Here is a 238,318-nt window from a genome sequence, read left to right as displayed (position 1 = left end):
TTCAGACAACCGGAAGGTTAAAAAACCCTCGTCTTACGTCGATTGCTCAGTTCCACCCGGCACTTCCAATTGAAGCTGAACACTCAAGCTCCTACAAAGAACTCTGAGCAGAAGCAAGTGTGCTATTTGATAAGAGAGGCCATTGTTGTCAGAAATCGTTGCCCATTTAGTAGTCATAGGGAACGTTTTACTACCCCTCCCCTTTTCTAAGTTGCTTTTCTCCAGGTGTTGTCAACGTAAATGGTTTCAACCATTTTTCCTCCTCTTCAGTTATTTGTATGGAAAACGTACTGAACATTATAAAATATTAGCTATCTCTGTCCTGACCACGCGTAGTTCGAATGTTCCTCGGGGCTAAACTACATGTGTTAAAAAACCAGTCGTCGTAATTCTAGAGGAGAACCTACCGTTTACTAAAGAAGAAAATGAACACGTGTAATTAAATGTCAAACCATTCACATATGTGAGAAAAACACTCTCAAATAGGTCTCAGGCTTCCTGTTTCTTATGGGAAAAATATTAAAAAATAGAGACGAAAAAGAACAAGGAATTTACATGTGTTAAAAATACTGCCTGTTGTGGCATGTTAGAAATTACGGTGTTTCATTTATATTTAAAGCATTCTAACAATTTAAAAACACTCGTGCAAGCATTGTTTGTTTGTTTTGGAATTTCGCACAAAGCTACTCGAGGGCTATCTGTGCTAGCCGTCCCTAATTTAGCAGTGGAAGACTAGAGGGAAGGCAGCTAGTCATCACCACCCACCGCCAACTTTTGGGCTACTCTTTTACCAACGAATAGTGGGATTGACCGTCACATTATACACCCCCACGGCTAGGAGGGCGAGCATGTTTAGCGCGACGCGGGAGCGAACACGCGACCCTCGGATTACGAGTCACACGCCTTACGCGCTTGGCCATGCCAGGCCTCTCGTGCAAGCAAAGCACAAGTAACTTCTCATTTTAAAAGTTCACATTTATTGCAAACTATTCTTATCTATGGATGGATGAGCAGGTTACCAGGTGTATATATATAATATTTGTTCTATATTTGTACGAACACTTGTTATTTGCATATGACATGCATTCATATATTTCTATTGTCACTTCATTAGCCTTCATGGGGTGTATTATTTATTTGGAAAGGAATGGCACGCCCTCTCCTGATGGGATCTTTTTTCTGAAAATGTTGAGTGAAATTCGCCATCTTTCCTATACTGTTTGCAAGCCTAGTATGACTTAGTGGTTAGAAGGTTTGAAAATTCACCGTCTTTCTTATGACGATAATCGGGCTTGGTAAAAGCGTTGAAGATGGATGATGTTTACTAGTTGCCTTTTCTTTAGTCTGTTAAATTAGGGACGGGAAGCGCAGATAGCTCTCGTGCAGCTTTGCGCGAAATTAACAACAAGCCAAAGGGAGAGAAAACTAGCCAGTAGTACTTTTCTCCATAAGGGCTGTTTCTGGTCTTTTGAACCAAATAACGAGATTAACCATCTCTTATAACGTGCCCACACCTGAAGCATCTTTTCTCGAACTTCGGTTCTTACGATCCGCAACCCAATCAACCAAGTCAAGTTGTATTCATTGTATAATTAAAACATAGACAGTCACCTACGAAAATTGCATGGAAATTACTAATTTTGGACTAATACGGTTGGAAGGGGTGGCTTATTAACAGCATCCACTCCCAACGTTTTTGTCAATCTAACCAAATAATGCAATCTGACAGTTATTCTTATTGGAAATTTATGGGCACAAAATGCGGGAGGACATTTTTTGTCCTAATGAGACACGAACCATGAATCTTCAATTTCATAGCCACGTACGATAACCATTAACTTACTCCTGACCGAAAGCCTTGGTGAAACGGTAATTAATTTAATATCAAAGCCTTAACGCGTACAATCATATTTCATTATTATTCAATATATTGATAAGAATAGTTTATCTTGTAAATGACCAAACAAATTAGTAATAAATAAAATAATAGTTTGAAATTCGTTTTTACATTGCTTCTAATATATTTTACCATTAGGCCCATACGACACGAAATACTCTACAACAGAAATTTTCAAACTGTGGTTCGTGGAGGTAATGCTGGTGGTACAGGACAAAATTAATATAAAAAAACAATAACATTTGTAAAAAGTGGTATCTGAGCTTTTCACATACATATACATACTATCTTCCTCACTTATAGAATCATCTTCCACCTGCTTAGACTTGCTAGTATTTTTCCCTTAAAATTGTCAAACACTGTATTACATATTATTAAATCGTGCCAGAAATTCTCCGCATTAACGAGCAAGTGTTAAAAGTATGAATTTTGTTACTATGTTCGTATTTTTGTTTTTAAAAATTAGACCGGGGATTGTAATTAAAAAAAAATTAAACAATGGTACACGAGCGTCAAGCGTTTGAGAACCGCTGTTCCACAATGTTTGAGAGAGCTTGAAACACTGTGTGTATGTGTATGTGTGTTTTCTTATAGCAAAGCCACATCGGGCTATCTGCTGACTCCACCGAAGAAACATTGTCAGAACAGATGATTCGTTTGTTCATCACTCGACCTCTTGATGAAGGTTAACGAAATGACTCCCTAACTTCTTACAACATCACCAAAACTTTACTTGTGTCGTAAAGTTTTCAGCTCTTGAAAAGCCAGTCGAAACGTTCGAAAGGTAGATTAGATGTTAAATAAATTATCAAGAGACGGTGGTCGCGGAAGTGGTTTGTCGTTCTACACCAACTTAGAATGTAATAAATGATTAAGATGAAACATATGATTTACGTCATACTAATTTGTAATTTACTTCATAGCTTAATTATCCTGATCGAAGAGTATACGCATTGCGAAGATTTCGAGTGGCAAATAACCAAGTATGCACACGTCGCTGTATAGCCTAAAATTTCTGGTAAGACCGACAGCACCGAAACCATCCATAGTTTGCCTTTTTGTTTCTTTAGCGGTGTCTTTACCAACTTTATAAACCTATTACTCTGCTAATCATTAAAAAATATTTTGCTTCAGTAATTTGTGTACCAAATTACTTGAAGAGAGAGTTCAATGACAGTTAACGCCATCGGTGCTAAGTTACCACGCATAATTGCGAACCACTGAACACATTTTAAAAGTCACGCACCATGTACCCTGTTAAACTACATCGGCAACAATAGAAATCCAGAATACATGCACTGTTTATACACCAAAAAAGTGTTCAGAAGCATCTAGCTAATAAGATTTTGTAATCATGTGTACATTTATACACGACAAGTCGGAGAAAATCCCTCAAGGAATGTAGTATAGACTTTTGACACTTTCAGTATATAAACAAAATGTTTCCAAAACAAAACAATAACAACAGGAATATTTAGAGCGAAGCCACATTAGGTTTTCTGCTGTGTTCACAGTGGGAAATCAATCTCATAAATTTAGCGTTTTTAAGCCCCTAAACTTAACTTCAGTTTAGTATAAAATGGAAAGCAGATAAGGCTCTCCTTGCTGGATATTTTTGACATTGGTAACTTTCAAATGTTCTTTTTTAAGCATGTGTGATGAATTATGATTGGTATAAAAATTCCCTTTTTTAAAGACACTTTTGCAAATTAGAATTTTTTTTCCCCAGATGGGCTAAAGTTATACGAATCAAAATATCTAATATGAGAGGAATTATTCTGTAATATTATAAATAATCTCACAAACAACCAGTCTCTTGTACTGACACAATATTGTTAATACATATTTTCAAATAACAGGTAGCAGGTATGGCTCGTGCTGTTACACCGTGTAACAACATGCATGACCGCTTGTTCGAAACAATCGCACATATCAACGATTACGTCACGCTTAACTTGAGAGCTAACTTGGACACGGAAATTGACTTTCATTCTGATGTTCCTAGTTAGAAATCATAACCCGATTAACCACGACGTGTTCACATTACGTTGTCTCCAGATGCAACGTTTCTGTTGTTCTTAATTAAGAACCTTATCCTGCTCCACCCCTTCTCCACCAACTCAGCAGAAACTATGAAGACATGCAACCTAAGAACCAGGTTTAGATACTCGTGGTAGTTACAGCATAAACCGATTAACCACGACGTGTTCACATTACTTTGTTTCTAATACAACTATAGTGTAGTTTTTAGTTAGGAACTTTAACACGATTAACCAAGACTAATTTGCTTTACTTTGTTCCACACTGCTACGGCCCAAGTTAAAGCAATAAGTTTATTTTGTGATATTTATTAACACTTGACAACAGCATGTTATTATAACCACAATTGAGCTTATGCACGTTACAACCTTACTTGTGTTTAACTGGTAATAATGCATGATCAAATTTAAGTCACATCTTAGCTTTATTAGGCTTAACGAAATTCCATGATGTTTAATTCCCGACGTTACTAAACATATTGTTTTATATCGAACAAAATGGTTTTGTATTAATCTTTAAAACTGTTCCAAGTCTTACGACGTTTAGTGAACAAGTTGTATTTCCGTTTGTTTGCTTGTTTCAGTATTTTGCTCAAACCAACGTCAGCAATTCTGGAGGAACTTATTCGTCAACAGTACCCACCGCCAACTCTTAGGCTACTCTCACGTGATTGAACAGTAAGATTTAAGCGTCACTGTTGATGGCGCGTTAACGGTTTCACAGTGCGGAGTGCGTTTTTGTGGCAATCGGATAGCGAACTCAGTCAGATACGTAGTCCGGGTACATTAATCGAGCTGATCCGAGCCCTTTAGTTTTTACATTAAGATGAAACTAATCTTAATCTAGGTGCTCAGAATTTGGAAATGAAGTGTTACTTCTTATATCGAGATTATACTAAAACTCGCAGTTTTCAAACATTTAGGCATCAGCGTAGTTCGGGCCAATCGATATGGGATGTTACAGTAATCACTGTATCAGTCGATACAGGATGTTTTAGCAAGCACTATTATCACTGACCTAATTCACTATCTGTATGTTCAACATATACTACATATATGGACAGAGCTACTGAAACTTTTTCCTTAAATTTAATTTTTAAAAAAGCCAAAGATAATTAATTAGGTAAGCAGAAATTATTTAATTTTAGTACATGCGTGACATATAGCAATGTTTAAACTGCAGTGTTTAGAACTTAATGATACAATCGAAAAAGTTATGAAGTGGTGCACTGTGAATATCTCTATCTGTTTTACTTAAAGGTAAGTATTGAGTGTTATACCTCGTTAATTCATGAAAAAGTGTTATACCTCGTTAATTCATGAAAAAAACCCAACAAGATTAAGTATTCAAGTTACTGATGTAAACAATAAAATAAATACTTACCCGGAGCTATGTTGTTTAAGAAGAGATTCTTATTCAGGACCATAAGACGAGCTTACAAATTTGAAACTAATGTGTTATGGTGTTGTATTTATTAGTGCACTTCTTTATAAAAGTTAAAGCCAATTTGAGGTTCCTGAACTTTACAGTTGATTCAACCATTTAATTTTTATTAACGTACTATTTCATATCGGACAAAAACACTCTCATATTATTATCAGTTACAGATTGAAGTTTCGAGTTATATCAACCATCATTAGTCTACTTAAATTGTTGAAATCAGAGGCTTCAGGTGGATTTAAATAAACTTTCAAATGAAATAATAGGCCTACATTGCTGATATCAACCCTCATTACTTTACTTAGGCCGCTGAAATGAAAGGTTTCTGATAAGCTCTCAGATGAATAATGGACCTAAGTTAGTAATATCAACCCACCATACGTAAGTCCACTTAGGCCGCAAAAACTGAATACTTCGAGTAAATTACAATAAGCTCTCAGACGATATAATGAGCTGAAGTATAAAAGTACCTTAGAGCCAAGATCAATACAATAACTCGGATGTTTCAAGGTTTGGCAAGAAATAAAACAATTACATTATTTAAAAAAGTGTTTTGAAATAATTAATCAAGATTAAACCTGGGTATGGATAAAAGTTTAGCATGGAGGATTTTAACCGTAATTACTTATTTGTAAACACATTTTTCGATAAATAAAAACTGTCCTATCCTTATTCTCTTGTAGGTTTGTCTATTTTAGTTTAGGGACTTTCTACTTATTATAAGGTTGACAGATTGTAGTCTGTCTGTTCGTTATAAACTGGGCCCGGCATGGCCAGGGGGGGTTAAGACTTTCGACTCGTAATCTGAGGGTCGTGAGTTCTAATCCCCGTCGCACCAAACATGCTCGCCCTTTCAACCGTGGGGGTGTTATAAAGTGACGGTCAATCCCACTATTCGTTGGTAAAAGAGTAGACCAAGAGTTGGCGGTGGGTGGTGATGACTAGCTGTCTTCCCTCTAGTCTTACACTAAATTAGGGACGGCTAACGCAAATAGCCCTCGTGTAGCTTTGCACGAAATTCAAAAAACAAACAAACAATCGTTATAAACTTTTCATTGTTGAACTCATTCATAAAATGGAAATGCAACTAAAGTTGGAGAAAAAATACATATTGTTATATATATTCCGTAAAAATTTAAATTTAACCCCTATTGGGGAGGGAGGACATGTCAAATATACACACGAACGCACGCGCGCACTCACGCAGATATGCATATAAATCAACCACATGAACACACGTACGTCATATGCAGAGAAATAAACAGGTTTAGATTACACTCACCAAAGTCACTGAGTACATTCGTATAGAATTATTAGGATGGCCCCTACTTACTCCATTGCGCACGCTTCTGTATGTGTATATAAATAAATCAAGTATTTCGTGAATTTTGTAGCAGTTCAATGTTTTAAATAATTTAACCAGAAGGTAAACGAAACGTCGTAAGACAGCTGTAGAATGATTACATTACAAGGAATAAAAGAGGCCAAAACAAGTGGAAGATTGAGACTGCGCACTAAATAACAGAAAAATACTAAGAGTATGCACGCGAATACACTTAGCATAAAATACACAAATATTAAAATACTAGATAGTGCACAAAGTATTATGTTTACAACATCTGTGAACTATTTACAACAAAGTGTTATGGTTTCAATACCTGTGAACTATTTACAACAAAGTGTTATGGTTTCAGTACGTGTGAACTATTTACAACAAAGTATTATGGTTTCAATACCTGTGAACTATTTATAACAAAGTGTTGTGGTTTCAATACGTGTGAACTATTTACAACAAAGTGTTATGGTTTCAATACCTGTGAACTATTTATAACAAAGTGTTATGGTTTCAGTACGTGTGAACTATTTACAACAAAGTGTTATGGTTTCAGTACGTGTGAACTATTTACAACAAAGTGTTATGGTTTCAGTACGTGTGAACTATTTACAACAAAGTGTTATGGTTTCAGTACGTGTGAACTATTTACAACAAAGTATTATGGTTTCAATACCTGTGAACTATTTATAACAAAGTGTTGTGGTTTCAATACGTGTGAACTATTTACAACAAAGTGTTATGGTTTCAATACCTGTGAACTATTTATAACAAAGTGTTATGGTTTCAGTACGTGTGAACTATTTACAACAAAGTATTATGGTTTCAATACCTGTGAACTATTTATAACAAAGTGTTGTGGTTTCAATACGTGTGAACTATTTACAACAAAGTGTTATGGTTTCAGTACGTGTGAACTATTTACAACAAAGTGTTATGGTTTCAGTACGTGTGAACTATTTACAACAAAGTATTATGGTTTCAATACCTGTGAACTATTTACAATAAAGTGTTATGGTTTCAATACGTGTGAACTATTTACAACAAAGTGTTATGGTTTCAGTACGTGTGAACTATTTATAACAAAGTGTTATGGTTTCAGTACGTGTGAACTATTTACAACAAAGTATTATAGTTTCAATACCTGTGAACTATTTACAATAAAGTGTTATGGTTTCAATACGTGTGAACTATTTACAACAAAGTGTTATGGTTTCAGTACGTGTGAACTATTTACAACAAAGCGTTAATCCACTGAATAAACATCGTACATCAAACCAACGCAGCCAAGACAAAAGTTTTTATTTTTGTTAGACACGCTTTGTTCTCATATTCCATTTCTTTATTTTTTCTCCCACGTGCTTGATTTTGAACCAGTTCTTAAATAATAAATAATTTATATACCACCTCGATGCGCAGACAACAACCAACTTCTAAAAATTCTATACAACTATAATCAATGATATTTTAATAAAGTTGTACGAGCACATACATAATGCGCGTGGGGGCGTTTAAACATTGACATTCAAGTTTTCGTGAAAAATCCTTATTGAGAATTTCCAGAACTTTAAACACAATTTAGGCTCAAAATGCCATGGTTTTGAGAATGTGAACGAGACAGCGTTAAACTTACATTTTAAACTGGGTGAAAATCCTCGCTTGCGAGCACCTGTGTAAGACAAAACGTTTTGCCTAATTAACAGTTGTGGTAAATACAGATTTTGCAGGTGTGCAGCAGATTCCGTACTGAAAAACAAACTTATAGGATAAACAAGGATGTTAGAATACTGTGATTAATTACGTAACATCCCAGCTGTTCTGTCAGTCTTCTATTCCTCCAGGGAAATGATTACAGAAACATAATTTGTTATCTCTTATTGTGAAAACTCTGTCACTATTATCAACATATCTCTTTTCATGTCATCTGTGTTACTTAGAAAAACATTCGAGCTCTAATCACTTAGCTACTTCGAAATAATATAAAACAACGTAAATATTTATATTTAATTATAAACATTTAATGAACTGTTGTGAATAAGTTGTTATTACTTATATATATATAAAGAAAAACAAAGAAAGAGTTACAATGATAGAAAGCAAGGTTTCGATAGCAGTGTTAGGCAGATCATAGATGGTCCATTATGCAGCTTTGCTTAATTAAAAAAAAAAAAAAAAATATATTTCGCGTTTAATTAAATGGTCTTTGTGTTTCGGCGTAGTTTTAGTAAAGTGTAAAAAATACAGAATAGAGAACGGTTGAAATAAAGAGTACAATAGGACAGATATTGTAAACATACATACAAGTGCAGGATGACAAATGAGTGTTTATCCACTTTGTCTTCATTTAAATCTCGTTTATGATTAGTTCTCGAACCATTTCAACTGCAACGCTTCAAAGTTTTACACATCAAATTCCCCTCACATATCAACGGCAGAAGTAATCATATTCTCCACTAGCACATGGATATGTCTACGAACTTACAACGCTAGAAACCGGTTTTCGATACCCGTGATGAGCAGAGCACAGATAACTCTTTATGTAGCTTTGTGTTTAACAACAACGAAAAAGTAAGAATCATATTGTGTAACGCCTGATCCAGTCGCTACTGGATATGCTCATCAGGACATGGAGAGGAATTAAAATACGTATTGCTAAATCATGTCAGGAATTTACGTTGTTTATTAATTTCAGCGCAAAGCTACACAAGAGGCTATATGTTATCTGTCCATTACAGGGAATCGATTCCCGAATTTAAACATTGTAAGCTCGTAAATGTTTCCGATGACCCACAGAAGAGGATGACAGTTTAGGTTGTTTTTATAGCATTGCTTAGCGCAGGTGCAATATCTCTATGCAATAAAAGATTAATGGAAAAGAAACTCATTTTCCTAAAGGGACTAAAGCTTAGAGTCCACATATCTAAGTGTTTTTAGATCTTTAGAGATGTAGTATTTTCAGTAATAACTGTAGTTTTTCAAACAAAACGTTGTGATATTTCAATCATGCTATAAAGATTTTTGTCCTGTGCCATAACATTAGTGTTTCTCTCTCTCTCTCTGTAGATATACGCTGTTTTACCCGTTGTATAACGCAGTTGTCAGTTTAGTTTATCGCCCGCTTCATTGAACTCATTCAACGCTTTAGCTGCACTAAAATATAATTAGCACATTCAATATACAGAGACCAAGGCTGAAGGGCCAGCCCTGACGCACGTGCAGCAACGATTTTTCTTTTCATGGCACTTACACCCCCTCCTTAATCTTGGCCCTCAGTTCATTCTTAACATAGAACCTTTTGTAAAAAGTGAATGGACTATATCAATCCTCTGAGGGTAATTGTTCAGTATTCCTAAATAAAAAGAAAAATCGTTATATTATAGATGTTCAAACATGCAGAAAAATAATCAGTGTTACAATGTTTTCCCGTTTTTAATTTCTTCGTTTCGAATCTCCATTAATTTAGATAAAAGAACTATGTGTGGTTTCAAGTACTGACAGATAAATATGTCCGAAACGTTCTTAGCGTCTGTTTTACTTTACTGCAATGTATATACCGTGAAAGTACTGCTTATAGCAAAATTGTGGTAATATTATAATAATACTGAATTTTGTCTGCCCTAACAATTTACACACATATTCTATCTTTATTTCAACGACTGTAAACAAAAGACGAATATAAATTTTGTTTGTTTAAAATTAAGCACAAAGCTACACAATGGGCTATCTGTGCTCTGCCCATCACGGGTATCGAAACCCGGTTTTAATGTGTAAGTCCGCAGACATACCACTGTGCTACTTGGGGGCCAGATGTAAATAAACTAGAGTCATTTCCTACGACCTAACGAAAACTTTTTTTTTTTAATGTAATAAGCGTTTCATTTGTTGTTATTTATTTACTAATACTGTTAAGTACGATAATGTTTAGCCCTAACTAAACTCAAACAAAACGTACACAAACGTACTTTTATTAACTAGGGCTAATATTCGATGAACAGATAAATTAACTAATGTTTAGCTTGAGGCAAATGCACTCATATATTTCAGTGTCTGCGATTATATTTTTTTTTGTTATTCTAGAAATCCTCTATTTAAAGTACTGTTACAATAAAAATACTAATTTGACCTCAGTAAATTTACTAATACAGAGATTTTCTCTAGTACGGCACTGTTCTCGTAGCTTCTTTCATATGACTGTAAAATCACGTTTCTGAAAATTCAGTTTTACAGTTTTCTTAGGAATACACTCTCTTTTTTTGACAGAACGAACTACGTATTCAATTATATTAAAAATCATAAAGAGAACAGATTGTTCGAGCGCCGTCAAACTTTGTCTCTTTCTCCCTTATAGTGTATTGTTGTGTTTTCATTTTTTATAACTCGAGAGAAGGATCAAGGAATTAAAGGAGGTGGCCTACTAGGCTTAGCGGGAATCTGCCTTTTGTCGTATTGTTAAGCACAGCTGCCATGGATACAGTGAGTGAAGTCTACTAAAAGCGGATAGCGGGATGAGAAAGGCGTGAACCGCATTGATCACTTCCATCTTCTCCCTCAGACTGTTTCATCTTTCAACACACGTACTGAATTAAAACAAGCGGATGGTGAACAGATAATCTTGTTGAGTGAGTCCTCCAGGTGGCGTACGTGACGGGACAGGGCTGCATGATCTCGCCATTTCTATAATAGTATAAAACTGGTTTATTTATGGTCTAATCCAGCTGAAAATTAAGGATGGACGTGAAACTATATTATTTAAAACAAAACAAAATTAAACATAGTTGGATATTTTTAAATAATTGTCATTGTAAGATAAAACACACACACTTATATTATTGGAGTTGCTGGTTTTAAAAAGTTATTTTAAAAGTTATACAAGCGTTCACTAAATGTCAAATTTTCTTAAATTATCTTGGTGTTTATAAAAACAAAGGGAGGTCGAGTATTTTTCAAGTTTTTTTGTTTTTGTATAAAAATAAAAAATGATCTAAAACAATTGATACATCTGATCATTTTCCAATATTTAAAGTTTCTTTGTTTTACTAAGCTTTCCATCAGCAATGGATCACATATCTGCATTAAAGACGGTTTGTTTTGTTTATGAATTTTGCGCAAAGCTACACGAGGGCTATCTTGGCTAGCCGTCCCTAATTTAGCAGTATAAGACTAGAGGGAAGCTAGTCATTACCACCCACCGCCAAATCTTAGGCTACTCTTTTACCAATGAATAGTAGGATTGACCGTTACTTATAACGCCCCACGGTGCGATTCCCGTCACACCCGCGACCCTTAGATTACCATTCGAGCGCCATAACCACCTGGCATTAAAGATGGTTTATAAATATTTAGATAATATGTGTTTAATTTCTTATAGCAAGGAGACAAATCGCGCTATCTGCCGTGCCCATCGAGGGGAATCGAACCACTGATTTTTTAGTGTTATAAATCCGTTGACTTACTTCTGTTCCAGTGGGGGACTGTTTAAATAATTAACAAGATTAAAAAAAGTAAATTTCTAACAGATCTGAACTCTGAAAGACATGTTGGCCAAAGTCGTACTCGTATATTTAGGCCTAAAGTATTAATCCACATTTTTTACATCTAGTTTAATTATTATTCTTTTCCGCAATATTTTTAGTGTACTAAAATTATTACCGTTAATTATGAAGCGTTTAGGAACACATGGATTTGAAAACAACGACATTGTCCAGAGTTAAACTAAAAATTCACCGTAACATTGATTAAGTTTGTTTATGAATTTTGCGCAAAGCTACACGAGGGCTATCTTGGCTAGCCGTCCCTAATTTAGCAGTGTAAGACTAGAGGGAAGCTAGTCATTACCACCCACCGCCAAATCTTAGGCTACTCTTTTACCAATGAATAGTAGGATTGACCGTTACTTATAACGCCTTCACAGATGAAAGGGCGAGCATGTTTGGTGTGATGGGGATTCGAACCTCCAACCCTCGTATTGCGAGTCGAGTGCCTTAACCACCTTTCCATGCCAACATGAATCTTTTGTTTGTTTGTTTGTTTTGGAATTTCGCACAAAGCTACTCGAGGGCTATCTGTGCTAGCCGTCCCTAATTTAGCAGTGTAAGACTAGAGGGAAGGCAGCTAGTCATCACCACTTACCGCCAACTCTTGGGCTACTCTTTTACCAACGAATAGTGGGATTGACCGTCACATTATACGCCCCCACGGGTGGGAGGGCGAGCATGTTTAGCGCGACGCGGGCGCAAACCCGCGACCCTCGGAATACGAGTCGCACGCCTTACGCGCTTGGCCATGCCAGGCACCAACAGGAATCGGTAAATAATAAGATTCAATGATTGTGTGTAATGGTCCTGGGTCAGCGTTGATGGTCAGAGTTAAGATAAAGAATAATTCAACATACATATCAATACAAACTATCCGCACTAAAAATTAAGCCTAATACAGTCTATCGGCACTATTCTAACAGTCAAGCCTAATACAGTCGCTTGAATATTGCTTTTCCAGTTGTTGAGACTTTTATGTGAACATGTAGAAACAAAAACTAATAAGTCCCTTTTCCCCACAACTCAGATTATCAGAATAAGAGCATAGAAACGAATACATCATGTTTCCAGCTTCCCACGAAATGTTGACCGAGGACTATGAATGATTTAGAAAAAGAAAAGACATCACAAACTTTAAGTACTCGCATACAGTAGGGTCTCCCCCTAAGACGCAACGTAGAGTGTAGCTATCGGCCATTGTATTTTGACAGGATAAAAAGATTTGTTTGGGTGTACTGTTGGGCCAAATCCTCCATTCAAACAAACAATAGATGACGCGACTGGAAAAAAAAAAAGAGAAAAAGTAGGAAGTAATATATTCGTGCTACACGTGCCAGCACATGTTTCTAACATCCAAATGACACGTGTACACCGTTTAGTTTCCAATGATTTCTGGATCAAAGATACATTACAGATATTTATGAGAAGCGTTTTGTCTTATCATGTCAAAATATCTGTCATATGAACATTCGCACTGGGGTCAGATTCCAAAATTAAGTTTTACAGCTTAGAAGTAGTTTAAAGGGAAATCACTTGTCTGCACTTATATATGCCACGTGTTACACATTGATGGGATTACATTGCAGACTTCAGGCTAAGGATATTGGATGTTTAAATGTGATAATAATGAAGGGAACAGGTTTAGTTCGTATAACGTAAACATACGACACTGAACACAAAATCAGTATGGCGAAGTACCCGTACAATTTACTGAGATACAAATTCTAATTTGTTTAAGTTCATAACCCCTGTGTTAGTCTTAAAACTTCTAGGCAAATTCTTCACTAGTTTGACTTAAACTACATTGGAAATACATATTGAAAATTTGTGTGGTATTTCACTTATCCTAAATAAGTATAACATCTAATATAGGTATTTAATCTATCTGCATATATTGAAAAACCTGACGTTGGCCAGAATTATAATTATACAAAATATTTTATATACATGCACATTACATATTTTAAGTTACAGAAAACTAAACTATTTTCAGAGATTGTGGCATACCAAGATAAATGGGTAATTAGAATCATGGCTCTTCGGAAGAGAGTGCTATTCCAATTACAACTAAAGTTCTTCCATCCAAGATAGACGTCTTCAGGTTTTGACAGTGAAGTTTTCATAAGAATCCTTAAGGATTTCGATGTCTTTTGTAGCTAGCAAATCGGGTTTTGTCAAATCGGTATTACATGATATTTATTTTAGGGTCTATCTTCCAAGTTATAATATTAATAATGCTTAATATACCAATTTACATGCAAGGACTTACAGGATCCAATATTGTACCTTAAAGATGACAAAAGTTTTTTCATTAGAAGTGTGAAAATCTATTATATAAAAATTAAAGAAACTAGTTTATCTTTCCATAAAAATGAGAAGACCCCACTGATTCAGGATTAAGTTTGCAGTCTTACAGCTCTAAAAATCGGTTTTCAATACCCATTGTGGGCAAAGTAGAGGTAGCCCATCAACAAATGAAAAGAAGCAGATGAAAAATGTCTTAACTGAAATATATTGTATGTCTCTAAAATACAATTTGTATATATTGTTGTATATATTACACAATCAATAAAATAAATTTATTTTACTGCTTGCACATTCATTTGCTGAGCTGATCCACGTGTGTGTGTGTGTGTTTAGTAAGTGGCAGGTGGCGAGTATTCGAAAAGTAAACACGAAGGAAACGTATATACTTTTGAAGTATTTAGCTTCATAGACTAAAAACCACTTGACGAAGTATTTTTGAAATTTTACGCACTGATTACTAACCCGTATTGTTCATTCTGAAAGGTCATAGACAGCTTCTAATTGTGTCCGTTCTAAAATATACGGGACCTAATCGTTTTGGTAAACATATCTCTAGGAGCTTATTCTGAAATTTGAGTTTAAACTTCGGATTAAAGCGTTGAAATGTCAATCCATTCATAAATTTAAAACCGTAATTTTCAATTTTTAGACTGACACCAGCTGCTTGAATTGAAAGATTTCCTGACGTGTTCTAAGGTTCAGGTGCACTCAGAAAACTTCCCGTTAGGGTCACTAATCCTTGCGTACACGTTTGTAAAGTTACTTATAAGCAACATCTGGTTGACTACCTTTAGTCATTACGGTAATGTCGAAGAGTGGCGTCCAATGTCTCTTAGATATTTTAAAAAAAAGATGTTTGTGCCGTTTTGTCAAACACATATTTAACAAATTCTCCAAACAACAGAATCTTCATTAAAGCCTCAGAATACTTCGTCTGTGTCTAATAAGTAAATAATTTTATACAGAAATCAAGACGAGATTATTTTAACAAAGGAAACGTCAAAGAAACTAAGTGAAAAAACAACATTGCATTATTGAAAGGTTGGAAAATATCCTCCAACAAGTAAAGGGGTTTTAAGAGGGTTTATGCTGTAGTAAATCAAAATTAGTCAATGGCCCCGGAAAAAAAATACGTTGATAAAATGTTATTCAGCCAAGTGTCCTGTGATCAAACATAACTTAAGAAGCACTGTGTAGCAATAGATCCCATGAGAAAAAACGATAGTAAAAAATACGTTACTGAGTAAAAGGCCATCTTGGAAAAAGAAAAATTACTAAAACAACATGCAACAAAAGACAATACAAGAAAAAAAACGCACATTGCTAAAACGATATGCAGTAAAAAGTCCTGTAATTGAAAAATAAGAAAAGGTTGCTAAAACGGGACACAGTAAAAGATTCTTGAGGGAAAAAAATTGTTATTAAAAGGTATATAGCAGAAGATTTTTTAGAAAAATATATTATTAAAATGTTATATAACAGATGGTTTTCTAGAAAAAACATGTTAAAATGTTATATTGTAAAAGGTTCTCTAGAAAAAACATGTTGCTAAAATGTTATATAGCAGTAGGTTCTTTAGAAACACATGTTATTAAAATGTTATACTGCAGAAGGTTCTCTAGAAAAAACATGTTGTTAAAATATTAAATAGCAGAAGGTTCTCTAGAAAAAACATGTTAAAATCTTATATAGCAGAAGGTTCTCTGAAAAAAACATTTTGTTAAAATGTTATATAGCAAAAAGTTCTTTAGAAAAATATATTAAAACGATGTACAGCAAAAAGTTCCTTTGAAAAAACATGTTAAAACACTATATAGTAAAATGTTCTTCAAGAAAAAACATGTTGTTAAAAGGTACATAACAAAAGTTTTGTGAGAAAAAACAATTTAAAACTCCTAACTGAAATGTTATGAAGTAAAAGATCCTGTAGGAAAAAAATACTAAAACGGTACGCAAAAAAATTGACCAATGAAACATGTAAACAAAACATCACTAAAAGATGCAATAAAAATTATATGAAGTCTTAAATCATTTACAAGTATTAAATGAGCTGTTTTCAAAATTTATATTAGATGTTACATCTAAAGAAACATTTAAATCCCCCCACCCAAAACTATAACAAAAAATTATATCAAATGTATACAATATTAACGTTTACACGTTATACAAAGTCATCAAAAACACTCTGCAACTGATTGTTTTAGTATTTATTTTTTGTTTCAAACTCAGTATCTTTCACATCTATCTATACAAGATGAAATAAACTCTTACGAATATTTTTATGACACTTGTTTTTTAAAACGTGAAGTAAAGACGTATGTGATGTTATTATTGTGCCATAGAATCTTATGGTGATGTTCTTATTGTGCCATAGAATCTTATAATATCTGGTACCCGAAGAACATTTCAGAATTACTAGAAATTGTGTTTCCGTCGAGGGAATGATCGAACCCCTGATTTTGGCGTTGTAAATCTAGACTTATATATCTGTTCTGCCGACGAAAGTTAGAAATTAAAAACAAAAAGGTTGTTCAAAACAAACAAACAATATTCACTGTAATAATTGCCGAGAGAACTTAATTTATTCTTTTTCGTAAAGTTTATAATTTTGACATGAAGTTCTTGCAAACACTGCACATCAAGTGTTAGTGTCAACTGTTCGAGATGCATAAATGATGTTATTTTAAACAATTCAGAGGGTTATTTTGAGAAAAAAAAAACCTTTGTTGTGCGATAAAAGATTCTTAGCTCATCATATCATGCTTAAGATGACAGAAACACACAAATTCCACGTAAAATCTATAAAATTAAAAGAAAAATAAAATGCCGCGAAGGTGTATTGGGATACTTTCTAATCATGTTCTTTGTGTATTTCAGTTAAAAACAACAACAACTACTCTGTCAGCCAATGTGAGCTTAATGAGTATTGGAAAGCAAAACAGATACATTGATTTTTTGTAATTAAACAGAAAGCTACACGATAAGCTAGCTATCTGTGCTCTATCCAGCACGGATATCGAAACCCGGTTTCTTGCCTTGTAAGTCCGAAGAAATACTGCTGTGCCACTGGTGATGGTGAAGGAGGGCCGAACACGATGTGTTTTTTGTATTTCAGTGTTTTAATTCTTGTGCGAATTTGTTGTGATACAATAAAAGGACCACAGAAATTGCTTTCGTGAACCGTCATGAGTTTTCTAGGTTTTCTAACCATTTCTCGAAACCTGATGCGAAACGGTTGGATCTGCGCACGTCGTTACGTCATAGTTGAAGCACACTGTGCTAGTGGTGTTGTTTCCTCCAGCTGATTACACAATACATTATTATTATTATTTTCAACAAATCACAGCTCTGTAGGTACAGAGTTGATGGTTTGTCATCCTCACGTGTGAACAATGCCTTCGTCGGTTTCTGTTATTAAAAACGTCGAGTTTCATTGTTTTGTCAACGATTACGTTAGCTCTCACACTTAACGGTCATCGTCAGTTTCTTGAATGAGATACACCAGATTCATTCACTTGTTATCAACGTGACAAATTGTATATATACTTTTTCTTACCACGAGTTATCTTGTTTTCCACACTTGAAATACCAGCTGTTATACATAACCCTCATGTCCGACGGTTTTGTAAAAAAATAACAACTATATATTAATTATTACAAACGAACGATTTCTTTTAAAATTTGATACGCTGTAAAACGATTCGTGTAAAACAAATACAAAAAAAACTTATTATGGGACAACGGGAAACCTGTGGATTTACAACGCTAAAATCAAGGGTTTGATTCCCCTCGGTGGACACAGCAGAGTTCGTTGTGTCTCTTTGCTATAAGAAAACACACGAGCTTATTATAAACAAATCACCATAATTTAAAGTTTTAAAAAAATGTAACACATGAATATATTCTGGAAAGTTAAAACCATGAGATACAGTTTCGCATCGCACAAGGTAAAATTTTTAACCTAAGGGTCAGATACGGATAGCAGTTATAACGCTGGACTTCGGATTGAAGAGTTCAAGGCTTAAGACGTGACGCTGGTAAAAATGGTTTGCACTTCTCAGATTTGAGCTCACTGTAACAATAAGAATCACAACAACCACTGGTTCAAAAAGCCAGACAAAAGCCGATGAAGTGACCAGTGCTGCCTATCTGGCTTTATTGTAGTTAATAATTGTGCATGTGTGTGTTTTCTTATAGCAAAGCCACATCGGGCTATCTGCTGATCTCACCGAGTTGAATCGAGCCCCTGATTTTAGCGTTATAAGTCCGTAGACTTACCGCTGTCCTATCGGAGGACAGGTTAATAATTGAAAAATTAATAAGTGATCTGGCCGTTTAACCACACGTGCATAAAAATATTGTCCCGGTAATTGAAATACTAATATCTTTGAGTCATTCGCTTTAACTTATCTTTCTAGTAGCAACTGTTGAAACTTTTTTTGTTTATATCACACACGACCATGAACTATTTAAACAATAACCATTATAGAAGTGAATAAACGATACGTTAATTTGTTGTAATGGGAGACGTTTGTTTGTAACCCTGACTTCGAGACAGGTGATCAAAAAAGTACTTTTAAGATGACAATTGTAGAGTAATAAATAAGAACATCTACGAGTCTGGCTTTTGCATGGCCAGTAAGTTATCGAATTTATCTTGTTTTTATATAGACTGTTTGTTTTTAATGAAAAGCGAACAATGAATTATCTGCACTATTTCTACCTCATGGACCTTGCATGTCTATTTGTACACATTCCATCTCACCAATGAGTCATCGGTTCTAGGAAGTTAAGTAAAGAATTCTAGAATCTAGTTTTCTCTATAATATAATATTCCAGTCGGAATGGTGGTGTAGCTGAAATGTGGAACTCATATATTACAATACTTAACCGTACCTATATCGACACAGATATACTTCTGCCTTTGTCTCTCTCATGAGCTTAAGAATAGACGCGTATGTCGTACAGTACGCGTGACTGTTCCATTCATAAAAAAAAAATATGCATGTTAATATATAAAAGGCACCTTCTTTCTGAGGACACGAACACGAATTTTATTTCTTGCAACCACGGACTCCTAATAAGACCCCCTACCATCAGAACGTGCAGCCTAGACGTCCTGCGTCCTCTGGCCTCATAGTTAACAAGCCAGTTAAGGAAATGCAAGAATTTACTCATTATTAGTCCCTAAAAATATATTCCTTACTTTTATCCACACTCCTTGAATTACTGGTTTACAATGAATACGTGATTTTGAGAGTCATTTCTAACTACATTCGTTTCGCACAAGTTGGGTTTAATGTTGAAGTAACCTAAATGTGCAAGTACGAATTTTTTACTTACTACGTTTGAAACGGAAAATGCTAAATTGATTACAGATATAAATTAAACATAAAATTATGGCTATACATACACAAATAGATGCTTTCAAAGAGTTATTTGTCATAGGTTTAAGTATATATTTAACGACGTGAATATACATGTACCGTGTTAGCTTATTTACAAAACACTGAAATATATATTGCCTTTACGATCAACGAGTTTGTTTCCTTGTTTGTTATTAAGCACAAAGCTACACCATGAGCTACTGTGCTCTGCTCACAACAAGTATCGAACCTAAGTTTTAGTGTTATAAGCCCTCGGGCCTCGGGTACACAGGTAAGCTATGAAAAATATTCATATTAGCTGATATATATCAATGAATAAAAAGTCTCCCGTTTCACAGGATTCACACAGGTCCTAATATCATTGAACAAAAAAACTTAAGTGTATTAGAGAACACTATTCCTGATCTATATGTCGTGTTTCCCGGTCGTGTAACGTTTATATTGATAGCACATAGTAACTTATCCATTGGCGTCAAGAAAATTTTCCGCCGGAGGGAGTGAAAATCAAGGTATGATGGGTCTGACTTCTAAGTTTTTCCTTTACAGTCAAGAGAACAAGCAAGTTCCTAAAATAAGATTTGATGGGTTTAATATTTACTCCATAATAGTGTATTTGGGTTTGTTTTTTTTAGGTTCTTAACCTTATATGGTAAATTCACCTCATATAAAACAACTGTTTATATGATGCTATAATTAGAGGTTATATTACCACAATATTTGAACGACATGTAAGGCTAATATATCTTAATCTACACATTCATTTAGTGTGTATGGTAAATACAACATTCAAGATTAGTAATTTTAAGTAAAGTTGCTGACAAACCTGGCGACTTTTGTTAGAATCTAAAATTAGATGCAATACGTAGTGTGAAATTGTGAAGTGATAAACATGGCGACTTTTATTTGAATTGAAAATTAAGTGTAATACGTAGTGCGAAATTATGAAGTGAATTAAAAACTTGTAAATTCGTATACATATGTTGAATGAATAAAGAAAAAAATATTTCTTATTTTCTAGGGGGCAAGTCCCCCTTTCTACGCCCATGAACTCACCTATTATAAATCGCACCTAAAACCTTAATCGTCATACTATTATCATAGTATTTGTCAGAACGAACAAGACGTGATATTATTTGCGTCATCATGTACTCGTCACTCAAGATTTACAAGAATGTTCACTATTAAAGATCAACTTCGAAATCTATTGTCACTTTAAAATTAATCGACTTTAAGTTCCACATACGGCACGTTCATCACACTGACAGTTCACTTACATCGAATTAATAAATAATTAATATATTAAGTCTCACTGGTATATTATAACATGGGCAAGAAAACACTCACAAAAACTTAACGTGACAGGTAGAAGTCTCAGAATATTGCCCTAAAACACAAACAGTCCTAGTTTATCATAAACACAAACGTTTCTGAAGTTACAGAACGGGCCTGGCATGGCCAAGCGCGTAAGGCGTGCGACTCGTAATTCGAGGGTCGCGGGTTCGTGCCCGCGTCGCGCTAAACAGCCGTGGAGGCGTTATAATGTGACGGTCAATCCCACTATTCGTTGGTAAAAGAGTAGCCCAAGAGTTGGCGGTGGGTGGTGATGACTAGCTGCTTCCCTCTAGTCTTACACTGCTAAATTAGGGACGGCTAGCACAGATAACCCTCGAGTAGCTTTGTGCGAAATTCCAAAAACAAACAGTTACAGAACGCAAACATTTATATGCTGTGTTACAGAATAGAGATTTTTTTACAGTATTGTACAAAGATGTAATGTTTTATATTAAAATGATCTTAGAATTTTAATATTATCACGTTTTTTTATCAGCCCAAATCACCATGCCCACTTATGCCCTATTTGACAGCCATGTGCATCTTGACAAGAGCTCTGCAGCGCATTTCCCATTGCGAAGGACTTTGGTGTAAGGTTGTTATATTAAAAACACACCAACGTTCCTTGCTCGCTTTTCATAATCCGTCTAGTATATGATTTTGTTTATCCCTCATTTTAAACTTTTGAACAGAGTGAAAGTAATCAGATGGCAGTATCCACCGCCAATTTTTGTGTCATTCCTTCCCAAAGAATAGTGAGATTCATCTTCACGTTATAACGCTGAAAGGTCAAATATTTTCGGCGCCGGGTTTAGATCCCATAACCTGCAGAGTGTGAGATAAACGCACCAATCATCAGACTATGAAAGACCTCTGGTATGCGAGAAAGATCGTTTCCCAGAGCCCATTTCAATAGTCCTATCACACAATAATCCAACTGGCAACTTTATCGGTATGTCTTTCTCCATCTGTTTGATTATATTCGGTACTGTTGCCTGGGGCACCTGAGCAGCTTTTACTGTTGGTTTGTATTTGTAGATTTCCACTTGTTATAATAAGCCTCATTTTTCTTACCGTGGTTGGAGTGAGACATGTTGCAAGTCACTGTAAATTAATCCACATTTCTTTGTTCCCAATTCCATTAAATAAAAAGGATATACCCTTGACAATTCCTATTCATTGACCAAAACACATCTTTGTAGTATGAATCTATGAATATTTTGTGTTGGAATAGCCGTTACAATATCTTACTAAAAGCGATAAATTTGTCATGACATCACCTACTCACTTAAAACAATGTTAAAATGTAGTTCTGATACGTTTAATTTCACGTGACTTTGTATTGATTTTTGTTGTCATGTGACTTTTGATTGTAAATTTAAAGTACTTAATTCTCCCTAGAACAGACGGTTTTTACACCGTTTTGTAGAATACGTGTTTCCGAAAATGTTAGAGCACAAGGTTTCCTGTACTATTTACAGGATACTGATTCTTATGCAGAAAGTTATAGAACATAAGATTTCTTTATACTTTATCACAGAACACAGTTTATACTTCAGTGTTATAGAACATAAACCCTCAAGTGTTACAAAAATACAAGCTTTCAAACACTGTATCATAAAACAGTAGCATTCATTCTGTTTCTCAAAATGGCACAAAGTTTCTTTTTGTTATGAAAAACCCTTCCTGCAGTTGTATAGAACAGAGGGTATTTTCACACCGTGTTGTAGACTACTAAGTTTTATAGAACAGAGGGTATTTTCACACTGTGTTGTAGACTACTAAGTTGTCTGGTGTTTACTCAGGATAAACGGTGAACAAAATAGGTTTGTGCGACGTTTTAGGAAGTCTCTAGATTTATTTTGACAAACGTTTCTTCCGTATAGAAATATAATTGATTCGGGGGTATCAAAATCATTAAGTACACGGACATGTATCAAGGGTTCGTCCTTCAAGTGTCTATTTAAAATGTTGAAATTAATGTGAGAAACTTATCTATGCAAACTTGTGACACGTTCAATACTTATTTCAGTGCAGTTAGAGACAGACTTTTCTTACAATATAAATATTTTCTGAACATCTCAACAGCAATGTGTTTCCAGAAAATGTGCAAACGTAGTAGAAATGATGAACTGGATGATCTCACAAGATAATGTATCGCGGTGTAGTAAACGAAACGTGAACTTACGCTATGAACCCTTGTAAATGTGTTGACGTTTCAGTCTCGCTTCAGTACATAAACAGATGGTTAGATACCATGCGGAAATAAGTACAAAACAGGTACATAAAAAACAACAGAATGTTTGTACAAACACTGAGAAGTAAATACATTCTATCAGCTGCTCGATCTTGTTTTTTGTTTGCAAGCTGTTGGGCAGATTTCCCTGTTCCAAGTAATCATATAGATATCTTCCTTTAGAATGGGTCATTCCTAAAGTTTCGGCACTCAACAGGTAACAATGACCCTTGTCGTCATTATTCCAATGGCTTTCGAACACTACATTAGTGTCAGGCAGGGCTCTCCTGCCATCCGAACAGTGCCATCTTTTTGTCATTTTATCTACATGAGGTGCTGGGAGAGATAACATCTAGCCGGGCTTTTCCCGATCGGCTGATAGAAGAGCAAATGTGTTTTCTTTGGAGGGCACTTTTACGAGGATTAACGTATTAAGGTGCCCTTACATAGTCGGTAAATAACATTGAGGAAGGGATTTGGAAAGGGAGTGCGCTCAAAGATCTTTATTTATGTGGCTGTAAAACGCGACCATTTGACAATTTTCTGTTTAAAACCATGCCCGAATATGCCAGTGTAATACCAGTGGACATGTAGATACAGACGAACTTCTTCTTTCAGTTCTTTGCGATCTTTATCGAGATTGTTTACAGTGGTTGAATTCGATCATAGAGCTAGACTTGTTTCACTTCGAAATATCGGTTCAAACCATTGTTTGGTTATATGCAGTTGAGTCTGAGTACTTTGTAAGAGAACTCTTTATCGATGATAACTGAAAGTCTAATTGATAATCGAGGACCCTGAACAAGAGATAACTATCACAAGGTATAGTTACAGCAGACTGGACCGTGGGTCGATGAGGACCCTAAACTATCACAAGGTATAGTTACAGCAGACTGGACCGTGGTTCGATGAGGACCCTGAACTATCACAAGGTATAGTTACAGCAGACTGGACCGTGGTTCGATGAGGACCCTGAACTATCACAAGGTATAGTTACAGCAGACTGGACCATGGTTCGATGAGGAGCCTGAACTATCACAAGGTATAGTTACAGCAGACTGGACCGTCGTTCGTTGAGGACCCTGAACTATCACAAGGTATAGTTACAGCAGACTGGACCGTGGGTCGATGAGGACCCTGAACTATCACAAGGTATAGTTACAGCAGACTGGACCGTGGGTCAATGAGGACCCTGAACAAGAGATAATTATCACAAGGTATAGTTACAGCAGACTGGACCGTGGTTCGATTAGCTTCACTCGTATAAACCGCTTTCTCTTTTTTTTAAAAAAGATTCAACAGAACTCACGCGACCTGGTTTCTAGCTTCAATATATGACAATCCTATAGATACGTTTATTTTAACAGCGACAAGGATGTTTTCAAGCAAAGTTTTAAAATAATATATTTGTATTTTCAATGAGGGGACTTACAAGGTTAGTTTTAAGTTTTTATAAAATTTAAGAACCACGAGCAATAATAATTCATAATTTACAATGTGAATGTTTTTTTAATTTACTTTGCATCTAAAAATAAAACAAAACTAAAGACCATAACAAACGTCGAATATTTCAAGTTCAAAATTTAATGTTGTTTTTCAGAATGTATGATAAACGAACACTTTGACGTTTTATATGTGACAATTGATAAATATATTGGTTAATAGTGGCATTAAAGGTAGGGTAAAAGAAATGTTATCTGTCGTTCTCTCACTTATATGATGAACTAACCTCGACAATACACACATACATATACAAATAACATGTTCGTAATTATTACTTAGAAATATTTGACACTTTTTTCTTTAAATTACTAAATAAATATGAGCATGTTTAAGTTAATTGCATTATCGTGTTAATGACCGGAATGTTAAGATTTAAATCTGGATTATAGGAAAAACGCGGTTTAACACGTTATACATTAACTTACGACAGCCGATACGGATCCTATAGCTGACACAACATCTAGGGCTGGCATGATGAGATGGTTAGGGCGCTCGAATCGTAATCTGAGGGTTGCGGGTTCGAATCCCTGCCACACCAAACATGCTCGCCTTTTCAGCCGTGGGAGCGTTATAATTGAGGTCAATTCTACTGTTCGTTGTTAAAAGAGTAGCCCAAGAGTTGGCGGTGAGTGGTGATGACTAGCTGTCTTCCCTCTAGTCTTCCACTGCTCAATTAGGACGGCGAGCGCAATATGCCCTCGTGTAGCTTTGCGCGAAATTAAAAAAACAAACAAATGCAACATCTGTAAAGATAAACACACGAAAACTCTACATCAAAATAATTAAATTATCATACAAAGATAGATAGCTATGGTGAAATATAAATGTGTTTGTTTACAGATGTTTATAGATGTTTGGAGGCCCATTTCGCTTTATTATGGAACATCGCGTGATATGATATATTCGTGTAAAATCGTTGTTGCAACTTGTTTAAGGTGCTCAACCTGTATTAAAACAACGTGTACGTACTATGGTGTATTATATGTCACAACTGTTTTTGAGAGCTTCCTGTGTCTGCGCTGAACAAACATAATAGATTTTATCGCAATAGAACAATTATAAATACACAAACATCAAGGAGCTTTGCTACTCGTTCCTGATCACTTCATTGTTGAAGCGTATTGACTTTTTACTAAAGGAAGGGGCGAGGAGATTCTTAAGGTTGTTGTTTTTATATTACAATATCGTAACGCATGACCAAACTGTTAACCGAACGTAATCTAACAGCCTGCTGTTACATTCATCTTACGTCACATCGTGACGATTGTTCAGGTAGAACGACATTCACGGACTGACCCTTGGTGATAAAGCCTTCCTGGTGGTCTTCCACATCGCAGGTTTTTATTATTATCATCTAAACAGAAAGCAATACCAGATTAATGAGAATTCCCAACAAAATTATAGGCTGGTAAGTTGACTATAAATCAAAACCTCACTGGACAAATAACCGCAGCCATATATATATGTGTGCGCGTGTGTACACATACCGTATGGAAAACTCGTGTTTTCTTGCGATACGTTTTCGGTGTACGTGCTACCTGTGCTGATACTAACTAATTTTACGAGTTCGAACATAACAAAATGGTTGATTGATGAGATTAATAACAAACTCAAAGTCAAATAACTTCCCTCACTTTATTTCCACCATACCACTTTGGAACACAGTTTTTTGTTGGTTTTTTTACAGTCAGTAACTGTGGCCAAAATCACATATTGTTATTAGGAGCGCAGTTTAGAAGATTGGTAACTATGATAACTTCAGTAGAAAAACAACAACAATAGAAATAATTGATGAGAGAGATAACTTTTATAATAATAATAACGTTGAAGCTGTCTCGTGCATTATATTATATCTATTATAAAACATTGCAAAAGTAATACATATTTAGGGGAGTATAATTTGACACACACACACAACTTGAGATAATAAATGTTAAATTATTATTTTATCTGAAGTAAATCTTTATGATTACATGTGTGTTTTTAGAGAAGCTACATAGTAATTTATATATTGATCAAACCTTCTATTCACGTATTTCAAGGCGAGCCAGTCATGTGTTTATTGAATATTTGTTTTAAGTCGTTGTTTTCTTCATCGAGTTATCCCTATAATCCATTCGCTCAAGTCCGTCGGTGAGTCTTTACTGGGTCTACAACGCTAAAATCTGGCGTTCGATTCCTGTGGTAGACGGAGCACAGGTGACCCATTTTTGCCAAACAAACCATTCAATTAAACTCGATATGTGTTCATTGTGAAATAGTTTTACTAGTATTATTTTCTATTCAATAAACATATTTTTATACATGTGATTTATTTTACAAACTCCACTATCTGGTAAATACGAGAAAAAAATCACAGTATTACTTAAACATTTTACTTTGGAATATAACTTTTGAATTCCATTCAACTGTGGGGCCCAATCGTTTAATTATATAAAACGTTGGGGCGTGCTGTATTGATTATTTAAATTCTGAGTTTAACTTCTTGAATAGAAACAAAACACGAGAGTTTCTTTAAAAATTAGGGACTTAAGAGACAGTTTCTTCATTGTACACAGAACTTTAATTGGTAACAGTTTTGGATACACGTTTTTTATTAAGTAAAGCTTTGAAATACTACTTTTTTAATAATTTGATAAAACTTGTAGTGTAATTTTTTCATTATCTCTTCTCACTGTGTCCTACAAGCTATGTTCATTGTATGCTCTGAAAGCTATGTTTACTGTATGTCCTACAAGTTATGTTCACTGTATGCTCTACAAGTCATGTTTAGTGTATGCTCTACAAGCTATGTTCGCTGTATACTCTACAAGCTATATTCACTATATGTCCTATAAGTAATGTTCACTGTACTTCCAAGTACATCAATAGAATTTAGTGTTGTCTTTTCATATTTGGTCTTCAAATAAGGCATTCAGAATGAAAGGCCGGAAGAAAAAATGTTATAGTATCCTTTATCTCGCATTGCTTTAACAGTCATGATGAAAAATCGAAACTATCCTTATTCACAAATATCAAGTGCATTTTGTTTTGTGTACCTTTATTAACTATATATACATTCTCTAAGGTAAGTTTTCCATGTACTAGGTATTTTTCATTAACGCTAGATGGCCCGGCATAGCCAAGCGTGTCAAGGCGTGCGACTCGTAATCTGCGGGTTCGCATCCCCGTCGCGCCAAACATGCTCGCCCTTTCAGCCGTGGGGGCGTTATAATGTGACGGTCAATTCCACTATTCGTTGGTAAAAGAGTAGCCCAAGAGTTGACGGTGGGTGGTGATGACTAACTGCCTTCCCTCTAGTCTTACACTGCTAAATTAGGGACGGCTAGTACAGATAGCCCTCGAGTAGCTTTGTGCGAAATTCAAAAACAAACAAACATTAACGCTAGAGAGATCTTCAGCTTGGTTTCAAGGTGAAACAGACATAACAAACATGCAGCTGCCGTGACAACAAAATACGTTTTGATTTACACTACATATTTAATTTACACTTACTACTACATATTTATCATCCATCACTTTGCTAATCTGTATAAGTTGCGAATTAGCCATCGTTGATGTCTGAATATTAAATAACAATCTCAGCGATATGTCAACTAGATATGTCAAGCCATTTATATTTATCGAATTTGGAATTAATTTTAAATGAAAAACTAAACATGATTTTATGTCAAACAGCAAAACAATAAAAAAGTTTTATATTTCTTTTTACGTTCGTTGACCTACCTTTCGTAAAGTTGGCGTTATTTGAATAGATAATTTTAAAATGTTTAATTTGATTTTAAAATTCTGTGAAAAACAACAACAACAAAAGAAACAAGCCAAAAACAAAATAAATCATTAAATGTTGTGGTGCATCCCCTAAATTCATTACGATTCAGTTTGATTCATTTAATAACTATTTGTTCTCACGATTCTGAATTGATACGTAGTTTGACAGTTTCTCTACTACTCACTAACCATGAAAAGCTTCAATTCATAAATGCAATGAACTTACGAAGCTGTTTGCACAATGATGGAAAGATGTGTAAACGCCAACAATATTATGCTGTTACCATCTGTCTGAGCACGCGATGTGTTTGGAGTAAAGCTGTCACGTGGCTTAAACAGATTGTGATTGAGAGCTATTCCTTAAATTCCAATGAGACGAAGCTTTCTTAGAGTTTCCAGTACTGTAACATGCAATACCATACGTGTTAGTTTCAGCTAAAGCAGTCTGTAGAGAGTTAATGTGTGATCTCTTTATTGAAGTTGAAACTTTTTCGTTTCACAACGCCACCTTTCCGTGACGTAGATTAGGGGCGATAAGGAAATGAAAAAGGCCATTACATTTCTTATAGTCGAGACCACCACGGTCAGTAGGTCATTTGATACTCCGAAGTTATCAAATAACCCAAGCTTACCAACAAGTTCTCTTGCGTTCACGGCGTTAAAGAGCACGAGCTTACGTTACTCCGTGACACGTTTGTACAGGTTACTTTATTGTCGTCTGCTCTGCTGCCTCGAACTTTGTTCATCATCTGGGCGTGATACTTCAGCCAAAACTTTCCATAAGCCATGCCTAAAGCAGAATGGTGATTGATGTGACTTTTTACAATAGCATTGTTGTAAGCTAATGTTTATGTTTCTTTCTTCTTCGATATCATTGTTAAATGCAATTCACTTTTAGTTGTTAGGGGGTGACCGACCATCACGCAAAGAAAAGGTTTAACTCACTAAATGGAACCAATAAAATCACGGATTCATAAGCTGTTGGTGCATAACGGTTTACACAAACGTGTTGAAAAGTAAATATGTTGGATATTATCGATAATTCTAGGGTTAAACGAACACATTTGCACTATCGTTAATGTTTCTCCGTAAATCGTTTGGCTAAAATGCAGCCAAATGTTCTAAAAAGTCTAATATTTCTGATTTAAACAAAATAAACACTCGACTTTCATGTAAATAACGTTAATTCCATGTATAGAATAAAAGGTCCATGTTTATTTTAGAAGTTATGCAGTAAGTTTATAGGCTTATAACGTGTTGCGTATGTTTATGTGTTACGATTTCATATAGCCGGAAATTTTAATTTTTATTTAGAAGCTAACTGAATGTCGATATGTATCACGTTTATGATATTTGCCAGTAAGAGTGATACACACCATTTTCTTAACACAAATATATTTTAATATACAAATAGCAATACAATTTATAATAACAGTTATTACAACTAGTTATTACAAATAATGATTTTCATACAAAAGTTTTACAAACTTACAAGCAATATTGAGTCTTCTATTTGGTCTGGAACTGAATCTTTTATTGACGGATCACGGAAGGCGAATTAATTCTGAGTTGATACATAGGTACATTTCTGTTGACAGGAAGCTACCTAGCTGTTTCACTGAGCACACGTACGTTTTTTGCTGATGAAAATATTTAATGTCAACGTAAAAATACTAACGTCCGAAGTCAATTCTCTGAAGTTGAACGATTTGTAATGTTTTAAATCTATAGACGTTCCTGGTCAAATATCTGCAGCTTCTGAATAACAAGCGTCTATCAAATTATAGCTTTCGAGATTTCTAGTACATTGACTGTAGCAGATCAACAATATTAAACTATTTGGCGCGTCGATTTATAAACTTTAGGCGAGGTTCTCGAAAATTCAGTTGGCAACAATATTTTACGGATGCGCATAGTACATTGTTGATTCTTACACTCGAAAATCTTTTACAAATTTAGAGAATTTTTGGGAATTTCGAAACATATATTTAACACTGTAAGTAACATGCATTTCCAATTACATATTTAACTAAAACAAACATCTATATTAAAATAGGTAATAATAGTAAATCAGTTACAAACGCTAAAATTCGGATTTGGATACACGTGGTAAGCATAGCAAGATAGTTCATTGTGTGGCTTTGTACTTAACAACAAACAACATTTACTTTTGAAAAAGATTGCTTTACTCTGTAATGTTGGTTTACGCCTCTGCATTTAGTATAAATGATAATAAAAATCACATATCAGGTCTTCCCATAAGTAACACTAAGATTTAAAAAGATAAAAAAGCTCTTCAGTTTTTTTGGAAGTGTCCCTAGCGGTGTGAGGACGTCTCTCTCTCTCTCTCTCTTTTTCTTTTTTAGTGCAGTATCCAGTCGATCCAGTTGCTGACAGTATCTCTTAGCAGTGATTTTCTCATTGGGTTGTAACAACTCAAAGTGTATTACACCACCTTTATCCCACCAAACACAAAGCAAAACCTTCCTAGGGTGCAGGCTTGCTTTTGGCTGTGGTGTAGCTGGTTTTCTTACACTAGCCAATTGTCGGCGACGCTTAACATTTTCATAGAGTACCCATTTCTCATCTTCAGTTATTAAGCAGTTCAAAAACGAAGCTTGAAGTTCACTCGTTCTTTCAAGTTATCAGCTGACAACTCATGTGGTACCCATTTTCCCAACTTTGAAACGCTACCAAGTTGTTGCAAATGTCGATGGACAGTGGAAGGAGATGAATTGAGCTTTTAGGCTAATTCTTCAACAGTTACAGCACAATCTTCCTCGAGTGTTGCTAAAAGCAGGTCATTATGAAATTCAACAAGGCGCCCAGTGCGAGTCGCATCTGTCAAACTGCATTCATTGTCCTACATTTCTTGAATGCTTTGTGTAGCTTTAGTAGCACATTTCCCTTTTCTGAACTCGTAAAACATTATATTTGTTATGTGCTTCTCTGACACCTCCATGATAATTGGAGCTTCTAAAATAAATAAAACAAAAACTAGTAAAGAAAGGAACTGGCTTACATTCGATGCTATCAAGTTAACCCTATATAACTTATATGACATTGAGAATAATTTCATTTAGTCAAGAAATGTGCATTTAAACTTATCCTATCCCAAAAATCGACATCACTTATGGGATGACTTGATACTTTATAAAAACTCGTTAGCTTATTGGCTATTTAATACTTTACATATTGTGACGGTATTACTTTGATTCACTGTATTATTAAGAACGTTCATAAATGACATCTCATTACTATTTTCATCATTGATTGATGTATATATATACACACACATAATTAAACCCTAATTACAATGTATACATTTCGACGCAACTTTTCTTATTAACAACGTGTTAAAACTGTAACAACTGTTTGTTTCATGTGGTTGTGTCAATATTTTAAAATCTATCGTGAGAACTGATCGTGTGTATCGTTCCTTGGATGCTTGAGCGAGGTGTCAACAACTAAGTCGACAAACATCTATCATCGATGTAAGATACACGTGTTGTGCTGTTAAATGTTGATGTTCGCTTTATTGTTTGTTTCATTATGCCGTTTAATAGAGTTGTTCGTTTCACATCGAAAGTCATATTAACTTGTTACATGGACGTAGAAACCGAATAAATTACCATCTGGAGATGTATACACTTTCATCATAATTATATTTATGAAAACAAAGCAGCTTTGGATTTAGTGACGGTGCATAAGTGTGTTTTGTTTTGAATTTCTCGCAAAGCTACACGAGGGCTAGCTTTTCCTAATTCAACAATAAAAGACTAGAGGAAAGGAAGCTAGTCATAACAACTTGGGCTCCTCTTTTATCAACGAACAATGGGATTAACCGTCACATTATATCGTCCCAAAGGCTGAAGGGGCGAGTATGTTTGGTGAGACAGGGATTCGTACAGTTATTATACATATAATATTATTTTGTATTTGTTGTACTGAAATATATATTGGATAAACAGAAACACGTTTAAGAATGAATTTCATGTCAGAAATGCAAATACTTGCTCCAATACCTGTTAACAAGTACGTTAATAAGTGTAACAAGTACGTTAATAAGTGTAACAAGTACGTTAATAAGTGTAACAAGTACGTTAATAAGTGTAACAAGTACGTTAATAAGTGTAACAAGTACGTTAATAAGTGTAACAAGTACGTTAATAAGTGTATTGTAGGAAAATATCACATTTTACCACAACTCTTTTATTTTTTTCCAAATGTTTCCATTATGGTATTCCTGCAAAAAATGACATTAGTTTATGAACATTATTTTGTTAAAAAAGTCAAAACCAAATTAAATGTTAGATAAAAAAAATACAGAAAGAGTTTTTTAAAAATATATATATATACATATACATCTTTGAGGTTAAAAAACGCGGGATCTTTTTCAAAGAAGATTCTAAAAGATAAAACTGGTACTTAGGTTGTTTTTTGTTTCATATAAGAGTGCTTTTTATTCGGTCCGACACGGCCAAGTGGGTAAAGCGCTCGATTCCCAATCCGAGGATCGCAGGTATGAATTTCCCTCCCACCAAGCATGTTCACTCTATCAGTCGTGAGGGTGTAATTATGTGACGGTCGATCCCACTATTCCTTTTCTCTATTCTTTCAATACTAAATTGGGAGAGGCTGGCGTAAATAGGCTTTGTGCAGTTTTTCGCGAAATTTAAAACAAACAAGCTTTTATCTATTTGTTTTAAAATAACAATAATGAAGATTTTTTTAAAATATATTTTTACATTTTTATTATCTTTAACATTAGCATTAATTCAGTTCCTTCTCATATTTATAAGAAATGTGCCAATCTAAATCCAAGTAGACGTTTATTAGATTTTAATGTGGTTCATTTAATGTGGTTTTAAATCAGAGCCTGGAAAAAATAACCTATAACGATTTGTGAGAGAGATAGAATGAGTAACTCGTAATAAAACAGTTGTTATTATTGTGTTAAATGTGAAAAGATCCATTATTTTGTATGTCTTTAATTACCTCAAGATTTTTTTTTTCATTTTTGTACTTTTGTTGACATACAACATTTCATGTTAACGTTAACGTGTGGTTATGGAAGAAAAAAGTAAAAGGCTTAGCATTAATGACGTTGTTATTAATGTGATTGGTTGAAACGCGTGTTAAGAAATACGAGAAGAGAAAATGTTCACTTTATTACTTATGATTCAAAAGAAGTAAACTGTGTAAATGAACCATTACTATAGTAAAGTTGTATTCATCAACAAGAAAAAAAAGAAACACGAGTTTCATTTACCCCCACCCTTTTCCTAGTGCAACAACGGTAAGTCTGAAGATTTATAACGATACAAATGAGGTTTTAATACCTGTTGTGACCAAGCACTAACAGCCAGACGTGTAGTCGTACGCTTAAGGTAGCAAGTCACTATAAGAATATTTAAATGATTTGAACAAGGACTAAGTTCTCGTTTCATCGGCTGTTCATCGACACGGTAATAGCCCGCGAAAACAAAATAATGTATAAATGTGCATGATAACAACACGAAAAAGCTCGCGACGATTGTAATAATCGATCATTGGAACGATGTTTGGAAGTACCGTGTTCGCTGCGTTACAACAAATAAAATAATAAACGTATCTTTGTGTAATCAAACATGTTATAATTTATTTCACTAGTATTTCGTTTTACCATCGAAAAAAATAAACAACTTATTTATTGATTTACTACGTCATTCCACAATTCGAATACATCCACGTGCAACACGTGGAAACAGTTTTCCTTCACTTACTTGCAATGTTTCTCCGAATCCATTTATCTGAACAGGTCGTGGCTAAGTGGTTTGCATATTGAATTGTAAATACGAAAATCCTTAGTTTGCGTATCGTTTCCGCAAAATCGAGCCCCGCACTTTGAGGCCATGGATGTATTATAAAAGTGACTGTCAACTCCCACTATTCTATCACAAAGGCGTGTTTCAAGAGTTGGTTTCCTTCTTGTTTCTCAGTTTAACATCACAGACGGATAGCTTTTATACAGCTTTCGGGAAATATCTGAAATGATACAAACATTGCTTCTAAAGCAGTTATTAGTATGGAGAGAACTGCGAACTGCTGTGTTTTGAACTGGTACACTATGGCTCAGTTTAGAAAAGAACACAATGCATATGGTAAGCATTTTCTTCGTTTAAACGCTTACAAACGTATTTCTATAATACCACATTATAAAATATACCATAAGATTTTCACTTAATAATTTTTGCTTATACTGTTTGTTTTTACATAAATCTGTTACACAACTATTGCACCGCACGTTTTAGCGCGAACAGTGGAAGTTGTGTAGACAATACAAATGATAACTTGAATACAATATCAAAGCACTGTTTCGACTTCGTTCTCTAAGAACTCACCAGTGACTTCGAGATTCGTTTGAAAATTCCATTTATTGCAGTCTCCTTACTGATCCCATCCAACACATTTCTAGAAATATTTTGTAAATCTTTTCAGGGAGTGGATCTGAAATCTGGATTATCTGTATTTAAAACCTTGTTGGTTTTTTATAAGACCAAGTTTAAGCACATCATTTGTTTTTCTTCAAAATCTTTTTCGCGAAATCTGATATTTTAAGTAACGGTAGAATTATTTTTAAGCCCACCAATGTGTAACACGCGTTTCAAGTATGTCCCAAAAACAGAGTTGTTCCACTTCAAACCTCTTCACTCCGATAACTTTCCTTTACACACCAAACTGTTCAGTAAAAACCCTCTCACTCAACGGCTCCGCCTTCTTGTGTTGACAGTTTTTTACGTCTAATGTTGACAAACGATTTTGTTCAAATTGGGTGATTTCTGACAACCGCAGCAACAAGACTGTCGTCAAGCCATGAGATGATTGTTCTCTACTTCTGCCTTCCCTCTAATCTTACACTGCTGAATTAGGAACAGCTAGCGCAGATAACCCTAGTGTAACATTACGCGAAATTCAAAACGAAAAAATTAAATACTATTGTTTTGTTCTTTTAAAGAAAAGGTGTTTATAAAAGTATTAAAACATTGTTTGGTTTAATTTTTAGCTTTTATTTAGTTTTTCGTAAGTTATAATATTGCCAAACCTAAATTTTGTTTGCTATATCTCTGAGTTAGTTAAGACTGTATTTGAGACCTTTGATGGTGTGGAATTAAAAGTAATTTCCTTGCTTCCATTTTATTTGTGTTAGCAACATATACCAACCAGAAAAGGTAGAGATTTGTCGAAATTAGTTTAATTTCACAACTGCAAAGATGGTTTATATTAATTAACATTTATTGCTAATGCTGTTTATTTCACAATTTATACTTATGTTTGGTTTTTTGAAGTACATATACTCTGGGATTCACCCTGTATGTGATGAATAATTCAACAGTTAGGCTCAAATAATTATTGTTTTCGTTAACTTATATTAGTTTGTTTCGTCTGATATCTTGGACAATTAAACTTATCTGGATAAAGGCTATGTTCAAATATTACGGATATGACAGATTCTTCATTTTTCACCACTCTCCTTTAAAAGTATTAATGTATTTTCCTCAAGCAGTGATTCGCCAGGCTATCTTTAAGCCTAGTTTTTTTTTTTATTATGATGTTGGAATATGGACAATGTCTCACCAGATTTTGGAAAGAAAGGACAATGTTTCACCCATATATTTTTTATATAGTCTAACTTTTTATTTTATTTAATATTTTTAATATATCTTGAAAGTTTGTTTGTTCGCAATTTTAGGTTTGTTTGTTTCAAAGTGAGAGCTTAATTACGTCAAGAAAAATTACTTCAAAAGAGTGTTTGTTTCCAAAGTGAGAATCTCATTAGGAAAATAATTCTGTAAATACAGATTGTATTTTTGAAGATTAAAAATTACAGGTTTTTGCAAAAATTCGGCACTTTGTTGTATAAAATTAGTGTCTTATTAAAAAGAAATGGTTTTATATCAATAAAACAATTGTGAAACATTTTTCAGTCGAATAAAAGAAACTAAAATTTTCAAAAAATGATTAGAAAATACAAAAGACATAGTTATGTGGAAAAAAATTAGTTTTATCTGAATATAAAACAAAAACTATGATGATTCAATTCATGTAAAGAAAAACTTAGAGCAATTGCCCACAAATGAAACATCGTTCAAGAAACTAAAGAAATTTTGGTGGTTGACTACTAATGATAAACCATGAACTTTTGTATATTGTAACATGTTACTATTTATGGCATATCCTGTAATATTATATAATAATTATATTTGATAATGTAAAATAAAATATAGCAATAAAAACATCCACTGTATTTTTCTAGGTTTTTTTCTCCGGTGCAATATTGTCTGATATGACTTTATTCTGGATCTGATGATAAACTTTGCATATGTCTGCATGGTAGTAAATTTCCTCACAAGGTTCGGTATTATCAGGTGGTTAGAGCTCTCGACTCGTAATCTAAAGGTCGCGTGTTCGAATCCCTATCATACCAAATTGTTTACCTTTTCAGCCGTGAGAGCATTATAATGTGACGGTCTATTCCCCTATTCGTTAGTAAAATAGTAGCCCAAGAGTTGACGGTGGGTGGTGATGACTAGCTAGCTGCCTTCTCACTAGTCTTACACTGCTAAATTAGGGACGGCTAGCGCAGATGGCCCTCGAGTAGCTTTGCGCGAAATTCAAAAAACAAACAGTTTGTTCACACGTTGAAAAATAACTTTCAAATATGAGAGGAGTCATTTTATCTTCTTGTTTATGTCACGTTTAGAAGTTGTAGGCTTAGAGATTAGAGCAACACCTGTCTCAGTTGATTCCAGTGATGAAAGAATAAAACATTGATATCATATAATAACTAATGGAAACTCGCACTTAGGAAAACTTGTCCAAAAAACCATTAAGGCTAATAAGAAACGAAGATGGCTATCTTAATACAAAGATTACTATTCTTGAAACCTTTCGTACCTCAGTGAATACTAGGCAGTCAAGAAATCAAGCACGTTAGCTCCACCGCTACGAATACAAAGCCACTGTAAATCTAGGACTGACAAAAACATATTCCACCCCTAAGAAAGTTTCTATAGATTCTATTGAAGTTCTGCTACAGAGGTCACTATTACGGTCAAGCTAGTAACGTCTGAGATTTGCTTTGAATATATACGGCCCGAAAGAAAAAGGGACAAAGGTTTCCTTTGGAGAAGGACTGGGTTGTGTTCTGGTTTTAGGTTCATGACAAGAAATGGGCTCTTTGTGGAATCAGGTTTGATACGTACAGAGGCCCAGCCCGAATCAACATTTAAAGTCAAGTCAGATCTATTAAAATCAGAGATCAGAAGCAAGAATATCCCGAATTTTGATACAAGGTTTTACAAATTGTGGTATAAACTTTTATTTGTTAGTTTGTTTTTTATTTATCGATTTATCTTATAATTTGCTTTATTAAAACTGTTTTGTCGGATATTTTCGTTTCATTTATAGAATAATAAATGATGTCATTATACAAATTCAAATATATATATATATATATATGTACACACACACATTAAAAAAGCCCATAAAGAAACCTCAGTTTTGTCTCATTAATTGAAAGTCCTAAGCTAAAAACAAATCTAATTTGTGGATCTTGCAACAGCTCCAAGAGGATTAATTACAAAAACTTACGTCGTTTCGTTCTGAACCTATTTGGTCGTAAAGTTGGGTGAGACGGCACCTGCAAGAACTAGATAGACGAGGAGTTAAAAACAGGAATTTCCGATTATTAACTTCTGAAAGCACATGAAAGCACAGAGAGTTTTTTAACAGGGTAATCTGACCGGAGGGGGGCTAATAAGTCGACCTCCCGTTGCTCAAATGTTTGGATATGCGTTCCTATAATCTTCCGAATCAGCGAATTCTATTCAGGATTGTAGGGCGAAAGTCGAAATTGGCAGCTCAACTTGTGCGTTCAAACGGGTCGCACGTGCCGCGTGACACATTGCCTAGTTACCACCCCTGACGGACTCTAATAAAATGGATGTTTAATCCAGCGCAAGAAAAGTACACTTCATAGAGGTGGCACAGAGGTGAGGACGTATTAATAATTGGACTTTCTAAAGAATTGTGTTTTCTCGAGTGGAAGGCTAAAGTATGAATAAAGAAATGAGCAATAAAACCATATTCACCGACATATGGGTCAACTAAAGAAAGAACCACTTGTCGCAGCTATATGGAGTATCAGCAACTCTGACAACTCTTGCCATCTGTGATTAAAAAGATGAACAGTAAAAAATAAAATTAAAAATTGAAAAGTACAGATTTATCTTTCCGAATGATGCTGCTATTGTGGACAGTGATTCAGACACGGAACACACTTGTACTGAATCATTTCTGGTCTTAGGTCTTCCCCCCTAAAGGTGATCATTTCTAATCTTATAAAAAAAAAACAATTGCACAGTTTTTGTGAAACTAGAGACACATGAACATACTTTTATGATGCTATAAGTTGGATTTGAACTTAACATGAAAACAAATTACAACACATGGTTTTTGGTTCAACTTATAAACAAAATTACTCAAAATGTCCAGCCTAAGCATCTTTTCTTTTTCAGTAATCGTGTTACTCTGATCTTTAGGCTTTTTTTATAGCTCTTTTTTATCATTCTTCTATATGATCAAGAATCGATTTTGATGTCACTGTGTGATTTTATTGGTTTTTTTTGTTTCACAACAATCACAAAATATTTCTGTTCGTTCAAGACAAGGAGCTTGTTTACGTGTTTTTGGAATTATTATAATATTGGAAATTATTTTGTGGGGTATCACTGTGAACTTTCTAAATTATGTTCTGTGTCATGATATTCTGAAAACGTATGCCCAAATTTGTATATGTATGCAATATAAGTTTTTGCTTTTTTTTTCACTGCACTTGTTTCTTTGTTTTTTGAATTTCGCGCAAAGCTACACGAAGGCTATCTGCGCTAGCCGTCCCTACTTTCGCAGTGTAAGACTAGTAGGAAGGCAGCTAGTCATCACCACCCACCGCTAACTTTTGGATTACTCTTTTACCAACAAATAGTGGGATTGACCGTTACATTATAACGCTCCCACGACTGAAAGTGCGAGCATGTTTGATGTGACGGGGATTCGAACCCGTGACCCTCAGAACACGAGTCAAGCGCATTGACCACCTGGCCATGCCGGCCCTAAGACAAGGAGCATTAGAACGTTCGTGAAAGTAAAAGTGAGAGTTCTTGAGTTACTTCCGTTTCCTCCACATCTAAATCTATGGTATCTGATTTACAGACTCTAGGCTGAGCACTGGATTTATATATCACTGCCACTTTAATTAACGATACTTTGTTTTCGTCTTTACATATATTCTATACATACACACACATATATATATATATGTATTTATATAGATTTGTTGATTGATTTTTGAACTTCGTGAATATTTTACAACAGATCATGTGTTGTTGATCAAATGCAGGTATAAGTAATAATTCTTCTTTGGATTAAAGTCAATAAAACACAATATTTATGCTCCCTGTTTAATTGTTCTAAACCCAGCGGCTCAGCGGCAAGACTAAGGAAATCCAACTCTCAAAATTGATCTTAATACCCGCAATAGGCAGAGCAAAAATAAGACAGCCTGTTGTGCAACTTTATGTTTACCAACAAATAAACCCATTTACCTTTTACCTTCTTTATTTAAAATGCTATTGTTGTAAAGGTTTTTTAATTTATTTTTTGTAACAATAAGAATTCAGTTCCCAGTTCATTTAATAATAACTCAAATGTTTTATATCTTTGACTATAAGTTTTACATACAACTTACCGGATTTTACGAAATAATTACAAGTCAACTTCAAAATAATGCATTACTTACCCTGTACTTGTGACACAGAGCTCTAGCAGTATTTAAAACACAAACCCAATAATTACAAAAGTCAAGTCAGAGACAAACGAGTAATAAACAACTTTCTGTGTGATATGCATCATTACTTACCCTGTACTTGTGGCACAGAGCTCTAGCAGTATTTAAAACACAAACCCAATAATTACAAAAGTAAAGTCAGAGACAAACGAGTAATAAACAACTTTCTGTGTGATATGCATCATGTGTTTTGTATCTCAATAGTTACTACATAAAATGTTCAGTGTATTTCAGGCTTTGGGTCTTAGTACACAATTTCAGTCAAGACAAATTATAAAGTTTTCTCGTTTTGCTTATTCAATGGATGAGATGAATCACCAAGGACACCACATTAATAAGCCTACTGTAGTATGAAAATGATATAGGTAAAAGCAGTGATCTGGTTTGACTACAAACCATATGATAGTATAAGAGCGTGACACTTCTTTTTTGAAAAAAAAAGAGTGGCCCTTAGTCGCACGAATAATGTATAAACCTAGAAAGATAAATTTTGTAGATGTTATCGTATTCTTCTAAAATAAGAAAGACTTCAGATATAGATTGACAGACTTATTGAACATTAGAGACTCGGACTCCATTGATTTTGCCAAACTTACTGGGACTCATAAAGAATCCACGTTGATTGTTGAGTATTGAGGTACTTAAAAGAAACACATATCCGTCCAGGTATCTGAAAGCTAGAGGAACATTGGTAAGAGAAACATAAATAAAGCTTTATTTCTCTCTTTACATTCTAGCACATAAGTATTTTTCTCAACCTTGACTTTGATTTAATAGTTTCTGATTGTTTGAAAACCTGCTACCAGTCTCTAGTTCCTTTGTATTCTTTTGACTCACTGAAAGGGATAACGAATACAGGCGCCCTTTCGTGATACAGCATCTGAGAAATTCTCTTGATATTTAGCAGATTTTGCAAGCTACTCTGAAGAAAATAATAGCAGTCTGAGAATACAAACACTACTGTTACAGACTCACTAATGAATTAGTCTCCAGGGTAATTCTTTGTTTTTGTATTTTACAAATAGTTTCCTATATTTTCAAGAAAACTCTAAGCAAAAAGCCACGTGCCCATCAGTAACTTAAAAAACGCTCCTTAGTAACAAACAACACCTTAAAAACTAAAGAACAGCAAAAATATCTAAATTAAAAACCTTGCCCCAACACTGCCCTGAAAAATTGTACTGCACACAAAAAATAATGATATATTAACTGTAAATATTCTAGATTTATAATACAGTAACTTGAAAATACACAATATTAATATTCATAAATATATAATTACAGTCATTAGATCATTAACCAAAACTGAGATATAAAATAGTATAGTCGAAAATTTTGGAACAAAACAAAATATCTATATTTACTCATTCATTCTGAAAATATTTGCTCACCACAAACACAGTTGACACGATTTACTCCATTCTTTAACAGATTATAACACCACAAACACAGTTCACACGATTTACTCCACTCTTTAACATATTATAACACCACAAAAACAGTTCACACGATTTACTCCACTCTTTAACAGATTATAACACCACAAACACAGTTCACACGATTTACTCCACTCTTTAACAGATTATAACATCACAAACACAGTTCACACGATTTACTCCATTCTTTAACAGATTATAACATCACAAACACAGTTCACACGATTTACTCCACTCTTTAACAGGTTATAACACCACAAACACAGTTCACACGATTTACTCCATTCTTTAACAGATTATAACACCACAAACACAGTTCACACTATTTACTCCACTCTTTAACAGATTATAACCTAGTAGTAGAATTCTGTTATGATGCTTATTTTTTAGTGATTTTCTTTGTCACAATTCATGCGATGATTCATAGACCTTTATTAACACTTACTGATTTGTCACAGAAAGAAATCTCTTCATGTGGATTGTTGAGGGTATCTATTGGTTGACCCACCCTCGATGATACTCTCAGAGTTTCGATACAACCCAGGTTTCTTTAGCAATTGGTTTACTTCTGATGAAGTCTTCCCTGTAGCTAACCATTTGGCTATTATCTTATCAATGTACTTCCAGTTATGATGGTAGATGATGATCTTTGTCTTAAGTCACATGATCTTCTTGGTTCTGTAAACCACATAATTGATTCTTTTGATTAAACCATAAAGTCATTCACAAATGTTTACTTAACTTTGGATATCTTCTTCTGTTGCAGCATGGATTTCATATAGCTTCATGTAATATCCATTGATAACTTATGAGTAAGAGTGGAAAATGTTGGCCTTTTCTTCTCTGAGGCTCATCCCATGTAAATGACTCATTTATCTAAGTGTGTACGATTGTATCATTCCATCACGAAAGGAATGAAAACTGGTATATTTTATATTTGATACATATTCACAAATAAGGCTAATTAGAAACTCCAGCTCTTGCTTGAGTGAAGTTCCATAGGCATTTCAAATATTAAGACGGATTTATTGGCAATTTTCTTTGCTACAGTTTATGTTTCTTAAATAGGAAGAACCTGCATTTCTGGTAATTTAGTAAAATAGTCATACATAATCACAAGATGCATTTATTTCCACTATAGCTATATGGTAGAGAGTAAAAAAACAATTATCAAATGATGCTTTAAAATGATATTGCTGTAGTTGCCCATATTGTTTTTATTCTGAAAATTTTTGTTCACGACACAGTTCATATGACCTACACAAATCTTTCACAGATTGTAACATAACAGGATGATCTTGTTATCATCTGTAGTGTCTTTTTAACATTTGGGCATGTAAGTAACATAGTTCTTTGGAAAGTAGTGACTGTGGAAGTGTCAGCTGAAGTTTTAATTTCTGTCCACTTGTACCTTCCCAATTTTGACGTAAGAAACCTTCTCATAGGCATAACGAAATGCACCGTGTTTAGTATATCTTTGTCTTGGAGCTGTGTTAAGACATTGGCTGTCATAAGAGTTGCACTTCATCATTCCTGATCCAATGAGTAATTGACGAAATGCTTATATCCTTTTCTTTTCCTTGAACACCTTTCAGCTGAGTGTTGAACCATTATAATCTTTTGTTATATGTGGATCTCGGAAAGTTTCATATGTTAACACACAAGTAGTAATGAGTTATTCTTTTACTTTGTTGAAAGACTATTCATTGTCAGTAGTCAAGCGAAACTTGTTTGGTTTTTCCATTAGCTTGTGTAGAGGACAGGGAATGATTTTATAAAACTTTAACAGTAAGACTATAGCCCAAGAAATCCTTTTATCTCACATCAATTCTGTGGATTAGCCAATTCTAAACAGATTCAATTTTGACTTGTTCCAAAGACATCCTCGTTCCACTGTCTCCGTGCTCAGGAAATTCACTTGTTGACAAAACAATTCACACTTCTCAGGATTGTGTTAAGGCTCTTTTTATTCTCAGCAGATTCAGTACTTTCCTTAGCACATCACAAGCACCAGTAAAAGTACTTCTATGTGTCTGTGCCATCTAAATAGGCGAGTATAACGTTTAGTGTTAACCATGTAGAAAAATTTACATCAGTTACTTAAATGCAGTATGTGTATTATATAGTCCAATTAGTAACGCAATTCCATGCCACAAACGGCAGCAAAACCCGTTTTTTTCTCAACTTTCAATTCCTAGTATCCACTATTCAGATCCAATGTTGAAAATATTTTGACCTATCTAAAGCATCCAAATTAGGGTCAGTCCTTTACAGTAGATAAGCATCCATCTTTGAGACTTCTTTTTCACATTCTGATAACCCACAAAAACCCTTATGTACCTATCCTTCTTCTCTAAAAATGCAACAGTTGACACCTAAGAACTAGTACTGGTTTCTGTTGCTCCTTGTTTTTTTATTATTTATACTTCTTTGAGAGCACCAGTCTGTTTTACAACCGAAAGTCTCCTAACCATCAGACTTACTGAGATTCTCTATAAAATATCAATCTTATAAGACATTTTATTTGATTTTCCTAAGTTATTGAGGTCCAATGGAGAGAGAATCTTGGTATTCTTAAGTAGATCATATAATATATAGCATTGATAAATAGTAAGACTTTCAAAGTTCCTGCAAATAAAGTGGTGAGCTCCACTAATGAAACGACGTAACATTATACAAGGCTTTCTACATCCTGTTGAAACATGAAGGGGCGTGGCAGTTAAATTAACATTCTCTGTAAAAGGTCAAAAACATTGCAAAATTGATCATGTGCGGGGCGTCGAGAGCCAGCCCGGGTCAGTAGTATCATCGGGCCCCTTGACACACTCTGGGTGTCGGGGCAGCAGCCTTCTTTCCCCCTTCTCTTCAACCCTAGCCGAGTGCTACAAGGTCTGGACAATTAAGTTAATATAACGCCCCCAAGCAGCACGTCTGCGGACTTAAAACGCTATAAACCGAGTATCGATACCTGTGGTAGGAAGAGCTTTGTGCTTAATTACAAGCAAAACAAAACGAAGAAGTTAATATAAAAATAAAAAATATCAGCAAAGAGGATCCGTGCCAGTTATCATCACATTTCGTAATTACAATGTGTAATTAAAACGAGGTCACGTTAGCTGTCATTAACGAACAGAATTAATTCAAGTTTTATTCACACTTCAGGTGTTATATAGACAAAATGGACTACATAAGAAGAAGAGAAAAAAGAGCGCTCAAGTTCTGAAAATAGAAATAGTTAAAAGTCACGGAGAGAAGAAGACAACTATGTGGTTATTAACATTACATAACATAACCTTTAAGGACAGCAAGGGATCCATTAGTCCACTTCGACTGTCCCATTCTCTAAACTACTAAATGAAAACGTTTCCCCTTAAACTCACTTAAATTTTCTGTCTGCATATCATCCAAAGGCAACCTATTCCAAGGCTAAGCACCCTGTTAGAAAAATAAAACTGTCATGTTTGAAGATGACTCTTACGTTGCCAAAATTTACGTTTGTGTTCCCTAGTCCAACTGTTCTCACTGTTACTTAGGTAGAAAGATCATTCAGCAAACCATTAATTCTCTTTACAATCTTGACCACCAATCATATTCCATTTAACTCTTCTATTTTCTCTTGAAAACAGTTTGAAAAATTTCAACCCCTCCTCGTATGACAATCCATCCATCCCAGGTTGAGACATTCTGGTAGCTCTCCTCTGAACCCTTTCCACCCTTTCTAATAATCCAATGTCCTTTCTAAGGTGAGGACCTCAAAACTGAACAAAGTACTCCAACTGTGGCCTAACTAGTGACATATACAAGAAAACTATAACGTCTTGAGGCTTTTATACAGTATTTCTGTAGATACAAACTAAAATTCTTTTTGCCCTGTCAGTAGTAACGGCACACTGTTTAAATAGACTGATCAAGATCTCTTTATTTCAAGGCATCGTTAAGGTTATTCTCATCCAAACTATAATTATAATTCAGATTATAATAATCCACGTGCATCATCTTGCATTTGTTATTATTAAATCCCATTTACTTGTTCAACTCACTAAATTATCTAAATCCATTTTCTTTACAGCTAGCAATACCCAAGATCTTAATATCGTTAGTAAATTAAGTTAATTTATTGACAATTTTTTCATCTATGCCATTTATGTAAATCATAAATCTGAGCCTTGAAGTACCCCATTTGTGATATTAATCTAATTTGATTGAATTCAATTTATAACAACCTTTTATTTTTTTCCGTTCGGGCAATCGTTTGTCCAATTAACTGACTTACCCCTAATACCTATGTAGTCCTTATAACAGGCGTTTAACCAGAAACTTTGGCTCCAAATTTGTTTTTCCTTTACAGTAGCAACTTTAATCATTTTTCAACAATGAAAATTATTGCAAAAAGAAGAATGATATGTGATTGATTTATGGAGGCCAAATGAGGGTCGTTTAGACAAATAATTTAGCTTCATGCCTGAATCTTACCTTAAACTAATGTCTTTCTTAAATTCTTAAATATGACGTAGTATGGGTGCATCGTATCATATTACACGTATGCGACACATTTAGTTCAAAAAGTAAAATTTTTTTTTAATTATATAATTTTTATATTTCATCAGTTAAACACAGGAGTGTTGAAGTGGTTAACGGAAGTCCAGACCAATAACAAGGTTGTTTCTCTGTTGTTGTTTTTTGTAACAATAACAATTACTGAGCCGAGGTATTCATGTTGGCGGATCGGATGACAGTCACAGGACCGTATTCGGGTTTAGTGTGGTCCTAATAAAGATGATGATAATAATAATAGAATATCGGATACATTTTCACTTACAGACAGAACTTTTTTTTTTCACACTGTTTAAAGCGATACATGCTCTATCGTTACCTTTATATTTTTTTTCTACTGTTTTTATAGTTGTATTTCTGAAGGCTTTTGCCATGTTTCCTTCACACTTTTACTGGCCAAGTGGTTAGGGCCCACAACTTATAATCTGAGGGTTACGCGTTTGAATCCTCGTCACACCAAACATGCACGCCCTTTCAGTCAACGCGACGGTCAATACACTATTCGGATGACAGTCACAATTTGACTCGCCTTTGATCCAGGACCGGATTCAGGTTTAGTGCGTCCCATAGATCCAGGGAATATTTAAAACTAATAAAGATGATAATAATAATAACTTACTGTTCCCTCTATTCTGTTGGTTAGCTACTCTTTTACCATCTCATCTTACACCGTTAAATTAGGGACAGCTAGCGGAGATAACCCTCATGTAGCTTTGCGCGAAATTCAAATACAAACAAACAATGCTTTCGATGTTTTCTCGTTAAGAAATCAAGCGACTCATGGTCATATTTCTTGTCTAATGTTAATAATATTCTCACTGTCGCCTTAATCAAGGAGGTTTTAACTGTATAACAGAGTTAGAGTGTAGTTAAAGTGTTTTGCTTTAGGCTTCATTCTTGACATCCGTGTAAGAACTTGAGCTTCACATCATATGTTTACGGTGATTAAAGTAACGTGAAACTTAACCTAACTTCGTTCCCAGTTTGCATTTTTTCTTACATAATTCGTTCCCCGCTGGGACAGCGGTAAGTCTTCGGATTTACAGCGCTAAAATCAAGGGTTAGATTCCATTCGTAGTCATAGTAGATAGTCTGAAGTGACTTTGCTATAAGAAAAAAAAAGACACACACACTTACTTACACGCCCTAACATGAGTTCTTTGGTTATATGAACGTTTTCTTTAACTCATAAACAAACACAATCATTTTCATAATAGTTTACTGTAGCGTTTTGTTTATTTGTTTGGTGAAGGTAAAGATTTATTCTGTGTAGAGTCTCTTATGACGTCTCTCTGTGACGTAACTGTTGCAACTTGTTGAAAAGTTTATACCTAAGCCCGAGATATGAAACCTCCTGATATTAACAAACCTAAATTTTCTGCTTTGCAGGTCATACACATGATATCACAATGAAAATAATACTTTAGTAAAAATGGAAAACGTTGTTTATTAGCAGAGACCCAGCAAAACATTTGGAAATCTTTTTCCAATGATACTTATTTAAAAACAGGATTTCTGGGATAATACAAAACAAAACAATCCTAATTGCTGACGGCGAAATCTATATGTGCACTTGTCCTAGGCCTAACACTGGATAAGCTTTTATCAAGTACGGCCTATATTTAATAGAGATAAACTAACGTTATAACTCGTGTATATCTTAGTTTAGTTAGAGCTAAACGTTACCGCACATAACACTATCAATAAATAAACTTAAAATGTTATTCTACCACCTAACGTTAAACTTTTAAAACTGTGATAATCGTTGTAACCACAGTTTTCTTGCCACAATGTTTGCATATTTTGTAGCAAGTAGAATTATTGTTATTAGAATGAAATGTAAATACACATTAGCTTACTGACTGTGGTTCTTCTATACACGGACGGAATTTTTGCAAATCGTTCACTGTATACGGCACACTCGCATTCAACTGGCGGAGGCAGACCGTATTCCATACAGCGAATCAGCAATTAATGGATTAAACATCTACATATAAGTTTATATAATGAGATAAGTTCTATGGATTCCAGGAACGATTTATCAGAATAACAAATAATTTTATCAGACACAGATAGAACGATGAGTAATTCTTGCATTAATTTATTTAAAAAACCTTACAAAAGCATGTATAATGAATGACAAAATATGACACTAAGTTATTACAAATAGCGTCTGTAACCTTATATCAGATTGCATGAAACATTCAGTAATTGGTTGGCCCACTTCTTACACTAATAACCTTCATAAGGCGACATAGCATGCTTGTTTGTTTGTTTGTTTTGGAATTTCGCACAAAGCTACTCGAGGGCTATTTGTGCTAGCCGTCCCTAATTTAGCAGTGTAAGACTAGAGGGAAGGCAGCTAGTCATTACCACCCACCGCCAACTCTTGGGCTACTCTTTTACCAACGAATAGTGGGATTGACCGTAACATTATACGCCCCCACGGCTGGGAGGGCGAGCATGTTTAGCGCGACGCGGGCACGAACCCGCGACCCTCGGATTACGAGTCGCACGCCATGCCAGGCCCATAGCATGCTGTCGATGAAGTTATGGATGTAATACATGGTGATTTCATCCCAGCTTCTTGCTAGGTTTAGGGTCGTAGTCAGCAATTTTCCGACTCAGTTCTGCCCACAGTTTTCAATGGGACTAGAATCTGGAGATTTTGCTGGCCATGGCAGTCTTGTAATGTCCTCCTGGTAGAGATAATCCTGTAAAATAGTTATAGTGTGGGCAGTGGCATTGTCATCCTGAAACACGAAATTATTGTCAAATGTTGCCCAAGGAGGCGTCATTAACGTTTCCTTGGAGAATATGAAGAGCAGTTTTTCCACCGTGAAATATAGCTTCCTAAATATAAACTGCACAACCTGCTGTGTATTTCCTCTGAAAAAGAAAGTCTTCTCTCATCTGTTTGCCAGACAAAGGACGAACACGAATCCTACCACCAGATTTAACAAGTCGGAAATAGGACTATCTCAAAAGATGACATGTCGCCAGTGTCCTAGCTGTAAGTTGACATATTGTGTTGCCCAAGTAACACGGTGAATTCTGGCAATATCCATTTGCAGATAGCCTTTCTTGCAAAATAACTTTGTTTGGTGAGTTTCATTTTCACTGTTCTTCTAGATACCTTGGAATGATTGTGTTCATATCATACACGTCATAAAGTGTTGCAAAACGTCTTTGGACCACTACATGTTAACCTAAATGAAAACATGGTCATTTTGGGCAACAGCTGTTGGTGTTTACAAATAGACTTACCTGAAACAACGTTTCCTGTAGTTCAATGAAGTTTCAGGATTCTGGATACAATACACTAGGAGTATTTTATTGTTCTAGCAATGCCCGATTCCTTGATACAATTTCTGGACAGTCGAACAGTTTGACGCCATATAACTTCTGGTAAGTTTGTGGAGTGGTAACGCTTCGCCACCATACAACAAATCGTTGATTTGTTTCGAAAAAAAATTGTACCAAAAAATACTCAAAACAATTTATACAGACCAGATTAAAAAACTCGTATATGTTTGTCCAATTATATGCCACCTTCTCTGTTACTAATAGGGTATTCACTAAGCAACATATAGACAGAAGCATCAATATAGAACAGTATGTAAACATTTTGGTCAAGACTACATGTTATTGTACAAAATGTATACTAAAGTATATTTGCATCAGCTTTTTTTTCACATCCATTGAAATGAGTTACGCGCACATGCATGCTTTCATAATAAGAAGCATTTGTATATTCAGGACAGAGAAGAAGTTAGTATTGTTATAACAGATTGTTCTATGGATATCCAGTTGAGAGCGTTTAACTAAAACGCTCACCCACACACGCGTCTAACCATTTGAGCTGTGCTTTTAATTATATGTTGTTCTTTTTTGTAATTACATTGGTTGTTGTTTGTCTGCATTAATCAGAAAGTTGCACAAAGGGCTATCTGTGCTTTGCCCACCACGGGTATCGAAACCCAGTTTTTACTGGTATAAGTCCGCAGATGTACCGCTGTGCCACCGGGTTTGTTTGTTTGAAGTTAAGCACAAAGCTACACAATAGCTTCTCTGCGCTCTGGCCGGTACGAGTACCGAAACACGGTTTCTAGCGGTAGTAGTCTGGAGATATACAGTTGTGCCACTGGGGAGCAATTACATTTGAAATAAACACATTTCTTCAAAACTGGTGGTAAGTTGTATTTCTGTAAAAACAAAAATAAATTACTAAAGCCGGAATAAAAGTTCATATGAGCTATATGTAAAGTTTATTGATTTGATAAATGTATAGCAACCAGTTTTTAATTTATGATAAAGATACTGAAGAAACCAGTCGCTGTTCCTGATTTCGAACAACTGACCAGGAGAAAAGCAGCTAGTCATAATACTGCCACCCGCTAAGAAATTGACTGTAACTCTTGGTAAGTCCTGCAATTTAAAACGTGGGGCATGTTTTACAGAATGGTATGGAATGAAACCTGGCTTGTCAGCTCCGAAATCCAAGGCTCTACCACGGAATTAACCAGTGCCACAACTGGCTTTAAGTTAAAAAACAAACAAACCACAAGAATAAGGGCCTGGCATGGCCTAGCGCGTTAAGGCGTGTGCTTCGTAATCTGAGGGTCGCGGGTTCACGCCCGAGTCACGCCAAACATGCTCGCCCCTCCCAGCCGTGGGGGCGTTATAATGTTACGGTCAATCCCACTTTTCGTTGGTACAAGAGTAGTCCAAGAGTTGGCGGTGGGTGGTGATGACTAGCTGCCTTCCCTCTAGTCTTAAACTGCTAAATTAGGGACGGCTAGCACAGATAGCCCTCGAGTAGCTTTGTGCAAAATTGCAAAACAAACAAACACAAGAATAAAAAAACGAATACTTTAAATATTAAACACATTTCAGTTATGGAATCATCTCAAGTTATTAAACTTGGCTCTTTTGACCAAATGATCATCCTAATGATAAATAGTTCCACCAACGTCCAAAAAGTGGAATATGTGTGTGTCTAAACTCGAGTAACAGATGTTATTTTCATACAATAATTTAGAGAAGTAGCATATGTATTGAGGTAGCACGTGTCTTGACGTAGCATGTGTATTGGTGCTTCTTATTTTGACTGTTTTTCATTCCAAAATCGTTTCATTCCAGTAAAATAAACGGTCATAGCATAATAGTTGTAAGTTTCGCTGTGTTAATACACAAACAGCGTTAATAAATAAATATATATACGTAACCGTGTTTTTTATACTAGTTTAAGTCGACCTCTTTAGAGTATTGGTTGGATGACTGATAGTTGTCAGAGGGATAATCTAACAATTCAAAATCTGTGTTGTTAATACTAACAGAGTAGAAATAGCAATACACATCAAATAGTTTAATAGCTAAACAGGCAGAGTGAAAACTTTGACGTTGATAGGCAGCCAAATAGAAAAACTCTATGGAACTTTTTACGTTTTATATATGTAGCTAAACAAGCAATTACTTTTACTTGTGCATATTAATTAACTGTGCTAAAAAATTAAGTAACTTACTGAAATATACATATGGAAATTAACCAATCAATTTAATACCAAATTTATAATGAATTAAAATGAATGAGATTCAACCTTTTTTTTTCACAGGTTGTGAAGTTAGAATAACAAAATAACTCGTGGTGATTACACCTTTCAGTATTATTGCGAATGCGTTGTTTTTATAAGAAAACCAAAGCAAGTTTTTCTGGATGTGTAATCATAACATCAAATCTTTATTCACATAAACCCGGAAAGTTTCACTTTGATTACATTCCGTTTTTACAGTATAGCTCTTGCACTTTGTCTTCTCGGCAGGACTAGTGAAGACATCAAAATACATAAAAAATTACAAAACAATAAGTCTGGTAACTGTAGTTATTGCTGGAATTCAACATAAGTGGTAACGTAACATTAAAACTGACTCTCGCCTTTCATCGGCCACTACAGCCAAAAAGGTTGGTTTTCCTACAGATGTCAAATCAAATCATACATTTATTATTGTACATAAATGTCTTTCTAAAATGTTTTAATTATGGAACGATTTGCGTTAAAAACCTTTCCATTTCTTATTATTTTTTTCTTTTGCTAACAGTAGTATTCAAATGAATTCATAAACTATCAACTGCTTTGTGGTTGGTAACGTATTTGCCATCGTCAAATGTGTTGAGAAATTTACTATTCATTTATAATTTGAAACCAATTTTCACTTTTCACCAGAAGGGGACAATAAACTTTCTAAACCAAAATATTTCTTTCTCTAATTATTAAACATTTTTGGAATAGTTTCGAACAATTTATCTCAAAACATAAAAATTCAAACAACGCCCTTCTTACAAATACTTAATATGTAATAATTATTTTCCATTAAATCACTATATTTTGAATTATACTGTGGAGCATAATAGACATAAAACTAAATGTTTTATTTAGCTTTGCTAATGCACAGGTCAAACCAAACTACTTATGGAAGCAATATTCAAACATTACCTCATTACTTGATCTCAAGATTTCTTGTTTGTTTTCCATATATCTAAATAATTCTAACAACTTTTCCACATAGAATTTGGAATGTAATGTTCATTTTCAGTATTGTATCTTCTTTATCGTGTTTGTTTTTTATTAATTAAAAACATATGACAATTCTCTAGATTGACAGTTACAGGATTTTACAAACATTTAACATATATACTAAGCAAAACGACCAAATCTCATAGTTTTATCTTATACATGTATACATGCAAAAGCAATGCTGAAAATACAAAAGGGTAGGTAGGTAGGTAATAAGACCATTGGAAGGAAAGAACAAAATCTGCAGGTACAACACAAAGATATTATATATATTCTTCAGACAAAATATATTTAAAATGCACAAATATTTATGCCGTAGTACATATTTACAACGTGGGTTATACGTTCTTTCTACGCTTAAACGCCAGTCTGAATTAAAGTGTATTTGATTAAAAGTAGCTTTTTAACTGTAATTCAAAACTGTACAGTGTTTTTCTAAAATTAGAAAAAGTGTTAAGAGATTTTTAAAGATTGTTTTTTTATAAAGAGCATTTTCCATGATATTCTATTGAGTACATAATAAAAATATTAAATGAAACAATACAGGTAAATCAGTTATTTCAAGACAAAGTTTTTCTTTATGATAACTTATATTTTGCTTTAAAATGATTGTGTTTTACGATGAAGTTTTATTATACTATTATTATTCTATTTGTCTTCCAGTTCCCCTTATTAACTAAACCTACATTTTTTACAAGAAAACTTTGGTTAGCAGAAACTGTTTTGAACAATTACATATATATCGTTCTGCAAACAAATAATGAAATATTATTACACTATAAATACAAGGTAAATATATAAATAATCTTTAATAACACATCACATTAGGCAAAGATTATGACAAACAGCTGTTTCGTTTATATTATTTTCAAAAAGTATTCATATGTAATTAACTGGTACCCACCAGATGGCGCTTACTTTATTAAATTTTTTAGTATTCATATTAAGTCAGATATAATGCTGCATCAAATAAACAGTTAAGTATTTTAAATGATTTTGATCTAAACATATAAGTAGTTTTGATATCGTAATCTTCATATATTAATTTTACAACAGAATTATTCACAAGATGGTTTTGCGATAAGACTAAAGTACTGTGTTGTTTTTAAAAGTTTTTAATAATCAAATCCACACGCTTGAAAAAAATATGTTGATTTCCAGTTCCCGCTTTTCCTATTTGGAATGTGGAAGTACAATCACCTTTGTTATTCACTGTTGCACGAATATCTTAAAATGTAAAATATTCAATTTTTACATAGTAATCCCAGAGACGAGTTAGTATTCATTGTGATACTCGCTAATACTTTTTATGACGAAACCAAATGTATATATATCTGTACATATTTATATAAGATAAATTCATGTGCTTTTTTCTGTAATTTTCTATTTCCAATCCCAACTTTCTCGAGAACCCATGGTTTGCAGAATCCCGAAACTTCAACTAAAAAAGAACGAAAGCACGTGGGGTAATCATCATAACTGTTATTGAAAATTATCATACCACAGAGCGACACCTAGTGGGTCACCGGGAGTTTGAGTGAAAGATGTTAAAATACTCAGTTGCTTGCAGAACTTGTACGATCAGGACTCAATCCTGACACTTTCTTTCTCGCCTATAGAGAAACAAAAACGAATTAAAAAAATGTAAATTAATGTGGAACTAATATTTGGTCTTGTAGTATAAGAAATGTTTATGTCAGTTTCACCACTAAGAACGAAAACTATGTAAAAAATGTATATTCATCTTCGTAATTAATAAGCCCTTTTACTCTTTCAATATGCCTTCCCACTTGCAGGCTGTTAGAGGAATCCATCAACATTGTATTGACACATTACATCACAGAAGGTCTAATTCTGCAACAGCCGGTTGAACTGTTAAGACAATGGCATCATGGCAATCATAAGAAAAAAAACATTTCACCGAAACTTTTGTCGTGTTTTTATAAAACAGAATAACACCGAAAATAAATTATAGATATCACCGATCATAAGAAAAGATATTTCACCAAAACTATTGTAGTATGTTTAGAAAAATTAATAACACCGAAAATAAATTATAGATATCACATAAAATATATTTGCTTATTTGTAGCATACATTTTCAAGTTCTCAAAATTTACTTAAAACGTTTGGTGCCATACAGATTTATTTAGACTGTTTTTAATATTCTGCACCCTCCTCCACAACCGTCTGTTCACATCGTGTTTTTGTTGTTGTTGTTTTAACAACAAATTTCACCTAGTTTCAAGCTTGTTCAAATGTCCAAGACATAGTTTAACGTGATCCAAACTCTGCTCTTGATGGTAATAAAATATCGAAGGAACATTATCGACTAGAATTATCGGTATAAATCTTTTTTGTTGTTGCTGTTTTGATTTGACGCCATTACACGTGCTTACCGCATAATTATCTAATCTTGTAACAAGACTGAAAACATAGTAAATACACATGCCAGTTTTTTCACTAGCATAAATACAAGCAGCTTTCTAAAAAACTACATAATTTAGTTGAAGCTTACAATCTTGCTGAAGGATAATGTTACACATTTGTTGGCGCCTTTCGCAAAACGTTCTGCCCCTACTCAGGCACGTGCCTCTAGGCTTCCTAAGCTTTTCAGTTCCTCTTATTTGAAGGTGTTTATAAGGGGGATTGGATCATTCTTGTCCTCTCCCTCGCTATCACTCTAGCTATAGTAGTAAATCTCTTCTTCATAACAGTTTCTAAAAGGATCAACAGTTCGTGCTGGGACCAGTTATGACGAGACGGCTGCAGAATTTAGTCATATTTGGATTTAATTGGTCCTGATTCAAGTGCGAGGCCAAAATAAGCACATTTAAGCCATGTGGGAATAGTTGTGCCTGCTCCAACAGTCCAAATGAGTTTGTGAAATAAACATATACTTACATTTCTTTTTGGTCCATTTCACACCAACGGGGCAAACGCTTGTAAATAAAACGGATTTAAATGACTGTGTAACGGAGTTTGCTATACAAGAGAGAATGTTGAAATATCTTTATGTGTACGCGTCTTTAGTAACATAATTTAAGCATGAAAATCTATCTTTATTCCATAAACATTTAAGGTTACTTCGACCTAAACATCTAAGCATTCAACATTAAGTTAACAGTAGCCAAGGATCGTCTCTTTCATAATAGCACATTTATTTTCATTTTACCTCTTAAATGTATTCCCCTCTCTGGCTCAGCAGCATATCTATGGATTTATAACGCAAAATAACTTGGGTTTAATACACAAAATTGAAAAGACACAGATAGTATATGTGTAATATTGCGTTTATCAACAAATAAATTAACAGTGCAAAGTGTCTGTGTCGATTCCATCAGAACGTCTTTTATTATATGTTTCTCTCATATGTACAGTTGTACAGCGGGAGGTTTACGGACTTATAACACTAAAATCTGGTGTTCGATTCTTCATGATGAATTTGCTCTTAAACAAACAAATAAACTTACTACGCTACAGAAACGTTGAGTTAGTGATTGAAAGCGTTACATTCTATCTTCAGACATATTGTCTACCAACATTCTAGAAACGGTTAACTTGATCAGAATTTATAGAATTAATTATCGAATGCAAAGAAATATCTACAGCACAAACACTTCATCACACTAGTATATAAACGTATCCATCCAAAACACTATATGTATGCTACTATTCTAGCAGTATCTAAATGTATCTCTTACAAACACTATATGAATGCTACTATTCTAGCAGTATCTAGATTTATCTCTTACAAACACTATATGAATGCTACTGTTCTAGCAGTATCTAAATTTATCTCTTACAAACACTATATGAATGCTACTGTTCTAGCAGTATCTAAATTTATCTCTTACAAACACTATATATGTTACTATTTTAGCAGTACCTGTATTTCTCCATCGAAAACACTAAGTGTTATTATTCTAGCAGTATCTAAATTTATCTCTTACAAACACTATATGTGTTACTATTTTAGCAGTATCTAAATTTATCTCTTACAAACACTATATATGTTACTATTTTATCAGCACCTGTATTTCTCCATCGAAAACACTAAGTGTTATTATTCTAGTAGTATCTAAATATCTCCATCCCAAACACTTCATAAGTGCTACTATTCTAGCTGTATCTAAATTCACCATCTCAAGTAATATATGAGTGTTACTATTCCAGTAGTATGAGAATTCTGTATTCTAAGCACTATATAAACATAAAAATATCACAATAATTGTGTCAGTTTTAATAGCTGAAGAGAGGAAAAGGAAACCTTACTTAGACGATAATTAAGCTATGTATTACCCTCCCTACATCACATGTGACTTGGGGTTTATGTGCTATCGATCTAGCTAGTAAACAATAAAATTTCAGTCTATCCAATAAACAAATTATATTTCTTCAAAAAAAATCTATAATCCTCTCTTCAATAATATATAATTAAAATTAAAGTGTGCAGGCTAAAATCAATGCAAACGTAACGCCATTACAAACTATTAGACTACTTATGCCCTCCTTCAAGAGTGAGTACTTAACTTATCATGAGTTTCACACAAAAAATTGTTAATCATACTGGTGAGCTTATTGAGTTGAAAACGTATTTACGAACAGAGAAAACTACAGCCTACAAATTGTCTACATAGTATAGTGTTGTTTTTTGTTCTGTCACTTTGTGTTTGAGGTTTTTCTTCTGGTAGTTACAAATATATAAAGCAACACCATTGGATAAAACGACCTAAACACCATGTGTCATTGCACTATCATTGTCGTATCTTGTATATTATTAATTACCATTATTAATCAAATATATTGATTTTTACCTTTATTTTAAATAAATCCTGCTGCTGTTATATTGTGTGAAAAGATGCTAAGATGTGTTCAGTTTTAACACTTAGTTTAAAACATGAAGTTTACTTTTATATTTATTGTTTAAAATTCTTCACTAATTTCGAGTCTTACTTTTCTGGAAGTATTTCGCTATGTTTAGGTTATCCTGAATTATTACGGTAGTTTTTACTATACTTGGCAAGTTACGTAGAAAATTATAATATTATGCTTTTGTTTTAAAATATTCCTGGTTTTTAAAACCTACTTTTACAAACTAGCAATGATAATTCTGACAGAATCTTTATTAAAATAATGAAAGAATTATAAATCATGGACATGGATGTTTAGCCAGCATATTTCCATTGTATCGTTTATGCACATCTTAAAAAATAAAATTTCAGACGCAAGTTTGTGGTAGGTCTAGGAGAGGATTTTCATTTTAAAAACCCCACATCCATAAGATCTTTACGTGACCTCATTCTAGACCATGAAGTGTCAAGTTTCCCTGCTTGCAAGATATAATCTTATCTGAGTTTACAATTGAGATCATCGGATGTGCTGTCTTTGAAACTTTTACTGGGCCAGTACAATAGTTACAAACATCATGTTAGATAAAGATTGTTAGACATTTTCCCCACCGGTATCGTGTAGTGTGAGAAAACGACTTTAGAGAGAACAGATGATTAGTTAGAAAACGTAGAAGTGGTGAAATAAATGGGGTCTTTTCTGAAACGCTTCTTTAAAAAAAAATGCTTTGACAGTAAACTGTCCTTTTAAACATAGATTGAGGCAAACACAAGTTTCATGTTTCTTAGAGGAAAACTTCTATATGGGTTCGATTTCGAGTTCAATAGTTTTTTTTTGTACCAACAGTTTTAGAGTAGACAGAACAAAACCTAGTTGTTATATAGATAAAAGCATACTAAATATCTGATAGTTCCCGTCAAGGGTGGTCACAGATCTAATGTACTGCTGGCTCCATTTAACTCCTTGGGAACCAGCGTCTGGTGGATATGTTCCTGTAAATTATGTGTGTTATACGAGCTGTCTCTTATCCCTATGCTTCCAAAATGTCTAGAAAAGAAAAGAGAAGAACTCGTTATGTGTAGGCGGTAAATTACGATTCTCCAAGCTAGAAAAATACCATTTCTATAATGCATATTTGCCTGCACAGTTTACAATCAACCCTTTCTTTTCGTTCCCTGATGGCAGACGGACTTTACAGACCCATTTCCATTCGGCACACGACTGCTTTCATCAAGCCGCTGAACCTGTTGGTGTGAGCAAAAAATAAGTCCTCACGTGATGTTTTGTTCTGCACACGACTCACTAATATGGGACATTGCAAGAAGAAGTTTAAAGCCGCGTTTGCAAGACGGCGGGCGTTAGTCTTGCAGGCACCTGCTTTATGGTTGATATCTGTAGAAGCTGCACCAGCGCTCACGTTTAGAACATGGACAATTTAAACAACAATGGATCTACCATTTCTAAACGGGTGTACCTTAATTGACGGGCTGAGACGATAGATCACATTTCAGTGTAAAGAGGTAATAGTCAATGATGTTGGCCCTAGTGCCGCCGCCTCGCATCGCTCTTTGTGACGGTACTAGGCGAGGGGACAGCTTCTAGCTGACGTGCAGCTGAACAGGCAGGAGCCCACTCACATCTGCTTGTTCACAATGAATTCAATCATGCCTCACAATCAGGCGCCGGACATTTTAAAATAGTAAAAAATCTCGAAATGAAGAGGATATAGAGAAAAAAGTTCAGGTGCATCCAACTCGAAGTGAGTCTCGTACAAACGAAGCTTATTAAGGTCAGTGCCAGAGAAAAACAGGCATGTGTACCAATCCACAGGGAATCCTAGGCCTGCAGAAGGATGCCAGCTGGTCGCTGGTCCAGAGATTTTGGTGGGTGCATCGTTTTACTTAGAAATAAAATGAAGCGTCGACCGACCGTCTTCACTCACCTCAACCTCCGCCTCTGCGTGACGCTCTTGCTGAGCTCGATAAGCTCTCTGTTTCTCTTCAAAGTCTCGCAGTCGTTGGTTGTATCTGTCAATTTGTTCTCTGAGTACAGCATCTTCCACCTGCAACACCACAGAAAGAAAAACAATCAGAGGAAAACAAGAAGGCATACAAAACTAAGAACTGTATATCATCATATACGCGGTGCGCGGCGGTGCCCCGAGTGACGCGGATGAGCCTCTTATTACCACTCAACGGCAAATAAAGAAGAACCGATCTTTTCTCATCCGGCAGCACTTTTGCAGTAAAAGCAAGATTATGTATACAACAAAGGCGGCTTTTATCTACTATCACTGAAATTTCCACTTGTTATGAACTCAGCGTGTACATTTAAAACGTACAAAACCTTTCAATGTTCCGATTTGTCGCCTCTTTCTTACCTGAGCTCTCTCTTCGTCGTATTCTAAACATCCTACTCCATCTAGTCTTTCCACATCAATCCAACCTCTCCATCTGACACACACTCCATTCATAATGAAACTTGACTTTATGTGCACCTAAAAAAAACGACGTATAATTTTAGTAAAGGATAAAAATATAAAACAGTTGGCATTCTATTTGCTTCATAAAAATAATAAAATATATTTTACAGAACACTATGTTTCAAAAATAAATACAAAACCGATTTGTTTGTTGCAACAATTGCTGTGACAGAATAAAAATTAAAAAAAAATATTGTTTATGGATTTTACAGTCTTATAGCAATAATAATAAAATATCATAATATATATTTTTGCCACAACAATTTAGAAGCGATAAAAATATTATTGTTCTTAATTGAGTTACTCCAATCGTTAAACGGAGCGAAAGTTTGAAAATTTGAAAACAGACATTTCGGAACTTGACTATATTTTTTTCAGACATTTGAGAAAATAAGGAAATAAGCGTTAAAGTAACGACCAGTAGCTTCTTAGATAATATGTTAAAATCAGTAACTTTTGCCTCCCAGTAGCACAATGATATGTCTGCGCTAGAAACCGGGATTTGATACCTGTGACGGGCAGATCACACATAACCCACTGTGTAGTTTTATGTTTAACTATAAACGAACAAATAGTAACGCTCAGAGTTATTAATTAGATTAAAAAATAGTAAAACAATTTGAGAGAAAACTATAGTAAAATAATTGAAGTTAAATGCTCCGAAAAAGTTGAAACTAAAACAATGATTTTTTTGTGTTATAGTGACAGCTCTCAGAAACATATTACAAAGATGCACGTTTCGGCGAACCCTTTCAATGTCTTTGTGAAAAAGAAAATCAGAATTACTTTGCACCCCACGTCTAGATAAGTGCCAACAACTCCATGCCCAATGGTTAAAAATAGTTGTTTAACCATTGTTTAGTATTTACTAGGATTGACAACTTGTCAAGATTTTCAAGATCGCATGGATTACCTACGACTACGGAAATCATCGCTTTGCTGCCAGTGTGATCAAAAACATATCCTAGTAAAATCAGAGGGAGCTCTGATATACTGAAAGAAAAGACACTTCGAATTTCCTTTTAAAAATAGCTAACTAAAGAACAAAACGAATATTAACTGTGCAATAAATATGATAATAATTTGGAGTTTACTTCCAACGAAGATTTGCTGTTCCAATTGTGTTTATGATGTAAAACCTATTTATTGTGCTAGAAAGTATTGTTGGTTACTTGTAATGATAATTGTGAATTAAACACCAATACTGTACTGTTTTTACTGTTTAAAATACATAGAAAGTGACCAATTGACCTATATTTTCATGCAGTAGGTTTAAGTTTAAAAATATATACAGCTTAATTATAGCTACATTGAGGGGAGTCCATAGATAGAAATGCTCGTTACGTAAGCAGAACCACAAACGTATTATGAGAAACTCATGTGACCACAGTAAAAATTTTTACTGAAGCTCTATGGTCTCTCTTAACTTCTTTTCGCAACAGTGTAGGTTCATTACGTTGGTTTACACGTTCCTTCTTTATTAAAAGTTCTGATGGCATTTCCGGACAGAAATGTTTTCTCGCCACAAATTAGGGAGTGTTAGAAAAATAAAAGTATTATACGTGAGTTTGTGTGTGTGTGTGTATATATATATATGTACAAAATTTGACATAAATAACTCATTATATGTATATATAAATAAATATTCTAAAGGTAAAGAATAATAATATATATGCAAAAACGGCTCGTTTGGGTTGAGAAAATATTTTACATAGAAGGTCGAAACGTTGTTCGCTTTCTATGTAAAATATTTTCTCAACCCAAACGAGCGGTTTTTGCATATATATTTCTTACAAGTGGGTTTCCTCGACATCACTGATTAAAGAATAATAATGTTAAGTTCAGTTCAGAGTGTATTCGTTAGTACTCAACCACACACATACATATCACACAAAAATACATTTACTCACATCCCACATGTATATACATTTACACCTACACACCAACACCACATGTCTATAAATTCAATCTGCCACCGGTGGCTCTGCGGTACTTTTGAAAACTTATAAAGACAAAATACGGAGTTTCGATCCCTGAGTGAACACATATAGACTACTATGCAGCTTTAGACTGAGTGTGGTCAAATGGTTAGCGTTCCGAAATATTGATCTGAGAGTCCATGGTTCACGTCTAGTGGCAGAAAAGAAAAACGTGCTCAACACTTTATTGCTGCTCAGTGAGAACGGCCCCACTATTCGATTAGAGAAATGAGTGCTTTTGACCAGCTAACTTTCATTTTCTAGACTATCAGTTCGAAATCAGGAGGGGTTATCGGATATGACAAGCCTTGTGTAGCTGTGCGCCAACATCAGAAATTTTCATATGAATTTTCCTCTTATTTTGTTATACAGGGGTTTCATACTAACATGTGAACAATCAAAGATAAAACTATGTTTGACAAATCACTAACGTGTGTAAAATCCTTTTTGATAAATGGAAAAATTGTATTTTATGGTTGTTTAAATTAACAGTGTATCATGAATAAGTCATGTGATTAGAGAAGTTTGGCTATAAGTAATGACGATGTTTAAATTCATAGAAAATGAACCACCTAAACGTTATAATATATATATATATATATATCAGTTGTGATCTTATCCTTCTAATAACTTTGTCTATCATTTTTTATAAAATGTTACTTCATTTCGAACAAAAGGGAATTCTCAACAGCAACGGCACTAGAAACTCAGAACTTCTACCAGCCTATCCTCAAGTTGAAATTCTTTTAGGCAGGAATAGAGCAAATTAATCCATGAAACTTTGGACATATCCAAATATATCAACCTAAAATATTCGATCTTCTGAGTCCAAAACTGTAATTATATCTCAGATCGATCAAGAGATAACAGAGTTAAACATTTGTACGTGAAAAAACTCAGAAACATTCTATGAGCCACTCTGATGTGGCAAAAAACTTGCGAGTATACCACATAGTTTTATTTTCTGCGGTAACTGCTTGGATAATAAAATTCCTTTCACTTGTTACAATGACCAGATGCCGCTGTAAGTACAAAGTGACATTAAAATACTATCCTTTAATCAACTGGTTCTTTTACATTGTCATTATCTCCATTATCTGCTTATACGTAATGTAGATAGATAAGGGATAGAAAGACTTAAATACCTATATCTTTCAGTTTCGCTAACATAAAAAACAATCTAAACAACTTTGCAGTTCTTTCCTCATGAAACTACTACGTGTGTCAGTGTCTTACTAGAAGATGCTGACCCTAAAGTTTAGTAACTATTTAAATGTTTCTCCTCCAGAAAAATTAGATAAAGGAATACCTGTACAGTTAACTCCTGTGATGTGACTACTGAATAACATACATAAAATGCATGAATTCAGGGGTTTTCCTAGTGTGCAATTTATCACAATTTGTGCACGTGTAAAAATATTTTGCAGCTGAAAATTCACCTAGAAGTTAGTTGAAGTAGATAAATATTTTATATATATTTAAACTTATAAAATTCCGTTCCAGAATTCATAAATTAATATATTTACTAGAATATTTTTTTATTTTTGGATCGTTTGTTATTAAGTGTGTATGCTGAGCTGCGATAAGGCGTCGTGTATTAAAAGATGATGAAATTAAAATATAAAGGTTCAATTGAAAAAATCCTCAGGAAAATCTCTGCAGAAATTAACATGGTTACGGCAAAGTTTTCATTCCCGACAAGTAAACGGTTTTGAGCAAATAGTATTATATTTATTGACAATACAGATTATTAATAGAACTAACTTTTACCATAATTATGCGCAATCTTATTTGAACTGACCCAGCGCTGATAGCTATCCCCTGTGCATCTTTGTTCTTAAAAGTAACAAAGAACTATGCGAACGAAAGGGTCTAAGTTTTCACCATAAACACAACCAGTAAATCTCGTATACCCATTTTGTTTATTGATACTTGTAATGCATGAACACTTAAATATCAAGCAGTTGTACTGGTAAGTTAAACATTCTCTGAGATTACCAAGATATTGATTAAGATTCATTCTATTCTTTATCGCTTTCATTGTAATGGCCACTATGGTAGAATAGTGAGGACAAACAATAGTTTGAAGGCCATTTGTAATGTTTAACTTCTTACATATCTATCAAGTGCACTGTTTAAAAAATGGGATCTAATGATTAATATCCACGAGGATGAACTGCACTGATCTGAAAGGTGGATGTCACCTGTCTTAACGACAATTTTTAACTCATATTAAATGAAAGTTTGGACACTGCAAGCGTTCTTTTCCTATTATTACGATACATGCAACTAGTTTCTGTTCGTTTTCCTTGAAAAAAAATTGCAATATATCTTTAGAGACACAGTGCTACAGTTTCGTGTTACGTATCACTTGACGTGCTGTTATGAATATATCTTACATAGATGTTCGCCATGGCAAAATTTGTGGATATCCTACTTACATGAGATACGACCGACACTTTAAACATAGTAAAATGATGTTCACAAAATGTCAATGTATATTTAAAATATAATCAATCATTTTGTTTTTAAAAATCCAAATAAGATCATCGCCCATTCCTAATTTTTAGGATAGGAAATTTCAAGACATATCTAGCTACTTTACCAAGTATCAATCTACAGACATGGTGAAATCATAATACACTAATGTATCCAAACACTATCTATACCAGCTTACAAAAACAGTATCAATGTTAGAAATAGGCTTAATTTGGCAGGACGAAAAAAACTGCCAAACTCATCACTTGGAGAAAAGCGTCACACTGTGTAATCAACATAATCTGTTTGTTAATTTAAGAAAGCTCTTATCTGAATGATCCGAGGGTCGCGGGTTCAAATCCCCGTCACACCAAACATGCTCGCCCTTCAGCCGTGGGGGCGTTATAATGTAACGGTTAATCCCACTATTCGTTGGTAAAAGAGTAGCCCAAGAGTTGGCGGTGGGTGGTGATGACTTACCTCTAGTCTTACACTGCAAAATTAGGGACGGTTAGGGCAGATAGCTTTCGTGTAGCTTTGCGCGAAATTCAAAACAAACAAATAAACTTATTTGTGTGCGGTCATTTTTCGTTAATATATGTTTCAGCTAAATTTTTCACGATTTAACCTCATAAGCCTTCAGTAGACTCAACAGGGGAAATCTCACGGCGTCAAGAACCGCTGTTTGGAATACGATTCGATAGTGTGTTGGAAAAGCATTTGATCGAGTATTGAGTAATTACAGGTTGTTGCGCGACGGGGAAACTAAATTTAATCATTATATATATATTTTATAAGTAAAAGCTTAGTCTTTCGATCCAGAAAGACTTGGCTTGATGAACGAATTGCATGCTTAAAACTAATCACTCATTAAGGTGTACCATTACGCTACATTAACGAATTCACTTGGAACAATCTGATATAAAGTTTAGGAGAATAGAAAACTCTTTAGAAGTCGAATTAGCTCATCTGTACCGTGCATTTTTTCGATTGTCACTACTTTTTCGTTCTGCTTCCGACCGTCACGGTAGATAATGAATCAGTTCAAAAACATCCAGTTTCGGTAAAAGCGATGGCTACCTCACGTGAAAAGTAATTACGATCAGTGTAATCCATGTTGATCGTCAGATACGGTTGGTGGAAGAATATATACCGGAAAAGTCGTGATGAGGTCGTAGCACGAAAGGCCTAATTACCTACTGAAGTGATCGATCTTTTAGAAGGGTCACTGCAGTGTATTACATAGAACAACTCATCTTTAGCCAAAAAATCCTTAGTCTGCACATAATACAGTTACTACAAATGCTAATTGGTGTCAATTTAAATATATAACTATTATAAAAGTCTAGCACTATTGTGTATAATGAACTTTAAAAATAAAGATAATCGATTGTTTAGCTCACCTGCTTAGCAGTATTGTGTATTAATAAGTTTAGAAAACAATACAGTTAAGCAACTGCTTAGCTCGGTTAGAGTTTGATAAGAAAACGGTGATTTGATACAAATGGTGAAAACAGGTATTACAGCTTAACGAAACAAATAAGCTTGACTGTGTTTAAGTGTATCAAACACGCTATGAAGACCAGTAGAAGGTAAATCCTCATAGAATTAGCACAGCACCAGAAACACCGCTTTCTTTCCATATCGCTCACAATCTATTTCTAACCAATTAGTACTCACTGTATTTCTGTTGTTTCTAAAATAAATATTTTCGCAATGATGCAATTCAAGTCCTTTTTAGTTTTCCAAAATGACGAGATGGCCTTTGTGAAACCACTGGTTCTCATCATCTATGTAGCTTATACTGTAAATTAGAGTTAAAACATCATGATTCACAATTTAATTACTATTTATCTTTATATTTTACAACAGCTTTTTTCATTCGTAATTCAACAACTATTACGTGTATACATATTGTTTGTCGGTTTGTTTAGAAGCTTAGCGTCAAACTACAAAAGAGGCTTTGTATGCATAGCCATCCTCAGTTTTGATTCAGTAGGGTGAATGCAGCTAGCCAACACTATCAACTCTTGAACTATTGTCTGATTGAACAGAGGGATTTGACTATTACTCTTATAGCGCAAAACGATCTTACAGTGCGGGTCACATTTTTAATGCAACGAGTCGCAAACAATGAATCTTCCCAATCACACTCTAGACATACTAATTGTTAGGCTACCTTCAACTCTCTTTATTCGAAATTAATTCTTATCAAGTTTCGAACCTTATAATCAATGAAAAATATATCGAATAATACACAAGAATAATAATGATGACTTATTTCAAAGAACATTGGTTCATTCTCATATACAGTCAAGACACTATTGTAAAAATACTAGCAAAGTGTGACCTAGTGCTAAACTGTGAAGCCGAGGATTCATGGTTTCAGTCCCATTGCCGCATTTTGAAGCAGCTGATGTTTTAAAGACATAGAAAAATCCCACTGTTCGATTAGAATAGCTCAAGAACTGCTGATAAGTGCTTTAGAGTATCTAACCTAACGACTTTCCAGTCTGTCATTTCAAACTTAGAGACTGCTAGTGGCAGAAAGCGCTTGTATAGCTTTAAGAATAAATTAGAGTGTAACAATACCTCTTGTCTTTAAAATTATGCATGACACAAACTTATGAAGAACAACGTTTTCATGATAATATTTAAGACATAATACAATCTCGAACAGTAACATAATTTTGTAATATATATCTTCATCCATATAAGTACAAACTTGCAAAAGACTATCATCACAGTGTATTTTGTACATATATATATATTTGTTTTGACTTTTGCGCAAAGCTACCTGAGACCTAGCTGCGCTAAGCATCCTTAACTTAGCAGTATAAGACTAGATGGAAGGCAGCTAGTCATCACTACCCACCGCCAACTCTTGAACTACTCTTTTGCCAACGAATAGTGGGATTGGCCGTTACATTATAACGCCTCCACGACTGAAAGGGTGACCATGTTTTGTGTGATAGGGATTCGAACCCGCGACCCTCAGCTTACGGGTCGAGCACCTATCCATCTGGCCATGCTGGGCCTATATACAGTGGAACTCCTCTTAGCGGCCACCCCTCAGATTCGGTCACACCTTGTAAGCGGTCATTCAATCACAGTACCTTTTTTTTTGTTTACATAATCCCTAATTATGTACAGTGGAACTCCTCTAAAGCAGCCACTTTCGGAACTGAGACAAAATATGAGAAGCTCTAATCATTATTTGTCTAATATCCGCATTTCGAACAGAACTGAAACTCCAGTTTGTATTTACTGCTTTATTAATCATTAAAGATACAAGTTACAGTCAAGTAATCGAATAGTTCGCCCCATACAAAACAATCACTCACATTATCGTTACAGGGTTACTTCAGAGTCGTGCTTGTGTGCGACAAATGTTCGAATGTCGTGAGCTACTGACGTATCGTGAAATATTCGTTTATGCAGACAACTTTCACCCTATGGCCACATGTTGATAGGGTTACTTCCTTTACATTTCCGGCTCAGACTATGTCGTGTTCCTGAGAGTCAAGTTGAGAGAACACGTGTTTCCTACTGCACTAAGTGTTGATCAAGATAAAACTTACTGACATTATATTTCCGAAACGATATTTACTTATTTATTTTAAAATCGCAATGGAAATTCACAGGATATTTTCTATATTACGAATATGTTGTCAAGTAATGAAGAGATATATACCTACAAGCATCGTGTGCTATACATGTGTTTAATGTGCACAGAATGTGCAATTAGTTGCATCTACGTTTGTGCGGTATGATTTTTGTACACTTTACGAATAGAGAGCAAATATGGCGCCTAGAACTGCAGAGATATGGTTAGCTAGCAAAAAATTCCCGGACGCCACTTCGATCAAGCTACGCCACATCTTATTACGTTCACGTATTCTCCGCCCCCGGATACCACCCAGTATTTGGTTGCCGGGGCAACCGAGGCGGTCGAAATCTACAAGCATGTTACATTTAATGGAAGACTCTTGGGTCATCTTCTCTGTAAAACACTATAGTAAGGCAGTGAAACCAACTCTACCAAGACGATATTACAAGAGAAATTGTACGATCGATAACACAGTGGTATCCAGGCATTCATACTTTTATTTGACAAACACAGCGTAGAAAAAAATGATGAAAATAAATTCTTAAAGTAAAAACTAAATATACAATACTTGAACTCAGATTACAAACATTACTATTCACAAATATTCAATAAATTAAAAAAAACCATTCGATTTACTCAATTCCATATATTATTTTAATTTATAAACAGCATGAAATAATAAAAATAGCTTATTTTCCAGCACACAGTTAACTTTTCCTTCACAAGTTAAATATGTAGGGCTGACGGTTACAAAGGTCCAGCCCCAGATCGTTGTTAAACATCTTTATCGGTAGTGGGAATAAGGATTATCGTGTCTCTTTAGAAAACAGGTTGGTCCTGTTTCATAAACACTGGGAGTTCAGGGAATAATTCTGGCACGTGCTCTTTGAAATAACGCTACAATATAGATAAGCAGGTTTACTCCAGTTTTTTTACAAAAAAAATACAGTCAAGGTATTTCTGGATCAACGAAAAACTGTCGAGGAAATTTCATTGAAAAAAAACGGTTTATATTTAGTCAAAGTCATGCTGGTCTCTTTGTACACAAAATAGTAGACATAGCACGTGAGCAAAAAACAAAGACGGTCATTATAGTCCAACTTTTTATTATCTTTTTAGAGAAACAGCGATTTTTATAAATTAGACACGGTACTATTAAAACAAAGGAATGACATTATTTTCTGAATTCTGTCAAAAATATTATCGTCTGAATAAACATAAACAAGCTTTGCCAACAAACCGTGAAACTAGATACGTATTTAAATTGTAGTTGACATGACACACGGCTGTTTGTTACACCACATATCTTCTAGTTGACCTTGACTTACTAAGTGAGGTTGTTGACTATAGGGAATAACGTCCCGCTAAACAAGCGATTTTATATACAGGCGTTAAGATTTATTGCATACCATAAACATGTCCTTAAACGCAATGCCGCTTGAAAGCTTCTAACAGGCTGAATGTCAATCATTTACAGCGCAATAAAGGCTAAATTAGAACCATGTGTTCATATCTTACTACAACACAAGGAAGTCCACTCGTAGCACTACTGAAAACACAAACATATGGCGAAGGGCTCTTGATCCGTAGTCTCAGGTCAAACTCGATACTCTTCTAGTTATTGTACACTACAGAGATACCCGTTTCGTCTCAGTGGGGTATCGTGCGGGAGACACGAGAGATCCGCATGTCGTCAACTCACCACGCGCAAGGCGTGCCCGGTTCACGACCTAAGTCTAATTCAACCTGTCATCGCTCGAGCTACTACGTGCCCCGCAGGTGACGCACCAAGATTTCTAGGGCTTCGCATCACACGCAAAGCTCCTGGAACTTTGAAAATCGTATCGTTAAAAAACGCAGTTACGGTGGGATAAACTCAGAGTATTAAAAAGAGCATATTATATGATCTGTTTTAATCGCAGAACAGAGCTTAAGCTGTTTAATGCTTACTTAACTGTAACTGATTACTCTCGTTAAGCAAGTGAAGCTTGAAACACCACTTCTGCACGTTTCTTTTGTTGCTACATGTAGCATGTTGTCTGTACAGTTCGAACTAATATGTAATAAATAAATCATTTTAAGATTATAAATCAATCTTCTAAATACAAAACTTTTTATGTCTTAACGAAATAATTATTTACTTTTTCTCTAGTTTGTAATGGCTTTCATTAATAAGATATTTGTTTCCGGAGATTTGGTATTTTTAATAAAATATTCTCTAATTCAGATTGTGTGAATTTCGGTCGAAAAACTCCCAGAATTTTTATTTTCGGAAACATGGTCATTTCTTAGTTCTCTCAACTTAAAAATGCAACTTTTGCTTTTCCGACTGACGTCACTTTGGGAGAATGAAGAAGATATAATAAGTAATAATAAAGAAGAACTTAGACAAGCTGAAGAATTAAAACTGTGTGATAAATATATGATCCTACCTTTAACTTTAGAAGAACACCCTGTTCAATTATTTTAACATTTAAGACGATAAAAAAGATAGTTTAGATCGGCAAGTGGCATATTAAACCTACTGACTTCAGTTTATATGGGACGATAAAAAAGGAGATAGTTTAGATCGGCAAATGGCATATTAAACCTACTGACTTCAGTTTATATGGGACGATAAAAAAGGAGATAGTTTAGATCGGTAAGTGGGATATTAAACCTACTGACTTCAGTTTATATGGGACGATAAAAAAAGAAGATACTTTAGATTGGCAAGTGGCATATTAAACCTACTGACTTCAGTTTATATGGGACGATAAAAAAGGAGATAGTTTTGATCGGTAAGTGGCATATTAACCTACTGACTTCAGTTTATATGGGACGATAAAAAAGGAGATAGTTTAGATCGGTAAGTGGCATATTAAACCTACTGACTTCAGTTTATATGGGACGATAAAAAAGGAGATAGTTTAGATCGGTAAGTGGCATATTAAACCTACTGACTTCAGTTTATATGGGAAGATAAAAAAGGAGATAGTTTAGATCGGCAAGTGGTATATTAAACCTACCGACTTCAGTTTATATGTCGATTTTCTTAATTTTGCTATCGCTTAATTTTCAAATATAATGGAGTTATGAAATCTATCTAGAACTGAGTTTCTAGATCTGGATATTGAGGTATAATTTCAGCTAACACATGCCTCCTTGCTGACAGGGTAATAATTCGTACCCTTAAAGGTGTAGGTTTATAGATAAAAGTTTAGACTCATATTACGTGTGTGTAAAGGTGTGATTATGAAAAGAATGGTGATTTATATAAATGACATAATAAAATAAAGCAAAAAATTATTAACAAAGCACTTGCATTAAATTTTATTTACATTACTAAAAAACATATGGACGTGTTTTTTTTCCGACACAATAACTCCAAAACAATTAAATTTACATTTAAGTTTACTCGTATCAAGTAAGTCTTCGTTAAAATATTACTACTTGATATTTCTCATGTGTATTGTAGGTGAGAAACAACTTTTTTAAACTTTGGGCGTATTACTGTAGCATCAATACTTCACAACTTCAGTGTGAAGTGGTGTTGAAAGTGTCTGACATTCGTCAAGGAAGCCAAACTCAACTCCAGCAGTTCAGACGTGTACGCAGTCATGGCGGTTGAACGCAGACGATTGAACTGATACTATTTATCAAAACAGACCCTTTTAAGTATTGTTATTGTTGCTAGAGATGTCATGTAACATCTTTTCAGCAAAAATATGAAATTATGTACCTTATTTATGTTCAAAAAATTAGTAAAAGTTACACTTTTAAGATATATATATCTCCCTTTGTAACAAGGATGCTATATATATATTCTCGGTAATAAGATTTGTGTGGAAGGAAAAAACGCTCCAGTTGAACTTGTGGATGTTAAGGAACATCTTTATTATGAGCATTTTAAGTCACCTTCCATTCTATTCATTCAAACTATAATACACCCTGACCGAAAGACTTTTTTTCAGTTGTCCGAATGAGTACAAAAGAGGAATTTTCTCTCAACAAATATATATATTACAGTCTCATATTTCAAAACAGGCTTAGCGCATTATTTTATTCTCTAACATTAATTTATTTATATTCACGAAAATGAAGACAAAATATGTCGCTTTATTAAAACTATTATGAATATTGTTTCAGGAAAAGAAATTTTCTACTGCGAATTTCTTAAAATTCGTCGATAAAGAAATACTCCAGTTTTGAAATTTGTTACAACTGCACAATATGTACGCTCTTGTCTGTGTATACGTAATTAACGTTTTTTTCTCACGTGGATATACATGTATATAATGTTCACAATTTAGTAACTAAAGTCTCTACAACTTGGTGCATGAGATTTGAATATCGGTAACCCTCTCTTGGTCCTTCTGCTTAGCTACTTTAATTCCGACTTAACAAACAATGTTCGATCTGCCTATGAGTACACTTATGTATTCGTATTAACTTTTAGTATATGACTGTATCAGAATGTTAAAGTTAGAAATAAGAAGTCATTATGTAAAGATAATTCATTCTTAAGAATCCTCATCTTTCTTCGTGTCAAGAGTCCTACAGAAAAAATTCAGATTAACAATCCTATACCTGCGTGTCTTAACTTAATAGTCCCTTGGTGGGACAGCGTAATTAAGTCTATGAACATGCAACGCTAAAATCCGGAGTTCGTTTCTCCCAATAAAGCAGATAGCCCAGCGTGACTGTTATAAATTAAACACACACTCAGCTTATAATGGTGCACTTGTTTGATGCCAGCATTGTTTGTTCCACTGCAATGAATCATTGATCTCGTTTAAGAAATTATTTGTGTAATTATTTAACCCTATTTTTGTAATTATTTAACCTTATTTTCTCTTTTTTTTTAAATCTTCGTTATTCTCTCTTCCCTCTTGAATAAAATTCATGGCTAATTTGATCTGTCACATTATCTAGCGTAGTGAGGAGTCAAGAACACATGACGGTGGAACTAATGACAGCATCTCAGTGTTGTAATTCTAATTCTTTCATGCTATATTTTCTTCATGCCGGATACGAATCCGAGGCATCCATCACATGCCAGATAAGTATTCTACTAACTGATCTAAAGACCTAGACTCCTAGCGATTCCTAGTAAAGCAATTTTTTTAAAACTATTCTAACTACCACTTCGCTATAGCCCATAAACATCCATTCTACGACATGCAGTGAGAACTGACATTCCTCGAACCGCTAACTTTCTATCACTCGTAAAACACATTAACAGAAAGTAGTTAGTTTCCCACGATGAGTTTACATGAATTACTGTTCCAAAAATCTGGGATGAAAACCTGAACTAAAAGCGAACGCATTAAAATAAAAAGTTGATGGTTTTCGTCACATGAAACTGAAAGCAAAAGTATATTAAAAAAAGAAAGATAAAACGTTTTCAGTTTCTTTATACAAGCATTTAATGTACAATAATTTAAATAATCATGGAAGCACACAAACAGGAGTTACGAACAACGAGTATTATCAAGTAAATGGAGAATTCCTGGTAGAAAATAATATCGCACCAAAAAAAAAAAAGAATAAGTTGAATAATATACAAACAAGTGTTTTGTGTATGAGTCATTCCTTTGTACAGAGCTTACAATTTGCTTTCCTGCTGCTATACAGTTTATAAACATACTATTGTAGAATACTGCTCCAAATGTCCCGTATTACCGCTCAAATTAAGTCAAGGTATTTGGTTGCCTTTTAACCTCCTTGACCCGACATGGCCAGGTGGATAAGGCACTCGACTCGTAATCTGAGTGTTGCGGGGTCGAATCCCCGTCACACCAAACATGCTTGCCCTTTCAGCCGTGGGGGCGTTATAAAATTACGGTCAACCCCAATATTCGTTGAATAAAGATTAGCCCCAGAGTTGGCGGTGGGTGGTGATGACTAGCTGCCTTCCCTCTAGTCTTAAACTGCAAAATTTGGGACGGCTAACGCAGATAGCCCTCGTGTAGCTTTGCGCGAAATTCAAAACAAACAAACTTTATCCTCTTTAGTTTTTACATAAGCCCATCGTTGTAACATATAGTTTCACCACACTTTCTGTATGATACGAGGTAAATCTGTCCTCGATGGTTCATGTTCCTAGAGGAATGACACGACAGATCAGAATCTGTGGTATTTATCAGCAGACAGGGTACTATCCTCAAATCTAAAATGTTACCGTTCTATTATTCGTTGTTGAATAAAATGCCCATGATTATTACTTAACAATTTGAACACACATAAAGAGCACACATCTCCAACTTTGATCATTCTAATATTTGTGGCCAAATGCCAATTTCAACCTTTTCTTTGGCTATGTCTTTTCAGCAGTAGCTGTTTTTGACTAGCTACAAATTCATTAAGACCCCTCTGTGCTAATGTATATCTCACTTAATTCGAGGTATTATTTACAGCAATGCTATTAAATAAGATTTGCACTCAGTCGTCGTTTATACCGTAAAGAACTTACTTTGAGATAAGTAACATCACTTCTAGAGAGTTTTGGGCTATGTACCTTTATCAACTCTATTGTAGCATCATTTTTATGTGTCTCCTACTGAAACATGAGCTCTTGCTATGCAGTTTTCAATAAAGTATCTTAAAGGATCAAATGTTGATTTCTACACGAGTGTTATGTCAGTTCTGAGAACAATGACTACTAAACATGGGCACAGTAATGGCTAACTTTACTTTTATAGGATTTACGCTTGTGCAATATTCTGATTGGTTAAATAACGATCATTCACTTTGTACGCTATGAACGCGTCACTTTATTCTATTGAAGTTCATTCTCACATGATAAAGGGTAGAAAACCTGTAGTATTTACCTTTTATGGCAATTTCCTCATATTTTTCATAATTATTTCAAATAGAGTAAATCTCTCATACCTTTAGTTAAAGAACCAAACCTAAATAGACTATTTCAATTTATAGTCTTATGTATCCGTAGAAAAACATTGACAAATACGTGTGCAATATAAAGTGTTGTTAGAAAATAAAACATGCATATACACATACAAATATATTTACGTATAATGTCAAAGGTTTTATATTATTTTTAGAACAATTACTATTTTTTGCTGATAATAAAAAACTATAAAATTATTTATTATGATCAGTGGGAAAAACAAGGTACAACAAAAGTAAGTTTGTGTTTTTGGATTTTACACAAAGCTACACGAGGGCTTCCTAATCTAGCCATCACTAATTTAGATGTGACAAACGAAAGGTAATGCAGCTAATCCAAACCACTCACCACCAGTTCTTGGGTTACTGTTTATCAACGAATAGTGGGAGTAATCGCGCCATTGTAATGTCTGTACGGCTGAAAGGACGAGCATGGTTGAAGACACGATCAAAACTCCTGACCCTCAGATTGTGAGTCGAATGCCCTTAATCACCAGGCTATCAAAAAAAGGATTTGCTACTTCACTGTTCTATAGATAACTTTTAAACTTATGCAGAAGGCCAACTGGTATGCCATGATATACAGAAGAACTGATAAAGTTCTACTATTCTACCTTGTTTGTGTGTTGATGGCAGTTCTATTGTGACAACGGCAATAAACAAATCGAAATGTTTATTGTTGCTGGTACTGATATATGTGAGGTGCAGCTAAAGATAATATCAACTCAGTCATATGCTGATTACAATACATACGTTTTTTTTCTTCCAGAATGATTCACAAAGAAGAGATATATTTAATCGGTTTTAATTTCAGAACCTCTGTTATCTCCCGCATGTTTGATGTACACGCAAGATGGCACGAGCATTGTGCAAGCTCTCCATTGTTAAGCCTATTAGTTCATTTTTACTTATTATTTTCACACCACCTGTTTTACGATGTATTTTTATCAAGCTACCGATACATAGTAAAAGTAAACGTAAAATATTACTCTTCTGTCTATAGAGCAGTTGTCTTTGTTTCAGATATTACTGCTTATATTTGTAGATACAGTAAAATGCAAAGTATAGTTTATGCTCAGAGCCGGCTACCACTTGCCGAAATACGTGCTGTGCTTTATAAATAAGAAGTGGAAAAAGTAGCTGTGGAATCACCCAAAGAACCAAAGTCTGAATTTGTGAGGAAAGCAATACAAACTGAGATGTTATCATGTATTTCGTTCTTGACTTACCATGCAAACTGACTCAACGGTATAAAACTTGACTGTTTTGGTGGGTGGTGAGACATTCTAACCGGGTAAGAAATCCAAAAGCATAAGAATGAAATACACGCCTGTATATGGGACGATCTAAGGCTCATTTACTGTGATGGTTGCTTCGGTCCGAATAGTAGTTAAAGTGTTTCTGTCTTATCAAAATGGGCTAATTACCTGCAAACAGTGATCATGGTTATCTTAACCCTTGTTCCAGTGAAATATTTGTTATACTCTTGTTCTTCATTTCCGCCTTTCCTGATCTGATCTTCAAGTGTTCTTTTCCCCTCCTTTGGGGGCAAGGAGCGGGATACATTAGGAGTTTCCAGCCCCTGAACACAGGTGTACTTCTTTCTCTCTTTGGCCACTTGACACTACCTCTTCCGCTGACGCTTCTCTGATCTCTCTTACAGCTAAACTGGTGTGTCATTATGATTGCATCCATATCTGCTACGTTTGTAAAACCTCGGACATTTTGATACTTTATATGTACATGTTAGTTTTTAATCAGACTAGTTTGTTTAGGTTGTTTTGAATTTCGAGCAAAGCTACACCAGAGCTATCTGCGCTAGCCGTCCCTACTTTTGCAGTGTGAGACTAGAGAGAAGGCAGCTATTCATCACCACCCACTGCCAACTCTTGGGCTACTATTTTACCAACGAATAGTAGTAATGATCGTCACATTATAACGCCCTCAGACTGAAAGGACGATTCGAGTCCGCGACCCTCGGATTAAGAGTCGAACGCCTTAACCACCAAGCCATGCTGGGTCTAATCAGACTATTCGACCTAGTTTCCATTTAGATAAAAAACATTCAAAGATTCATGGTGGGTTTCTCAACAGTTTCTGACAGATTTCACCAAAAGTTTAGGAATAGTGAGTGTTCCATAGATAATGGTCTACAGCAAAAAAACAACCATTGTATAAATTAAGATAAAAACAACACTCAATTCAAATAACAAAAAGAACTCACAGCTTAACTGGATGTCATTAAATTACAGATCGGCAATTGTATTTGTATTCCTCATAAAAGAATCAATATTCTTATGCATTTTCATGATACAGAAAAGTATACTAGGCTGGATACGGTTCCTACAAAGTGCTGCACCATTACTGGCACCACTGAGTCAGAGATTGCTTGTTAAACAAAACTGGTAAAAAGTTACTTTATGGATTTCATATCATAACACTTTTTGTTCATGAAAACTGATGATGTAAGTAATGCTAAGACTGTTGCTATGTCTGTCTTATCTCGGCTGGACTGATGAGTCCTGACCCTGACGAAAGGCCTCGTCGGCATTTTATAACATATTATTATTGACTTTCACTCATATATTATTAGAATTACCAAAAGCATACAGTTGAATTTTTTCTCAGGTTTGAGACGTCATTTGGTCGACAGTGATAATCAACACGTGCATACCTTCAGTAGGGTTTTTGTATCTTACGTTCCATGTATTAATAAATAACAGATTTCACAAAAAAGAAGAAACATAGAACTTTGCAGTAAATTGTTTGTGCAGTTTAACGTGTTTGAGATCCTCTCTAAAGCAAGCATCTGGTAAGAAAACCACCAACGGTTTGCGGTGTTTAGTTCATATGTCTCTGAGCATCAAACCAAGCCTAAATTGTATTATAATAAATGTGAAATGTGTGTGTGTGTTTTCTTACAGCAAAGCCACATCGGGCTATGTGCTGTGTCTACCGAGGGGAATCGAAACCCTGATTTTAGCGTTGTAAATCTGTAGTCTTACCGCTGTACCAGCGGGAAAATTTGTAAAAACAGTAATCAACAAGTTCCCTAAATTCTTTTTTAATGTTGAATAGGTTGTATCTATTGGACAAGTTATCATTGTTAACAGCCATAACTAACATATTAGCTGCCTGCTAAGTAACTGATAAAAAAAAGGAAAAAATTACTTTCCCTAGTGTCCTAGAATTTCCTACCATACCGCCTTCCAATACTTCTCTAAATCAAGAATGGTATAGGATACAAGATTACGCTAATCTGTAAATACCTTTCTTTAATCCAACCTGTACCTTTAATCCAAAAATGTTAACATTTGCCTCAATCCCTAATGGCATTTCTGTAAGAAATCAGTGGCTTTTCAGGAATATCGAAGTGTAAACACCCTTGAGTTTTGTACTTTGAAAGTGCGATGTTCAAAGAACAAGACACAGTAGCTAATATATATGTATATTATCCAGTGAAAGCACTTTGAGTCTTGTACTCTTAGAGTGCGATGTTTAAAGAACAAGACACAGTAGCTAATATATATGTATATTATCCAGTGAAAGCACTTTGAGTCTTGTACTCTTAGAGTGCGATGTTTAAAGAACAAGACACAGTAGCTAATATATATGTATATTATCCAGTGAAAGCACTTTGAGTCTTGTACTCTTAGAGTGTGATGTTTGAAAAACAGCTCTTTAACATCACTAACTCATTAATACTTTCTGGTTTACACTGTTTAAGCAAGCCTAATTTGTCTAGAAATAGATACCTGTCTATCCTATTTCCAAAGCACAATAATTTCGTTTTATTTTCTGTAAATGTAAATATTAAATTTATTTTTATTAATATTGTTTAATGATGCACAAAGAAATAAACTTAACTTATCGTTTTATTTAGGTAATAGCACTAACTCTATAAGACGACTACATTATTAGTTCTTCCGTGTTGTAGTTTCTGTTTACTAACTTTTCTTTATTCTTTATATCTTGGGCACATTCCTACTGCTTGTTTTATATTAATGTGTAGTCTCCACTCAATGTTTACACTGGATGTGTTGTTTTAGTTCGTATTTTTAAAAAGTTATATGAATAAAACATGGAAACATCTAATATTTACTAGAGAGATGTTCACATATTATGGTAACGATAGAAGGTGTAGGCCTTACAACCCTTTCTTCCACTACTGATAATATTCCATGCCACCTTTTTGGTTACAGAGCACTCTCATACAGCGCAGTCTCCATTGCAGGAGGCTCGGGTGTAATACATTCGCGTCAATAACCCTTCTTTAATTAACGCTGTATGAAATTCACAGCCGGTCACAGACTATAGCTTTTGAAGACCCAATTAATTAACCTAAAGGCATTGAGATATTTGTGAATTTTATAACACGCTCACGGTATAGCATTTTTAGCACATTAACCTGGTGGAAGGTCCACGTTAGCATTTTTCTCGACTCTGTGAATGTTCAACTTATAGTTTAAACTGTAGCCATAAACACCATAAAATTAAAAAAACATGCGCGGCGCAGCCTTTATCATTTTGAAACTTTGAAAAAAACATCATGTCATTTGCATACACTTAAGTAGACACATGTTTCATTTAGTGAGATGACAAGCTTCCATTTAACACTTATCAGATACTTTTCATACAACCTTCGACAGTTGATTTTCTGGTCGGCTGTGCTTTGGGAGAAGTTCCTGGAAGTAGCCCTTATCTGACTTTTATAGACCTGTATCCGAATGAATAATATTTTGTTTACAATTCCAAGGAAGATTCCTACTTTTGATTCACTACACCACTGTGTTCTTAGTTCACTTTTAGTAACAAGTTGTTTGACTTTCTTGACTGCCTCCTGTGCGCGACTGGTAGTTAGTCATCAAGTAGCTTGTACTTCCTTGCGGAAATGATATCTTCCTTTGCTTCATCGATCAGTTCATTTCTACAGCATATTATGTGACATGTCGCTAAATGGATAGGTGAGATGCCTCAAGGTCCAGAAATAGCTGCCAAAAATTTATAAATGTTGACTAGAGGGCAAACAATCAGAATGTACCATTTTCTGTTGCATGTCCACTCGTAAACGAGAAAGGGTATTGTTTATTACGGTTACAACGCCCTCACAGACAATATAACAAATACTGAAAGATTACCACTTGTGTATATTTAGAAACCTCCAGTCAATTTAACAAACACGAAAAGATTACCACATGTGCATATTTAGGAACCTTCAGACAAGATAACAAACACTAAAAGATTACCATCACACATGCATATTTAGGAACTCCCAGACAAGATAACAAACACTAAAAGATTACTACCACCCGTGCATTATTAGGAACATCCAGATAAGATAACAGAAACTAAAAGATTACAACATGTGCATATTTAGAGACCTCCAGGCAAGATAATAAACACTAAATGATTACCACTCGTCGTATTTAGAAGTCTCAGGACGATATAACAAACACTAAGCTAAAGTTAAAAAACAAACAAACCTTGATAGAATATATAGTGGTAATTTGAAGAAACATATAATAAGCTCAAGGCAATATAAAATTGGGTAAGATTTTGATCAGGGTTTAACGTTATAAAAACTGGCTTGTATGTCTGAATATTTCACCAACGAATATTCTTATATGAATGAATACATAAAACGCTATCGCTGGTGTATGCTGTGTGCAAAGGATAAATCCACACGTGTTCCTTAAATTATCACCAATTAATTTCTTAATGACTTGTAAGGGTAATGCAACAAGCTCATTGCGTATTTCTCTGTTAGGTAATCAATTGTAAAAAAAACAACAAAAAAACTCAATCCTGTACGAAATGACGAACACAAAGGGAACACTGTGGTAAATTACACAAAACCGTCATCATTCATCAAGACTTATTCGCGTGTCTGGTAAGTATTCTATCCATTCGCGTTTCTGAAAGGACGACCACGTTTTTCTCACTCAGCATGACAGGATGAAAAAATTATCACAAATGTTACACATTTGTTTAAGCTGTTACTTTACGTTGCTTTTATAGCTTCTACCACACTGTCAAGTCTTAATTCTTCTTTCACTACTCTCCACACTCAACTATGGTAATGTATGGTAAAACAATACAACTTCTTAGTCGAATCTAAGTTAATAAATTCGACTTTTTCAAACTAGCATTTTGAGTTTAATCATTCTCAAATTATATGTCAGACTAAAACATAAAAGGGATCACGACATACTTCACCAAGATTCCAAGTGATGGCTACGAATCTGTAAAATATCCGCCGTGAAGTCATGTTTTGAAGTTTCAATAGAATCTTGTTTTAAATAATTTTATTTAGAAAGCATAAGTAGCAAGCATAAAAAAATTTCTCAAAGGAATAAATTTATAAAAAAAAAAACGTCTTTTTCACAAACTGCAATCTGCTGTCCACATGACGTTAACAATTCTTTCAGATATTTTAGTGTATAGTGCTAGGATACATCTCGAGTGTTTAAGAGACGTTTGCTTAAAGCCCTAGTGTGGTGCAATCAAATAATAAAATGAAAAAGATGACAAGGTCTTGAAACTCTGGAGACTTATGCTTGTATTGACACCGTAGACCACCTTGAGTTACTGTGAAATATCCTAACTGACCCCCAGTGACTGTTTCAGACTGCAATAAAGATATTCCTTTTTTGAAGTAGGGCTAAAATACGACTAATGTAACGAAATTCCCTTTTAGTGTGGTTATTCTGTGTGGATTAACTGGTAGTTTCTCTGATTGCTTATTTATTACTGTATGTGTTGGCTTAGACACACCAATGGCAAGAGGTAACAAGATAAGCCTTGTGTTTCAACAGACCTGTACAGCAGACCAGGAAGGATCTAGTGCTACAGTTTCACAGTGAGTAAAGCTCCAAGAAAGTAAAAGTTAAGAAGATGGCACAGAACTGATCCGACAAACAGTTCAAGCTACTAGCTTACCATCAGACGCGACGATGGCATCAATTTGACTTTGAAGTTCCGTTAAACATCTGTTTAACTCGCGCCTCACTACAATATAAACGTGGTCACACAGTTCATATAGTTTTATATAGCTGTGATGTTTGCGTCAGCCTGAAAGAAAGGTACAGTAGACACCAGTTTTAAACGCACCACAAAACATGATGATGGATTCAACCTGATCCGTAGTTACTATAGGCAACTGTTTAACATACAAGCTTCATAAAATATTATACTGACTTCAACCTGATCAAAGTTTACTGTGTGCATTTGGTTAACGTGCATCACAAGACACAATGATGGGTTTAATCTGACTTAAAGCATAAAGTCCTTGGGCGCCTGTTCAATTGAAGCACTTAGTACCAAAAAAGTTATAAATTAGGACACAGATCACACGTTAAATAAACCTAGGTCTCTAATCGCACTGTTTCACATTCCATAAATGTATGTATAATATAAGCATTTGTAATTTATTTTAAACATTTCTACCAGGAAGATAAGTATGTTCGTGTGAAAAAAAATTTTAAAAATGACTACATTTATGTGAAGCAATGCATATTAGATTTACGGCCGATAATATCGTTTACAGTGAGAATACCCAACTAATGAGACAACGCATTCTAACATGATAGTTAACTCGTTTAAAAAATTAATTTAATCATACACAGCTATTTCTGAGTTTATTGTTTCTTTTTGATCCACGAAGATAGCTTGTTTTGATCGTGGGTTAATTCTTAACTATCAGATGATTTAAAAACATAATTTTTCCATATATGATCGTAGTAATTTTAGCTACTCCAGCAAATGCTTAAGTTCCAAGATCTTTTACAACCAATAAAGAAAAAAACAACTATGCTGCACATTCGTCACAGCTCCGACCACCCCCACTGTCTCTAATTATTTCATTCCAAACATCATAGCTGTTTGAAGTGGGTTGTCCAAAATAAATTGCTTAATAGCTAGTAATAAACATTGTTGCACATACAGAAGGAAAGGTGAACACACCTAAATGGAAGAGACGCGCGATTCACCTGTAACAAGCCGGGCGCTATCTGTTGTGCGGCCTACTTCAAGTGTGACGCGGTATGCATCTCTTGCCGCTCGCCAAGCGTGAAATAAACACGTCACATACTGTTACTGGCAGCCGGAAAGTATCCTTGCAGAGTTACGAGTACCTTGTCAAGGTGTTTCCATCCTGAGATGACATAGAAAATAGATTTTAAAAATTACAGAAACTCTGGATTGTTTGTTTGTTTTTGAGTTTCGCCCAAAGCTACACCAGGGCTATTTGCGCTATCCGTCCCTAATTTAGCAGGAAGGCAGCTAGTCATCACCACCCACCGCCAACTCTTGGACTACTATTTTACAAATGAATAATGGGATTGACCATACATTATAACGCCCCCACGGCTGAAAGGGCTAGCATGTTTGGTGTGACGTGGATTCGAACCTGGAGTGCTTTGCTAACAGTACTCATAGTCTGAAATGGAATGATGTAGATAATGGTAAAAATAAACACACCGCGAATTACTTACTCAAAGGAAATTACATTCTCCTTAAACATGAACAGACTGTGATGATATTCACTTCCATACTGACATTCTCCTTAAACATCAACAGGTTGGAATGATATTTAATTTAATACTGGCATTCTCCTTAAAAAGAATAACAGACTGTAACGATATTCACTTTAATACTGATGATAAGCATTAACAGACTGTGATGATATTCACTTTTATACCGACATTCTCCTAAAACATCAACAGGTTGGAATGATATTGAATTCAATACTGAGATTCTCCTTAAACACAAACAACCTGATTATATTTACTTTAATACTGACATTATCATCAAACATTTACTGACTGTGATGATATTCACATTCATACTGACATTCTTCTTAAACTTTAACAGACTGGAATGATATTGAAATCAATACTGACATTCTCCTTAAACTTTAACAGGTTGGAATGATATTGAATTTAATACTGACATTCTCCTGACGATAAACATTAACAGACAGTAATGATATACACTTTAAGACTGACATTCTCCTTAAACAATAACAGACTGTGATGATATTCACTTTAAGACTGACATTCTCCTTAAACAATAACAGACTGTTGATATTCACTTTAATACTGACATTCTCCTTAAAAAATAACAGACTGTAATGATATTCACTTTAAGACTGACATTGTCCTTAAACAATAACAGACTGTGATGATATTCATTTTAATACTGACATTCTCCTTAAACTTTAACAGGTTGGAATGATATTGAATTCAATACTGACATTCTCCTGACGAAAAAAACATTAACAGACTGTGATGATATTCACTTAAATACTGACATTCTCCTTAAACATTAACAGGTTGGTATAATACTGAGTTCAATACTGACATTTTCCTCAAACAATAAATGAATGTGGTGATATTTAATTTCATACCAACATTATTCTTAAACATTAACAGGTTGGAATGATATTGAATTCAATACTGACATTCTCCTTAAACAATAACAGACTGTAATGATATTCACTTTAATACTGACATTCTCCTGACGATAGACATTAACAGACTGTGATGATATTCACTTTCATACCGGCATTCTCCTTAAACATTAACAGGTTGGAATGATATTTACTTTCATACTGGCATTCTCCTTAAACATTTACAGATTGTGATTATATTCACTTTAATACTGACATTCTCCTTAAACATTAACAGGTTGGAATGAAACTGAGTTTGTACTGACAAACGATAAACTGGAGTGTTAAAAAATGCCCATTTAGCACTGGTATTAAAATATTGTGATGAAACTTGCTTTAATACTAACATTTTCCTTAAATGTTTGCTGGTTCGGATGATATTAAGATAAGCGATGCGTTAAACATTGTTTTTTAAGCTAAAAAATTAAGGGTTCTTAATATGATTGTCTGTTCGGTTGGTTTAAATGTTGTGCGAAGCTTTTGTTTTTGAACAAAGAATAGTGGGATTGATCGAACATAATGATACCCTCACGGCTGAAACGGGCAAGGATGTGTAGTAGGACGAAGATTGGAACACGCGACTTTCAGATGGCGAATCGAGTGCTCTTACAACATGGCCATGCAGGGTCTTTCTTAATTTAAAAAGTAATGTGAAGTGATAATACCAAAATTTCTATGGAATTAAACACAAGTCAATGGGCCGTCTGTGCTCTGTTCTCAACGGGTATTAAAACCCGGTTTCTAGCGGTGCGAGTCAGCAGAAATGCCGCTGTGTCACTGAGGGACGATAATAAAATACAAAACTTATACCCATTAATTTGATTTTTGTATCAGTTTTAGTTAATAAACAAAAAATTGTTAACAAATCATAAAGTTGAATGTATTACTGACTATCTTTATGTAAGCAAGTTCAATTATATTTAATTTGAGCAACCTCCGTAAATTTAGCGTCATGTAAAGCTCGACACGGTATAGGAATATACATGCAGCGTAGACTTTCAATTTATATAAAAACAAAACAAAACATTTATCCATCCATGAAGTTAACTGCGTAGTAGAACAATCAAATCAAACGATAAACTGTAGTTTAGAAAAATAAAATAAAAACCACCACTTAGCATTGGTATCAAACGATAGCGATAATTTCGTTTTGCGCAATATAACAGATTAAGCATAAAAATACATGACTGTGTATTTTAAATCATATGATGCGTAAACAGTGGTACGACACACACTAACATATGCACGATCCATACACCAAGGGTTTATAAATAGGTGTTATTTTTCTTTTGACACCATTATATTCCACATTTTATTTTATTTTTCATTTCTACTTTATTATGTCCATAGGTAATAAATTAAATAAAACACACAGATATGTTAATATTAAGTAACTTGCGTGTATAATTCCAATGTGAAAGAGGAATAAACGCAGACATCGTATTCGTGTGTTCGTCTTAGCTGTTTCATCGTCAGTTGTTGAAATTCAGTTCTCTCCCAAACCTACATTTCCTGTTCACATCAGACGAATCTGAACAACTATCAATTAGTTACGCCACTAACCAGATCTTTGAAATTAATCGTAAGATTTTCAAAGTTAAAAACTAACCAGTTTAAAACACAAAAATACTCCAGCATAATTGGTTCTGTGTATATCTTGGCAGTATATTAACAGTATTGTAACTATAGCTTTAAATACCTTTGTGCATTAAGAATATTGTTTCATATTTTATCAAAAAAAATTCTGAGATTTTTCCTTTATCCACATGGGAGATATTAGGTTTTCTGTTACGAAAATCGTGCTTGTTTCACTTTTATATTGTGTAAAGCTGCTGAAAACGGCGTTTAGAATGTTCTAACTTCCGCATGCGTACTTTTCGATATGCTTGTACACGTATTAATACCCGGAAATTTTTTAACTCTGCATAAAATTCACATTTATGAATTTGTCGCTTTAAAGAAATAATAATAATTTTAAGTATTTGTTCTTAAACTATAATTATATTGTATGTACATACACTCATACAATAAGTTTATGGTATAAACTATACTTATATAAACATGACGCCATAAATATTGCTATTTTTAGGACAAAGTTACACAGTGAACTATCAGCGATCTGTCCACAATGGAGAATCAAACCCCAGATTTGTAAGTTCACAAACCTACCAGTGACCTACCTATAAGGGAAGATAGATATGTATACACATTGTACAGGTTAGTGACTCTTATAACCAAAGGTGATCATATGCGTTTATCGCATAAAATATTTTAATATTTTAATAAAATGTATAAACACGAAAATGTGGTTTGTGATGGCCTTAGAGCACATTGTATCTTCCACTAATAGCATATTTTATAGCAAGCGCATATCAGTCCTAAGTGGGCTTGAACATTCCATTTTTTGTTTCGTCTATACGAAAAAAAAGTGAACAATTCATACATTAAAATAAATTAAAAACTGTTTCCCAAATGTTCATATCTTCAACAGATGCAGTGGAGATATCTTATCGTACAGCTTTGCGCTTAACAAGAAACATAAACCAAAAACGCCGACTACAACGCCATTATTACATTTGACCCGAAAAAGTAAGGGCACTGAAGTTGGTGTTTAACAAAAACAAACAGCATGAAACTGTTTAAAGAAAGGTTTGATAGTTCCGTAATACTTTAATAATTAACAATCGATTATTTTATAGCTCGCAGAACAGAAGTAAAAACAACCTGACACAAATTAATCCAAAGTGCGATTTGTAATTCAATAAAGAAGGAATTAGTTTATAGAAAAAAATGACGAAAATTTGGAATCACATCGTTATAGTATCTAAAAGTATAGATTACTGACTATAATCACTTAAAGGAGAGAAAAAAGTGGCTATTGTTTTGGTTTTCTTATTTTGATCGATGTCTTAGTATTTTCAGATAGCCATACGTTCTTTATCTCTAGTTTCTTTAGTTCCATTATGAGCATTGGTTAAAATATTTAATACGTATAAATATTTTTATTACGAAGATTACTTTGCACTATTAAGTTAGTATGAAGACTAATCTAACTCTCCGAAATTAATTGATCGTATTGAGTTATTATTGGGTTTATGGTCGAAAATATCGTTAACAGTAAGGGCATCCAAAAGAAGACTCACTACATTCTAATCATTATAAGTAAGAATAGCGTGTTATATTAATTTAGTTATATTCATTACTAAGTTTACTTTTGATATTTGTATGTACATGTAGTTTGCTTTAAGAAGAAGTTATTAATGATAATATACAATTAAAGAGACTGTAAAAATATAATTTTTAAATCCATCGAGCGTAAATGCAAAAAACAGGAAATAAGCAGTAAATCGTTTATCAACTCCTAAGTACTAAAAAAGGTAAGGTGAAGGCAAGGCTTACCTTTCCATGTTCCTTCTCAAAATCACAACCTTCGCTGTAACCGTTGGTACAAGGACTAAAGACAAGTTGAAGATTGGTTCCTGTTGTCGTAAAAGCCTGCAGGGGGAAAAAACAGGTCAAATATCACCAAATATTTCAGCCAGGATTGTACATAAACTATGGTGCAGTAAGAAGAAAATTAGTGTAGTTATAAACACGTACGTGTATTGTCTAAGCGACTCTTCCAACATGTACGCAGATAAACAGTGCATCGTCGACGTGTGTACTATCAACACCCAGCTACAGAAAGATAGCAGTCAGTTTCTTTGTAGCAATGCACAACTTGTGTGTTGTATGTACACAACTTCTTAGGGCCAGAAGCCTAATTTCTGCAGTTAACTGTTTTAGGTATACAAAAATAGAGCCTATAAAATCGACAACCATGAGTTTGGAGAAACATTTTAAAATTATTGTCAAAAAATGGATAGAAAAGTTATTTCAGTTGAACCGATTATTTATATTTATAACATTCTAAATGATACACGTATAGCTGCACACACGAACACAATAAAACATATTTGTTGGAAAAGTCTGTATAACAGTCATAGTATAAAAAACTCGTGTTTTTTCAGAAATAACTACTATTCTAAGTTTTCTTTTTCATGTATGCATAAAAAATTAGCTAAGTGATAACTAGTTACTATCACCTAAACTGTATAATTTGTTTTTCATTCGAAAAACCACGCCAAAATCATAACATTAAAATTTCCAAAGAACTATTGATTTGGCAAAATAGTTTGAAAATTTTAGCTAAATGAAAGTTGTCAAGCAAGTTATGAAATGTTTTATCCTAAAACAAAGAAAAATGTAATTAACATTACTTAGACTCAGACTTGTATAAGACACTACTGATCGGAACCATTCAACAACACCTTTAAACATTCCTTTCTACTGAGAGTTAAAGAGCACAGATTTTTTGGAAAGAACTTACTTTATTTTACAAAGTACAATGCCTATAAACACCCTGACTTTCTGCGCTAAACGAATGACAAAGTTGTTGATATTTTGAAAAACTACCATTTCTAAGTTCTGCGCTAGGTGTGTTAACACTAAAATTTTAAAGAACGGTTGCGAACAAAAAAGTTATGTCTCATTTGGTTGGCTTCTCTTTTGTCATCAGCGATTCCCATCCTTACGGGGTTAACATAATATGAGAAAGTCCGCCAATAATTTCCAAGTAGTGCTCATTCTTACAGAGTTAACGTAATAAGAGAATGTTCGCTAACGCTTTGTCAACAGCAGTTTCCATTCTTGTAAGAGGAGTCCGCTACTATTTCGCAAATAGCTGTTTCTATTCTTGCAGAGTTAACGCAATGAGGGTCCGCTAACACTTTGCCAGTCTTACATGGTTAATACAATAAGAGGAGTTCACTAATCCTTTGCCGATTTTGATTCCTGTGTTTGCGATAAGAGTACGCTAATGCTTTTCCAAAAATGTTTTTTATCCTCGAAGAGTTAATACGATAAGAGAGAGTCCATTAAAGATCTGCCAAGAGTAGTTCATATTCTTTCAGAGTCCACACAGTAAGTGTCCGCTAACGCTTTGCCAACAGTGGGTTCCATTCTTACGCCCATTAAAATAATAAGAGAATGTTCTTTATCACTTTGCCAAAATGAAAGTATCCGCTAATGCTCTACCAACAGTAATTCCAATTTCTACACAATAAGTGAAAGTCCATTAACACTTTGCTGACAGCGGTTCACCTTCTTGCATGATTAACACAATAAGAGAAAGAGAGAATGCGCTAACATTTTTTCAACTATGGTTTCATAGTAAAATTATTGCTCTGTCTCATTCGACTCAAACTTACGACAAGTAAGCACGTATGTATAAATATTGAAGAATCGTCGCTAGAACTAACATGTACACATATTAAGGAGTCGTAAGAAAAAAACCTACACAGAGAACAAAAAAGTCGGTATAGCTTTTATAAATGTTTTAAAAATTATGTATTATCCCCAGTAAAGGACTATAAGGCCTGGCATGGCCAAGCGCGTAAGGCGTGCGAATCGTGATCGCGTTAAACATGCTCGCCCTCCCAGCCGTGGGGGTGTATAATGTGACGGTCAATCCCAATATTCGTTGGTAAAAGAGTAGCCCAAGAGTTGGCGGTGGGTGGTGATGACTAGCTGCCTTCCCTCTAGTCTTACACTGCAAAATTAGGGATGGCTAGCACAGATAGCCCTCGAGTAGCTTTGTGCGAAATTCCAAAACAACAACTTAAAGGACTATAAATGTAACCTAAATTTTCATAGGAATTCTGAGCTGTACCCATTCGTAATTTTTATTTTTTGCAGGTCAGTAAAAATTACTGAAAACAAATCGAAAGTTTTGTTGTTGTTTTTTTCTAATTACTACAAAATATCTGTGCTACAGATCAAACTATAATTCTAACGTGTATGAAAAACCTCTACTTACGCTGTACGTATTTCGGTTGGTAATAAGAAAAACAAACTTGCGTATCTGTTATAATTAGTAAGATAAAAAAGGGAGAGAGACAGATTTCATGAGCAAAACATATTTTGGTACAAGGACGTTTCCGGTGTCACTTCATCGGCGCTCCTGTCTTCCAGCTGACGGAGGGTTCCGGGATGTGAGAACGGGAACTACCGATGCTTGCAGCGGTAACACTATTACCACGTGCTCTACTAGTAGTCCAACTTTTCTCCCTACTTCGGTTACATTTAATCGAAGGCGCGATTGACTCACCCTCTTTTTTTGGGAGGTGAGACATCGGGAAGTGGTTTGTGTGACTTTCCGAGACATTCACGTTTAAAACAGTAAAGAATAAACAAATTAGTAAGACTCATGACTTCACCTTCCTGTCAAGTGTACAGAATTTCTTAGAATTTTCGTGAATGATATAAAGCGAAGTTACGCAATAAACGTTAACTGAAAGAATGACTAAAATGTATTTTAGCAGTAAAGCATTTCGAATGAGAGAATTAGAACTAATAACGAAAAGAAAAAAAGAAGAAAAAAAAGGTGGGTGCTTATAAAATAATGATGTAATGGTAGCATAATCTGTTATTGCACCATTTCTGAATCAGACGTGCAAGAGCCATTCTTAAGTTTAATTTTGTGGGTTTAGACAGAACTCTTTGTGGAACCCAACTGATGCCTCACGTATAACCGTGGTTAACAACGTTTCAGGTGAAAACTCCCAGAAAGTAAAATTGAGCAATGCTTCTCATGTCTCATGAATACAAGCACGAAGTACAACTGAATTAAAGATAAATAGTAAGGGACTTCTGAAATATTAATATCATATCTATGTATATAAATATATCATAATTACTATTTATTCTCACTTTTTATGATATTGCATAACCGGCAGTCTGTCTGTACACGATGACGAAAACGTAACCGATCAACAGATCATGTAACACAACGCATAAACAGGCATATTGATGTGCATTATGTTTTACACTTGTGACTAGAGTGTGCAAAATATAGGTTTCGCATGCATGTGAATCAGAGCAAAATCCAAAACTTAAAGAGACTTAAGTTGAGTCACTAAGTGTTCGAAAAGGGAACTAAGTGAGTAAAAGTAGTTCTTTGAATATGATATTTAGTATTACTACGTGTCCACTGCTTTTCACTACGAATAATGCGAAAAAATGAACACTTACTACTTCCGTTTGGCCCTCCCTACATCCATTCTGAAAGCGTATCTGTCTGTCTTCCTGGGGTCTATCTCTATAACCTGTATATCGCACCTAGAAGAAGAAAAAAAGAATTGGACAAGTGTCAGCTAAGTCCATAAAATGTCTTATGCGCGAGAGTTATGACACAACACAATCCGAGTGCTCTGTACCAAACTGATGAGTTAACTTCCGGGTAAAATACCTGAGAAGGCCTTGAGAGACTAGAAAAGAACTCTATGAAATTAAAATTAAAGAAAATATTTACCTCACTTTCACGACTTAGTCTCCGAAACAGTTCGTCTGATTCGAATTTCGCCTTCTGATCCGCCACAACTCGCGGCATTTTAAAAACAAACCGAGGGAGTTGGTCGTAAATGCTTGAAGTCTCAAATGGGAGCATGTTGGATTTCGTCTGTGGTGCTTCCGTCAGTGCGGCCACAACAAACCCAGTTCTCTTGTTCTGCGCGCTTGTTTCGCTACAGCCTCCGGCTCCTATTGGGCTGCCAAGAATCACTTACTCACCGCTTCGGCGAACCGGAAACCGACGATTACCATATCGAGAGGGTCGACCTCGGGCTTCGGGAAAATAGGCGTTGTTCTAGCACGTGACGTCAAGGGTGATTATGTGGTTTCCCAGAAGGCCATGCGAACACATACAGTTCACCGGGAAGATGTGACGTAGTTCGAACAGCTAAGAAATCTGACGGTTCTTGTTCGACTTCTTTTGACGTTAAACTGTTCGTAGCTGGAGCAGATCGGTGGCAAAGTGCCCACTTGATGTGGGTTTTACACAAGCAGATCTGGCAAGAATAGCAAGCGAAATTATCTTTCTAGTAAAACGTTTATTTAAGTTGCTTCTTTCAGATGACAACTGGATCTCTAGTGTTTCTGTAGCTCGGCATGACGTAAGTACACTGACTTCGTACTAGCACGTGGAAACTGATTACCAAATCCTAGAAAACAAGAATTTCTGCTGAATATTAAGAAAAAACGTAATCCGAATGCGCCAAGTCACGTGACGTGCTTGGAATATCTAAAGAGATGGGAATTTCAACGAAAGATTAAGGACAAAAAATAGTTGAGATCTACAGAATAACGTGCCAGTTACTCAAGTTCAGTGTGTTAACCAATACGAAATAACATGTTAGTTACTTAAGTTTACTAAATTAACCAATACAGAATAACATGTTAGTTACTCAAGTTTACTGTGTTAACCAATAGAAAATAACATGTTAGGTACTTAAGTCCTCACTCTTAACAAATACAAAATAACATGTTAGTTACTCAGGTTCGCTATGTTAACCAACATAGAGTATTATGTTAGTTACTTAAGTTTACTAAATTAACTATTACAGAATAACATGTTAGTTACTAAAGTCTTCACTCTTAACCAATACAAAATAACACGTTAGTTAATTAATTTCACTCTATTAATCAATACAGAATAACATGTTAGTTACATAAGTTCACTCTGTTAGCCAATACAGAATAGCATGTTAGTTACTCAAGTCCTCATTCTTAACCAATACAGAATAACATATTAGTTACTTAGGTTTATTCCCTGAACCAATACAGAATAACAAGTTAGTTATTTAAGTCCTTACTCTTAACCATTACAAAATAACATGTTAGTTAATTAATTTCACTCTATTAATCAGTACAGAATAACATGTTAGTTACATAAGTTCACTCTGTTAGCCAATAGAGAATAACATGTTAGTTACTCAAGTCCTCATTCTTAACCAATACAGAATAACATATTAGTTACTTAGGTTTATTCCCTTAACCAATACAGAATAACAAGTTAGTTATTTAAGTCCTCACTCTTAACCAATACAAAATAACATGTTAGCTATTTAAGTTCTCACTATTAACCAATACAGAATAGCATGTTAGTTACTTAAGTCCTCACTCATAACCAATACAGAACGTCTTAAACGCCCATTTCTCTTCAATAACTGAAACTGCGTCCCACCCTCCACTCCCACGTGGGAGTGAGGTAAGTTTACTGACTTAAACGTTAAATTCTGGAGTTCATTTCCTGGCAGTAGACAAATAAAATATCTCAATGCGGCTTGGTTTGAAAAACAAATAAATAAACGGGTGCCATTAATTTGACGCCAAGTATTAGGCTTACGTGCTTTGTTGCACAGAATGTCATCCTGTTGAACAACAAATCTTTCGAATTACCAGAAAACCAACAACAACTATACCATAAATCGTAAAATATGTTTATTTAACATATTTTGACACCGGTGGTTATCTACGTATTCAGGGACTTTACACATACAACCAATTACCGATGCACAAAATGCAGCTCAGACTATAATTTCTCACTCTAACACACAACACTCTTTCACGTTGTTCTAGGATCAAAGTAATGGCGTCGGTAAACTATATATAGGGATGGCTAAGGTATTCAATGAGTATAATACAAATATGTTTGTTTGTTTTGGAATTTCGCACAAAGCTACTCGAGGGCTATCTGTGCTAGCCGTCCCTAATTTAGCAGTGTAAGACTAGAGGGAAGGCAGCTAGTCATCACCACCCACCGACAACTCTTGGGCTACTCTTTTACCAACGAATAGTGGGATTGATCGTCACATTATAACGCCCCCACGGCTGAAAGGGCGAGCATGTTTGACGCGATGGGGATGCGAACCCGCGACCCTCAGATTACGAGTCGCACGCCTTAATACGCTTGGCGCGATGGGGATGCAAACCCGCGACCCTCAGATTACGAGTCGCACGCCTTAACACGCTTGGCCATGCCGGGTCTACAAATATGTACCATAAAAAATAAACAATGACAGAGATTAAAGAGATAAGTGCCATTCACTTTTATCTGTTTCTCTACTTTAAAAGCCCCCAAACAAGACAAGAAACCATCGGCTAAGATATCAAACCAGATAACAACCATTTCTTCTTCTTGTATAACAATTTTTGAATTATTTATTTTTCTATTTCTATACCCATAATTAGGTATCGCTTCCAAACTGATTGAAATACCTTCTTTCACTTCATGAAGTTGGCGAGCATTTATCAAAATCTTAGTGCTGATAGATGACTGTACATAAAACAAAACATTACCGAGTTATTGAAGGTGATATTAGGTTTGTACATTCAAGTCCTTCTAAAATAGTCATATATCCGAGGAGAACACTCTACAGAAAGAGAAATAACGGGTTACACTTGTTCTCTCGTAGTCACTTTGGATAAACTCATTGTGGCTTTATTAAAAATGAGTTCCAACATATATATATTTTTTTTACAATCCTGACTACAGAACATTTAGACTACACGAGATGTTTGGAGATGGATTGTTTTTTTTTAAATATGCTCTGTTGTTAAATTTCCGAAGCTATTGAATTGTATTTTGTATTCTATATCACATTAAACCACTGCAGTTCATTCATTCATGTATTTTTCACGTATTGTAACAGCCTGCAATCTCCCTTTCCTTGGACAAAGATAATTATCAAAGTTTCATATTATACAAACGCACGCACACACACATAATATTTGGTGTGTGTCTGGTTTGCGTCCACGGAGATTATTTGCTGTAAAAACCATTGAATCATATCGATAGCGTAGAAAGATCTAATAGAATAGGTGTTACCAATAAATCGTTATTTGAAATTTGAACTTACAATATTCATAAGCACTGTTTTAACTGGTTTGTATTATTGTTTTAAAGTAACCGATTTTCCACGCTTAATTTGGCCAAGCATAGCCAATGGTTAGGGCGCTTGAATCGTAATCTGAGAGTCGTAGGTTCGAATCCCCGTCTCAACAAATATGCTCGCCCTTTCAGTTATGGAGGCGTTATAAGTGCGGTCAATCCCACTATTCATTGGTAAAAAAGTAGCCCAAGAATTGGCGGTGGGTGGTGATGACTAGCTGCCTTCCCTCTAGTCTTACATCGCTAAATTAGGGACAGCTAACGCAGATAGATAGTAGGTTTGCGTGAAATTCATCATAAAAATAATTCTGTGCTTTGCCCACCAAAAATGTACTTCGATATCCCATTTTCTGTCGTTGTGCTTAACAACAAACAAACAAACTGATTCGTAATGGAAGTAGAATGACATTTCTGTGCCATTCGCATAAAATTCGAAATATTTCTGGACATATCCTGGAACTGAAATAGAAGAGAATCAAGAAGTAACAGAAGTTCCAACATAAACAGGTTCACGTGTAACGGTATATCAAAATTGTAAAAAAAATGTGATATAGCAGAATATTTCTATAAAGATAGCGGTTTAAATCTTTTCTCCGACAATGCTTATAAAATTAATATATAATTTATTTTCGATAAATAATTTATCGTAATTTCATCCATAATTCATAAACATTTTGGAAGTTTGATCGCTTGTGTTTTTTGTTAATTTCGCGCAAAGCTACACAAGAGCTATCTGCGCTAGCCGTTCCTAATTTATCAGTATAAGATTAGAAGGAAGGCAGCTAGTCATCACCACCCACTGCCAACTCTTAGGTTACTGTTTTACCAACGAATAGTAGGATTGACCGCATTTTAGAAGCATAATTTATTTGTCGTCAGGCGAGACGGTTGTTAATAAGTATGTTTATATTTTTATTTTGCAAATCAAGTGCATATTTTCAATTGATACTCCACTCGTAGCAGAAACTTCAATAGGAATCTTAAAATGTTAGAACAGAGTCGCTTGGAATTTAAAGAACTTCTGTAACAGTTCATACAGTTAATATAATATTTAATAGTGAAAAAAAAATGGTTGATAAAATGTGTTCAGTGCTCGTTAACCTGCTATACATTGATTAATAAAGCATGTTAGGGTTTTAAGAAATTTCAAATCAGATAATAAAGCGACCTTGAAAGTTAACAGATCATATTTGAGAGGAGTTACTGAAACTCAATAGTACATCTCCGAGGTCGTTTAGAAAATTCGTTTTAAAAGTACACCACAGCTTTCCAAACGTCGTCAGCTGCATCGGCTTTTGAAAGAATGTTAAATAGAGATAGAATCAAACACTAGAATGCGTCGATAGTGTTCTTGTAATAACGAATAAAGGTTAAAATAGCTGATATATATTGGGTGTGTACTTGTAATAACAGATAATGGTTGTAATAGTTGTATATATTGGTTATGTTCTTGTAATAACAAATAATGGTTCCAATAGTTGTATATATTGCTTATGTACTTGTAATAACAGATAATGGTTCCAATAGTTGTATATATTGGTTATGTACTTGTAATAATGAAGCTCGAAAAGCTGTATATATTGGGTATGAACTTATAATAATAAGGTTCCAATAACTGTATAAATTGGTTATGTACTTGTTATAACGGACAAACGTTCTCCACATTGAAGTTCGTTTTCACTTTGTCTTGGAAGATACAACGTAGTATTTTCCAAACAATAAATATTTGATGCGTCATATTATTTCTTTTGAAATTAATACTATTGATTGCTTGGACCATTTATATGTATAATATACAATAATTATCTTGCCAGCTCGTAAGAAGGAAATTTTTATCCTTTTCAATAGGCTACACTAAACTCTTATATGGAAACAAACATTTTTAGTTGATTTTTGTTCGTTATTTTTTATTCTTTTAATTTTTATGCTTAATGTCGTGAAATAAATCGCTTAATGACACAGGGATTATATTTTTACTTTTTTACGAGAGATACAGCTACTGTTCTTGTGGGATTCAGTTACAACTAACTGGATAACGGGAATTTTCTTTCCTCCTTTAATTTGGGTTTTATTACACAACTTTTTCACTATCGTGTACGACATTCTGTCAACGTTCAGCGATTATCATCAGCTTACGACCTCATTCTTGGTAATTTACTTTTGAAAAGGTGCGTATAATATGGTTAAAAACTAGCCCCGTGCAGCGCCACGCTGTAACTTTGCGCTAGGGGTGAACACGCATAATCATCTTACATAACAATTATAACACATTTTATCTAACAACAAAAGCACAAAACTTTCCCTGTTTTTTTATTCTTCGTAGCCTCTAGGTACAAGAAGCAAGGCAGATCCTCCTATTTCTTGCAGTTGTATAAAGTTCAATACGTGGGAACTCGGGGACAGATTTTAAACGGTTCGTCACACGTTTCACAGGGTCGCGTGGCACCCTAGAGGGCGCTGTCAAGAGAAGCTGGTTTAATAAAGACGTAGTTCGTAATCCTGTCAAGGCGTGACTTGACTTCTTTGACAAAACTCGGTCGTGAGTGATATCCGAACTCGACATTTATGACTTAGCTCTGCAAGGTTTGTACAAACAAGGTTGTGCTTTCCTACTCGTGTTCTCGAACTTACTATGGTGTTTTGAATAGTTCCACCAAATGTCAATAGTTGAACAGTAGCAACTGTTCTTAAATTCTTTTTTATACAATGTGTTAATGTTAATACTTTCCTAAAGAAGTGTAAGTTATTAGATGTTTGTTAATATAGTAACAATGGTTCAGGAAAAGAGAGAAGAATTTCGGGCTTAACTAAAAGGCGACCAGAATAGATAGAAACGTAGTTCTTGTTTGTGTAAATTTTATCGTTGTTTGTTGTTTATTAAAGTAATTTCAGGTTAAACGCTTTCAAGGTTACTTATTTATCACGTCGATAGACAAGGTGTTTGCACACCAGCGCTTTATGTTGATGTCCCGAACTGGAGATGTTTTTTTTTTCAATCATCTATTTAAGAACTCACTTGAAAACAACAACATTAAATCTAATTCTAGTTAATAAACCCGTTGTAACGTATATGATAAAACGTACAGAGCCCTGGTAGTGGTAATTTTTAGTGCAGTGTGAAGAATGGAACTTCAAATGTGATACCTTGAGTAGGAGTTTTAATTGTAGCATTTTTTAGTATCACTGTCTTTCTTCGTGCGCATAGAAAATTTGTATATCTGTAATAACATATGATCAAACGTAAGTTAATCATATAGATCGGAAATAAGCATCATTAGCTTCTACATTAATGAAGTCAATTCTGTTAAAATATGACTAGTAAATTAACGAAGCTAATTAATGACACCAGTTCTGTGTAACACACTTCAGATTACACAGTTTTATCAACCAACGCACTTGAAATCTAAAATCTATAACGCTTAGTCTGTTTATATGTAGTTAAACTATAAAACGGGCTATCTGTGTTGTGCCCTCCACGCGCACCAAAAACCGGTTTCTAGCATTTGTAAGTCTTCTGAATTACTGGTGTGTTACTGGAAGGAAGGGATATAATGATTAGGATATGAGTTATCAGTGACAAGTGTTATATCTGAATTATGTTTTAATTTCAGGTGATGAACAATGGGAGTCGGTCATCTGTATATACGTATATAAACACTTAGGTCACTGTTATGTCTGTTGTATTCCAGCCGGCATGACGAATCCTGGTGGCTTGCGAAATGCCGCGTCTGTTTGATTGTTTGTTTGTTTTTAAATTTGCGCAAAGCTGCACGAGAGCTATCTGCAGTTTCCGTTTTTAATTTGGTAGTGTAAGATTAGAGTGAAGGTGACTTGTCATCACCACCCACCGTCCAACTCTTGGGATATTCTTTTACCAACGAATAGTGCGATTGACCGAACAAACATTATAACATCTTCACGGCTGAAAGGGCGAGCATGTATTGTGTAACTAGGATTGGAACCCGCGACCCTCAGATTATACAAGCGCCCTAACCATTTGGTCACGTTGTAACTGCAATAACATCTCTATACAAGTCTTAACAAAGCTTAACCTGATTTCCAGTGTGTGTGTGTGTGCGTGTGTTTTCTTATAGCAAAGCTATATCGGGCTATCTGCTGAGCCCATCGAGGGGAATCGAACCCCTGATTTTAGCGTTGTAAATCCGGAGACATACCGCTGTACTAGCGGGAGGCTCTGATTTACAGAAAAACACACACACACACATATATATATGTAGCAAAGTGATAACATACCCACTGAAAGGAATGGATTGTCTTTCTCCAAGTTGGACGGTGTCGTTTTACGATAATAAACCTTGTGAATGTTAACAACGTCACGTGATCCCAGAAATGAGATATAGCAAGTTGATGTTCAAGAGCGACCTGAGAATGTTGTTTATAAATTCGGTACTTTTGGTAATGTTGCACAGATTGATTACCAGTTTTTTAGCATTGTAAGTTCACAGACGTACAGCTGAGCCACTGAGGATAGTATATTTATTGATTAATCCTTCTATTAAGATTTTCAGTGTTTTAGGTTTCTGTACCTCACAGCCCAAAGTTCGCGTCTAGCTGCCGGAAAATTGCTCAGCATTCTAGGGCGCGCAAATAGCCCTCGAGTAGCTTTGCACGAAATTCAAAAAACAAACAAAACAAGCACTCTAGGGTCGTGATTACGTTATGAAACTATATTGACAGTGAAATCCTACTCTTCGATTAAAGTAGACCTAGTATTGGCAATAGATGCTGTTGACTAGCTGTCTGGATTTAGTCTGTCTACTAAGACTTAGCGACTGCTGGCCCAAATATCTCTTGTTTAACTTTGCGCAAATATCCCAAATAAAGTAATAAATAATTTTCAAAGTAATAATGAAGAAATTCGCATTCTTTAGATACAAGCGACAGCTCAAGAAAGTAAGGAACTCTTCACAAAGAAATGCTGAGGAGAATGGCATAGTTCGATTTTCAAAAATAACTTCACAATGTGGTGGTCGGAAACTACTAATATTTTAGTTTCCCATACATTTTATTTTACCCCCCCAAGTTCAGTCTTGATAATTACCTGTTAGTTAAACAATTACCACGTCCATCATCACATTATAAAACAATATCACATTTGTGTGTTGACATAGTGAGATAGTCAAGCATCATCTGTTGGTTATGTGTCAAGTGGGTGAATCCGCGCGTTTACGGTTCGTGTCCCGTTACTGTTAAAACTTGTTTCGCACTTTGGGCTCGTAAGTACGCTAACCAGTCAGACAAGAGTAATCCAAGAATTGATGGCAGCTGCTATTAGCTACTAATCATCCTTCCAGTTTATCAGTTCAAAATCAAGGACATCTTACTCGAAGATAGATCTTGCGTAGCTTCACATGAAATTCTGAAACAAGCATGCGAGAAGCATGTTTTAAAAAAACAACCAACAAGAACTGTTGAAACATAGGTTTCTTCAAATCTTACTAATTTCCGTTCTTTCATCCCAGACAAATTCATGATTTTGTATTGGATTTCCTAAGTTTCCATTGATCCTCTCCAGAATAAGTAATTTCACTTATTCCTCATGGACAATCTTGTTTCTCTTTACAACTTGTTTTTGACTAACAGTAGAGGTATCTATTTCGGTACATTTTAGCAATCTTCTAATGATGATTAGGTGTGTACCTATAGATTAAAGAATATTCTCAGTTTGTAAAAATAAAATAAATAAAAAAGGACAAACAGTTAAGTTAGAATCCAATCAGTTACCGTATAGAATATTAGATGAAATAAGATTAATTGTTAATTTTTAATCCAGTAATGAGTGTGTTTGTCTTCTTATAGCAAAACCACATCGGGCTATCTGCTGTGTCCACCGAGGAGAATCAAATACCTGATTGTGGCGCTGTAAATCCGAAGACTGACCATTGTCTCAGCAGGAGATTAAATCCAGTAAGTAATTACAGGTTATTAAATTAAATATAAATAGTCTTGTAGAAATATTTTAATCAAGGTCATATTATGTGAAAATTCACATATGAAACAACGGATATTTAGTAACATTTTAGGATATCTTTGTTCCAGTACAAGAAGAACATCAATTAGTTTGGTATGAAACAATGGATATTTAGTAACATTTTAGGATATCTTTGTTCCAGTACAAGAAGAACATCAATTAGTTTGGTATGAAACAATGGATATTTAGTAACATTTTAGGATATCTTTGTTCCAGTACAAGAAGAACATCAATTAGTTTGGTATGAAACAATGGATGTTTAGTAACATTTTAGGATATCTTTGTTCCAGTACAAGAAGAACATCAATTAGTTTGGTATGAAACAATGGATGTTTAGTAACATTTTAGGATATCTTTCTTCCAGAACAAGAAGAACATCAATTAGTTTGATATGAAACAATGGATATTTAGTAACATTTTAGGATATCTTTGTTCCAGTACAAGAAGAACATCAATTAGTTTGGTATGAAACAATGGATATTTAGTAACATTTTAGGATATCTTTGTTCCAGTACAAGAAGAACATCAATTAGTTTGGTATGAAACAATGGATATTTAGTAACATTTTAGGATATCTTTGTTCCAGTACAAGAAGAACATCAATTAGTTTGGTATGAAACAATGGATATTTAGTAACATTTTAGGATATCTTTCTTCCAGTACAAGAAGAACATCAATTAGTTTGGTATGAAACAATGGATATTTAGTAACATTTTAGGATATCTTTGTTCCAGTACAAGAAGAACATCAATTAGTTTGGTATGAAACAATGGATATTTAGTAACATTTTAGGACATCTTTCTTCCAGTACAAGAAGAACATCAATTAGTTTGGTATGAAACAATGGATATTTAGCAACATTTTAGGATATCTTTCTTCCAGTACAAGAAGAACATCAATTAGTTTGGTATGAAACAATGGATATTTAGTAACATTTTAGAAAACCTGTGTTTCAACAATTTACGCACAAAATTTCTCCGAATCCAGATATTGACGTTGACTAATTTTTATATAATTTATATTAAAAGCATTTCATCTTTGTTATAGTTCAGAAAATGATAATGTTTATTGAAAATTCTGAAGTAGAAAGGATTATACACCGACAGCTACAATAATATGCCTAGGACTGGGAAATTATTTGTTTGTTTGCAGTTAAAGACAAAGGTACAAAATGGGCTATCAGTTCTGTGCCTACTACTGGTATCGAAACCTGATTTTTAGCGTTTTAAACCTTTAGACTAGTTATCACCACCCACCGCCAACTCTTAGGCTACTCTTTTATCAACGAATAGTGGGATTGACCGTCACATTATAATGCCCTCACGGATGAAAGGGTGAGCATGTTTGGTGTAACGAGAATTCGAACCCGCGACCCTCAGATTACGAGTAGAACGCCTTAACCCACCTGGTCATGCTGGGCCCAAAATTACTTGATATCAGAAGAATAAGTTGTTTGGCACGATTTGAAAGTTAAGGCATTCGGTTTAAGAGTTCGAATCCTGTGAGAGTGTTATAATTTGACTGTCAATCCTACCTCTCGTTGATGAAAGAGTAACCCGACAGTTGTCAGTGAGTAGTGTTAACTACTGTCTTTTCTCTGCCCCTTTCCCCTTTAGATCAGAGATTAGACGTAAAACTCCTAACGTTAAAAATAGAGTTTTGACAGAGCATAGATAGCCAATTGTGTACATTTGCGTTTATTAACTATCAAACCAAGTCTTCCCTTTAGTCTATCACTTGTAAATTAGGGACGACTAGCGCAGATAGCTCACGAGTAGCTTTGCACGAAATTCTAAAACAAACCAAGAAACAAAACCAAAAAAAATTATTGATTGTAATTATGAACAAGTAAATGAAGTGGTGGTTGTTACAAAATGTAATAAATGTATCATTCGTGGACATATCCTTGAATTGGTGAGTGTCAGTAAATGTTATAAATATATCATTCGTAGAGGTAGCCCTGAATTGGTGAGTGTCACTAAATGTTATAAATATATCATTCGTAGACGTAGCCCTGAATTGGTGAGTGTCACTAAATGTTATAAATATATCATTCGTAGACGTAGCCCTGAATTGGTGAGTGTTACTAAATGCGATTAGTCCCCCGCTGGTACAGCGGTAAGTCACGGATTTACAACGCTAAAATCAGCGGTTCGATTCCCCCTTGGTAGACTCAGCAGATAGTCCAAAGTGGCTTTGCTATAAGAAAACAAACACACACACAAATGCGATAAAAGTATCATTCGTGGACATGGCCCTGAATTGGTGATTGTCACTAAACGTGATAAATGTATCATTCGTGGACATGTCTTTAAATTGGTTATTGTCACTAAATGTATTGTTTGTTTTTGGTTTTGAATTTCGCACAAAGCTACTCGAGGGCTATCTGTGCTAGCCGTCCCTAATTTAGCAGTGTAAGACTAGAGGGAAGGCAGCACCACCCACCGCCAACTCTTGAGCTACTCTTTAACCAACGAATAGTGAGATTGACCGTATATTATAACGCCTCTATGACTGAAAAGGCGAAAATGTTTCGTGCGACGGGGTTTCGATCTCGCGACTGTCAGATTACTAGTCGATTGCCTTAGCCACCGGCCATGCCAAGTGAAAGAAATAACTGTACAGATATAGATCGTGTAAGTGACTTATCTTATTAGTCGATTTTTAAAGTTATTTTCACCCCTTTATTGTAATAAAACAGAGACGGAAAACATACTTTGCCTTATCAATTGGTTTTAAAGTAACTGAACCAGCCTTTGTGGACTTTTTAAGAAACAAAAAGAGTGTTTGTTTGTTTTCGAATTTCGCGCAAAGCTACATGAGGAATATTTGTGCTAGCCGTCCCTAATTTAGCAGTGTAAGACTAGAGGGAAGGCAGCTAGTCATCACCACCCACCGCCAATTCTTGAGCTACTCTTTTACCAATGAATAGTGGGATTGACCGTCACATTATAACGCCCCCATGGCTGAAAGGGCGAGCATGTTTGGGGCGACGGGGATGCGAACCCGCGACCCTCAGATTATGAGTCGCACGCCTTAACGTGCTTGGCCATGCCGGGCCCACTAAATGTAATAAATGTATCATTCCTGGACATAGCGCTGAATTGATGTGCGTCACTAAATGTGATAAATGTATCATTCGTGGGCATAGCCCTGAATTGAGAAGCTTAAATAAGTATCTAAGTCACAGTATTTATGCTCTTATCTTTGAATTCGCATATGACATTTGAAAATAAGCAAAATAGTAGAGGATGGAGCAACGTTTCTTATTTGAACCTAAACTTCCACTAACCCTAAAACTTGTTACCGAACCAAACGATCGATAAAACTCAAAGTAAAATCCACTGCAATAAGTATAAACTCTTGCTGCAGCTATTGTCAATCAGTGTAGGCGAACGTGCTCTCTTCCCTATCTTCACTTGTAAATACACGTAAAAATATCACAAACGTAATACACCACCATATAAAGAAAGTTTTGTATCAGAATTAAACATTTTAAAACATATTGCAATGGGCAGAGGATTTATAAGTAATATTACTCATAGAATTTAAAAGATTTGTAACAGATTAAATATCTTACGGTGATAACAAGAATCTTTGTTTGCTATACGTTCAAACAAATCCCTCATACACTGGTAATGTTTTAAGAAATATATTAACTGTCGGGTAACTTTTGCATCTCGAGTTAAACTTAATTATTTTACACTTATAATTTCTTGTGACTATGGTCTAATATATATTGAACAAACGTATAGAAATTTAAAACTTAACGAACATGAATCAGATTTAACAGAACATATAGGTAACAGTCCTTATTACCATAGTGGTAACCCCCTGTGGCTCAGTGGCAGGTCTGCGAATATTTACTGCTGAAAACCAGGTTTCGATACCTCTGATAGGTAGAGCACAGATAGCCCCTTGTATAGCTTTGTGCTTAATAAGGGACAACAAAGAAATCCCATATTGGTAATTGGAATAATATCAACTTGATTAAATATACTAATAATAGACATGAACTAAATATAAGAGAATCGCTAGAAATATTTAAGAATTTGAATTTAAGTAAAGGTGCGGGTCCATGAATTGTATAGAAATACATTTTTGGGAATCCTTTTTAAACAAATATAATAGGTGACAGCACCAGGTACGTAAAATAGTTGTGTTTGTATTATGCAAAATAGTGTGGTATAAATATCTGAATATGTCTCTTTTTTTTTTCCAATGCTATTTCTCTTTCTCGCAAAGCGTAGATTTTTTAAACTAGGCCTGGTCTCTTCAACGGTTTTTGAAGCATTATGTATCTTTTAAATGTTGTTTTAACTGAGTGTTTTAATAAACTGATACAATAACAACCATCACCCAGTTTCTAATCAGTCACACAAAAATTGGGCTCGGATAGTACCATGTGTCTTCTAGTTTGTGCAGACAATCCATATTATTTAAGGTGGAACAAAATAATCCAAAGGAGAAGATGGTGTCACTAGAGACACTGGTGTTCAAGGTCGGATGTGATCCAACATATATTAGTAGATTAATTGACTCTTGGTAGGGTTTTTTTGCAGGTTGATTTCTTCATTCCACTCTTGGTTTTGATTAGATTGGTTGAGAATATATAGTTTTAACCATACGAAATGCTGAGATACGTGTATTTTCAATTTTTAACCTTATCGTCAGCAGATAGAAATTTGTTGTTAGTTGCCTTACCTCGAATGACAGCAGTGATAACTTAGTTTACATCACATCCTGTTGCTTCTTGATTTTTTGTCAAGATCTGGACTTCCTTGATCTGACGCAAAAAAAAAAAAAAGAATAAATGTTGATGGTTTTGTATACATTAAGAACTAATGTTATGTAACCTCGTCTTAGCTTTGATTACTGGGTATATCAGAACATCACATTCTTGTCCATTGAGTATGTGTATGGGCTTTACAGACATTTCCGTGAACTCTTGTGACTTACAGCGAATATACTTAGTCATTATTCTGACTTTCCCAGTTTCACACGAGATGACTGCACCCTACGGATGTAAAACATCTGTGTCTAAGATATTAGTATGGGATCCCAAATGTATTAGGACAACTAGTTCTGAAGTTTTGTCATTTTACATTTGCCTGTTTTCCATCAATCCAATGTATAGAAAGTTTCTAGAGAACTTGAAAATTGCCAGGCCAAGAGAAGTCCTACCAGAGTAAAGTACTATGTGGTTTTGGTTTGATCGTGTCATTAAACATGTTTAGCATGTGTATTTCTTCAAACGTTGTAATGCTTTTTTCTTCTTAACATTCTTCTTGTGATTAATTAAATGTTTTTAATACGTCATATTTACGATATCAATAAGTAGTATTGTTAAATAAGTATTGTTAAATAAGTTGAAATGAAAATATTTGAGGTATTAAGTAGTTTAAAGTATTCGACACTACAAATCATCCAAACCGGAAGTGTTTGTTAATTTGAACTGTTCGAACCTGCAATTCAGGCTCTTCGAGCAATATAAAACGGAAATATCGTTTTCTAAGATTAGTAGTCTGAACAAATCGCGTTCATCACTAAATAACCCAAACAGAATTACTTGTTACCTTAAATAAATCGAGCCAGAAAGCTTTTGTTCCTTTTTGTCCAGAGTAGAACTATTTGTTGCGATAAATAAACCCTGAGGATGAAGGGAATAACTGCATTTATCACAGAAAAATTTCAAGAAGGAAACATTTTTTAAAGTAAATTGATGCCTTGTTAATTGAGCTTACAGAGGGAAAATTTTCAACTGTTGTGACAAGTGCAGTGGCCCGGCATGGCCAAGCGTGTTAAGGCGTGCGACTCGTGATCTGAGGGTCGCGGGTTCGCATCCCCGTCGCGCCAAACATGCAGGCTCTTTCAGCCATGGGGGCGTTATAATGTGAAGGTCAATCCCACTATTCGTTGGTAAAAGAGTATCCCAAGAGTTGGCGGTGGGTGGTGATGACTAGCTGCCTTCCCTCTAGTCTCACACTGCTAAATTAGGGACGGCTAGCACAGATAGCCCTCGAGTAGTTTTGTGCGAAATTAAAAAACAAACAAACAAGTGCAGTGAAAAAAAAAGCAAAACCTTATATTGCATACATATACAAATTTGAGCATACGTTTTCAGAATATCATGACACAGAACATAATTTAGAAAGTTCACAGTGATACCCCACAAAATAATTACCAATATTATAGTAATGATTTATCTCTACAAACTGACGACGCTAAAAATCAAGTTTCAATAGTGGTGGTGAACAGAGTCCATTGTGAAGCTTTGTGCTTGATAACAGCAAACAACCAAACAAACATTGAAAATATTTTAAAAAATCTAAATTAGCGTGTGAATATTGAAGGACAATGAAGTATATATTTTCACTTGCCTATAGACACTATCTCGGTGTTTGGGGGTAAATTTGAAGATATAAAATGGGAAGTAATTACTTTGTCTATTTCTTCGTTAAACACAAAGCTGCACAGCGGGCAATCTGCACTTTGTTCGCTATAGGGATCGAACTCTGAATTTTTGCGTTATGAATCGTCAACCCTACCAATGTGTCATCGAGGGACAAGTGTAATTGCATTCAAACTTTGCTCATTTTATGGACACGTAGATGACCAGCTAAGGTTAGGCTTTGTAAAACGGCCCGGCATGGTCAGGTGGTTAAGGTACTATACTCGTAATCAAAGGGTCACTGGTTTGAATCCACGTCACTCCAATCATGCTCGCCCTTTCAACCATGGGGTAGTTATAATGAGACGGTCATTCCCACTATTCGTTGGTAAAAGAGTAGCCCAAGAATTGGCGGCGGGTAGCGATGACTAACTGCCTTCTCTCTAGCCTTACACTGCTAAATCAGGAATGGCTAGCGCAGATAACCATCGTGCAGCTTTGCGCGAAATTCAAAACAAACCAAAAGAAACTTTGTAAGAAAATAAATAAACTGTCGTACTTATTGAAATAGCTTTATCAGAAGTTGTCTAAATAACTTGAATTTCTAAGAATAATCATTACTCTTATAGAATACACATCGACGCTTTTGAGTGTTATCTCTTCTCTGTATTCCCGTCACACCAAAGATGCTCGTCCTTTCATCCATGGGGGCGTCACAATGTGACGTTCAATTCCACTATTTGTTGGTAAAATAGTATTGGTAGCCCAAGAGTTGGCGGTGGGTGGTGACGCCTAGCTGCTTTCCTTCTAGTCTTACACTACTAAATTAGGGACGGCTAGCGCAGATAGCGCTCGTATAGCTTTGCGCGAAATTTAAAAAAAAATCGTTTTTCTACTTAACTCTTTAACGTCCCGTTTATTTGTTGTGGTTTGAATTGAGTTGAGATTATAAACTTACATCTGAGAGTTTAATTCCCCTTATCGTTGAGTTATTGAAATGTTACGAACTGTTAGGTCCTTTCACAATTAAATTCCATTTTATGTAAGTTAATTGTTTGTTTGTTTTATTTAGAATGATTGATGAAAGCTACAGAAAGGACGGGCGGTAGTCAAGTATCAATTAGTCGACCTAAAGTCAAAGATAAAAGAGCAGGTATATAGAACTAAAAACTGACCAATAAATAATTATACATGTAAATATCAGACAACGTAACTTTTATTTAGTCATAAGCATGATACTGAGAACAGTTTAAATTAGATGTTTTTGTATTGATTGGTAGAGGGAGTTTTGGCATGACGTAGTAATCATGAATGACGTCTAGAAATTTAGATATTTCTTGTGTGTCTGCAGATACTTCTATATTGGTGAATAAACGTTCCTGGTATCTGGAATTCATGTATACGGGATATCTCGAACTTCCTTGAGACTTGGGGGAAAACACTGTAATGATATAGTCAGTTAGTCTGTTACAGTGTTGTTAATCTATCAATGAAGTTAGTAGTGTGTTAGTTAACCAGTCTAAAATTAACTTGAGTGTTGGGTATCACTTGGTTATCTTTAGTGCATGAGGCCATGTAAGTTGTAAAACTTTCAATTGAAGAAACGCTAATCTTTCATTTCATTATTTTTACACTTACGTTTATAAATATCATACCCAGTATGTATACAAAATATTGTATACTTCTTTATTCTCTCTCAGAAATTCTTGTCAGTAATATGTATACAATTATCGTTCAAGACTAAGCGTTTGTTATTTGATTAGAAGATATGTGTTTCTGTTTATGTTTATCTTATAGTAAAGCCACAACGGCCTATCTGCTGTGTCCATGGAGGTGAAACGAACCCCTGATTTTAGCGTTGTATATCCGAAAACTTGCTGCTGTCCTAGTGGGGAACATAAGTAAATATAATAATTGTTTTATTCTAATGGATTTAATTTTTAAAAAAACCGAATAGGCATTGCTATTTCTTTCATATTACAAAACATTAAACTTTTTTGATTATTGTCTCCTGGTGGGACAGCGGAATGTTTTCGAATTTACAACGCTAAAATCAGAGGTTCAGTTTCCCTCGATGGACACAGCAGATAACTCGATGTGGCTTTACTGTAGAAAACAACACACAATATGACTATTTTTCTTCCGAATGAAAAAAAAATAAAAAATAAAATTAAAAGCCCACTTGCCTAATCTATCGTTTTTCAAGGTGAAATAGAAACACATTTTTATTTGACTTTAATAAGTTCGTTTGTTTGTTTGGAATTTCGCACAAAGCTACTCGAGGGCTATCTGTGCTAGCCGTCCCTAATTTAGCAGTGTAAGACTAGAGGGAAGGCAGCTAGTCATCACCACCCACCGCCAACTCTTGGGCTACTCTTTTACCAACGAATAGTGGGATTGACCGTAACATTATAACGCCCCCACGGCTGGGAGGGCGAGCATGTTTAGCGCGACGCGGGGGTGAACCCGCGACCCTCAGATTACGAGTCGCGCGCCTTACGCGCTTGGCCATGCCGGGCCCTTTAATAAGTATATCATTGTCTGTCCATACAATTACTTTGTAGAGTGTGTATGGACCTTCACCAAAATCAGTACGGAGGTTCATTAGCACCATGCGGGGGCACAACAAAATATTTAGGTTGGCATTTTGGGGTTTTTATGAGCGTATTTTAACACATTGACTCCCAAGCCTATGCGGATGATACTTTCCAGGGTCCTGCTAGTCCTTTTACAATTACTTTTTTAAGGAAGAGTGTATATGTAGCCATAGTGTCCCAGCCGATAAGTAACCCTTTGAAAAGAAAATAGAGCATGACTCATTGGTGGGTCGTGTGAGACCCAACGTGTTGGTACTACTTTGCCCTCGGTAGAGTGGCCCGCATTGGCCAGGTGGTTAAGGCACTCGACTCGTAATCCGAGGGTCGCGAATTCGAATCCCCGTCACACCAAACATGCTCGCCCTTTTAGCCTTGGGGGCGTTATAATATGACGATCAATCCCACTATTCGTTGGTAAAAGAGCAGCCCAAGAGTTAGCGGTAGGTGGTGATGAGTAGCTGCCTGCCCTCTTACACTGCAAAATTAGGGACGGCTAGCGCAGGTAGCCCTCGAGTAGCTTCACGCGAAACTCAAAATAAACCAAACCAATTCATCTACCGAGCAAAGCTTTTTGAGGGCTATCTGCGCTAGCTGTCCCTAATTTAACAGTGTAAGACTAGAAGGAAAGCAGCTAGTCATCACCAACCACCGCCAACTCTTGGGCTACTCTTTTACCAACGAATAGTGGGATTACCGTCACATTATAACGCCTCAATGGTTGAAAGGGCGAACATGTTTGATGCGACGAATCTACATCAATTTGGCATGAAGGTGTATTGGATCTATGGGGAGAGACATACAAATTTTCAATTTTGCATTTGGTTTGTTTTAAATTTCGCGCAAAGCTACATAAGAGCTATCTGTGATAGCCATCCCTAATTTAGCATTAAAAGACTAGAGGAAAGGCACCTAGTTATCACCACCCACCTTCAACTCTTGGGCTACTATTTTATCAGCAAAAAATAGCATTGACTATCACGTTGTAACGCCTTATAGGTGAAAGGGCGAGCATGTCTGATGAGAAAGGATTCGAGCCTACGACCCTCGGATTGCAAGTCGAATGACCTAACCACCTGGCCATGGCGGGCCCACATTTAACATTACGCGGTTTTTATATACTTTTACGTTTTTATCACTACTTCGCCCACGCTTAAAGGATCTTCACCAAATTTGATGTAAAAATTTTTTTGATCAATCTGGAAATACAAGCAAACTTGCGGCTTCACATTTTATATTTTGCAGTTTTACGGGAGTTTTTTAGAGTTTTTTTTATAATGAAAGTAACTTGTCGTGTCCAAAGATAACCTTTCATTAACCATTAATTTACATAACTTCCATCCAAAGGGCGGACACTACGGCTAATAATGAATAAAGTAAAATGGAACTAATAGTACTTTATTGATATTATATGTATATGTATGTGTGTTTATAACATATGGTTTGTACCTGTGTTTTGCCAGTGTAGTCCAGTATATTAGTTATCTATACATAGCTGTTCCAAATATTTTACAGATAACTGAGAGGGAACATCACCAGCCACCAACTTTAGGCTATGTTGATTGAGAGGCCCTGCATGGTCAGGTGGTTAAGGTACTTGACTCGTAATATGAGGATCACAGGTTCGAATCCCTATCACACCAAACATGCTCGCCCATTCAGCCGTGGGGGCGTTATAATTTTACGGTCAATCACACTATTCGTTGGTAAAAAATAACCCATGAGTTGGTGGTGGGTAGTGATGAATAGGTGCTTTTCCTCTAGTCTTACACTGTTAGATTAGGGACGGCTAGCGCAGATAGCCCTCGTGTAGCTTTTCGCGAAATTCAAAACACACAATCTATCTTGACTGAGAGATAATGGTCATGTTTATAGCACTCACTTGCGGTCCCAAATGCGAAGCGTGTTTGTTTTTTGTTGTTTTTTTTGTATGCAACAACAGAATATTCGGATTAACAGTTTGTTTGGAATTAAGCCACTGGGGGAAGGGATTAACAGCTCGGGTAAACTAACCATTAAGCCTCGTTCGGCCCTTACTTTTTATAGGAGTATCATAGTTAAGTATCAACAAATATTTTATAATAATCTTTCATCTCCCTGTACTAGGTTATTTCCCCTCTACGACTCAGGGGTAAGTCTCTCAGATTACAGCGCTACAGTTGGGTTTTCGATAAACAAATAAACAATCTTCTAAAGTCGTAAAATAAGCTTATTTATACATCAGCACTGATCTTGCAAATGCTAGTTTGGTATTTCATAAAAACTGCAACGTTTGTTTATTTTTTTACTTAGTGTGTTATCAGAAGTCAGGTGTGTAATAACAACATAATTCATCTGATATTCCCAAGAACAATTGATTCCTGATTTTGAAATCCACCTTGTGATTGTCTCTTGTAAACCAATAAAAACAACATCCCTTGCACCAAAAACAACATTTTGCAAGTAAAAATCAACTAAAAAGCCGTATTTTTACGGTTAACAACATCGTAGTCAGCGGCGACAATAACTATGTCGACATTTCTGCAGATCACCCCAGGGACTCACGGTTCAAATGAATTGTGAAAATGGGAGAGTAACAGAGGGCGGTTCTGTCAAACTGAGCGTGACGTGGGTAGAGAAGAAAATGGACTATGTTCAATAGCACTGTATTTCACGTCTTCCCTAAGGAAAATGGACTCTGTTCACTATGTATTTCACGTCTTTCCTAAGGAAAATGGACTCTGTTCACTATGTATTTCACGTCTTCTCTAAGGAAAATGGACTATGTTCACTATGTATTTCACGTCTTCTCTAAGGAAAATGGACTATGTTCACTATGTATTTCACGTCTTCTCTGAGGTGAGTTACCCATCACTTGAATCAAAAATTATTTTTTCTTTATCCACACTTTAAAATCGTCTTTATTGTGTTTTTAGTGTCTCAAAATGATCACAAGTTAACAAAACCTTTACCCTGGGAATAATGAGTGTGTTCAATGTGACTGAAAATCTGAAGAGTTTTAACTGTTTAGAAACAGTTAAGTATAACTTTACTTAACAAATCTGATGTTGGCACTGCAGATCTCTAAGAAGGATGTGGTTTGAGAATATGGGTTGAGAGTGTATACATAGTGATTTTGATGTTGGTACTGCAGATCTCTAAGAATGATATGGTTTGAGAGCGTATACATAGTGATTTTGATGTTGGCACTTCAGATCTTCAAGAATGATATGGTTTGAGAGTATATACATAGTGATTTTGTTGTTGGCACTGCAAATCTCCAAGAATGATATGGTTTGAGAGCGTATACATAGTGATTTTGTTGTTGGCACTGCAGATCTCTAAGAATGATATGGTTTGAGAGTGTATACATAGTGATTTTGTTGTTGGCACTGCAAATCTCCAAGAATGATATGGTTTGAGAGCGTATACATAGTGATTTTGATGTTGGCACTTCAGATCTTCAAGAATGATATGGTTTGAGAGTATATACATAACGATTTTGATCTTTGCACTGAAGATGTCTAAGAATGATATGGTTTGAGAGTGTATACATAGTGATTTTGATGTTGGCACTGCAGATCTCTAAGAAGGATGTGGTTTGAGAATATATACATAAGGATTTTGATGTTGGCACTACAAATCTCCAAGAATGATATCGTTTGGGAGCGAAAACGTAGTCATTTTGATGTTTCCACAGCAGATCTCTAAGAATGATATCGTTTGAGAGTGTATACATAGTGATTTTGATGTTGGCACTGCAGATCTCTAAGAATGATATCGTTTGAGAGTGTATACATAGTGATTTTGTTGTTGGCACTGCAAATCTCCAAGAATGATATCGTTTGAGAGTATATACTTAACGATTTTGATCTTTGCACTGAAGATGTCTAAGAATGATATGGTTTGAGAGTGTATACATAGTGATTTTGATGTTGGCACTGCAGATCTCTCAGAAGGATGTGGTTTGAGAGCGTATACATAGTGATTTTGATGTTGACACTGCAGATCTCTTAGAATGATATGGTTCGAGAACGTATACATAACGATTTTGATGTTGGCACTACAAATCTCCAAGAATGATATCGTTTGGGAGCGAAAACGTAGTCATTTTGATGTTTCCACAGCAGATCTCTAAGAAGGATGTGGTTTGAGAGTGTATACATAACGATTTTGATGTTGGCACTGCAAATCTCTAAGAATGATATCGTTTGAGAGTGTATACATAGTGATTTTGATGTTGGCACTGCAGATCTTTAAGAATGATATCGTTTGAGAGTGTATACATAGTGATTTTGTTGTTGGCACTGCAAATCTCCAAGAATGATATCGTTTGAGAGCGAAAACTTAGTCATTTTGATATTTCCACCGCAGATCTCTAAGAAGGATGTGGTTTGAGAGTGACGATTTTGATGTTGGCACTGCAGATCTCCAAAAATGATATGGTTTGAGAGCGTATACATAGTGATTTTGATGTTGGCACTGAAGATCTCCAAGAATGGTATGGTTTGAGAGTATATACATAACGATTTTGATCTTTGCACTGAAGATGTCTAAGAATGATATGGTTTGAGAGTGTATACATAGTGATTTTGATGTTGGCACTGCAGATCTCTAAGAAGGATGTGGTTTGAGAATATATACATAAAGATTTTGATGTTGGCACTACAAATCTCCAAGAATGATATCGTTTGGGAGCGAAAACGTAGTCATTTTGATGTTTCCACCGCAGATCTCTAAGAAGGATGTGGTTTGAGAGTGACGATTTTGATGTTGGCACTGCAGATCTCCAAAAATGATATGGTTTGAGAGCGTATACATAGTGATTTTGATGTTGGCACTTCAGATCTCCAAGAATGGTATGGTTTGAGAGTATATACATAACGATTTTGATCTTTGCACTGAAGATGTCTAAGAATGATATGGTTTGAGAGTGTATACATAGTGATTTTGATGTTGGCACTGCAGATCTCTAAGAAGGATGTGGTTTGAGAATATATACATAAAGATTTTGATGTTGGCACTACAAATCTCCAAGAATGATATCGTTTGGGAGCGAAAACGTAGTCATTTTGATGTTGGCACTGCAGATCTCTAAGAAGGATGTAGTTTGAGAGTGTATACATAGCGATTTTGATGTTGGCAATGCAGATCTCTAAGAAGGATGTGGTTTGAGAATTTATACATAAGGATTTTGATGTTGGCACTGCAGATCTCTAAGAAGAATGTGGTTTGAGAATCTATACATAAGGATTTTGATCTTTGCACTGAAGATCTCTAAGAATGATATGGTTTGAGTGTGTATACATAACGATTTTGTTTTGGCATCGCATATTTCTAAGAATGATATGGATTGAGAGTGTATAGATAGTGATTTTGGTGTTTACAATACAGATATAAAAGAATGATATGATTTGAAAGTGTAAAACAGAAGAAGTAGCTGATATCAATCCTTCACAAAGAAATCAAACAAGATAACAGAGTAGTTGAATGTCAACAAACACAATTAGGATAAATTAAACTCGACTGTAATGGAATAGTTGCATATATATATATATTTATTGCCATATGTTAATGTTTGTCTGAATATTATGTAAGAACAATGCAAATGCCATCCCAACTATTTTGTTTGCATTACTTTTGAAGGATTGTTATCAGTCATCCCTACATTTTATTTCTTTTTTGAGAAGTTTTTCAGTATTTGTTTGTTTATTTTATTATTTCAGTGTTTTGATAGACAAAAGACAGTTATATTTATAACCAGGTTCTAAATGTAATGGTCCTCTTTCACCCTGTACTTAATTTTTTTAACGGAACTCTAGTTGTCTGTAAGGAAAGCTAACTCCAAGGGATAATAATAACATTGTTTAACCCAGAAATGTGATTTGTTTATATTACTAGTAGTTATTAATAATACTTAATAAAGCTTTAAGGTGATATATGTGAGCTTAGAGAAACTGGTTGATACCGTTGGTTTTAATTTTGACTTACTACAGAAGAAATAACAATAAATTGAAACGTTTTTGTTAGGATATTTACAGATATCCCCAGAACTTGTGACTCGGTCATTAGATAAAAAAACTGTTATAAAAGGAAACTCTCTATACTATTGAAAATTTCTGACCTATTGAGGAGACATTTAAAATACCATTTCGATGAACAATCCAAGACTTCTCTGTATAGGCAATGGTACCACCAGCTTGATACCAAATAAGTCTGGTGCTGTCAACTCCAGATCTTAATAGCTGTTTTAATGTAGCACTGCATATTTTAGTAGTATAGCGGGAAAGCTAATTCAATGGGAATATTCCAGTTTTACGATTACCTAATGCACTGTTTATTCTAAACTCAAATAAAGAAAGTTAACGACACAGAATTATTTTATTTCAACCAACTAAAGTTGATTGTCGTGATTCGAATAAAGCAAAATTGTTCCATTCTCACATCAACGAACATTTCCGTTCACCTATTCTTTGTAAATGATTCTGTATGTGATAACGTACGAATAAAATTACTGTTGATTTTACCTTATCTCTCATCCCTCAGTTATTTAACTCATTTCTAACGAACTTGATTAGATCGAAAGGATAACAAACGGTTTTTAAAGAATGCTGTAACATTCATACTTTCTTTTATTTTTATCACCTGCTTCACGGCTTGAATGTTGTTAAAATAGGATATAGTTCAGTAAAAAGGAAAATAATAAATATATGGGGTGTTTGAAAGACAATAGCAAAAAACAGTTAAAGTATGTACGTATTTGTTGATATATTGAACTCAAATTTCCGGGCGACACCTGGCAAGCGTTATGACCCTGGTCATGCGTGTGCAGGTCAAGGGAGGTGGTGTTAAAGTGTTCCTGCTATTAGCGAACCAGTATGTCTACGTTCTGTAAACGAAGTAGAGGGCTGACATTGTCTGCGCAGAGATTGTATTCTCTCTCTCTCTTTTTTCTTGCTGGTAATGACTTGCTATTGTATGGATTAAGTACTGTCCATATAATATAGAATAATCTGTTTTGTCCCCTAGAGCCAAGGTTGACAGACGTAAGCATTTGGAGTCGAGTCAGTGCAGTGACACGTCATTTGAATAGTTTATACAGTATTCGCGTTGTCATATAATTAAGTAGCCTCAATAACGCACCAGCTACTCTGTGCATACATGACTGCATAAAGGTTCTATATCCGGCTGCAGAACGTTGATAACTGTAGGACATTGTGCATATCGAACTGAGTTTCCATCTCATGGACATTTTTCCCGATTCCCAGGCTCAGGTTCGGCCGTAACAGCTGGGCTCCGCTGCGGCACAAAGAACTTAGCGAGCTTCGGCCCTAGAAAGAAAACCGCAAGCCTTAGAAATCGAAAAAGCAGCAAACTCGCTCAGCTATGCGGCACGCCCTGTCGTGACGTCAAAACCGATGAGAGGTGGAGCCTAGAAAACCGCAACCCGACGCTAAGTCTGCTCCCGTTTCGCCAACCGTTAGATCAGAGAGCTTTGCTTCTTTAACTCAACACAAAATCTCTACTTCACCATATTTCCCTTCTGTCGATAAAGCTTGTTTTATAACGAATGATTCATTTGCAGTCTTTATTGAAGAGACAAAGACTACTATTCTAAAGGCTAGAAAGCAAACTGAAATTTGCAAAGCCTGTTGGTGACAAGACTTGTGATATTATAGTTTATGAAAGTTGGAAATTACGATTTCACAACAGAAAAAGGAAATGTTCGTGGTATCGTAAATAACGTTACTTTTCAGAGAGGAAAATGAAAGTTATATCTTTTTTTTTTCCAGTTGAATGACTGCATTAAACGATTTACAACAAATATACATGAGACAAGACTAAACATTGCTTTGCTATTCGTGACGTCAGAAAAGCATGCAGGTTCAAGTAGTCTCGATAAAAAAACGATAAATTCCCCTTTTGCCTTTGAAAAATAAAGGCCCACCTTTCGAAAGCGCTCGAATTATATGGGTTTTATCATTTTGTTGTCATTATTTTGCCAAATTTGCTTACCAAAAATGGAAGAGATGCTCTGTATTTCAACTGAAACTTGTTCAGTAGTTATTACTACATATTTGTTTAAAGCAGATGAAAAATATTAAAAAGAAAACCTGCAGTTATCATAATTTGTCTTTAAAATGCGCAGAATTGGTGGTCGCGGGATCAGAACCAGGCACCGAACATGCTCGCCCTTTCAACCATGGGGTGTTATAATGTTACGGACGTTATAATGTTATAATCAATCACACTGCTTGATGGTAAAGCACAACCCAAGAGTTAGCGGTGAGTGATATTAATTAACTGTCTTCCCTCTAGTCTATCGTATCAAAATTAGGGACGACTGGAGCATAATTTTTCAAGTAGCTTCATACGACATCCAACAAACAAACAGAAATACGCTAAAGTATAAAATTCAATATAAAGGTTAATAATTCAGGTTTATTTAAATGTAGTATTTCACATGTTAAATCTACATATAACCTTTTTGCACCAACAACGATAAATAAGTGTTTCAAAATATTTGAAAAGATCTTGAGAACTACAGAAGAGCGAGTACATAATAGTAAAACGATTTTGAATATGTAAATAAGCAAGTCATGTGACAACTATAGCCTATATAAAGACACGGTAGAACATGAGAACTACTTTCATTTTTGACACTGTTTGACGTTCTTACGTAGTGTGATGCTATCGAAAATTGATTGCTTTTGGTAAGGATATAACATTCCGACGCAAAATATTCATGCACTTAGATCAGAAAATTGATTCAGATTAGGGATTTAGAATTTCAAAGACAAGAAATATAATGGAATTGTAAAACAAAGGAATATGGATCAATGTGGGTATCAGGAACATCTAGAAATAGACCTGCAACAAGTAGTTCCTTAACCACAGTAAGCAAAGTTCAGCGTGTTATGACAAGTAATATCAATGACAAACAACGTTAATGCCTAAACATACCCATGTACCCTAAAGAACAAGGATAACTGTCTAGGACATAAACACAAGTTGCTTACACGAAATATATGTTCAACCATCGCATGACCCAAACAACATGTCGAGTAAGTCGCTGGAGTTTTGTATAATTGGACTGTTGAAATGAGCACTGTCGAAATGTTCTCTTACAATAGATAGATTATGTAAAACAAAATGGAGGAGGGGTGTGCTTTGGACATGATAGCCTGACGACGGACTCTTTTACAATGACAACTGTGTCACAGGACTATTTTTAATATTTGCTATCGTCAGTCAGAGCACGATCTAACATGTCAACATAAATTTTGACGATATGGCAAAACTAAAAAATAGTTTACATATATATATACAAGGGTTGAATGTGTTCTATACGGAACACATTCAATCCTTGTGTTTTAAGATGTGACCATAAGATGGAGTTCCACTTTGATTTGAACAGCAACGTATGAGAAACCTGAGATGTAAACTCGCATATACACAAATATTTTAGCAAGCAAGTACATAGAGTACTTGTCTGTGTTGTTTATTGTTATAGATCCAGTTTAGTTGTACTTCCTTTTTTAAACATTTCTCTTCAGGGAATAAATATTATACGAGTTAGCAAACTGTCTGGAGATAGATCCTGATTTCAGTTTTTTATGTCATACTAACAAACAGTATCTAGTAGTGATTAGTTTTATAATGTTTGTTTAACTATTTTACATTTGAATTACGAACACAGTTTTTTCTCCCTTGTTTGCGTTCGTGAAGACAACAACTGAGTTTTATCGTACGAAAGGAATAAATAATATTTATTCCGGAACAACAAACTACTCATGTTATGGCCTTTAATGACCTAATGCTACAGAATAGAGAGTAATAACTTGGACGAAACGTGTGATTTGATTGTACACGGACCTTCTATGGCTTCTTAACAGTCGTTACTGTGTTAAGTATTACAGTGGAAAATCCTATTTCTACTACTTTACATGCCAGGAAGAAGTTTTTCCGATCATTTAAAAAAAGGCAAATAGTCTTCATACTAAAAGCGTCAATTCAAGAAATAATAAAGGATTTAATTAAAATTTTTAAATTAATTTCAAACCATTGTATTTTTAATGATTTATATAACAACACTACTGCTTTATTCAACACCTGATTCCCAAAATGTATACACATGTATTTTATTCAGATAATACCACACTCAAGAAACATGTACATTTTCCATGTTAGCTCAACTCATTTTTCCGTGAAATAGTTATATATGCCCATTGAATTTCTGTTCAAAGGTTAACCATACAAACTGGACGTAACTAAAACATATATATATATATTGTTAACTAATGAGGACTTAACGCTTGTGTGATCCACAGTAGAGCTGTTATAATACTTTCCTTGGAAAGCACATTCTTTTTGTGTGATCCATAGTGGAGTTGTTATAATACTTTCCTTGGAAAGCACATTTTCCTTGTGTGATCCATAGTGAAGTTGTTATGATACTTTCCTTGGAAAGGACATTCTTCTTGTGTGATCCATAGTGGAGTTGTTATGATACTTTCCTTGGAAAGCACATTCTTCTTCCACTATTCCTTTCTCTAATAATTAACAAAGACCTGCGAATTTAAACTTCATAAAAGTTTTGGTTTTTACTTACAGATTTTCCATAATTCAACTACGCAGACTTGGAAAATAATATTAACTTTTGTTTCTATCATGTAAAGATTTTTTTTTTCAAATCGGGAAGAAAAACTTTTACTTAGATCAAATTATTATTCCATCTACCACAATTAACATTTATTATTATTATATTTGTTATGTTTGGATTCTAGAACGATTGATAAGACTCACGTCGTGATTGGTCTATAATCTGTGGTTGTCAACATTTTAAACATAATAAAATGTAACCAAATGTCAATGAAAAAAACCTGTACGTGATGGAGAAAAATGGATATCATCTTCGGATTCAGCGTACAGGAATTACTATAGAGCATGTAAAAATTTAAATATGATAAAACCATCTCAGGCCTATGTAATCAACAGCACTTCGTAACGAAACGAAAGTATTTTGGTTTGTTTTGAACTTCGCGCATAGCTACTCGAGGGCTATCTGCACTAGCCGTCCCTAATTTAGCAGTGTAAGACTAGAGGGAAGACAGCTAGTTATCACCACCCATCACCAACTCTTGGACTAGTCTTTTACCAACGAATAGTGGGATTGACCGTAACTTTATAACGCCCTCACGGCTGAAAAACCGAGCATGTTTGGTGCGACGGGGATTCAAACCCGCAACCTTCGGATTACGAGTCGCGTGCCTTAACCACCTAGCCATACCGGGCCCAGACGAAAGTGAATTTAGTTTTAATTTTCGAATTATGTTCTAACCGTTGTATGGCGTGGTATGACCTAGCGGTTAGCGTACCTCAACTTTGACCTAATAGTTCATGGTTTGCATCCCGTTGAGGTAGAAAATGTATTCCACGCTTTGGAACCATGGGTGCACCATAAGGGAGATAGTTAAAACCCGATGTTCAGTGAGAAAAGAATAGCTGAAGAGTTGGTGATGGATGTTATTGACTAGCCAGCTGCATTCCCTCTAATCTATGAGTACAAACTAAAGACGGCGATACGCAGATTGCCCTTGTGAAACTTTGCGCGAAATTTCTAAAAAGCAAAATAAAAATCAAAAACAACTATCTGACGACTACAAATTTCGCTCAAACTGTTTTAAATGAAGTAAGTAAAATCACAGATCTTAGTGTCTTTGAATTTTATTAGTTGTAGCGTTGAAGTTTCTATATCACTTCCATTTTTGGTCAAGTGTTGATAGAAAAGACTTTTAAAAAACCTCAATTGTATTAGTTCAGTTATATGTGTAGGAAAAACATCTTTGTAAACTACCACTTTTTAATTCTTACTAATAAAAGTAAGCGTTTTTTGTTTTTTTCAGACAAACTAGAACACTTTCAGAAACAAATAACATTAAAAATACTGTGGGAAAAGAACGTGTTTAACATACAGATGGGCCAACTGTATCCAGGTGTGACAAATCGGTTTGACTTTTACAGGTTCAGCAGTACGCATGTGTGGATACGTACATTACCTGTGCTTCTGTGCGCAGGTGGCAATTATGTAACAATTCATCATATAAAGTATAGTTTTTTATTTAACTCCAGAAGTACTATGAGATTGGCCACTCGTTTTCTTTTTATCTGAATCATACTATTTTTAAAAAATACTGAAAGGGCAAAAGACATGTCGATTTCCCTCAGAAGGTACTGCGAACTAGGCCTTTGGTACTCTTATTTTTACTCTAGAAAAAACTAAATATTAGATAGTTATATCTGCCAGTTCAGCCTCAATTAAAATTAAAAATAACGAATCTGCTTCCTTTAAACGACCTCCAGAGTGGAACAGCGGTTTGTCTGTGGATTTATACTGCTAGAAACTGGGTTTTGATACCCGTGGATGGCGAAGCACAGATACCCCATTGTGTAGCTTTTTGCTAATAACAAACAACAACATGTTTAGAACAAATGAATGTTAAATAAGGTAATTTTATCTGCTATTTGTTAAATAACTACTCGTATTTTGTTCGTTTCTTTTTTTTTTTGGGGGGGGGACAAGCAAGTTTCTCATTTTGTCAAAACCGTCACTTTACCATCAACTTCCATCCGTGAGAGGGCGCGAGTTAGTCCTTTGAATTTCAGATCTGGTAATCTGTGTCCGAATACTTGCCATATCATAAAATATATATCGTAAAACATATTTAGTTGTAAGTGCATTATGAGAGTGACAGTCAGCCTCTTATCACTGATGGTGGGTAGTAAAATAATGTTGACCGACCACCTTCCATCTGGTCAGTATGTCAAGATTAGGGACTGCGGCATATTGCGTTATTATCTTTGCCATAAGTACAAAATACGATTTCATATAGAAATGTCAGGACACTAAAGCCGTTGAAAAGACCTTGCAGCACATATACAAAACTATTAAAAAAGAAAACCAACAAACTATTTATTGGAATATTATTTAACGAATACCATTAAAACGGTTTGTCTAACTTTCACATTGTTCTGTACAATTACGTCTAAATTAAGCAATTATTCAAATTTAATCAGCCAATAAGGTAAGAAACTTTGTACGTTTATATTATAATAGTCTAATTTGGGGGCCGTATTATTCATTAATTTATGCGCACGTGAGGCGATCATTTTATAAGCAGATCAATGGTATTACTGGCAGGACAGGTTATATCTATAACTAGTTTAGAACAACAATGCATGCTATACAAGGTGTACTACTAACAGGAAAGGTTGTACTCGTACACCTATTTCAAAACAACAATACATGTTGTGCAAGGTGCAATCTAACAGGAAATAATAACTAAATTATTGAAGAGTAGCAGATCTCATGAAAGAATTAATCCACTTTTAATTAACTTATTTGATCACCAAAGCTAAGAAAGTGTAGCATACATATACTGTAGATGGTTAATATGAGTATTAAAATCTTTTATTTAAAAACCCAAACAAATGACAAAGTTTCGACGTTCTTAAATCATTATCGTCGTCTTAATCTGAAATAGAAGAAACGAAAACAAGAGTTCAAAATGTATCATTCGTGTGATTTGACTGTATGATTTACTACCGGTCATTCTTTCAAAATATTGACACAAACTACGAGATTAAAAACATTTTTAGTGATTTTTATTGTGGCAGTGACTTCATAAAATGTCGACAGCGGGAAAGTATAATGCAAGTTGAATATCGCCATCTACAGAGCGAATTTGCAACCTAAATGCAAGACGGAACCTTCACTGACATTCAAAAGCTCTTTGTAATGCACCCTCGAAGGTTGACATTGACTCAATAATCCCATAATATGCTTTTTACCTGTAGAAGCTGTATGGATTAAAACACCTGGTGACATGATATTGCAATTATTTTACAAATAAACGGAAAATAACAAAAAAAGGAATAAATTTAAAATCTATAAAGAGATAAAGACTCAAGCATATATCATATATATCGGTTATGTTATTCAATGTCAAAGGGCTCAAATGTAACAGATGGGAGTCAGGATGCGTCTAAACAAAGTTTCAAGAAAGTTTTCAATTTAATAACTAATTAATTTTCCTTGAGCAAATAACGTTTACTCCTCAGTGGCTATTTATATCGACACATCGCAAGCAATTACTTCTGTCTTACAGTTGGTGACAAATGTGTCAATGTTCAAGAATTTCTGGTGTTTTTTATCTTTAAACTGCCACCTCTTAACGTTCCTTATAGAAATTCACAACAATAACTTTAAATTTGCAGATACGTACATGAAATTGGTTTTGCAAAAACAACAAACCTTAATTCTTCATTTAAATTTTTTATTTTTTTATTTAGCAAAATATATCTTGAGATTGGGGTGGAGAAGCACTAACTAGAACAGCAGCTAGGAGTAATGTTGATATAAAGAGTAATCACAACAGTTACTACCAGAAATCATGAGTTTAACAATATAAAAGTTGTCATTTTTTTCTACTTATTTACACTCTTTGTTCAAATAATGTAGTGATAAACATCGGTAAGCAGAGTAAATTTTCAGTAAATATTTGTTATAAAGATAGATAGCTAAGACTAAAGTTTCTGTGGTATCCTTTTAATCTCTTCCAACAGAAAGACAAATATCAATATTAATAGAAACAGTGAGAGGTGATCAGTTGAAAAATTAGTACCCCAGACTTTGACGATTCTTCAGGTATTTATAATAAATATTGTGAATTTTTGTAGTTTATATTAATCACGTGTAATCAGTTACTGTGAATATTAATCTTGTATTTTCTGTAAACCTGTTAATAAAGACGTATTTGATTTGTATCTTGCATTTTTTTCTTACCCTAATTATAGATTCGAGATGAAGCGGGCTGAGGTGATGATTTTTCAGGTGATCCGAGAAAGGTTTCTTTCTTGTTAATTACAAAGGTTCACAATGGTCTGTCTGTGCCGTTCCCAGAGAAGGCTCCAACCACGAATTGTGTCTTAGCCGCTGAGCCACTGGGAGGCATAGTGAAAGGTAAAGGAAGGTAGGTTGCCTATATCTGTATAATAGCTGGTTGTGACGGTTCAATAGGATGAATCGTTGGATGTCTTAAATAAAGAAGCCGGAAATATTGTTGACTTGACAGTCATCGATGAAAAATGGTTAGTTGTACAGAGTATCAATTGACCGACAGAGGGCGTGACGCTTCGATTTGCTTTAGTTCTTTTATAAAGTATTGTAAAATGAATACAATTGCTGGGTTTTTATGGTTGAAGGTATTTATACGACCATCTCTTCATGAGCAGATATAATGGTCAAAGAAAGCAAAATTCAAAGGAGTAGTTCAAATACGTCATTTTTAGTTGAAAGTTGAATTCTTGTTAAAGATTTGAAACGACGAAACGGTGAGTACAATCGCTTTTTAGGTGAAAGCATTTGATCTCTATTCGTAAACCTTCTGGTTGAGCTCACTAAACAATTACTTATAAATAATTTCATGTTTTTAGTTTGGATTTGATAAATCTGTGTCACTTCAAAGTGATTATCGAAACTAAAAGAATCAAAATGTTATCTGAAACTTAATACAAATGCACAAATTGATAAACGTTAATAAATGTACTATAATAGACGGAATCGAGGAACAATATTCCACTAAAGAAAAGGAGTCAGGTGTTCAAATATGATAATGTAGCATTAATGATATATAAGGCCCGGCATGGCCAAGCGTGTTAAGGCGTGCGACTCGTAATCTGAGGGTCGCGGGTTCGCATCCCGGTCGCGCCAAACATGCTCGCCCTTTCAGCCGTGGGGGCGTTATAATGTGACGGTCAATCCCACTATTCGTTGGTAAAAGAGTAGCTCAAGAGTTGGCGGTGGGTGGTGATGACTAGCTGCCTTCCCTCTGGTCTTACACTGCTAAATTAGGGACAGCTAGCACAGATAGCCCTCGAGTAGCTTTGTGCGAAATTCAAAACAAACAAACATAATGATATATACAAACAATATTTGGTTTAATTAATAGTACAGTTGTAATTAGAATTTCATACAAACAGCGTTGGTTTTCAAACCAAAACTGAGGTATTGCAGTACTGATAACTGAGGAAATAATTAATCAAATAGGTCAACAAATAAAAGCCAGATACATTTTTTTTTTTTACTTTATGTGCATCTATTCCTGTTAGTACTTACTATAATAAGTAGAACAGGGAAAATGTTCTGTTATTGATCGGTCTATGATAACAACCCCATCAAGAATTGTATGTATTTATTATGTATAATTTTTGTTTTATTGTTTTTAATGTATCAGCTCAGCTTAACTCTTACAAAAATACTATAAAAATGACTAAAAAATTCTACCAATGTCTCAGTGCTTATAATGCTTATGTGTCAGATTTTGATAATCGCAGTACTTGTAATTTTTGCACTTAACACAGCATAACTTAAAGAAATATTGCAAATTACAAAGTTTGAGACTATTTAAAGGTTTTGCCTTTTCTGTCGACGTATTTTAAATTATGTATTACGTTTTTTTTATCGTATTGTTAATATCACCAGGAGATATACGCAGCTTTATTGTAATGTTTGATTTTACTTCTTGGGGAAGCAGAGAGAGTTGGAAGGTTCTGTTTACTAAACAGAACCTTCACTTTGCAGATGAAGGCATTGTCTATCTAAACTGATTATCCGCTTTGCAGATGGGGGTATTGCTCTAAACTGATTATCCGCTTTGCAGATGAGGGTATTTCTCTAAACTGATTATCCGCTATGCAGGTGATGGTATTGCTCTAAACTGATTATCCGCTATGCAGATGAGGGTGTTGCTCTGAATTCCTTATTATGGTGTGTTTTGTAACCCGTTGTTGTTGTAAACGCTCTGCTGTGTGAGTTTTTCCGCTTTAGGGAGAAAGCTGAAAGTTCCGTTTTTCTAAATGTCGCCGACTTTGTCACCACATCAGCTAGTAACACAATTATAGGAATATCCTTCTTGAGACAACACTCACCGACCACAAGAGTGCCATCATGGTGTTGGACGTCGAAAGACTGGAATTTCGACTTGAAGCAAAAATATGTTTCATCGTCGTGTCATCTGTCGTAAGGTACTTTATTAACATATGGAAGTCTTTATAACAAAGAGTAACTGACTCCTCGTATTTCTTCGATGTTATATATATATAAAACTTGTTTTGAATAATGTATTTGTTTAATTTAGGGATTTTTCTTTATTCATCTAGTCTCATCGTCAGAGTTATTTTAATTCCTGTTTTACAATAGATGAAACATACTTTTTTTTTAATGATATCGTTCATAAATTAATATATAAGAAATATTACATTTTTAATTCTGTGCATGTTGTTATTATAAATTTTAGAACATTATGAGCGATAACACATTAAATCTTTAACGCCCTCCGTATCCATTATATATTTCTTGGTATTATTGCGATACGGTTCTGTATAGGATCAGATTCAACGAGGGCAACAGTTTAGCTTAACACCACCCTCCCTCCCTCCGAACTAGACCGTGCCTGACGTTTTCCCTGGTGGAGACTGTGTATCCTCTCAATGTTAAAACGGTTGAGTGCACCTGAATGACAGTTATAAAGGCTCTCTATTCATCTCTTCGGAGTAGTGTTTACTATGTAAAGTGATATTATATACAATTTGCCCTTTCTTCAGCGCGTACGAACAAACAAATATATCTGCGTATATAAATTAACTCGAATTTTCCCGATAAATTACGAAGTTCGTCGCAACCCTCTGATGATTTGAGCACAGAAGATTCGTTTAGCCAATCCCGTCCTTTGATACAAAATCACGTGCTCTGTACATTGAATGGAATCTCTAAATGGAATACATACATGCATAAAATATTGTACTTTCATGTAATCGTAACCTTTAAGCATGTAAGTTAATATATTATGCAAATTATTATGTTTTTAAGTGCCTTAGAATTTTGAAAAAATTATAAAACTTATAAATTTCTTGAAAAAGAGAAAAAAAAGTTAAATATTTTTTATCAAGTTAAGTTATGAACTGTGTGATTTGGTCATTCTTTTAAACTGAAAATATAACGATTTATATTAATTATGTAGCTGTAGAAAGACGTTTATAATAATAATATACACATACATCGAGCCCCCAGTAGCATAGCGGCATGCCTGCGGGCTCACATCCCTAAAACCTGGGTTTCGATACCCGTGATGGGCAAAGCACAGAAAGCCCATTGTGCAGCTTTGGGCTTAACTTAAAACAAACATATACATCGAATTTCGTTTGGTTTATTTTATTTTATTTGCCTTATACTTTTAATTCGTGTTCTCACCAACAACGTCCAAATTATTATCACAATGAGATATGTTCGGTTTTGTCAGCCGTTCGATAGTTTTCGTAAAAGTTCGATAACCAGTTGCAACAAATAACATTAGCGACTGTTTTTACGTCTAGTGGTTGGAAAGGTGTGGCTATAAATCCGACGATTTATGGTTCGTAATCCATTACTTCCAAATCTCGCTTCTCTCTTTGGGGCCATTGGCACGCTTTAAAAGTGATGAACAAATTTAACTTTTTGATCATACAAGAGATAGAATCCCAAGAGATGGCGCTGGACATTCTTGGCTACACGTCTCTTATCTAGTCTATCAGCTAAAATTAGGGATACAGCCATTTGTTAGTTTATTAAGAACATTTGAAACAAACAAATCGCTCATAAAACTAGCTTCTTAACAGCTCCTCCCCTGGTGGTGGCTCAATGGTAAACCTACAGGATTATAACTAAAACAAAAAACAGGTTTCGATACCAGCAGTGGACACAGCACGGATGGCTCACTGTGTAACTTAGCGTTTAGTAACGAAAAAGCAAAATATTCTTAAAAACTGGTATCTCTAAACGTCAGATTAAAAAAAGGAAAAAAAGAAAAGGAAGCTCATGAGAAGCACACGAAGCAGGTGCAGCTGTATAGACTAAAGTCATAACTCCAAGTCATCACAGACGAAAGATTTCACAGGCAGTTCATACGCTTTTGTGCCATGAGTCAGGCGTAGATTGTCTACAGAGCGTCAAACGTTATCTAAACATGTGGAGTTTTTATTGCAAGAATTTTGATTAACGTATAACGTTTTATAACTTTCACTTAATTATTCCAAGAAACAAGAAAACAAATCCAGAATATTTTATCATATGCTTATGTGTTATTAAAATAATGTCGAAATGTTAGCAACAATCGGCAAATGAATATACTCGACTATGAACATACAAAACTTCGTAGCTTAGCTATGGATAGACAGAAAATTTTATCTACTGACAGACAAATAGAATACTGATTAGAGAGAAAAAGTACACTATGTTACATTTAACATACACTTTTTTATGGGGAAGTATACAGTAATGAAATAGAGATTCTGAAAGACTGGAACTCGCTTTTGTCTCCCACTTCGTATTACGAGCATGATACAATAGAGGGGGTATTCCCCGAGAAGAGTCCCCATTGAGTTAGTGGTATGTGTCTGGTCTTGCAACGTTAAGATCCGTGGTTCTATTTTCCATGAGTGAACAGAGCGCAGATATTCCATTGTGTAGCTTCGCGCTAAAAAACACCAACAACAAATCAAACATCCTGAGAAGTACTTACTGAAATATTAAATGAGGCCGTCTTATACGCTTTTGAATGTTCAAGAGGGGGAACTCCATTTATTACTGCTCCGCACCAATGTAGCCTCTGAGTATACTAATAAAATCAGAAAATGTAACCAACTGTCGTGTTGGTGAACATAATTAAAATGAACCCAATCATACCTTCTTACTTTTCTCTGCTCCCCAGTAGCTCAGCGGTATGTCTGCGGACTTACAACGCTGAAAACCGGGTTTCAATACCTGTGGTGAGCAGAGCACAGATAGCCCATTGTGTAGCTTTGTGCTTAATCCAAAACAACAACAACACTTTTCTCTGAAAATCTGATTTTTTTATACAGCAATTTATTGTCAAACACTTGTATAAATTCAAAGTTTTAAGCAGTGGTGATATAGAAGATTGGATAGTATGAAGAACAAGTTCGTATTTGAAAATTTAGTTCATAGTTTTTCTTAGTCATATATGTCCCACGATGGGAGCCTTACAAGTCTACGGACTTTACAATGCTAATTTCTGGGGTTCGATTTCCTGAGGTGGGCACAGCAGATAGCCCAGATTAGCTTTGCTTTCAAACAAACAACCTAATCATACGACATCTTGGTGGCACAGGGTCAAGTTTGAGAGTCCATACTACTAAAAATCGGGTTTCGATACACATGATTGACACAGCACAAAAAGCCCGAAACCCTTTGAGCTTAATAACAAACAAAGAAACAAACTTACCAAGCAAGTTCCACAATTAAAAGCTCTGCTAATCACTGTTCTGAGAATGTTTTACATCATAACGTGTTTACTTTTACTTTGTAAGTTCTTAAATCATATACACTACAGTTTTTTGTTTTTCCTTCTAAATAATGTGTATGTGTGTGTAAAGGTAAGCAGATCTCCAAAACAAGAGGCTAGGATATGGTTTGTAGAAATTAAAATAAAAGTAACTTGATCAAAGGTAAGAGGTTTGGTTTGAATTTCGCGCAAAGCTACACGAGGGCTATCTGAGCTAGCCGTCCCCTGTTGAACAGTGTATGACGAGAGGGAAGGCAGTTAGTCATCATCACCCATCGCAAACTTTTGGGATACTCTTTTACCAACGAATAGTGGGATTGACCGTCACATTATACGCCCCCACAGCTGGGAGGGCGAGCATGTTTAGCGCGACGCGGGCCCGCGACTCTTGGATTACGAGTCGCACGCCTTACGCGCTTGGCTATGCCAGGCCTCATCTTGAAAAGAAAAATCGAATCTAGACCTGGCTATTAGTTTTAGAATTTGTGCACAAAGTTACCCAAGGGCTATGTGCGCAAAGCCGTCTCAGATTTTGAACTATAAAAAGAAGACAGCTAGTTTACAGTACTCACAATAAACATTTTTGGGTATTGCTCATTTGATTGTTTAAGAGGATTTAGCCGTTCTCTATCAGCGCAAGCAAAGCTCGAAAATGGGTACCACGTTTTTTACGGCAGTGGGATGTAAACCATGGATGTACCGATTTGCAGTCCTCATACGCTAAACACTAGGTCATGCAAAGCCCGAAAACTGGATCTGACCTTTAATGGAAATGCTCGAGACAAAGCAGTTAAACACTAACTGTATCATTTCCTGATGGCTTTGTTATAACACTGGACAAATACAATAACTGTTTCCAAGTCGATCTTACTTCTTTTAAAGTTGAAACATAATTCTTTATAAAAAAAATTCGACCTGAAAGACAATGTCTTAATTATCTGTAGGCATAAATAACAAAAATCTCTGCAAAAACTATTACTTACGTAATCGTCGGGTCAGCAAACCCAAGTTGTAATTAGAACGATCAATTTGAAAACAGAAACTTCCCAGACTGACAGCTATCACACAGACGACAAACTTTTAGAGTCGTGATTATTTTGTAAAAATTTCATATCGCGCTTAGTTAAAATTAATAAGTATATAAAGTTTATGACATTGTGGTATCATTAGGTAGAACGGGAATCGACAGATGAGTGCCAAGTCCTCAAAACATTAGTGTGTTGAGTACAAAGGACTCAAACTTGTGAATATAAATGGTGGCTAGACACAGTTGTTTAAAGACAACTACCATACTTTACTATAAATGTAAAGATATCAAGCAGAAGTAATTTTAAGACACCGTCTTTTTTTGGTTCCAATAACTAAGGTTAAAGTTTATGTAGCTGCAGTTAACAATCGCCAGTTTAAATATGACCAAGAACTAATTCTGTTTAAGAATTATTTTAATTCTAAAATCCATAGATTTTTCCCAGAATGCCACATCACACACATCATTAGAACAGTGCCATATGTATAAAGGAGTTTCAAGAGTTTCCATCTTTTCATTCTACCCTATTATTTAAGGCCAGTCTTATAACTTGACCAAGACAGTAGAAAAAAAAAAAGTGAGAGTATGGTTCACAGCAGGATACGAGAATAAGTGTCTTTAAACTAAACACAATTTAAATACGCTTGAATGGAGATACACACACATACAAACATAGCTGGATATTTGAAAAAAAAAAGTTTCTGGTGGCTAATAACATTTTTATTTTTTAACAAGTTCTTCAGTTACACTCTCTGGTTATTTGGTTACAATGTAGGAATAATGTATACGACAGAATAACATACACAGTAGGATATGTGAATAACCTTATGAACACCAAGAACATGTAGAAATATCGTACGTTACTGAATACAGGGTAAAGAAAGGTTAATATTCACAACAGTGCTGAAGGATAAGAGGACATAACAAATTAAAATGAAAAGTTGCTCATATAAGAAAAAGGAAAATAAGTGTACAAACTACAGAGGAAAGAGGTTTGTCAACACTGAAGAAGTAGAAGAATAGAAGCTAAGGATTTAGTTACATATTAAATTATATAACCGAAACAGAGGAGGACAGGATGACATTCATTTCATTCAAAGCACAATGGATGATATAATCAAAACAGTAAAATAAAAAAGTAGTATTTAATTAATTCAAAACACAATGGATTTAACAAAATTTGTAACAAAAACAGGAGGGTGGTAGAGAATTTAGTTATCTCCGCGTATACAATGGATTCGATGCAACTAAAACATTAGTAGGACTGTGTGGTATTTGCAGAAGCAATGAACCATTTATACTGAATTTAAAAGTTCCTCATTATCGTTTAGAGATAAAAAAAATAGTAAATGTTTAGTTGGTTACTTTCTATTACAAAAATCTACACTACAGTTTTTAGTGTTAGCGGATGATGACATACCTAAATAAATAAATTGTCTAGCAGTTTTTTTTTGTTTTTTTTTAATGTATAGCTAGAGATCAACTCAAACTTTGCTGACTATAGAAGTAGACAAATGTATTCGGAGAATTATCACTGGTGTATGTGTATTGTTTTTTTAAATGACGTTTCAGATTACCACTCTCCTGTAATGATACACATGTACTAATACCCTAACATACAAAAACTTCAAAATACGATGGTTATTTACTGTGTAGAAGGAATAGTCGTAATAGAACACAATTATGTTACCGCGCGAGGACACACCTTCATAAATGTAATAATTATGGATTACATTGTTGTCACTTTATTTCGATGTTCTTGGTGGGCACAACACACACGGCTCATTGTCTAGCTTTATGTTTAACTACAAACAACGTCGCTTTCTTTTAGACACGTCAGATAAAGTCTACCTAAGTCGGTCTAATAACACAGCTATCCTTAATGTCACGTGAATAAATACCACCTCGATCCCACCTGCACTATTCAACAACGGTTTTTTACAAAGTGGGAAATCCTCTTTTCTGTTGTTGATGTTTATTTTTAAATTTTGAATTAATGATCAGCCATAACCACCTCTTGCATCTCACAAACTGTGAAACCTTTAACATGGTACATTTTTGAAATACTAACATACGTAATATTGATCAACGTGTAATAAAGAACTTCTGCGTGTGAACATACGAAAGCATCATTCCTCACTCTGCAAAACGAAGTAATACAATCATAGATGGCGTTTATCCTGCAATGTTCTACCTATCTTGATTTCACAAAGTAACGAATTAGTTTGTGGTCTGTGTATGGATACCTAATCATTGAAAATGTCAAGGCATGTGATATGTTTTATTTAAGAGTGGGAAAGCAAGAGGTCAACACAATTTAACTACAACCAAAATTTGTGGCCCGGCATGGCCAAGTGGTTAAGGCGCTCGACTCGTAATTCGAGGGTCGCGGGTTCGAATCACAGTCCCATCAAATATGGTCGCCCTTTCAGCCGTGGGGACATTATAATGTTACGGTCAATTCCACTATTCATTGGTAAAAGAGTTAGCGGTGGGTGGTGATGACTAGCTGTCTTTCCTCTAGTCTCACACTGCTAAATTAGGGACGGCTAGCACAGATAGCCCTCGAGAAGCTTTACACGAAATTCAAAAACAAAGCAAAAATTGTCAGTAAATGACTGTTTTCGTTTTTGGTAAAATGTTACAGCCATGTAATAATTACATATGTAAAGTCCATAGTTTTGAAAAAGACGTTGTACATGCAAATGAATGTGGTTGTAAGAAAATACCACAGAGAAGAACTATAGTGAAAACTTGCCCATTAAAAACTGTAGTTTATGACATTGTGACACTACGTGTCTACGTGATGGATTAACAATTTTCAACATTTACTTACTTGATCTAGTGCACAGTTGCTGGTCATGAAAGCTAATTATATAAATAAGATCTAGACCACTACAATGTCTATGGACACCAAGTCAGCTTAACGATTCTTGGTTCACACCATAACAATCATTGTTCATAAAAGTTCATGATATAAATAGCACCTGGGCCAAGCCAACTTGTCGAATCTTGGTATTGAGAGAAAGGCCTCGTCGGTACTGAATGTGAGAAATTTTGTGTGGTTTTCACATCATAGCGCATTCTTTACTTTCGTTCAGAAGTTCTCAGAGTTAGATAGACCTTATACTGCTGTTCCTTATTTTACAAAGTTACTCTCTAAAGATGATAACAGATTAGTGAGTTAGAACAAGGAAGATAATATTGTATCGCTTTCTGGATTTGACATAAAGGTAAGTGAGGTCCTAAGAAATGTGGCAGATTTTCATTTTAGTTTTGATGTGTATTTTTCATGGAGTGATGAATAACCTTTAATTAAACTTATAAGAAAACAACCAATAACTGAAGGTTGTAATTTAGTAACCAATTAAGAAAATCAAAGAAATTAAATATTTCTGAGAAGCTTAAGTACTTATTTTAGACAACTATTATTCTATGATACTTGAACAAATTAAATGATTTCGATTCTGTAACAAGAATTTTTCTAAATCACCAGCACAGTAACAGCAATATTCACTCTCTGTATAACCGCCACACATAAGTAACAAGATAATATAATTGCTAGCCACACATAAGTAACAAGATAATATAATTGCCACACATAAGTAACAAGATAATATAATTGCCACACATAAGTAACAAGATAATATAAGGTGATTATTATGTTATGAATCTAAATTTTTGCTGGTGGATTTTCTATTTCTTATTTAATTAAGTTTTTAGCTGTTCGCGAATAGTAGAATCGTTTTACGTTCTTTGTTTATCTTAAAAAGAAGTCGGTATGTTTCTAACTTTTGTTTTCTGTACATTTTTTTAAACTTAAAGTTAACCAGCCAGCTAGTTTACGCTTTTCCAAGTCTTGTTCATTGTAGTTTTTCTGATCTTAAAGTTAACCAGCCAGCCAGTTTACACCTTTCCAAGTCTTGTTCATTGTAGTTTTTCTAATCTTAAAGTTAACCAGCCAGCTAGTTTACGCTTTTCCAAGTCTTGTTCATTGTAGTTTTTCTGATCTTAAAGTTAACCAGCCAGCCAGTTTACACCTTTCCAAGTCTTGTTCATTGTAGTTTTTCTAATCTTAAAGTTAACCAGCCAGCCAGTTTACACCTTTCCAAGTCTTGTTCATTGTAGTTTTTCTCATCTTAAAGTTAACCAGCCAGCCAGTTTACACCTTTCCAAGTCTTGTTCATTGTAGTTTTTCTCATCTTAAAGTTAACCAGCCAGCTAGTTTACGCTTTTCCAAGTCTTGTTCATTGTAGTTTTTCTCATCTTAAAGTTAACCAGCCAGCCAGTTTACACCTTTCCAAGTCTTGTTCATTGTAGTTTTTCTAATCTTAAAGTTAACCAGCCAGCCAGTTTACACCTTTCCAAGTCTTGTTCATTGTAGTTTTTCTAATCTTAAAGTTAACCAGCCAGCCAGTTTACACCTTTCCAAGTCTTGTTCATTGTAGTTTTTCTGATCTTAAAGTTAACCAGCCAGCCAGTTTACACCTTTCCAAGTCTTGTTCATTGTAGTTTTTCTGATCTTAAAGTTAACCAGCCAGCCAGTTTACACCTTTCCAAGTCTTGTTCATTGTAGTTTTTCTCATCTTAAAGTTAACCAGCCAGCTAGTTTACGCTTTTCCAAGTCTTGTTCATTGTAGTTTTTCTCATCTTAAAGTTAACCAGCCAGCCAGTTTACACCTTTCCAAGTCTTGTTCATTGTAGTTTTTCTCATCTTAAAGTTAACCAGCCAGCTAGTTTACGCTTTTCCAAGTCTTGTTCATTGTAGTTTTTCTCATCTTAAAGTTAACCAGCCAGCCAGTTTACACCTTTCCAAGTCTTGTTCATTGTTGTTTCTCACATTTTAAAATCAGTCCATTGGTGTTTTAAAGTTTCGTTTTATTTAGTTTGTCTCCGTTTAACAAAGTCGACCAGTTTTTCTTTTTTTTTTGGGTGTGTGTGTGTGTGAAATTTTTCTCATTATAACACCAACCGGTTTAGTGTAAGGTGTGTACATTTTGATTTTATGTTTCGTGTATAGTAAAGGTTAGTATTTTTAGTACTACATCCAGTTTTGTATTTTCAGTTCCTTACATATACACACACACCTTTCATGTTATTTTCATTAACTAAAATCTGCGATTCTACTGTTATTTTACAGATTCTAATTAATAGTTAGGTACTGATTCTTATTTAAAGTCCACCATATAAAAATAAAATTATTGGAGTTGACGTCAGTTGTTTTGTAAAATATAACAGTATATGAAGTCATTAATTTTAATTGGAAATATGTCATGGAAGCTGGATAGTAAGACGCTAAATGCGATGATGTAACAAAATAGTTCCATGTATTCTGTACACTGTGTATTGATTTGTTTGTTTTGCTTTTGAATTTCGCACAAAGCTACACGAGGGCTATCTGCACTAGCCGTCCCTAATTTTGTAGTGTAAGACTAGAAGGAAGGTAGCTAGCCATCACCCACCACCGCCAACTCTTGGGCTACTCTTTTACCAACGAATAGTGGGATTGACCTATATTATAACGCTTCCACGGCTGAAAGGGCAAGCATATTTAATGCCTGTGTATTGATAATAGTTCAGTTTTCCATCAAATCAACAAATTTAAATTGTATATTTACAGACTGGTAAGGTAACATAGCTATAGCTCTGCTGGAAATGTGTGAAGGAGTGAACGTTTTCACATGTATCTCTTTCAGTTATAAATAAATAAATAATATTTTCCATCGTTAAAGTTCTCCGTTAAAATTTCATTTTATTTTAACCACAGCTGCTGACAAGTGGTAAATATTCACGTGCTCTTTCGTGTCTCTCACGTCATTGGCCCGGCATGGCCAAGCGCGTAGGCGCGCGCTTCGTAATCTGAGGGTCGCGGGTTCGCGCCCGAGTCGCGCCAAACATGCTCGCCCTCCCAGCCGTGGGGGCGTTATAATGTGACGGTCAATCCCACTTTTCGTTGGTAAAAGAGTAGCCCAAGAGTTGGCGGTGGGTGGTGATTACTAGCTGCCTTCCCTCTAGTCTTACACTGCTAAATTAAGGACGGCTAGCGAAGATAGCCCTCGTGTAGCTTTGTGCGAAATTCCAAAACAAACAAACTCACGTCATTATGGTGTTGTGTATTTTGATCGCCCTGCCTGTTGTTACGCTGGCATTATGATTCTTTTTAAAAGATTAAATACACAAATAACTATGAAATATTCTAAAAGTTATTCTATTTATAACACCTAACTAGGTAGTAGGATGTTGTCTAAAAACAAATGCCAATATTTACAATGTTTTTTTTTTTCTTTCAGGCAGTATATGTAACCTAACTGGCTTGTTTGATTTCGTCATAAATTAATTTGACATGTGACAGGAACCATTACTTGCAAGTAAAAAAATCTATATCATTATTTAATACACACTCTGTGCAGTATAATGCTGCACATGTCCATAACTTTATGTGATTACAACATAAAAGTATGAATAGATTTAGACCCAAATGGAAACTGGCCTCTGGGCATCAACAGTTCATTTGAAAGACATGCGTTATACGAGATTCAGCAGGGGGGTTGCACGTGCGCATGTCCTGAATGACGCTCTCCAAAGTAAGGTGCTAATTGCCTGTCACGCGAATAATAACATGAAAGGAGCAAATGAATCGGAAGATTCAAGTATAATAAGCACACAAACAGTTCACGAGACAGTCCAGATTTTGCACGAGCTCAACGGCAGGGGGCGGATTTATTAGTGATTCTATTACTTTTGTCCGTCATCATTGTTTGTTCTACTTATTCTTTTGATATTTTGTCGTGTTAGAAGAATATCTAGATACGATGACAGTGTTGTAGAAAAATGAATTTTATTACAAATGTTTACAAAAATCGCGGGTAATTTTAAGCACAATTTATAACCAAAGAGGTTAATTTACAGGGAACTTAAAAATTATTATTTACAAGAATATTGGGTATCCAGCTAAATTTAACACTATCTAAATTTTCATGTTTGATTGAAAAACAAGAGTCTGAAGTTATGCTTCATATCTATAAAAATTTTAGATAATCAAGTATAATAATTAATTTCGCGCGAAGCTACACGATGATTATCTGCGTTAGCCGGCCCTAATGTAGCAGTGTAAGACAAGAAGGAAGCTAGCTAGTAATCACCAACCCACTACCAACTCTTGGGCTACTCGTTCACCAACGAATAGTGGGACTAACCGTAAAAATTAGAACGTCCCCGCGGCTGAAGGACGAGCATGTTTGGTGCAACGAGGATTCGAACCCGTGACCCTCAGATTACGAGACGAGCGCCCAACCACCTGTCCCTGCCGGGCCTAATCTTTAATTATTGTGAGGTTTTCTATTTTTTGTGTCTCCCACTGTCTTATCGGTAAGCCCGAAGGCTAAAATTCGGATTTCGATACCCGTGATATGCAAAAGACAGATAATCCATTGTTTAGCTAGCTTTATGCATAATAACAAATAACCCAAACGCGTTTTTTTTTTATTCATTTAGAAATATTCATCAAACCTAAGTTTAGAAAGTAATATATTTTTCCGAATTCTCGTGTTGTCTGTTTCGAGGTTAATCGATGAACACTCTTCATGTTTATTAGCTCTTTATGTATTGGGTTATCCACCAACATTGTTAACTATACGTTATTTTAGTAACTCCAGGATAAGTCCTCCAGTGGCAAAGAGGCCCGGCATGGCCAGATGGTTAAGGCATTCGATTCGTAATCTGAGGGCCGTGAGTTCGAATCCCCGTCACACCAAACATGCTCGCCCCTATGCCTGAAACTTGGATTGGTAAAAGAGTAGCCCAAGAGTTGGCGGTGTGTGGTGATAACTAGCTGTCTTCCTTCTAGTCCTACACTACAAAATTAGGGATGGCTAGCGCAGATAGCCTCGTGTAGCTTTGCGCGAAATTCAAAACAAACAAAAAACGAAACCAGTGGCACAGCAGAATCACCTAGCTAGCATCCGGATTTCAGTATCTGTGGTGAGCAGAGCTGAGATAGCTTCTCATGTAGTTTTGTGACTAACTTCAAACAAACGTACCCCCTAGGGGCACAGCAGTATGTCTGCGCACTCACACCGCTAGAAACTGGGTTTCGATACCCGTGATGAGCAGAGCACAGATAGCCCATTGTGTAGCTTTGTGCTTAATTTCAATCAACCAACCAACCAATCAAAGAAACAAACGCCAGAATAACCTTTTTTATTTTATATTTGCATTCACTTTTTCACTCTTAGATCATCTGAGAACTTCCGTGCCTTTAGGATATATATATAGAGTGCCTCCGTTAACTTTATCTTAATAACAATGCATTTCTGGTAATGCTCGAATAATCTTTCTTGTTGTTAATCGCTATCTTCCCAGTCTTCAAATTATTTATTAAAAATCTTTGACCTTATAATAATTCATCATCAACTCCATTTTCTATATTAATTATCCATATTTTTAATCTTATGTTAACCACATGAATTTATCTAGCTATATATTAATCATAAAAGTTTTCACGGTATTTAGAAACAATATGTATTAATAAACTTTACCATATTTATCATCGTTATTACACTCAGTTTTTTAAAATAATCCCACGTGGACTAATTTCTATTGTAAAATTTTCTGAAGACTTATTATTCATGGACTCTGCCCTGGAGTTGATTATGAATAATTAAAATAGTCTGTACAACCCTGTAAACTCTAAACTTATGTTAAAAGTGGGCAGATAATAACAGTGAAATTAAACATAAGCTGGATTTACGTCAACAGCTCTCTTCGACGAAGAATAAGGACCCCGCATGGCCAGGTGGTTAGGGTGCTCGACTCTCAATCTGAGGGTCACGGGCTTGAATCCCCGTCACACTAAATATCCTCGCACTTTCAGCTGTGGGGTTTTTGTAATGTTACGGTCAATCCTACCTTTCGTTGGTAAAAGAGTAGTCCAAGAGTTGGCGGTGGGTGGTGCTGACTAGCTACCTTCCCTCTAGTCTTACACTACTAAATTAGGAAAAACTAGCATCAAATGGGTGTATCCATGTAGAACACTTCCATTTGGACATATACACAGTTATAGAGAACCATGTACATTTGGACGTATACACAGTTATAGAGAACCATGTACATTTGACTTGCTTTTCATTCATACCTTTTGTGATAGCAATAGTTGGTGTACAATCTAGCTGGCATCTGTTAGCATATTTAGAGATTATACATTAAACCCTTTCTTTTTGTTAATTATAATAATAATTAACAAACAATGCTTTGTCAAAAAACAAAACTTTCTCACCAGCCCTAGTGATAGCATTTAAATTAAACAGGTGTTCAAGATTGTAATTTATTAGCCAAAGCTATCGTATAAAGAACGAGTCCAACCTCAAAGGCTGACTGTAGTAAAAGTTGTACTTTCTCACGATCTTGATAAACCTAATACAATAACACAGAATTCATCGGATTGTTAATCTAACTAGCTGTACTGCAGGACATTAACATACGCTGTTTCCGGTCGATCAACAAATGTATTTTTTTTTCCATGCGATTGCTCCTACAATATTCCCAGCAGCTGACCAGCTGTTATTTGTATCTATTCCGTTCAAATGTAATAAGTGTATGGGTGTATATTATATAGGTGTGTATCTTAAAAATCTCTATTCATTTTGTGAAATTATTTTTTGTTTTTGACAGGTTACATCGTATTTATACAAAATACAGATCAGAACAAATGAAACGAACGAAATGTATTTTCACCTGCACCGTTTAGTCTAAACTTCATACTACACCTATATTAACCCTCATACACACGGTGGGGGTCAAAAAATGGGCCCACTTGTGTTTAAGTTGTTATAGAAATATCAAAGGTGTGACTTCCGGGCCTAAAAATGTACCTAATTTAATCTATACTAATAATATACTATACTAATACGTTTAACATGTATTTTATGCAAATGGGGTATTACACCACTTGTCTAATGTCGAAATTCACGTTTTCCACATTAGGGGTCATTTTTGACCCCCATTTAAAAAACTCAATTACATGTCTGGTAAACAATCAAATAATATATTGATATGAAATTTTGTGTTCTAGAACATTCTAGAACACTCTATAAACGTTCTCGAGCATTCTAGAATATTCTTATCTACGTTGCATAGAGAGCCCTCAATCGATGATGAATCAGGAAAACCTGAAATAATATCATACTATAACTCCAACAAAGGAGGAGTCGATACACTAGACCAAATAGTTAGATTCTTTTCCACAAAAAGAGACCAGAAGGTGGCCAATGGCACTATTTTATAACATTCTTGATGCTGCCGCATACAATGCTTACCTTCGCTATCGCCAGCGCCATCCAGAATTCGCATCAAAGTACCAAAAAAGAGCAAGACGTGAATTTCTGAAGTTGCTTACTGATGAATTATTGCCTGAAGAAGATACAAATGAAGTGATCCCTCCAAAAAAGACAAAAAGTTGCTGAAGAGAACGTTAGGAAATGGTGTCAAATATGCGCACGTAATTCAAGGAAAAAGACTTCTTCAAAGTGTATCAAATGTTGTAAAATGGCTTGCAATGACCATAAAGTTACCCAGAGTGTATGCATAAATTGTATAGAATAAATATTTTGTCCAAATTTATGCTTTGCTTATATGAAAATAAATTTTTTGTTAATATTTTTGGTGGGGGTCAAAAACGACCCCCAGTGTGGGCAACGTAATTTTTTGAGTGTGTGTACTAGGGTTAATTACACAACACCAGAAAATACCTATTAGTTTGTACAAATACAAATATGTGATTTCAAGGTGGATTCAAAATGAAGTCCGATATGTAATAATCCCAGAAATTACCTGTTCGTTTATACGAACACTAACTGACGGATTCGTTTAAAGAACAGGGAAGACGCGGGGACACAGAGGGTTGATATGTCCCTCCCCCGGTTTGATGACAATGGGCAAAGCGTTCCCCGGGTATAAGCGGGCGTAGACACACGCTTCTGTCAAATGACGGGTTTATATAGCTGTGTGATTTCAAAGTGGCATGCTGTATGTATTTTGGTTTGGTTTGTTTGGAATTTCGCGCAAAGCTACACGAGGGCTATCTGTGCTAGCCGTCCCTAATTTTGCAGTGTAAGACAAGAGGGAAAGCAGCTAGTCATCGCCAACTCTTGGGCTACTCTTTTATCAACAAATAGTGGGATTGACCGTCACATTATAACGTCCCCACGGCTTAAAGGGCGAGCTAGTTGGTGTGATGGAGATTCGAACCCGCGACCCTAAGAGTACGAGTCGAGTGCCTTATAACCACCTGGCCATGCCGGGCCTACTGTATTTAACAGTCGGCAAAGTTTGTTTGTAAATCAAAGTGAGAATTTTATGTAAAGTAACTTATAGTAAATCAGTGGTTAACACTACGTAAGTTGTAAAATGAGATGCATTTGAAGTATACAAATAAAGTCTGTATTTACGAATAATTTATCAAAAGTATCTCCGCATATAAAGAAATGAGCATTATGTTTAACCTCTCCAATGATACTTATAGAACTAACTAATAAGTTGATAGTTGATATTTTAATGAAAGGAAATTGAAGTCTCGACCATCAGGACACTGAAAAAAAGTAGTGATATTTTTAGAAATAATTCTAAGTTATGTTACCTTTTAAAGCTCTAAGTGTTAGAACGACAACCACCAACAACAGGTATTGGAATGATTCCCAGTGACGACATTTACTAGAATAACATCGGCCAGGAACAGTTATTATAATGGCACCAACTAAGACCACTTATTGGATTAGTATGTACCAAAACCAATTATTATATTAAAATAACATCTATCAGGATTTGGTACTAAAATGACCCTTAACAAAAATCAATTAGTGAAGCGACACCTACTTAGGTCATTTACTAGAATAATACCTATCGTGACCAGTCACGTAAATGGTATTCACTAGAGTAATGTAGAACATAACAACCATTTGCACTCATTACTGAATAACACTCACTAGGACCAATTATTTGAATAACACTCATTAGGACCAGTTACTTGAATGGTACTCATCCGAAATAGTTACCTTAATATCACTAATTGGGACAAATTAGCTAGTCAACACACATCAGGACTAGTAACTTGAATAACACTCATGATGACAAGTTACTGGAATAAAAGCGACTCATATCAGTTACTGAAGTGACACCACTTCCTACCAGGATCTGGTATTGGAATGATACCCACCATCATTTGTTAACTGGGAATAGCACTCAGTAGTACGTTTCTGGAACGACACTCACCTGAGTTGGGTACTGGAATAATAATCATAAACGAGTTATTGAAACGACGAATTTGTGGAAAGACATTAATCAAGGTTCGAAACTGGAAAGTCATTCAACAAAAATATCTTACTGGAACACTATTCATGAAAAGCAAATTGAAAATGTCATCCAACAAGAATTATGTGAAAAAAAAAGAGCTATCTCGTGTCATTATCTTCAACAAGACAGGAGAACGAATCACTAAACAAATGAAACAGTTGCATAAATAACAATTTCACTTAAATAAAATAAAACCACTTGACCATATTAAATTATTTTCCCGAAAGAGGGCCTAAGATAGCCTGAAGGGGCAGTTTGTTTTAACCACTCGCACCATTATATATTTTTGTTTTGTCTATCAGTCAGTCAGCAGACACTAAAACGATATCATATAAGTTAAGCTTAACGTTGCATTTTGTACTACAGTGACGCAAGCAATGAATCACGAGCAAAATTATGTACTCTATAGGCTACAACAAAACATGACATACGAACTTCAACAGCAAGAAATAAAAATATTTGTTGTTCTTAGTTTTGGTTTTATTTACTCTTGAATCAGAACACTTTTGAAGGCCCTCAAGACTATACAGGGGCTATCTCTGTTAACCATTCCTAATATTGAAGTGATAAACAAGTACAGTCAGCTAGTTAACATCACACAGTTCCAACTAATTGGTTGCTCTTAATGGATCGATTTAGCTGTCACTCTTGTAACACACTCATGGTCCCAAACTACACCAATGAGGTGCTAACTATAGAACTTCAACTCCACAGACCGGCATCCCAATCACTGGACTCATAGTAGCCCGTATGAACTGGCGACAACACTGAAGGCAACTTGCCGGCAGCACCCACCGCCAGCTCTTGAGCTATTTTTTAGAATAGTGGGATTGTTGTCACACTATAACTCTTCTGAAATTACAAACATCATAGGCACCGGGCCAAAAGAAACGGAGGAAGCATGAGTTATTTGATTTTAGTTATGTATTACGACGAGTTATGTGTGTACGTGTATTTGTATAATGCTAAATTTGAAAGGCACACAAACCAGAAACATCGAGGAAGTATAAAAGTGTTATGTATTTTAATATTTTCAGTGATTTTTGACAATAGTTTAATCTAACTTAAAAAAAAAACAGGTGGGTAAGGTACTCGACTCGTAATCCGAGGGTCGCGGGTTCGAATCCCCGTCGCACCAAACATGTCCGCCCTTTTAGCCGTGGGGACATTATAATGTTACGGTCAATCCCACTATTAGTTGGTAAAAGAGTAGCCCAAGAGTTGGCGGTGGGCGGCGATGACTAGCTGCCTTCCCTCTAGTCTTACAATGCTAAATTAGGGATGGCTAGCGCATATAGTCCTGATGTAGCTTTGTGCGAAATTCGAAAACAAACAAAAACTAAAAAACGAACCATTCAAAAGAATATATTTATATATATCCGTCATTCATAACATATGCTATAACATATGTTAGTTGTAAATCGGCAATTAACGAAATTAATACAAGTCAAACACGTTCATAATGAAGGTAAAAAAATTAAAAATATTTTTCATTATCACTCTTTGTCATCATCATCAGCTCATAGCCTAAAGAGTCTGTGGCTATACCAACCAAACACGTAGTGGATATTTCAACTATCAAACAAAAGATCCGGCCGCTGACGTCTAACTAGCCAACAACTAAAGAAAAATCAGTTAAAGGTTAGGAGTTGAATGCTTAAACCCACAACGTCTCAACTCCTACTGCTTTTCGCTGTCTGCAGCCAACTATGCGAAGATAGTTATCCATACTATTTAGATATGAAATAATCTGAAAATAAATCACCCTGCGTTTCTACAGCTGTAAACCCCCAAATCCTATCATTTTAAACATTATAAGGAGGTCTAAGATAAGGTAAATTGCCCCCAAAAATAAGCAAAATATTATTGTAGTAGAAATAAATCACCTTTATTTCAACTTACATCTTTTTAAAATAATTATTACAAGGTGGTGTTAAAAATAACTAAACATCCTTACCTATATAGTTCTCTAAACATTACTTAAACTCACGGCCTTCACTTCGTTCGGTCAGCAGTTCAATGAATCAGTTGTTCTCTCTCTGTATATATATGTATAACAACAGCAGCCTAAATATTCATTTAAGCCACAAAGGTTTAATACTTTTATAATAAAGATTTGAAAATTTATGTTGATGCATATTTCAAACTCCATCAATTTATCACGATTATTTTGTTGTTGAGCGCATTCACAGGTATCGAAACCCAGTTGTAGCGTTCGAAATCTTTAGAGTTGCCACTGAGTCGCTAGGGAGCTCATTAAGATTAAATGTCCCAGATGGGACAGCGGTAATTCTTTGGAATTACAATGCTAAAACCAGGGTTTCGATTTCCCTCGATGGACACAGCAAATACCCCGATGTGGTTTTGCTATAAGAAAACATAGAAACACATCGTAATTAAAGACAAAGTGAGTAACAAATAAATAACGTAAAATAAAATAAATTTTTCTAGGTGTATTTTGGTTCTGAGAGAACAACATTGAAAACAGTGGGACCTATGTAATCTGTAACAGAAAATAATATCAGCAAAAACGTGTTTGTTTTTACTAAAAAGTTTAATCAGTTTTTCACAGATAGCCTAGTCGCTTTGCGCCAGAAAACAGTAAACCAATTTTTTTCAAATGATATTTCTTTCCTTGTATGTTTCTGAATCAGTTTATACTTATTTATTATCTTGATGTCAACAAATTCATATAGTTAGTTTTCCGCAAGTAATATTTAGTTAGCATGTAACATTTTTACAAGAGCTTTGTTCGATGTTTGTTTTACTCACTGCAGGTATCGAAACCTGATTTTTTAGTGTTATAAGCCTTAGACTTATCGCTGAAGGACATTTTACAAGAAGAAAAACGAAACGTTTTATCGCAATAGATAGAGCCCTTTTAATTGAAATGTATTTAGATTTTTATGATAATTAGTATGGATTATAAGGTGAGTAATTAAAACGCACATTGATTGAGGTAATTCGTTAGGAATGTTTGTTGTTTTTTTAAACTGAGATATTTACTCAATACTAATCTCACGTTGGCATTAATCTCGGTGACTATGTAACTGCTGCCATCTAGCGTACTACATAACAACTTATAAAAATATCATCTATTCATTGTGTGATATATCCTTAACTAATACATATGGATGGATGAGTCAAATGTGTTTCAAACCGACTAATTTTATTTTTACTTTGTACACTAAGCCTGCTCTTTCAAAAGACACTTATATAAAAAAGAGAAACTGAACTATTATTAAAAAAAGCAAGTTTAATTAATGGTATCTTTATACTTAACACTTAAAAAACATATCTTGCCTTCAGCATTGAACTAAAAAGAAAGGCAAGAAAAAACCATAGGAAAGAATTAAAACATATTTGAACTATATATATATATAGTTAAAAGTATTAGACACGACTAAATTACATATATCAATCGTATCAGATTATTTTTGTAGCCAAAATGTCAGCGTATCTTTTTTTTCATAAGAAATTAGGGTTTTTTTGCCCAATGAATTCATTGCTTACGTTTAATCGAACCGTTTTGCCATAAAACTGCAATACGTTGAAGTATAATACACATGATAAGATGTTATATCTCTACGTATGAAATATAGCTCACTGCTCCAATTAATATATTGTTTACTTTTAAACACATATCAACACCACAGGTATCAGAACCTGGTTTTTGCGGTGAAAGTCCACAGACATACCGCTATACCACTAGTGAAAAATATCCGTGACAGATCTAGGAAATCCATAACTTTTCCAAACCCTTAAGATTGCTACTCAAGTTGAAAATTGTTTGTATATCATAGATTTAAATTTTAAATTCTGGGAATTTACGATTAAATTTAACATTTTCTCTTTTAAAAAAATAACTTTTGATGTGTAAAATGTTCATTTTTAATTTAACATTCTGAACCTACATGAAGTACATCACACTAGTATGCTAAATCTAAAATCTTTAAAAATGAAAACTGAATTCAAAACAAGAAAACCTGCAATAGTTTACAAGATCGTAACAGTCAAACTTAAAATATAATCCATACTTTTTTGTATTCTATTAGGTTGAGGAATAATTCGTGAGCGTTTTTAAATAATTTCATTCAAGCATTACATGCAAGACTATACAATACTTCAATGCATGAACACATTACACCCAAAACATTTATTATGATACTTTATTTCATGTAATACCTAGGTATATAGTATGCATTGTTGTAAACGAAATTGCAAGAAATTAAATGCGAAAAGCAGATGGTGTCGAAAATGCTCGATTTTGTCCACTTGACATTCCATTTAATGAGCTGAAAATGAAAGCAAAAATTAAAGACATATGAAAATCAAACACACCATCTATTAGAGCAAAAAATTATCTACCAAATGACATGAAATAATTTGCGAAAGCGTTTCATTTATGAATATATTTTTTTAACTTGAAAAAACGCTCACGAATTATTCCTCAACCCAATACATTCTTTGTGGGTTACTATAAATAGGCTGCGATAACCAAGGTGAAAGAATCTGTATGAGTTATTAACTGGTTCTTTTTTTCTGAATTTCGTGCAAAGCTAAACATGGACCCAAGTTTTGAACTGGGAACTAATCAACACCACCAAGCACTAATTCTTGGGCTTGTTGCGTATAATTACTTATTTCAGACGAATCTCCAATTTATATTATGCTGCTTACATTACGTATTACTGTTTCAAATAACAGCAATTTTAATTTGAGCTTAGTAGTTAATTAAATGTTAATGTATTAAATTATGTCATTTGCCAACAAGATTGATACACACAATATTCTCTTTTAACACCAATATATATTTTAATATACAAACATAAAAACAATATAATTTATAATAACGGTTATTATTAATAGTTATTACAAATGATGATGTAAGTATAACAGTTTTACAAATTTACAGACAACACTGAATCTTATATTCGGTCTGGAACTAAATATTTTATCGACAATCCAGGTCCACGACGAGTAAGTTAAAGCTGATTGAATATTGTCACACACCTTGCTTAACACTCCTACGAAAAGTGGGGCCTAATATTAATAACCTTTCAAGTTGCTCTGGGGCCTATTAGGCCCCACTTTTCGTAGGAGTGTTAAGTTAGCTAGGTTAGCCTCTATAACGACGTCTCTTTTGGCTAGCCTCACACCTTTATAAGTTCACTTCTTCAGGCGAGATAGATATTTAATATCCTCGTTGAGAAAATAATGTCCGAGATAGTTCACTGAAGTTAAACGGTTGGCAGTGTTCGAAATCTATAACTTTTTTGGTCAAATTTTGTACTTTTATGATTAATAGATATTAATGACAATTATACCTTCCTACGCCTATAGTGTACTGACTGTAGCTATCCAACAATTAACTCCCTTCTGTGTCTCGGCGCGTCGGGTTTTACATATATCAATTACTCGATACTCTAGGATTTTCAATAATGTTCTCGCGCGCTTTCCTCAAACAAGTATTGTTGCTTTTCACTTTAAATATTTCTACAAATTTTGAGAACAGGCGGTACTTGCGCAATACACAGTCAAGAATATACATCACATGCAAAAAAGGAAAACTTATGAAACAAACTTAGGCAGTAAAATAAATATACAACTGTAAATCCGTTACGGGTTACACGTTTCTTACCGAATAGTGGAATCTGAAAATCACACTTTTAGAGCACCCATGGTTTCAAAATACATAACATGTTTGGGCAGAAGTGAGTTGCAAGCTATGAATTTTCGGATTCATAGTTTGGACAACCCAACTACTTGGCCATGCTGGCCCAATAATAATTGCAATGAAAAGGAAAAATTAACCTGCACACAAGAAAGTTTTTTTTTTTATGTACAAATAAACAGAAAAGTTTGAGCTTACGTGAATCAGTTACAGACGATATCTGTACTTCTAGAAAAAGTAGTAAACAACTCTATGTAGTTCAAACGTTCTCTGTCTTAAGTGAACGTTTATAATGCTGCTACAAAAGTTAGAGCTACCTCATTGCGGCCAAAAAAATTGTGTACCATGTACATGGGAAGAAGAGAAGTATTATTTGAAATAAACTAACCCATCAGACACTATAACACGATAAGCTAATACGTAAACAGAAAAAATAGTAGAAGTCATGAGCTACAGATGTGAAATTCCACACGTTCTACTACCAATGTTGAAGTATTGAAAACAAATTAATTCACAAATTTTAAATTTCGGTGACAGATTAACAACTTACCGAAAAGTTGTGGCAAAGGGATATCAACCATTGTAATGTTTAATGGCCTGTGTGGTTAGCTAAGTACAGTTATTAATTATTACCCAAAGTACCTGACTTCGTTCGAGTCATTAAGTTGATTTATATTAGATTACTATGTCAGTGTATGTTTTCTGAACCCATTTGAACATAAAAATAAAACGTATGTACTTTCGTTGCTCCTTTATGACCTGTTTATAAAGGTAAGTTTCCCTTTGACTTGCCCTTCAATATTAAACTTAAATAATAAAAACAAATCTCTTCAATTAACAGAGCATGTGTGTTTTCTTATAGCAAACCTACATCGGGCTATCTGCTGAGCCCATCGAGGGGAATCGAGGCCGTGATTTTTGCGTGTAAATCTGTAGACTTACCGCTGTACTAAGGAAGGGATATTAACAGAACCTTCAAATTAAAAGCAACAACAATATATATATGTACTCAGAGAACATTAATACTGATAGAGTTAAGTAAATTAAAACAAAATTAAAAAGATTGATTTGTTTTTAATTTCGCACAAAGCTACACGAGGGCTATCTGCGCTAGCCGTCCCTAATTTTGCAGTTTAAGACTAGAGGGAAGGCAGCTAGTCATCACCACCCACCGCCAACTCTTGGGCTACTCTTTTACCAACGAATAGTGGGATTGACCTATATTATAACGCCCCCACGGCTTAAACAGCGAGCATGTTTGGTGGGACGGGGACTCGAACCCGCGACCCTCGAATTACGAGTCGAGTGCCTTAACCACTTGGCCTTGCCAGGCCTAATCAAAAAGAAGGACTGCGTTAAAAATGGCAAATACAAACCTCTGACTAATTCGGTGGGCTCAGCAGATAGCCCAATGTGACTTTGCTCTAAGAAAACACACACGCACACACACACACTGACTTATTATATTAGTTTGGTATAACCCAAAACAAGCCGAAACAAAAATAACAAAACCCTGCAAAAATTACAAATATCCCAAGGTACAAGCTATAATATGGGATATAAAATGTACCCTAGACTTTGGAGGTGATCTAGGGAAATAGGACCCACAGTGCGGTGGGGATACACCGTTTATCAGCCTTAACCACCATTCGCCAGTCTCACATAAAGAAATAAAATAAACTAAAGGAACAGCAATAAAAATAAAAATATGAAAATAGAAACTAGGAGAACGAGATATGGTGCTTAAGCCGACAATGTCCCACACCTATATCACCCTTCACTTCCTGCAGACAGTCGTAGGAAGGTGACAGCTCTCCGAAGTAAAGAAAAAGAAAAAATAATTAAAAAATTAGTACCTTATTTTTATTTTGAGCTACTGGAGAAATATAAAAATCAGTTTCTTTGTTTTGAATTTCGTGCTAAGCTATATAAGGGCTATCTACGTTAGCCGACCATAATTTAGCAATGTATTTGCTTGTTTGTTTTTGAATTTCGCACAAAGCTACAGGAGGGTTATTTGCGCTAGCCGTCCCTAATTTAACAGTGTAAGGCTAGATGGAACGCAGCTAGTCATCACCACCCACCACCAACTTTTGGGCTACTCTTTTACTAACAGTGCCTCCCGCTAGTACAGCGGTAAGTCTCCGGATTTACAACGCTAAAATCAGGGGTTCGATTCCCCTCGGTTGGCTCAGCAAATAGCCCGATGTGGTTTTGCTATAAGAAAAACAAACAAATAAACTTTTACTAACGAATAGAGGGATTGACCGCATTTTAGAAGTATAATTTATTTGTCGTGAGGCGAAACAACTGTTAATAAGAATGTTTATATTTTAGAATTTTATATTTTATTTTGCAAATTAAGCGCACACATTAAATTTGTCAAGTTGGTAGTACACTTGATGTCAAGTTATTCGGCAGTGCACACAAAACTTATTTAAGCTTCTGTAAATATATATATGTGTATACATATATACGTTTTTTAAATAATATGTGTAACATTGAAAATGTACAAACACCATAAACAAGCTATTTTACTCTCCCTCAACCCTAAAATCAGGGGTTCGATTCCCCTCGGTGGGGATGGTCCGATGTGGCTTTGCTATAAGAAAACACACACACGCTATGTCCCAGATTGCTCTGTTTCCTTCTCTTAACGTTCGAATTCCCGTCGCACTAAACATGTTTGCTCTTTCAGCCGTGGGGGCATTATAATGTGATGGTCATTCCCACTATTCGTTGGTAAAAGAGGAGCCAAAAAGTTGGTGGTGATAAATAGTTGTGATATGAAACACTAAAAAAACAAACAAACAAAACACTTTTTTTTTCTAAACTAACTATATTTTATCTCAACTGACTTTACTGTTGTTGAGTCTTCATTGACCCTTTTATATATCTAAGCTTTGTGCTAGAGAGTTCCAAGACTAATATACACTTAACGTCACATTAGATCATCAAAAACACAACACACATCTTCCTCCAGCTACAGACTTACAATGTTAGAAACTGAGTTTCAGTCCCTATGGTAAGCAGAGCACAGATAGCCCATCGAGTAGCTTTGTGCTCATCTTCAAAGAAGACAAACCTCTACCGTCCATTCTACAAAGTTTCATCATGAATACTCTGCCTAACCTGTCTATCAAAGAAAACAAATTTCTAGTCAACAAATTACAATATTAAAAACATCTAATATTAATTTATTTAGTTACAACGATTGTTGTCACTTCTTTGACGATAATAAATTATACTGTCACTGAAAATGTGGTAAATCATTTACATGATTAGTGTAAAAAAAACAATTATAATATAATATATTCACAATTTTTAAAATTAGCACGACGAAAAGTTTCATAATTTTATTCATTCCAAAAATGTTTTGGTATTTGCTTTTGTTATGGATAGAGATCTATTTGTTTTGAGTTCCATTATTATATATTTATATTTTTTTCTTGTTCGAGAGTCTTCGTAGACAATTTAACAAACATATTACACAATAGAGAAACGTTTTTGAAAATGTCAATAGATGGCAGAAGAGACATAACAAACCATGACGTAATGTTTATTAATTAAAACTAACCATTTTCACTGATTGACACTAGTTTTAAGAAATATTTTTAATGTGCCTTTCATGTTCAGATCACTAATTTTATAAACAATATACTCTGATGAAAATTGTCGCAGAACAAAAAACTAAAGCTTTTATTTTTAAGTTAATACATTTGTCACGTGATCAAACAGTGGGGCGTGGTTGAGAAGACTTAAATCAGCTGACATTTTGGGTTTTCGTTTGAACTTCCGTGAAACTCTTATACTCTGGGTATCATATGTCTATTAGTTACTGCCTCCAATGAAGTGCTGCAAGAAATACTTTGAGAAACCTGGTTCTTGAATAGGCTACTGTGGTTTGGATATCAAGAATTGTAACCAGATTGAAATCATCAACGTGAAAAAGAACCACGAACGGAAGTTATTGTTCTTACAAGCAATGCGCATGTCGCTGATATTGTGCGAAAGCTATTATGTAATTGGAAGATGGCGTCATAGGAAAATACACAAAGAAGGATGATAAAGACGTGTTATTTATAGTCAACCGTTTTACAGATGTTTGAAATGGGCTTTATTGACTCATTTTGCAATTGAACGTTAAAAAGGCCTGCTTAATTTTGCAAATATGTTAGAACTCGAAGTTGTGCCAGAAAGATCATTAGGAAATGATCAATGGGAACTCGTACTGGGTGAGAATTAAGATTTAAAATTTTGTAATAAAACTTAAATTCTCTATATTACTATTAGCATTATTTTGAATTGAATTTATTTGGCAATGTGTTTTTGGGTAAAGGATTCGAACTGTTTTTAGAAAGACTGGTAATAATTGTTCTACATGTGAGAAGGTTACATTGAGATCTGTTATATCTAATTTTATTCATTAGACACTTGTATCGACTTGTTTAAAATCGTGAATCATTCATGATGCAGAAAAACAAAGCGTAATTGGCAGTTACACGTTTAAAAATGTGTAAACAGGTTTAGGACATGAAAAAGGTTACCATAATATGATATATTATACACATGAAAGTGATTTAAAATATGAGAAGAGTGGATAATGATTAATAATAACGTAATTTTATACAAATGCACATTTGACGCTTACAGTTTAGTTATTTTTCAAGTGTTTTAGTAGGTTGTTTGTGAGTAAATACAACATTGCTATTAATTTGGGAGAGATTTACACTTAAAATTGACTATTTTTATATATAAAAAGCAAACAAAAACTTGCTTTTATATAATTAGCAATTACTTATGCAAGCTCGTTGATACGTAGATTAATAAACCAATACTGTAGTGTTAGGTGCTTAATAAAGGAAGTACAAATATTCTTGGTAATGATAGTTCAAATGTTATCACTTGGTTTTACTTATAATTAAATTATATCAATTTTATTAATATAAAGAGAGATAATAGTATAGTGTGGTCTAAAGTATTAAGACTAAGATATTATAATTTTTTCCAATCAGTACAAGACTAGCTACAAATTCCAGTAAACCTCTTTGAGCTGACCATCTATATTTTCATTTTTGTTTGTATTTATAGTGTATTAAATGCAAAAATAAAACAAGTGCTATAAGTTTGCATCTTACTCTATTGCACAAAGTCTTAATTCTAGTATCTGTATATATAAATGTGCAATGATAACAATAATACTACTAATATTGAATAATTAAAAGTGTAGGGTTACATAATCATTGTATAAACATAAATGTACACATATGTATAAACTCTAAAATTGCTCAGTGAATTAGTCCTATTATTGGTAACATCAAATTATAACCAAGCGAGTTTAGGTCTGAACTTTTTCACCAGTAAAGGAAAGCATAATATATAAATTTATAGTGTTTATTATAATGGTAAGATGCATTTATTAAAAGACTTAATCCAACTTGAGTTAGATTAACTCTTTATAGGAAATTTTGCTAGTGTTCACTGATCAAATGATGCAGCTTGGGCACTTAAACAATAAATACACTGGTTCATAATGCTAGAAAGTTAATAAGAAAAGTTTACTTTTGCATATCTTATGAATTTTCAGCGTAAAGTGATAATTCAATGTTAACAATAGTCTTTTTTGGTATTTACACTTACATCAAGACTGTTTACATCATATTCAAAATAACTGATTTTACTGATGTTTATTTTAACGTTGTTTTTTCTGACTCTGTATCCAACTGTAGATTATAATGCAAAAGGTTTCAATGTTTTTGTTAATTATATCCTTAATTATATATGCATTACTTTACCAGTTTAGAAACACTTGTGTATTAACTAAATATTTCCAAACTATTTTGTTTTGTAAGAATGAATATAAAGAGAAAATGATACATTTTTTAAGTTCATAAAACATTTTTGTGTCATACAAAGGATATTTCAGACTGAAATTATTTTTTCAGAGTACAGAATATACCAACATTTTGTAAGTAGACTAATAATCAAAATTACATGTCAGTGCTTGTTTGTAGGGAGCAAACTAATTACTTTGTGTCTAATGCAAGTGTTCTTGAAATATCTGTAAGCTTATTGAGGTTACTTATTGTATTTTGTGTAGTGTAACACTGTAGTCATACCATTAAAGTTGATGTTAAGTTTAATTTTGATTTAGTAGATTATGATGTTTTTATAGATAAAATTTGTGTAATATCTTAGACATTTGTAGAAAGTATGATTTACAAGTGAGAGAGAGAAAGAGAGAGACTATTTCTATGTCATTTACTCTTCTACTATTTGTATTCATTACCAACATGTCAGGTGACCTTGAAGAGTAATAGAAGATAAGATCCATGCATATGAAACTTTGTTTTCACATAACTTATCCCATAATAATACATATGGGATCAAATTATTGTATAATTAAAGATTATGTACAATAGGTTTAATCAATTAGGGTTAAAAGAAGTCATATACGTGTATATAATTTATATTCAAAGTAATAACAACAAATAATTGTAATTGAAGAACAGGACCAGAAATCCAGGTTTCAGTATTGAGTTAGTTTATAGGTATGGTGAATTTAATATTCATCTTTATGATGTACTTGAACAGTAAAACATGTTAGAATATCTGTGTATAATTGAAACTCATCTGTCAGTGTGTGTGTGTGTGTGTGTGTAATGAAGTAATGAACATCTTCTAGACTTTTTATTGTTGTATTACAATTGACCGTAGTGTTCATTCTGCATGTCACACTGTTTTATATTTTCTTCACCTGTGAGACCTTTAGGTTAAGATAAACTGCACACCTGGACATTGACGTTTGTTTTTGTTGCATAATTTGATTTGGTAAAGGACACAGAACTTTACAGTAGTTAAATTTTTAAATTTAAAATTGAGTCTCATTTTGAATGGTTTGAAGGGTTGCAGTCTACTGTTGTAGCTCAACTGATGCTATACATGAAGCAATGGGTGACTTGTCAAACATTTTTATTGTGTCTATCATATTTGAGTTATGAAAATGATCAGACAGCTATAAAAACAATTTTTAAGAATATTTAATATTTCAAAAACAGTACATGGCCACAACTGTATACAGCTACAAATGTGTGTGTGTGTGTGTGTGTGTGTGTACAATATTAATGACCTGCAGTCTATTTTTCTTAAAAGATGAAAGTTACTTATGTACTTAATATATAGCAAGAAACCGTTATCTATAGTTTCATTTTATTTCGGTACAAGACTGTTAAGAATTGTTTTTAATGGCAATCCACTTTCTGAACTTTAATAGTAAAATAGAAGTGAGAAATTAGCTTGATGTAATCAATTATGAGCTTTGATTGAGTTAATGACATGCAAAATAACTAGTTAATCAAAATTATGATTAAAACAATGAATGGTACAGAAGGAATTGCCTAATCAAAATTGATGTTTTTGATTAATCCAATTATCCAGTTAATCAGTGTGTATAACCATTGGTTTTTCATTAATATTTTTGATTACTTCAAGATTATAATATATTTTTAGGCACATTGTGCTACTATATTAAGAGTAAAAAAAACAATTTGACATTTTTTGGCACAATTAAAAGGTAAAATATTATTAGTTACCACTAACTAGTTATGGCTACACAGTTACCCTCATCAGGGCTATTAGCTACATAATACTTCAAGGTTGTTCAACCTAAAAATAATCAATTAATCAATATTAAGATTTCTTGAACTAAAGTAATGAAATTTCTAGATGTTAGAAATATTCAATTAAAGTACATATAAGCCTCTACATGTATACATTTTATTTCATAAAATAATGTGAATAATTAGAAATATAAAAGTATAAAGTCTCTTTTACACCTATAGTTAGATAGACAAATATAATGTGGTTAAAGTGTCCAGATATCATGTTTGTGTGTGTGTGTATATATATATATATATATATATATATTTGTAAAAGAAAATGTTGTATGCTTCTTAAACTGAGATTTTTTAAAATTTTGCAGCAAATATCAATTATTAGTGTTTGTATGTAAGTTACTGCCAACTACCCCTTCCAACATTTCTGTGACATCAGTTATTAAGATAGAAATGTATGAATTTTAGGTTCTGAATTTGGAAGAAGTAATGCTTATTTTGTGGCTTAAATGCATCAAAAAAAGGTTTTTTAGGCACTATTAATAGAGAAATTATTTTATTACTTTGTTAACCAATAAGAATACTGGTATAATGCTCTCCTATTATAGATAATTACAAAAAAAAAATATGTATTATATATAAAAGTATAGTTAGGTAGTAGTAAAATTAGTTTCATCTGTGTGTAATTGGGAATTAGTTACACTAAATAATCACAAGAATAATGCATACCTACAGCATGGATGGCTAGGCAAATAACATAAATTCATATAACTTGTGATTAAGTACAAAATTATCTATAACTATATTTAATGATAATTAAAATATTAACATATAGTTTTTGGATAAAGTAAAAAAAAATGACATTTGTAGAAAACTGTGTGCAACATTTATTTGAGAAGTGAGTAAAAATATTTACATTGCCAGATAGCAATAATGATTGTGTGTATCTATAGCAACTAGAATGATTTTTACATCCCTTATTAGGAAAACAGATTAGCTGGTAACTGTACAGTTGAGAACAAAAAAACAGTTTTGTCAGGCAATTACCTAATATAAATAGCATCTTAACCCTTACTGTTTCTGTTACATCTTAGGCAGTCTAAAAAGCTCTAGTTTTAGGTGAAAGGCCTCATTAGCATTTGATATAGTGAATATAGTGTAGTTGACATATCATACAATCTTCTTTACTGTTGCTGAGAAAGTTATTAATAACTTCAACTCTGGTTAATACTGTTCTGTAACTTTAATTATTCATCAGAGTAAGTTTCTTACATTTTTAACAATTCTAAAACCAGTTGAGTAAAGCTATGTTAAGTAACATAATTATGATATAGTTAAAAAACACCTTACAGTTTTCTCATTGGTAAAAAGTACTTACACTGTTTTAATAAGTTTTAAGTTTTTTTTATGTTCAAGAAAAAACAACAAACTGCATGAGGTGAGGTAGCACCCTGGTTTAGTTCCTGTAATTTTACTTATTTTTTTATTTTCTGCTTGACTGATGTATCCTTCTGAACTGTAATGCTCTGCACATTGGCATGTATTCAAGTGAAAGACATTTATCTTCTAGTTTAAGTTTGCCAGAAGCCAACTGGACTAGTAATTTTAGAGTTGTAAAATTTTGTTACTTGAGCATTCAAACAAAGAAATTAGTAGACCAATACTTGTAGCCACATACTTGAGGAATATTATGCTACTGGATTATTTAAAGCAAGACAATGTGTTGTTGTATCTACATATAGATATACCTTTTCCAGACTCGTTGCTCAGTGTTCGTATGATTAGTTTCTGTTCAAATAGATTTGATGGCAATTTTTATGTTTGCTACATAAATTGATTAATCTGATTAAATCATAAAAGAAATTGAAAGGTATTTACAATTGAAGTTTGAGCATATAACTGTTAAGAACACTTTTTGTGTGATGTAAAATTCAAACATTAGGAAACATTTACAACATTTGTCATAGAATGTAGCTTAAAATGTTTGAAATTTCAGTACTAATTACTATACACTGTACCAAATTCTTAAACTTTTTCAGTGATATAAGTCAAATTACCCACTTCATATGTAATTTTAAAACAAATGTTTGTTAAAAAATACCTGTAACTTGTAAGACTATTAAAAAAATGTGAATATGTTTAAAAAATTCCAGCAGATTTTTTTACTTCAAACATCTATATTCATGACATATTTGTTATGTACATTTACAGTAAATGTTTTAATTTCAAAGTTTGCAGTTGTTCCAATGAAAGTACACATTTTTACTTTTGCTTTAGGTTTTCAAAATACAGTCAGAATTTTGATTGTTAGCCTTCTAAGCCATTAAACATTTTGGAATAATTTCTGATTTTTTGTTCATACCATAAAAAAAAAAAAACAAATTAGTGTCTTAAAGTTTCATTATACGTAAGGTTAAGACTGATGATAAAAAATCTTGCAGCCCAGTGAGTGAGTAAACAAATTATTTAATGCATAAAGTTAGGAAATGGAAAATAAATATATGTACACACAATATTTCATTTGGTGAATTAAGTCAAAAATTTACTGTTTGTGTTTAGAATAACGATCTTCCCACTTTAGCAACTTTAATATTCTGCCATTTGAACAGATAGGACATCCAAGCAATATTATCAAAATTCTGGCCATTTTTTGCTAGGTTTGACCACACACTATACCTTATTGATTGTCTTTCTTTAAATTGTGTACATTATTGGAGAGATCAGGGTCTAACAACTGGCCTTAATTTCTGTGCTATTCTTATGATAAAAATTTGATATTACATGATATAGTTTATTTACATGTTTATTAATAACACCAGTATCTAAGTAAATTGCTGTTTGAAAACTATTTGTTAGTCCCTACCTACCCAATAAAATTACAGATTACTGTTCTTCATAATTAGGCAATCATTATTTGGACCAATAACCATATTTAAGCTCAAGTATAACCCATTTTATGAAGTAGAAAGTCTTGTTTCTTGCCTGCTAAAACAATAACTTATTTTTTTTATTACTGAAAAGACTTCCTAAAAGAGAAAATTTACCCCAATTTGATAATTCATGTAGTCAAAGAAAATATTCTTTCTGTGATTTTTATTGTATTACTGTTATTTTATTTTAGTAAATAAAGTTCTTTAGATGTGAAGTTAAGTTTTTTAATTCATTTCTAAATGTTTCATCTTTTATTATGTTTATCATCATGTGCATAAAACCAGGAACTTTTGTTAATGATTTTGTGAGAAACTCTGATGTGACAACAAAATGATCCCAGATTTGGAATTAGAATCTTCAAGTTGTAGTATTTCATTTACTTTTGAAGAAATATCAGAAATGCTTTTTTTCATTTTTATACTGGTGTAATCACTGGAAAATATCAATTATTGTCTCTGACCATATTTTAATTACAACAGCCATGGAAAACTTTTTTGAAGGACTTATTATATTCATATATCTTCAGTGCAGTTGAGATCACTAATTAGAGATGTACTATTTTTGGATTATCTAGCATTAGGTTGTAAAAAAACACGTTTGCAAATATTAGTTTTAATTAATAAATTTTAGTGATCATTCAGTCCAATGTCCTCTTAGAAAATAGCTTAAGAATCTTTTAATTTATACTATTGTAAGTGCATAACATGACACCTCTTTTGCTCTCCAATGTCCAAATAGGTCCAGAAATTTAAATTAAATAGAATAATTCAAAGTTATGCATATTTGATATTAAAAAACAAACATTTATAGCAGTATTTTTACTTTTTTGTTATATAATCTTTAGAAAATGTGTACCATTATTAAAGTGTGTAAAGTTACTAAGTTGTATGTTTTACACGGTTCATGTCCAGCCCTAATACAACAAGAGATAAGATCACAAAGAAAATGTCTGACGAAAAAAGTCACAGGACAAGATCGTACAACAAAATGTCATATTTCACACTAGCATCATCTGTGACAAACATTATAAAATTATTATATACTGTATAGTTTAATGTTATCTGTTTTATTATAAAGGGGTGCCATTTACAAACTAAAGGCTTGGACATGCAAGAATACATTTTCCTCAGGTTAAATATTGTGACATTCAGACCTGTGTTCTTTTGATTGAACACACTTTGACATAAAAACTGTACAGATATTTATTGTACATGTATTGTGTTGCATAAAAGTGTATTCAATTTGATACAGTGTGCAGTTGGTCATTATAAATATGCTACATTATGGAGTAATGAGCAAAGAAAAGTGCAGAGTAACATTTTAAGATTTTAAACCAAAATGTGATTTAAAAAATTTTTGCAACTATGAACTGAATTGATTAAACATTATTGTGATTGTTTTTAAATTATTATAAATGTCTTACCAAATCTATTTGCATATGTTGACCTTTTTTCATCGTTCCTTTTTTGGGTAAAATATATTACAAGATGATAAGCTTTTAATTTAAAAATAGTTTAAATGTCCAATTGACTTGGACATAGGTTAAATCTAGACAATAGGCCATATGAAATGGTCACATTTCTATGGTACTACTACTACTACTATATATTGTAAAGTATATTTAATTCTTCTTGTGAGATTTCCACTGTTTTGTATAATATGATTTGCTTAAGTAATAACCAAGAAAGAAAATATAAAGGGATGCTAGAGTTCTACATAAACAAAATATGACAAAATTGAATTTTCCTGAGATATTTTGGTTATGAAATTTAAAAATAAATGTTTTTTGACATTTTGTACTAAATAGTGACAGCTTAAACTTATGGCTCATTTTTATGTTGTTCTGAATTCTTTTATTCTTCAATTATATTTCTTAGCTGCAGTTCACAGCATTATTCTATCATCCCATAAAAGTTGTAAAACAATTTGAGGTTTGTCATAACATGTACATTACTTAATGTTTGCAATGAGTCTAGTGTAATGAAATAGTAGTTGTACACATGTTTATAGTGGTGAATATCATAAATCTTGGTCATTAGATAATTTGTAATTTACAAATAGATGTTTCATTTATTACAGGTATTATGTATATTTCATTTATGATTGTGTTGTGTACAGTTTTATATAAAAATAACTTCTATAATATTCATTTAATTTATATTGGACATTATTTGACTCCATCTTCTAAGTTTTATTTATTTATTCAGTTATTTGTATCATGTTTATTAAATTTTCAAGTATATGTTTTTGCTACTTTTGCCTGTGAGAGTGTAAATTGTGATTGATAATATATATACGTGTATATTTCATTGAAGGTAATTAGTGTTTGGTTCCATACATGTTGTCTTAACAGGGTTGTACTTGTCTTTTAAACATTTATGATTCAATGACATTTATGGTAATTGCAGTTATACAGAGAAAACCTATTTTGAAATGATTTGTTTGTCCTTATTTGACGTTACATGTTGAAACATCCTACAAACTGACCTTGGACTACTTCAGTTTTCTGTATTTTTGCTAGTAGTGTCCTTTGATGTGATCTTTAACCTGTTATATTGCTTGCCTTTGTTGTTGTTAATTGGGATTTCATGATATGCTTAAAAACTATCAGTATGACCTTAGTATATACTTTACCATGTTATTTACTTCAACATCTGCATCCAGTGTTTCAGTTGTGTTTATCTCTCAGTTATTGTTTTTATGTGCTTCACACTTTTCTAATGCTTAGAATATTGCTACATTCTTAACAGAAAATCTAGTCTACTACAGGTTTTTTGCTTCTTTACTATTTAGAAACTGAGGTTATTTTTCAAATTGCCAACTATTTTGGATGTATGCTAATGTGTGTAAGATCTTTTGGATTAATGTATTATACAGTTTTGTTGCAATAAGAATTCTTGGGTATATTTAAAATTTTAAACATGCATAAATACAATGTATTCAGGTTCTCCTCAATTTTATACTTGGTTACTTTGTCTTTTGTTGATTTCTGATAAGCATTGAAAATACTATTAAATCAATACAGTACACAGGAACTTATAAAGGTTCCTATGTATGTTCCTTCCTGGCTTTAGTTTAAAACATTGTATCACAGTGTTATAGGCATCAGGTTAATAATGAAACTCTTTTGAGCCTAAACCACATGTCTTATAAGAATCACAAGATGAGCCTAAACCACATGTCTTATAAGAATCACAAGATGACATTTAGAACAGTATGAGACATTTGAAAATGTTCTCTAGTGCATGATAAATCTGAAAAGTGATAAATACCTGAATTTTGTGAGTCAGTTTTTAAGGATATACTGTAATACATGTTCTGAAGGCTGAAAAGGGATATATTTTCTATAAAGAAAACTACACAGTAATGGGTTTTAACACAATAGTAATGATATTTAACTTGCTTATTTAATAAATGTTTACAGTTATGTATGTGATAGTGATTTGTGTTAGGAAAAATTAATTACTGAATTACAGGTATGAAAAACTAATTCAATCTATTGCTAGAAATAATCTAATCTAGTGTGTAGAATTTATACATATTTTACATCTGCAGTGAAAGTTGTGTGATTTTATAAAGATTTAATATGTGGTGATTAAACCCCTCTGTCATAGAATTACTCTCTAGTTTGTAGAGTTTATTGTTTTCTCAAGTGTTATTAATGTTTTTGTTTTCATCTATTTTTACTGTTCACATTCAGATTAAAAGAAACCTTGTTTCTGGTGTACTGTGTAAAGGATGTAATCTACAAGTAATATTTTCAAACAATTGGAGCTGTTAATTATGTAGAACAAAAAATATTTTGTATAACTTAAAGAATATTATATGTACACAGAATAATTAAAAATGCTCAGGATGTTTTTTAACATTCTGTTAATGAGGAATTTAAGAACAGTCACAACTAAGATTATTGGACTAATCACAGAATTATCTCTTTTTCACATCATGTTATGTATGGTAACTGATTAAAATATTCAGAATAGGGTTGACCAACTCAGTTAACTTGACATAAAACTGTGCTAACTGGATTATTGTACTTTTGAATAGGAGACATTATGAGGTACTGATAATCATAAGTTAAAGGTAAAATGTATTGTGACCTCTTATAAGGATAGTATTTAGAGTCCATTAAAGGGAGAAGTAAAAGGTCAATCTTTTTTTCTTCTTTATTTCACATTTTTTTATTTTATATACTTGGCATTTCCATTACTAATTTTTGGAATTAGAACCTCTTACCTATTGCTTTTTCTTTTTCAACTCAGTATACATTTTTTTTAATACAAGTAAACTTTTAAAACTTTAACATGTCAGTAAAATCTTAGGTTAATTGTGTAAGTATGCAGACATATTTTTACATAGTAGCATTAATAAAGTATTTTACATCACACAGATGGCCTCTTAAGAGAACAGTAATATGCAAAAAAAAAAAAAAGTGAAAGGCTATTATTAGTTCATTGTTGCTGTTCTTCAGGTTATGAATGGGGTAGTGTTTGTTTGGAATGGAATTGTTTTTCTTTTTATGCCAGCAAAGGATAAAAATATTTTGTGTTATTAAACCATTAAATACATATGGCAAGATTCTGACAATCAGTTAGTGGTTGTTATGAGTAATATCCTATGCAATCACTGAAATCTAAATGAGCATCTAATAAGGAGATTAGTGATATATTACTAACCAGTTAATAATTAGATTTCAGTAATTATCAGCTTCCAATCTTAAAAATTACTCTAAATCTTTTACTGTATTATTTGCAAAAAGTGCTTAGAAAATGAAACATTAAGTTGGGTTGCTATGATATATATAAAGACATAAAAAGTAAATTTTTATTATGAGATCCAATATTCAGATAAATTTATAATCTTTGAATACATGTGTGTTGTTTTTTTCTTTGGTTAAGTCTGTAGAGGCAGTATATAGAAAAATGACCTGTTTATACGCATCTTCTCAAAATAGAGTTTGTGCTTGTTTTATTGTTAAGTGCAGTGGGCTTGTGTAAAGTTTTACATACCATTAGAACATTTTTGTTAGGTTTAGAACCACTTAAAAGCACATTTAAAATACCTTTAAGAAATCTTTGTTTTACATGAATGGACTGGAGAAATGTCTTCAAGAGAGGTTTTGCTGTGAGAATCTTTTAATACTTCACTTTAAATGACCATATCTTATCTTTTAGTTTTAAATATTATCACACTTCAGTTCATTCAATGCTTACACTTTCTGTACAATTTATTTTACAGTAATTTTGTATTATAGACTATTCTTTAATGGATTTGGTATTGTAATATAATTATTTGTGCCTTTTTTTTACTTCTATAAGTGGAGAAAAACATTTTCTTTAAAGTTCTATTGCAGCAATTGTAGAATTATCAGGTTCTGTATGTTACATAAGAACTTAATGGAACTGTGTGAATAATTCTTTTTGACATTTAAATGTTTTTCTTTATTTAGCCATAACATGGAAATGAGTAATCATAGTTTTTGAAAGTTCTGCAGTGGTTATTTCGTTCTGTATTTGTATGGTCACATACAAGTTCTTTCTTGTATCACAGTTCTATACAGGAATGTTCATTAATATGAATACTTTCTATAATTTACCCATTTTTGATTTTTATTTATAATTTAAGGGTCAGGTAATTTATCAAGAATTGTACAAAAAATGACTTAAAAACAAGACATTTTTCTCTCAGATAAAAAAAAAAAAAGTTTCTGTGTAAGGTGTGCTTTACTGTACATTTGTCTGATCAGCACATAAAACTTGTACGAGTGTGCTGTATAGCTTGAATATTTTCAGTTTGGTCAATGCAAGTTGATCCAAGCTTGCTGCAGATGCTAGATGATACATGCAGTGTACTTCTTACATACATGAATCAATAGTGCTTAAGTTTTTCTCATATATTATATTTCCAATCTAAAATTTAAATTCTTTCTTGTAATTTTATAGGGATGGCATTTTGCCAAGCAGTACATATTTTACAACAACAATTCCGTGTTATAAGACGAGTGGAAGTGGTGTACAGTGAATTGGTAAGCTTTCTGTAACATACACTTGGCTAGATTATTATCATGGCTGATCAAGTTTCAGACTTAGATTGGATTACATGCAAGGTGATATGTGTTTCTACCTTTTTACTGTTTTTCAGAGTATCAGAGTATTATATCTAATTATGTTAGAAGACACTGGCTATTTAAGTGGATTATTGAAATATGTAGTTGCATAACAAAATTTGCACACTGCTACCAAGTATGAGCATTAGCTACTTATTTTATTTTACAAATGTATTGGAAACAGCAACATATACAAATATGTGCTTAACTTTTAGTATGTGTTTGTTAAAATTCTACTCATTAAAGAATGATTTATTCTATTATTGTGAACTAAACATGCTTTGGCTATGTAAAACAGCTTAATATGGATTGAAAGTATACTTTGCTGTTTTGTTCTAATGAGTGAAAAGAGTTATTGCACAAAATTATACAAAAAAAGCACAGTGAGTTTCAAAAAAGAAATCCCAACTTGAGTGATTTTGAATAATTTACTACTCTTATTCTCATGAAAAAGAATCGTAAACTACATGGAAGCAATTGAGTTTGGGGTCTTTTTTTTTTTTTTTGTCTGAAGTTTATTTCATCTTTTTTCTTTTGTGTTAGTAACTAAAAGTGGGATTCATAGATTTACAAAAAACACAAGCTATGATTGTAATATAACCTGTTACATGGTATCGTGATCGTGCATTTTAAATTGGAACAATTTTATTTTTATCTCGTTATTGTGGTGTTCTCAGGTTAAACTGATTTTCAAAATGAGCATTAGGTAAGCTATGCTTTATAACTGAAGGATTGGCAGGATAAATCATGAAGGAATAAGATAATGAAATAAACAGACTGGACACTTTAATATAAAATAAAAATTATTCATTATAAAAATAAAAACATGCATGGTATGTACTTGCTTTCTTGGAAAATATCTTTCACTTGACTCCAGAATTAACTGGCTTCCTTCCATCAAAATGTCTTTACCTCAACCAACTTCCTCAAGATTTTGAGTATAACGTTTTTTTGTTTTTTTTTAGTTAACAATAAAGGTCTGATTTACACAGTAACTAGTACTACCCATGTGGTTGATCATTTTCATTTAATACGATAAATGCTGTAACTTCAAAATATTATCTGGCCTATCATTGGAGGACTGCTTTTAAAATTACTTTTCATTGGCAGAACAAGTATTATCTCTAGAGAATATCAAAAGAACAAGACAACTAAACTGAATCTAACAGAGACCCTCTGGACCATGTGTTTTGCAAAAAACTGCACAGATTTAGAATAAATGAAAAAAAAAAAGTGAATTTATTTATTTTAAAATAAGAAGGTATGAAATTTGTAGTATACTTAAATACCACATTTCCCTTCCTCCTTTGTTTCAGAATTGTCCTCAAGCTGACAATTAACTCTAAAGCCAAGTAACTTCACACTTGTGCTGTGATGGAGTGCATTACATTTACATGTAACCTGGATGACATCACCCTTAAAGAACTATGATTTGGAAAAACGGCCTTTTAATGATGTAAAACATTGTATACGGCAAAATAATAGAGTAATGAGAAGAAAATCTTAAGCAGTATGTATAATATAAAAAGAAAAACTTCAGAAAATGCAATTACATATGATTAGAAAGAATTTTAACTATGGTAATTAAATTACAAATTATGTCTTTCAGTGTGCCCACAATTTCAGTTCTTTATCATTTAACAATAATGCATCACCATTTAAGGTTGCTACACAATACTTAATCATACCTTTCAAAGTGAAACTATGATTATAATAATTAAATGGTAATACATCATATAAAATTGATGAACTCTTGGATTAAAATATGAGTTGTAAGCTTACACTACAAAAATACTCTAAGATTAAGAATCAAGTTACAATCACACAAAAACAACTTTTAGCATTGAAATAATAGGTACAGATTTGCAGAATAAGAAATACAACAAACCTTTTGACAATCAATCATATATTAGCCTCAAATACAATTCACACAAAATAATAATAAAAAGAGACAATCTTTTAAGCACATATGAAAATGACCTTTTCTGGAAAAATGGATATTATATGATTACAAAAACAAACATTTTCCTTTAGAGGGAATCATGCTGTTATAATGCATGAAAATTTACTAATCTGTAAAATTTTCATGCACTATAACAGCATTTTGAAGTAGACCTACATATGCATATTCAAAGTATTTCAATCTGTGGAACTGAAGTTTATCATAACCATTATAAAATGTTAGGTATGCAAAATTTACTTTTGTCATTATATCTGAACTAGTGAATTTCAGTTACTTTATATAATGGTCTTACACATGTATTAGACTATACTATTTATTTATACATATATATTGCCATATACATATATTACCATTACATTTTATCACTTTCTCTAGTGACTTCTAACAAACTGTTTCAGGCTCCTGTACAAATTACTTTGGTAATCTTCTTAGGTGCTTTTCAAAGCCACATCATAGCAGCTGTGGTCCTGTAATGGGCTGTCATATGAAATAATCACTGGCAGGATTCAGCTAAACTAAGACTTTTAAACTAAAAGTGTCTTCAATCATGATAAATAATCATGCTGTTACCGCTTTATCTCAACGTGTACTCAGAGGAAGCAGAAGTGAAAATTAGAAAATGTAGTTTATACATTGCATTGTAAACATCAGTTGATAGCTCAGAAGGGAAGGATTGTCACTTCCTTTTAGTCAGTTATCCTACAAAAAGCTCTATAATATCAGCTAGCCACATCTACATTGATTGTAAGGACAGCAGTTACTCGGCCAACTGCAAGAGCTGTTTTTCATCTCTGTCTCCAACATTTTCTCATCTGACTCATTGTAAATAGCCAAACAAGTATTTTTAGTTCTTTTTTCCTTTCTGGATGAGCCATCATGACATGAGATGTCCTTGTTCTCTAACTCATTGATCTCAGCTTCACACTTCTGACCTAAGCCATACAGAAGATGTTTGTTGATTGATAATGGACTCAGCATTATAAGACATGTGCCACATGTTTACATGTCTTGCAAACACTGTCTTATAAACAGACCAATCTACTAGAGTATACTAGAGTATACTGTCTTACCATACCACTTCTAATGTAGGTGGCCTTCCTGTGCAGACCTTAACCACTTCATATATTCCTGGGGACATTGTGAAACATCTGTTTGTGGGGAGGAGCAATAAATCTTATTAACATTATTTCTTGCTCAAACTTAAGTATGTTCAGTATATGCTTTGTAGACCTTTCTTTGGTATCATAATGCACAATAAGTTGGTGTGGTTGGATTAGGATTAACAAACTTTGCAAGCATATGCATGATAATTTGTACTACCCATTCTTTTAAACCATCACACTTGAGTGACAAAGTAAACTGCATGTCTTCACCATTCCTAACACTTTAAATAACTGAGAAATATTAGCTGTTGAAATTATTTTTTATAACTATGTGGATATCTTTCAGTGCTCTAAACTATGCTGTCTACATTCCATCAACACATCTGTGACAGATTGTGCTGATGTGTAAGTTTGGATAAGTATCATCCATGGTAGATTTGGATCCTTTATGCTCTCTTCTTGAAGCTTCATAGCTTCCATTAACTAATGAAATCTCCAATACATGGCTTGATGTTACTATAGTGTAAATGGTTCCAAATCTTATACAGTGTCCAAAATCAGAACAAAACACCAGTTTTAGTGAGAGTAGTCCCACATCAAGTCCTCCTTGGTTTGAGACATGAGTCAGTCAATGAAAAGACATTTTGAAGGGTAATAACTGTTGTTTGATTTACTGATCCAGTAGGAAAGTAACTCTCCTGTATATATGAAAGCACATAGTGTTTATTTCAGACTGCATCATAAAAAAAGATTGTTTCATTTAACATTGTGCCCAGTCTGTTTATTTCTTAGCTTAAAACACCATTTTTTAGTAAAATTCATTGTTACTTCGCAATTTATTCTTTATAAAATGATCTGTCTTGTGTGGAAAACTGGTGACCAGAGAACACTACTTTGGTAACATTTACTTGTATACTATTACTAACATTGTTTGTATTTTTCTTTAGAAAAATACTTAGAAACATCTGTTTGTGGGGAGGAGCAATAAATCATATTAACATTATTTCTTGCTCAAACTTGCTCAATTGACAAACTCAATTTTACTAATTGATGAGCTCATTGAACCTATGTTTTTTTTGCTTTTGGACTTGTGTGAAATAACTTTTTGTGTTATTATGGAAAATATATCTTTGTATTTTTAATCATCTTCTTCATTATGTTTATTTATCAAGCCTGATTTTAGCAGATAGGCAGTTTCAAACAGGTAGCAAAATCACAAAAAAAAAAACTTTCATTTTATTTTTGGTAGAATTGACTATCTTGTGCTAGTTCTACATCCTTTGCCATCTATTAGTGATTCTGAAAATATGAACATAAACACAAGTGCTAAGTTAACCAACTTTAACATAAACAAGCTTCTATTAAAATGGAGAAAGTAGACCCTCACAAAGTACCTTGCAGTAAGAAAAGAACAAAAATTGACAAGAAAAATCTAGTTCTTGTAAATCTAAATATTTTGGGTTAGATGCAGATAGGTCTGATAAAGTGATATATAACATAACTGATAAACATGTACACGTGTGGTGTGTGTGTATATGTTTATTGATGATACTGATGTAGGCTGTAGGGTTCTGCTGGGGATGACATTTCATATTCTTACCTAGGGGTGGCAAAATTACCTGAAGTGGACCCTGATGTCTGTTGTCTTAAGACTAAGTTCATAAACATCAAACATTGATTGCTTTTAGGAAGGGTATGTAACAATTCTTTCTTATGTAAAATATTTATACATTCCGATCATAAGGAGGTGTTCAGATTAGGGATTTAGAATTTCAAAAATGTTCTTAATGGCATTAGAAATAAGAGAATGTGCAACAAGTTGAGACATCATGACAATCTGAAAAAAAAATACCTGCAACAATTTGTATCCCAGTTGTTTTAAGTAAAATTCTTTGCTTTGTAACAAACGAGAATTGACAAACACACGGGTCAGTGGCAAAACGTCATTCATGTCTTTCGGGCAGTATACAACAAAATCAAAAATGATCTCCATCTGGAAAAGTGATACAAGTAGTGTACAAAAGTTCCTTCCACAATATAGTTGTTTAGTCATTGCATACCTAAAGCAGCTGGAGAATGAACTATTTATTCGTGCTATTCCACGTGAAGACATACTTATCAAGTTACGGGACACAGTCAGTACCTGTGACAACAGACTGTTGAAATGGATGTTGGAAAATATCTTTATGGACTAAATGTATTATGGAAAGCATATAAGAGGGAGTGGAAGTGCTTTGGGCATGAAAACTTTATACTGGTCACTGCAGTGGAAATTATGCATTAGGATTATTGTGAAGATCAGTGGTCATGGGGTAAACCAGGACCAAATGTAATGCCATGGATTGTAGTAATGGGGTGTTTTAATAAAATGCACTCAATTTCTTTAAGAGTCCTTAGACTTGCATGCCATGTTCAGATGCATGTATTATTATAATGAACTTGTATAACTTTCTAAGTTAGATGTTTATAAGAATCCAACTTCATTTGATGGATTTAGTGTTACTTTCAGACATTTGATTTTGGTTCTCTTAATACATTTTTTGAAAATGTAAAAATTTTTAAATAATCATGATGTCTACATTTCTGTGGATTATAACATTCCCTTTGTGCAGGTAGTAACAATACAGGAAGTGCTTACGTTTAAACTGTTACATTCACATGATCTTAAAATAATAAAATTTTAAAAGCAAAAATAAATTATTATTCACCTATGGTATATGTCATCTGTATGCATAAGACTAAAAACTTTTTAATGGTAACTGTCTTTTTAAATTAGAACCAGTTACATCTGCCACTTTTCATAGGTTTTAATGATTTTTTTCAATAGTAATTTTCAATGAGCACATAATCTGACAGTGTACATGTTTATATATTTACAGACTCTAAAATATGGGAAGATTCAGAATTTTAATTAATTATATAATTGGAACATTTTTCTTGTGCAGCACTTGAAACAACTGTAAAAGTGATATTGGTATATGAAAAAGCCCACACTGAGTTGTACTGGTGTAGGGGAATTCCACCCCTCATAAGTTAATCTGGAAAAGATTAAGACTACGGATGAAGTAGTACCAGAGTACATTATATGTTTGGTGTTTTTAATTATCTTTTACTTGCCAAACTAAATGTAATTTATATTTCATTTTTGCAATTGTACTTTATGCTAGTTTTATCTACAAAATATGTGCACGTGTGCTTGAAAAATGAAAAACGGTATTTAAAAGCCAAGACTAGTATATAAATAAAATAATTGTTAGCCCATTTGGGTCTTACGACATTCAAAGTATAAATAAATAGCAATAGAGAAATAGATGTGAGGAAAATGATTTTTGAATTCATAATCACTGAAATTTAAATATATGAAGAAGAAAACTGATTTAATATGATCTTATATATGCATTTTTAGCATTTGTACAATACTAATTTAGCAAGACATGCAACTGTATGCCATGAACTCTAGCCCATTTTCATGTACTAGGTCAAGGATAGGACAAACAGAAGAGTGTTATTAATATTCTTGGTTAGCAACTACTATTTTATTTTTCTTGTCATGAATAGTGGAGATATCAGGTTGTCTGTGGTACACTGGCCTGAAATGTATTAGGTGTTTTCTTTAATGTGAAGTCAAACAGGTTGTTTATATGGGACATAGTCTCTTTATGTTTGTACACTTAAAATTGTTATCATTTGTTTTTATAACTTTCTCTACGACTGTGTTGATGCTAATGTTAAGATGAGTATCAATAGAATCAATAGGTAGAAACCAGTTTTTGTGTAAAAAAAAAAGAAAGAAAAACTCAAACTATTTCATATTTTACTAGCTTATTGTTAAAATGTTAGATTAGTTTGTTGTGTATGTGGTTTTTGTTCCATAGATTATTGTTTAAAATAATCAAAACTTGTAATCGAAAAATTTGCCTAATTTTTACAACCTTGTCTGAAAGAAAGAAATTTCAGTTTCTGTGAAGAGAAAAAGAAAATTTATGCAAGTTTTATACAGATTTGCATTTTACTTTAGACACTATGCAACATTGCAGTTGTGTAATTAATATACAATTTTATGAAAGTAAATAAAAATGATAGCAAACATGCAGTGTAAACTACCCTTACAGAAGTAACCATTACTTACATAAAAGTAATAATGCAATACTTGTAGATATGTGATATAAATTACTGTTGTAGCTATAATCATGTGATATTGTAGATATGTAGTGTAAATTATTTTCTCCTTACTTCCTTCATTTGGGATTGGGGTATCTCATGACCCTTCTCCATTTAAATCTATTGTTCACTACACTGGGGTCTACTTGACTATTAATCTTTTTAATATCTTTCCATGACTTCTTTGATATCCCTGTCTGTTGTCTACTTTTTTACAATAAATTATTATTTTAGTTAGTCATAAAGTACTGTAGATATGTGGTACAAATTATTCTATAGCAGTAATTAAAGTTGGGCAATTAGTAGAAGTTTGTAATTGACTAAACTGGTTCATTAATCAGTTATTCTCACATGAGACTTTAATAGTTTGAATAATCAGAAAGGTTAGTAATTGGAAACATTGATTCTGATACCTCCTTTTGCAAGATTAGCTATTTCCACAATTACAGAAGTTGATCTGTTACATTACAGGCAGCATGGCCTCCTTTTATTATATACACATTCGACAATATCCTTAACCGCTGGAATTGATCCATCATCTTGTATGATGTCATGGCCTCCTTGTACCATTTATAATATCGTAGAATTAATCCATCACCTTTCTGGTTGATGTGGCCTCCTGTTACACATTCCACACCAACTGCAGTTGATCCATTGCAAATGCAGTTCACTCCTTTGAACTGGGGGCTCTCATCCTACCTTTGCATGAATAATGGTTCTTAGCATTGAGGTGTTAGATTTGAGTGAATTAGTCAACATAAGTCCTCACACAAGTTGAATCCATCTTCTCAGTGCCAGATGGTCTGTCCCAAATTGCTGTAGGGTGTTGATTGTTTTTAAAATAACGATTAGTTAGACTGGGTCTCAATCTCTGATTACTGGGTTGGAGGTGAGAATGGTATGATCCTCATCCTACTCTTACATGGATAGTGGTGTCATGTAGAGGAGTTTCAGAATGTAGTTGACTTGCCAAGCATAATCCAGTGCACCTTAGCCACTATATACTTTGAGATTTACACCCTTGTGTTTTACTAATTATACACATGGGCAAAGAATATGCCTAGCTCAGAAGTGGTGAGGTTTCCCTCTTCTGATCTCTGGATCTCTCTCTCTCATGGTCAGGGGCATTCTTTGGATGCTTTCAGAGATTCTTCTCTTATTCTCTTGCACTGTAGATGAGTATATTGTCTTTTATAGCTAAAAGTGGGTAAGTTCTATTGTATTTATGTGGCAAAAATTACTCTTATAGCTATAATTATGCAATACTGCAAATGTGTAGTATTCAGATCTTATGTAAGAGTATTCTGTCTACTTGGCTTTAGTTAGATTTCAATTTTGGTTAATAGTTGTATTATTTAAAGAAATTGGAGTGTGAATTTAAGGAGATGCAGGGCAAGCAGTAGAATTTATCCATAAATATCTTGCACAATGATTTTGAAATATCTGTCAGTGTCTGATTATTTCTTTTACCTATGAATAGTTGATATTACAGAAGTGCTACAGGTTTTATATTTCTTGTTTCTTCACTGTTAATTAATGATTTTGCTTTCTGTATTAATGTTGATAACTATTCCTTGTCTGTGTATTATAAATATTGTATAAATGAAAAAAAAATTAACATGTTTACAAAATACAAATATATATTCATAATTTTGTTTGTGGTATCAATCCTGGAACTTGTGTGTAATGCATGGCTTCCTGATTGTTTTTTTGTTATGAGAAATGTAAAGTATTGTATACTATCTGGTATTGGAGTTGATGGTTTATCTTTAGATGTTTCATATATCTACCTTGTACACCTTAGTAAATGAACAGGCTTTATTGTTTGTGACAAAGTGTAACTTGGTAATTGACCGGCTATATCTAAACTTTTAAGTTGTTTGATTTGTTGAGTTTTCAGTATTCTCTCATGTTCATATATTTTCTTACTGTAAAATGTAAATATGTCATTTTAATGTCAGTATTATAAACTTCTGTCCTAAAAGTTTAAAATGTATTTATACTTTTGTAATTCTATGCATATATTTCAGAAATGGTTTAATGTTTTGTCTTATTGGAATGAATTCATTAAAAGGTTTTGCTTCCTTATAATTTTCCAGTTTTACAAAATATAGATTTGAAAACTTTAATATATGTATTAGTGCTGATCTTTTTTGTTTCTGTGAAGTTAAAAAATAATCTTATCCTCCTTGTCTAAATCAAATACATACATATACTTTTTACCATCCATGGTTACCTTGTTAAACTGTGACTGATGTTTTTACTTGTTGCACTGACTTTTTGTCTTAGGTCTGTCTTTAGATTCTCTGATTTAAGAATTTATCATGAAGTTTAACACTGCATAAAATACTGGTGCCTCAGTGATGGCTCACTTTAACTCACCTTTTGTATCTTTTTATGAATTCTTTCCTGCATATTGTTGTAGTGGCAATGGAAATTAGATTATTTGCTTGTCCACTCCATTAATTATTGGCTTAAAACTGTCCAACTTGTGAAATGCCTCTTTCTTTGTGTGCTTAATTCTAGTGCATTGTAAATAAAACGTAATTAAAAGTTCTATGTATTTATCAATACATGTACAATATATGACTAGATGTCACTTGCTTTTTAATTTCTAAACTTTTTATGGGGAATTTCATCATTTAAAAACTTACACATTGAAGAGTGATGACCAGATGATAGATATGTCCATGCACCCCAATAAGAACACACTATTTAACTTTTTTTTTTTTGAGAGAGAGATTAATAGTTCTTAACCTATTATGTATCTCTTTGTACAAAAATGTTGTTTTCCATGAAAAGCAAATGTACCTTTATCTTTAGGTACTTACAATTAAATTTTTCAATAACATTTCCTTATTATTCACAGTAATAATGCTTATGAATAATAGTACGACAACAACAACAACAAACATTTGGTATGAATGAATTTATTGCTAATAATACTTATTTAGATTAACCTGTGGTTTATGAGTGTCTTGTCTTCACATAATTGCTATTTGTTTTCAGAAACTGTTCATAATAATTCAGTATAGTATCAGGTGTATGAAAGTTAGCTGATTTTGCAAAAAAAACAACAACAAAAGTTAATACACTATGTAGGAAGGAAAAACTAATGAGTATTGTTCAGATTGAATGAATGCTGCAAGCCTTACATTTCACAACGGATTTACTACTTGTGCAAAAACTGTTCTTCTAATTCAAGTTACCAAGAAATGTTTGTTAAGTGATGCACATTATAGCTGAATTTTATTTATACATATGTTTTCAAACCTCTGCACAAAACAGGTAAGCATATGCATGTGTATCCAGTAATTACAAAGATAATATTGCTACACCCTGTTTAAGTTCAAATTGTTTTAGTTTAAATTGTAGCTGTAGAGATAGAACTCACAGCATTGAATTGAGCTTAAATATATTTTATTGATTAATGAAAGGTATGCTGGAACTTTTGATGAAAGCTTAATAAATATAAGTTGTCAAAAGATTTTAAAATGTGTGTTTATATAAACACACGATATAAATTTAAAATTATTAAATTCTCCATTTAGATATTGAAGTTACTTTTTAATGAATGTATGAATTTGGAGCATTTAAAAGTGGTTTATATTTATTTGTTGTATAACAGATTTAAATGAAGTATTGAAAGTAATTTATATTTATTTTAGATGTCTAAGTAAATTAATAACTTTTCATTTCAAGGACAGTAAGATGGCTAATCAAAACAAGGAAATTTGAGATGAGAGCTATCTGTAATAGAAAGTTGATAAAAGATAAAATTAATTTATTTTGTGGGTAGTAAATATTAAATTATTTGATTATATATGCAAAAACGGCTCGTTTGGGTTGAGAAAATATTTTACAAGAGCCATTTTTGCATATATATTTTTCTACAAGTGGGTTTTCTTGACATTACAAATTATTTGATTGTTGAAAGTTTTAGTTTAAGTCCGTGTTAAAATTAATATGAGCTCTCTTATTATTAATTGTGTGGCAATCACTGATGATTGCAACAGAGTTGCTAAACCTCGTGCATGAATATCTATGAAATTATAATTTGTTATTTTATTTAAAACAAGCAGTATATATTTAGTGAGAATATTAATGTTCTTGAGAGAATTATAATCTTGATAGTAAAAACTTGTAAATCTATGTGAATTAATAGTTATTAAGGTCTAAATTGTATTAGAACACTAAAGTGTTCAGTTACTTATTATAATCATGCTACTAGAAGATGAAATAATTAAGGTTTATTACACTAAAAACAGTAGCCACTGAACTGGTACTTTTAATTAAATGTAATATTAAAGGACCATATTAAATTTAGTTATTTTCCATTTAAATATTTTTTTCTTATACTTTGTTACAGACTTTAAAATTATCAATATAAAATTTATGTTTTAAGACTTAAAGTTTAACATAGAAACAATAAGTATATAATTAACTAACTAATTTTTAATAAAGTCATGTGGTATTAGATACATTAAATAGGTTATCTCAGATTTAAACTGTAGTGGTAGCTGTTAAATAATTTCTGTAGTTTACAATTTTTGACAATTGGATGAATAAAATTCTGCTGGTTCAAAGATTAGAAATCACCAGACTCTTGCAAGTTGTTAGTTATTGCTTATCCTCAGCTCTACTATCTAAGTGTAAGCAGGCTGAAGAATGTTAGATGTATTCCCATGTTTTATTGGAGTGTACTTTTCTTTTGGTGACGGCCACATGTTCCTTTGCACAGCAAGAATATACAATTTTAAAATGACTGGTTATGCTTGGGAATCACATCCTTGTAAGAACAAAATCTTTACATTATAAAGTTAGTATGAATTTCTATAAAATTTCTTCTTATAAGGAAACTTCTTACTAAGCTGTGAAGGGTATTGGTCTGCACATGGGAATATTTTTAGAAAATGTTTCATGAGAATATCAAACTCTTTAAATTTTAGGAGAAGCCACCTTATTTACAACAGTTAGTTTCAATATGGTAAAATTCAGACCATTTTTTTATTCTCTCTTTGTTTTCAGCCCAGTACTTCTTACCCAGCACTCTAACAGACAGGAAGGGGGTTCAGTCCTTTTCTGTTATTCATCTGCACACTCTGTTTATGTCTTATCAGATTTTGATCTTGATTATGTTCATTGAGGATTGTAAACATTTTTTGCCCTTATACCTTAAGACATACTAAACACTTTATTTTTGGCTCTCTTTGAGGGTGAGGTACCTTCTGGGAGTTGCTACTAATAAGATTTTTCTTATCTATACCCTTAGCATCCTGGTTAAATTATCTGTTGGATGTCACTGTACAAACTGTTATGTGGACCTCCCCCACTACCTTTATTTCACACTGTTGGCCTCATCTGAGGGTTTTTATCTACTTCCTATAGCTATCTTAATAATTAGAATTCCCATCTGTGGTGAGTATTGCCCAGACAAGTGTTCTTTAGTGAAACCATTTTCACTAGCAATCACATTTTCACTATAACTATTACCAGGTGCAACAGGCTCTGTAGAAATGAGGTATTATTACTGGACCACCACTTATAGACTATCATGAGTGAAGCTAAAGAGGATCTTGCCCATCCCTGATGGTCCTTAGATTGAATAAATTATGTCCATTTTGCTTTAAAACTTTATGGAACTTTGTCCACCTATTGCATTGTTTCTAAGTGTTGTTCCTTGGGGCTCCATAAGATGTATTACCTCCCAAATCTTTCTAGTGGAGCCAGGGAATCCTTACCACACTTGGTTTTTAGTCATGGGGTGGTGGTCAGAGGATTTTCCTCCAGAATGGTGGAATGAATTCTTCTAGTGTTAGAGAAGAGGGTGAAATTGGTGACCCTCTTACCTGGGTCCCTGGATGTTTTTTTCCAAGATGTTGTTTGGAACAATGCAAGCCTATTCATAATACCAGTTAAGATTTGATGCTAAGCTAGCTGGTTGGGGTGTGTGTGGCCCAACTTTTTGATTAGTATCAGTTCAGTACATTGTTCAAGGAAGGTGCTCCACTATCTCCTTATAATTTCAAACATGGAGTGGTCTCATTCTGGGTGCTCAGTTGAGCATAATTGTTCTATGCCCTTCCAGTAATTCCAGGAGCAAGTGGAAGGCTCCATTCCCATTTGTTTCGGGAGTGAGGATATATGTCCATAATACCAAACCTAACAAGTTCTGTTCCTTCGGTTGAGTTAGACACACACAATCCAGTCATTCCAAACATGGAGTGTTGCATTTTGGGCTTCTTCAGGTTGATAAAAAAGCTTGTCACTTCAGAATTGTTTACTTTCTTGTCATGAATTTGGTAGTTTGGAACACATCACTTGAGAGCTGCATGTTTGGGATCCAATCAAAAGTATATCTACATAAAATGTTGCACTCTAATTTCCTTAGCCACCAATATGGCATATAGGGATGAAAACCCCTTACTTCCAACACTAAATAGTGGAACCTTAGCTATCAGGTTGGGGATAAACTATAGTGATGATCACTTACATACATTTACATCCTTCATACAGGAACTAAGTTGAGGTTGAAGAGCATATGTGTTCTAGATGTATTATGGTTCCCCCACTCTTCTCTTGTTACATCAGTGATCTGTGCAGATACTTTCTATATGGATAGTGCCCTCACTGTCTCTTCTACTTTCTCATCAGGGGATTCTTAGTGTGGCAGTGGAGGTAAATATGTTTTGGAAGTTAACATTTTCCTAAATTGAAAATGTATTTTCAATAATAATTTACCTCTGCTGATACTCTCCTGCCCTTCCTCCTCACTAAGAGCTTGTGTTAGAGATTAGGATGGTATCACTCGTGAAAAAAGTGATAAAATTATATGAATGAACCAGAGTACCCAGATAGAGGGTGCACTGACATATGTAGAGAGTATCACAAGACACTTATCACCAAGGGCAGTTGAGTGAGATTTAAAAAAACTGGAGCAAGCAAGAAAAAATCAAATATATGTTTAGATGGACAAAGAAGAAACCCTGATAGTCAAGTGATAATAGTAAGTATCAGCAGAGGTAAGTATTATTGGAAATGTGTTTTCAGTTTAGGAAAATGTTATTGTTTACTGTAAATGCTTAATTCAATAAAACATTTTTCATAATGCACTAATGTATCACAAAAAAAAAAGGTGGTTTCATTTCATGTTCTTTCTCAATTCCAAATGTAGTATTTGACTTTTATTTCCTACAATCTGCTGTGCCTTGGTTGTGAATGTTCTTATACTCCACAGAATCCTCTAACAATGGACCTCATTATCAACTTAACTCAAGATGGAATTAAACTGATTTTTGATTCTGTTTCACAACGATTAAAGGTATTTTGTTGCTCTTTTTCTTTTGCCTTAAGTCACTTAAGATGATGTATAATGTAAAGTATAATTCATTTTTAACAAGAGTTGGATATATATTCTAAATATAAACATGCTTAAAAGTGCAGAATATTAAGTCTTATAACAAATTCTTACCTTTTAAGCCTCTGCATTTTCTGACTTTTGAAAATATTCCAATAGTAACATAAATAATATTACATCTCATCATTTTAATTCAAAGAACATTTTCTGTACTTATATATATGACAATTATGAAATTTTGTCTCCAACATGACCATATGACAACCTAATTGTTGCTTAATAAATAATTTTAAAAAAAAACATCATCGTCTTTATTTGTAGTATGATTCTTTTCAATTTGAACTTTCCAAATCAGTTACTGTTTTCATTGTTACTTTCTTGATAAAAAATACTTTGTTGTTAAAATTCTTTACATATACTCTGATATGTACTGTAATTCAATAACTTTTACAAAATAAAATAAAGGTACTTATAGTTTGGTTTATGCTGTACTAATATTTCACATTGTTAGCAGCTATTCATTATGGGCTTGGGTATTTGATGAATTACGAGAGTTTGGTTAATTTATTGTTTTATTGGTATATGTTTTACTATCTGTTTCTATGTGTCCATATATTTGTTGAATTGCTACAGTTGTATTTTAAACTGGCTCACTAACATATAAAGCTATAATATGGCACCTAAGAAAAGGAATGTAAAAATTGTTACTGAACTACTGGAACATTAAATTTTATGTTTCAAGTCAAAAATATTTATTTTTTAACCCCTTAAAAAACAAAAAACATTTTGCCATAAATAATGAGGATAAATTATTTTATGTACATTGAATTACATTTCTCAGTAATAAGTTTAGACTTGAATTATTTCTCAAATGAACATTTGTCAAAAGACTAATTACTGTTTGTTTGTTTTTTCAATTTATATACTTAATGTACTGGAGGCTCATTGAAGTTGTTTCATGTTGTATTTATTATGCAGTTCATGGTTGAGAAGAATGTTAAAATATTAAGTAAACTAAACAGTGTTTTGTGGAGTTATTTACTTTATTTTCTGGCATCAAAGACACACCCCATTTGTGATTAGCTTAATTTAAAAAAAAAAGTTAAGGTTGCAGCACTTCCACCGATCTTACCAAGATGTTTTGTGGATTGTTTAGAGACTTACGGTACATAAATAATCTTCTCCACTTTTAATTTTTTTGTGAGCTATATGCTTATCATATCTATCTTTGAAAGTGTGTACCTTATATTACCACTGGAATATCTGTATTTTTACCAATAATGACATTATTCTGAGCCTGAGGATTTAAAAAGAGTGCCAGTATTACAGCATCATATTGTTTCATATTTCTTATTTAATACTAAGTAACTTGTACATTTTATTCTGGGTTATATAGAGGAGCTTGGATTGAAACACTTCCTCTAGGCTTAGGTTTAGGATTATGAACAATATACCCTTTGGTCTGAAAGATACAGGGTAAAGTTTTGAGAATTATTTTGAGGAAAATATAGTGTCTTCAATGCCAGGAAATAGGGTATATTACACACATACAAGTAAAGGTTTTTATCTTTATATAACTTAAGCATGATAAACTAAGAGAAAATGGTGTTATAAGTTACATAAGCTGTTTCCATATTCTTAGTGTTGAATTGCAGTACAATAAAGGACAAATTGCTGAAATTTATTTATCATAAAACATAGAAAAGAATATCATAAAGGTGCTTAGTTCTTTAAATGTGAAATAAATATCAGAATGATATATGTATTAAAATTTATCTTATCAAGACGTAAGAATCTTGTGAGAACTTTCACCAGATGTTTAATGTTTTACAGCGATATGAAATTTGTCTTCTTTCAGATTATAGAGGTTTACAATATGACAAAAGTGAAGTTAAAATATTGGTATGTTGTTTTTGATTTTTGTGGTTATTTTTCTGTTTTGTTTTTATTAAGTTTTAGAATTAGAACACCTATAATGTATTGAAACTCAATAGGATAGATATCTAAAAATTTGATATTGTTTTGCAAGTAAGTTTAGGAAGTAAATGTGTGTGTGTTCTTATTGCAAAGCCACATCGGGCTATTTGCTGAGCTCACTGAGGGGAATCAAACCCCTGATTTTAGCGTTATAAATCCATAGACTTGCTGCCGTACCAGTTGGGGGCAGAAAGTAAATGAAAAAAAATATTTTTGTTTTATTTAGAAAAAAACAAAATCTAATATTTGACTATATTTATTGTTACTCTTTAGAAAGTCAGTTGTAATCTATAACAATTATACAGTTCAGTTAGCCTTGATGTTCAGCTTAAGACATATTATGCTAATTAATGAATAAGAAAGATATAATATGTATAACAAGTTTTAAAATGAAACAATATCTATCAGTGAGAGGTATTTAGTATGCTTAAATTCCTATTTTCTGTTGAATGAAACAAAAAGGAAAGGAACAGGTACATTATATGTTGTCCTGAAATGCAGTATTTTTGCTTTAATAATAATTTTTAAGCCTGCCTGTTACCTGTAGTAACTGTTTTACATTCTTAATACATGCATGACATTGTATTTTTTAAATGTGTAACCACAATAACATTGATTTTTCTTATGATCTTCAGCTTAAGCTTTTTGACTTGAGGTTGGCATATTAGTAAATACGTCCGAACAGTGTCACATAACAAGTTGGTGTGTGAATTTTTTAGTTGTAATGTAAAATCAGAGTCATTTGTTAAAGTTATTGCTTTATATTGACATGAAAATATAATTACCAATTTAGATTTGATACCTTTGTTTGATTTTTCTTTTCTTTTTAAGCTTCTCGTGTAAGCAGAATTTATTTTAACAGTCTTATTTATATGATATTTATTTGCAGTTAAATCTCATTTTGGTTATCAGAAGTATTCATGAAAAATAGTAATATACATTTTATTTTTTTGTAGTGGTCTCCCATTTTGTTCACCAGAAGTTTCTCCTACTATAGAACAGATTGACCATTCCTTTGGAGCCACACATCCAGGAGGTAAGTATAAGTACAGATTGCTTATTTTAGCTATACAACTACTGAAAACATGTAAACTTATTGCTTTTCTGGCCTACCAATTTTAAAGTCTCTGAAAATATGTTAGCTTATTGCTTTTCTGCCAACTATAAAATTACTACATGTAAAGCTATAAAATTACTGAAAACAAAACATCTGCTAACTTATTGCTCTTGTTCTTCCCTAACTACTGAAAAATTACTGGAAGCATGTAAACTTGTATCCTTCCCTACCAACTATAAAATTACTGAAAACATGTTAACTTATTGCTCTTTCTGCTAACTATAAAATTACTGGAAACATGTAAACTTGTATCCTTCCCTACCAACTATAAAATTACTGAAAACATGTTAACTTATTGCTCTTTCTGCAAACTATAAAATTACTGGAAACATGTAAACTTGTATCCTTCCCTACCAACTATAAAATTACTGGAAACATGTTAAACTAGCATGGTCTCAGTAATTTTATAGTTGGAAGAAAGAGCAATAAGTTATTACTCTTTCTGCCAAGTTTAACTATTTCTAACCTTTTCTGTGGAGAGGGTATACTAAATAACTAAGTAATATGATCTTTCATTTGCGCAGTCCAGGTGAAAACCTTTTAAAGACCCAACCACGATTGACTAAACTATTTTCATTACCATAAAATAAAATAACTCTACCTCATACTCCAACTATGATGTAACTTTGAAGCTGAATTTCATGTTATGTCACTTGTGGTCAAATCTTTCTTAAAAGGTACAGTGTGTTTTATACAAAATAATTTTTTGGTGTAGCATATGACTTGTAAAGACTAAAGATAGGGTTATTTGGTTACGTATAACATTTTGTAATAAAATAACTGAACAATCAGTAATCTATTTGGGACATTGTTTTCAAATTTCTTAATTGATTATTGTTTATTAACTACAAATAAGGTAAAATGACATAAGAATTTGAGAATATTTGTTAAATTAGATACTAATATCTGTTTTATTTTTATTTTTCAGTGTACGATTCAGTGCAACAAGTATTTGCACTAAATTTTAGAGGGTTATCTTTCTGCTTTCCCATTGAATCTAAGTTTCAGGTGAGTTTGTCCATTGTTGATGTATTTTAAATGTGGCTTTTGTATTCTGGTTTGTAAATTTACAATAAAAAGCTGAAAAACTACATTAGTTTCAGTTAAGTAGGTGGTCCTTTATTCAATAAACTATTCCCTTCAACAGTATTGCTGTTTTCCTGCCATTGGCTTGGTGATAAGTCTTAATTCTTATAATATTAAAGATTATATTTTGATACCCATAGTGAGCATAGCAGAAATATCCAATAGTGTAACTTTATGCTAAGAATTAGGATCAAGTTATGCTTGAATTGAGATGGCTAAACCTATTTATTGTGAAATGTTTTAGGATCGTACAGTTGTATTTTAGTTAGGGAATATTATACTAGTGTTAATTAGTCCAAATCAGTATTGGAAACAATTACAGAAATACATTATCATGCGAGTCAAACAATGAGTAATTGCAATGAAATGGTTAATTTGTTATTAGTACATTACATTATAATGGAAGATACAAAAGGAAAACAAATGAGATTTGTAATGACCTTGTATTTTGTATTTGCTTTAACCAGAACAGTAACTTTGTTTCCATGCTATCTTAAATATGTCAGTATTTGATTGTGGTTCCAAATGTCCTGTGCTCCACATAATTCAAGTATTGATGATTTACCTTCACAGTTACCAGATAAGCTCGTACAACCGTAATAAATATCCATTTTTTGTTTGTCTTTTTTTGGCTTAAAATAAGTATTGTTTCATCATATTTGTTGTATGTTTGACACCACTGTTTTATACCAAGATGGACTATCTAACATGTCTCGTTCCTGAGAAAAAACACCATATTGGATAAGATTCTGTCATACCTATCAACAGACAGGATGCCACTTGTTTTGTGCATATCTTCATAGCCATTGATTGAGATGCAGCCCACATGTGTATTAGTCCACCAGCATGATTCACTGTTCTATGTACATTGGCTACTATACCATTTTTCTTTCTTCCATCAAATTATTCTTGCTTGTTGGGAAACAATTTGAATCTTCCATTTATCTGTGAGGAGCACTCGGTTCCAATTTTGTCTGTTTCAGCCTTTTGATTCTGTTATATTTCTTATACTATGATTTCTGAACTGTTACACACATCCAGTGAGGCCACACCATGTGTATTTTACCATTTTGAGAATAATGTTTACACCTGTATTACAGCTAAATATCTGTTTATTATATATCATCTAAAAAATATACCCTTAGTTACTAAACATCGCTTTTGAAAAGTTTGGGCTTTACACCTTGACCATTCTATTATCAACAGTTCTTATTTCCATGTAGTCTGATATTTAAACATTTATCACATGTCATTTCTGTCCTGGTAACTGAGTGCATTCATCACACTCCTGCTAGGAATTGTGTAACTGCCTTCTAATTTTATAGCTGGTGTAATACTATCAGATTAGTTGGTTGACAGCCAATTGCAATGTAAGCTGTCAAAATATGACTAGTGCATTTCATTTTATGTACTATTCCCATAAAACTCTTTGGTACTGGGATTAGTCTTTTATCTCAGTGGTTCCTGCACCTGAGTTGAGAGATCTGAAGTTTAACCATTCTTGTGAGAGATGCCAAAACTGGAGTACCATATGTATATGTATGTATGTATGTATGTGTGTGTGTGTATTTGAGCCAGTAGGTTTATTCTTTTGAGACAATATGTTTGATTTAATGATTATATATAGCAAGTTCTTATGGCTAAGGACAACTTTTAATTTATGTGAGTGTAGTGATATATGTAGCATTTGATTTTTGTACAAAGCTTTGATTTGGAGAAACCAGACATGGTCAACAATTGGTTTTTTTCACCTTCATTTAGTGCTTGAGAATAAATAAAACATGGTTTGAATAGTGTCACCACACAGTTTAATCAGTTATGTTGGAAAATAGGTAAGGGTCAAATAGATCTAATGACATAGAATTATGAAATTTAACATTAAGAAACAGTAAATGTGTTATTACTTTTAGCCTCGATATGCTCATGGACTTGGTAGTCTGCGTTTCCCCAATGGTGCGTCCCCCATTGTTTCTAAAATGTGTATATATAGTGGAAACAGTTTAACAGACACCAAGTAAGTGATATTTTTCTGTTGTCTTTCTTTTTAATGTTCCTTTAATTAGTTATCTTACAAAACACTCTTTGAGGTAAATATTTATGAAAATTATAAGGTTTTGAATTAAGAGTATTTAGTTCTATTTTCCACTAGTTTCAAGTTTATCTGCATAATCTATGTGTCTTTGTTTTTGGTGTGTTTAATATATGTAAAAAAAACTCAACAGGATTAGATTATTAAATGTTATTAAATGCCACTTGAACTTATGGACACACATACACACATACATTGTTTTTAGTCAAATGAGATTAATATTAATTGTCAGAATGTAATAGTTATTATTGTACTTTTGGAGAGTTCAGTGGTCCATTTTACATCTTTTGTTAAGTTCAGAGTGGTTGTAAAGAAAAACATAAATTTGAATTAATAAATCGTAAAACATATCTAGTCCTAAGAAAGAGTCAACAAGAGCAAATTGAGAATCTAATGTTTTATTTCAAGTTTGGATTTGGTACAGGGTGTTTTAGTACCATATTACACTGCATATTTAAACAGTTCTTTCAAATTAGTATTTATTTTATTTCTTTTCCTGAACAATGTAAGATTTGTGATTTGATTAAAATATGTCAGCTTGAAGGATATTCTGAGGATCAACAATGTCAAGAACAGACAGTCCTTGCTAGAACTTCTTATTCTGTTTCTATTGTTATTTAGTCCATCTAAGGAAAATTGTTTTTATCATTCTAAACTTCAGTTTATATATGCAAAAACGGCTCGTTTGGGTTGAGAAAATATTTTACACAGAAGGTCGAAACGTTGTTCAATCTTCTGTGTAAAATATTTTCTCAACCCAAACGAGCCGTTTTTATATATATTTCTCTACAAGTGGGTTTTCTCGACATCACTGATTAAACTTCAGTTTATTTTTAGAGACACTGATTTATATTTATATGCAATTCATGTAAATTTTAAAATTCTAATTAAATTTTTTTAACATTTTTTAGACAGGCATAGAACAAATTATTATTTATTTATAATTTATTCTCAGTAATTAAAGGTTTAACACAAGTTTTTATATTTCTAAAATTACACATACAAATCTACTATCAGGGTGATTACATTTGAGGCTGTAGTACTGAGTAATTAATTTTCATTTACACTTCTTAGGCTGTCAAAAAGTTATTTAAAATGTCACAGAAAAGAAAGAAATATACAAAATAAATGTTAATTTTCTGCACAAGCTGCTAAGTAACTTAAACATTTTCATATTTATTTGCTCAACTTCATATTCATTAGCCATTTTCACATATTATAAATTTTATGAAACTTTTACAATTTTTTTTATCAAAAAGGTCACACTAACATGTTTAATGAGTAAAAAAAAATGTTTCAATGAAAATAATACAAGCATGGGTTTATTTACTGAAAAATATTGCTTTAGAATAGTGTGAAAGTAAAAGGAAATATAGCATGTTTATAATAGGAAAACAAAGATAAAATATGGTAATTAGAATTGTTTTAACTCTTAAGATAATTGTAAACATCACTGTGAAACTTAGGTTTCCAAATGTTTTTGTTTTGATAGATGTAACAATTTTTTAAAAAAACACGTTCCTCTAATCAAGCAGAGGATATATGATCTTATTTTCTAAAAAAAATAAGATGATATCCAAAATTTATCTTAAGTAAAGACATTTATATTTCTATTTTAAATCTTAAGATCTGAATTTTCAACTGTCAAATAAAAATTGGTAAAGATAAAAAGATATATTCTATGAAATAGCATGTATATTTAAGGAAATGTGTAAAAGAAAAATATACATTTTTTCATAACAAAGTATTTTTGTCTGCTGATTTAAAATTGCAGAAATATATTTAGAAAAGTTCATATTTTTATTCTATACTTGTATCTTGTATAAAATACGAAGTTGAGGGTTTACAGGTTGTCTTGGTATGTCAAAGTTAATCTCAAATTGGAAAATTGCAATTTAATTTTCCTCTAAACTCTTTTTTTTTTTTTTCTTATAGTGAACTCGACCTTTCCACTTAAAACTGTAACTATACTTGTGGTATATGTTTGTAACTGAGACATAAGTGTTTTGGTTGAGAAGCAATTAGTGAGATATTTAAATAAATGTGGAGTGGAAAAATGCAAAATGAAATATCACTTCTTGTATTACGTTATTTCCTTTTGTCATTAAGGATAAAAGTGACATAAATAATTTTAATTTTAAAAGCTGAGTTATTCAATTAATTGAGAGATCAAATTCATATACCCTGTTTTTGAATGTAGAAAAATAATACTGAGTGTTCTTAACACACTTATAATGTTATTTCAGAGCTCCTTCCTTACCTATGTCATGTTTTTACAATCATGTGTACCTAGAAAAATTAGATGTCTTAAGAGAAAATGACAGCACTGTTGGGGTCAAACTACAACTGATGACTGAAGGTAACTAAAAATATGTTTGGAAATGCACCTTATAACATAGGTGAACAAGAGTAGTAAAAATGTTGTGAGAAATCATCAAGGTTTAAAGAATGACTAATAATTTAATGCACAAATAAATTTCTGAGCTATTTATTATTTTTATGAATGAAGATGAACTTGTGATTTGTTAGAATACAAGTTAAAAGACGTTTTTCTTCGTAGTTTGTTAACCTTTGGGATTCCTGTATTAATAACTAATATATATAGATATAGATAATAAACACTCAGATGTGCTGGAGAGCTTTATAATTTAAAGACAACTTTACTTACTTTATTCTGTACAATAAGTTTTCTTTTGAGACAGCTTTGTTTTACAATCAAATGTGTGTATCATATGCTAATTTTATTGGTATAACATTTTGTCACATATTTTTCAGCTTTAGGACCTAGTAAATTGCTAGAACCTCAGAAACAGACTGTAGTACGTGTGATAAAATTTGGTGACTCTGCACAGGTGAGATTATTATATCTGCCATTAACCTATCTAAATTGAATTTCAATAATTGTAGTTTAATTTTTTTGAGGTTGATCATTAACATTTTGTGTTTTATATTTTAGAAGTAATATTGATTTAGTTCAAAAGTAAACAACAGATATATTTTTTATATTTTAAACAATGTACATGTTTATTCCACTGTAGCTAAAATAAGTAAATAGTTGTTCAGCAATATACTATAAAGCCAGGAACTAAAGTGTGTGAAGGAAAGAAAAGTTTACCCACAGTGATGATTAAGGTAAATCAATGTTCTTGGAACATGTATAGTTTACTTTTACTTTTTTTTAATATAAATTAAGATATTTCACAATATCATAAAATTAACTGATTTTAGGCCCCATCTTTCAAAATTCAAAAATTAAAGATTTATAGTTTGTTATATGAACTTTCATGTAAATATACTATCAACAGATAATTATAACAAAAAATTGCAGGTACAAATGGCTTTATCTTTCCAGTACGTTAGTACTATGAATCAAGGAAAAATATCTACAATTGGAAAACATGACCATAAAGAGCACTGAAGATACTATTCCTACTATGTAAAAATGCTTGCATATTTTGTAGTAGTTGTTTTTTTCCCCCATTGGCATGTGGCTTAGTTATACATGTGTTTGACCACTGGCAATATTACAGTATTATTTGGAATATTTTATTAATTTTTCTCATATGTATAATTAGTCTTAAATTTATTAACCCTGATGTAAAAGTGTTTTTACAATAACATCTTGTAAGAAATTTATTAATAAATCTAGTATGTTTTCTTATACATGACCCTTGTAAGTTTAAGATAAAGTACCATCACTTAAAGGTTTTATGCTAGTTTTAAGAGATTTTATAAATGTTTTTAACTTGGAATACATTTTTATTAATAAATCAAATAAAATTTAGTTGTGTGGGCAAAATATAAGAGGAAAACAAGTAAAACTACTGTAGTCTTTTCTGTTTACATAGTTTGCTCAATGTGCATATTTATTATTTTTCTACAAAATTAAAAACAACAGCTGTTTTTCTTTATCCCAGTTAAATGCAACTGTATAACAGGGCTTCTAGATTTCATTCACTTCATTTGCCTGCTTTCTGTTTTAGAGCCATGTGAAGTTTCCAGAGAATTTTCTGTATCCTCAATCTTCCTCCAGCATTAAAGAAAAACTGTACACATGTTCTATTTTCTGAATAGTATAATATGAAGAGGAAATGTCAGTACACACAGTTTTGTGAAATTTGATTGTCAAGAATTTAAAATGTAACATTCCAATCCCATGTAAGCTTATTTGATAATGTGTGTAATACCAGCAATACCCTGATCTACCTTTTTCTATAGGTGTGATTCTATTTCCTGTAATTCAGAACATCACAGTTTGTTCAAGGAAATCACTGAAAATTCCTGAATGAACCAGAAGCCAAACTAAATTTACATTGTTTTATGACACATGAATAAAATGATGCAATAAGTTAATTTCTTTTGCAGTGAATTTTATATGTATAATTTTTTAATTTTTTTCACTTTAGCATTTTTGGATGGATTTAAGCATTATAACAAAGCTCTGCTGTTCTTCTGATAGGATGTGGTGGCTGCTCTAGGAGCTTCTAGCAAAGTGTTCTACAAAGCTGAAGACAAAATGAAGATCCACTCTCCAAACTCTCACAAACTTTTGACTTCTCGATCATCAGATTATTTCTATAACTACTTCACTTTAGGAATGGTAATTACTTGTTTAATCAAAGGACTAAAGGTGATGATATCAAGAAAGAAAAGTGTGCATTAAAGAGTAACTAGCAATCAGAAAAGTGTTATAATTACACCTTGTTTCAAACTGTTTTATGTACCTTCTTTGTTATTCATTTATAGTTTAAGTGTAAAACACTACAAATGAAAAATACAAGTTTTTATTGGATCACCATCATATGTTATTTTAAAGAAGGTGAAGGAATTCTCTGCTTTCTATGGTTCATGATAACCACTTGGATTAGTAGGTTAAATTTTGTATGAAATACTTTTAGGAATGAAATATAATTTAATGGATCTTAATGACAGTTAAGAAAGTTAGCATGTGATATATTATTGAATGCGAGTTATCCTGTCACCTTGTTATCAATAGTGTGTTTGTATAAAGTGACAATAAATTTAAATGTATTCACAAAATTCCATTCTTCACAATATTAGCCATTTATATTATAAGGGATGGATTGTAAGCTTTTTGAGGTAAGGTAGATTATAAAGTTTGTTAAAACTATCCTTTGATTCTTATTTTTACTGTGGGTTTTGGCAGTGTGTTCAACAAGTTAACTTCATTTTTGTTGGACTTCTCTTGCTTATTGTTGTAAATATTCATAAAAAAAATTGTGATGTTTATAAAATTAGTCTACATACTGTCAAATTTATTCATTGATTTTAGAAATGGTTCTCCTGTGAATGTGTCATTGTTTCTTCTCATCTGTTAAATTATTTGGCACCATGTGTGATCCTTCTTTTAACCTGTGAAGAAGAAAGTGGCATAGACCATTTCAAGTAATATAAAATACTAGTTAGTACATGCTATACATGAAAGTGAAATGAGTGGTATGCTTTACATTGAAGAACAGGAACAATATTGGGATAATGTATTTCATCTTTTTCACTAACATATATATATTTCAACAGTGCAAATATTAGCCATGCAAGGTTATTAACACCCCTTTTTTTTTTCAGATACAAGTCTGTAGTCTTGACTTGAAATTTAATATCATTATACTATTAGAAAAAAGTTATGTCCTTCAGTGGAAAGGAGATATCACCATATTTATTGCTATTTTTAGGATGTCTTATTTGACTCCAGAAGTCACAGAGTGCAGAAGTTCATCCTTCACACAAACTATCCTGGCCACTATAACTTCAACATGTACTTTAGATGCAATTTTAACATTGCCCTTAGCCCGCCCAAGCCTCAGGACCCGGAAGGTGCTGTCTTAGTTGATGTCACTGATCAGAACACCCAAACAATCACAGCTGTCTCAAAAGTAGGAATTGAAATATTTTTACACTATATAGTTTTGAATTTGAGAGTGCAAATTTTTCCTGTAATATGTAAATGTAATTTTCCTAAACATTCTAGTTTTTTCACAAATTCTTCTAATTTAGTGTAAACTTAATTTTTTCAAGATACATCGTAATAATTCACAATTGTATTATTATCATTAGAATAGCATTGGAGGAAGTCTTAGACAAAAATATTTCCATTTCTGTTTACATATATGTACTCAGTGAGGTATTCTGTTTGGTTATTATATATGTTGTGTAACACTTCAAACAAAGTTCTGTCCTCTAAAAATATTTCTACTTGATTGGTAAAGAGAAGTCATAGCAGTAATTGAATTGATTTTCAAATATGGCATCATAAAGATTTATTGGTATTTAAAGTTTTAATAAGTCTAAGCAATATTATTATCTTTGCTGTAAAAAGACTTTTATATCTATCATGTATAACAACCATGAAGGTTATGTAGAAGTTACAATTTTTTGATATTAAATCATATTGAAAATCTAATGATTTTTTAAATTTGGATGTCAGTAGCTTTTATATGGTTTACTCCTCCCTCTGTGTTTTTTTTTTTCTTTCTTGTTTTCAATTCAAGTGTCAGCAAAAATATTCAGTGGAAAAATTATGAGGTCTATTTTGAGACTTCTGCTTTTTTAGTGTTGACAATAATAAAGGGGAAAATTTACTGAATGTTCTGTTATACAAATATTCAAAGAATTGTAGAACACTAACATAGAAGTTATAAAGTTGTAAACTTGAATTACAGAATATAAAATAAGAATTTTTTCTGTTCGATGTATAAAATTACATCAGTTCAGTAGTTTTGAGAATAAGTAGTTTGGACTTTTGCATTTTAGTAGACTGATAGTTAAAGTCTAAGAAATAGTGTCCTGTAACTGTTATACAAAATGTTGAACATTTTCTGTAAGATTGTTATACAATGTGTTGCATGTTTTATCAGTTAATTGCTAGATTTTTATGCAATTATGTATGAAAAACTCAACAAACAATGCTGGCACCTATCAGGTAATTGAGTCCATTGTATTATAATGTATTGATTCTGAATCAGTCTGTTATACAGGATAGCCTTCGTTATTGTATAAGTTACCTTTTAGTACGTTTAGCTTTGATGTTTGTTTGTAGCTTGCTTTTTATAAAAAATACTTAAATATTAAATCAGTAGATTATTATATAGTAAAAACTTTGTTATCCAGCATATTCATATACAGAAAGCTCTTGTAACTGGAAATTTCAACATCTCCAAATACAAATGCTTATTGTAGTTTAGTGGTACTGCTGTGGGTTTTTTAGTGCTCTTTCTCTGTGGCAGGCTTTATTTGTTAATCATCTGTACTTACTAATGTTTTTAAACAGTTTATGTAAGGTATCTTCAACATTTGTTATTGTTTAAAACTGTTATTTATAGACAATGTGGAAATACTGTACTTTAAAACATTAACAAGGTTTGAAAATTTTTCACATAAAATATTGTTGGGGAAATGCTTTTGTAATGGGAATTTTCACTTATCTGGCACTGACTTTCTTTTACAACTGTTTTTTAGGTTGTAGAATTACTGAAAACTTTATGTTACTCATAAAGACTGATTACTAGGACTGTCATAGATAAATAAATAAATAATAACGTAAAGTACTTTGCAGGACTGAAATATCTCTATTCAGTTAGTGTGTAGCAGGTTTGGTTCAAAGTGTCATGCAAACATAAATAATAAGTGTGATTGCCTATATATATATTTTGTTATAATCCTAAGTTGTGATACTATAGTAATGATACTTTAAAATAATTAACATTGATATCTTATAAATAACCCTTAGTGATTGTGCATGCATATATATTTACATGTAATGCTTAATATTAGAAGTTAGTTAAGCCCACAGCAGTTATATTATAAAATGACACAAAGATTTACAACAATTCAAAACGTGAACAACTTACTGTATTAGACACACTTCAAACTTTAGTTATTTTTTTGCGTTTTATGTTATTTGAATACATAAAATTCTTTAATATTTCTGGTTAATCATCTGTTTAGTGGGATACACTCCAGGAAAGGTTGTTAAAACAGTCTGAAAGACCAGTGGTCCTAAACAGAACCTCTTCAACAAACACCACTAATCCATTTGGATCAACCTTCTGCTATGGCTATGAAGATATGATATTTGAGGCAAGTTTCTTTTATTATTTAATATTTTGTATTATTTGATTAAGGAATTGAGTATCTTCTACTTGAAAGGTGAATCAACTATAATTGAAGTTGAAATCATACAACTGTGAAATGGTTTTAGTTATTAAGAATATTTTTGTCTTAAAAAAATTTTGATTTCATATTTATTTCAGGTGATGCCAAATAATCATATTGCCTCAGTTACCCTTTACCAAAAGAAATATCCCAAGAAAAGCAGCCAAACTGTTTGATAGCAGTATGAGAGTAAAGTGCTACACCAACTAGTCACATGGCCATGAGGCCTGTGTATATCTTGTTGCTTCAGGATCCAATATTAGCCATGATATGGTGTGAATAGCCTTCAAGGAATTTCAACATATCTGTATCAACATAACATTTGCCTTGGATGAAACTAGCACATTTTTTTTTATTTTTTTTTTCCACATTTCATGCCAGCCTGAGGATTTGATTCATGGTATCACATCAGGTCTTTGTTTCTCCCTAATCTGGTGCTCATCATAGTATTGGATTTTGTGAAGAAACAATATTACATCTGGTACCTGTTTTAAATATTTGTTTCTTTAGGATTGTCTAAAGTGGTTCACATTCCACAGCATTTCTGTGTAGATCTTGTGTTTGGTCAAGAGATACCCAGAGTGACATAGTAGCACTAATTGCTCATATTGTACAACTTAAATATGCTGTGACAGTAAAAACTAATGACAGCAAGTTGTATTTATATTTGTTAGAGAAAAAAAAAGATTGTTATTGTACTAGGATGAAATGGTTGTTTAATATATCTTGTAGTGCTAAGGTTGATTCAGTATAATATGATGTGTACTTGTATATGTGTGAGTAGTGTGTGTGCTTGGCATAACATTTTTTTTATCTCCAGTATTCCATCTATAAAGAGATGTCTTTCTTTTTGCTGTATCATAGACTTTGAAAAGTATTTTTAAAATTTTTTATCTCAATTTTTAAGTGTCCTTTTTGCCTTGGCTCATCAATTTCACATTTTATCTGTTGAACTATAAGATCTGGTACACTTTTGTAGGGCATTTTTAGCTTTTTTTCATCATATGGAATCACCTTTTTGCAGTTGAAAACTTACCTTTGTACATTGATTTATCAGTATATTTTATTTTAGCTCATTTTTCCAATTTTAAAGGAAAAAAAAAGGTAAACAGTGGCCAAAATGAGATTATGTGTAAAAGATTGATTTTTGATTTGTAATTACTGTGATTAAAATTTAATAGATCTCAGCAACAGTGACAGATGTAATATTTTGCTTGGATATTGAACTGTTGCATTGGGTTTTATAATTGAGTGTGCAGGTATGAGAACTGTAGAGTATTGGCTTGTTCATGATACACCAACCTTGTTTTGGTGTCATAATGAATAAGTCCTTTAACCTGAGAGTTGTTGGTGCTGAATTTTTAAAAGAAACTGACAATATGTGTTCCAAAGAGTATAATGGAAGTAGTGGTAACCTTGAATTTTATGCTGTAACATACTAATAAATCATGCTACTAATTATTAATAGCAACATTTTAGCACTTTCAGCTGAGTTTGTTTTTTAGTTGTTTGAAGACTTTAAAAAATTTAGAAAGAACCTAGAAATGAGACTTATTTTTGTTTCTCTCTATATTAATATTATAACATTCATGGTTTGTATTGTAATTTAATTTACTACAGTTTTCCCATTTATTATTCAATTACATTTCAAATATTTTTGAAGTCATATTAGTTTGGTACCTTAAGGTTAAGATGTAGAAGAATTTTAAAGGAATAATGCATATATTGCATACAATCTAGGCTTTAGATTTCACGTTCTATACATTCAAGTACAGAAAAGCTATTGCTCAGTAGCAGTGATGTGGATATTGTTATTACTAATAAAGCCATAGTATTTTAAAAAATTGATCAACCTTAAGCCTATTGCTGTAATTGCCATCCTAATACTGATGATGGACATTAAACATTTTCTATAGATTTCAAAGTGTTAACTTTCCAGTAAATTTGAATATATATTTCAAGGTGTGAAGACTTTTTACCTATTTATAAGTTTTGAAAAACTAGACTGTAATTCCCTCTTCATTATACTAACATTCATTTATTGTAAACTGAAAATTGCATAAAACTCATATGAGCTTTTATATTCCCTGGCAAAAACAATGTGTAGTTGCCTTAAGTATAAATAAAGATAGCATATGAAGAAATCTGTTTTTGACAACTGAAACATTGACACCAACTTTGCATTTCATAATACGTGGTTAAGTCGTGTTTGATATGAAAATAATTTAAAAAATAGTAGCTGTTACATTAGTAAATATGTATTTGTCAGTTTTCCCTTAATTCTTTATTTGTAAATAACACATTCTAATTATAATTTGTAGAAAAATTGTGTTGTTTATGTAGTTCTTTTACTTTTAACCCCTTTACTTGAAATGAGCGAGTAATATTCCTAGTTGTAAAAAAACAATTTAAGATTTTGTAGGTGACCTTTGGTTATAGATTAACTTCACAAACCTAAAAGAGTGTTACCAGTTTTGTGTTTTAATCACTTAGGAAGTACACAGACAATTAAAAAACATGTAATAAATATTTAAGCAAATGCTAATTTTATGTTTAATTCTCAGGAAGAGTCGTGACTTTTGTTACTGGAAGTATTCTCTTGGTACAGTAAGACCATGCTTTAAGCTGATTTATTACAGAGCATCTTCTTGAGAGGTTTTTTTTTGTTGTTGTTCATAAGAGAGAAAAAAATTATAAAAATCCATAACTCCATGAATGCTACTTTTTCATACTAATGGTAGTAGTGAGCTAAATAATTTTTATTCAATAAAATAATGCAAAGAAGCAGACAATGTCCCATAACTATTGCAGTTTTTTTGTCATTTCTAGTGACACAATATGAACCACCAAAATGTCATTAATCCAAACAATATTATTCCTGTGGGAGAAAAACATTTTCTTAGGAAATGATGTAATATGTCATTTCATAGACAAAAACTTGCCTGTGTATTGGATGTAACAAATATAGTTGTAAACGTAATGGAGAACTACATGTATTGACAAATTCCACAAGAGAGGATATGACAGGTGGAAGTTGCAGGGGATGGGCCTGATTCTCTATTTGTTGGCTCTTTAACCAAACAGGATTGAGGGCTAGTAAAAATCTACTTTTTTCTTCAGCTTATGATATTATAGCGAGTAATTTATATTAAACTTACCAGCACCTAAATAAAGCACTTGTACATCATTTACAAGTAAGAAACAATGCCTTCAGTTACATATCTCCATGTACGTAATGTTAAAATGACCATACTTGGAGCTGATTTATTTAGTACTCTTTTCTTAGGAACCCTCCTTGAGTGCTAATTAGGCTGTTACTGTATTTAAGAGCCCTGCTATTAGCTCAGTCTGAGGACTTATAATGCTAAAAATCTAATTTCGATACATGTGGTGAACACAGCACAAATAGTCCATTGTGTAGTGTTTTGCTTAACAACAAACAAAAGGTATTTAAAAATGAATTAATTCATTTAGAAAGTTTTATTACAAGTCAGTGTGTTACTGGATATTTGTTAGTAGTATAAGACATTTGGAAATGAAAGGGTAATGAGTTTAATTGTTATACTCCATAATCAGAGCTTAAATGAGATATTTCTTATTGGAGATTTTTACATTCTGGTGTTGTTAATATACAAATAAGAGTACAATAAAGGTAATTGAAGGTATGCTGTGGTTTTGCTAAACCTCCAGCAGTATGATAATAATTCTGTCATTTTTTATTATAGACAGAACACAATTTAGGTCTTGCATTTCCAGTCCTTATCTCGGAGAAAACATTGTAATCTTAATCAGCCATATGTACAAATGACATATGTTTAGTGAAATACTTTTTTCTTAATGCTGAAATATGAAACTGAGTATCTGAACATGTCACAAGTAATTCTTGACTATTTTACCATATAATATCAGAGTGCCAGTTAATGTGTGTATGAAAAAGGATACAACAGATCTGGTTATTAATTTCACTTAATTTTCTAATTTTATATCTGTCTATCTCTATATATATATACCAAAAAGTGGGTTACTCTTGAATTACTTTTTAAGGAGTCTTACTAAAGAAATGTTAATATTTGTTAGTTTTGTCTGTTTTCATTGTCTTGATGTGTAGTAGACATTTTAATTGATTTCATCATTCTCTGATATAGCACCAACTTTCAGTGTTCGTAGAGACATTCTACTTTTCTCAGTTGATATTTTGGTTGGAGAAATAAACTATATCATAGCTCAATACAATAAGGATTGTCACCAGATATTTATCACATTCTCCCTACTTTTGCAAACAGAAAACTTTTCTATTATGAAAATTTCCCAGTATGGTAATGCAATATTTTTATGCTTTGTGAACACAGGTATTAGGAAGAATTTAGCTTTTCTATTAACAGAATTGAGAAATTTATATAAATATTTTAGCACCTACAAATTTCTTGTGAGCTGTCATTAGGAGTTTGTGGTACTAAAAACAGATGTTACTTTTTCAAATTTTATTTTATAATATTTTAGCTCCTACAGCAACTATTATTATTATAGTGGTGTGTTAGAAACTTTATTGAAAACTTTTGGTTATGCTGATAACTAGGGTTTTGAGACAAACCACTAATAAAAGTACATTTGTCAACTACCCACTAAATTTTGGCTCTATTTAGCTTTCATTTTTGTGGGAGTTAACTAAAGACTACACTATTTCATATATTTTGTGCAAAATGCACTAGAGCACACATGGGGGTGAGGGTTTTGCTCTATCCAGTAACCCCCCTCCTATAGCTTGAAGTTTTTCATCTTTTCAACAGAAATACTTTGATCTACTGCAGTAAATATTTTAGTCTGATAGTGTCATTTTAATATTTTAAAGTAAATTATACTCTTTCAAATAATGGTTTAGCTCAGTTTGCAGGGCCATATCTATGGTTAGGGGTACAAAACCTCTACACTTGATAATGTCTACACCTGTATGCAGTTACTTGGCATAAAGATTTCTTAGAAAAGGGTATCCCTTGATACCATTTGGATCTGCATTGCTTTGGAAACCCTAGTTTTAAAATTCTGTATACACCCTTGAGTTATGATATTACATATTTAAGAGTAATTATTCTATTCAAATTAAGTGTTTAGAGATGAAAATTAGATAAAAGAAAAAATATATTAGTGTTTAAAAAACAAATTGGTTAAACTATAATTACTTGATTTCAATGTATTATTTGTATTATTTTTCTGCATTATGCTTGTTTTACTACATGTCTTGTTAACTTGAGTGTATATACACATATCTAATAAAAAAAAACAGTAATGTGTTTCATCAAGAATATCATTGATGGCAGCTAAATATTTGCTACTGTTTGCAAATTTTCAAAAATACATTAAAAAATTTAAACAAAGCTTAAGAAAATTGGTATTAAATCATTCCATGTATAATTTAATAGAATGTAATTTGCAATTTTTTTAAGTTTATGTAAATTAAAACTAGTTGTTTAAAGTTGAACTTTCAATGACAGACGTACATTGCAAAGGCCTTCATTATAGCAGATTTTGGCTTTAAATCCATTAAAATTAAATTTTAGAATAAGCAGCAAATAGCTTAAATTTTGTGCATGATCCATAATACTATAAGGAATTGTAGCATTTAATTTCAGAATAACAAAATATATGAGAATGTGTGCAAGAAAACAAATATGAGCAGGCAATAATTATTTTTAACCCTTGGGACGAGCAATGAGACGATTTATTACTGACTTTTGTTACTGTAAATGTGCTAATCAATTTTTCAAAATAAATGCAAGTTTTGAAGAAAAATTATTTTTTACAAAAAAATAATGTAAACTCAGTAAATTATTAAAGTTGAAGTAAAAAATTTACTTGTGTTAGACTATTTTTTTAAAATGTTTTTTTCAAGTTCATAGAATCTAAACTTTTTTAAAGCTATTATGCAAGTTAAATCTGAAAGAATCATAATAAAGTATTGAAAATCCTTCTATAAAATTTGAATGTTACTGTAAATATAATATTTGACTCATTGTACATTAAAAGTAAATAGAATACTTGTAAAAGTCAGTGAAACTTCTTGGTGTGACAGCTGCATATGTAAAAGATATTGTTTATTTTCTTAAATATGTAAATTAAATGTGATTACACACTGATACTATAACAAATGTTTGGTAATATAAGCTGAAATAAAGAAATGAGTTTTTCTTTGATATACTGTTTAGGTAGAGTATTCATGATGAAACTTTAGAATGGACAACAACTGCCTGTTGTCCATTCTACAAAGTTTCATCAAGAAATGAGTTGTAAACATATAAATTAAAAATAAAATTATTCAAGTATGTTTTTTAAATCTCTTTAAAGACATATCCATGCACAGCATATGTTATTAATATTATTACAATAATAAACCAAAATTTCCACATCTCATTTGAGATATTTTTGTAATACAGATTACAGGTTAACAAGATTTGACTGAGTGCAAATTTTTACCAAGAAAATGTGATTTTTCTCTTCTTTTGTTTCCTGTTTACTTTAGGAATGGTTGCTCTTGATTGTTTAAATTTGAAATAAACTAACTAGCTCATTCATGTTGAAAATAAATTCTTTAAGTGTTCATTACTAGTTGTCATACCATTCAATACATTAAAAAGAAATAGGGACAGGGCCTGTAGAAGTGACATCAGAAGTTAGATACAAATACCACCCTCTTCTGTAATACTATCCTGGTGTTAGTAAGGACACTTTCAGAACTTGATGACAATTTGGTCCAATGGTTCACCAGTCAGAAGTGGGAACACACAAAGATTTTTGTCAGATAATGATTTACATACTGATAATTAGGAATGTACAAATGTAAGTATAGGTTACCATACAAAATTACTTGGGGTTTTTGTATAAACCATCTTAGATATAGTATTTAAACTCAGTATGTCAATGAATGAAAGACATACAAGACTTTAGTAGTTTATACTTTTTTTTTCCCATTAAATTCTCAAATAAACATTTGTGATGCCCTGACAGAGTTTGTAAAAATAAAATAAAATCTATAAATGTATAATGTCTTTTCACTGTTTTTTTTTGTGTGTTTATGAATTATTGTATAGATGCATAACATAATTCTTGGGTAGTTATATTTGTGTATATATATATGTATCCAGTCCATGTGTGTTTCAATATTAGTTAGAATACAGGGAGAGTAAAGGTTTGTCCTGAGTGTTTGTGTGTGCAATTACAATTTTGCATTTTCTTCTACTATAAGCACTGAAAAAGTTTTCGAGCAATTAAACTTTATTCCGTGGATAAAAGTATGTTTTGTCCATAAGCAAATTTAATACCTCAATTTTCATTATACTATCCATACACATAACATGATAAAACTCAGATTAATATCCAAATTTATACATTTGTTCATTGAACCACATTCACATTACAATATGGTAATTTTTAGCAATACAAATTTGCAGTCAAGAAAATAAAAATATTACCTCTAACAAAACACTCATTGTTGTCATGTGATTAGCACCCCTTGCTGTGATATAATTGACCATATTTGAAAAAAAAAAATGAAATTTTAAAACACTAAATGTATGATTGAGCTTTGAAAGACAAGTGCAGAATAAGTACAGTGAATTAATGTAGTGATATATTTTTACAAATTTGTGCTTTGTATGTTTGTGAAGGCTGAAATCCCTGGTAAAAAAAAAATAATGGGGTAATGGATTAATTTTGCTGCCAATTCCAAGTAGTGAATTAAAACATTAAAAACTAGTGATGTTGAGACAGAGTTTGGACCCACTTAATTTTTTTTTTATTTTATAATGGAGAAATGTGTGGTGCATCATGCACTCCCAATTTTTGTATTTATTTGTTGAATACAATTACTGTTGATTTTCTATGTGAAAAGTCCAAATAAAGAGACAATTAAGATAAATGTGTGTGACTGAGATAATCATATTAAAATGGCCATTTTTTACAGTCCAAAGACAACAGTGTAAGAATCCACATTTGTCATGTGGGGATGAAAGAAGATGTCTTCATTGCTTTGTTCTAATAAAGTTTTGATATTGCTTGGTGTGAGCCTCAAGTAACGACATTGTAAGAGTTGTTTGGGAGTGGATAGTTGTTCCAAAGAAGTTGCTGTTTTCTTATTGCTTGAGGTATATTTTCTAAAATATGAAAAGAGAAGTAAACTAAAATTGCAGAACTGTTTTTTTTTTTAATAAGTCAACTGTTCCCAGGCATGGTTTTAAAAGAGAGAGACAAACCCTGTTGTTTTTTCCCTTTTGGTGCCAGGAGTTATCATTTATGGGTTAATTTTCGAGTACATTTGCATTATTTTAAACTTAATAAAAAGATTTAGTTATATATTTGTAATTTTGCCTTTCTCAGCTTAGATGTTAACATTATTTTGTATACATTTACATTTTAAGCATCATATACAAGATAGCAACATTTGTCAGACTGAACAAATTTCTATAATGTTTATGTTTTAGAAATTTCTGGGCAGGTAGGGGTAGCATTGAATTTTGTTTAGAATTTAGTGTGGAGCATTGTTTTTTGTGGATGGGATGCGAACCATGAACTCTTGTTAACAATCCAGTCACTGTACGGTTTAAACTAGCGTCTTTTCATTTAATTTTAGCTCTTGGCAGCTGTGATGTTTTTAAACATTATTATATCTTAAAAATATGTTCATAACTTTTAATTTTTTCAAAGTTATTTAAAATTTAGTTAACATTATTTTTATACAACAGAATGTGAAGTATCATACAGTTATGTCAGTCTAGATTAATTCCTTACTTATATCTCGGTTAATAAACAGAACCATATACGTGTCCAAAATAAACATTTATTGACAATGGCTGTAAATATATATGCTAGGAACGTGAATGAATACTACACAGATTTGGACTAATAACTACAAATTTATATAAATTTTAAGTATGGAGGCTTTGGCGAGAAAGGCTTAGTTGTATTAGTGTGTTGTGATGCGTACAAAAGAGTTCAGGCCTGCAACATAGTGGGCCCGGCATGGCCAGGTAGTAAAGACACTCGCGATCCTCAGATTACGAGTAGAGTTCGAATCCCCGTCGCACCAAACAAGCCTTGAAGATGTTATAATATTACGGTCAATCCCACTATTCGTTGATAAAAGAGTAGCTCAAGAGTTCGCGGTGGGTGGTGATGACTAGCTGTCTTTCCTCTAGTTTTACACTCCTAAATTAGGGATGGCTAGCGCAGAGAGCCCTCGTGTAACTTTGTGCGGAATTCAAAAACGAAAGCAATATACTGTTAACACACTTCACGCTATCAGCAGAAGGCACGTTACAAAAGTGACAGTCATTTCCAGAGGGCGCTTCTTACTTTTTGTTCTCTTTTGTGTTCAAAATTAACGACGTTCATATCACGATCCTTGGACATAACGTGAGGTAACGCTATCATTGGAAATAACAGATTTGAAATTTATGGAACTGAACGTATCTGCAGTTAAAATATTCATGTATTTTTTGTAAGATTTTGTCTCGCTAATCATGCTTAGAACACTACAAGATCTTACACATCTTAAAATGTTTCAATTAATTAAAAATACAGAAATTTAAAGCGTGACTTAATATTTTCAAGACCACAAAGTTCGTCACTGACATGAGGGCTAATTAAAATGAAGATTTGATCACACGACCCGTTTAAACACATCTACGGGTAATACCTAGAGGTTCAGTTTTTGTCATTCATGCTAATTTTGTTTGCTTGTTTTTTCCAGAGTGTGAAAGTCTAGCCAATTCGAACTAAAAAAAAATTATAAAATGATTATTGGAATACCTAACTACAATGTAGCATTTGTTTTACGTAAATACTGCCTTGCTGTATTCATTAGGCCTGAACTTTCATTACTTGATTAAACTGAGTGTTTGAAACTACTGCACGTAGCATGTGAAAATACTCAGAATATAAATAAGTTGTTGTTGACTTTAGAGCGAATTTTAACATGACTTTTCTGTGTAGTTGTTAATACTTCAAACTGATAATACAATACGTGATAAAAGCTTTGTTTACGGATATATATACGCGCAAAGCAATTTGCTCCAACCTCAGTAATTTTGAAATGATAGACTAGAAGGAAGGTAGATAGTCAACAGACTACCAATCAATTATTGGGCAGTAGTACTTTAAACGAATGATGGGATTTGACTGTTTCTCTTGGAATCCTTATATGCCCCAGAGTGTAGAGCGGAATTTTGCAGCAAAGAGTCAAGGGCCATGGACCCCCATACAGCACGCTAATCATCAGGCTATGCAGTCCTAGAAAAACAAAAAGTAGACAGATAACGTACCCATTTGTTTTAGTAGTCCGTCCAATCGAGTTCTTGGTATACATTGCAGTTGCTTCAGCCTTTGAAAGGGAGTGGTGACAACGTTTGTGGGAAGTGAAGACCTTAGTTGTTGTCTTAGTCTGTTGGACTCCAGGAATGCTTGAACTCTTTAATAAAGGTTTGTCTTGAGCACAAACTACTGTGGAGTCAGAAACAGAATGCAAGTTCAAATTATCTTGATAACTGCTCAGAGTAGATGGATTTCTGAACGTCGTTTGTTTATGTATCGGGAGGCTGGGATGGACAATGTACTGCCTTTTCAGATGTTCCTGCGTGTAGTTTCCACCATTTAAAACTATTTGAGAGGAGAATAATTTGAAATATTTTAACACAAAAAGTATTAAATTACATGCTTGACTCTTGTTTCTTTTAATGTTAAATAACATCTGCTTAGGTTTAACTGGTTATTTATGTATGTTATTTACCAAAATATGAATTTTAGTGAAGAAAAGATGGACTAGAAGTATAATCTATTTTTTGATTCGTTATTCTCGACAATACATCTAAACCAAATAAATCTACTTAAGAGTTAAGTGAAAATGACCATTATATACAATATTCACATACCCTAAATGGTCTCAAAAAATTAAGGAGTATAACGACACTGGGGTGTCAAATAGAAATGGTGAAATTACTGACACTGTATCAACTGTCAGTACTCTTAATCTGTTGTATTAATAAAATTCACCCACCCCAAGTTTAGAGCCTGATGAATAATGAATTAGGAAATTTCGATAAAAATGTATAAACAAAAAGGGTAGGAGGGCCTTACCTTCAGTAGTTTGTTTAAATAAAACATCCCTTTGATATCTTCCGAATCCCCAAGTATCCTTCCTGCAAAACGTAAATGATAAAATAAGAAGATATTAAAAGTTTAACAACTCTTGTTTTTGACATTTTTACTGCTCGTTGTAGCATCAATAATGTATATTCTTGTGTGGCTGACAGAATTAATTAAATTTCGTGGGAAGTTAAGGGTTTCTTGTCCTCGCCCACTCCCGCATCCAAGATCAGTTGATTCTTGACGAGAAACCCACTTGAAGTACAAATATATTTTCAAAACTGGTGGTATGGGCAATAGCACTTTAATTAACATTAAGTACAGAACAACATTTCGACCTTCTTAGGTCATCTTCAGGTTGATTAAGAGAGAATTTATAACTGACCGCATGCAAAGTTTGCTCGAGATCAATTAATAACTATAGGGTTTAAAGGTGGATACACACAGATAGTGGCTTCTTGGTGCTTGATATATAAATGATGATGGATAACAGGATTACTAATGACGAACATTTGACACGTGTATGTTCAGTTTTAATTTTTGTTAATAAAACACAGCATAAAAGGATGAACTAAATCAAGAGACAAAATAAACAGATAATAGAATAATGAACAATATCAAACAGATATTTAAAACAGACTTTTATAGATTGCTTTATTCTAGTTTCTCTATTTGATTGTCTCTTGATTTATTTCATACTGTTATGCTGTGTCTTTATAGTGTTTAAACTTTATAATGTGTCTAAACCTATTAATCTATCGTGTTCACTATAACTTACTGAAGACAGAACAGGTATATTCCGAAACTAAACATGCACAATATTCATTGTTGCTTTCGTCGTTCTATTATTCATCATTAAACTTCAATTCCCGTTGAATGAATCTATATAGGAAAAGACCAAACGCTGATTTCGTATGACACTACCGAGGGAGCTTAAGGATGCATGCTTAATGTTGAAATCTGTTGGAAATGCGTAGGTATGAAAGTGTACACACAGACACCACTTCTGCTTTGTATACGTGTATATATATATCTTTGCCATTACTTACCAAAGAAACAGTACCGAGTTGTGGTTCTGTTGCAGATAAGAAGTTATTAATATGCAAGTTTCTGAATAATGCTTATAGATGCACATCATTTAATATTTGAGTCTTAAGATTTAGAAGCTGGATTATATAATATCTAAAACACTTCTTGTTACTTTTATTTAAACTTAATATGAATCTCTGAGCAAAAATAGCAAAATATTTTTGGTTTCCACAAAAGTTCGCTATTTTATGCTAAGTTTCAAATCTTTAATTACCTGCGATATTTGAAAACAAAAACAAAAACGTCTACCTTGGTCCATTAGCATAATATTTTCCGAAAACAGAGTTTTGGTCATCAGCTGGTAGAATTTCCATCATACCAATGGAACTCTAAAATACAGTATGTTTATAAACTTCAAATGAACGCGTAGTCAAATAACGGCCACATCTCTAGTTATAAATATTTGCTTAGCGTATTAAAAAAAAAACAACCGCATGCACATACTTGGATTTCATGTTACGCCTTTGTTATGAATCATGTTCTACTCGGCTTGAAGGATAACTTCTATATTTACATTGATACTAAAACAATTTCTCAACAATCGTGAATGACTGGAAATAGTTTTAATTTATATCCCACTTGTTCATAATGATGGAATATTATTAAATCACTTCAAGGAAGACCCGGCATAACCAAGTGGTTAAGGCTCTCGAGTCGTAATCCGAGGGTCGCGGGTTCGAATTACCGTTACACCAAAGATGTTCGCCCTTTTAGCCGTGGAGGCGTTATAATGTGACGGTCACTCCTACTATTCGTTGGTAAAAGTGTAGCCCAAGAGTTGGTGGTGGCGACTAGCTGTCTTTCCTCTGGTCTTACACTGCTAAAGTAGGGACGGCTAGCGCAGATAGCCCTCGTGTAAATTTGCGCGAAATTCAAAACAGTCAGTTTTTGGAGGAGTCCGTTTTGGATTCGTAATTTCTCGTATTTAAACGCCTAGCGGAGAATTATGGCGAGATTTACATATTATGGCAAAAAGTTTAGAAAAAATAGTTGTGTATATCAACCCTGATAAAGGCGCAACGTTGTGTAAAAAAGAATCTATATATCTAAAATATAAAGGTCACTTTTTAAAAATTTGTATCCAAATGAATTTGCTTGACTATTATTCCTCGTTCTTTCTAGACTTTATCTTATCGTAAAATTTTGTGCACACAAATATAAGTGAAAAAGCTGTATTCCTAGGGAGCTATGTACTTGGTAAAAGGATAAGATAGTTCTAAATGTTCTAAAAACATTAATGAAATATTTCAATAATTTCCTATTTATATTCATTATATTACATCTGATCTTCCACAGACATATAAACAAGCAACTAGAGGAATTAGTTCTAAATATAAAGAGTTACCCTACCAAAATACAAAAAGGAATCAACATAATTATCACCTTTCTAGTTTTATTGATTTTAAGTGGAAATTGGGATGGCTGTGATTGTTGAAGCTTGTCCAAAGACTGTTTCACTTCTTTCGTTTCTCTTCTGGAAATAACAAAAATATTTATTGAACAACAAAGCCCGTAGGCAGTAGGAAGTGTGTTTACATAAGAAAACTTCTGAAATATGTAGACAATATTTTACACATTGTTTGTTATTGAATCATGCAGAAAGGTATTATACTTAAATTATATTATCTGAAGGTTGTTGGTTGTATGATTTTAGTTGTAAGGGTATAGCTTAAAATGTTGTACTTCTTAACTTTGCACTTGGTATTGTTGGCCTACAAGTAAGTGCACATTGACAATGGTAAATCCTCTTTGGAAAATTTTGGGTTTACAGAACATTCCTAGTTTTTTCCGGGGGGGGGGTCAAACTCAGCATTCCAAGGATTTTGAGTAGACTAGACCCCTAACTTGATCCAGAGGCAGCACCCCCATGGGGGAGGGGTCCTGGGAAACGAATCTACCCTAAACCTACAGTATTTAAAGTTTATTGGACGGTGAAAAGATGAAAATACAAGAACTTGAAACATGCTTTCTGTAATTCTGTATTTTATTTTTGCAATGATAATCCAAATATACTTATCGATAATGCCAAGACTTCAAGTATAACTTTACAAGTATCCACTGCAGAGCAGACAAAAGACAATCCTTATATAGTTAGTTAGTTAGTTAGTTTTCACCATTACATTCCATCAAGGAACATAGGGCCGCAATCGCTTGCAGATTCTTCAACAGGTATTTAAGTGAGTAGGTTGTTAGCCCACAGCACCGAGCCGTCCCTAATTTAGTAGTGTAAGACTAGAGGGAAGGCACCTAGTCATCACCACCCACCGCCAACTCTTGGGCTACTCTTTTACCAACGAATAGTGGGATTGACTGTAACATTATAACGCCCCCACGGCTGGGAGAGCGAGCATGTTTGGCGCGACGCGGGCGCGAACCCACGACCCTCGGATTACGAATCGCACGCCTTACGCGCTTGGCCATGCCAGGCACAATCCCTATATAACTTGGAAGAAATTCTTTGAAAGTATCAAAGAAACAAGAGATGTTTTAAGTTTTCAACTAACTGCTAAAATTTTTCCAGTCTAAAGTGGTAAGTAAACATTATTCTTCTAATTTTTGTTAATAAAGTTTTTTTTTAAATTAGTATTACTTAAAGGAAGTTGAAAAGGAATATTATAGGAAAATATTTATTTTTTCAGTATTGGAGTTTATCTTTCAGTGTTTAATTGGTCCCTCGATCGCTCTCTTTAATCTAGTAAAAACTGTCTTTTATTTTTAGTTAGAATATGTTACACCTGTTGTGAAAGTTCAGGTATCTCTTAGGTTGTCCAGAAATAAATGTTGTTTTTGAACTGCGAAGTTTGGAAAAGTAAAAACCAGTGTTGTAAAAAAATGCTTTAATCAAAGTAAGTACCATTTGCTTCAACACACTTTTGCCAACATGTAACGATGCTGTAGAAATCAGAGTTTCTATAGCCAATAAACTCCCTGAGAGTTTCTTCTGCAGGTGCCTGGTTTTGAAAGCGTTTATTGTTCAAAAAGTTGACAAAGTGCTTGAAAAAATGAAAATCTTTAGGGGAATGGTCTGGGGAATAAGATGAATGAGGCAGAACCTCGATTCCCAATTCGTTCAAGTTTTGGAACGTAATCTTTGACAGGTTTCATAACGCCGATTTTGTTGATCTTCAGTCAATTCATGCAGAACTCACTTATCCAACTTTTTCGCCTTTCCAATTGCAATCAGGTGGTTGGCAATGTTTTATTTGTTTTTGGCTGGCTTGTCTGCAAGCTCACATACTGTTGTGCAAGGGTCTGTCTCAACTGCTTCCCTTAATGCGTCTTCATTTAAGGATGGCTTCCTTCCACGACATTCGTGGTCTTCAAGACACTCATCTCCATGTCGAAACCTTTGAAACCAACGATGAACTGTACGTTCAGTAACAGACCCATAGCCGAATGCCTGGTTGATGTTCTGTTTAGTTTCGGTAGCTTTTCGTCTAAGTTTGAAGTCGTAGAGGAAAATCACACGAAAATCCTTCTTGTCTATGTTGCCTTGGGGTTGCAAAAATCACTCTGAGTAGAGTTGAAACAGCAGACAATTAAGACACCTTGCAAGGGACAAACGCTGGATTAAACCAACTCAATATTCAGCTTCTAAATGTCATCTTAAGAATTCCATCATTTATTTCTGGGCAACCTAATAGTTAAAACTTGTATCGTAGTTCGTTACATAACAGTGGTTACTCGAGGCAAGAGATCACCTGTTATCTTATTTAAACATCTGCGGTTTGTTAAATGAGATATATTAGACCCACATTTTCCAATGAAACTTACCATCTTTTACCGTGTGTCTACAGTTTAAAAGTGTTTTTTCAGAATGAAAAAGCACTTTACCCTTCCAATTTGCCAGTTTTATTCTAACATTTATACCTCTTATATGCAAACAAATATTATATGACGGTCAATTCTACTATACGTTGGTAAAAGAGCAGCCAAAGAGTTGGTGGTAGGTGATGATGTCTAGCTGCCTTCCCTTTAGTCTTACACTGATAAATTAGTGACGCTTAATGCAGATATTCCTCGTGTAGCTTTGCGCGAAATTCAAATCAAACAAACAAACAAACAGATTTAGAAGTAAACTACTAATTAAATGTGACTCTCTAACAGCCTAATATAACCTGACCTTATAAGGCACATAATCAATTATTAGACTCTGCCAAATATAAAATCAAATAAAATAGAAGCATCACCATGTAACTGGTCGTTCCTCACAACATTTGCTGGCTGTAGCATACAGACATCATCCACTCGGCCAGCATAGGACATTACTGTCATTGACCCTGTCTACATACACTAACGTTCTATCAAGAACAGCAAAGACACAAAGCAACTGGAATGAAATAATTTCAACGGTTTCCTGAAGCATGCTTTTATGTCAAAACGTTATAGAAACAGACACTACAAATTTTTAAATAATTATTATAGTACTAAAACAAGTAAAAAACATGATATGCCTGTTGTGATAAATGGAATAGTAAATCGACTATAAATATGAAACTAAAACAAAAATGTTAATTGGAGTGTGTCTAATAAAGTGAAAACCTGCTGTTCACTTAACAAGGACGACGAATTAATTTTTAAATTAACTTATCTGAGAAAATCCCATAATGTTAATGTAAAATCCTGGTCTAATTAAGTTAATTTAAACACGAATGCTGATCATATAGCTTAAGCTTCTTTCACGATTGTATCAGAGACCTTTAAAAATTCTTTGAACTTATCCTCCTCCACACAGTTATCTCCCATTTACTGGATTAGGTGCAAAAATAGTACCTGAATTGTACACTGAATATCTATGTGAGCAGAGTAGATGTTCAGTATGACTGAGAAATACACTGGATGTAATTTATTATATTAACTAAAGTTAGACCTCAAGCTTATAGCTATAAGTGCAAGTCTACACAAGTTCCAAACTGGAAACCTGAGGTTCATAATTAGACCTCACTGTCTTGGTGATAATGTACAGAGCAAATATACACCATAACTGAACGATTGTGTCAAATTACTTTGTTGTCCCTAATATTGCTATTTTAATGCACTTATCATAATAAACAACAACCAAAAGTAATCTCTTTTTAAAAAATACAGGTTTCTGCAAATCACTTAACAGGAACATTCTGGGAAGCTAGTTGGCATGATAATTTCTATAATGTTCTGACTATTGTGAACACATGTGCTATACTTGAAAACTAAATTACCTATCTACTAAGTCATGGCCACCATTCAGAGCACTTGACTTTGATGTATTGATGATCCTCTCGAATGCTATTGAAGTGTTCAAGTCTCATAACATTAGGAAAAATAATCCAGGATAACCTTAGAACAGTTCTATCAGTGTATTGAATCTTCATTTGTACTTACAGCGCAAGGAAAGTAATTCTTGTCTAGCTTAGTAGCATAATAATCCCTTATAATACCCATGCCGTGGACAATTTTGGATGTTTCCCTTCTTCTCACTTTAAAGCATTTTACTATTTTGACTATATTCAAGGTCTTAGTGGATAGCTTACCTAGCAATAGATTTACACGGCCCTTTACAATGTATATATAAGTTGAAAAGATTTTACGAGCAACGCTACAGAACTTTTTTTTCTTTTTTATCAAGCCATGATTTATGGAGGGGTGAACACGTTTCAACAGTTATGAAAAGCGAAACAAAATCTAAGCTATATATGTAAAAACGGCTCGTTTGGATTGAGAAAATTTTTTACATAGAGGAGCGAACAACGTTTCGACCTTCTTCAATCATCGTCAGGTTCACAAAGAAAGGAAAAAGTAACTGACTGGAAGCTGACCACATGTTTGAAAGAGGTTGTATAACTGAGTGTCGGAATATAGAGGGCGTGCTTAGATTTTTGAATATATAATTTTATATTATTTATTTTATTATTATTATTTATTATATTATTTTTAATATAGGTATAAAGGTGTTCCTTTGTATTGGTTTATTTTGGGCTTGAGTTGTTGTATAAGTAAGGCTTCTTTAATTTTGCATTTGTTTATGTTTGTTTCTTTATTTCGTATTTGAGTGTTTTATATGGTTATGTTGTGTTTATTTGAATTGCAGTGTTCGAAAACGTGTGAAGGTGATTTTATGTTCTTTGAATCTGAAACACATATATTTTTCTCTTCAAGTGGGTTTCCTCAACATCACTGAAAATCTAAGTTAATTGTAAAACTTATCGAAAACAAATATTCCGTTGGAATTTTTAAATTTAATAAATAACAATATACATTTAGTCATAACTACGTTCAACGTATTTAAATAAAGAGTTCGGATGTGCCTATTACCATGAACCTTGGCACAATGAAATTAGCATACATTTTAGACTCTTCCTAAATACTTAGAACTAACATATATATATATTAGATTTCGATTTACGTTTCGAAAAAAAAGAAACTTTACACTAAAAGAACATAAGCCTAACTAGTTATGTAGTATTACTGAAATTCAAAACAATGAGAAAAGTAATAATCGCAATTCGTCATCACATAGAGTGAAATGGCCATTTCTCAGATTCTTTTTATAGCATTTTGTCTATGTCTCCTTCATTTTGGTGTCTGACGCCATTTATTATGATTTGACCTGGCATAAAGGTCGTTAGACTTGTAACCTGCGACTAACATGCGACTGTTTCTCTGCTCATGTGTAAAGATTATTCCAAGAGTTGGTTGTGTTGACTAGCTGTTTTACTTTTGGTTATCGCTTCAAAAGTAGGGACGACTAGCGTAAATAGCCCTAATGTAGCTTTGCGCGAAATTCAACAACAACACGAAAAAACCAAAAGGCTCTAATTGGTCTAACACTAGAAGTTTTTATTTGATACGTGAAAATAAATGTCATATTAGTGTATTATAAAAATCATGAACTTAAATATGTTTTACAAATTCAAAGAATAAGTATTTGTCGTTGAAAACAAACCAGACGTTGAGTGACCACAAAACATACTTATATTCTACACAATCTAACTTATAAATTAAAGAGTAATTGTCAATGCATTCTTATTAAAATAAACAGATTCCATTTATTCTATAAACTCTAATGAAAACTGTAGAAATACACGTATACACAATGAAAACTGATCTTTTGTTGTAAGTTCTATTTCATAATTTAGATTAAATATTTGAAAAAGAAAAATGTTTACTCCTGGAAACGACTCTTTAGCCTTCTGCATTGTTCTAGGAAATTGATCGTTTTTTTCAGTTTGTGTTTCTCTTTAGAGTTTTTTGTCATTAAGAAGAGGGCCCTTTCATTGTTCATCCCTAAACTATCCAGTGTTGTGGTGAGGGACATTTTCTGAAAATCCCTTGACGTCATTACTAGGTTCAATCTAAAAAAGACAGAAACAAGCGTCCTGGCATTGTAATATTGGAACAGTTCACTAATATATAAGCTATAGTCCTGCATATGTCGATTTCTCAGTACAACATTCTTAACAAAGTGATTTACGACAGTATCAAATGCAGGCGGTGATTTTAAATGTACTTCTTTTACAGTAATCTGAAAGAAAGAAGAAGCGTAAAGTAAAAACTGCAATACGATGTTTTAACTAGTAGGAGGGATATTTTTGAAATAAGAACACATTAACTGGCCTGTGGACCTGGAATCGACTGAAGGATATATAATTTTCTATCAAAATAACATTTAGACCATGTATTAATGTAAACAACAAAGTATTGAACAATTTGTCATGAAAATACAAAACGAAAATTAGACGTTAATAAATTTTAGCTATTGCTGCCTATTTTAATTGCTATTTTTGTAGGTAGGTAAGTGAATAAAAACATAAAACAAAAACTAAAGATTCACAATTGAACAAACGATAAATTTTCTTGTCCTGGGTCATTATGCACGAAAATCATTGGAATTGCGTTTTCGTATTGGTGGTGTTCTGTGTATTAATGTAGATGTAAATGGGGGAACCATTCCATACGACTAAATTAAACAGAAGTTTACAATTATCATGATACAATGATGCAACACCATGAATTTATAACAAATATAACTCAAATATCACCCTGGATAAAATATAAAATATTTATTTCTTGTAAAGCACAAAGCTACACAATAGTTTATTTATGCTCTGCCCACTGCGGGTATCTAAACTGATGAGCCACCTGGGGGGGGGATATTAAATGAAAGGCTAATTATATGATAGTGAAGTACAGATGAGCTGTATGCAGATAATAATGTAATTAGATAGTAATGAAGCAAAGATAAGCTGTATCCAGATAATAATGTAGCTAGATAATAATAATGAAGTACAGATATGCAGTATCCAGATAATAATGTAGTTAGATAATAATAATGAAGTACAGATTATTTGCATACAGATAATAATGTAATTAGATAATAATAATGAAGTACAGATAAGCTGTATACAGATAATAATGTGGTTAGATAATAATGAAGTACAGATAAACTGTATACAGATAACAATATAGTTAGATAATAATAATGAACAACAGATTAGTTGTATAAGATAATAATGTAATTAGACAATAATAATATAGTACAGATAAGCTGTATATAGATACTAATGTAGTTAGATAACAATAATGAAGTACAGATAAACTGTATACAGATAATAATGTAGTTAGATAACAATAATGAAGTACAGATAAACTGTATACAGATAATAATGTAGTTAGATAATAATAATGAAGTATAGATTATTTGTATAAGATAATAATGTAATTAGACAATAATAATGAAGTATAGATTATTTGTATAAGATAATAATGTAATTGGATAATAATAATGAAGTACAGATAAACTGTATACCGATAATATGCCGTGCAAGTGTTTTATAGTTTATCAGATTTTTCTTTCTTATTCTTTCAATATTATTCTTAAACTGCTAGAAACCGGGTTTCGATACCCGTGGTGGACAAAGCACAGATAGTCCTTTGTATAGCTTTGTGTTTAAATACAAAACAAACAAATAAACAATATTATTCTGAATTATCTTATCCATTTCATCTCTTCATTTAATATTCATCGTTTCTAATTGTTTCTTGGACAATCTCCACAATGTTTCCTTTTCATTGAACTAATACTGGTTACCTTTTATATCACTACCACATCTAAATCTTCTGATGATTCTCTGATCTTCGATTAGTTTTTTTCCTTTATTAATATTTCGTTTGTATTATTTCTTGGTTCTTGCGTATAATGTTAAGATAATAAATAACAGAAACGCTAAAATAGGCACACAACTGAAAACAGTTTAATTAAGATCAATATATGACTACTAAAAATTTTTTCGACGCTGCAACGTCATCTTCAGGAGTGAGTTACTTATTTGTTAACTAAATCATGTGTAAATATATATATATATAAACAAAGATGAAGATCCGGTGAATATTTATTTCAAAAATGTGGGATGATCTTCTCTAAAATGTTCACACGGGAACTATAAACCTGAACATAGATCATTCTGTTCTACAGCTGTCAGACAGTTGGTTAATTTGGATCAAAACGTCACTGGTGCTGTGTATCAGGATATCCTGGATCGCCACTTACTGCCATTTGCCCAGGGTATTTTCCAGGACAATGCACCGACTCATAATGCTCGCAATGTGCAAGATTTCTTGCAACAACGTGGTCTGTTGGTCCTTGAGCAACTACCTGTAAGCCCAGATACCAACCCAATAGAGCATCTCTGGGATGAACTTGGCCGTACAGTCAGGAATATGAATGATCCCCCTACAACACTACAGCAGTTACGCCAAGCACTGACTGAAGAGTGGAACAGAATTCCTAGTAACCTTAGTTGGGAGTATGCCACGCCGCCTAGCGGACATTATTGCAGCACGTAGGGGCTACACACGTTATTAAGTTAACTATTCTGATATGAATCTAATTGTTGCACGTTTACTGAAAGTTTCCGGTTAATACAAAATATTTTCGCAAAATTACGGTCTTATTTGTTTCGACTTAGAAGTGGAGAAAAAAAACTCCATTTTTGGTGGTACAGATCTTAAATTCTATAGAAATTTCCATAAAAAAAGACATAATCATGAAATATTACACGAATGTTCATGTTATAAAAATACCAATAATTACCAAAGGAAAGACGTTACACACATTAAAAACACAAGAAAACTAACAAATAAGGGACAAACCAGCTCAAAATATCACATGTAACAACCCTTTTGAGCAAGAGTGAATACTGACCTTAATTAAAATACTTTTAATTATACACCTGTTTTAACGTTGTGTGTTATTTAATATTTCATTTGTGTCCTCTCTTTCCTAATTTTGTTGCACCTTATATTATATCTTAACTCCATTATCCGTCTCATACCTACTTGTATTTTTATCCTATCATTCAATTCCCCTTCACATGTTTCTCATTTATAAATGACCATTCTACTTTTTCTTTAGAAAATCCTAACCTTTGACTTATTATATTCAATTCTCTTGTTTATTTTTTTATCTATCTCCCGTAACCCGTAACAATTTTAATCCATATTCTTTTATTCCAAATTGCATGCTATTTTTATCGTATCTTCGCACATTTTCTTAACCCTGACTCTTCCATTACAGTATAAAATAGTATCGTTTTCCCCATTCCCAGTAATAAATTTACGTTTATTACCACTATATTTCTTATCCACATGCCAACATCGCTTTAACCAGTGCCTGGAAAAATTTCATCCGTATCCAAATATTTGTCAAAAAAATATTTTAATTAACTAAAAACAACACGATTCCAAAACGCATCACTTGGCAGAATGTCAGGAATTACATATGCGAACCAAATTTTAAGGCTATACCTGGAAGTTTTGGACAATAGTGGAAATACGAACTCCGCTCATAGGTCAAACTGTTAAAACTCGTATAGCAGTCATTGTCAGCCAACCAACCAGGCAAACAAGTCATACTGTTAGTTGAAAATTGTTAAGTAGTAACAAACAGTGTAACTGAAATTCAGGCATCAGTTGTCGGAATGTTTTGTTTGTTTCTATTTAAGCACAAAACTACAGCTGTTAATCAACCTTGTTGTCACCTGAGTATCGAACTACTAGTTTCAGTATTTTAAATATGAGCACATAAACTTACCACTGAGCTTCTGCGGGTATGAGAAGTGTGGCGAGAAAAAGGGGTAAAACAAACTTTTTTTTTTTTTTTTTACAGATTACTGTGGTTTAAGCATTTGATTGCCTTGATTGCATCAGTATGTCACAAGTAATATTTATATTTTAGGACTTGATATATCTTCCTTGCTTGTTACTGTTAACTAATTCCATTGCTTTAAGCATCGTTGAAAAACTGATCGTATAATTCTATTTTGTTTATATTCATTCCCCTCTCCGTTTTATCCAAATTATGTCATTATTAAGAAAGTATGTGTCCTAACTCAATCTTATTAAAATAATCTTGGACGAAGCCTATTTGAATTTGTTGCTACGTATATATTGTCTTTCAGTCGGATACTTGAACTCCAGGTATTATTAAAATACTGCACTTCTGCATCACTTGTTTAAAAACAAAGAAAAACTTATAACCGTATCTCTAAATTTCAAATAAACTTAATCGTATAACTTGTGTACATTCAAATCAAAATTAGTGATACTGAAGTTTTAGTCTGTGGCATCGATTTCAGATCGTTAAAGGAAATAATGAAAGAATGAAACTGTATTAAGCCTAACTTTCATGCTGAGGCTTTGTAAGTTCAGGCTTAATATGGTTTTATTCTTTGTTATCGTTATAATTTTGTTGAAAGTTGTGTTAATGAAGCGTGAATTTTAGTTGTGTTTTTACATATTTAAAAAAAACTCCTTACCATTAAGACATCTATCAACAAAAACGTTCTGCTTCCTTAAGCTGGAAAAATCTGTTTCTGAGATACGTTTAAATAATATACTGATAACAGTGAAAAAAAAAAAAATGAAAATAATATCTAACAATTAATTTTTTATAATTACCATATTGTTCAAGTTATGTCGGGAAAAAATAATTTTTAGTTTTATTATTAAAAAAAATATTTATTTTATTCTTGCTTTTCAGATAATTATGAACAAAGAAAATCTTTCTTCTTCATAAACATAAAAAGATCTGTTTCTAAGATGCGTTGAAAAAATATACTCATGGCATCAAGTAAAAGCATTACAATAATAACTAACAGTTATAAAATTTGAGTAACAATTGAATGTTAGATATTTTGTTAAAGACTCTAATGTATACTGGAAAGCAAAATACGTTAAAATAATACATGACTCGAAACAAGACAAAAGAAAAATATTTATTGCGACATATTATTTTTCAGGCTGTATCAAAGACATGGAAAAAAAAGAACAAACTGAGAAACAAAAGAGAAATTGAAAAGAGCGAAACAGCATATAAGTTCGTCCTGTGAAGCGATGTACCACAACAAAATGAAGTCAACAATATCACGAAAGTAACTTTAATAATACGGAAGTAAAATTCTGAGGCAGTGTTAAAATGGCAATCCTGGTGAAATAACTTTTTGGATTGTTTCTCAGCAAGAGCAAGTTACACAGAGGCCATCTGTGCTCTTCCTACCACAGGTATCGAAATCCGATTTACAGCGTCTTAAGTACGCAGGCTTAACACTAAGCCATTGGAAGTCGTGAAATAATGGAAACAAAGTGACTAAAATCACGCTATACTGTAATTTTTTCCTTTTCATTCACATTTCTCTCAACTGTATGTAAGTGTTAGAGATTTAATTTCTTTTTCATCAGAAGTGAAATTGAAAAGAGATTCTGCGACTTAAGAGACCTAATACAAACCTTGATTGGCTGTACTTTCTACTGTGAACTGCAGTTTCGCCCATTCAAGGCTCATCAGTAAAGCTTGGGTCAACAAACCAAAGAAATACCATTAGGTCTCTTATAATAGTGAAATACACGATATACCTATATTTCTCTTAAGCACTCTAAATAAATAGTTTTTTTGTGTAAACTCTTAAATATTTATATATAATAAACATTGTATCATATTAAGTTCATTGTTGTTTTACAGTGCTGCTGTAGCCCCTAGTAACAGTTAATGTACTTAAGAGTATCAGAGCTATTTATTATTATTATTATTATATATATGGAGTTTAGTTCTTTTGTCATCAATATTATATACAGTGAGTTTCAAGTAAGAAATTTTATTGGAATTTAATATTAAATTTCCTTCAAGTTTATTTATCATAAAAACACTAATTTTTAATAAGTATAAAGATGTAAAATATTCGTATTTATAGCTTTCAGGTTCAAAAGTTCTAATTTGATTAGAACTTGATTTAATTTTGGAAGGGGCGGAGTGGAAGAATAATCAAACTGATGTGTTATACGGTAAATAACATATAAATATATTAATTTAAAATATCCGTTTTAAGCTCGCATTTTTATCTGAATCTTTAGTATAATGTAATATATACCATACCATTAAGTCGCAATAAAATGTTTTCCAGAAACAGCAACAAGTCTTAATTATAGCAATAAGATCCGAAAGTTTAGTAAGATAAGCCTAGAATATTATTAAATTTTGTATGCATGAAGCCCGCATTATTTGTAGTAGATTTCAATTTCGCGAAAAGCTATACGAGGGCTATCTGCACTAGCCTTCCCTAATTTAGCATTGAAAGACTAGAAGGAAGGCACGAAGTTATCGCTACCCACTGTCAACTCTTGGGCTACTCTTTTATCAACGAATAGTGGAATTGACCGTCACATTATAACGCCTCCACGACTGAAAAAGCGAACATGTTTGGTGTGATGAGGATTTGAATCCGCGACTCTCAGATTAGGAGTCGAGCGCCTTAACCACCTGGCCATGTCGGACCTCTTTATAGTAGATGTCTTTGACTTGTCGAAGATAAATCTCAATAAAATAAAAGGACAGCACACAATCCACTTGTTTTAAATAATATATTAAAAAAAGTCAAACATATGTACACAAATTCCTTACATTAATTTTTTTACCACAATTTAATCTCGAGTTTTATTAAATAAATAAATAATTATATCTTTTTCATCAAAGTCCATAGAGGTGGGTCCAGTTACTTAGAACATCCTTTGCAAAAGCAAATTATTTTTATTTATTTCTGTTTTAACAATATAATCAAAGATAAATTCACTTACCTTATCCCATGGGCTACGAAAGTTCTATCCAGAGCTTCAAACAATTGTCTCTCTTTTTATCTTTCCTCAACAGTCCACAAAGGCTGATTCAATAACTTTAGAATCCAACTGAAAAGATGAATTAATATTTTAGCTATCTACTTTCATAATAAAAATTAAGTTTAGAAACCACCTATTACGTATAAACAAGTAAAACACTCTGAAAAACAACTTCTTAATTTCACTTTCACTAACCTGTATTCATTACCAGAGTTGTATCCAAAGCTATAAATAATTGTCACTCTTTTTTGGGCCCGGCATGGCCAAGTGTGTTAAGGCGTGCGACTCGTAATCTGAGGGTCGCTGGTTCGTATCTCCGTCGCGCCAAACATGCTCGCCCTTTCAGCTGTGGTGGCGTTATAATGTGACGGTCAATCCCACTATTCGTTAGTAAAAGAGTAGCCAAAAAGTTGGTGGTGGGTGGTGATGACTAGCTGCCTTCCCTCTAGTCTTACATGGCTAAATTAGGGACGGCTAGCACAGATAGCCCTCGAGTAGCTTTGTGCGAAATTCAAAACAAACAAACACTCTTTTTGTTTCTTAAAAAGTCCACAAAGGCTGATTCAGTTACTTTAAAACCAATTGATAAGGCAAAGTATGTTTTCCGTTTCTGTTTTATTATAATAAAGGGGTGAAAATAACTTTAAAAAATCGACTAATAAGATAAGTCACTCACACGATCTATATCTGCACACCTATTTCTTTCACTTGGCATGGCCAGGTGTCTAAGGCAATCGACTAGTAATCTGACAGTCGCGAAATCGAATCCCCGTCGCACGAAACATTTTCGCCTTTTCAGTCATGGAGGTGTTATAATATAAGGTCAATCTCACTATTCGTTGGTTAAAGAGTAGCTCAAGAATTGGCGGTAGTTGGTGCTGCCTTCCCTCTAGTCTTACACTGCTAAATTACGGACGGCTAGCACAGATAGCTCTCGTGTAGCTTTGCTAGAAATTCTAAACAAACAAACACTTAACTTACTTATTACCTAATTTCTTATTGAAGTTCTTATTCTATGTCCTTTAATTCTTTCTTCCCGTAGCGGATTAATTGTGAAATTACCTTTCAAGTACCTGTTATGACAGTCTGATTTCCCAAAATATAAGGTTATTTTTCACTTTACGATCGCTCATTCATTAATGCGTGTGTTTCTTCATAACACTCACTCGCGTCTACTCTTTTTACTCGAACCAATGCAAAAGAATTGCTTAGTCCCGCTAGAAAGTGTGTTATTAAATGATTAAATGTAGAAGAAGAATTACTAAAATATTATTTAAGTTCGGTAAATATATTGGGAAAGGTCGTATAAATTTTGAGTGGTTCAATCACAAGTTTCTCTGGAATTGTTATCCGTTACTTACTGTGATACGTATGGCTTAATATTAAAAAAAGGGATCTAAATTGTTTCAGGTCATTTCAAGACTTTGTGTATTTCTATTTCAAATCATACAACAAAAAGATAAGGTGAAAACAAAATGTCGATTAATGCGATTCGTTTCTTGATGCAGAACGCGAAATACAACAGAAAGCTCTTCCAGGGTCACTTGTATTAAACGTTGACTAGTCAAATTCTGGATCCAGTACAAAACAGAGATAATAAGAGCTCAACCTGTAATGAAAGTTAAGATAATGCTATAATTAGAAATACATAATTCAGGAAGCATAAATTATAGAAGTAATTATTAGAGAAATAAGACTTAACTCCGTTAAGACAGTTAACTTCAAGTGACGTAAGCAGCTACAGTAGTTCTTCCCCTCATTAACTCAGACGAGGATTATTGGAGTGCCACTTTGGGCAGTCCTCCTCTGATTATAAGTTTCACTAGTAAGTGAGATTGCTCTTCAGATTTGTGTGTATTATGAATGACGGAAGTTGTTTGGAAAAGAAATACTGGGCTTGAGTTGTTTGTTTTTATCAGAGTACATTAAGAGCTGTTATAAGAAATGTACATTGAAGTAAAGACTGAGCTAAGACACACTCTGTGGTTTGTAGTAAGAATCATTTGAGTAGTACGCGTAATGCCTGCTCAACTGTTCTTAAAAATATATGTTGAGGCACAAGTGTTATAAATGAATAAAATTGTTGACAGGGCCAGAATAGCTCAGGTTGAGAGAGCATTAGAATGAAAATCTAAAGGTTACTTGGGTTGCTTGAGTTGGCCGGTGTACATCCTGGAGTGTGTGTCCAGCTGGTGATGAATCCTCTCTGCATTGACTCTTCCGGTCAAGAGGAGGTCGAGTGTATTTCTGGTAATGTTGTAGGTGATCGGATGATTCCTGTGACATCTGTCCGGGCCTTTGTTGTTGCTGTCATTAGAGATGCCAAATTTGGTCCTGAGGCTGAGAATTCTATCTCCCTCTTCTGAGTGCATATTAGACTCTCTGATGCTCTGGCATGCTGATTGCTGGCACAAGAGTGTTATATCTTGATGATAGAGTGATATCTGGTCTGTTAGTTCTGCTGCTGCTGCAAGTTGGCCAGCCTTCTCATTGTGCTTGACACCAGCGTTGCCTGGGACATACATAAAGGTGGGAGATTTATCATGGAGATAAGGTGCAGCCTCTCTCCACCCATCAGGTAGCCAACAACTCTGGATTCTCTGCAACACAGAGATTCGATGGCAAACACAACTGTGGTGACATTAGGTGATTCTCGGGAGAAACTAAACAAGAGCTTGCTTGACAGCCTCAAGTTCTATCCTGGTGCTACCTTTGGAAAGAGAAATTATAGAAGTGATTATTAAACATATTAGACTGAACTCCGTTAAGACATTTAACTCGGAGTGACGTAGGCAGCTACAATAGTTTTCCCCTCATTAACTCAGACGGTCCTCCTGTGATTATGAGTTTCATCAAGGAATGAGATTCATCTTCAGATTTGGGTGTATATGAATGACGGAAGTTGCTTGCAAAAGAAATACTAGGTTTAAGTTTGTTTTTATCAGAGTACAGAGTACATTAAGAGCTATTATAAGAAATGTGCATTGAATTAAAGACCGAGCTAAGGTGACTCTTTGGTTTGTCGTAAGAATTCTCTGAGTAGTGCACGTAATGCAAGCTCAATTGTACTTCTAAATTGGCGTTGAGGCACAAGTATCATAAAAGAATAAAATTTTGATCGGGCAGAGATAACTCAGTTGGGAGGACGTTGAACTGACGATTTAAAGGTCTCTCGTTTGATGCTGGTTGTAAGACCAATCATTGTTTGTAAAACTCTTGTGTATAAACCATCATTTGTATTGACTGTTAACATAAATTATTTTTGTGTATATTTTGCTTTGTTAGTCGATGACATCCAAAGAAGTGAAAGAGATATTGAAGATTGGAGAACAAACTTTAGAAACAGCTAGGTGGCACTTTCGTCGATTGAAGTCTGAATTTCAGCTGAAACCTACAATACGATCTATACAGAATTACAGTAAGCGAACTTCAATGAAAGCGGTAAAGTACCATTATTCAAGCTGGTGAGACTTATCGCATTGACTCCAAGGCCAAGGCCTTTATATCTATTGCGAAAACAAACTTGGTGAACAAATAGCCAAGAACACAATAAATTATACTTGGTCTTAGCCAAAAGAGCGAGGGGGTAAGTCAACAACAGAACATAACACGTACATTTTCTAAGGAGGACGTCTAGGTCCCTCACGTCCATCATTTGCACTCACCAAAGAATTGTCAGTAGGACAATTATTCATAAGATCCTTGTTGGATCTAAAAAAAACTGTATGACACAAATCTATATAACATCATCTGAATACGTTTCTATCATTTGTTTTTGGCTAAATTTCTTAATCTGACCTCGAGTCACAGCACACGAGAAAAACACATCGGGATTCTCTTCAACAATAACAGCCATCCTTAGACGAAACAGTTATCAGCTCGCTAACCATTTTGTGTTTGGCAAGAACATTTTCTTCAGCCAAATCATTTCCCAAGAATAATGAAAACTCTTAATTGTCAGAGTAGGTCTTACTTCAACCATAACTGGTCCTCCCTAAACTAGGTCTGATGCTAAAAAATGTTATGAAAAGGAACATTAACAAAGTTACCCTCAATATCCTGAGCAATAGCAGACTCCTTAGTGGCAGAACTCGAATCTCAATGCAATATACCTTATAACAACAATGATTGAGTAGCCTCAGTGTCACGTAAAATACGTATGGGTGTGGGATTAGCAGTATCATTTGTCAAAGACACAGAACCAACAGACAAAAGGTCTAAATTCCTCACTGACTACATCAGCCTTATTAATCAGTGGCCAAATAAACAACATCAGGTGATCTAGTCAAAATACGTCCATATGTGGACACGAACGCACTGGATATTGCCTCATTTGTTTATTTTTCAAAGACCAACAATCGAGCATAACATAACCAGATTTTTTACAAAAATGGCAGAGAGGCATTGATTGTTTTGATGATTGTCTGTGATAATATTTCGAACTGGAGAAACTGAATTTTTATAAAGAATCCTGAACTTTAGTGGTCTACACAGATATAGGTTTTAATGAGAAGGCTGGAATTTTTTTGTGAAAAGTAGTCTTATGTGTTAAAGTGTAATTATTGGAAGAAGCAGGTGCTTCCTGTAGTGTTTTAACTTTCTTTCCATCCAAGTATGTTTTGAGGTCGTCACTTGTACAGAATTTAAAGCCTTCAATTAAACATAATTGCTTTAGATTGTTGAAAGTGTTGCCAACATATATAGAATTACACCATCAATCAAAATAAACTTCTTTTCGTGGGCGAATTCCATATGAGTTTGATTATCTTGCTTGTGATAACTTTGCTTGACGATAAGCCTCTGGTAGTAACTCAAAGAATAGTTGCTTTAACCTTATCATAATCAGTACAATTTTCTTCTGTGTTTTACCAGTTAAAACACTGTGCAATAATAACGACTATTTTTTGGTTGGCCATTCCATGATTTGAGCAATTTTCTAAAAATGTTGGAAAATGTTTATCAATTCAATTTTTATTAAACGGTGGCACTTTAATATATCAATTGAGTTCAAATCGTCATTTTTGCCTTGGTCGATCAGAGTTGAGCCTAATTTCCATTTCTATCTATCTAATTTTTTCTCGGGTTTGGTACAGACTTGTTCGGTTTCGAGACTTTAACTTTCTCTTTCCGCTTCGATACGGGCTTGGTCAAGCTCGATTTGTTTGAATTTTAGTTCGTATTTATAACTTATCTTTATCTCTCAACTCTGATTGGCTAGTGGAAACACTAGAGTATTCCCGTAATGCTTCCTCAGAAAACAAATTATCATCGACTAGATTTGAACTTTAAACTATTTAGTTCATTTTCTCTCATTGATTTCTTCACTTCAAATTCTACGATTTTGGCAATTTCAAGCAATTCACTTTTGAGTGTTTTTTTTCTTATAGCAAAACCACATCGAGATATCTGCTGTGTTCGCCGAGGGAAATCGAACCCCTGATTTTAACGTTGTAAATCCAAAGACTTACCGCTGGAGGGGCGATTATATTTTGTTATATTCTTCTAGTTGTTCAAGGAGGATGATGTTTGTTTGTTTGTTTGTTTGAAATTAAGCACAAAACTACACAATGGGTTATATGTGCTCTGCCTACCCCGAGTATCGAAACCCAGTTTCTAGGACTAGGATTCCGCAGACATACCGCTGTGCCACTGGGGAGCTCGAGGGAAGGTAATTCAAGAAAACCTTGATAACCAGACATGATCAAATATTATTGGCACTGGTCAATATTGACCAAAATATGGACTTTCAGTGAATGAAAATATCTCACTAAATGACAAGACAACTTATTGGTAATACATTATAATCAAATCTTATTCCTACAAAGTTGTTATTCAGAACGCGATAATTATTTCTGACTTCTAAACTTCCTCAGCCAGCTCAGCGGTCCCCCAATGACACAGCAGAATGTCTTCGGATTTACAATGCAAGAAACCGGATTTCGATACCCCTGGTGAGCAGAGCACAGATAGCTTAATTATAAACAACATCTCAGTAATACTGCTTCTCCCGAATAACGTATTTTATCTCACAAAAGTGATGACAGCGTTTTACGAAGACTACAGGTGCAGTAGTTTTTTGTTCATCGTACAATATCTGTGTTCAGGAGTCATACGTATACAACCAACATGTACGATTACAAATTATACTATCTCCTGCAATCCCCTGTAACTGTTATCGGTATTCAACAAGAACTAGCTGTTATTTCGTGGATACTCCAGTACCGGGACCTATACTAAAACACACTTAAAGGACTTTTTAACTTCACTTGAAGTTCATCCAAACTTTAGTAAACTTTAATAATAATGTGGCGATCATGACCACGTGTTGTTTATAGTACAACATAAAGCCAACAAAACGTATTAACAGGATGTAATGTCAGTGCAAATAAATATACTAATAAACATTAGAGTGAAAGTATGATAAAAATATCGAAACTATACACTGCCGTGATAACTCCGTTAGGATAGCATTATATTGAAAGTCTAAAAGTCCATGGTTCGATCACAGGTCTTAGAGAATGGAGAAACATTTTTTTTTTGTAACATAATACACAGGAATAAATAAATTGTAATCCTTTCATTTTCTGATAGTCGTTTCCAAAAGATCATGAGATTTCTTCTTCTTCATTCATACACAAATTTAATTAGATGAAAATATATTATTTTACGGTATGTATTTGTTGTAAAACATATAATACGATGTTATATGTCCTCAGTATCAATTACATTGAGAACTGGTTGTGAAACGTCGCATTCTTCAAAATATGATTTGCTTAAAGTTGAAAATGTTATTATTCAAAAGAAAATGTTATGATTACAAATATTTAAGTTAAAGACTAAAAAAATGTTTATTAGAATACAAACCTATTAAACCTCAATTGTATCCATTTACAAGTCGAATCAAAATATTTTCAATTTATAATAAAAGTATTTTGCAGCTGAAATGTAAGGCCCAGCATGGCCAGGTGATTAGGGGGCTCGGTTCGTAATCTGAGGGTCGAAGGTCCGAATCCCAGTAACACCAAACATGCTTGCCATTCCAGCCTTGGGGGCGTCATAATGTGACGGTCAATCCCACTATTAGTTGGTAAAAAAGTAGCCCAAGAGTTGGCGGTGGGTGGTGATGACTAGTTGCCTTCCCTCTAGTCTGACACTGCTAAATTAGGGACGGCTAGCGCAGATAGCCCTCGTGTAGCTTTGCGTGAAATTCAAAAAAATAAACAAAAACAAGCTTAAATGTGATGCAAATACAATTATATTTATAATAATAATAACTTAAAAGGGGTCTTAGAAACAGTTAATGCAACGACGGCAAATGTTTTCCATTCTAGATAGTTCAACTGAGAAAATGATAGACTGAACATCTGTAGGTCTCGTATCTCAATGAGATTGTTATATTGCATTTCTTATATTTATAGTTAAACTGAAGTTCAAGATTACGAATCTTAAATGTCTGTCTCTCCAGTTTTAAGAGATTTTGGTTTCAAAGTACATTTTTTCACAACGTTACTTAAATGAAAGAGGTCTGTTGAAATATATGCGAAATTCTACTTAAGAAGAAAAAATTAAATAAGTAGAATAATTGTTCTTAATTGGAAAGATTTAAGTTAAATATTTAAAAAAATATATTAGACTAACAAGTTCTAAATATTCAGATGATAGAACTTAAAGATCCGATATAACCAAACCGACCACGACCCAGTGTTTAATACACAGGAATTGTGAACTTGAGGTTTGAATCCAATGTACTACTAAAAAAAATTAAAGAAACATGCTCGAACTTTGGGGACATAAGTGAATTAATTATAATTCTTGTTATCTGAAGTTAAGCACAAAGCTACAGAATGGGCTATCTGTACTCTGCCCTCCACGGGTAAAGAAACCTGGATTCTAGCAATGTAAGTTCGCAGAAATATAACGCTCTGCCATTCGAAACCGTCGTTCAGATCCTATTATTCTGTTTGACATAGTACCCAAAAATCGGCTGTTGTTAGTGTTAGCTAACTGCTTTCCTTGCCTCTGGTCTCCCCTCGGTGAGCTCAGCACATAGTCCGATGTGACTTCGCTTTAAGAAAACACACACTCTCCGTCTGGTTTATCACTTCAAAATTAAGAACAGCTAACCCACATGGCTCTCGAGTAGCTTTGCATGAATTTCAACAAAGCAAGCAAATCGATTTAAAAGCGATCTTTGTTCTCATATTGTTATGTATTATTATTATTTCCTGACGAAGATGTTGGTAAAAGTTCGCTCTTCTGCTGTTGGTTTGTCGTTGATAAGAAATGGCGTTTCATGATAAATATCTTTTGGATAATTTTGTGTGTTGGTACGGAAATTGAACGATAATTGTTGTTTATCGTTCTTAACAGTTATCTGTACCTAATTCTAAATAGTACTGAAATTACTTTGTGATTTGCAACTGAAACATGCTTGAGTTTAACCCCTCTTGTGATAAGAGATAAATTCACGGAATTACGATGTTAAAATCCAGCGTTCGATTGCCCACGGTAGACAGAACGCAGGTAGTCCATCGTGCACGTAGCTTTGCGTTTCAAATAAAGCAACTTAGAATATTGTATGTAATAGTGAAAACACTTTAAAAAATATTAACTTTAGAAGGGACTTATAAATATTTCATTTAAGGCCAAAACAAAATTGCTGGCGATATTTTATTTATTTACTTGAAAAATCTAGAAATCGTCATTGTTCAGTATTATTCCAGACAACGTTTTAATAATTTTATTCGCATTTCTAATTTAGAGAAACAAACAGACAATATCCTTATAAAATTTCTCGATGACGAGAAACCCACTTGAAATAAAAATGTATCTCAGAACGGCTAAAGATGAACCAGGAAGGTCGAAACGTTGTTCTCTGCTTTATTAGTAAAAGTGTTAATTCCAACCGTTCTGAGATACATATTTATAAAATTTAATGAGATATAAATATTGTAAGGTACTCGTAAGAAAAGGGAGAAATATATAACAGAACACTCTCTATTGTACTCATAGTGTTATTAGTGATTCTTTTTTGTTAAGTGCAAAGTTACAATAGATTATCCTTGCTCTAGCCGCCGTGGATATCCAAATCTGATTATTAACAATATAAGCTCTCAGACTTACCGTTTAGCCACCAGAGGGCTGGATGTGATTCAGTCGGTTTGGTTTGTTGTGAACTTCACGTAAAGTTACGCATGAATTAAAAATGGCATGAAAAGGGTGTGCTAATTAAAACTGTAGACAATGAACAGAATGTAACATACTGTAAGTAATGAAAGCACGTAACAAGGATCATTACCTAATTTCAACAGGAGCACAAACAAAACAACAATTCCTGAGAGGTAGGAAGAGGTCAACGCTGAACCTGACCCTTGTTCTTAAACATGGATCGAATCCCGATGATTAAGAAAGAAGTACAAAGCTACAAGAGGTCTATCTGCAGTGATAGATTAGAAAGAAGGCAACTAGCCATTACCACGCAACGTCTATTTTTGGGTTACTTTTTACCAAAAAATAGTGGCAGTAGTAGTTACATTATAAATCCCTCACGGTTGATATGGCAAACATGTTCGGGGTAACAGGGATTCGAACCCGCGACCCGCAGAGTGGGATTCGAGTTTTCTAATCACCGGGCCTCGTAAAGCGGAATTCATTCGGAAAGTTGTTCGTGAGAGTGGTCGAAGACGAACAGTCATTTCTAGACGCCGAGGTACAACGTTGAAATACTCGTGAGAGAAACCAGTACTTTTAAATGGTTTTCATACCGTAAAGTACGAGCAGGTCTATAATTTCAGCAAAACATAACTACAAGTTGCTCCACACCTTTTACAAAAGGAAAAATTCGCTCTTCGCCTCATTTTTTCATTTCAAAACAGCCTCACATAAATATTTTGTTTGCTTTGAATTTCACGAAAAGCTACACGAGGTCTGTAAGCGCTAGCTGTCCCTAATTTTGGAGTGTAAGACTAGAGGTAAGGCAGTAAGTCATCACCACGAGTTACTTACTCTTTTATCAACGAATCGTGGGCTGAAAAGGCAAACCTGTTTGGTGTGACGGGGATTCAAACTCGGGACCCTCACATTAGGAATCGAGTATCTTAACCACCTGACCATACCGTGCAATGTTTTGCGTTCTTAAATAGTGTTTGTTAAAACGTTAATGTTGAAGAAGTACATACATGTTGCGTCCATTAATGGAACAGCAAGAAATCCGGGGTTCCATTTCTCTCGGTTGACACAGCAGATAGCCTGATGTGGTTATGCTATAGAAACACACATATATAAGTTATGACGTATAAAACAGCATAATTCAATAAATCTAAATATAATTAACACATTAAAAACTAGAACATTCGAAATTTTCACTGTACCTGAGAACTGTACATAGCTGAAACAGACAGCTCAGGTGCTGAAGTACAAAGACTACTGCACTTCAACCAGGTGGTTAGGGTGTTCGACTCGCAACCTGAGGTTCCCGGGTTCGAATCCCTGTCTCATCAAACATTCTCGCCCTTTCAGCCAAGGTCAATCCCCCAATTTGTTGGTAAAAGAATAGCCCAAGAATTAGCGATAGGTGGTAATGACTAGCTGCCTTCCCTCTAGTTTTGCACTGCTAAATTAGGGACAGCTAGCACGGATAGAATTCATGCAGCTTTGCGTGAATTCAAAACTAACCAATAGCCCTCGTCGAACTCTGCGTGAAATTCAAAACTATCCGATCACTGCACTAATTTGAAAAACCTTCACTGTCGTTGATGAAGTCTTCCTGGCGTTATTTAGTATAGGTCTTAAATACAATACTCAGTTTATCATGCTTATTGTTTTTTTTTTGTATGATTAGAACTAAGCACAATGGGTTATTTCTGCTCTGCCCACCATAGGTATCGAAACCCGATTTTTAGCGGTGTGAGACAGACATGTCGCTGTGCCACTGGGGACCATGGTTATTGGATTTATTATCCAAATTCAAGTAGTAAATTTAGCTTAAGAATGAGGTGGTATCAATGTGTTTTAAACATTCGCGTTCGCTCTCTCTCTCTCTCTCTCTATATATATATATATATTACACACACATACTTAAATTCCCAAGTAATTACATGGAAAGGATTTTCCATTATATCATTTCTTATATTATTTACATATGAATATTAATCCCTTCGATGGCTCGGCGATAACTTCATCTTGTATCCGTGTTTCAGTAAGATCTGCGTGGTTAACTTGTAAGTGTGCACTTGTGAATACAGGCGCACATGGTTCGCGCCTCTTTCCCTCAAAAACACGCTTCTCTCTGAGGCCGTGGGTGAGATACAACAGTAATACTTTAATAATACTATTTTGTCATACAAGGGCATCCTAAAAGTTGGCGAGAGGTATTGTTGGCTTGCTACCCTACCCCTATTCTGTCAATTCAAAGTTAGGAATGTCCATGTGCAGATAACCCTTGTTTGGTTTTGCACAACATTCAGAATAAACAAACAATTATTTTTCATTCACAGTTTCCCAACAACTGTTAAAAAACAACAACAAACGTAATTTTATGTATTTGTTTAATCACAATATTAGAATTACGAAAGATATATGTTGATATTGTTCCCTAAGTGATGTTACCGTTTTTGCATAAATTTCTTGATGTTATATTTGGTGAGGGCAATGTTTTCGTTTTTTACTGTATAAACATAGAATGTTTATAAAATCGCCCCCCCCCCGTTTATGACATTGCTTTCGGTTTTGCTTCGAGTTAAGCCCAAAATGTTTTGACGTCATAAGCAGCCACGTGCTGTTATTCTTATTCTAACATTTCTAAGCTGCTATCTATGAGATCATTCAAATTTTGTGTTCATTTTCCCACAATAAAAAGCATCATGTTTGTAATAAATTGGCGTTTTCCTGGTGCGAGTAAAAATATTCTGAATAAAGTAACGAAAAATTTGAAAAAGTTTTATGCAGGCAATGGTTCTTGGTGTTGGTTCACACGTTTGCCATTAAAGGCAAAGTTACACAACAAGTCACATATGTACTCACCACGAGTATGGAAACCTGGTTTTCAGCGTTTCAAGTCACTGTGGGCCAAAAAAAAAAAAAAAAAGACCTTAATTAATCAGAGAAAAAGTGAAAACTCTTTATAAAATGAGGTCAGAACTAGCCTATTAGAAATGGAAAGAAGTATGAGAGTTGGACTGATTAAATATTGTTTTTACTCTTCTTAAATTTTGATCAGCGGCACAGTTTCAATATTACTTTATAGAATTTGTGTGTGTGTACTGAGGAGGGGGGAGGTGATTTTGCACGATTTCCTTGTGTTTCTAATTGTTTATTAAAATTTCCAAAAAATATGCTAGCTAATACAACAATCAAACGTACGTAGATGTCTCGGAAACATCAGTGTATACCTACTGTTGGTATTAAATGCACTCATTTCAAACATTAATTTTTAGGTACGGCCATAGGCGTACAGAGGATTTTCGAGGGGAGAGAGCTGACTACTTTTTTTTTACCTTAATGAGATTATTAGTAACACACTTCTGCTACCAGTTTTTCCCGAATGAAGGTAAAGGTTACCTGAATCACCATATTTTCTGCTTCTAATTTTGCCAGAATTAAAACTGAAAATTTACCCTAATGGCCGTATGTACTGCAAGCCAAGAAGCTGCCCCCACCCCCGCCTGGTACATCTAAGGGTATGGCAATATACTCAGCTCATTTATGTATAAAAAGGTCATTGGCGGAATCAAATGTTTAGTTATCTTTGTTTGGTTCATTACAGGAATAAAGTATTAAGAAGTCTTACAGAAATTCATAAGTTCATGTACAATTATAGTTTCAGAATATTATGGTTATATCAAAAAGTTCCTGTAAAAATCTTTTTGAGTCTTGAAAGCACAATAAAATTAATTCATGCAGTGGACATATATGTTTGTATTTCGAAACAAATATTGCCTATTTGATTTATAATTATGACGATGGTTTTATTAGAAAGCTTACTTAGAATAATAAAACAACTAGACTAAAATCACTGTCATAAGGTTTCGGTTCTTGACGTTTTTTCTCGTGTCATTCAGACAGATTAAAATTTCTTTCGTTCCTCATGCATCAGGTTGCAATTGGTCATATGAATAACCATTCTTCTTTATATTCTCATAAAGAAAACAAATTCGATGATCACGATCTTAAATGAAATTAACTTGAAATGGATAAATTAAAATAACGTATTAAAGGAAATATATGAATAATGTCTTTAAAATACAAGTTTATCTCATCGAATATCAAGCCAAAATGCTTTTGGACTGCAGCATATACACGTACCTTGTTGGCGTCAACTAGATCCTGCGCACAGACATACCTGTACAAAACAGACCGATCACTCAGTGCGGTATCAGACGTGCATTTGACTGATCGAGTAGATTTTCCTGGTATGAATTGTTTATTGACTAAACAGTGGGTTGGCCATACGTCCCAGATTTCTGGGTACAATCCCCATAAAAGATATTCCCTAAAGTGGTCCTGGTTCGAAAAAAATCTTCCAAGAAATACTCTTATATTTCATTTCTTATATGGAGTTTGCAGCAGAAATATATTAAAAATAAATGCACAGCATGTTTCATTATGATGTTTATTAGCTTTGATACAGACGTGTGACAACACTGATGCAATCGCGATAGTTATGACCTTGAATATGTCATAGAATATTTTCATTTTATTTCTATTTTGAGAACATGATGGCGTACAAACATGGAATACGATACTTTTTGGTATTTCAATTAATTGCTAACAAACGAAAATGGCATTTTCAAAAAAGTTTAAATGCAGCTTGCATCTAGTATTAGGGCGATTATAGATAGAAATCTGCGTACAAGTTCCTTCCCTGGATTTGACTTACAAATATAGTCACCTTACTAAACAGAGTTTATAACTTTAATAATTCAAGTTGAGAAAAGAGTAACATATAGAGAAAACATAACGTACTTTACAAAACGACTGTAAAGACTTACCAAAAGGGGAGGGATTGACGTTAGTTTTCTGGAAATACTTTTTTTATTTTGAATGCTCTTGAAAAACTGAAAGTTTTTACAACTGAAATGTTTAGCTAGCAGCCTCTTTTAAAAGGATGAACCATATTAAACTTTCACTCAGTTTCTCTTGTAACGCATACTATTTTCAACTATATAAATAAAATAATTCAATACTTGTCTCATACTTTAAATATTGTTAAGAATATTTGGTTAAAAGGCAATCATTGTTATATCTATGAGTCTAAAAGTGCATTCCTAACGGAAATTTCAGATGCGTGAAATTATGCTTCATAGAAAATCTGGATGCGAAAAAAAAAGTCCAGGACTAGTACGGATAACTGTGAATGGCAAGCAAATTGTCACTGGTGAGGGAAAAACATGCATTTAGAAAATAACAACTACACATTCTATATATATATGTGAACACGGATCATCAGTGGTTTTCCGTCATAAACATTTTATTCGTTTCCGGTGAAAACCTAACCTAAGCCTGGCTATTACTAATATTAGCGATATTACAGATAATCTGATGTGTCATAATCAGTTTCAATTTGGTAATAGTATGAATGAAGAATTACTCATGTGTCAAGTGTGACTGTCACGTTATTAGATTCTTCATGTGTTTCATTCCTCACGTTGTCTAAAACCTCGACATCGTGCAAGGTGGATTCAGTAAACATACCACTGAAACACTGTACTGAACGATAAACGTTTTGTAAGAAATAGTGAAGTTTATATGAAGGTATTTCTTAGATATGATTTACCATTCATTCGTTAAATGCAAATTCAAAAGCTGACGTACATGTGCTTTACAAAATATACACATATTCCATTCACTCTGTTATGATGAATTTATTTGCCAATTTTAAATAAGCACGACTGTCTTAAAACTAAAAGCTTCTTACTTTCTATTGTTTTACAAATGTTCTTAAAACTAGTCAGTATATTGCTGACGTTATCTCGTAGTTTGTCTTTTTGAAAATCAGCTTGTCTTTCGATCAGCAAGTAGGAAACGACGGTATAGATTCTTACACATAATTTCATATATAAATAACCATTATATCTGAAAACGATTATCTGATGTAATGGGATAGATGTTTATGATCTGCACTTTTGGAAGGTTTGTAGCCTAAGTTACAAAGAAACATTCCATATTATTTATGTAATTCTGATTTTAATATGTTTGTTTGTCTTATTTATTCAATTGACTTACGTGTGCTTTTAAAAACTTTAGTTTACTCTATGCAGTATGTTCTACTTACAAATTTTATCACGACTTTAGTTGACAAATAATTCATGATATGCCAAACACGCTCATTTTGTTCATATAAATTTTTCTGAGTTCTGAAACTTATGAACTTAAACTCAGTAAAGGTGTTTATTTTCGTATAAATGTTGACTGGAAGAAGTTTGTAAGTTGCATAACCAGAAATATGTTTTTTTTTTGTTATGTTTTCTCACTCTGCGTGTGTGTGTGTATAAACTGATGTTTTTTGGAGCATCATTTTTATGGAAAGGTTTGTTACTTATGCAGTAATTATTTTCACACTGAAGAAGGACTATATTTTAGAACAACGTTTATGATGATAAGGACAACATAAAGAATTATAAATACAAATGTTATAATCCGTTAAAATATTACTTTTCTTATACTGATTGTATGACGTACTTTATTGGCAATCTTCAAACATTAATATGTATTTCGGGTCTTAATTACATACGTGCACACACACACACAGATATATACACTCGTTATATATGTTATGTTGAAAAGTTTCGTAAAATAGTGATCATGATTTGTCTTATATATCACTTAGACCTAAATTCCATGTACTATAGGTTAAATAGCTGTGACAGAGCAGTTTATTATACGGATTTGCTTCAGCAGTCGATTGAACTTATTCGTTCTAAGACACCTTTGAAAATTGAACAGTTATTTTGATCTTTGAATTGTTTTATGTACATACGAGGTTCAAATGTTTCAAATATATTTGACATATATAAAAAAAAATGATTTGATAAAATAGTGAGATAGACCAGTTGTTTGTTACAAAGCAAAAAGCTGCTCATTAGGCTGTTTGTACCGTACCCACCATGGGTATCGAAACCCGGGTTTTAGCGCTATAAGCTGAA

The 238,318-nt window shown here is 33.6% G+C and overlaps 3 protein-coding genes across 15 annotated transcripts; 1 reads left to right on the top strand and 2 right to left on the bottom strand.

Moving 5' to 3' along the window:
- Positions 1 to 52,364: 52,364 nt before the first annotated feature.
- Positions 52,365 to 92,698, bottom strand: LOC143239340 (protein big brother-like). Its single transcript, XM_076480327.1, has 6 exons — positions 92,323 to 92,698; positions 92,043 to 92,129; positions 88,371 to 88,466; positions 60,464 to 60,580; positions 60,026 to 60,145; positions 52,365 to 54,845 (listed from the first exon to the last, which is right to left on the bottom strand). Exons 1-6 carry the CDS (start codon positions 92,455 to 92,457, stop codon positions 54,789 to 54,791), a joined length of 612 nt encoding a protein of 203 aa, XP_076336442.1. The 5' UTR covers positions 92,458 to 92,698; the 3' UTR covers positions 52,365 to 54,788.
- Positions 92,699 to 92,737: 39 nt separating this feature from the next.
- LOC143239336 (phagosome assembly factor 1) lies at positions 92,738 to 196,714 on the top strand. 11 transcript variants are annotated; one of them, XM_076480320.1, is made up of 18 exons: positions 98,143 to 98,322; positions 101,560 to 101,667; positions 109,195 to 109,275; positions 125,321 to 125,402; positions 125,552 to 125,727; positions 127,584 to 127,780; positions 166,627 to 166,709; positions 181,255 to 181,338; positions 183,233 to 183,276; positions 184,308 to 184,387; positions 185,397 to 185,476; positions 187,465 to 187,568; positions 189,890 to 190,002; positions 190,419 to 190,495; positions 192,103 to 192,243; positions 193,337 to 193,537; positions 195,609 to 195,740; positions 195,914 to 196,714. In XM_076480320.1, exons 7-18 carry the CDS (start codon positions 166,629 to 166,631, stop codon positions 195,989 to 195,991), a joined length of 1,215 nt encoding a protein of 404 aa, XP_076336435.1. In that variant the 5' UTR covers positions 98,143 to 98,322; positions 101,560 to 101,667; positions 109,195 to 109,275; positions 125,321 to 125,402; positions 125,552 to 125,727; positions 127,584 to 127,780; positions 166,627 to 166,628; the 3' UTR covers positions 195,992 to 196,714. The 11 variants fall into 11 exon arrangements, with proteins under 11 accessions (XP_076336437.1, XP_076336435.1, XP_076336431.1 ...); XM_076480322.1 differs by lacking the exon at positions 98,143 to 98,322 and adding an exon at positions 92,738 to 92,962 and having other exon boundaries at positions 125,552 to 127,780; XM_076480316.1 differs by having other exon boundaries at positions 125,552 to 127,780.
- A 7,049-nt stretch (positions 196,715 to 203,763) lies between these two features.
- LOC143239339 (uncharacterized) lies at positions 203,764 to 235,726 on the bottom strand. Of its 3 annotated transcripts, XR_013021128.1 has the most exons (6): positions 235,479 to 235,726; positions 234,198 to 234,235; positions 232,355 to 232,438; positions 222,138 to 222,245; positions 209,418 to 209,508; positions 206,937 to 206,998 (listed from the first exon to the last, which is right to left on the bottom strand). XR_013021128.1 is itself a non-coding variant. In XM_076480326.1 (4 exons), exons 1-4 carry the CDS (start codon positions 208,349 to 208,351, stop codon positions 203,764 to 203,766), a joined length of 660 nt encoding a protein of 219 aa, XP_076336441.1. In that variant the 5' UTR covers positions 208,352 to 208,359. The 3 variants fall into 3 exon arrangements, 1 of the variants encoding a protein (XP_076336441.1); XR_013021129.1 differs by lacking the exons at positions 206,937 to 206,998; positions 209,418 to 209,508 and adding an exon at positions 214,950 to 215,365; XM_076480326.1 differs by lacking the exons at positions 209,418 to 209,508; positions 222,138 to 222,245; positions 232,355 to 232,438; positions 234,198 to 234,235; positions 235,479 to 235,726 and adding exons at positions 203,764 to 203,959; positions 206,126 to 206,459; positions 208,284 to 208,359.
- Between the last annotated feature and the right edge of the window lie 2,592 nt (positions 235,727 to 238,318).

Source organism: Tachypleus tridentatus, chromosome 13 (genome assembly GCF_004210375.1).
Source record: "Tachypleus tridentatus isolate NWPU-2018 chromosome 13, ASM421037v1, whole genome shotgun sequence".
Classification (NCBI taxonomy): domain Eukaryota; kingdom Metazoa; phylum Arthropoda; class Merostomata; order Xiphosura; family Limulidae; genus Tachypleus; species Tachypleus tridentatus.
The sequence above is the reverse complement of the archived record's forward strand: the minus strand, read 5'-3'. Positions and strand labels throughout refer to the sequence as shown.

Excerpts from the sequence above, each read along its gene's own strand:
- LOC143239336 (XM_076480315.1), top strand. The coding sequence starts at position 154,312 with ATGTTAGAACTCGAAGTTGTGCCAGAAAGATCATTAGGAAATGATCAA. Across the intron at positions 181,339-183,232 it reads CTGTTTCACAACGATTAAAG|ATTATAGAGGTTTACAATAT; the intron begins GTATTTTGTTGC and ends GTCTTCTTTCAG. Across the intron at positions 193,538-195,608 it reads CAATCACAGCTGTCTCAAAA|TGGGATACACTCCAGGAAAG; the intron begins GTAGGAATTGAA and ends TCATCTGTTTAG.
- LOC143239340 (XM_076480327.1), bottom strand. The coding sequence starts at position 92,457 with ATGCTCCCATTTGAGACTTCAAGCATTTACGACCAACTCCCTCGGTTT. Across the intron at positions 60,146-60,463 it reads ACGACGAAGAGAGAGCTCAG|GTGGAAGATGCTGTACTCAG; the intron begins GTAAGAAAGAGG and ends GTGGTGTTGCAG. Across the intron at positions 54,846-60,025 it reads ACGCAGAGGCGGAGGTTGAG|GCGAGAAAGAAAGTGTCAGG; the intron begins GTGAGTGAAGAC and ends GTTTCTCTATAG.
- LOC143239339 (XM_076480326.1), bottom strand. The coding sequence starts at position 208,351 with ATGATGGAAATTCTACCAGCTGATGACCAAAACTCTGTTTTCGGAAAA. Across the intron at positions 206,460-206,936 it reads ATTTAAACAAACTACTGAAG|TTTTAAATGGTGGAAACTAC; the intron begins GTAAGGCCCTCC and ends CCTCTCAAATAG. Across the intron at positions 203,960-206,125 it reads CGGACTACTAAAACAAATGG|AAAATATACCTCAAGCAATA; the intron begins GTACGTTATCTG and ends TTCATATTTTAG.